This window comes from Rattus norvegicus, chromosome 5 (assembly GCF_036323735.1).
Source record: "Rattus norvegicus strain BN/NHsdMcwi chromosome 5, GRCr8, whole genome shotgun sequence".
Classification (NCBI taxonomy): domain Eukaryota; kingdom Metazoa; phylum Chordata; class Mammalia; order Rodentia; family Muridae; genus Rattus; species Rattus norvegicus.
Genome location: NC_086023.1, coordinates 23,558,938 through 23,847,295, shown reverse-complemented (window position 1 = coordinate 23,847,295; position 288,358 = coordinate 23,558,938). Strand labels below are relative to the sequence as shown.

The window sequence follows — 288,358 nt, the reverse complement described above, 5'->3', positions numbered from 1 at the left end:
GAAGGATAAAGATCAGCCTGCTGGTCCAGGTCACACAATATCACTAGCCATCATTGGAAAAGAAGTCATAACTAAAATGAGATACCATTGTGATCATGTAGGGTGGATATTTTCCTTACACACATACACGTGCACACACATGTGCACACACACGTGCACACACATGTGTGCATACATATGTACACAAACACATACATGCACACACACATGAGTAGTATTTGTCCACGTACATGAATAATGCAGAAACATGAGTGAAACTCGTGGACCTCATATTAAGAGAATTAGCCAGACACTGGAAGGCAAATGTTATGTTTTCTGTTATAGGAGGAAACTGAGAAAAAAGAAAAAAAAAACAATCCTTACTGTGAAGGAATCTTCATTGTTTTACACACCACATATATTTTCAAAACTTTCCCTTTAAATGTCATTGAATATAATTTAGTTTCCATTAACTGTCTTTAGACAGTTGGAATGTAACGGAAGTAGTCGACTTTATATTTTAAAATGTTTGTCCTAGTCTGGTTAGCTTGTGATGATGAACTGTGCGTACTTCAGTGAGGTAAAGTGACTTTTAAGATGGGGTGGGAGGACAGAGGTGAGGAAAAAACTGACTATCATTATGTGGGGATTGATCATCAGGAAAAATTCAAAGATGGCTGCCTTCCCATTTGAAGAAGAATATAGAGAGTGAGTACAGTACCTGTGACTATGAGCAAGTGACTTGTGATCTATTTGGGGCAGCTGTCCCCAGGTGATTAGGCTCGCAGTCATTGCCATGCACATGGTTCAGGGTTCCATGTGCAGACTTGGAATGGGTTCTGCCCTGCTTGCAGTTGGAAGTGACATCCCTCTGTCCACTGGCTCACCAGCCGTCATTCTGGTTCTCACAGGTAAATTTGTCTTGGCTGCAACTTCCTAATCACTGGCTTGCAGGCAGCACTGCTTTACAATAAAGTTTCCAGAAGTCCTTGAAAAATAAATGAGGTTTTTAATAAGCCAATTTCATTCCATTTCAAAGACTGACTTCTAACTTGTGATTAGGACTTTCCTTAAATTTTGAGTGTAGGAAATATTTTTTCTTGTTTTGCAAAATAATTTGCTTTATGGCTTTCTGTATTTTCATTGTTCGAAAATTTATTGATTCTAAAATTCTGAATAGAATCTTAACTTATCTTTAATCCTCAAGCTGAAAGACAGTACTAGCTGGCTTCCATTCAAAGTGACTGTAAAAACGTAGGGTAAGCTCCACATATGGTACCCACAGACTATTTTTTCTATTGGTATTTCTGAAGTTTTAGTCTCTATTCACTGAACTATTCTGATACTTATGGTTACTGCACTTTGAGAACTTACTCCCTGGTGGGCATTGACATGAATTGATCTGAACTACTAATATGATAATTCTCTGTGTGAATTATCTCATGTAATCTTATCCACACTGTCTGAAGGGAATAACACATTTGTCTTCCTTGAAGAGATAAGGGTGTCAATTGGAGATTAACAGAGACATGTGGAGGTAAAGAGAATTACATAGAGATTAACTAATCCACATAGAGGTTAGCTGGGCCATTCAGAGTTAATGGTGCTACATGGCTGGTAACAGAGCATCTCAGAGATCAACAGAGACACATGGAGGTTTGCCTGCTCAGGAATTAACGTAACCCCATGTAGGTTAACCTTTGCAAGATAGCACAGCTTTCATCTTATCTGCTGTATTCTGTGTCATTTGGCCTTTTAATTTGGAAAATATTCAGGACATATAAGCATGAAATGGCATTTTAAATTGAAAACTAAGACCGAGTGGGTACATAACCTGTTGGATGTGTTTTCTTGTTCTGATGAATCTAGGTCATAAGCACAGTAATCTCTTACCATCTCCTGGGCACTGTGCTCATCCCCACAAATGAATTATGTTTACTTCTCTGTCGGTTCTATGGAACAGAAGCCTTCATTGTCCCCAGGTGTAGACAGGAAAACGAGACTTGGCATAGGTGGGGAGGTGGGGGCTTCGGGGTGGGGTGTGCAGATAGAGGAGAATGGGGGTATTGGACGACGATAAGGACAAGAAAAGGCAACAAATAGGGATATTTTTAAATTACCATTTGAATGTTCGAACTAATTTTTCCTCATTTTCTGTTTCATCCCCTGTTTTATTCTCCAACTGTGTAAAAACAGATTCCTACTTTAACCCTAAGGTCTGTATGGAAGTATGTGTTGGTATTCTGTCTAAGCTCCACCCCCACAGCTACCTGGGAATAACCAGGAATGCTCTGCCCTACAGTTGCCTAGCAACAGCCAGTTGTGCCTGACACTATATAAAAGGCTGCTGCTGGTCCTCATTCTCTCTCTTTGTTCTTCCCTGTTCTTCCCCTCTTCCCTGTCTCTTCTCTCCCCATCCCCCACCCCCACTTGCTCATGGCCAGCCTTTCCTCTCCTCTCCTTTTCTTCTCTCATTAAACCTCTCCATGTGGAACCATGTTAGCTTGGTGTGTTCTGTCCGGGCATGGACCAAGATTTAAACCCTAACAGTATCTTCTTCTTGGGTCTACCTTCTTTTTACTTAGCAGCAATGCATGACTCTTTTAACAGTTCCAGTCTTGCTTACTAATGTGGCAGGAGAATTCAGCAGGCACCGGTGCCCATCTGTACTAGCTGGTTTTATATCAACTTGACACAAGCTAGAGTCATGAGGGCAGAGAGACCACCAGGTGAGAAGATACCCTCATAAGATGAGACTGTACAGCATTTTCATAATTAGTAATAGATGGGAGGGCCCAGCCCATTGTGGGTGGTACCATCTCTGGGCTGTTGGCCCTGGGTTTTATAAGAAAGCAGGCTGAGCAGGCTGTGGAGAAGCTAGCCAGTAAGTATCACTCCTCCTACTCTGTGTGAGTTCCTGCCCTAGCTGCTTTTGATGATGAACTCTTACATAGAACTGGGCATGAAATAGATCCTTTCCTCCTCAACTTGCCTTTTGGCCATGGTGTTTCATCACCACAATAGAAACCCTAACTGAGACACCATCTCTCGGGATTCCTGTGCTGAGCCTGACCTGCAGCAATACTTTACACCTTAGCAACAGCACATGACAGGAGCACAGGGAATGTTCTCCAGAGAGCAAGGTGGTAGTTCTGACATGCAAGATCCGTGGGGTTGCAGACTTGCTAGAATCACTGTCTTTCACTGAGTAGATGACGCAAACTGCCCTGAAGCAGGAGTCCACGTTGGTGAAACTGAACTGCCAATGAACGGTGTTACTTCCTTTTTCTTTGCAGTGATCTTAATGCCTGGCAGAAACAGTGAGGGACAGAGATTTTTTTTTTTTTTTTTTTTGGTTCCTGCTAATCACATCACAAAGGGTCCCAGAAAGCACCTAGGAAGGCCAGGGTCAGGAGACAGATTATCACCTTAAAAAAACCCATGCTAGTGAACCACATTCAACAGTTACACATACACACACACACACACCACACACACCCTGCCTCCACTGCTTCCAAAATTAGCATCACTGGGGAATAAACATTCGAGACACTGAAAGGACATTTCCGATCCAAATCCTTAAAAGCCTGAAAATAGCTTCCAGCAAGAAACTTGAATCCTAGCCCTTCAGTTTCCAGAAAATGAATTCCGCCCATAACCTAAGGCAACTTGGAAACAGGTACTTTTGTGAACCTCTGAGGAGCACATAACCAGTCCACATTGCAGCCTGGGAGCAGTGCAACCTGGGAGACCTTCAAGTACAGAACCTGAAAGGGAGATGCCTAGACTCTTCTTGCCTGGTAGCCACAGTGAAATAACAAGTGAGTGTAGGTTTAGATAGCTCTATTTGTTAAGCAACAATAGGTCACTATAAATACACCATACATGCTCCTACTACTGCCATTTTGTTCACTAGACTCAATCCCTTTTGGTTTTCTCAGTCCTTTCTTGCCTTATCATTTTTTGCACATCTCTTGGTCACTGGCCTTCTGCTTAAAGCAGTAGGCCAGTGATACTCACAAAGAGATGCTCCTCCCTAATGCTGGGAGCCTGTTACCTTGTTGGGAGCGATGCCCTTGAAGCCCTCCATTGTTGATGTTAGTATTATGGTTAGAATTAAGTATGACTAGGTTCATGGAAAATCCCCAGCCAGCTGCAGAAGACTAATACAAATCTGGTGGTCAAGAAAAATAATAATATGATAAAGACATCCTGCTGACTAATAGATATGACAAACCTGTGACCTTTCTAACAACCTGTCAACATCAGGCTACTCCCTGACCACACAAATATTGTGTCCTTGGCCTGCGTAAATGTTTCATACTTCCCCCCTCCCTCTGTTACCCATGTTATGGTATAAATTCAGCCTTGGGGAAAAATAGTCGCCTTGATCAGACTCTTGTCTTGGCGTCCTTCTTCGCGTCCCTTGTCCCCCATTCTTTTCCAGGTACCCTCAGACCCGTCACATACAAATGGTGCCCAATATGGGGCATTTTGACTATAGGGGCAGGAACTGACTGCTGTGGGGATAGGATCAGAGGCACTCTCTATGTCAATGATGACTAATGGGGAAGGTTAGTTAATGTTGGAGACTGACTCCTCTCCTGGAATAGGGCCAGCAGAGAAGGCAGGCTCCCTTGAAGAACTTCTCTTAATGAACGCTCTCCTGTGAGCAAGTGTTGAAGATCTGGCCACTAAAGGCAGCGATTGGAATTTTTTTTTCAGGGCAAGGGGATCAAAAGGTGGGGCATCTCTCCTTGGGGAGGAGGCTCAAGAGAGAAAGACAAAGCTCCGGGGGGAGAAAACAATTTCTCTTAAGCAAATTATTTCTAAGTTAAGCACCAAGAGGACCAAGTAAAATTCATTGACAAACAAAGCAAACAGTTCTATGATTTCAAACACAGTCGTCAGTCCAAGCCCAAAAACGAAACAAAAACCAAAAAGATACTCGACAATACCACAGAAAACAAACTAGACAAACAAGACCAAGACAAAGCATCCTATAAGCGATTTCCACAGATGCCTGATACCTTCAGTACCTGGCCCAAACTGCAGCTTAACCTTAGCTGCTTCCGGGATGAGGAGGACTATCTGATTCCACATCTCAAGAGGGTATCAGAGTGTCCTCTAGATTCCTTTCTCCTCCTAGAGCAACCTTTAGGGCCTGTGGCCTGTGACAACTAGCATGTCTGCCTGTCACAGCCATAAGTCCCTCACAGGACCCACAGCAACCACCAAGGGGACTATAACCCCTCTCCAGGGGGAACTCAAACCCTTCACACAGCAGACAGACAACACAAGACAACATGAAACAAAGACAAGACATGACACAGAGACAAAACAGAAAGTAACACAGAACACAGATTTGCTCGAGCTTACCTCCAATCTCTTCGCCAATTGTGGTCTTGAGGGAGCACAGTTCCTGGCAGGTGCACCAAAATGTTGTAAGACCTCATAGTGGCCTTACCTCAGGAGTGCCACCCACAGAGCACAGATTGACAAAGTGACCGCTGCAATAGCATGAGGGTATAAGGTTTTTAATTCATGTACGTGGGGTTACTCATCCATGCAGGGAGAGGCAACCTCAAACCCAAAAAGCACACAACTTTTATTCATTACAGAGGGCAGACTTCAGCAACAGGGTTAGCTGATCCATTAAACAATCATCAACTCTGCACTATCTTTTGTATTACTTGTTCCCTCCTGAGGGAACTATGGACAAGTATTTCCTATAAAATCTAAGAACCTCTTTAAATCTTTTTTCTTTTCTTTTCTTTTTTTTTCTTTTTTCTTTTTTTTTTTAACCCTATTCTTCGCCTCCTGAGTGACTTCCTGAGTCCTGTCACAAAAGGTACTTGTAGAATGCTTGTCCCATCACTCACCTCTGAAATCTGTGTTGTCCGGGGAGAAACACACACCAAGCTTCTGAACCAAGGTCGGGCAGTTCATGGTTGCTAGAAGCGGGGTAGCAAAGTCTCCGAGGGGGAGCAAAAGCTCGGACAAACAAGGAAGACAGGCCTATCTATTCCGGGGGACGATGTTATCCTCCAGAAGACCTCCAAACAGCTGTGCGCTAGGCGCCATTTGTAAATGTGTTACTGAGGAAAAGAGGCCTTATATGAGAGATTACACTAGGACTTATGGGATGGAGAAGTGGCCTTGGACTCCTGCACTGAGCTCTAAATACAAATACATGTGTCGTTGTAAGAGAGTTGTGGAGGAGGGCTGGAGCCACACAGGAGAGGTAGAGGTGCAGGGCTGGAGAACTTGAGGTCAGTGATGCAGGTACAAGTTAAGGAATCCCGCCGGCCATCATGTCCCCTGAAGCCTCCAAATCTGGGAACACAGTGCTATATGCTGCTGAGTGTGGACCTGTGGATTCTACCACCTTGGAGGAAATAGATTTCTCTTGTTTTTCAGCCAGGCAAGCTTTGGTAATTTTCTGCAACAGTCATAGGGCAGGGAACACATTTAGAGTTATTATTTCTCTTGCTCTAAGAGAAAACTGTTAGCTTTTCTTTCTTCTGGCAATCACTCTTTAGAACAACGGCTCCAAGTAGGTCCTGCCTCCAGTGTGTACCTCTCATTCTCTTGAATCTGTTGGGCTTTCAAGATACTGCACAATTTTCCCATCATGTTGCCAAGACTCTGCTTTGCCATATGCAGCATCTGTCTATCCCTGGGTGGCGGCTGATACAGCCACTCAGCCCTTTGTTGAAACCTGTTCCTCATTTGGTGGAGACACAGATTTGGCTTCTCTGAAGTCCTTTGCTTCAGTCCCCTCACCCTCCCGAGCTCCCCCACCCCCACCCGTACCCCCTTCAACAACCTAAAGATGGATGCTCCAGGGGGCTTTTCTCACTCTTCCTGTGAAACGTCACCAGGCTTCAAGCTTTGATGAGTCTGCTTCCAAATTCTCCAAGTCGATGTATATGACCTAGACCTTTCCCTTGCCTTCTAATCTTGTCTATGTATCTGCTTACTCAACCTGTGCATTCGGGCGGTGTCTCAAATGTCTAGCAAATCCGGAACCGACTTCTCCACTTTTCCTCGGACTCTACTCCCCACTTCAGGGTGGGGGCTTCATGGCCTCGTGGTATTGGCCATCAGCCAATCCGGGTGCTTCTCTCTTCACAGCATCCAGGGAATCTGGTTATCTCCTACCACATTTACTCCCTACGCCTTAGGTCATGCCCCCTTCATTTTGTTCCTGGATTCCCATCGTGACTTCTTGAATGGTTTCTCTGCTCCTGTCTGGCATCTTTGTCACATCATCTACAGCACCGCCGCCGGACGTCCTGTTCTATCCTAGTAGATCGTGCCCTGATTCAGTGGTGGATTTCCATGGCGTATGAGCTTTTCATGACCAGTGTGAACTCTTTGGTATCCTATGCTGTTCCTCTGTCCTATTCTCTCTACTGTCTCTGCCCCTAGAGTCCTGTCCTCCCTGACATTAGTGTGTGGTACTCCCTAGTCATCCTTCCATTGCTCAGGAGTGCTTTCCCTGCAGCTTGTAGCTCATTCCTTTGCTCCTTCAAATCTTAAATGTCACATTCCTTAGCGTGTGGTCAAAAATAGCTGCTCCTTCCCAATATTCTCAAGGTACGGTCCTTGCTTGGCCTTTTCTCTCGTCACTTAAAATAATTGGGGTTGGGGATTTAACTCAGTGGTAGTGCGCTTGCCTAGGAAGCGCAAGGCCCTGGGATCGGTCCCCAGCTCCAGAAAAAAAAAAAGAACCAAAATAATTGGATCTGCTTCCTTTCATTTACCCAATAGTACCATGGTTGGAACATAAGCTTCTAACGGACAAGTAATTGAGTTTCACCAGACAAGCCTTCATTCAGCCTATGATAGAATTCACCCAATGCCTGTAAAATAAAAGAATATATGAACATATTGCATTAGTGTATTGTACCTGGCAGAAAGTACAAGTCAATGAAAGGCTTTGCCAATAAATGAATAGTCACTGGAAGGGCTGATAGAGTGGAGCCCTTGCTGCCATGCATCTGTGCGATGCTTGCAGAGAAGGTAACTGTGCTCTTCTTTAAAGAACTATTTTCATACCACATTGTGCAAATCTTTGTGGTTATTATCTCATGTACCTTTGTATCATATCTCTGGAGAAATGGGACAGGGATTTTTTTATAACCTCCTTTATTTAATTGTTGAAACTGCTCAGAACACTATTTGTATCTCATTCCCCTATGGTACCAGTTCGTCCCTTAAGTTCTGGAGTCAAGACGGGCTGATGCTTGGTAAGTAAGGAAATGCCCTAATGTAAAACCGATATCACCCTTAGCCCACTGAGCAGAAACAGACTCCAGTGTCCATGCTCAGATGTTTTCCAGGGCACAGGTTCAGTTCTAAGATTAAATCCATGGTGATCTGTTTTCTTTGGGGCATGCCATAACGATCTCAGAACATTTCATCATCTGTACCCAAACCAGGTATGCTGATCCCAGTGCCCAGCAATCAAAGGTGATTAATGAATATAACAATATTAATTAACATTTTTGGCTGAAGACCCAAAACTGTGAAAGTCTGTGAAAAGATGCTAGGTTTGGCTGTCTGCAACACAGAATTCTCTGCTAGGTCAGCTGCCCTTCTATGCTGACTATATTCGTGGCATTTCTTATAGACAGAAACTACATTCTTTTGCCATTGAGCAAAGGTCAGCGTCAGGATGTAGTTTTAAAACTAGAAGGATGTGAATATGGATGAATATTATTGGCGAGATACAATATTACCTGACTTATGGATATGGGAAGGATTAGAGCAAAGCAAAAGCACCAGTGTACACTTCCATTAGCTTCCTGTGTGAAACAGTGGCTGTCAGAGGACAGGAAGGGCAGCCATCATAAGGCATCATTAAATTCCAGTCTACAGGAGAGCAGTTTCATACTTAATTATGAAAGACAGCTCTGCTTTCCCACACATCTTTTTTGTGCGCTGTGTGAAAAGCGACAGGAACACAGGCACAAAAGTGGAGTGCAGATCTTTCTGAGGCAATTGTGTTTCATAAGAAGGCATCACACCTTCCTAGAGTTACATTTTTAATGATGTGACTATAAACTGCCTAATCGCACCTTCTTTTTTTATTAGTTATCTATTTTTGAGTCTGATTAATTAATGTATATCATATGATGACTGTAATAATGTTGATAGAGTTACCCATTTCTGCTACAAGCATTTGCTCACATTTTTAGACATAGACAATTCTCCTATATATTGTTATATTAATCACCTTTGCTTGTTATATGTTAGAATAAATAAACTTGGATTGGATGTTGGTGATGGAATGTTCTGGGGCATATTACAGCCAAGACTGATGAGCAAGAGTTGAATTCTAAGCTCCGTAAGGGCAAAAAATGCCTTCAAGCTTCTGTTTAATTCTTCAAAGGCTACTGAATGCAAAGTAAGCCCTAACATTTTACTTTCAGTACAAACTGAATTTTGGTTCCCCATGGAGAACATCCAGTTGGAGGCCAAAGCCTTGGAGGGAGGCAGTGTGTGGAGGAAGCACACCTGAGAAGAGATGCTCATGTTCAGGCCCGCCCATCAGTACTCTGAACTTCGGAAACACTCTGGAGCTTTGACATAATGAAACCCCATTACGGTTTGAGGGCAAGGAGGACACCAGGTCCTGAGATGTAAAGCTGCAAATTGTAATCACAAGGCGAAGTGGTTTAGAATTCTTGTGGAAGTTTTAATGGGTATTGACAAACTTGTTTTCGTTTGATCTTGATCGACATTTTATTCAGTGACCTTTTCTCTTCATTATGGAGCCAACTGATATTACATTTAGGCAAGTAGGTATTTCTTGTCCTAGTATTATAATTACAAAAGGTGCTTTTCCTTTCAAAATAAATAACAGTTTTACTTCCCAGATGTGTCTAGTGATTACATCAAGGCCATTCCCAACCGATTACCTTAAAACTGTACCCACAACTTACCAACAAGTGTTGTCCCAGCTTCAGTGAGATTTCCTTTACCGTGACCCTCCTAGGTGAGAAACTCCTAGTATCTTGATGTTACACCTGAACTGGTAAACCCGTTCATTTTCGCATTTGCATAATACATTTCTCTATTTCAGGGAGCTTTAACTGTAAAAAAAAACTTTATCTCTGAGAAAAAGAAAAGTAAAAATACTTGAATGTAAGTATTAATAAGATTAGACTAATTATACAAACACCTCCAAATTTCCATGTTTCAACAAATGTATTTTATTTTTTAGTCAAATTTTAATTCTACTGTGATTAGGAGCCTATATGGTGTTTTGGAGCCAAATCTGGAACAGGAGAGGCATCATATTTCATTGGGCAGATGCTTTGGCCAAGGGCTCACCTCTCTGCAGGATGAGCCAGATCTGTGCCCTAGCTAAGTGCCCAGAAAAGGGTACAACATCGTCTGAGAAGAAAGCGTATACTTTCAAGCAGAATGTCTTAAAGTCTTTTTTTTTTCATGGGTGCAGCGAACTTTATTGATGGTATTCAAGAGAGAAGGGAGGGCTCCCTAGGCCCCTCCTGTTATTATGGGGTCTGGGATGGAATTGTGAGGGAGATTCTCAGTGTTGGGGGCTGAGTTGGGATGGAGACTCCTCAGCAACTGAGGGCCTGTCTCTTGTTCTCGGTATCCTTGCTGGGTTGAGGTGAGTGGTCCAAGGTTTCTTACACCTTGGAGTCCATGTAGGCCATGAGGTCCACCACCCTGTTGCTCTAGCCATATTCATTGCCATACCAGGAGATGAGATTTACAAAGTTGTCATTGAGAGCAATGCCAGCCCCAGCATAAAAGGTGGAAGAGTGAGAGTTGCTGTTGAAGTCGCAGGAGACAACCTGGTCCTTAGTGTAGTCCAGGATGTCCTTTAGTGGGCCCTCAAATGCCTGCTTCACCACCTTCTTGATGTCATCATACTTGGCAGGTTTCTCCAGGCGGCATGTCAGATCCACAATGGATACATTGAGGGTAGGAACATGGAAGGCCATGCCAGTGAACTTTCCATTTAGCTCTGGGATGACCTTGCCCACAGCCTTAGCAGTACCAGTGGATGTGGCCATCACGCCACAGCTTTTCAGAGGGGCCATCTACAGTCTTCTGAGTGGCAGTGATGGCATGGACTGTGGTCATGAGCCCTTCCACGATGCCAAAGTTGTCATGGATGACCTTGGCCAGGGGGGCTAAGCAGTTGGTGGTGCAGGATGCATTGCTGACAATCTTGAGGGAGTTGTCATATTTCTCGTGGTTCACATCCATCACAAACATGGGGGCATCAGCCGAAAGGGTGGAGATGATGACCCTATTGGCCCCACCCTTCAAGTGAGACCCAGCTTTCTCCATGGTGGTGAAGACACCAGTAGACTCCATGACATACTCAGCACCAGCGTCACCCCATTTGATGTTAGCGGGATCTTGCTCCTGGAAGATGGTGATGGACTTCCCTGTTGATGACAAGCTTCCCATTCTCAGCCTTGACTGTGCTGTTGAACTTGCCATGGGTAAAGTCATACTGGAACATGTTCACCATGTAGTTGAGGTCAATGAAGGGGTCGTTGATGGCAACAATGTCCACTTTGCCAGATGCAGAGCAGAAGGCAGCCCTGGTAACCAGGCACCCAATACGGCCAAATCTGTTCACACTGACCTTCACTATCTTGTCTATGAGACAAGGCTGGCACTGCATAAGAAGATGTGGCTGCCTCTGGTGACTGCATTCCATGCTGTTGTTGATGTTTGCTGTTGCTGCTACTGCTACTGTTGCCACCATCCTTCACTGACAGCAGAATCCATCTTCAGCCTTCAATGTCAACTGCAGACCAGAAGCTCCATAGGGATCCCTTGCACTGTCAGCAGCAGATTGAGCATGATGGGACATTTCATTTTGTGCGTTGGGATATTATTATGTTCTTAGCCTCTCCAGCATGCAAATGACCAGTGTACTACCAGCTCCCATCAGGTTCAGAGGTTCAGTTCATTATCACCAAGGCGGGAGCATGGCAGCGTCCAGGCAGGCATGGTGCAGGAGGAGCTGAGTTCTACATCTTCACCTGTGATCCTGATCTTGAGGCAGGGAGATACAAGTTTCTGACCTGGATCTTGACATGGAGATCTTGAGGCACAGTGGCTATGAATCCTCCTTAAAGTCTTTGTAACAAAAGTTCACCGTGTTTTCAAAGGACTCTGTGATGAACCCCTGGAATGGAATGTAAGTCATTTAGATCTGAAGACAAAGAAGACTTTATTGCCTTAGCTGATAGATATTAAAGGACAGGGAGAATAGATGCCTTTTGAGTGAGGAGCTCAGAATCCATCCAAGTCCCTCCTCCTGCCTTGCTTTTTCTAACAATATGAGGTTGTCTTCCTTCCCCCCTCTACACAGGTTACTGAGTTTGGCCTCCCTCTCCTGTGACATTTCCAGGTGAATGATGATCCTAAAGAAAATGAAAGATTTGGTTCTTATATTTATGATGCTTTTGAATTCTTCATTGTATTGTTTAACTTTGTTCCGATGGGAAAAAAAACAAAAAGAAATTGTACATTTCTCAAGAAATATGAAGATTGATGCTAGATGCTTTTCTAAAGGAGCCCGATAGGATTCCCATAACCACCCAATAGTTTCTTATTTGCATGCTTATATCATAGACATGATACATTGTTATTCTGAATGCTGCTGAAACAGAACAGTCTGCATATTAATTCAGCCAAAAGAATATATTTGCTTATATTTTAACACAGTTAAGAGATAAATTTATAGCTAGTTTTCTGTGTAAAGAATTGCCTTGGCTTGGTTAATTATTAATGTGCAGCTGAAGTATTCATTTTGGTCCTGTTAGCAACATTTTCTGTAAATATTCTCCAATTATTGAGTTACCCCAGTCCCTTAGCTTTCTGAGAGTTTACTTAAATATAAATATTATTTCTAGGAAGGCATACAATTGGTCTGTGTGTGAAGTTCATGTGCCAAACTTCCACAGGCTTAATCAACGTTCTGCTATTTTCTGTAATCAGCAGCCACAGAAAATAGATTGTGTGTTTTGTGGGAACTAAGCTGACTAAGGACTGTGCAAACTGCAAGCACAACGTCTTTTGTGGAAATCACAGTGTCAGCATCGAATTAGTGTCCTTGGAATCAGGGGCTAGATCCATGCCACAGCCATGGTGCTGCCTTTGACACAGACTTGTTTCCCAGGTAATGAATCCCAGGGTTCAGTCTCTTCCTTGCCATAGTAGGGAAATTGAGGCGATGCCCGCACTATTCACAATTATTACCATTGCAACTAATGGCTAAGAGAAGGATCATTTCAAATAGAATAGTGTCTCAATACTGAGTTACTACATTGCTCTGTTTCCTCATCAATCGTCAGGAAACATTCAAATTTAAGATCAGTGAGAATTGTGTTACTGTTGAAAAGTAAGACTATTAGCAACTTCTATCAGAAGAGGGCTGTTTACCCTTATGGGACACAGAGCAGCGTCCATACAATTGAAAGTTACAAATCCCAGTCCTCCCTTCCCCAGTGTGGGTCTCACCACATCCTCTGTTGGCATCCGTTTGCAGCTCTTTGCTGACAGCTTGGCTTGCTGTCAGCTTTTAAACATAGACACACAACCACGGCAATGCTCTGGTCCAGGAGGAGCGCTCTAACACCTGCCACTGTGTTTTTCAAGGCTTGTAGGATAATGAAAATGCCCTGCTCCAAATAATCAGAGATGCCTGTGTTTCTCATTAGGAAACAAGCAGTTTCAACAATGCTTACTTCATAAAATTCTTCTCTAAATGAAGCATCCCTGCCCCCTGTCCCTCAGAGCAGCTCGGAGTGTTAGGTTTTATATTTTGTCTTTCAAGAAGATAGATGAGAAAGCCGAGAGAATTGGGAATGGCATTGGGGAGAGAGGGCTGCTCTAGCAAGCAAGATGCTTGCAATACAGACACGGAGAGGCAATACCTGTGCCACTCAGAGAAGCTCCTTCTGTCGAGCTCTGCAGTACTTGCCTAGGACGCAAAAGGGCCTTTTCTAAAGCGTGCCTGTCGAGGACCGATGGAGACCGATGGAGGGTTATAATAGTCTAGCTTCTTTATCCCGAAGGCGGTGGACTCTGCACGGTGCTTTGGCTTCTCTTTCTCCCCGGTTCCACTCTATGTCCTGTCTACAGACAATGGTTCTTAATAAATGTCCCATATACCAGCATTTATCCTGCTGTCTTCTGCATAACCTTGCCCACCGCAGCCATGGCCCGAGTTTGTCAGTGATGGCGCGCACAGGGCGAGCAGTTCTGCCTTGTCGATTCTGACTCCATCTCACTGGACTCTTATATAAATACTTTAAATGCTTGCTGAAATGTCTGTGCACGCAGGAAAGGATGGGGGATGCACAGGGTGATCAAACTCATGCTGCATTAGAAGGTTTCATCGACCATAAAGCTGTAACTGCGTTTATATCTTGAGTTGGTAGAACTAGACACTTTCTGTGGCTTCTTGGTGAAATATGGCAAAATGCCAGGAGGTAGAAGCAACAGAGTCATTGGATCCTAGAAAAAGCTGATTATTAAGTGGGCAGTGTTGGCTCAAATGTTTTGGAGATTTAATGAACATTCCAAAAATCATTCACAGATACTCCTTGTTCCCATGAAACCCAAGGAGCCACAGATCTCTGTTTAAATACTGCATGCAATAGGGATTTGATCATTTTTATGTGACCTTTCCCGAAATCAGGTATTTTTAGAACCTAATACATACAAGTAAATATCTCTAGAAGATGCCCTTCTTTGAGTATTTTCCATCTGTGTTCACTAGATTGACAGAGCTCTGACTCCGGCCTTTGTGGACTGGATTGCTTTAGGCAGGACATCTAGCATCCCCGTGTCTCAATTTTCTCAGCTGTAAAGTAGATATGATAATAGAACAAGTGATACACAGTATCTACATGCTGAAGACAAGACGTGCTCCTAAGGTGTTTCAGGTCATCATCATTGTGGCCTGTCATGCCCCTCTGTTTAATACAACATCCAATGAAAACAAGCCTGAACTTAAAAATCTGAGAAAAAAAAAACAGATTACATTATTAACATAATACATTTAAAATTCACGATATAAATATAATCTCATTAGTGATGTTCTTTGACTTTAATCACTTACAGTTCTTCTTCCTCTGGGAGTTTGGTTTGTATAATCTATAGGGAAATTTGTAAATAAAATGAAGATACCTATAGAGGGTGGGATTATCTAGAAGCATAGGAAAAGAAATGAGTACCAAAGGGAGTAGTCAAGACCGCTGCACACAGCTGGATTTGTCCAGAGAGCAGCATGCATCCTTGCATGGGTCATTAATCATATCCTAGGACCTGCATCACACCTGAAAACCATGAGGTCATTCTTTGGCTGCTCTCCAGATAAACTCTAAATAGCACAGAATGTATGCTTTAGAATTCCTCTGAGCTTATTATTGATCTGCCTCTAACACAGCCAAAACTAAACCCAAGTTACACAAACGGCGAGCCTCACTTCCCTAGGACATGTCTCACTGGCCTCAGTGACACATCCACTTTCCTCGGATTTTTCTAACCAGATGCCCTGGGATGTGAAGCATCGGGGGTGGTTGAGATTCTGTAGGATGTTCTAGCATGAAGAGCCTGAATGTTCAGAGTCACCAGGGAACCAGAGCCTGGTGAACCCTGTTCCTACCTTACCTCTCAAGGCTCTGGGAGCAGCTTGATGTTCCCTAAAGAATTCTGCCACTTGGTGAGATTCTTTTGTTTATTTTGCAGTGCGGTCTCATTGTATCGCCCAATCTGGCCAAGAACTCAACAATCCTCCTGCCTTAGCTTTCTGACTAAAAGCATGCATCACTACGCCCATTTATATTTTGTGTATTTTAAAAAGACATAAACTTGGAACTTATTATTTTACGTTCTTAAACGTGTATGTGTGTGTGTGTATGTGTGTGTGGCTGTGCATGTGCAAACGTGAACACGTGCAGGTCAGATGACAACACTCAGGAGTTGGTTTTATCCTTCTACCATCTGGGTGCTGGAAGTCGAACTTAGGCCCTCAGAGTAGGCAGCAAGCACTTTTAGCTGCTTAGCTCCCTCACTAGCTCAAGTCCCCAAAATTTTGAATACTTAAGTTTGCTCTCTAACCTATGTCCAAGATGGTACCTAAATATTTAATGAGACAAACTTCATGGGACACTAAATTGTGTATTTCAGAGAGTTCTCTATTTTTAGAACATTGGTTTTATTATTCTGCCACTTCTAGAACTTTCTACAGCCAATTTCACAATGGTAAAACTTACAATCGTCTTAACTAGTGACAGGCATGTGTACTTGGGTGCATGAAGTTTGTACATTTGCATTGTCTTTTGAGATTTGCTCCACAGGCTGGGTTGATTCAAGTCCTCTCATTTCCCCACAGCCTGTCACAATGTTACTCCGAGAGCATCTCTTCATTCCCAAAACCACCCTTGCGTATCTTGAAAGTAAACAGGAGAAAATACCTCCAACACTGAACATGTATGCTTTATTTAAGCTTAGATGCTGTTTTTATGAAGAACTGGGAATGTAACAGTAGTGGAGGACTCTGGGCTTCTGCAGTACTCTGCTGTGTGGGTAATGGAAAGTCTGTGTTCTCTTGATAACAAGGTTTGAGGTGCCTCGACACACTGATTTAGATGCAGGCAGTGAGACCTTCAAGATCAGAAAACACAGAGATCTGCAGTTTGAAAACTAATGAAATGCTCTTGCTCCAGACAAGGCTGCGGATTTATGGAATGTCCTGTCTGTGCTCAGGATTTTTCCTCATTCCTGGTTTGGTGACGGACTTCTTTATGTCAGGGCAGACTTAAGCCCCAGACGATTCACCACTCATATTTCCGCAGAAGTTCTCAGTAAATGTTCATCTTTCATCACCCTGTCAAGTGGGATACTATAGTGCCTTAGTTAGGGTTTCCATTGCTGCGCACAGACACCATGATCAAGGCAACTTTTATAAAGGACTGCACTTAATTGGGACAGGCTACCAGGTTCAGAGGATCAGTCCATTATCATTAAGGCTAGAACATGGCAGTGTCCAGGCAGGCATAGTGCAGGAGGAGCTGAGAGTTCTACATCTTCATCTGAAGGCCACTAGGAGAAGACTGGTTTCCTTGTGGTTAGGAGGAGGGTCTCACTGCTTATCCCCACATGACACACCTTTTTCAATCAGGCTACACCTACTACAACAAGTCCATACCTCCTAATTGTGCCACTCCCTGGGCCAAGTATATTCAAATCATCACATTCACTCCCTGGCCCTCATAGGCTTATTCAAACACAAATCTATGGAAGCCATACAAGGACATAACATATTGCAAAATACATTTAATCCACCTTCAAAAGTTCCAGTGGGCAATAGCAGTCTCAACAATCTTAAAAGTCCAAGGTTCAAAGTCTCTTCTGAGATTCATTCAAATACTTAATTGTAATCCCCAATAACATCAAAATCAAAAAGCAGATCACATACCTCCAACATCACAGAATGTATATTACCATTCCAAACTTTCATGGTGAGAAAATACTGAACAAAACCAAGACCAAACACCAGCCAGGCAAACTTCAAACTCTGCATCTCCATGTCCGATATAAAATTATTCTTTGTGTCTCCACCTTTTTTCATCTTTGCTGACTGCAAAAAATTTCTTTCTCTTAGGCTGTTTCTACTCCTTGATAGCAGCTTTCCTCAGCAAGTATCCTACTGCTATGACATATCTAGCATCTTGGGGGTATCCAAGGCAACTTCAACTTTACATGCTCTTGTTCCAAAGTCTGGGATTCCCACATGATTTTCTGGGCTCCTCCAAAGGGCCAGCTCTGCTCTCTGTAGCACTCCAGGGTCTGGTTACCCAACTCCATTGTTGCTGCTGTTCTTAGTGGTCATCCCAGGGTACTGGCATCTCCCACATTCTGGAGTTTTTCACTGTAACTAGGCTTCACTAATAGCCTCTCATAGGCATCCTTCATGGTGCCAAGCCTCAACTTCTTGGCATGACCCCTTGAATACTGGGTCACCAAATGCAGCTAAGGCTGCACCTTCCCCACTTAAACCTGGTAGTATCTCTTAGGAACCAAGAGCAAGCCAGGACGATTAATTCTTCCATAACATTAAATGCTAGTACCGTAGCCCTAGACAATGTAATTGAAGAAACAATATCAAAGGCCTTAGGGAATTCATTCACTTTGTTTGAGCCTACACTCTCAGTGACTCATAGTCTCTGTAAAGTGAAAGGGGTTCACTTGCTCTCACATTGAGTGCGTAGGTGACAAACTACTTAAAGTTTCCAAGTTGTGGGTCCTCAAGTTTGAGTTTAGAAAAGTATAGTCTCAATGATACAAATCACATGTTGATTAACAACAGGGGCTCATTTTTAAAAGTGTGAATTGAGTGTTTCCCTTGTGTGTGCGCTGCAGAGTACATTTATAAAAATGTAGAAAGCATAAGTCAGTCTATCACTCAACACGTCCTCCTGATATAGTCACACATCAGTCACACAAGAAGAGAAGGTGCGGCCCTGGCTTCACATGACATAGACATTTACAGAAGGTTTTTGTTTTAAGTACAAGGAATATATTCTAAGATTAGTGTAATAGAAAAATGAACCAGTAACATAGTTCTTTGTTATCAAGTACCATACATATGGTGTGTTCTCTACTTATACACAAACGACAGGGTGCATATCTACTAACTACCCCAGCCCCCCTCACACACTCCACCCTGGTCAAATATGTATGGAATATATTGTGTTACAGCTTGGGGATTAGACTGTGTACAGAGTAAGCTGTGGCAATTCTTCTACTGGATTACAGTCTCATAGGCTGATTGTAATATGTGCAGATCACCCCTGACTGAAATGGTATATCATGAATGAGGACTGCAAACAATAAACACTTTCAAAGGAAGGCACACACTTCAGGGTCCATGTGTTGCCCTGGGTGGTGAGAACAGAGACTGGTTAAAGTCTTGTGTATGTCTTAATTTTATCATAAATATAGCAACTACTCTGAGATTTATTTTTTTACTAAAAATAACAGAGGATTACATGGAATATTTACTTTAATTCTCACAGAAGTTAGGAGTTTGATGTTCTCTTTATTTTGATTACAAATCATTTGATTACAAATACAATCTCATATTCTGTCAGGAATGAACTAAGACTTGCTCTACCTGAGAGACAGAACCCAAAGCTCTGACCCTGGGCTGTTGATGTTGAGAGTTTCAGAACCAAATGGCACTTGGGGAACTAGGATCTGGTAATGTAGCTAGGTCAGGCAGAAATGTGCTGTTAAGTGCGAAACACACCAGATTTCAAAGACTTGGCATGACAAGAAAGAATATGACCATTATGTCATTTGTTATTTAGGTGAAATAATACTTTTGAAATATTAGTACAAATAAAATGTGGTATTAAAACTTAATTTTGCTTTTTGAATTTTTTCAATTGAAGTTGCAGGAAAAGAAAAATATGTGCATGCCTCTTAGCGTACTTTCATAGAGCTGTGCTGATGACAATCACATTTAAAATATCGTCAACTTTTGCAAATAAACACTAACACTCAGACCTGAGAAATTCATTTTTCCAACAATCTTTAAAGGTCTGTAGCAGAAAACTTAAAAAGAAAGCGACAGGCAACGTTTTTGAAATCACTGTTTAGAAATCAAAGATGGACCATGGGGTTGTCTGATTGTCATGTTACTTTGTCCTCGTTTCAGTAGGTAGTGTGAAGGAAAGAGTTCTTCAAAGAGCTTTTGTAACTCATTCATGACTTTAAATGACACAAACAGAACAGAGGAGATAACTTAATGACAGGTAGGTTTCCCAACTGTGGGAAGTCATTGTTTAACATCCAGAACATCTAACAACACACACACACACACACACACACACACACACACACACACACACACCACCACCACCACCACCACCACCACACATATCAACAACTCAAACAAGCAAAATGCATCCACAGTGTCACTTGAAGCTCTTTGTAAGTGGTTGCTAAGGAGACAGATGAAGCAGATGACAGCTACCTCACTCTATCAACCACTTACGATTGCAATGCTCACCTTTGGGAAATATGATGTTCAGAATTTTATAATGTTCCTAACACATTCCACACTTGCATCGCTCCTAAAAACACCCCAGGTGTGATAATTGGATATGAAATTCCTAAATTAGATCACATGCTGATCACTGCTCACATTAGTCTCTCCGCTGAACACCACAGGGGTAATGATTGGCAATGGAGTTCCCACATTATATCACATGCTGATACCCAAAGGTTCTCAAGTCTGTTGTCCTCTGTGACCCTCCCTTTACAACAGATGGCCAAGGTACTGCATCTTCAGATGGATTCTTCACCAGTTTCAAAGCAGGGACATTAGCACATTCAAAACCACAGCAGTTGTTTGAGATGAAATGTCCCACTTAGTTCAGTAAAATTTCACCCTAAACTCTTGTAGATGTCCTTTGGCAGATAGAAATAGGGACCAGTGGACACATTCTACTGAGTGCTGAGTTGGACATTTTGCTTTTAGAAGGAAGTGACACCTTGAGGTTGAAGGACATGGGCAAAGCTTGCCCACCAATGCCAGCCAGCATCCTTTGCTGTAATCTCGGCTTCATCTCATTGTCTGAAAAAATGTTGAGTGTATTAAGAAGAGGTTTAAATGCAGATTTCTGTGAGGTACCAAGAGAGGCTTGTACAGAGTATGGCAGGCTTTATAGCATGTCTGCTCAACATGAGAGCACATGGAGTTTCTTTATCCTTATGATGCAGTCTGTCCTCTACCAGTTATTGCTGAGTAAATCATTTAATCTTGCTCCAAATACAACTATGGAGTCTGGGTCTGAGCCTTCGATGACACTGGATCCTCCAAGTTCCACAATATATTATGTGCTCTTTTCTCACATGTAATGTGGGTGAGGCATCAGGCTTGTTCCTAGAAACCAAAGCAAAACAGATTCGTTGCCATGAAATTGTGCAAAAGACAGAATTGCTAGGTGACTTTCAATATCTCTTGTAATAATCATTTGCTGGTAAATAGACACAAACAATACATGGCAATCCATTTGATAGCTCTTTATCATATCTTTTTCAATGCTAGAGTTCCACTGCTTTGAAAAGTATTTGTAAACAAGTTGCAGTTTGCATGAACCATTTGTCTCTTTCTTGATTATTCTCAAAGGGGAAGATGGAGACATGGTGTTTTTCTGTATGTGACACATATAGTCACCCATTTGCTCTCCATTTATGTATGCCAAGGAATGCTGCCTTCTGTTCTTTGTCAAATAATCCAAAGGTGAATAAGTAGTTGGCAGGCTTTTTTTTTTTGAGGTTGACAAGATGACTTTAAGTATCATGTAAGAAAATATGCTTTTTATGCATGGATGTTTTCTAATATTTAATACTTCAAACTGCTGATATTCCTGATTTGATAACATATGCAGCTTTAAAAATGATTTTAGTTAAGCATCAAAGCAAATTACTTCACTGAATTTCACTCATGCACATATTTCATGAGAGGATTGGGATAATATTATTAGGAGAATGATGTTGTCTAAGAAACATGACTGTAGAGGGTTGTAATAAATGATCTTTATGGTATCGGTATAAAGGAGCATCTACTTTAAAGGAGAAGTTGAAAGAAACCCAAGTTATGAAAATTGGGAGCACCCTGGACTTGAAATTGCTCTTGTGAATGACTGTTGATCTCCTCACCTTGTGTTTATAGTGCCAAGATGTGGAAGCCCACACACCATCTTCCTGGGATGAGAGCCCTCTAGGGAGGGAATCACCATAAGAATAGCCCCAGTGACACACTCAACAGAGGGATCAGGACTTTCTCTGAGCCACAGTAAGCACTTGCAACATCTATTTGTTCTTTCTAGTCTCTTCTCATCCAGCACTGAGACAATTTGAGATTTAGATAGAGTTACAAAAAGTTAATTATGTGCTATTTATGTTGGGATTACGAATTGCCTTCAGCAGCGACATCCTTTGGTCACTGTTGCCATGGCAATGGCCATACATTCCTAGAAGACCTTTTGGCTCAATTTGCACCTCCACCTGGGAATAGTTATGCCACATTCTAAATAAAAGGCAGACTTCCTCTGCCCTCGTTCTCTTTTCTTTTCTTTTTCTCGCCCCTTCCCCTTGTCTCATTCTCCCATTAAATCTCACCATATGGAACATGTTGGTTTTGTGTGCTCTATCCAGAAGGGCTCAGCCGATATTTAATAACAATGAGATTTTAATAACAACATTGGTGGGGAACGTGAAGAATCATTGTAAGTTTTCAATAGTAAAATACATAAAAATACAAATGTTTATTGCAGTAAATATATATGAACCACAAAATTACATACCCTTAGTTCACAGCATGTATATACATATGGATGAGGGTGAGTGCATATTAAAGTGATTCCTCATGAATGTATTTGTTATAGCCCTTGATTCATTCCTTCTCAAAACTAAAAGCAATAAATATAAAATTTTTAACTTTAAAACAAAATTAAAAATTATTTTAAAAGCGAAATACAAATATAAGCTAATATGCATATATCTTAACAACTTTATTTGAAGACTGAACTGTCACTTCTCATAGAAATAATAACTATTTTTCTATGAAAGATGTTTTCATGGTAGGTGAATTCACAGGGGAGGGACTTTTCAAGGGTATATGGTTTATAGACCAGATCCATATTACTGTGGCTAGGACTCCTCTCTGCTTGCTTGCCTGTGTGTAACCTCCCTGTGCTATAGCCTTCTCATTTTAAAATGACAATAATAATAGTGCTTACATCACAGTATTGTTTTGAATATCATTCACACTGACATATGCAATTTCTGCTTATATGTGGTAGATATTTCCGTACATTTAGAATATTTACTTATTCATGTTTATTTAGCAAAACTGACAGTAAAGCGCAAACACTTAGAAATGTTCTAAGATTTGGTGACAGTTTGTCTGTGAAGGTCAGATAGCAATTCTGTCAGAAGCATCATAGTCTTCTTCTATTCTCTCAGGAAGTACTAGCTAAACATGGTACCACAGTGCATGATTAGTACCCACAAGCCTCTAGAAATGAATATTTTGAGTTTAAAAGAGGAGGGTTGCTGGAGAGATGGCTCAGTGGTTAAGAGCACTGACTGTTCTTCCAGAGGTCCTGGGTTCAATTCCCAGCAACCACATGGTGGCTCACAACCATCTGTAATGGGATCTGATGCCATCTTCTGTTGTGTGTGAAGACAGCTACAGTGTACTCATATAAATAAAATAAATAAATCTTTAAAAAAAGAAGAGGATTTATAGAGATTATTCTAGCAAAAGGGATACCTTATGGGCATCGGTAATATGTGATAGTTTGAAAATTATCATATTTTTCCCTGGAAAGCCTCTTCTCATTTATCTTTAGTATGATACAAAGAAAGTAATTTTGGTCAGGAATGACAATAAAAAATGGAAGACAACACCAGCGGATCCCGGCCCGCAGCAGCTCTCTGCTCCCAGACCCGGTGAGAGAGAGACCCAACCGCCTGGTCAGGTGGGCACTCCTGAGGCGGCAGAGCGGAAGAGACCACCAACTCTGCTCACCCCTGCCCACATCCCTGGCCCAAGAGGAAACTGTATAAGGCCTCTGGGCTCCCGTGGGGGAGGGCCCAGGAGCGGCAGGACCCCTGCCTGAGACACCGCCGGAACCTGAAAGAAACAGACCAGATAAACAGTTCTCTGCACCCAAATCCCGTGGGAGGGAGAGCTAAACCTTCAGAGAGGCAGACAAGCCTGGGAAACCAGAAGAGACTGCTCCCTGCACACACATCTCGGACGCCAGAGGAAAAAGCCAAAGACCATCTGGAACCCTGGTGCACTGAAGTTCCCGGAAGGGGCGGCACAGGTCTTCCTGGTTGCTGCCGCTGCAGAGAGCCCCTGGACAGCACCCCACGAGCAAATCTGAGCCTCGGGACCACAGGTAAGACCAAATTTTCTGCTGCAAGAAAGCTGCCTGGTGAACTCAAGACACAGGCCCACAGGAACAGCTGAAGACCTGTAGAGAGGAAAAACTACACGCCCGAAAGCAGAACACTCTGTCCCCATAACTGACTGAAAGAGAGGAAAACAGGTCTACAGCACTCCTGACACACAGGCTTCTAGGACAGTCTAGCCACTGTCAGAAATAGCAGAACAAAGTAACACTAGAGATAATCTGATGGCGAGAGGCAAGCGCAGGAACCCAAGCAACAGAAACCAAGACTACATGGCACCATCGGAGCCCAATTCTCCCATCAAAACAAACATGGAATATCCAAACACACCAGAAAAGCAACATCTATTTTCAAAATCATATTTGACCATGATGCTGGAGGACTTCAAGAAAGACGTGAAGAACTCCCTTAGAGAACAAGTAGAAGCCTACAGAGAGGAATCGCAAAAATGCCTGAAAGAATCGCAAAAATCCCTGAAAGAATTCCAGGAAAACATAATTAACAAGTAGAAGCCCATAGAGAGGAGACACAAAAATCCCTGAAAGAATTCCAGGAAAACACAATCAAACAGTTGAAGGAATTAAAAATGGAAATAGAAGCAATCAAGAAAGAACACATGGAAACAACCCTGGATATAGAAAACCAAAAGAAGAGACAAGGAGCTGTAGATACAAGCTTCACCAACAGAATACAAGAGATGGAAGAGAGAATCTCAGGAGCAGAAGATTCCATAGAAATCATTGACTCAACTGTCAAAGATAATGTAAAGCGGAAAAAGCTACTGGTCCAAAACATACAGGAAATCCAGGACTCAATGAGAAGATCAAACCTAAGGATAATAGGTATAGAAGAGAGTGAAGACTCCCAGCTCAAAGGACCAGTAAATATCTTCAACAAAATCATAGAAGAAAACTTCCCTAACCTAAGAAAAGAGATACCCATAGACATACAAGAAGCCTACAGAACTCCAAATAGATTGGACCAGAAAAGAAACACCTCCCGTCACATAATTGTCAAAACACCGAACGCACAAAATAAAGAAAAAATATTAAAAGCAGTAAGGGAAAAAGGTCAAGTAACATATAAAGGGAGACCTATCAGAATCACACCAGACTTCTCGCCAGAAACTATGAAGGCCAGAAGATCCTGGACTGATGTCATACACACCCTAAGAGAACACAAATGCCAGCCCAGGTTACTGTATCCTGCAAAACTCTCAATTAACATTGATGGAGAAACCAAGATATTCCATGACAAAACCAAATTTACACAATATCTTTCTACAAATCCAGCACTACAAAGGATAATAAATGGTAAAGCCCAACATAAGGAGGCAAGCTATACCCTAGAAGAAGCAAGAAACTAATCGTCTTGGCAACAAAACAAAGAGAATGAAAGCACACAAACATAAGCTCACATCCAAATATGAATATAAAGGGAAACAATAATCACTATTCCTTAATATCTCTCAATATCAATGGCCTCAACTCCCCAATAAAAAGACATAGATTAACAAACTGGATACGTAACGAGGACCCTGCATTCTGCTGCCTACAGGAAACACACCTCAGAGACAAAGACAGACACTACCTCAGAGTGAAAGGCTGGAAAACAACTTTCCAAGCAAATGGTCAGAAGAAGCAAGCTGGAGTAGCCATTCTAATATCAAATAAAATCAATTTCCAACTAAAAGTCATCAAAAAAGATAAGGAAGGACACTTCATATTCATCAAAGGAAAAATCCACCAAGATGAACTCTCAATCCTAAATATCTATGCCCCAAATACAAGGGCACCTACATATGTAAAAGAAACCTTACTGAAGCTCAAAACACACATTGCACCTCACACAATAATAGTGGGAGTTTCAACACACCACTCTCATCAATGGACAGATCATGGAAACAGAAATTAAACAGTGATGTCGACAGACTAAGAGAAGTCATGAGCCAAATGGACTTAATGGATATTTATAGAACACTCTATCCTAAAGCAAAAGGATATACCTTCTTCTCAGCTCCTCATGGTAATTTCTCCAAAACTGACCATATAATTGGGCAAAAAACGGGCCTCAACAGGTACAGAAAGATAGAAATAATCCCATGCGTGCTATTGGACCACCACGGCCTAAAACTGGTCTTCAATAACAATAAGGGAAGAATGCCCACATATATGTGGAAATTGAACAATGCTCTACTCAATGATAACCTGGTCAAGGAAGAAATAAAGAAAGAAATTAAAAACTTTTTAGAATTTAATGAAAATGAAGGTACAACATACCCAAACTTATGGGACACAATGAAAGCTGTGCTAAGAGGAAAACTCATAGCGCTGAGTGCCTGCAGAAAGAAACAGGAAAGAGCATATGTCAGCAGCTTGACAGCACACCTAAAAGCTCTAGAACAAAAAGAAGCAAATACACCCAGGAGGAGTAGAAGGCAGGAAATAATCAAACTCAGAGCTGAAATCAACCAAGTAGAAACAAAAAGGACCATAGAAAGAATCAACAGAACCAAAAGTTGGTTCTTTGAGAAAATCAACAAGATAGATAAACCCTTAGCCAGACTAACGAGAGGACACAGAGAGTGCGTCCAAATTAACAAAATCAGAAATGAAAAGGGAGACATAACTACAGATTCAGAGGAAATTCAAAAAATCATCAGATCTTACTATAAAAACCTATATTCAACAAAACTTGAAAATCTTCAGGAAATGGACAATTTCCTAGACAGATACCAGGTATCGAAGTTAAATCAGGAACAGATAAACCAGTTAAACAACCCCATAACTCCTAAGGAAATAGAAGCAGTCATTAAAGGTCTCCCAACCAAAAAGAGCCCAGGTCCAGACGGGTTTAGTGCAGAATTCTATCAAACCTTCATAGAAGACCTCATACCAATATTATCCAAACTATTCCACAAAATTGAAACAGATGGAGCACTACGGAATTCCTTCTACGAAGCCACAATTACTCTTATACCTAAACCACACAAAGACACAACAAAGAAAGAGAACTTCAGACCAAATTCCCTTATGAATATCGACGCAAAAATACTCAATAAAATTCTGGCAAACCGAATTCAAGAGCACATCAAAACAATCATCCACCATGATCAAGTAGGCTTCATCCCAGGCATGCAGGGATGGTTTAATATACGGAAAACCATCAACGTGATCCATTATATAAACAAACTGTAAGAACAAAACCACATGATCATTTCATTAGATGCTGAGAAAGCATTTGACAAAATTCAACACCCCTTCATGATAAAAGTCCTGGAAAGAATAGGAATTCAAGGCCCATACCTAAACATAGTAAAAGCCATATACAGCAAACCAGTTGCTAACATTAAACTAAATGGAGAGAAACTTGAAGCAATCCCACTAAAATCAGGGACCAGACAAGGCTGCCCACTCTCTCCCTACTTATTCAATATAGTTCTTGAAGTTCTAGCCAGAGCAATCAGACAACAAAAGGAGATCAAGGGGATACAGATCAGAAAAGAAGAGGTCAAAATATCACTATTTGCAGATGACATGATAGTATATTTAAGTGATCCCAAAAGTTCCACCAGAGAACTACTAAAGCTGATAAACAACTTCAGCAAAGTGGCTGGGTATAAAATTAACTCAAATAAATCAGTTGCCTTCCTCTATACAAAAGAGAAACAAGCCGAGAAGGAAATTAGGGAAACGACACCCTTCATAATAGACCCAAATAATATAAAGTACCTCGGTGTGACTTTAACCAAGCAAGTAAAAGATCTGTACAATAAGAACTTCAAGACACTGAGGAAAGAAATTGAAGAAGACCTCAGAAGATGGAAAGATCTCCCTTGCTCATGGATTGGCAGGATTAATATAGTAAAAATGGCCATTTTACCAAAAGCAATCTACAGATTCAATGCAATCCCCATTAAAATACCAATCCAATTCTTCAAAGAGTTAGACAGAACAATTTGCAAATTCATCTGGAATAACAAAAAACCCAGGATAGCTAAAGCTATCCTCAACAGTAAAAGGACTTCAGGGGGAATCACTATCCCTGAACTCAAGCAGTATTACAGAGCAATAGTGATAAAAACTGCATGGTATTGGTACAGAGACAGACAGATAGACCAATGGAATAGAATTGAAGACCCAGAAATGAACCCACACACCTATGGTCACTTGATTTTTGACAAAGGAGCCAAAACCATCCAATGGAAAAAAGATAGCATTTTCAGCAAATGGTGCTGGTTCAACTGGAGGGCAACATGTAGAAGAATGCAGATCGATCCATGCTTATCACCCTGTACAAAGCTTAAGTCCAAGTGGATCAAGGACCTCCACATCAAACCAGACACACTCAAACTAATAGAAGAAAAACTAGGGAAGCATCTGGAACACATAGGCACTGGAAAAAATTTCCTGAACAAAACACCAATGGCTTATGCTCTAAGATCAAGAATCGACAAATGGGATCTCATAAAACTGCAAAGCTTCTGTAAGGCAAAGGACACTGTGGTTAGGACAAAACGGCAACCAACAGATTGGGAAAAGATCTTTACCAATCCTACAACAGATAGAGGCCTTATATCCAAAATATACAAAGAACTCAAGAAGTTAGACCGCAGGGAAACAAATAACCCTATTAAAAAATGGGGTTCAGAGCTAAACAAAGAATTCACAGCTGAGGAATGCCGAATGGCTGAGAAACACCTAAAGAAATGTTCAACATCTTTAGTCATAAGGGAAATGCAAATCAAAACAACCCTGAGATTTCACCTCACACCAGTGAGAATGGCTAAGATCAAAAACTCAGGTGACAGCAGATGCTGGCGAGGATGTGGAGAAAGAGGAACACTCCTCCATTGTTGGTGGGATTGCAGACTGGTAAAACCATTCTGGAAATCAGTCTGGAGGTTCCTTAGAAAATTGGACATTGAACTGCCTGAGGATCCAGCTATACCTCTCTTGGGCATATACCCAAAAGATGCCTCAACATATAAAAGAGACACGTGCTCCACTATGTTCATCGCAGCCTTATTTATAATAGCCAGAAGCTGGAAAGAACGCAGATGCCCTTCAACAGAGGAATGGATACAGAAAATGTGGTACATCTACACAATGGAATATTACTCAGCTATCAAAAACAACGAGTTTATGAAATTCGTAGGCAAATGGTTGGAACTGGAAAATATCATCCTGAGTGAGCTAACCCAATCACAGAAAGACATACATGGTATGCACTCATTGATAAGTGGCTATTAGCCCAAATGCTTGAATTACCCTAGATCCCTAGAATAAACGAAACTCAAGACGGATGATCAAAATGTGAATGCTTCACTCCTTCTTTAAATGAGGAAAAAGAATACCCTTGGCAGGGAAGGGAGAGGCAAAGATTAAAACAGAGACTGAAGGAACTCCCATTCAGAGCCTGCCCCACATGTGGCCCATACATATACAGCTACCCAATTAGACAAGATGGATGAAGCAAAGAAGTGCAGACCGACAGGAGCCGGATGTAGATCGCTCCTGAGAGACACAGCCAGAATACAGCAAATACAGAGGCGAATGCCAGCAGCAAACCACTGAACTGAGAATAGGTCCCCTGTTGAAGGAATCAGAGAAAGAACTGGAAGAGCTTGAAGGGGCTCGAGACCCCAAAAGTACAACAATGCCAAGCAACCAGAGCTTCCAGGGACTAAGCCACTACCTAAAGACTATACATGGACTGACCCTGGACTCTGACCCCATAGGTAGCAATGAATATCCTAGTAAGAGCACCAGTGGAAGGGGAAGCCCTGGGTCCTGCTAAGACTGAACCCCCAGTGAACTAGTCTATGGTGGAGGGCGGCAATGGGGGGAGTGTTGGGAGGGGAACACCCATAAGGAAGGGGTGGGGGGAGGGGGATGTTTGCCCGGAAACCGGGAAAGGGAATAACACTCGAAATGTATATAAGAAATACTCAAGTTAATAAAAAAAATAAAAAAATAAAAATAAAAAAATGGAAGACAAGCATATTAATTTAGACAACAAATATCTGAAGGTAATTACAATCATGAACTTTTCCTACTAAATGAATATAAGAAAGAGTCCCTAAATCCCACTTTAATCTACCCTGTTGTATAGACACTGGGACAAAAGAGGAAATCTTCTAGTCCCCCCTTGAGTGTGTAAATTGTATGTTCTCACCTGTGCTTCAGATGTTATCAGTGAAATCATCATCTAGTTAAAATAGTATTTCCTGAGCAAATGCAACTGTGACATAGATAAAACAGAACTTAATATTTAAGATAAAGAACACAAAACAGATAGATCATGTTTTCTTAACAAAGGTGACTGCCTTCTTCTGAAAGAAATTGCTATATAAAAGACTGTTGTCTGAGTGAGATAGACATTAAAGAAAATCTTAATCATAAACAGACATCTTATGGTCAATTATTATTTACATGAACCAATACAGATTCCCTAAAATTCTGAATTATAGGGAAATGTTTAGAATTGTCCTATATGTCCATAGTAAAGGCGGATGGATCCAGAGATTAACTTCTAATGTTGTTTAAATAATAGTTATTGTGATTCTATGACATATCACATCTCTGCCCCTATGTTCATGGACGTGGTTGGGTGAGGGAAGGAAAGTCTTTTCTTAGCTAAGCTCCTGCAGTCCTTGACACACCAACCAGAGAGCCCACTGTCCATACACATTTGTTCTCTGTAGACTTGTCGAGTACAAGCTCCTTCCTTTTGAATCTGAACTTTGCAATTAAATGCTTCCTAGATGACATTTCAAACAGAAGTAGCTCAGCCAGCACTTCTTTTACATCTTCCCACCCCAGCTCTTGATTTCATCTGTATCTTAGTCACAACCCTGAGTGTGACAAGTTCACTGTTTGGAATATGCTCTCTCATAGGCTCCTCTTGGTTTAAATCCCTTTCACTGTTTCCTGCTTTCTACTATTCTCTGTCCTCCAAGCAGTTGACTGAGATCCAACCAATGGACAGAAGCTGGGGGACCCTGGGGTTGAAAGCCCTAGAAAGCCTGGAGGGAAGTTGTAGAGGAGGATGACCCCATAGGAAGACCAGTAGTCTCAAGTAATCTAGACCTCCAAGATCTCTCAGACACTGAGCCACCAGCCAGGCAGCATACAGGAATTGGTCTGTTGGGTGGGGAAATAGGGGTGTGGGGACATCCTCTTGGAGACAGGGTTGGGGAGGAATGGGATGAGGAACAGTGTGAGGGTGGATTGGGAGGGGGATAACAACTGGACTGTAAAAAATATTATTAAAGATAATTTTTAGGGGTTGGGGATTTAGCTCAGTGGTAGAGCGCTTGCCTAGCAAGCACAAGGTCCTGGGTTCAGTCCCCTGCTCTGAAAAAAAAAGAAAAAAGAAAAAAGAAAAAAAAAGATAATTTTTAAAAAATTAAGCAAAAACATCCAAAAAAAGAGAATGTTTGTACTAGCCATAGGAGTGCGTATTATTTTATATTTACCTAAAAGCATATAAAATACATATAACATGCAAATATCTTTAATTTCAATAAAATTATACCACTTGGAATGCTAAGCCTCCCACAAATAAAAAGGAAAAAAATGCTCTTATTAAATCCCTTTTATTTTATCATAAGTTTCCCAACGGCAAACCAAATCTTACTATCCTAAGTGTTCTGTTGATTTTAGTTTCTTGTCTTCTTGAAAACCTTCCTAAAAGCTGAAGAAGAGTCTCATCCTTAAGGAGGAGTTCTCTTATCAGCACCGTCCTCTAGTCTAGACTAGTCTGGCCCCTGCTGTGGGCATTCTTAGAGAGCCTTGTATTTGTCTATTCTGGAGCAAGAAAACCACAGAGAAGAGGAAATGAGTCTTTTAAAGCTTTATATATCACATGCAGGTACAAAAGGCTCTGGAATCATTGAGTCAAACCCATTGCCAGGGCCTGCCTTGGCTTCTTTATTGAGGTTGTGTTTCAGAGGGTGGGCACAGCTTGAACCTGGGGTGAACAGAGTGGCTATGATTTAGGGGGAATGTGACTTTAAGAAACAGTGAGAGGAGGTAAGAGGAAAGAGGTGGGGGACTGGTCCTCAAAGGCCTCAGGAGCACACCTCATTGTGGAAATCTGTGTGACTTTCCAAGACCTTGTGAAGTAATGATTGTCAAAATAGGGGGCTAGAACAAATATTATTTCTCATATTTCTTAGCTGGATGTAGATATTTTAAACATTTAAGGATGTGACATCTGGTCCTGCTGCATTGTGCCCTCTGGGGTTAACTGTTTTCACTTTTACTTAATCTCCTTGTCCCTTTGTTTCTTCCTGCTGTCCCTATGAGTGCTCCATCAGGATAACCTTGCATTTCTTCCCTCCCATCTTCCTGGAAACAGTCTGGGATGCCTCGTGCGCTGCCAAGCCAGCTAGTTCCTATACCCTGACAACTCAGGTTCCAACAGAAGTATTGCCCATTTCTCAGTCCTTCCAGGCTTCTGGTGGTTTGTGCCTCCTCCCCGTGTTCCTTGGTCCGTTATCCAAATCACGGACAGTCAAAGTTTGAAGCTAAATATTTGTATTATATTATTTCCTTGTTAGGGAAAGCCAACATTGTAATACATACAATTAGCTGGATATTTTAAGATTCATTCTATTATTTTTATTTATGAATGTGTGTAGGGGTCTGGGTATAGGTTTCTGGACATGAGTGCTAGAGCCTACAGAAGCCAGATCCAACCAATGGACAGAAGCTGGGGGCCCTATCAGATTCCCTGGGGGCTGGAGGTACAGACAGTTGTCACCCATTTCAAGATCAATATGCAGTGGGAAACTCCAACCATCTTTCCAGCTCCACGAACAACTGCCAACACTCTAACTAAAGACACAGGAAGCTAAACTGTTCTGCAGATGTATAAACAACCCCCTTTAGTTTAATATGTCTTTGCATAGTTGCAAATCCTAGTTCAATCACCTGCCACCTCCCCCCCTTAGCACGGGGAACTTGATATTTTAATATCACCCTTTACAACTATTTCTCTGATATCAAGAAGATTGTCTTCTCACTTTTCTTGGTAGCGTTATCATGGGGTCGACACTGCATATAAGCAGATTTTGTGTCTCCCTTTTATATCTAAATGTGATAGGTAATTAGTTAAGGGAGATCATAGTCCCACAAATTCATTGTCGGGTGTATGTGTCTCCTTCTAATATCTGAACTTCACTGTCAGTGGTCCCAAGGGTACTGAGATGGCATAGTCTATGGCTAGGAAAATCTTACTGAGTTTTGTTGACATGGTATCCCCAGTATCATGATAAGCAGATAATAATACTGCTTGAGCCAGTGGAAAGATCGTCACACAGATATATAGTAATGTAATCCTTTTCCTCTGTAAACAGCTCATAGTCCCTTTATAGGATGCCAGCCCTGAAAATTAGGGAGGAGCCCCTGTCATTTCTATCCCACTTCTGAGTAGCACTTCGCCTCCTATTCTCTTCCTACCTTCTCCTAACTATTGATTACTCATGATATTCAGCTCAAAATATCAGCACTAATAGAGTCCCATGAGTCCTTCTTTATGTCTCACATTATCTTGCCAGTGAAATGAATATCACTCCTCTACAGACATGTGATAAAGCACAACAGATTCTAAAATAGAAGGGATATAGATCATCATCAACCTTCCTACATTATAAGGAAAGAGATGTTTAATCATTTCAGACAAAGTGTTAGGATCTTCTAATGAAACAGAACTACTAGGGTGTGTAGAAGTTTAAATGGGGATTTACTAGGGGAATTGTCCCCAGCCATTATGGTGGCTGAGAAGTGTCACCGCTGACCTTCTGCAAGGTAGAGAATCATGGAAAACTGATGCCTCAGTTCTGACTGAATCACAGATCTGTGCATTGGGAGAGCCAAAGGCTTAATTCTCAATATAAAGTCAAAGCCTCAGGATATTTGGAGTCACTGATTCTGGAATCTAAACTCCCGACACCCTGTGTGCTAGGAGACAAGATCAGAGGAAAATAGATATTTCCTCTGTAGTTAACAGGACACACCTCCCATTTTCTTTTCTCTGAGCCCATAAACATCACTGAAGGAATGACATCCTTACTCAGTCCACTCACTCAAATATTAATTTCCTCCACAAACATCACATAGAGGCACCTACAAATCCTGTTTGCCAACTCTTTTTTCCCCTCCATCTTTATTGACAACTCTTTTGATATCCTTTAGCCCTGTTAAGATAGACTGTAAGATTAGCCATTGAATTGACTGAGTGAAGCATTTATTTGGCTCAGGACATTTAAGAGAGTCCAAAAAGTTTTTTTTAAGTGTAAGTAAAATTCATCTGCTCTAGAATCAACCATTAAGTGCCCAGAAATGACCTGCATCTTCAAACTGAACTTTCTACAAGTTGACTGACTTATTTGAGCTTTAGTGATATAGAGGGGTTGGAATATTGCAGCTCCAGAGCTTGTATACAACATATCCTGGGCTATCTCTATCCCCTTATATACAACATATTCTGGGCTATCTCTATCCCCTTATATACAACATATCCTAGGCTATCTCTATCCCCCTAAATAGCCATATCTTGCCCACCCCTGTGTCAGACCTAACATCTGTGACTAACAGATAAAAACTTTTTGGAATATGTTTACAAAGCTCTATTTTCTACCACCAAATGGCTAAGAAAGCTACCGGATATCATCTGAGGTGTAGCTGAGATGTTCTAGTTGGGAGTAATCCACTTCTTTGATATTTTCACCAATGTACTTGAAAAGTGTCTTGATTTATGATTTTTCTTTGTTCTGTTACTAAAAGACCTTCATGAAATGACTTTCAGGTTGGAATGTGGAATTTGGAATGACCTAAATCTGTGTTCCTGGGCCCTGGTCATTAAAATTTGTCTCCAGAATAAATCTCTTTCCCCATTTGAGCTGTTTTTGCATTGACAGTTATAGCACCCAACAAGGGGCTCCAAACATCTCCATTCTTCATAGGAGGAGTCACTTGGGCAGAAACAAGCCACCAGTGTCAACCCATTGAATCCAAACCGTCTGGCATTATCTCCTTAGGTGGATTGTCGTGAATTCTTTCCCAGAATCTCTTGGGCCATTTATGTATTCTGATCGGGTTATTTAAGCATCTCATTTGGTCGATATCTTTTTGTTTTTGTTTTCTTTCAAAGGGTTTGGTTGAAGACTCTATTTTGTTCGTGTGCTTTGGAGATTGTCTTAGTTATGTTTCTTCTGCTGTGATTAAAAAGTACAATGACCACAACAAAAACCCCAAAGCAAAATAAACCAAACCAACAAAAATAAAAATGGCCAAGCAACTTACAGAATGAATTTATGTTTGTCTTATGGTTTCAGAGGTTTAGAGTGCATGGTGGAGAAGAGGTAGCAGGCAGCATCCTCAACAGACAGTGGCAGGCATCTAGCAGACATCATGCAGCAGGCAGTGGGCAGTGGGCAGCGGGCAGCAGGCAGGTAGCGGGCAGCGGGCAGAGGGCAGAGGGCAGCGGGCAGCAGGCAGAGGGCAGAGGGCAGAGGGCAGAGGGCAGAGGGCAGAGGGCAGCAGGCAGACATGATAACTGGAACAGTGACTGAGAGCTCACATCATAACCATAAGTAGAAGGCAGAGAGAACAAAGTTAAAAATCTTTTCACACTTGATCTTAGCCAAAAGGCTGAGAAGCGATTAAAAATCTTTTCAAACCCCAAAGTCTGCTGCTCCTAGTGACATATTTTGTCTAGGACTCCATCCCTCCTAATCCCCACTCCCTACACACAACCACCAACTGAGGACCAAGTATTCAAATTCCTGAGAGTTATGTGGGACATCTCATTCAAACTACCGCAGAAGAATTTCGGTCTAGACATTTGTTATGCTTATTTATCTTCTTGCTTTCAGATCCCCAAACATGTTTCAGATTCTGACTCTTGGACTTGTTTTCAGATTCTCTCTACTTTTAGAAGTTTGGACGCATTCTGATTTCTATTGGGGATTTTCTTTGCTTTTGGAATACTTTGCTTTATTACGACCTGATCTTTGTCTATTGGCTCTTCCTCAAATACCTAATTCTGCATTTTTCTGTAGCTTCTCCTACTTGTAGCAACTTTGCTGGACCTTTAGCTTAGGAATCACATGACTACTTGATTATAAAGACTCCAGAGATAAGAAGCACTTGTTCCCTCCAGCTTAACAGGGTAAAGGTATCAAGGGGACCCCCACACCTGCAAGGTCTTGTAGGTGAACAAAACAAACTGGCTCTGTTGCTGGATCAGAAAGAACCTTATTGGCTCACCCACAACGACACAAACAGGTTTGATCAGCCAGTCTTATGCGCACCCCACATTTTTATAAATGTACAGGATAACCCCAAGATCCTAAGACACATGAGAAAGCAAATACCCCAAACAACATATAAACCTGATCCAAAGTCCATATCGCCATCTATTGTGAAGAAGCTTGCAATCTCCCAGGAGGAGGGAAAAATACAAGGCTTCTAAAAAGGACCAAGTATGTGAACATAAATTACTATCAGATGTTCCAGCTGGCCTTATGTATGATAATTAGGGACTTCCAGTTAGCAAGAATATAGAGAAACGAGGCAATCTAGCCACCAACAACTTGGCTTCATGGTCCTTTGAAAAGAGAACATTTGCTTTCAAAAGTTGGTATTTTTGTATACAAAACTAGAACTCCTGGGCAATGAAACAAAAGCTAATGACTGGGCAGCCTGTTTCAATTCGAATGCAAAAATCATCTAGCAAAAAGAAAGAAAGAAAAAAAGAAATTACAAAATCAGAAAAATTAAAATTAGTAAAGTTAATATGAGCTTTAAAAACTACATGTTAGTCAAAGGCAGATACTAAAAATAAATAAAACGAAAGCGTGTTAAAGGCTCTGGAGATAAATCGTGAGCATAAACCCAAGCTCTCCTCTCTGTGATCTTGCTTCTTCATTCCTCATCTTCTAACAGGAAAATTTTGTATTAAAGAAAAATATTATGGCCCAAGAGTCAAAGTCCCTCAAGGTGAGGGGACTCTTGAGGCTGCTAAGGATGACTCTGTGGACTGTGTCTCTGTCCCCACACTGCCAGAACCTCTGACTGTTGAAGCATGGTTGGTGATTTCTCCTGCTGGTCTCCACTGTTAATCATAACTTACATGGTACCTTGTGTCCCTTTACTTTTGTGTTTCTGTCTAGGACTCGTTTAGTGTTTGCTAAATGCCACAGGCACCAAAACAGAAATCCTCTCAGCTCATCCATACCCTCCCTGCTCCTGGGTCTAAGGGGCCAGTACATGGCTTTCCTGGAGGATTTCACAGGAGCTGATTCCTCACCTGTCCTAAGGATGCCTCCTACCTCCAAGAGGACAACTCGAGACACAGTGGAGATCACTACCAAGCAGCACCTGCTTCCAGTCTTAATTTGGTGTTAAAGGTACCTTCTGCTTCCTAGATTCCCTGTCTGTCTCCTCTGCTTTCTGTAAATCAAGTTGTTTAAGGAGGAAAGGGAGAGAGTTGCAAGATTTCCTTCCCTCTATATTTTTAAAGAAGAGTTTGACTTCTGTAACTTTTAAAGTCAAAATAAATAAATTTAAATTCCATATATTTTCATTTTATGAGAGGATAAAAAACAAAGCAGCTATCTATGAGTTAGCAGTGAACAAAAGCTGGGTAAAGGTCTATTTGCAGCAAGCCTTTGTTGAATAATCTAAAATGAGAGACAGGCCAGCACTGCCGGAATTAAGAAGGAAACTGTATTCCAAATCAACACTGGGCTAGGTAGACGCCTGATCCAAAAACATAATCTTTTATTCCTTTCCTTTCCTTTCCTTTCCTTTCCTTTCCTTTCCTTTCCTTTCCTTTCCTTTCCTTTCCTTTCCTTTCCTTTCCTTCCCTTCCCTTCCCTTCCCTTCCCTTCCCTTCCCTTCCCTTCCCTTCCCTTTCTTTTCCTTTCTTTTCCTTTCCTTTCCTTCCCTTTCGTATCCTCTCCTTTCCATTTCTGTTTCCTTTTAGATATAAAAGCAAGCATAGAAAATTTAATTTCACCTCACTATAAATTAAAAGAGAGAAAAAGGCAGAAGAAAACAAACATTTGCTTAAAGTAACATTGAAAAAGAGAACACATTTTCACCAATAAAGGTATTTACCCCTCCACAACTCAGCTGTTAAAAAGAGCAAAGGCTGTTGCTCTAAGCGTTCGTGACAAACACCTTTTCCTTTTTTATTCTGCTAAGCAAGCCTTGTCATAACTTAAAGAGACAGGCTATACAACTTCCATTCTTTTTAAAACCATTGGGTGTGCCTTCATTTCATATAATTGTATTCATGTGTTTGTGTCAAATTTTAACACACTGCGGCCATGTCCCTTTTCATTACTGTTGATTTATTGTGCGTTGGAGTTATTTTATTTTTGGGGCAAGTCCAATTAAATTGTGCATTTTCCAATTTATGAATATAAGTATTTGGACAATGCATTCGAAGTCCTGATGGGTACACATTGCCTTATAAATGGATATTCTCAATGCCTTAGAAACATTAAGATGATATATTTTCACCTATCAAGTGTTTCATAAAGCCATAAAATGCTAATTCTTTTTTTTTATTATTAACTTGAGTATTTCTTATATACATTTCGAGTGTTATTCCCTTTCCCAGTTTCCGGGCAAACATCCCCCTCCCCCCTCCCCTTTCTTATCGGTGTTCCCCTCCCCACCCTCCCCCCATTGTCCCCCTCCCCCCAACAGTCTAGTTCACTGGGGGTTCAGTCTTAGCAGGACCCAGGGCTTCCCCTTAAACTGGTGCTCTTACTAGGATATTCATTGCTACCTATGAGGTCAGAGTCCAGGGTCAGTCCATGTATAGTCTTTAGGTAGTGGCTTAGTCCCTGGAAGCTCTGGTTGCTTGGCATTGTTGTACATATGGGGTCTCGAGCCCCTTCAAGCTCTTCCAGTTCTTTCTCTGATTCCTTCAACGGGGGTCCTATTCTCAGTTCAGTAGTTTGCTGCTGGTATTCGCCTCTGTATTTGCTGTATTCTGGCTGTGTCTCTCAGGAGCGATCTACATCCGGCTCCTGTCGGTCTGCACTTCTTTGCTTCATCCATCTTGTCTAATTGGATGGCTGTATATGCATGGGCCACATGTGGGGCAGACTCTGAATGGGTGTTCCTTCAGTCTCTGTTTTAATCTTTGCCTCTCTCTTCCCTGCCAAGGGTATTCTTGTTCCCCTTTTAAAGAAGGAGTGAACCATTCACATTTTGATCATCTGTCTTGAGTTTCATTTGTTCTAGGCATTTAGGGTAATTCAAGCATTTGGGCTAATAGCCACTTATCAGTGAGTGCATACCATGTATGTCTTTCTGTGTTTGGGTTAGCTCACTCATGATGATATTTTCCACTTCCAGCCATTTGCCTACGAATTTCATAAAGTCGTTGTTTTTGATAGCTGAGTAATATTCCATTGTGTAGATGTACCACATTTTCTGTATCCATTCCTCTGTTGAACGGCATCTGGGTTCTTTCCAGCTTCTGGCTATTATAAATAAGGCTGCAATGAACATAGTGGAGCACGTGTCTTTTTTATATGTTGGGGCATCTTTTGGGTATATGCCCAAGAGAGGTATAGCTGGATCCTCAGGCAGTTCAATGTCCAATTTTCTGAGGATCCTCCAGACTGATTTCCAGAATGGTTGTACCAGTTTGCAATCCCACCAACAATGGAGGAGTGTTCCTCTTTCTCCACATCCTCGCCAGCATCTGTTGTCCCCTGAGTTTTTGATCTTAGCCATTCTCACTGGTGTGAGGTGAAATCTCAGGGTTGTTTTGATTTGCATTTCCCTTATGACTAAAGATGTTGAACATTTCTTTAGGTGTTTCTCAGCCATTCGGCATTCCTCAGCTGTGAATTCTTTGTTTAGCTCTGAACCCCATTTTTTAATAGGGTTATTTGTTTCCCTGCGGTCTAACTTCTTGAGTTCTTTGTATATTTTGGATATAAGGCCTCTATCTGTTGTAGGATTGGTAAAGATCTTTTCCCAATCTGTTGGTTGCCGTTTTGTCCTAACCACAGTGTCCTTTGCCTTACAGAAGCTTTGCAGTTTTATGAGATCCCATTTGTCAATTCTTGATCTTAGAGCGTAAGCCATTGGTGTTTTGTTCAGGAAATTTTTTCCAGTGCCCATGTGTTCCAGATGCTTCCCTAGTTTTTCTTCTATTAGTTTGAGTGTGTCTGGTTTGATGTGGAGGTCCTTGATCCACTTGGACTTAAGCTTTGTACAGGGTGATAAGCATGGATCGATCTGCATTCTTCTACATGTTGCCCTCCAGTTGAACCAGCACCATTTGCTGAAAATGCTATCTTTTTTCCATTGGATGGTTTTGGCTCCTTTGTCAAAAATCAAGTGACCATATATGTGTGGGTTCATTTCTGGGTCTTCAATTCTATTCCATTGGTCTATCTGTCTGTCTCTGTACCAATACCATGCAGTTTTTATCACTATTGCTCTGTAATATTGCTTGAGTTCAGGGATAGTGATTCCCCCTGAAGTCCTTTCATTGTTGAGGATAGCTTTAGCTATCCTGGGTTTTTTGTTATTCCAGATGAATTTGCAAATTGTTCTGTCTAACTCTTTGAAGAATTGGATTGGTATTTTGATGGGGATTGCATTGAATCTGTAGATTGCTTTTGGTAACATGGCCATTTTTACTATATTAATCCTGCCAATCCATGAGCATGGGAGATCTTTCCATCTTCTGAGGTCTTCTTCAATTTCCTTCTTCAGTGTCTTGAAGTTCTTATTGTACAGATCTTTTACTTACTTTGTTAAAGTCACTCCGAGGTACTTTATATTATTTGGGTCTATTATGAAGGGTGTCGTTTCCCTAATTTCTTTCTCGGCTTGTTTCTCTTTTGTATAGAGGAAGGCAACTGATTTATTTGAGTTAATTTTATACCCAGCCACTTTGCTGAAGTTGTTTATCAGCTTTAGTAGTTCTCTGGTGGAACTTTTGGGATCACTTAAATATACTATCATATCATCTGCAAATAGTGATATTTTGACTTCTTCTTTTCCGATCTGTATCCCCTTGACATCCTTTTGTTGTCTGATTGCTCTGGCTAGAACTTCAAGAACAATATTGAATAAGTAGGGAGAGAGTGGGCAGCCTTGTCTAGTCCCTGATTTTAGTGGGATTGCTTCATGTTTCTCTCCATTTAGTTTAATGTTAGCAACTGGTTTGCTGTATATGGCTTTTACCATGTTCAGGTATGGGTCCTATTCTTTCCAGGACTTTTATCATGAAGGGGTGTTGAATTTTGTCAAATGCTTTCTCAGCATCTAATGAAATGATCATGTGGTTTTGTTCTTTCAGTTTGTTTATATAATGGATCACGTTGATGGTTTTCCATATATTAAACCATCCCTGCATGCCTGGGATGAACCCTACTTGATCATGGTGGATGATTGTTTTGATGTGCTCTTGGATTCGGTTTGCCAGAATTTTGTTGAGTATTTTTGCGTCGATATTCATAAGGGAAATTGGTCTGAAGTTCTCTTTCTTTGTTGTGTCTTTGTGTGGTTTAGGTATAAGAGTAATTGTGGCTTCGTAGAAGGTATTCGGTAGTGATCCATCTGTTTCAATTGTGTGGAATAGTTTGGATAATATTGGTATGAGGTCTTCTATGAAGGTTTGATAGAATTCTGCACTAAACCCGTCTGGACCTGGGCTCTTTTTGGTTGGGAGACCTTTAATGACTGCTTCTATTTCCTTAGGAGTTATGGGGTTGTTTAACTGGTTTATCTGTTCCTGATTTAACTTCGATACCTGGTATCTGTCTAGGAAATTGTCCATTTCCTGAAGATTTTCAAGTTTTGTTGAATATAGGTTTTTGTAGTGAGATCTGATGATTTTTTGAATTTCCTCTGAATCTGTTGTTATGTCTCCCTTTTCATTTCTGATTTTGTTAATTTGGACGCACTCTCTGTGTCCTCTCGTTAGTCTGGCTAAGGGTTTATCTATCTTGTTGATTTTCTCAAAGAACCAACTTTTGGTTCTGTTAATTCTTTCTATGGTCCTTTTTGTTTCTACTTGGTTGATTTCAGCTCTGAGTTTGATTATTTCCTGCCTTCTACTCCTCCTGGGTGTATTTGCTTCTTTTTGTTCTAGATCTTTTAGGTGTGCTGTCAAGCTGCTGACATATGCTCTTTCCTGTTTCTTTCTGCAGGCACTCAGCGCTATAAGTTTTCCTCTTAGCACAGCTTTCATTGTGTCCCATAAGTTTGGGTATGTTGTACCTTCATTTTCATTAAATTCTAAAAAGTTTTTAATTTCTTTCTTTATTTCTTCCTTGACCAGGTTATCATTGAGTAGAGCATTGTTCAATTTCCAAGTATATGTGGACATTCTTCCTTGATTGTTATTGAAGACCAGTTTTAGGCCGTGGTGGTCCGATAGCACGCATGGGATTATTTCTATCTTTCTGTACCTGTTGAGGCCCGTTTTTTGACCAATTATATGGTCAATTTTGGAGAAAGTACCATGAGGAGCTGAGAAGAAGGTATATCCTTTTGCTTTAGGATAGAATGTTCTATAAATATCCATTAGGTCCATTTGGCTCATGACTTCTCTTAGTCTGTCTACATCTCTGTTTAATTTCTGTTTCCATGATCTGTCCATTGATGAGAGTGGGGTGTTGAAATCTCCCACTATTATTGTGTGAGGTCCAATGTGTGTTTTGAGCTTTAGTAAGGTTTCTTTTACATATGTAGGTGCCCTTGTATTTGGGGCATAGATATTTAGGATTGAGAGTTCATCTTGGTGGATTTTTCCTTTGATGAATATGAAGTGTCCTTCCTTATCTTTTTTGATGACTTTTAGTTGAAAATTGATTTTATTTGATAATAGAATGGCTACTCCAGCTTGCTTCTTCTGACCATTTGCTTGGAAAGTTGTTTTCCAGCCTTTCACTCTGAGGTAGTGTCTCTCTTTGTGTCTGAGGTGTGTTTCCTGTAGGCAGCAGAATGCAGGGTCCTCGTTGCGTATCCAGTTTGTTAATCTATTTCTTTTTATTGGGGAGTTGAGACCATTGATGTTGAGAGATATTAAGGAATAGTGGTTATTGCTTCCTGTTATATTCATATTTGGATGTGAGGTTATGTTTGTGTGCTTTCATTCTCTTTGTTTTGTTGCCAAGACGATTAGTTTTTTGCTTCTTCTAGGGTATAGCTTGCCTCCTTATGTTGGGCTTTAACCTTTATTATCCTTTGTAGTGCTGGATTTGTAGAAAGATATTGTGTAAATTTGGTTTTGTCATGGAATATCTTGGTTTCTCCATCTATGTTAATTGAGAGTTTTGCAGGATACAGTAACCTGGGCTGGCATTTGTGTTCTCTTAGGGTCTGTATAACATCAGTCCAGGATCTTCTGGCCTTCATAGTTTCTGGCGAAAAGTCTGGTGTGATTCTGATAGGTCTGCCTTTATATGTTACTTGACCTTTTTCCCTTACTGCTTTTAATATTCTTTCTTTATTTTGTGCATTTGGTGTTTTGACTATTATGTGACGGGAGGTGTTTCTTTTCTGGTCCAATCTATTTGGAGTTCTGTAGGCATCTTGTATGCCTATGGGTATCTCTTTTTTTAGGTTAGGGAAGTTTTCTTCTATGATTTTGTTGAAGATATTTACTGGTCCTTTGAGCTGGGAGTCTTCACTCTCTTCTATACCTATTATCTTTAGGTTTGATCTTCTCATTGAGTCCTGGATTTCCTGTATGTTTTGGACCAGTAGCTTTTTCCGCTTTACATTATCTTTGACAGTTGAGTCAATGATTTCTATGGAATCTTCTGCTCCTGAGATTCTCTCTTCCATCTCTTGAATTCTGTTGGTGAGGCTTGTATCTACAGCTCCTTGTCTCTTCTTTTGGTTTTCTATATCCAGGGTTGTTTCCATGTGTTCTTTCTTGATTGCTTCTATTTCCATTTTTAATTCCTTCAACTGTTTGATTGTGTTTTCCTGGAATTCTTTCAGGGATTTTTGCGATTCCTCTCTGTAGGCTTCTACTTGTTTATTAATGTTTTCCTGTGTTTCCCTAAGTGTGTTCATGTCCTTCTTGAAGTCCTCCAGCATCATGATCAAATATGATTTTGAAACTAGATCTTGCTTTTCTGGTGTGTTTGGATATTCCATGTTTGTTTTGGTGGGAGAATTGGGCTCCGATGATGGCATGTAGTCTTGGTTTCTGTTGCTTGGGTTCCTGCGCTTGCCTCTCGCCATCAGATTATCTCTAGTGTTACTTTGTTCTGCTATTTCTGACAGTGGCTAGACTGTCCTAGAAGCCTGTGTGTCAGGAGTGCTGTAGACCTGTTTTCCTCTCTTTCAGTCAGTTATGGGGACAGAGTGTTCTGCTTTCGGGCGTGTAGTTTTTCCTCTCTACAGGTCTTCAGCTGTTCCTGTGGGCCTGTGTCTTGAGTTCACCAGGCAGCTTTCTTGCAGTAGACAAGTTGGTCTTACCTGTGGTCCCGAGGCTCAGGTTCGCTCGTGGGGTGCTGCCCAGGGGCTCTCTGCAGCGGCAGCAACCAGGAAGACCTGTGCCGCCCCTTCCGGGAGCTTCAGTGCACCAGGGTTCCAGATGGCCTTTGGTGTTTTCCTCTTGCGTCTGAGATGTATGTACAGAGAGCAGTCTCTTCTGGTTTCCCAGGCTTGTCTGCCTCTCTGAAGGTTCAGCTCTCCCTCCCACGGGATTTGGGTGCAGAGAACTGTTTATCCGGTCTGTTTCCCTCAGGTTCCGGCGGTGTCTCAGGCAGGGGTCCTGCCGCTCCTGGGCCCTCCCCCACGGGAGCCCAGAGGCCTTATATAGTTTCCTCTTGGGCCAGGGATGTGGGCAGGGGTGGGCAGTGTTGGTGGTCTCTTCCGCTCTGCAGCCTCAGGAGTGCCCACCTGATCAGGCGGTGAGGTCTCTTTCCCACAGGGTCTGGGAGCAGAGAGCTGCTGCGGGCCCGGGATCCGCGTGTGTGGGACCTCCGGCAAACACAGGACGTGCCCGGTCCTAGATGAACTCTTCCTCTGTGTGTCCCGATCTCACCAGGCAGCTCTCTTGCAGCAGACAAGTTGGTCTTACCTGTGGTCCCGAGGCTCAAGTTTGCTCGCAGGGTGCTGCCCAAGGGCTCTCTGTGGCGGCAGCAACCAGGAAGACTAAAATGCTAATTCTTTATGTGAGACAACATTTGTTAGGGCCACAGTCTACAAGTGCTTATGGTTCTTACTGCCTGGTAGATTAAGTGTTTGTGTAAACTCGAGTTGTTAAACTATCCCAGCTTGACTTTGGCTTAGAGTAAGATGAAAATTTTAAGAGGAAAAAGTCCCGGCTTCAATTTTCTCGACAAGCTAAGGTTAGCCACATATCCTGAATGCTAATTAAAGGGACAAAGATTGTATATTTAATCAATGTGACAACTTAGGTTAAACAAGAAGAGATGGCTAATGGTATTAGATTTGTCTTCGGGACAAGTAATATGAGTTTTAAAAATTGATATTCTTAACACTCATTTTTTGTTTGTTTTTTGTTGTTGTTTTAGATTTTAATTTTTTCCTTTTCTTTCTTTTTATTCTTTAATCTTTTTTTATAGTCCAGTCTTTATCCCCTTCCCAGTCCACCCTCTGACTCATCCCATACCACACCCCATTCTCCAAGAGTATGTCTCCCTCTACCTGAGTCCTACCAAACCTCCCCACTCCCTAAGGCCTCAAGTCTCTCCAGGGTTAGGTGCATCTTTCACTGAGGCCAAACCAGGAAGTCCTCTGTTGTACATGGGTCAGGGGCTTCACCATCTCATGTATGCTGCCTAGTTGATGGCTCAGTGTCTGAGAGATCTCAGCAGTCCAGTTAGTTGAGGCTGCTGGTCTTCCTCCAGGGTCGTCCTTATCTTCAGCTTCTTCTAGCCTTTCCCTAATTCAACCACAGGGGTCCCAGTCTTCAGTCCTTTGGTTGGGTGTAAGTATCTGCTTCTATCTCAAGTCAGAGGGCAGCCATGCTAGTCTCCTGTCTGTAAGCACACCATAGCATCAGTGATAGCATCAGGCCTTGGGGTGTCCCCTTGCGCTAGATCCCACTTTTGGCCTGTTGGTGGACTTCCTTTCCCTCGGGCTCCTCTCTATTTTTGTTCCTGCATTTCTTTCAGAAAGAAACAATTCTGGGTCAAACTTTTTGACTAAGGGATGACAACCCCATCCCTCCACTTAATGCCCTGTCTTTCTGGAGGTGGGCTTTACAAGTTTCTTCTCCCCAGTGTAGGGCATTTCCTCTAGGGTCCCTCCCATTGATGCTGGAGAGTCTCTTACCTCCCACATCTCTGGTACATTCTAGGATTCCCCCCACCTCCTATATAGTTCTTGTCAAAGTGTTTTCTCCTAGATTCTTGTCTCAGTTCGAGCTCTACAGCCTGTACAGCCTGGTCTCTACACCTTGCTGGTGTTAATAAATTTTAAATGATGATCATGCTTGCTTCAGGATATTTTTTTTTCTTTTCACTTATTCTCCTCTCAGACATCCTGACTGCAGCTTCCTCTCTAATTTTTTTAAGATAAATGTCCTTTTCTGAGGCACTAAAGAGGGTGACTTCTCTGTGCATTTAGCTGTGTGTATATACATACATGTGTGTCAGTATAAACATGTAAGGATTTTAATGATATTTTTATCAGCACTGCCTCTTTAAGATAAACAAATGCAGGCTTATGCTTAGTCTTTTTGTATCTTGTTGTTCCCTGTTTGGGTAATATCCCCGGGAGGCCTGCCTTTTTCTGAAGGGAAACAGAGCAGCAGTAGATCTGGGAGAGAGGGGAGGTGGGTTGGGGACTGAAAGGAGTGGAGGAAGGGGAAGCTGTGGTCAGGACGTGATAATATATAAGAGAAGAATTAATAAACAGAAGAAAATGAGGAAAATAAATAAATAAAAGAAACAAACAGGTTTTTCATGGTCCATATCTTTAAAGGCCTATGAAAGATACAATTGTGAACATTGCCTTACATGTCAGTTTAAAAGGGACCAGTGGCTCCAGCTGCAAATGTAGCAGAGAATTGCCTTATATGGCATCAGTAGGAGGGGAGCCCCTTGTTCCTGTGGAGACTTGATGCCTCAGCTTAGGGGAATGCTAGGGCAGTGAGGCCAGAGTTGCAGGTGGGTGGGTGGGTGGGTGGCAGAACCCCCTCCCTCATAAAAGTAGGGGGGAGGGGTTATGGGGTAAGGGATTTGCAGAGGGGAAATATGGAGGGGAGATAACTTTGGAATATAAATAAAATACCCCCCCAAGACCTGCTTCAGCCTTAAAAGCACATTTTAAAGTCTGCAGATAATCCTAGTGTTACATCAATATAATACATTTAGAACTATTATTTATCTTTGTGTTTTGAATTTTGAAGAAAAAAATTAGTTTAGCTAAAACAGTTGTTAAAAGTTTAACCTACTACAAAGGTAAACTAGCTGTCTAAAAAAGAGTAAAGTAAAAAAAAAAAAGAAAAGAAAAGAAAAAAATGCTGGACTTCATCCTGTTCCGGATGCTCATAAACCCTGTTGAGAAGTGAGTGCTTTAAAAAAAAAACAAAAACAAAGAGTCTGCTATAATGACTTAAATATTCAACAAATAATTAATTTAAATTGATCTAAAAAGACTACTAATGTGATCTACCTTTATTTATAAATATTAGATATTTAATAACATATGTTTTATATAGGTCTCTGAATCTTCACTGAAATTATCAAAAGATTTTCTAAACTATATAATAACAATAATAACAATAAAATATAAAAAAGTCCATCAAGTTTAACAAAATGAGATAGAAAGGCTGTGAGCATGAGACATTTTTGGTAAAAGAAGATTAAAGAAACGAAAAATGCTTTTAGATGAACACGGACTTTGATTAGTAAGATAAAGATTGTTCCAAATGGAAATGAATAAAAATGTCATGTTAGATTATATTGTAGGAAGATTGCAAAACTTGAAATTTAATAAACATGCAGATATAAGGATGATTAGAATACAAAGGTTATTAGCTTTTCAAAACTATTTTCATTATTTGCGTGTCTTACGTCATGCGAGATCTCTAGTTTTTTTTTTTTAATACAAAAACAACCAACGTGCGTTTATTTAATATACATTGTAAGGGTTCAAGCAGACTTAATTTAAAAAAAAAAACAAATAAAACAAAAACAACAGCACAGCTCAGAAACCACGGAGAAAGGACAGACGATCTAAGAAAAGAGACGATCTAAGAAAAGAGACGACACAAGAGACAGCTGGAGAGCTGGCGCCAGGGCTCTTGGTTGGAGACCTGCTTTGAATAGGTTTCTTGCAGGTACTTCTTAAATGCCGTGGGGTTTTTCCAGAGCTCTGCACCATGTGTGTTCAAAGGGCTCTCGATGTTGGGTTCTCCTAGCAGGCTCTGGATGGAGAGCAAGATGGTCCTGACATCATACAGTGCAGACCACTTATCCTTGAGGATGTCCATGCAGATGTTGCCCTGGGTGTCCACTTTGGGGTGGTAGCACGGTGTGAGGAACTTCACTGTGGGTGCGTTGTAAGGGTAGCCACTGGGGAACTCTAGGGAGAGTTTATACCTCAGGTCTTCATATACAGTGCCAGCCGCTCCGTGGGTGGTTCCTACCCATTTGAACAGGTTGCCTGATTCAGGGAATCCTTTGTCACCAGACATCGGAGGGTCATCAGCTCCTGCTGTAGCCTCTTGCCCACAGGGCCCTGGGCGGCGCCCCCGCAGTGTTCTGCTCCCAGAACTATTATGCTCACCAGTCTTCTCTTGTCTGAGCCTCCTCCGCAGTGATGCCCCCCCTTAAAAAAAAAGATGAAGAAAGGGGAAAAAGGGAAAAAATGAAAAACAAAGAAACAAACAAAGCCCCACAAAGAATCAACCCCACAACCCCATTTTGTGTCGTCCAAATACTGGAACTTGGTTCAATCCGCAGTGGCTAAGTCCTCAAGGCAGGATGATGAGTCTTTCTCTACCTGTGTCCACTTCAGAAGCCATCAATGGAAGAGAGCTTTGACTGGAGAGGGGCAGCGCCAGCTCTTTGGTGCCCAGGGACATTAACATTGCCTTAGGCAGCAACCCTGAGCAGCATGCACATCTACCTGGGCTTTGGCAGAAGAGGGCTGCAGACATCAACACGGCCCTCAGCATCCTCACAGGTCTCACCATGGTGGCTACCTATGCCACTCCCATCCCTCCATCTCCAGGTCTACCTCTCCCCATAGCACATTCACCACTCCAATTTTTCTATCTTTCCAGCCTTTCAATCACATATTCGATTGTAGTAGTGGTGCGTGGGTGCCTTCCACAGCCCCAGTGATATATTCCCCTATATTTAAACATCAACTGCTCCTAGGTAGCTGCGTCATTTTATATTGCCACATTCTCATTAGCATTTGTTATTGCCCCTGTCCCCCCTGACATTTCAGTGGATGCAAAGCAGTATCTTATTTTGTCTTACATGAGTATCTTTTTAGTGTACTTTTTAGCCATTTGTAAATTGTTACAAAAAGTGTTAACATTCTTACTGCATTCAAAAGTTCTATTTTTACTATTGAGTTAGTGGTTAAATGCACTAGATATAATTCTCTGGTTGGACAGGCAACTTGCAAGCATTTAACTCCCATTCTATGAGTTTTCCTAGTACATTCAACTGAAGCATCAATTTTGAAGTTTTTAACAAAGTGAAAATCATCTGAATTTCTTCCTGGTACTTTTGGGTCATACCTGTGAAACCATTGCAATACTGAAGTCTCAAAGATTCATACCTATTCTCTTCTAATGGTTTGAATTTTTACATTATACATTTAGGTATTCGATATATTTTAAATTAATTTTCTATTGGTGCAAGGCAGAGATTCAGTTACAGCCACATGGATATGAGTAACCAGCAAAATTTCTCACATTAAGTTTTGGAAGCTCTCCTCTTGGGGATAAATACTGAGTGAACATGTGGATTTAATTCTGGAATGCAAGTTTTAGCCCATTGATCTGTCTGTGCTGATGTCAGCACGTGTAACTCCTCTATGACTATAACTTTGTAATTTTCAATGTGAAAAGTCGTACGTTTTCCAATTTCTTTCCTGTCTGGATTACTTTTGCTTTTCTTAGACTACTTTCACTTTCATGTGGCTTTTGAGAGAAACTTGGCAATTTCTGTCCTAAAGACAAAACGCCTCTCTGAGATTTACATAGGGATGTACTAGTTTTCTCAGAATGCCCTATAAACAATATTTTTTTTCTGATCCTTTGAGAAAAATACATTTCTATTTAAGATTGACTAGGACAATCAGTGGCAAGAAGTATTAGGGTGAGTGTGACTAAAACACACTAAATGGCATGACTAAAAATGTGATAGTAAGAGCCAGGCTGTGGTGTACGCCTCTGATCCCAGCACTAAGGAGGCAGAGGCAGGAAGATCTCTGTGAGTTCGAAACCAACATAGTCCACAAAATGAGTGCCAATGCAGCTAAGGCTACACAGAGAAACCTTGTCTTAAAAAAATCAAAATAAAAAAAAGGGATAATAAAACTCATTTTGTGAGATTAATACATGATAATTAAAAGATTTTTAAATTGTGTTAAATTTCTTTGAATATTTTCTGTTTTGATGTAAAATTTTACTTTTTGTTAAATTAATTCCTATTTTATTCTTTTGACAATATTATAAATACACAGATGAAAGTGCTCTTTATTTCCATATTTGTTATATTATGGTTATGGAGATATGTATGTATTTTACGAAGGCATATTGAAATCTTATTCATGCTAAGAGATTTGGGACTCCTGAAGATTTTCTAAATACAAAGTCAAGCCCTCTTTTGCTTCTTCCTTTATACCCTGTTACCCCCTCTCCATTTTTTTCTTGCCTCAATTCCCCAGCTAGGAAGTATAGTACACCCAGAAAGAATAGGGGAATAGTCAGACCCTCCTGGGCCCCATCAGTGTTTGACCCCTGCTGAGCCTTGCTGATGCATGTGGAAGGAAGCCTTTTGTTCCTAACAAAGGAATGCCTTCACCTTTCTGTTTGCCCTGAGCGATACCGCTGGGTGGTACACCTGGACGAAAACACTGTTAAATCGGTTCCTGTTTTTTGTTCTTCTTTCTTTGTTCCTGAAGGCGTAAGCCTGTTTTTCCACTGTGCTTCCTGAATTTCTCCACTCAGTGAATTTGGGGTATATATTCAGTGAACCACAGTAAAAGCTTTAGCATTCTCTTAACATGAATTACCTGAGTATGTGTCTAGATCTGGTTCTCGGTACTGTGTCAGCGTAGGGACCTACAAATGGAGGTCCCACGGAGATCGGGAAAGTGAAGAATTTTTCTGACAAGGTCGTCCCAGGAGCCAGCCGGCAGAGAGAAGGAACAAATTGAGTAAAATGACACCACGAATTTGTAGCCTCAGTAAGTGGGAGACAGTGAAGGACACCATGGGAATTGAAAGCATGTGCAAATTAAAATAAAGATCTGGGATAGTGGGGAGTAAACCTTGTGAAAAAGGGACAAGGTAATGGTAAAGTGTTTTTGTGTACGTGTTCTTTTAGAGTTATATTAAAATCTAGAGAAGCAAAGTCAATTCTCATAGATGCTTTTAGTCTTTGGACCCAAACTAGAGATAGTTTATACCCTAGACATGAGAGAGAGTGGGTTTGAGAAAAACAGTCCTCCCGGACTCTCCGTGGATGCTTTGGAGAAAGAGAAGGAAAATGAGCTTAAGCTTTTTCAGAGTTCTCCTAGGGACAGAAGGAAGGCAGAAGACATCCTGCCTCCTTGCTGTCTCCTATTGGAGAAATGCTTATTTCTGGTTCTGGGTTCCTTAGGTAGGATATCTGGGTCCCTTCGGTGGGACACCATCTAGTTCTTTCCCGTCTATGTCTATTGTCTGTCCTTGGTGCACCAAGCTGCCATTGTATGTTTTTTGTTTCATCGCCTGAATGTTGTTCTGTGTTTCATGTTTAAAAGAAAAAATGGTTAAAACTTTATCTGCCCATCATTCACCCCTTGATTTGGTTTTAACTTGTTTCTAAAAAGGAACAAATAAAAAGCAGTTTCAATTGGCCTTCGGGGCCCTGCACCTGTAGCTAGGAGTCTCTTAGAAAAATCCCTGGCTATGATTATTGGATGTTGCAGGTGACAAGGTGCTTCTCTTAAAATTACAGCTAGAAAAGGTAAAAATGGTGTTTGGTCTAAATATTAAAGATATGTGTAGCCACTTCATTTTTTGTTTCTCATTGGTTTTAAATGTATAAGTATGCTCTATAGATTATTCGGTATGGTTAAAAGGTTGTAACATTGGTAACAGAAAGTTGGCTTAAAACTGGTAATTTGGATACAGTCATTCTAGACAACACGTGGCATGAGCCAACCCAGGGAAACAGGTCTAAATCGGGATAATATTTTTAAGAAATTTTTATCCTAGAATCCAGACTTATAAAAGAATTTAGGGCAATGTCTCTTTGTTGAGGTATCAAAGCCTGCACTATCACACGTTCCTGTGCAGGAATTGGCAGCCAAACTTTGTAGTATGGAAATGATACACTTGGTGTTGGTTTGGAGAGACTGGACTTTGGAGACTAAATTGTTTGTTGGAGGTTGAGTTTTGCTTTCCAAAGTTGTGACTGTGCTCTGGTGTTACAAGAAAAACTTAAAGATAGTGGTTAAATTTACCAGTATTACATTGGCTACAGTTTGCAGTTTGATCACAGGTTCAGGATTCTAATTCACACATATTTATAATTAAGAAAAAATCGAACAGGTAGAGATTGTTATAGAATTTACGAATGGTTGATGAGCCTAAGGAACTTGTGAGAGCATTACAGCCTGTTTACTTACTCCAACTGCCATTTCAAGAAATATGTATAAAATTATTATACATTTAGAGGATTTTTTATGCTGTTTCTTTGTATCCTGGTGATTGTGGAAGATTTTCATTTAGTGAGCTTGCTTATAATTTTGGAGAGCCCATGAAGTGATATCATTGGAAAGTTTTGCCTCAAGGAATCACTTATGACCCTACATCACATAAAAATTTTGTCACTGCTTCAATACAAGAAGCTAGGACTTTGAATCTTTCAGTGTGTATTATTCATTATATAGACATTTTAATATTACTACAAGTCTTTGCTCTTACAATGTGCTTTAAATTTTGAGGAGTAGCTCTTGCTCCAGAAAAGATTCAATATTCCTTTTCAATATTTGAGACATCGGTTATATCCCAAACAAATTGTGGCACAGAAAATTCAAGATCATTCACTTTAAATTATTTTTAAAAGCTTCTAAAGGTATGGTAATTGGCTAAGACCTCACCTTAATCTTACCGCTGGAGGACTTAAGCCTTTGTTTGATGTCCTCAAGGGAGATAAAGCTGTTATTCTGTTAATACAGAATTGTAAGATAGAGTCATGGAAGTATTTTGAAAATGAACCTGATGAAACATTCCTTATTCCAAAGAACAATTAAAGTGATTATTACAGAATACTGATATTTGGCCTATTACATATACAAACTTTCAGGCAAAATTGTTTTCCTCTATGCATGCTTTTGTATTTCCTGTAAATTTGTGCATGCAGCCCATAGAAAATGTGCTTACTATATTTAGAGATGGTTCATCGAATGAGAAGGTAACACTTATAATTGGATCACATGTTTGTTCTCTTGAGTTCCCCCTGCTTCTGCTTCAGCACAGATTATTGAATTACATGCTGTAGCCACTGTTTTTAAAATGCTAAAATCAAACTTTCAATTTGTATACTGATAGCCAATGTGCAGCTTGTGGTTTGCAATTGACTAAAATTTTTACTCTTTTAGATACTGCTAACCCTCAAAATTTACAATTATTTATGCTAATACGACCGATTTAAGAGAATGTACTGTTTCTTTATAGACCATTCAAGAACTCAGACTGGATTGCCTGGACCCCTTACCGAGGGCAATGCCACAATAGATTTATATACCAGGAAGATTATAGGCCTTACATAGGGACAATTAGCCAAACAATCTCATTCTTTACATCATCAAAACAGTAATAGCTAGAGACAATAATTTGGTATACAAGTCAAATTGTAAATACAAGTCCTCAGTGTCCTCAATTTCTTCGTCTATCACGTAATTGTGTTAATCCTCCAGGACTCATACCTTATAAGTTATAACAAATAGATGTTACCTATATTATTGAGATTCCTTATAATTCTCAAAAACTAGATATTATAAAACACATATCAAAACTTTAGAACAATATCTTAATAAATAAAAAAGGGGGGATTATATCCCTGTATGCCATACGATTATTTAAATAATACTCTTTTTATTTTAAATTTTAAAGTTTGGATGCCAAGGAACTCTTGAGTGTTTATGGTACCCTACAACTAGGCATACTTCTGCCTAGGTGAAATGGAAGGATCCACATATTGGCATATGGCCTGAACCTGTTTGGGTATTTTTTATGGGGAAGAGGGCATGTTTGTGTTTTTCTGTAGGATGTAGCAGAAGAATGCTAGCTGCCAAAGTGCCTGGTAAGACATGTTGATGCTGGGACAAAGAATGATGTTGACCTGTGAGCTTGCTGAGTGCCCTGACAATGGTGACTGGAAAGCTGTTTTGGATGTATGTTCCTGACCCATCTTTGCTTGCCTACATCCAAGATTGAACAAGTTGCCTTGCTTTAAGTTTTTAGATCTTGTGGGACAGAGAACATGGAGACTGTAGAAAATGCCTTCAGAAAATCAAAGAGAAGTCATGACTCTTCTCTTTCTTTTAATGTGACAAGTTATTCTGACTCAATCATAGACTGGTCAATCCAATATTGGAAATAACAGTTTTCATTTGGAAGATTGGTTTTAGACATTTTCAGAGACATTTAAAAATTCACAATTGTTTATATGAAGTTATGTTTACAGTGGATAAAATTGATGCAGGATCTAGATTTTGAACAAATGTTAGTACATGTGTTAAAATTCCTGATATTTTATTATTTGGTCTTTTGTTTCTTCTACAATATTTAATGTAAGGTATATTGATTGTACACTTTCTAATTTTGTTACTGTATTGAAATCTGGCATATACCAGCTTTTGTTTCATTGTAAGTATTATAGGACCTTGATATTCTGAAAAAGGCTTACAAATATTAGAAGAAGTGAGTCAGTCTTTAAACAGAAGCAATAGGATAGTGTGTTTGATTATTTCTGGCATAGTGGTATAGCTATTTAATTAATAGCACTATTGCTTTGACCCAAGAAGTTAAGACAGTTACTTTTGCTGATCATTTAGCTAAAATGTTAAATGTTTTGAGTATTCAAGAAGATTTACACATTTGGAACAATGGATTGATGATCTTTGTTTTACCTGAATGGTGCTAATGGTGGAGATAGTGTTGACTATTCTTCGCAGGAATGCCATCTGTGTGAAGCTGCTGGGGACCAGGGAACTCTGCCCTGGTTGTGCAGACCTCAGGCATGGTTCCATTGATTGCCCATCATTTCAGAGAGGGTCAGCTGATCCCGAACTGTCATGAGAGAGACTTTAGCATCATAGCTGCTATTTATTGTAGCAGCCATTGTTGCTGCAGCCACTGTGGCTACAATGTCTGGGATTGCCTTCCCCCAATCTGATATTAAGGCAAGCACAGTGGATAAACTTTCAGGAGAAGTTGCTGACAATTGGGAATTCTAAATTTAAATCAGCAGTCAGTGCTTTTACAGGAAGAGCTTATGGTCCTTAGTGTTATGGCCCTTGGATGCTACAATAGTTGGCCTTCTGCTTCTTATCACATGTACAAACAGTACTCCCAGTCCCAGGCAGCGACTAAGTAGGTGTTCCTCTCCTTGGCAGAAGACAATCCCTCTGCCCAAATCTGGCTCATCCTTCAGAAGTAGTTAGCCAAAGACGGACAATCTTTGGGACCAATGCCCACCTAACAGGGGCTCTGAGACTGGCAGAAATTCCCAGAGATGGGTAAGTTGTGGGCACCCTAAAGTGTCCTAAGGCAGACACTACTTAATAAAAATTAAAAAAGGAGGACTTGCCAGACCCTCTTGGGCCCCATCAGTGTTTGACCCCTGCTGAGCCTTGCTGATGCATGTGGAAGGAAGCCTTTTGTTCCTAACAGAGGAATGCCCTAACCTTTCTGTTTGCCCTGAGTGGTACACCTGGGTGGTACACCTGTGCAATAACACTGTTAAATCAGTTCCTGCTTTTTTGTTCCTCTTTCTTTGTTCCTGAGGGCGTAAGCCTGTTTTTCCACTGTGCTTCCTGGATTTCTCCACTCAGTGAACTTGGAGTATATATTTGGTGAACCACAGTAAAAGCTTTGGCATTCTCGTAACACGAATGACCCGAGTATGTGTCTTTTCTTAAACCTTGTAGGCCTATGCCTGGTTCTCGGTGCCGTGTTGGCATGGGCACTGACAGGGAATCTTGTCTTGTTTCTGATCTTTGAAAGTTTGCCTGGGTGAGCCTGGTGTTGACTGTGTTGTTCACAGGGGTCCTTACCATGTTGACTGTGTGTGCGCGTGCGTGTGCGTGTGTGCATGTGTGTGTGTGTGTGTGTGTGTGTGTGTGTGTGTGTGTGTGTGTGTGTGACCTTTAAGGCTAAACATTCTGGAGTCTCTAATTCCCTCCACCTTGCCCAGTTGTGAGTCACTGTGTCTCCTGTAATTAGAAGCTTCTCAGATGAGGGATGAGAGCTGCATTGATCTATGGGTATAAGGATAAAATCATTAGTAATTAGTTTATGCTGTGTAATTTTAGCAGCACAATAGGATTGGGTTCTCCCCTATCTATAAGCCATAGATTCTTAGTTTGATATGCCAGATATGGGTTTCATCCTATGAAGTGGGACTTAGAGCCAATCAGAAAGCAGATACTTATTTTCGTGATGTTTATGCCATCGTTACATGAATGATTATGTCTCAGCATAGCTTCAAGGAGCCATAGATGTCTGTATATGACCATTGATCCTCTCAGTTCTTCTAGGACATTTTGTTCATGGAAGGTTGAGTTTTGTATTACATATTTTTCTCTATCAACTGGTATAATAATGGGATTTTTAAAATTTATTTCTGTCTTTTATTTTGATGTGATGACATAGTATAACAAATGAGTCAACCTTACATTCCAGGGGTTTATTTTAATTAGTCATGATGTGCTATCATTTAAAGATATATTATTAGTTTATTCTATTTTGTTCAAGATTCCTATAGTCATTGGAATGAACTGTCCTCTCCTTTTATGTAGTCTCTCATTTATGTAGTCTGTGCAGTCATCAGAATTATGCTGGCTCCATGGAATGAAATGGAGGGTCTTCCCTATTTCCTATTTTTGGAAAGAGTTTATAAAGATCCCATGTTAACTTTTCTTTAAGCATCTAGTAGAATTCAAGTATAAAGTTATCTGATTCATGAATTTCATGTGTGTGAGAGATTTTAAAAACATATTAATCTAATTTCTTATCATAAATCTGTGGACATGCATTGATTGTTTGACTAGCAAACTGAGTCAAAATTTATACTTTATATTTGTAGACATATGTTAATTTATATGCCCATTCAGTCTGTCAGTAGGCAACTGTTTTCAGTATTTCTATAAGAATCTTTTTGATGTCTTTAAGGGTAGTACTAATGCCCACTCTCATTCCTTGCCTTTGTAATTTGAGGTTTCTCATTTTTGCTTGGTCAGATGATCTGAAGTTCTGTCAGTCATGTAATGATCTTTTCAGAGCTTTTGATAGAGATTCCCAAGGCTTTCAGAGTCAGTGATTTTTCAGGCTCACTGATGAATGCCTTGTACTAGTGTTGGCATTATCCTTCAACCTTCACCCAGCCAGCTTCTACTTCACTATGCCTTGTACTTCTTGCTTGTGCAGAGTCTTAAGGCGATCTCAAGCTGAGCTCTCAGGAGCTGTTCTCTTCTGGTCACCTACAGGTCTTCAAGAAGTCCAGTGTCACAGATTTCCAAATTCTTGTGTGGAAACTTTTCTCATGCCAAAACTTTTCTTAATATCTGATTGCCTCTGATGGTTGTTTTCAGCAAGGGTCTATCAGGATGAGGTGGTTTGTGCTGGGGAAGCCCTGTGTCATGTTAAGTTCCTGCACTTTCTGAGGAAAATTCCAAGGAATTATGGTGAAAATGTGACAGTTCACTGGATTAAGGCTCAGAAATCTTAGTGACTCCTGCTCTGCCTCCAGGAATGGCAAGCCTGTTGGCTTTCTCTAGGATTGCTGACTGCTGTTACAGTTGTAAGACTGTTTCAGGGTTTAAGAAGAAGTGTTGACAAGGAAGTTTTGGAACCACAGAGAAACTATACTTGCTAAGATGTAGTCAAATGCATATTCTCCAGGTTGCTATGAAGTGTGGTTAATTTCTTGAATTAAGAAAATGTCATTTCTGGCTAAGTTTTCCAGTTTTCATTACTTTCACAGATGACGGAATTGGGAGTGAGCATCATCTTTACGTGGCCATTTCTACTCCTTTCCTCAACTTTTTCAGTTCGGATAGAAATAACAGTGAATGTGACTTTTCCCAGTTAGTGTACCAAGAAAAACTCCCTCCTCGACCTTCTGTGCTTTCCTTTACCTCATTACAGGGGTCTTTTCAATCTCACAACTCTGTTCAGAAGGTGACACCCCCACCCCCACCCCTCATTCCTTACTTTCTTTGTTAAGGAAAGCACAGGAGCACAGGGACATTGCCCAGAACAGCTGTGCTTCTCCTAACACCCTTTCAGCTCCAGCCCAGCCTCTCTTCAGCCTCTGGCCTTCAGGGCTCTGGCCTGGATTCCTTGCTGGAATTCTCCAAGCCTAGATATGATGTCCTTACAGTCCCTGTGTCTCTACAGTCCCACTGGTCCTCAGCTGGTCCTTGCAGGGTTTAAGCTTTATTTCATACCTCCTGTTCCTTGTTTGTCTTGGTTGCTATTCAATAAAGGCAAAGGCTTTCAAACTGGAGCCCAGAGAGCTTTGGATAGAGTGTTCATAGACATAGGATCCTGGGAAAGGCTGCAGGGGTGAAGCTTCACAGCACAGCCACTGATTGGACCTGCTGGGTTATTATCTACTTTATTAAATCTCCCAGTAAAACTTTGAAATAAAGTGCTTTTTAATAAAAGACGCTTGAAAATTACCTTTACAAAAATAATAATTAAAAAACCCTCCATTGTTGCCAAAGACAGGGCAGATAGAATAAAAGGAGAGAAAACAAACAAACAAACAAACAAACAAACAAAAAAAACAGAGGACTGTTCCATGTAGTCAGTTTAGAGTTTCGGAAGTCTTTAGTACTCTTAAAAGACAAACTTTCATACAGTTAAGGAAACTAAAACACAGAGAAGTACTTGCCTGAGGTCAGATAACGGTATGACTGGGGTCTAACGTAGTGTTAGTAAGCAGTGGAGGCTTTTCCTATCCAGAATAGCATAGTTCTCTGCCATGGTAGTGCTTAACAGAATATGTTAGTTCATTTTCTGTTGAACATAACCACATAATGCAATAGGTTTTAAGGTAAGTATGTTTTATTTAGGTTCCATGATTCTGCCTAAGATTACGGAGCCTGTGCTGGATAGTTTAGTGTCTACTTGACACAAACCAACATTATCTGAGAAGGATCAGGTTATAGGACATTTTCTTTCTTTTTTTTTATAGAAGCCAGTTTCAGAAAGCCAGTTTATTTCTAAGACTCTGCTATAAACTTTTAGTGGGTACCAATAGTCACCTGTCATACTCACACCAAGTTGTCTGTATAGCCACCAAACAGAGTCTGGCCATCAGCAGACCAAGCCAAAGAGGTACACTGGGCTGGCTCTGCCTTGTTGCTGGTGCTAATAACCTCTTGTTTCAGTTCATCTACAATGATCTTGCCCTCCAAGTCCCAGATCTTGATACTGGGGCCAGTGGCAGCACAGAGCCAGTAGCAGTTGGGGCTAAAGCACAAGGCATTGATGATGTCCCCATCTAATGTGTAAAGGTGCTTGCTTTCATTGAGATTCAACAGCATAGCCTAGCCATCCTTGCCTCCAGAAGCACAGAGGGATCCATCTGGAGAGACAGTCACTGTGTTCAGATAGCCAGTGTGGCCAATGTGGTTGGTGTTTAGCTTGCAGTTAGCCAGATTCCACGGCTTGACCAGCTTATCCCATCCTCAGGAGATGATGATAGAGTTGCTGCTGTTCGGGGAGAAGCGGACACAAGACACCCATTCTGAATGCTCTCATCTTCTCAGAGACACAATCTTTAGGCCAACAGACCAGGTGGCAAAGCCACCTGTCAAGCCTGCTGACATTTGAGTCCTAAGGTGACCCCCGAGCTCACCCACTCATTACTCATGCAGCACAGTAATTAGTGATTGATAGGGGAACCCAGCCCATTATAGGTGATGTCATTCCTGGGCTGGGAACTCTGGATTCTGTTAGAAAGCAGGCTGAGCAAAACTGAAGTACAAGCCAGTAAATAGCACCTCTCCAAGATATCTGCATCAGCTCCTGTCACTACATTCCTGCTCTGACTTCCTTCAGTGATGAATGGTAATATGGGAGTGTAAAACAAATGAATCCTTTCCCCATCAAGTTACTTTGGTAATGGCATTTCATCACAGTGATAGAAACCTCAAGACAGGGCAACAGCTGCTGATGGCCTAGAAGATGTAATACATGGCATCCAAGAAACAGGGACTCTGCATATATGTGTGTGTGGCCCCTCTCTGTTCTTATGAAGCTACCGACATTCATTCAGAAACCTTTATGTCTTTGGATACATTTTACTCTTTACTCTGAATGCCATGGTGATACTAAGATTCTGTCTTTTGATATTCACAATGGAAATACAACATGAACATAGATGAACTGTATTTAAACCATAGCACACAAAAGAATTAGTATCTTCCCTGCCTAAAGTCTTTTGAAAGACATCTCAGCACAGGCACACCCCAATCTCCTTTACTATTTCTACTGAATGTTTTCTTGTATTGGGCTGAGAGTTTAGAAGATGACACCAAATCTTCCCATGAGTACTTGTTGTAGTCAGTTTTTGCTTAAATCTTAGCTATTATCTTTAAGGCTAAGTGCTATTTGGCTTGGCTTAGACTACAGAAGAACTCCTCTCCAACCTTCCTAGTCAGCAATTTATCTCTGGTCCAGTAACCTGCTGCCAAGACTGTGTGGTTTCCATATTATCATGGCTGTCTAGCTCTGCCCTTTTACTAGTATGTGAAAAAGTATGAGTGGTAATTAAGCCAAATTTTGTGAGGAAAACACATCTACCCAGTCATTCTTTGGAGCCATCTTTGAGACCAGTTCATAGTTGAATCTATAGGATCCTGTCTCTTCTCCCTCGTCATCTTCCTCGTTCCTTCTTTCTCTTTCTGTCTCTCTCTATGTCTCTGCCTCTGCGCCTCTCTCTCTCTCTCTCTCTCTCTCTCTCTCTCTCTCTCTCTGTCTTTGCCTCTCCCTCTCCCCCTCCCATTCCCTCTTCCTCCCCCCTCTTTGAAAGAGACCCTGACAGGCCTGGCATTCACTTACCTACATCACTGTTTTTGGATAATAAGAAGACAAGTGTGGCTATTTCATTGTTACTGTAGATCAGGTTGTGTCTATATGCATCTGTGTTCTTTTCATAGCAAATGTCATTATTATAATTTTTACTATGGGTATTTTTCTCATAAGTCTTATTTCCTGGTTATGTTATTATTTCTTTTGATTTTATTATAATTTCTTCCTCAGTCATTATTCTAAAGATGCGCTGGCTTTCATGCAAATATCATAAGTACCATGGGTGCAATAAATTGCTACACTAAAAATATATGAGCTGTTTAACTTGTTTCTCACATCTTAAAGAATTTATTTCTATAGGTGACTTTTATGAAATATATTGTTTCAATGTAGGTATGAAAGAGGAATGCTAGTAGAATTAAACTCAAGGCCATAAACATTCTGCCCCAAAGAAAATATCATTTGTCATTATGAATATTCTTGTTTGAGATGTCTTTAGAAAAAGGAGAATTGAGCCTTATCTCTTAAGGCAATCTCAGCTTTATTAGTTGCACTGAAGTTTCTTGGTTCCCAGACCATAAGAAAAGCAAAGTAGACCCCAGGGTAAACCTTGGTTTTCTGTTTTTCTATCTTATCTTACCAGGGACCAAAACCAGGGTCTTCTGAATGAAAACAATAAGGCCCTGTCCCTGAGCCGCCCCCTTTTGGCCTGCGTTTGGTTGATGTCACTGCGTCTTTCCATCAGTCTCACTTGTTTCCTGGTTGGCCTCTTCACCATTTTTACTGCTTCTCCTGGATTCATCTACTCCTTACTCTTAGCTGAATAGGGCTTCCCCATAGGATAGTCCTCATGTGGCTTGTCACCTTACCTTTGTAGCAGTCATTTACTTAGTCTTCTAAGTGTAATAGGCACTTAAAAGCCACTTCTTCCAAGAAAGCATTAAGTCTTCACTTGGGACCAGAAGCTGGCTAAAGGCAGGCTATCTGTTTGCCTTGTTCATTTCTTCTCTCTTCATGGCTGAAGCAAGAAAGGTAAGTCATTCTCTTTAACTGGCACTCACTTCAGACGCCAAAATAGGCAATGCATTAATCTTGAATTCAGTCACTTTGCCGAAGGCGTTTATCAGCTGTACCAGTTCCCGGGTAGAACTTTTGGGGTCACGTATGTACACTATCATCTCATCTGCAAATAGTGATACTTTCACTTCTTCCTTTCTAATTTGTAGCCCCTTGATCTCCTTTAGCTGACTTATTTCTCTGGCTAGAACATCAAGTCCTATATTGAATAAATATGGAGAGAGTGGGCAGCTTTGTCTTGTCCCTGGTTTTAGTGGAATTCCTTTAAGTTTCTCCCCATTTAATCTGATGTTGTCTATCAACTTGCTGCATGTTGTCTTTTTGGTATTTAGACATGTTCCTTGTATCTCTGATTTTTCTAATATTTTTATTTTGAAGGGGTGTTGGATTTTATCAAAGTCTTCTTCAGTTTGTTTATACTATGAATTATGTTGATGTATTTTCCTATGTTGAACCATCCCTGCCTATCTGGGATGAATCCTACTTGATCATGATTGATGATGGTTTTTTTATTGTGGTGTTCTTGAATTCAATTTGTGAGTATTTTATTGAAAACATTTGCATCAAAGTTGATAAGGAAGATGGGTCTGACATATTTTTTTCTTGGTTGAGTCTGTGTGGTTTAGGTATCAGGGTGGATGGATAGATGGATGGATGGATGGATGGATGGATGGATGGATGGATGGAACTAGAAAAAAAATCATCCTTAGTGAGGTAACCCATATCCAGAAAGACAAACATGCTATTTACTCACTTGTAAGTGGATATTAGTCATAAAGTACAGTATAACCATGCCACAAATTACAGACTCAAAGAAGCTAAGTAACAAGGAGGGCCCAAGAAAAGATGCTTGAGTCTCACTGAGAGAAATAGATAAGACATGGGAAGAGTGACAGAGGAGAGTGACTGGATGAGAGGGGCGTGTAAGGGAACTGGAGGGATGAGGTAGGGAGAGGATGGAGAGAGTACTAGGACACACAACTGGATTGGAGTATCCACCTCTGGGAGAAGCTCAAAACTGAGGACAATAGAAACTCCTAAGAGTCTATAAGCATGACCTGAGATAAGACTCCTAGCAATGGGGGATATGAAGCCTGAACTTTCCATCTCCTGTAACCAGGTAAGACTTACAAAGGAACGATGAGAGCATCGACCCAGCCACAAAACCTTATACCTTAGAATTTTATCCTGCCTAGGAGATGTGCAGGGATAAGATGGAACAGAAATTGAGGGAAAGGCCAATCAATGACTGTCCCAGCCTGAGGTCCACTCATGACACTATTAATGGTATTCTGCTACACTTGCAGACATGAACCTATTATAGCTGTCATCAGAGAAGCTTCACCGAGCAACTGATAGAAACTGACACAGGGATCCCAGCCAAACATTAAGTGGAGCTTGGGAAATCCTATGTAAGATGGGGAGAGGAAGAATCGAAGTAGCCAGAGGGGTCAAAGACACCACAAGAAACCCTACAGAATGAACTAACCTGGGTCATGGGGCTCATAGATACTGACCAAATTGACAGCCAGAGAGCATGCATGGGATGGACCTAGGGCCTCTGCACATATGTAACAATGGTGGAGCTGGGTCTTCACGTGAAACTCCTGAGGCAGGAGCAGGGTCTGTCTCTGACTGTATTGCCTGCCTTTGGGTATCTTTTCCCTAACTGCATTGCCTTGTCTAGCCTCAATAAAGGAAGATGGAGCTAGTCTTACTGCAACCTGATATCTGTGGGAGGTCTTCCCTTTTCGGAGGAAAAAAGGAGAAGGGGTGTATTGGTGAGAAGAGAGGTGAGAGGGAGGGACAGGTAGGAGGGGATGGAGGGGAAGCTATGATTGGGATGTAAAGTAACAGACTAACAACTGATTGATGCAGGACTGGGGCTAAGACAGTGATGCCAGAAATCTCATCATAGCAGAACTTCTGAATTTTGCATGTCTCACTGCCTCTTTTAAACCAAAAGCCCATATTGCCATGAAGATGGGTTGGAAGTCTCTGGATCTCTTTATTTGATCTTCCCAATGTTTGCTTGTTCTTTAATCATCATACCGGGACAGCTGACTCAGTCTGCTGAGACCCAGACTTCCTTCCTAAAACTCTGGTAATATGATCATCAGCAAGTATTCTCAAATCGTGTGTCACCTTCCTAGTGACAGCTCCCTTGACTACCCACCCCTCTTCTCCCAAGTCCACCTTTACACTTTGAGTCCACTCTAGTTTTCTTTGGTGTATTTACTTCAGTGACATTACACATCTACTCCATATTAGCTAACTCAACCCCCTGAGAGCAGTGATTACTAAGAGAAGTCTTATAATAACTATGAATAAATACATAGTCATTTATATCATATTTTATGTTTTTAATCATTAGAAATAAGAATGAACTTCTGTAAACTGAAGCATGAACAGGAGAGGAAGTAATTCCACCCCAGGAAAAACTAAAACACAGATTTTTCTCAATGCAAAAATGAATTATGTTTCTCCTGGAAGCTATGTCTTTCAACAAAAATTTCAATGCCAGTTGTGAGATATCTACATATGAGGTGTTAACCAATGAGTTCCAAGAGGCTCCCAAAACAGGGAGGTTATTGCTATTGCTTTTGGTTGGCTACTAGAACAGAGTGGCATGGCCCTAACACTGAAGACATGATATATTTTTGCTAAAGCACACAGATAAAAAGCTGGAAACATCCACCCCACTGGCTAGCAGTCTTAGTACTTGAATGAGTAATGCAGGCTACTGGAATAGAAAAAGCATCAGTGGTCTTCCAAGCTGCGGATTCTAAGCACATAACGCTGACCTTTTTGCAAGATGGTCTTACTTGTTGGAGGCAACAAAAATCTTTTGATTGGATTTGAGGCCCACTCATGGAAATAAATGTATATCTAGTATGTAAACCTGGGAATAAACTCTAACCCTAGTTATGTCACAGGCCCTAAGGCAAAACTTATTAATAATATTAGTAAGTATAAAGCCTTCTGCCTTCTAAACATTTATATTTATATCTTAGACTCTCGCTGCTGTCCATCTTGGCCAGATAAACTCCTTTTTGTAGGCCAGCAGTTAATGCAAAGATGCATAACTGGTCAACATACTGATAATTACTGACTGTTGAGTGTTTAGCTCTACATGGTTATATTAGTCAGCATTCTCTAGAGTAACAGTACTTAAGAATTAATTTCTCTTTCTCTTTCTCTTTCTCTCTCTCTCTCTCTCTCTCTCTCTCTCTTCTCTCTTTCCCTCTCTCTCTCTATATGTGTGTATACATATACATTGCATATACATTGCACACACATACACGTACACATACATATACATGTACCCAACAATGGCTGACTATGAATGGAATGGGAGGCCATGGAATACAGGACTTGCTCATGAGGCTAGCTGTCTCAGCTGGTCTTTGGTATACACTGAAGAAATAGCCTCTAATGCCAGTGAAGTGGATAGCCTCACTTGCCCATGAGGGTGAGAATGGGCAGTCAAAGAGAGCAACTTCCTTCCTTCACTTCCTATATACAATATAGGCTCCCATCAGAAAATGTGGTCCAGATTAGAGGTAGAACTTTCTACCTCAAAGATGCAGATTAGAAGTGATCCTTCCTACTTCTAATGATCCAATTAAAAAAATTCCCATACAGGTATGCATAGGCATTTTGGAGTTTTAGTAGTAGTTAAATGTAGTCAAGTTGACAGTCAAGAAAAGCCACAATGAGTGTTGTTATATTTCAGACTAGTAAGTCACCTTTTTTTTTTTCATCTTCATTAACTTGAGTATTTCTTATTTACATTTCAATTGTTATTCCCCTTCCTGGTTTCCAGGCCAACATCCCCCTAACTCCTCCCCCTCCCCTTCTCTATCGGTGTTCCCCTCCCCATCCTTCCCCCATTACTGCCCTCCCTCCAACAATCACGTTCACTGGGGATTCAGTCTTGGCAGGACCAAGGGCTTCCCCTTTCACTGGTGATCTTACTAGGCTATTCATCGCTACCTATGCGGCTGAAGCCCAGGGTCAGTCCATGTATAGTCTTTGGGTAGCGGCTTAGTCCCTGGAAACTCTGGTTGGTTGGCATTGTTTTTCATATGGGGTCTCGAGACCCTTCAAGCTCTTTCAGTCCTTTCTAAGATTCCTTCAACTAGGGTCCTGTTTTAAGTTCAGTGGTTTGCTGCTGGCATTCACCTCTGTATTTGCTGTATTCTGGCTGTGTCTCTCAGGAGAGATCTACATCCGGTTCCTGTCAGCCTGCACTTCTTTGCTTCATCCATCTTATCTAGTTTGGTGGCTGTATATGTATGGGCCACATGTGGGGCAGGCTCTGAATGGGTGTTCCTTCTGCCTCTGTTCTAAACTTTGCCTCCCTATTTCCTGCCAAGGGTATTCTTGTTCCCCTTTTAAAGAAGTAGTGAAGCATTCGCATTTTGGTCATCCTTCTAGTCACCTTTTAATTGGTACTTGCTCTCATAGTTCTAATACACAAACAATATTTTTGCTGCTATACTTAGTGTGTCAGAGATAGCTAGCATAAACCTAACAGGAAGTGAACTACAGTCCTGTTGTTATCCAACAAGAGAAATTTGATTTCTGATGAGGAAATTATAAACATATCTATCTATCTATCTATCTATCTATCTATCTATCTATCTATCTATCTATGTCATCTGTTTGTTTCATTTATTATCTACTACTATCATCTTCCTAACTAGGAACCACCTATTTATAAAATTTTAGATGTTCATAAATTTTATTCATGGTCAAGATGACTTTGGAGAACATACTATCTAGAAAATATTTTCTCCACTCACAGTTTGTACTTTTTCATTATATAGCTACTATTGATCAGATGACGATATTGTGGTTAAAGTACAGTAAAACACTGTTTAGCTTTCACTCGAGCCATAGTTTGGAAAAGAAAGTAAAGATTTTTGTCCAACTTGTTCTGCCTCCACAGCGTCCTTTGAGTCCTCCAACTTAACCTCGTGTGAGTGAGCCTGAGAGGGTTAAGAGAAGTCCACAGGTTCCCCAGTTCACGGCACCATTGTGTCACCGGGGAGGTGTAGCAAGGACTTGCATTTAACAATGCATCAAACTTTCCAGAGTTTACAACATTTGGCTCTCTTCACATCACATGAGGGGTGAAGTAAAGTTCAGGGTTAGAATGCTTGCCCAGACAGTGTGCTCAAGATTCCCAGCTTGGTCTTAAATACTGTAGAAAAATAATCAGAAAATGTATGTATGTGGTAAACCAGATGGATAAGGAGAGTCAACATAATCATATCTTTATTAGGTTCAGATAATTAGGGGATAAGGGCGAATGGTTCAAATAATGGTTATAGCCACTTGTTTATTGATTTTTCTTTGTGCTAAGAATTGAACCCAGAACTGCCATCATGCTAGATTAAGTACTCTGTCCCTCAGCTACACTCCCAGTCCCTTGTGGCTACATTTAATGTCATCTTAAATCCTATCATTTCCAAAACACTAGATGATAAACGCTATACAATTAGAAAAATCATTCCTTTTCCTTTTGCCCTTCTGAATACTGGTGCATAAACCAGTTTTGAAATCATTGTTAAAAATGTGCTAGTTATTACATGGATAAGTCTTATGAACATTTTATGACTTGTAAAAGTAGGACAATATTGATACAGTCTGTTTCAGCTCTTTCTAGATTTTCAGAGCTGATAAAGGCACTCAATGAAATCTTCATGAACAAGGAAAACCTACTAACAAAGGAGCTCTGTAAAGTTAGAGCCCAGAACAGCATATTAGCAATTCCTTGAGATTAAAAGAATGCTATCAGTGCTGGCTTTACTCTCCCAGGGACAATGTTACTAGGGCCACTGCTATTCAAATCTGGTCCACATTCATTCATTTAAAAAAAGAAGAATGAGAAGCACATTTAATTCTAGCACATGTACATGTCATGGCAAATACTCTGTTGGAAACAGGCAAATTTGGATTTTAGAAACAAGCTTGATTTGCAAACATTTTGGGAGGAAGGAGGTTGTTTTATTTTGTTTTTATCAGTAAAGGACCGAGAAAAGTAACAAAGAAGTCAGCAAAAGTAGAAAAATGTAACATGAATTATTAGAAGGCCCAGTAAATCTGTGGTATATAATTAATTTTGGAAAGCACCGGTTCTTAGAAAATTGAAATGATATTGCCTAGAATCCAGTAATAAAGAATAAATTCCACACCCATTAACATGTTAGCATAGTAGTATCCATACTATGATTTTTTTCAAGCCTGAAATGCCAAAGGAAATTTTTCTCAGAGAAATACTCACTTTAAGATGTTCTCAACATGCTCCACTATGTTCATAGCAACCTTATTTACAATAGCCAGAAGCTAGAAAGAACCCAGATGTCCTTCAACAGAGGAATGGATACAGAAAATGTGGTACATCTACACAATGGAATATTACTCAGCTATCAAAAACAATGACTTTATGAAATTCATAGGCAAATGGATGGAACTAGAAAATATCATTCTGAGTGACATAACCCAATCACACGCACACACACACACACACACACACACACACACACACACACACACACAATCACATATGCACTCATTAATATGTGGATATTAGCCCAAAAGCTCAGATTATCCAAGATACAATCCTCAGACTACATGAAGCTCATGAAGAAGGATGACCAAAGTGCAAATGCTTCAGTCCTTCTTTGAAGGGGGAACAAACATATTCATAGGAGGAGATATGGAGACAAAGTTTGGAGCAGAGACTGAAGGAACAGACATCCAGACCCTGCCCCACCTGGGGATTCAGCCCATATACATACCACCATCAAACCCAGACAATATTGCTGATGCCAAGAAGTGCATGCTGACAGGACCCTGATGTAGCTGTCTCCTGAGAGACTCTGCCAGAGCATGACAAATACAGAGGTGAATCCTAGCAGCTAACCATTGAACTGAGAATGTGCTTCCCATTGGAGGAGTTAGAAAAAGAATTGAAGGAGCTGAAGAGATTTGCACCCATAAGAACAACAATGCCAACCAACCAGAACTCCAAAGGACTAAACCACCATCCAGAGTACACATGGACAGACCCATGGCTCCAGCTGCATATGTAGCAGAGGATGGACTTGCTGGACACCAAAGGGAGGAGAAGCCCTTGATCCTGCCAAGACTGGACCCCCAAGCATAGGGGAATGTCAGGGCAGGGAGTGGTTGGGTGGGGGAAAAGGGATAAAATTTGAAATGTAAATAAAAAATATCCATTAAAAAAAGAAAAGATGTTCTCAGCACTAGGAATATGGATGATAGGTAAAGCACAAAGCCCTGGGCTCAATCCATAGTCCTGAGAGGGAAAGTGGGGGACTAAAGAAGGTTTTCCACTTTCTAAGTGAGATTCAAACATTTTTCTTTGAGCCTTCCTTATAAAATAGTCATAGGAGGTAGATGGAGGGAGTGAACTGGGTGGGAAGCTGGTTGAGGAGGTGAATGGGGATTTCAGGATCAGGTGTGGGGAGAGACAGGAGAGATGGCCAGATAGCCATGAGAGAATGGAAATCTTCAGCTGACAGGGCCATGGGTTGGAGAGTATCTTCAGCACCTGCCAGAGACCTGGAAAAGGACCTGGGCTCCCAAGAGTCAAGGGGCGAGATCTTAGCCAAGACTCTAAGCATGGGGATGTGGAGCTTTAAGAGGCCACCTCTTACAGACAGAAACCCCAGTGGAGCAATAGGGACACCAATCTACCATCAAAATTTTCGACACAAAATGTATCCTTCTTACAAGAAATGCAGGCACAGAGATGGAGCAGAGACTGAGGGAATGGCTAAGCACTAACTGGCCCAACTAATGACCCATCCCACGAGCAAGCAGCAATCCCTGACACTATTAATGATACTTTGTTATGCTTGCAGACAAGAGCCTAGCATGGTTGTCCTCGGAAAGGCACCACCCAGAAGCTGACTGAGACAGATGAGAGATCCACAGCCAAACATTGAATGGAGCTTGGCGACTCTTAGGAAGAGCTGAGGGAAGAATTGTGGTACGAAGGGGATAGGAACAGGAAGACTAACAGAGTCAACTAACCTGGATCCTTGGGGGCTCTCAGAGACTGAACCATGAATCAAAGAACATACACCCCCCCCCATCCCGCACATATGTAGCAGATGTGCAGCTCTGTTTTCTCTGGGTCCCTGAACTACTGGAGCAGTTTTCTGTCTGTGGAATCCTTTCCACTAACTGGGCTACTTTGTCTGGCCTCAGTGGGAGAAGCCACTGTTAGCCCTGCAGAGACTTGATGTGCCAGGATTAACACCTAGGGGAGTGCTCCACCCTTTCAGAGGAGAAGGGGAGGTAGAATGGGGGGAGGACTATGGGACTGGAACAGAAACGGGGGTGGGGGGAGAGTCATAGTGATCTGGATGTAAAGTCAACAACAACAACAACAACAACAACAACAACAACAGAAACCAAAACAAAAAGTAAATGCTTTTAGTTAAAGTGGATGGTCAGGCAAGTCCTTGATTTTTACACTGAATACTGCATGGGCCTGTCACTCTCTCAAGAACTCATTTTTAACAGGGAGCACTGTTTAAAAAAATCATGAGTCTGTCTACTGCCATTAGATAAAATATGAAAATATGAGTGCTATAGTTCCAATGTGGAAAATTCCTGTCTCAGGAGTTTAAATGATTAGTTCCCAGTTTCCAATGATTTGGAAACCTTTAGAATCCTTGCTGCTGTGGGATAGCTAGCAGAGGTGAGTTGCTGAGAGCTGGCCTTACTAAGGATCATGGACCTCTGAAACTGGCTGAGGTCTCTGCTTCCTTCTGTGCTACAACCATCTGCAAGCTATGATGACTATAAAATATCCTCACCATGAACATCACAATACTTTCCTGCCAGCGGCTACCTGTGAGTCAGAGCAAGTCCTTCCTCCCTCAGATTTCTTCCTTCAGGTAGCTGAGACAAAGAGTAACCAACAGGAAGAGCTAGAATTAACTAAATAAGGAACGCTACCTTTTCAGGGTTGGAGGGGTAATGCTGTCATCAGCTCTAGTGCTACTACAACCTTGGTGTAAATAGTTATCGTGGCCCATGTCAAACTCAACCTGCTGTGACAGACTGCAGAGAGCAGCAACATGGACCCAAGGGGAAGCAAAGAAGCTGTCTAGTATAGGTCATATATGCTACATAAAGTACAATAGCACTATTGGGAAGCATTGAGTTTAAGTATTTATACCTGTTATATACTATCAAATGCTATTGTTATGTTGTATAATTGTGTGCTTTTTATAATTTTGAATGTCCATTTTTAACACCTTAAAATTTCTGAAAATGGATTAACAACAGTCAATGTTGGTGGTTTTGCATGGTCTGATTGCAGCATGTTATAATAAAGAGCTTCCAAACTAATTCATATATTTCCAGAGGAAATGTTTCATTTCTAAAGCATGGAAACTTGAAAGACCTTTTCTTAGCATGTACTGTTGTGTCTGCCTCCTGCTTTCTAACATACATTTTTGACAAATGAGAGACATTGAGCAAACAAATGGATCCTGGGAACACACATGTTCATTTTCTTTTACATTACTTTCATTGATATACAGGATAATTGGCTTCATTTACATGCTTTCGTATACACCATTCTTTTTTTTTTTTTTTTTTTTTTTTTTTTTTTAATTAACTTGAGTATTTCTTATATACATTTCGAATGTTATTCCCTTTCCCGGTTTCCGGGCAAACATCCCCCTCCCCCCTCCCCTTCCTTATGGGTGTTCCCCTCCCAACCCTCCCCCTATTGCCGCCCTCCCCCCATAGACTAGTTCACTGGGGGTTCAGTCTTAGCAGGACCCAGGGCTTCCCCTTCCACTGGTGCTCTTACTAGGATATTCATTGCTACCTATGGGGTCAGAGTCCAGGGTCAGTCCATGTATAGTCTTTAGGTAGTGGCTTAGTCCCTGGAAGCTCTGGTTGCTTGGCATTGTTGTACTTTTGGGGTCTCGAGCCCCTTCAAGCTCTTCCAGTTCTTTCTCTGATTCCTTCAATAGGGGACCTATTCTCAGTTCAGTGGTTTGCTGCTGGCATTCGCCTCTATATTTGCTGTATTCTGGCTGTGTCTCTCAGGAGCGATCTACATCCGGCTCCTGTCGGTCTGCACTTCTTTGCTTCATCCATCTTGTCTAATTGGGTGGCTGTATATGTATGGGCCACATGTGGGGCAGGCTCTGAATGGGTGTTCCTTCAGTCTCTGTTTTAATCTTTGCCTCTCCCTTCCCTGCCAAGGGTATTCTTTTTCCTCATTTAAAGAAGGAGTGAAGCATTCACATTTTGATCATCCGTCTTGAGTTTCGTTTGTTCTAGGGATCTAGGGTAATTCAAGCATTTGGGCTAATAGCCACTTATCAATGAGTGCATACCATGTATGTCTTTCTGTGATTGGGTTAGCTCACTCAGGATGATATTTTCCAGTTCCAACCATTTGCCTACGAATTTCATAAACTCGTTGTTTTTGATAGCTGAGTAATATTCCATTGTGTAGATGTACCACATTTTCTGTATCCATTCCTCTGTTGAAGGGCATCTGGGTTCTTTCCATTTTCTGGCTATTATAAATAAGGCTGCGATGAACATAGTGGAGCACGTGTCTCTTTTATATGTTGAGGCATCTTTTGGGTATATGCCCAAGAGAGGTATAGCTGGATCCTCAGGCAGTTCAATGTCCAATTTTCTGAGGAACCTCCAGACTGATTTCCAGAATGGTTTTACCAGTCTGCAATCCCACCAACAATGGAGGAGTGATCCTCTTTCTCCACATCCTCGCCAGCATCTGCTGTCACCTGAGTTTTTGATCTTAGCCAATCGCACTGGTGTGAGGGTATACACCATTCTTTATCATAGTGATCCCCCAATGCCCTTTCCTGTCACCTATCCCCTCCTGTTGATCCCCTTTCTTACCCAATATGTCTCTTCTGTTTTCATGCCTCATGTATGTGTGTTTAATATTTGTGTAATTTGTGTATATTCGATACTTAGATTTTGTATATCAGAGAAAATGTGTTGTCATTGAGAGTTTGCCTCGTTTCAGATAACGTGATGATCTCTAGTTCTACTGAGTTCTTGTAAGTACATAATTCTGGTTTTTTTTATTGCTATATAAAACTTCATTTCAAATACTCAATTATTGATTCTTAATAGTTGATTAACACAGTTCCTCCATTGGGAGTTATGTTTGCTCTTTTCCATTTTACACACACACACACACACACACACACACACACACACACACACACACACAGCCCAGAAAAAGAAATAGAGTAGAATCACACCTTTATGAAATTTTCTTTTATATCAGCTATGAGGTTGTAGGTAGGTGCAGCCTTAGTCAAAAGACTTTGAGGCATCAGTGTTTGTGTTGTGTGTGTGTGTGTGTGTGTGTGTGTGTGTGAGAGAGAGAGAGAGAGAGAGAGAGAGAGAGAGAGTAAATACCAAATAAACATAAAAGAGGAACATTTACCTCTGGATTCCAGAGCCTCTCATCTATCTTCCAAGCTCCTACTACAGCACAGCATCTCTTTGACAATCACTGGACACCACCACCATTCCTTCTCTACTTCTTGCCTTACTTTTTCTTCTTTACCAATCTTCCCAGTATCACTGGACTGAGAGAAAGAACCATCACAAGGTGCATGAGGTGAACAGTAGCAGTTCAGTGAATATTTTTCAAGTATCCATTAAGATGATCTTTCTAAGACATTTGCTGTTCATACTAACGGCCTATTTGAAAATATTTTTAATGGTCTGTCTCTGTTGCCCACAGAGCAAAGGTCATTTTTGTTAAACTAAAATTAGTTTGACCTAAGACACACCTGGACTTGAGTGATAAAATTTGGCTCTAAGTAGCCTCTGGGCAAATCTACTATAATATAACCCAAGTCTGTACCTCTGTAACTAAGCAACTGAGCCAAGCACATGCCAAAGGTTACCAAATTATGCTCAATCAAACACATACCAAACTGTATCAAGTAGGTAAACTTTTTATGTCATTCCCTGTCTTTCCAGTAATTGAAAGACATAGATCACTTCATTTTAAGTGGAAGTATTTGTTAAACAATCCTTGGTCTATGTTCTGTCCTGCAGGACAGTCAAGGAGGGTGCAGAGGGTACCTGGAAGAGAATGGAGGACGAGAGATGCGAAGAAGTACACCAAGACAAGAGTCTGATCAAGGTAACGATTTTATTTTTTCCCAAGGCTGAATTTATACCATAACAGGGGTAACAGAAGGAGGGAGGGGAGTGTGAAACATCTACGCAAGCCAAGGACACCGCTCTTGTGGTCAGGCAATTGGTTGACATCAACAGGATGTCAGAAAGGTCACAAGTTTGTCATATCATTAGGCAACCTGACTACCAGATTAGCCTTCTGCAGCTGGCTGGGGATTTTCCATGAACCCAGTCATAATTAACTCTAACTATAATATTAACATCAATAATGGAAGGTTTTAAGGGCATCGCTCCCAACAGGTCTAGAACACTTGTGAGTCCTAAAATTTTCTACCGTGGTAAGGTTAGTTAAATTTGAGTAGGTTCAGTGTTTCCTTTAACATTTGGAATTCACAAGCTTCTGCCTTGGCATAACATCTACCGTCTCTGTTCCTGGACCATCAGACAATCAGATCTCTTGGAAGTGCTCAGTGCATAGTTGTAAAAGTAAAGTGGCTTTTCTATGCCCACCCTAGCTCAGAAATAGTGACATGACATGGAGACCTGGCATGTTTGTTAATAAGCTTCTTTCACTATAGCTGGGCAGATACTAAGCTACTCTAACTCAACTTCCCAGCCATGGGGGGAAGCTATTACCTAACCTCTTAGTCTTGCTCTGGCTGCTCCTGCTTCATCCACACAATCCTGACCACTCTCTCATCATAACCCTATGGTGAATCCTCAGGGCCAATTGAAGTGGAAGTTTCTGGTCCTGTCATATGATGCAGACTCACATCTGGCTTTGCTGAGGCAAGATCCACAGGAGGACACATGACGTTTGGAGAGAGTATAAATAGGATTCACCAGACAATGACAGTGTGCTTGCATAGCTAGCCATGCAATACTTTGTCTTCACTTCATTGAGAGAACTTTTCCTGGCATCCTGACTGATCCTGGTTTCTCCATGCTGATTTGTTGAAGGCCTGGCTATTTCTGCTGGATCATGCCACAGCTGCTGACTCACGCTTTTTATTTTGACACTACTGAATTGGACTGCTGGTATCCTGACAATGGAGATTGAAAAAGCCCCAAAGAACTACTTCTAAACAGGTCTATATCCCCTTGTCCTATTTACAATCTTTTCTCCTGAACCTTTGGATGGTGGGCTGGAAGTGGGGTGGCAATCTAAGAATTTGTGAACCCTTAACAAAAGTAAATTTAAAAAAAAAATCTAAACCTATGACCCCCCCTCTTCCCCCAACATACACACCAGAGACCCTTTCACTAGAATTGGTAGTCTTGCCTTTTTCTCTCCTAGTCAGATTTTGGCTGATCAATTCTTTATTATCAATTAGAGGTGATAGAAAACAATTTTTTACACAATATTGAGACAAGAGATCCTTGACAATGCTATTGTCCAGACTGCAACCAGATCAACCAGCTCTCTGGGCACAGTAATCAGTACATGAATAATACACAGTGCTCAAACCATCCTCCAGTACATAACCTCCTTGTAGTGTTCCCTGTGCTCTGCTCTCTTGCCTTCATAACCTGTCCTGACAGTACCTGTACACAGATCTCTTTCTTTAACATCTTACTCACCTTCCAAGAGCCCCTCAATAAACAAATGAAAAGAATCCCTATGGTATGAGGCTAAAAACACCTTTTCAATACTAAATACTGATGGAAATCACTGTTCACTCCTAAGGGTTGTTTAAAAGCATGTTTTCTATTGTTTTCAATAACCTCAATTGTCTTGGGGTAGAGCACTTATGCAAATAATAAACCTCATGTTTCTAAAATAAAGCTAGATTCAACTTATGATACCCAAAGGTGGCTTATATTACCTCAGGATAACACACTTTGCAGTAATGTTTAGTCTTAAGAATGATATGAACCATTTGGTATTGTGGATCTTATATATCTTTTTATGACTCCATTACTCCCTCTCCCCCACCTCACAGCTTCACAATGGATATTGTTTTAGAAAAACATTTCCCAAATGTAAATATTCAGGAATAAGTGTCTTAGTATTAGAAGGCAGTACAGTATCCAGTAAGTCCTTTGTGACAAAATTTGAACGAGGAGCCTATAACAAAAGTGAGAAGCAAATTTAAAAAATATTTTTGAAATAATGGAGAACAGTAAATGTGGAGTTTCTTTTCTTGTTTGTTTAATTTGTATCATTTTAAAGTTACTATAGAAAAACTAAGCTGTCTCATATAATTCTGTAATAGACTTCAGGGAAGCAGATATGACACTTGTTACTGTCTTCTTGTTCTAGATAGGAACTGTCTCATGAGTCAAGCAAATACTCCACCCCTAGCCAGAATTACACCATGTTGCCTAAGTTGTTCCTTGACTTAACTCTGTATCTCTGGCAAGCCCTGGATTTTCTGTCCTCCTGCCTCTGACTCCTGAGGGGCTGAAATTATAGGCTATGCCAACTGACTTTTAGGAGACAGTTCTTATTTCTAATAATTTTATTCTGTAATTTTCTTTCTGAAAAATAGGGATATTAATAATTTTTGTAGTAAGTACAAACCTGAACTTTGAAGTGGTCAACTGTAGTTCAGGGTTTGGAAGATCAAATATTAAAATGAGCCTTGAGCTTGGACTAATTCTCCCATTCTTTTTAGACTAATCCCTCGCAGCACATAGAACCAGCTGTGCAAATGAAAATTTCAAATTATATGTTCATTATGGCCACTGGCCCAGTGAATCCAGTCACAAATCCACCCCTTTCCTTCTGTTACTGAATGCAAACCTCTGAATCTCACAAGTGCCTTAAGCCAGAACATTCCCAATTAAGACCAAAAATCTACACGTCAGAAAAATTCTCTGCAAGATCTAAAATATACCAGAAAAAATAAGATTGCATACATACACGCATATGTGTATGTATGTAGATGAAAAATGAAGGATGAACCTATCACCGCATAAAATGTATCTTGATGAATCTGTAACCTGTTTAGAATAAACACAGAAGTTCTGTTTATATCAATACACATGTATGTAGCTTATGTTACTAGTTAATTTGTGCTTTTATGGAGTGTGTGTGTGTGTGTGTGTGTGTGTGTGTGTGTGTGTGTGTTACAGGATAATGGGATGTCAGAGGAGAACTTCACGTACCGGTATTGCTTTTCACTTTGCTTTCTGAGATAGGATCTCTGGTTGAATGTGAAGCTGACTCTTTCATTTATGCTGTCTTGTGAGCTCGGAGACCCACCCGCCTCTGTCTCTAAATGCTGGAACTGCAGTCACACATGGTCATGTCCAGCTTTTACACAAGTGCTAGGGATTTGAATCTGTGTCTTCTCACTATCACAGCCAGAGACTTTGCACACTGAACCATTTTTCCCGCCTCTGGGAGGATGAATTTTGAAACAGTGTACGGTCAGGCAGAAATCAGTTTATTATACCTTCTACAGTTATTCTTTTATCCTTTCTCAATAAATAAGGTGGAGAGTGGTTGAGGAAGATACCCAATATCAACCTTAGTCCTCTACGTGCACAGGCACACATGTGCAAATATATTTGCAAATACACATATACATGCATATATATGTAATACACATATATACACCACACTCATACATGAAGTAAAAAATGCATACAAAAATTTAAATAAATACATAATAGTCCATCATATTGTTTTATAGTATTTCTTAAACTATTATCTAATTACTCAACACTTAGGTTGTTTTTGTTTGTTTGCTGTTATAAAGATGTGGTAATGGATGAATACCTAAAGAAATGTGGTATGTGCACAATGTGGACTTTTATTCTGCCATAAAGAATAAAATTATATAATTTAAAGAGGAGTGGATGGAACTACAGTTCATCACAATAAGCAAAATAAGTCAGTTTTATAAAAAAGTATTACATTTCCTTTGACATGTGGGATTTATGAGGTATATAAAGGACCTAGAAAATGAAGAAAAGGGAAGAGAAGCAGAGAACATTGTGGATAAAGAAAGAGATGTGGGAATCATGACAAGGAAATGTAGTAAAGACCCCAAATATGAACAACTTATGCTGCCATTCATGTATGGAGAAATGTTATAATGAGGCCTCTTACTAAAAAAAAAAAAAGTTAACAGATGCCAATAATAAGTGATAGTAAGCTTTTTATCCACGGCCCAGCTACCACCTCAGTTTCCTTTACACTATACATTTCTACACACAAAAATTTTAACTCATATACACACGTGTTTAAAGTTTGGATTTTGTCCTTGTTAAGGGTTTCTAGTGCTGTGATAAAACACCATGCCCAAAAGCATCTCTGGGAAGGAAAGCGTTCATTTCAGTTTACAACTCTCAGGTCTTATGGCTTCAATGAGGACAGTCAAGGCCAGAACACAAGGTAGAAACCTGGAGGTAGGGACTAAATCAGAGCCATGAAGGCACGCTCCTTATTGGGTTGCTCCCTGTGGCTTGTTCAGACTGCTTTCTTATACCTTCCAGGACCACTTGCCCAGGGAAGGTACCCCTCACATCAACCTCCAATCAAGAAAATGCCCTGCAGGCTTGTCCATTGGCCAATCTGATGGGGCCAATTTTTCAATTGAGGGTCCTTCTTCCAAAATGACCCTCACTTGTATCAAATTGACATAAGAATAGTCAGTATTCTGCTACACTAATAGATCAGCATCCTGACCCATCCTCATCAGAGAAGCTTCCTCTAGCAGCAGATGAAATAGAATACACAGACCCACATTATGCAAAGATGGAGAGAGTCTAAATTGGAGCACTCCATCAGGTCCCTCCCCTTGGAGTTTGGGGGACCCTGTGGAAAAGTGGGAGCAAAGACTGTAGGAGTCAGAGAAATGGAGAACACAAGGAGAACATGGCCCACTAAATGAACGAAGCAGGGCATGTGGGTTCACAGAGATTGAAGCAGCAAGCACAGCGTCTGCAATGGTCCGCACCAACGCCTCTAGACGGTATTCTTCACCAGTGTTCCTTGATTTAGAATAACCTAAGCGACAGATTCTAGGTGTGTCTGTGAGGGCACCTTCAGAAAAAGCAACATTTCCAGAGAGATGTAGACTGAAATGAACACATATACTATGGTTGAGAGCTTGATATGTCTCGGGCTTTTTTGCTTCCTCTTTAAACTCTTTTCCTCCAATCAGGTTGCTTTGTCCAGCCTTGGTAGAAGGTCTCCCCACCATGCCCTCTGGTATTACTGAATCTTGTTTTGTCCTATTGGGCTGTTCTCTTTTGGAGGCCTGCTCTTTTCTCAAGAAGTGGAGGGGAGTGGATCTGGGGGAGAGAAAATGTGGGAGGGGCTGGGAGGAGTAGAGAAAAGGGAAACTGGTCAAAATGTACTGTATGAGAGAAGAATATATTTTCAATAAAAAGAAAAGAGTATACAGCACAAATCTTTATGACAAATATCTAGTTCCTTTCTAACCAACCATTCTAGGCAGCTCGAATATCAGAATCCTTTCAACTTTTCCAAGTTTGAATGTTGTAAATTATCTTTATTTTAATACCAATTTATCTTTTTCTTTTGTGAAGTTGAACATACGCATGTGCTATGGCAAATACCTATAATATAAAGCCATCATGTGTATGGGGAGGTACTGATTTCCCTAGTTGGTTCTTGACTGTGTCAATAAAGAAGGTCTAGAGCAGGACAGAAGGGACAGATGGGACTTCCCAGTCCCAGGGAAAGAGAGTAGGCCTTTTGGCTCGGCTTTGGAAGGAGAAGCATGAAACAATCATGGAAAATCTTGGGGAAGCTAGAACCAGTGGCCTCTTCCACCAGCATATAGCCAAAGAGGTTGGCAGAGGCTAGCTGATGTAGACTAGCTGATACGTTTAGGGAAGCAGATTCTGTGCCCAGCAATTGTGCTAGTAAGCAAATTCTAAAGTAATAAAGCTGTCTGAGTGTTTTTCATTCTGTGGAGCATAAGTGGGGAGAGAGAGAGAGAGAGAGAGAGAGAGAGAGAGAGAGAGAGAGAGAGAGAGAGTGAGAGGTGTGCAGGGCAGTAGCTGGCAGATTGGTAAAACTAGCCAAGAGAAACAAAAGAGAAGCCAGACAGCAGCTCCTGGCTTTTCAGGGTTGGGGAGTGTCTGCGATCGATCTTGGGCTAAGCTGAGTGGAGCAAAGAAAACCAGGAGAGGTCAGAGTGTAGGCTAAGCTCTCTGGAAAGGCAGTACTGTGTTTATATAATTACATGCAACAACCATGAGATGGAACTGGTATATTTTCTTCCACAGTATTCTACTTGTTATAATTGTAACATCATCTCTCACCGGACATCATTCTTCATAAAATCCAAGGCCATAACCTGTCACCATTGTTTTTGGCAAAAAATGAGAGTGTCTAGTTTTGATTCAGCAAACTCTTCAAGATACTCATCCAGCAACTACTCAGAAAAACATTTCATTGACTCAACGCAGCATGACAAGTCCCATCTTAACAGGCTCCCTTCTTTCCTATTGTATGTACTAGCAAGCCTTGGCTGCAATTTGGATATAAAATGTCTACCAACAGATAATGGTAGTGTTTAAGGTGAGCCTTGCCTGCAGAAAGCTGTCTACTGGGGGCAGGCATTGAGCTTTTTTCAATTATATCTCTTTCTTATCTTCTTTGGCTTCTTGAGTATGGACATATTAGACTAATCACTTTACACCCCTGTTGCCAGGTCTCCTGACCTTGATAGGTTATATTCTCTCAAGTCACAAAGTAAGCATTCCCTCCCTTGAGCTGCTTCTTTTTTTTCTTTGACCCAATTGATAAGATATAATTGCCCACTTAAACATACAAAGCCCCGTACCATCCAACCCTTAGGAGCATTAATAACAACCTGTAAATACACAGAGCAGAATGTTAACATCACCTGCCATGGCTTCTCACTCTCTCCTCTGCCTGTCTCCTCCTTTCTCCTCCCTTGAGCTGCTTCTTATTGGGTATTTAAACCCAGCAATGAGAAAAGTTATTAATGTACCTGCATGGTTCTGAGGACCAGAGATTCTGTACTCTGAACACACCAGGAACTTGAGAGGTATGAACTGAGATAATGTTCTTCATTTTAGGATCTAGAATGCCTGTCTGACCACATTTTAATTACTTCTTAAAGCTCTGACCAAGGAACGCTATTTGTCTTAGTTTTAGAAATGAATCTACTATGTGTAACACATGGATAAGTCTCACATGGTGTTGAATAAAAAGAAAGTAATCTTCCATTTGTAAATACTGTGTATATACAAGGTTCCCCTGACAGAAAGTTGAAATATGTAAAGCAGACATATTTTCATATAAAGAGAGAGAAGTGAAAATAGCTTGAATCTGTAGCTGGTGGTGAGGAGTATTGGTTAGGGACAACATGCGGGTTAATAGCAGTAATGTCTACCACGACAAGCCAAAGAAACATGGTGTTTTGTGACAATGTTGTTCATCAATTTTCCTGGATTTAAAATAACCTAAGAGACAGATTCTAGGTGTATCTGTGAGAGCATCCCTGGAGAGATCAACGGGGAAGCCATTCTGAATGTGAGTGGTACCGATCTAAGAATTGGTGTTCTAGGGTATATAAAGGGATAAGAGGAAAGTTCATGAGTATCCATCTTTTTTTGTTTCCTTTGGATAAATTGCAACCAGCCACCTAATATTTGCATGGCCACATGTTCTGAACCATGATGGACACTGAAGGTGCCAATATGGAAATGCTTGAAGATTATCTTCACTGCTTTGAATGTCTAAGTGCATACCTTTCTTTCATATCCATTGTTAAAACTCAACCTTCTGAACTTCTGAATAGAACAGAATTTTAATCAAAAGTCACTTAGGTGACTATATATGAGCGGGATCCCCAGGTGGGGCAGTCTCTGGATAGTCTTTCCTTCAGTCTGTGCTCCAAACTTTGTCTCTATATCCCCTCCTATGAATATGTTTGTTCCCCCTTATAAGAAGGACTGAAGCATCTGCACTTTGGTCATCCTTCTTGAACTTCATGTGGTCTGTGGATTGTATCTTGGGTAATGTGAGATTTTGGGCTAATATTCACTTATCAGTGAGTACCTATCCTGTGTGATTTTTTTTGTGACTGGGTTACCTCACTCAGGATGGTATTTTCTAGTTCCATCTATTTGCCTATGAATTTCACAAAGTCCTTGTTTTTTGAGTAGTACCCCATGGTGTAGATGTAGCACATTTTCTGTATCTATTCTTCAGTTGAAGGACATCTGGGTTCTTTCCAGATTCTGGCTATTATAAATAAGGCTGCTATGAACATAATGAAACATGCGTCCTTGTTATATGTTGGAGCATCTTTCGGGTATATGCCTAGGAGTGGTATAGCTCATGTAGTAATATGTCCAGTTTTCTGAGGAACCACCAGACTGATTTCCAGAGTGGTTGTACCAACTTGCAATTCTACCAACAATGAAGGATTATTCCTCTTTCTCCACATTCTTGCCAACATCTTCTGTCACCTGAGTTTTTGATCTTAGCCATTCTGACTGGTGTGAGGTGGAATCTCAGGGTTGTTTTGACTTGCATTTCCCTGATGACTAAGGATGTTGAACATTTCTTTAGGTGCAGCCACCAAACCCAGATAATATTGCTGATGCCAAGAAGTGCATGCTGACAGGAGCTTAATATACTGTCTCCTGAGAGGCTTTGCCAGAGCATGACAAATACAGAGGTGGATGCTTGCAGCTAACCATTTAACTGAGAATGGGGTTCCCATTGGAAGAGTTAGAGAAAGGATTGAAGGAGCTGAAGAGGTTTGCAACCCTATAAGAACAACAATACCAACCAACCAGAGTTCTCAGGGACTAAACCACCATCCAAAGAGTACACATGGACAGACTCATGTCTCCAGCTGCATATGTAGCAGAGTATAGCCTTGTTGAACATCAGTGGGAGGAGAAGCCTTTGGTCCTGCCAAGGGTCGATGCCCCAGTGTAGGGGAATGTCAGGGCAGGGAGGTGAGGAGGGGTGTGTAGCTGGGTGGCTGGGGGAACACCCTCATAGAAGCAGGGGAGAAGGGATGAAACAGGGGTTTATGGACTAGAAACTGGGAAAGGCAATAACATTTGAAATGTAAAAAAAATACCCAATAAAAAATAGAAAACAAAAAGAAATGGATATCTTTCTGAGACAAAAAAAAATCACTTAGAGAAACTTTGGAAAATGGCAAAAAATTCTCAAGTTTATCCACAGTGATATATGTGCAATAGATGGATGATATTTATGTAAAGAAAGAAAAGGTAGGACTCTACTTGATCCAATAACAAAACAAGAAATTATAGTTACACATCACTCTTCATTGAATACTTACTATGGTCAACTGAATGTTCCCATAGCAATGTTGGCTACTCTAAGTTCCACAGAGCACCATATCCTGGTTTGTCCATCTATTTACTTGAGAGCTAATCATTGAATCCTTTGGGGGGGGGAAGCAATTGTCTCTAGTCTCTAGCTTTGTATATGCCATTGCTTATTATGTCCTGCTCTTCTAGCACCATTACAATGAATGTGTTTCTTATTATGACATTACTTTTGACCAAGAAGATCTCATTCCCCATCAGCAGGTATAGGATAATGGTTGATTGCTTTCTGAGCTACTGATCCTACTATATGCTTTATAGCTCATTACTGATAAGGCTACTATGGGTCCCGGTTTATGTGTTCTAATTCAGTAATTGACATATTCCTGTGTGCTCTGATATATCCAGAAGTGGGAGATAGATGATATTGTAATGCTACCTATTAGCATTTCACCTAAGGCTTAAACCAAAAAAACTACTTTATTAGATAATTTTTCATTGCACAATTGTATACTCAAGAAGTAGCAAGTGAAAGAAAGACCCTATTTTGCTTACAGTTGAAAGAGACACAGTCCATCATGGTATTGAAAGCAAGCAGCAGGAGCACTAAGTAACTTGTCATACTGAGTTGCAAGAGAAAGGGAGAGGATAGTGAGTGGTGCCAGCTAAGAACCTCAATTCTCATCTCAATGACTCACTTCTTGCAGGCTGCTAGACCTCAAGTCCTGAGCTCATCTGGGGAACAAGTGTTCAAATATATGAGTCCAGATATTTCATGTGCTGTCCACAGAAAAAACATGTTCTTATTGCACTAGATATGATCCCCCCTGCCAAATAGTACCATTTTCCCTTTAAGTGGAATCACAATGGCCAGGAACCAATAGATATGAGACCATATAATTTTAACTTGCTGATCTTGTTGAAAGGTTCTGTAGTTAGAGATATCATATCTTAAGGTATATAATTAAGTTACGTATTGCTAACAGAAAGCATGTACTCCAATGCATACAGGTTCAACATCATAATTATGATTCATTCTGTATCATTTCTTTAGGTTAAAAAATAAGTAGATGCAAATGGTTTTGGTCAGTTTTTTTAGGATACTGTAGCTCCATGGCTGCTGGGAATGGGTCAATCCAAGCCCTCCTCAAATACAAGGCTGGTGTTCAGGCTGCAGAGACCAGAGCATTTCGAGGCTGTAATCTTTTCGTATGGTCTTCCCAGCATGGCAAACTCATATAAATACTCTTCTGACATCTGTTCTACTGACCTGAGAACTCTTGGAATTGTGTGTGAAGATACGCTTGGACTCCAAATGGAGGGAGAGGGACAAAGATATGGTGAGAAAAAAAATCCAGTGAAAGAGGAGAGCCAGAGCAGGAACAAGAGAGGGGAGGACAGGGGAGAAGGGATTATGCCTGCCAAGACAATTAGAGATTTTTCTGGGCTCAAGGGGTAAAAGGATAGCCCTTGCTTCTAGAGGGAAGAGTGTTTAATGGCATATTAAAGGTAAGCATGTGGAAGGGAATATAGATTAACTTGGCAGTAAACTCCACAGGATACAGAATAGTTCCTTCAGTTCCACTGAATTCAACACTGAGACACATGGCCCACTCATGACAAGTGGCCTTCTGCGATTGTGCGAGGCTCTGTGCTTAGAAGGCTTATACACTACTTGAATGCTCTGCTGTCGCCATCTTGAAATTATTTCTACATCTTTTCAGCAGATATTACATTTCACTATGAAATCGAGCTCTCATATTATGGAATTTTATTGCTGAGACTGTGTGGTTTTTTCAAATTTTTCCTTTTTACCAAAAACAATTTTTCAAAAAATTATTTTAGAGAAGGTTAGATGGCTTATGGGGCTGATCAATTCAGTAATCAGGTTCCGAATAAAGAAGAGAGATAGAACACTGACATCCACTGATATATAAGAACTATTTACTCTCTGCAAGGGGCCAGGGAGATGGGTAAAATCACTTGTCAGCCAGCCTGATGGTCTAACTTGCATCCATATAATCTGCATACAAAGCCTGACATGGTAGCATGTATATGTTAACTTAGTACCTACAAGGCCGGTGGTAGAGGCAGGAGAGCTCAGAGACCAGCTAGCTTGGAGTACATCAAGCAACAACAGTACAAAGGAGATTCTGTCTCAGCTAGATGTAAGGTGAGTCCTGACTCACAATTTGTTTCTGACTTCTATACACACACTCACACATGCAATAAACAAACTAATCTAGTCTGTAAAAAAGCACTGTCAAGGGAACATAGTATTTAGAAACTAAGGTTTCCCTGTCCTATGAAAAGCTAGCTGAAGGCAAAGGGCTAGGAGGAAGACATTTTTTCTTTTTCCATATATGTGTGTTGTGTGTATGTTTATGGGTGTCTTTGTCTCTGTCTCTGTCTCTCTGTCTCTCTCTGTCTCTCTGTCTCTCTCTGTCTCTCTGTCTCTCTCTCTCACACACACAGAGAGAGAGAGAGAGAGAGAGAGAGAGAGAAACAGACAGACAGACAGACAGACAGACAGATGGACAGAGGGACAGACAGAGAGAAGGACAAAGACAGAGAGACACAGAGCAGCAGAAAGACAGAGAAGCGGTTGTGGCAAGCTGTCTTAGAAATTAGTAGTTTAGATCCCTTAGCATCTATGAGGTGTTATAATTGAGGTATTTCTCATTTGGGGCATGCCAACTTAGCTTCAATTATAGAAGCTGGGAATGTTGGAGAGTTGCTTGCTGTAAAGGAATGTGCACAAGTCACAGGCCTTGTCAGTCATGTATGGAATTGAAAGTTAGTGATGTGAACCAAACCCAATTTACCGACAAGTCATGTGGCTGTTAAAAATGTCTCTGGAGGCTTCAACTCTGTGGTATGATTTGGGGTGGTATATTTGGCCCAGGTGTCCTAATCCCAAACCTCCCACTCCTTGGGTAAGTTTGTGTGGTACTCAGTGTTCTATGAGCAAATTTTATTCCTGATAATTGGACCAGAGTTAAAGTCTTGCACAATAAAACCAGAATTAATATACATACAAAGGCAACTAAAATAGTTATTTACATTAGGAAATAATTCTAAAACTCCTATGCAATCTCATTTTTAAGAGACGGGAAAGGACATTTATATTTTTAAAAATACACAAAAAGTTTGCAGCTTGTGGAAGTAGTTTTCTTCCTCTTCTTCTCTTCTATACTTTCATTTTACCTTCAATCTCCTCTTCATGTTTTTCCTTCTTTTAAAAAATGTCCTCTTTGCTGTCCCTTTTGTATACATAGAATAAAACACCTCAAATGCCAGGCAAGCATGAAGCAGCAGGAGAGCTGCAGATTGTAACACACTGGGGACTAGAGGTAGAAGACAATCCATGATTCAACAGGTAGATGTGTATCTGGTACTTCTTGCAAGAGAGTAATGATGAAATCTTGAGCAGTTAGCAAAACCTCACAGAAGTAGGCATGCATTTGCCATAGTCGTGGTATAGGAGGCATATAAGCTTGGTACCCTGCACCCTAGGGTATATAGGTAATGCACTGTAACATACTGTCAGAGATGGAGAAGGGACCAGAACATATACAGTATTAGGTACCATGGTTTAAGCAAATAAAATATAGCAGCTTCTTGAAGATTTTAATTGTGGGACAGTCTGATATATGATAAAAATGAAGGAGAAGGATATCAGTCTTCTGGACTGCAGAGAAACCTCAGTGCTTGTTAAAACATAGATGGCTGATGCAGAGACTTGAAGTGCCAGGGTAGGGGAATACCCAGAGGGCCCCATACACTCAGAGAAGTGGAGGGGGAAGAGGGAACAATTGGGGTCAGTGAGTAGGATGTAAAGTGGATAAGTAAAAAAAATTAATTAAATAATTAATTAAAACATAGATGGCTTGCCCCTGGATGCAGGGTTTCTGACACAGCATGTCAGTATTTTTATTTCTACTAATTTTCTAGGTGACATGAATCCTGATGGTCCAGATACTCTGCTTCAGAGGCCATTGCTCTTGCGCAAAGTGAAAGTAACTGTAGGGAATGGAGGTAAATGTGGTGTCTGTTTGTTTGTGTTTTTGTTTTTAATTTGATACGGTGATATGAAATGAAGATGGCGAAAGGAACAGCATTGCTAGTTCTTAAAGGAAGACTTGTGCTGAGACCACGTGACTGTGAGCGCCTGCCTTAACTGGGATGTCTTTATTAACCACCACTGTCCATCAAGGTGCAGGTAATGACATGGACAAGGAAGCAAAAAGAATTGCAAAGCCCGAGGATGGAAAAGCAAGCTGTCTTTCGCACACGACACAGGTACCATTCTCATGAACCCACTGTAGATGTTGCTATCCACAAATGACTTACACAACATGAAGCCACCCAAAATTTGGTCAAAGATGGGGGAGGGACTTTCCAGACCCCATCCCTCACTGAGGAGATATTGGCAGTTGACAGCTGTTGGGTGAGGGAGAATCATTCTTTATGAGGGTGTGACCATTGGTGGGTGTTCCATGTTCTAACATGTATAGCTGACCCCCATACCCATATGGGCAGCACTATTTGATTTACTGAGTAATCACACACGAAAAAGAAAGACATTAAATTGGGAGAAGGGAGTTGGAGGGGAAATAGAGGTGGATATAATCTTACTTCATTGTAAATATGAATGTAAGTAGATGTAAATATGACCTTCTTGAGAATAAATAAACTGGTCTTAAATTTTGACTTTGATTACAAAGTCAATGAGGATGGTGATTCCAGTTACTGAAGCAGGGAAGCTTGAGTGGGAATAGAAGAAGTGAGGTATATGTTAGGAAGTTAATTCAAGAGATAAAAGCACAGAATTGGAAAATCTGCAGGTCATCTGTGTATGGGTGGAATGAAATGAAAACATAGTGCGGAAAGCTCTAGAAAGTCTGTAGAACACTCCGCCATCACCAGAGTTCTGATAAGAACCACTGTGTCTGGAAGTTCAAGACACAAGAGAGGGCAGGGGCAGAGAACTCAACCATTCAGCAGTCTGGCTGTGAGTAAAAGAACGATAGAAAAACTGGATGTAGGGCAAGGACTCTTCAAAGAGGCTTTCTCTATAGTGGTGTTTTTAACATTAAGGGTTTTCATCCCACGTGGGCAGGTAGAAGACAATACTGGGAACTGATGCCAGAAGGAACCAAGCTCTAGAGTATGAACTTGTTAGGCACACCAGGTAGTACAATTCCTTCTTTATCAGGAGCAAGGAGAGGTAGCCTGAACCTACATGATGTTCAACAAAAGACATGCTTATTCCACCCACTAAGAAGCAATGGCGAGAGACCTGCCCTCCCCACATAAGGCTGTTGGGCAGAAGACACTCAGAGGTCCACCTGCCACTTGATCTACCCACTATGGGAGCCACTAGGTTGGGCAAGTATGTGTTGGAGAGATGGAAGAGAAATAGAAGCACAATAGCTTGAGCACTATAAAGAGAGGTGGAACTGGAGAGCCTAGGGTAGTTAGGAATAGCCTGTTGTGAGTAGCCCACCCTGCTATCTGAGGTGGTGGTAAAATCCCCACCCATGCTACTACTAAATGTCATGACTGAGCCTGTGACCATAAAGTAGCAGGAGTCTGTCGATGTCCATGGCTCATGTTACCACCAAAGGACATGTCAATGTTTCTGGTCTGGGCTGATAGCTGGGATCTTGTTGATTTCCAAGGGCTATGCAGAGTTTGGCTTTGCCCCTTACTGTCTGTGACACTGGGAAGAGCTGGCCCTGCAACATGCCTGGGTAGTGCAGTACAGCTGGCCCTGGTGGTAGTGGTAGTGGTAGTGGTAGTGGTAGTGGTAGTGGTAGTGGTAGTGGTAGTGGTAGTGGTAGTGGTAGTGGTAGTGGTAGTGGTAGTGGTAGTGGTAGTGATGGTGGTAGTGGTGGTGGTAGTGGTAGTGGAGGGATTAGAGTAGTAGAATAAACTCCGTTTTGCTTTTAAGACTCCACTATAAGTTAACTTACCCTTAGAGAGGCATGGCTCCCCACCCTTGAGGTCTGAGAATGTCCCAGGCAGAACAAAATAGACAAAGCAAAATCAACTGCAGTTGATTGATAACAACAGAGTAAACTAAGAAAACAAAGTCTTTCCCAGGTCAAGATGCTCCTTTTTTATGTAGATTCTCTCCTTATGGTTTAACCAGGTGCTGTAAACCAATTACCTTAAAGGCCAACGTTCCTTTATCTTTCCATGTAATGCCAAGGCTTAGAAACGCCAACTTGCAGTCTTTTCCATTATAAACCCCATTCTCATAGACCTGGGGCTGCTCTCCTATCCTGTTGCATCAGGAAGATTTGTGGCCCAAGCTCAAGCTTGAATAAAGACTCTCATGTGTTTGCATCAGTGTTGGGGTTCCTGGTGGGTTCTTTGGGGTTTTCGGCACAATGGTGATGGTGGTGGTGGTGGTGGTGGTGGTGGTGGTGGTGGTGGTGGTGGTGGTGGTGGTGGTGAACTGGACCTGCCCTTTATCTGCTGTGAGGGGCATGGGTGCCACAGAGATTCCCTCCCCACCCTTGCCTCTGACCACCTTCAGCAGGCAGGTGAGCTGGCCCCAGAAGTCATGAGAGTGGGAGAGCTGGCCCTGTTTCTAGCCAATAGAGGCATTAGGTAAGCTAGCTGGGGCAGTTGCTGGAGAGTTCACCATGGTGGTGTGGGTGCTGGAGAACTGGCAGGGTGATTAACTCAGTTCCACCCAGACTCAGATCCAGGGCTTTGAGTTGACCCATCCCAACATCTATCCCATCTATGAGCTGCTGGAGAACCTGAAGGGGCAGATTCAGCAGATCCAAAGCTGTAGGATCTCCATGATATAGGACAACACCAGGAGTCCCAGTGAAGATCCTGTATTGATAGAGTAGCAGAAGCAAGAGGCCTTGAATCAGACCAAGGACGCATTGCAATGTGAAGATGTGTGGACAAAAATGGCGTACTGTGGGATGCTCTGTAACTTCCATGGTTAGATTTTTAAAATTATTTTTATGTATTATTTTTTGTGGGGGGGGCAGGTTGCAAGGGCAGAGGGTAGATATAAAAGGATGGGAAGATGAGTGGGATTGGGATGTATGATGTGAAATTCACAAAGAATCAATAGAGGTTAATGAAAAAAAAAAGCCAGAGCATATAACACAATAGCCACCAATATCTGTGTCAACGTAGGGAGCTGTGGGGAGAAATTAATAATTCAAAGGACAGGAGAGAAGAAGACAAAGAATAGCATTCATTACATGAGGTAGAGTAAATTAAATTTTATACATATCCAGAGATTTTTGGAAACACTAGGCAAACTTGCATTAATGTACAATAAGATAGGGACATTTTTAGTGGCACAGAGGAAAATAAAAAAATCTTTTATTGTGTTAAGTATATAATCATATTAGAATTTTTTCAAATTCTTTTATCATGAAGAAAACTTTTATTTGTTTAAAAAAGAGCTACCATGTTTTATTTTCAAACTTTTTTTGATTTGTGATTTCATTAGTTAATCAGGGAACAGAATTTAAGCATCTCATCAAGGTAGCAAAAATGACGCACTTTAATTTAATACATTACTCAGTTTGGTATCCAGGATAAACCAAATGGCCTGGGATTCAGACATTTTAATAAGTTTTATATTTTCATACCATTAGCCATCTGTTTATGTGGCAGACAGATTGAAAATCCAGGAATATGTGCACATCTAATATTCATGGAAGCCAAATAGAAGTTATTCTTTAGAAAGAAATATCAGTACGTCCAGAGAAGTAGCAAAACATTTTGCTCTTAGGTTATTGTCTGTCGGGGGGAGGTCCATCCTATGTTCTTTACGCTGTTCTATATTCAGCTGGTGCATACTGACTGATTTTGATTGATGGGCTCAAAATATCACCTGCCCTCTTTCTATAGGAAGATGCTAAGAGCAAGGGGGGCACATTTACAGGTAAACATAATTTTTATTCATGAGCTGGCTGTGACTTTGCTATTCTCTTGCTTTAGATCTTTCTGTGTGTGGCAGGTTCAGAGGTTCAATCATAATAGGCAGCAGAAAAGAACTGTGCTGTTTATCTTGGATCTGTAATAATCTGTGCGGAATCTTTGTGAGAAGGGTTGTCTTGGAACTTTGCTGGTACCTCTGATTCATTTTATATTAGAGATTCTGGGCGAATTCTGTCTCCTACCATTTTGCCCTTTTTGCTTAGGACTCTGACAGCGATGGGGAAATGATGGTGCTAAACAAACCTGTGAATTTCTTAAGAGATAGGAACTATGTTTGCATGCTGATTCATAATGGCTATCTGAGGAGAAAGAAGAGCTACTGTTCTTTTAGATATGAGACGCTGAATTATTCAAGTTTTGTTAATTTTAGTATTAATAACCGTAATTGGTAAAATTACAAAGTATTTTCTATTTCAGATACATTCATTTATATTTATCTGGTTTGTTCGTTTGTTAGGCATTCATCTGAGTGGTGTCAGTTGCTTGATTGGTCTTGGGAATGGGATTAAGCATTGGGTGGGCATCTATTTCTGGGAAACTGGCATGCTGAGCAAACTCAAGAAGAGATCTTTGCAGATCCCTCCTGCCATTCTCTAAGTGAGGTACCATCTCTACATCTCCATAGAATTACAGTGATTGTTCAACACATGTTTACACATCTTTCAAGTCCGGGACTGCCAGAAATGACACCTCTAACCCTTGGAATGGTACACACATTAACTTCCTAGTCACATGCTAGTGTTTGGTCCAGTGTTGGTTCAGGTTTGTTCGATTTGGATCTCAACGTCCTTGGGTTCCCAGTGTTCTTGTTACACCGCTAACGGATGCACACACAGCAAGCTGAGCCACACGACATACGAACGGTCTGAGCTGGAAAAGCAGCTTTGCTGCTCTCATCCGCTCGGAGAAACAGATCTCATGAGCCATGTTGGCCATCAGTAGTATGGCCACTCACTCTTCCCTTGGAGTCCTATAGAGGTGAGAGCCATCTGCAAATCTGACGTCTGTTCTTTCACAGACACCTACTACGCACTATATTTTGTAGTCTGCTGAAGAGTCAGTGTTTGCCAATGAATGCAGTGTCCACAGTTTTATCTCCTACTAAGCAATGAAGTTCACTGTCTCCTTAAATGCAATTCAGGCGATAGTTAAAGCCAAGGTCCAACCTGCTTTTGAAAGTGAGGAGAAGTAATTAAGAGTATGCTCTGTCCTAGAATCTATTGCGGTGGTCTCCATGGGCTGCTTGGCCTTAATCTGAACTGTGGGTTCCCTCAGCTGCAGGCACATAGCCTGCACTCAAAATATTTTCAGGATAAATTCTGAAACCCAGGTCCCTCTCCCACGCTCCACAGTGCTGTTATTAAACTAGAGGTAGGGGACGGAGCCCTTTCCTTGGGCTTCTTTTTTATGTTTTGTTTTCATTCTCGCTTAGAGATCTCATTTACAATCTGTTTCTGACTAGTGTTTTTACATCTCTGCTCTCTCTGATTAAGCAAACGAGCTGATAACAAGCTTGGGTATCAGTGTTCTTTTTAAAAGAAAATCCCAAACATTCCTTCAGTTTCACCAAATGAAGACTCAGGAGCCAGATTCTGTTGGTAAAAGCCTGTAAGCTCAGAGAGACAGAGAAAGCATCCACCTGACCTTCTTACTCCACTGACATCTCAGAAGGCAAAAACAAACAAGCAAACAAATAAACAAACAAACAAAAAACAAAAACAAAAAACCCCCACCCCAACAGTGCTCTGCAGTGTCTTAAAAACCATTCCAACTGAATCTCTCTCCTTTCTACTTCCCATGTTCTCTCTATCCATCCTCTTGACTTCCTCTCACTCTATGGTTCTTTTCCCATGGTCACTTCCTGTCCACTGGTTACTTGTTCTGTCTCTTGACCTATGGTTGACTTTATTCAATCGCATTTACAATAAACTTAAGGATTAAAAGTGTGTGGTAGACCTGAGCCTCACCACAACTAGGAACAGAATTTTCCAGTATGCAGTCTCACTATGTGATCAAATATCCTCCAACACTCTAGGGCTAAGCCTCACCACAACTAGAGACAGTTGTTTTTTTCTTTCCCAGCATACAATCTTGGGGTTCAAAGTATGATCAAACATCCTGAAATATATCAATTCTACATAAAAATGTCTGGATATTTATTCACTGATGCTTATGGTTTCAGTTTTTTTTTTTTTTTGGGAGAGGAGGGGTTGACAGTGTCTAATAATACTTTAGTTATAAAAACAAGCACAGTCCAGGCATAGAACCCTAGGCAACCACTGTTGTCTGCTCTTGATAGCATGGGATTATGTTTTTATGGATTAGTAGCAATAAGTCTGTAGTCAGGCTGCCATTCACATATCCCAAGGACCAAGCAAACACTATATCTGAGAGGCCCCAGATGTTTCTAGCACAGGGGAATGTATCAATTATTTTGCTAGTGGTATTCTCTTAAACCATCTGTTTTCAGTTTTCTTTCCATAACCTGGAGACTCCTGTCAGAACACAGAGATGCTCAGGGGTAGGGACATCAGTCTTGAGTTGTATCAACTAACCCCCCCCCCCAATACAAAAACACCTCAGATGTGCAGTTGATGGATTGACATCTTTCCCAGAGGGATCATGACCACCAATAATAGAACAAATCTATGATAAGGATGTTTTGGACACCATCCAGAGTTTCTAGGTAGAACCTTTGTAAAGTCAGAGTGTCCAGACAAAAACTATGGCTAGAGCATCAAATATTTCTAGCTTCCATGTATCTCATGCAGTGTTGGCTCTTTTCGGCAGTAATGTCAGCACCAGCTCTTCCGAACTAGCTTTAGGGCCTGTGTTGGGTACAGGGTCCCAGGACATTGTGCTTACACCTGCCAAGATCACTGGGTCCTAAATTCTTATTCAAATATGAAATTGATAACCTCTGCTGCTTCACCCCCAAACTCCTCCAGCTAACACCCTTCAAATAAAGAGCATTTGAAGGAAAATAAAAACCCTTTAAGCAATAGAGAATTTCTTCTAAAAAATTAAAATTTACTATAATTTTATGTGTATCAGTGTTTGTCTACATATATGTTTGTGTGCTGTGTGCATGCTTGGCACTCATAGAGGACAGAATAGGGTGTAAAATCAGCTAAAACTGTATCAGATGGTTGTAAGTTACCACATGGGTGGTAGGATCCAAACTCAGGAACGTTGCAAGAACAGCAAGTGCTCAGAACGGCTTCTCCATAACCCGCACAGCCCAAGAGATGGAGATTCTGGATGAAAAAAAAATGATCTTGTTCAAGAAATTCTAAGTGATTCTAGATAGAGTTCAAAGTTGCTTAACTCATTGACCTTTTGCGTACTGTTGCTCTCTGTGGCTAACTGTATGCAAAGGTTTGAGTGATTAGGGATTCTTTGTAAGAAGTTTTATATTTCCACATTTGGGCTTGCTCTCAGGGACTCTAATTCATCCCTACACACAGAATCTATCTGTCCTTTATCCTGGCTGATCCAGGTCCCACATGAAGCCTCATTGATATCTCAGAACATAATGCCTTCCAAATAACTGGTGTCTTAGATGTCATCAGAAAGAAGATATCTAGAAAATCTTTCCTTTGTGGAATCTTGACAGTAGCATTTTGCTGTTTAGGTCATGCCATAACAACGTAGTTTCTAACCTTTAGAGGCTTTTTATGTAATAAAAGCTTTAAAAAGAAACTTCTGGTTCAAAGAAATGGTTGAAAGATTAAATGATAGGCTTTGAGAGCTCTCTCTCTCTTTCTCTCTCTGTGTGTGTGAGTGTGTGTGAGTGTGTGTGTGTGTGAGTGTGTGTATGAGTGTGTGTGTGTGTGTGTGTGTGTGTGTGCACACACTGCAAGTTTTAACTTATTTTCTGTTATAACAGAAGAGGTTGTTGGATAGGCTATGATTCCACATCAATTTGTTCTTGGCTCATACCTGAGATATTATAGTCGTTTCACGAAAACCTCAGATTCTGATGAAAATTGCTCCTTGTAATGTGTGCATACCAAATTGTATCTCACACTGTAGATGAATAGCTGCCAGGTGTATGGGATGAATCTCCAGGTAGAAAATCTGCCTTCTAGAATCACAATCTAGAGGGAACTTAGGAGAGATGAATCTAATGTTGATCACCCAACACCCAGGTGCCGTGGCGGTTATCATCCTTGCTGGCAGCAGGAGGAGGAACAAACTTGAGTCTCCTAGGTATCCTGCACAAGACCTCCAAGCCTTTGGTGGATCTATTCTGTTCTCCATGTGTATGTAAGGTCTTGTGAGGGAAACTCATCCTGGAGCCACACATTCTGGTTATAGGTCAGGCTCTGTCCTTTCTGGTATTCTGCTTTGGCTATGCCATCTTTAACTTTACCAGGCCCTCACTTACTTAGAAAAGAGTCCCTCTTGAATCACAAATTTCCTTCGTCACAGGGCTTGTGAGGAGAGCCAAGCAAAGGTCTCTTTGTCTCTTGCATCTCACATACTTGATTCACATAATCCCTATGTAGGCAAGTTCTTTCCTTCTTGGGGCTTCTCAGAATATTTTTAATATTAGTTTGTTTCAACACTGCTGGTGTCAACTGGGTTTCCTAAGTTACCATAGTGTCTCTCAGGTCTCTTTAGTATGAGGTTAATTTTTTTCTTAGATAATCAGCTAGTTTTCTATGTGTGTGTGAACGAGAGGGGACTGTCTGAGGTTCAGTAACTCTCCCCTTCCTCATCAATGAACTTTAGCACCCTGTCTAAATCTATTTTTGTTACGTTGATGGCAATATGCTGATTTTACTACTCCATGATTTCTTTATATTCAGTTGTCTAAGTTGGACACTAATGGTATAACAGTGAGTAAGACAGAGGCTTTATGTCTGGACTTTTCATTTGATTCCATTGATCAACACGATTGTTTTTATGCCAATACCATGCTATTTTTATTACTATAGCTCTGTAGTACATCTTAAAATCTGGAATGGTGATATCTCTAATGGTTCTTTTATTATTCTGGATTGTTTTAGCTATCATGAACTTTTTGTGTTTCCATATGAAATGAAGATTATTTTTACAATTTATTTGAAGAAATGGGTGTTAAAAATTTGGTAAGGATTGCATTCAGTCATTAAGCTGTTTTTTGTAGGATGGCCATTTCCAAAATACTAATTCTATTGATCCACGAGCATGGAAGCTCTTTCCCTTTTCTGGCATATTCTTCAACTCCTTTGTTGAATGTCTTAAAGTTTTTATTATACACATCTTGGTTGATTAGAGATACCTTGAGGATGTTTCATTTTGTTTGTTTGTTTTGATGATATTGTGAAATATATTGTTCCATTGAGGGTTTGTTCTTTTTTTTAACCATTGCATATAATAAGACAACTGATTTTTAATTTTGTACTTTGCTGACAGTGTTTATCAGCTGTAGAAGTTTTCTAGTAGAGTTTTTGGGGCCGTATATGTATATTCATATCATATTCAAATAAAGATACTTGACTTCTTCCATTCCTGAATGTATCATTTTAGTTGTCTAATTATGACTTCAGGTACTATCTTGAGTAGGGAAGGAGAAATCCTTTTCTTGCTCCTGATTCTAGTGGAGATGCTTTGAGTTTCTCTCCATTTAAGTTGACGTTAGCTATGAGCTTGCTATAAACTGCATTTTTTATGCTGAGGTATGTTCCTTGTTCCTGTAGCCTCTACAGCCTCTATCATGAAGAAATGTTGAACTTATCAAAGGGAATTTTTGCATCTAAAAAGATGACCATGTGTTTTTTTTGTCTTTCAGTCTGCATATGTGTCAATAATATTACATGTATCACTTTACAAATGGTGAACTATCCCTGCATCTTTGGAATGAAGCAACTTAATTATGGTAAATGATCTTTTAGATGTGTTCCTGGATTCAGTTTGTTGCAATTATTTTATTGAGAATTTTTGCATCTACGTCCATGAGAGATATTGGTCTATAATTTTCTTTTTTATTTTTGGGTCTTTGTAGTTTTGGTTATTAGGGTAGTAGTGACATCATAAAAAGAATTAAAGAAATGTTTCCCAGTCTCTATATTGTGGAGTAATTTGAGGAGTATTGGCATTAATTCTTCTTTGAAGGTTTGGTAAACTTTTGTGCTGAATCCATCTGGCCTTGGGGTTATTTTCAATTGGGAGACTTTAAATCACTGTGCCTACTTTACCAGGAGTTACCAGTATGTTTATATTGCCTGTATAATCTTGATTTAACTTTGGCAGGTCACATATATCAAACAATTCATTTTTGCTTTTTTAGGTTTTCCAGTTTGGTAGAGTGAAGGTCTTTAAAAAAATCTTCATAATTCTCTGGATTTCCCTGGTATCTATTATGATGTCCCCTTTTCATTTCTTTTCTTTCTTTCTTTTTTTAAAGAAGAAGCTTGGGTTTTGTTTGTTTGTTTGTTTTGTTTTTTCTTTTCTTTTTTTCGGAGCTGGGGACTGAACCCAGGGCCTTGTGCTTCCTAGGCAAGCGCTCTACCACTGAGCTAAATCCCCAACCTCCCTTTTCATTTCTAATTTTATTCATTTGAACCTTCTCTTTTTCTCTTTTAGGTAAATTTTCCTCTGGGTTCATCAATGTTATTGATTTTCTCAAAGAACCAACTCTTTATTTCATTGATTCTTTGTATTGCTTTGTTTCTGTTTCTATATCATTTATCTCACCCTGCATTTAATTATTTCTTGCAATTTTTGGAATATTATTGTTTGTGTTCAGCTGTGCCTCTTAGGTACTAATTTGAGATCTTCCTTCCTTCCTTCCTTTCTTTCTTTCTTCCTTCCTTTCTTTCTTTCTTTCTTTCTTTCTTTCTTTCTTTCTTTCCAGGTAGGTACTTGGTGCTATGAACTTGCCAGGTAGAACTGTATTTGTTGAATCCCATGGTGTGCTGAATAGATTTATGTTAACTACACACGTTAGTTTTTGAACCTCAATAGAGAAAAATCCTTCTATAAGATCTAACTGTAGATCATTTTCTTAATTAGTGATTGATAGGTGAGAGCCCAGTCCATTGTGGGTGGTGCCATCTTTGAGCTGGTGGTCCTGGGTTGTATAAGAAAGCAGGCTGAGCAAGCCATGATTTAACAAACCAGTGAGCAGCGCCCCTCTATGGTCTTTGCATAAACTCCTGCCCCCAGGTCCTGTTTTACTTCCTTTTCTGACTTTCCCAAGTCATGGATTATTACCTGGAAGTTTAATTTGATATAATTCCTTTCCTCCTCATGTTGTTTTATCATAGAAACAGGAACACTAACTAGGGCATGTTGTTCATTTTTATTCAATTTTAAAAGGGTTTTGCCTTCTGGTTTCAGCTTGCTCCCGGAGCTGACCTGGTCCCACAGTTCTCTGTATCCAGATCCCATGCGGGAGAAAACTGGACTCTCAGAAGTACAGACAATCCTGAGAGCACAGGGGAGACCACCACTTCTGTTCATATTCCTGGCCTAAGAAGAACCCGCATGGAGCCCTCTGGACACAGGACCTAGAAGCACTTAGAGACAGAATCCTTCCAGTCTCCTCCTGTGCCCAGAGCTGAAAGCCAGTCTCCAGGAGCACTGATACACATGAGAGCAGAGGTAAGACCACTATTTCTTCTCTGAGGGATCTACCTAGGGTCCTCAGGACACAGGAATCCAGGAACAGTCTGGGACAGGACTTTTCCAGTTTCTGCCTGCACCCAGAGCTGATACTGTGACACAGCTCTCTGCACCCATATCCTACTAGGAGAAATCTGGTCTTCAGGAGTGCTGACAGACAGGTTTATAGGAAGGTCAAGCTGTTGTCAGAGATAGCAAGACCAGCTAACACCAGAGATAACCAGATGGTGAAAGGCAAACACAGGAACCTAAGCAACAGAAACCAAAACTACTTGGCATCATCAGAGCCTAGTTCTCCCACAAAAGTAAATTCTGAATATCCCAACACACCAGAAAAGCAAGATTTGGATTGAAATCACATCTCATGATGATGATGGAGAACTCTAAGAAGGACATAAATAACTCCTTTAAAGAAATAAAGGACAACATAAGTAAAGAAGTAGAAGCCCTTAAAGAGGAAACACAACAATACCTTAAAGAATTACAGAAAAACACAACCAAACAGGTGAAGAAATTAAACAAAACCATCCAGGATCTAAAAATGGAAATAGAAACAATAAAGAAATCACAAAGGGAGAAAACCCTAGAGATAGAAAACCTAGGAAAGAGATCAGGAGTCTTAGACGCAAACATCACCAACAGAATACAAGAGAATATCAGGTGCATACGATACTGTAGAAAATATTGACAAAACCATCAAAGAAAATGTAAAACCCAAAAAGCTCCTCACCCAAAACATCCGGGAAATCCAGGACACAGTGAGAAAATAAAACCTAAGGATAATAGGTATAGAAGAGAGTGAAGATTCCCAACTTAAAGGGCCGGTAAATATCTTCAACAAAATTATAGAAGAAAACTTTCCTAACCTAAAGAAAGAGATGCCCATAAACATACAAGAAGCCTACAGAACTCCAAATAGATTGGACCAGAAAAAGTTCCTCCTGCCACATAATAATCAAAACACCAAATGCACAAAACAAAGAAAGAATATTAAAAGCAGTAAAGGAAAATGTCAAGTAACAAAAAAAGGCAGACCTATCAGAATTACACCAGACTTCTCACCAGAGACTATGAAAGCCAGAAGACCCTGGACAAATGTCATATAGACCCTAAGATAACACAAATGCCAGCCCAGGCTACTATATCCAGCAAAACTCTTGATTAACATAGATGGAGAAATCAAGATATTTAATGACAAAACCAAATTTACACAATATCTTTCCACAAATCCAGGCCTATAAAGGATAATAGATGGAAAACTCCAACACAAGGAGGGAAACTACATGCTAGAAAAAGCAAGAAAGTAATCTTCTTGCAACAAACTCAAAAGAAGAGAGCGACACAAACATAATTCCACCTCTAACAACAAAAATAACAGAAACGACAACCACTATTTCTTAATATCTCTTAACATCAATGTATTCAATTTTCCAATAAAAAGACATAGACTAACACACTGGGGACCCACCATTTTTCTGCATACAGGAAACACACCTCAGTGACAAAGACAGACACTATCTCAGAGTAAAAGTCTGGAAAACAATTTTCCAAGCAAATGGTCCAAAGAAACAAGGAGGAGTGGCCATTCTAATATCAAATAAAATTGACTTTCAATCAAAAGTTATCAAAAATGATAAGGAAGAACACTTCATATTCATCAAAGGAAAAATCCACCAAGATGAAATCTTAATCATGAGTATCTATGCAAGGGCACCTATATTCATAAAAAGAAACCTTACTAAAGCTCAAAGCATACAATGTACCTCACACAATAATAGTTGGAGACTTAACCACCCCATTCTTAGCAATGGACAGATCATGGGAACAGAAACTAAATGACCACATAACAACCAAAATGACAGAAAACCTGCATATATATGGAAGCTGAACAGTGCTCTACTCAATAATAACTTGGTCAAGGAAGAAATAAAGACTTTTTTGAATTTAATGAAAATGAAGGCACTATATACCAAAACCTATGGGACAGAAGGAAAGCAGTGCTAAGAGGAAAACTCATAGCTCTGAGTGCCTCCAAAAAGGAATCTGGAGAAAACATACACTAGTAACTTGACAGCACACCTAAAAGCTCTAGAACAAAAAGAAGCAAAAACATGCAACAGGAGTAGACTTCAGGAAATAATCAAACACAGGACTGAAATCAACCAAGTAGATACAAAGAGAACTACACAAATGATCAAGAAAAGCAGGGGCTGGTTCTCTGCGAAAATCAACAAGATAGATAAACTCTTAGTCAGACTAACCAGGGGTCACAGAGAGAGTATCCAAATTAACAAAATTTGAAATAAAAAGAGAGACAAAACAACAGAATCTGAGGAAACTCAAAAATTCGTTAGATTCTACTACAAATGCCTATATTCAACAAAATTGGCAAATCTGGAGGAAATGGACAATTTTCTAGACAGATGCTAGGTACCAAAGTTAAATCAGGATCAGATAAACCATCTAAACAGTCCCATATCTCCTAAAGAAATAGAAGCAGTTACTAAAAGTCTCCCAGCCAAACAAAGCCCAGGACCAGATGGGTGGAGTGCAGAATTCCATCAGACCGTCATAGAAGACGTAATACCAATACTATCAAAACTATTCAACAAAATAGAAACAGAAGGAACACTACCAAATTCCTTCTATGATGCTACAATTATGTGTATACCTAAACCACACAGATACCTAACAAAGAAAGAGTACTTCAGACCAATTTCCCTTTTGAATATCTTCAACAGTGGAATGGATACAGAAAATATGTTACATTTAGACAATGGAGTACTACTCAGCTATTAAAAACAATAACTTTATGAAATTCATTGGCAAATGGAAACTAGAAAATATCCTGAGTGAGGTAACCCAATCACAAGAAAACACAAATGGTATTCACTCAGTGATTACCCAATGATACCCAGTTACCCATGATGCTCAAGAAATAGGAAAACCAAAGTATGGATGCTTCAGTCCTTCTTAGAAGGGGGAACAAAAGTATTAATAAGAGAAAATATGGAGACAAAGTTTGGAGCAGAGACTGAAGGAATGGCCATACAGAGCCTGTCCCACCTGGAGATCCAGCCCATATACATACAGTCACCAAACCCAGACAATATTGCTGATGCCAAGAAGTGCATGCTGACCAGAGCCTGATATAACTGTTTCCTGACAAATACAGAGGTGAATCCTAGCAGCCAACCACTGAATTGAGAACAGGGTCCCATTGGAGGAGTTACAGAAAGGATTGAAGGAGCTGAAGGGATTTGCAACCCCATAAGAACAAGAATACCAACCAACCAGAGCTCCCAGGGACTAATCCACCATCCAAAGGGTACACATGGACAGACTCATGTCTCCAGCTGCATATGTAGCTGAGGATGGCCTTGTTGGGCACCAATGGGAGAAGCACTTGGCTCTGCCAGTGTAGGAGAATATCAGGGCAGCCAGGAGGGAAGGGTTGAGTGGTTGGGTGGGGGAACATCCTCATAGAAGAAGGGGGAAAGGTTATGGGATAGGAGGTTTATGGTTGAAAAACTGGGAAAGGGGTTAATACTTGCAAATAAAAATATCCAATAAAAATATTATCATAAAAAAGGGTTTTAATTTTCGTCTTAATTTCTGCCTTGACCTGTTTTTCATTCAATAGTGAGTTGCTCAGTTTCCATGAATTTGTATACTTTCTGTTGTTTCAAAGCAGCTTTAATTTAATTCATGATGGTTATTTCAATTTTCTTATCAGATAGTGATCTTGAAAAGTCTGATAAAGCTTGGTGCTGATAGCAAACACCTTTATCCCTATAATCCCAGCTCTTGGGAGACAGATAGTTTGAGGCCCGCCCAGCCTAAAGCAGGGAGAATTCCAGGGTAGCCATGGCTACTCAGAGATACTCTGTCTTGGAACACTGAAAGAAACTTTCGAAACGCATAAACGACAGGAAAACATAAAGATGAAGTACTAGTTACTACGAGGACTTATTCTTTTCCTGGGTGTTTTATAAAATGAGACCTTTCACATTTGTAGTTTGCAGTTCCGTGTCACTCCATATTGTTCAGATAGAGGGTTAGGTATCTCCCAGATATTTTAGTGACATTCTAGCAAAGCTGTTACAGACAGTAAACCCACAAGGCAGTACCAGAGAAATGCCTGATACTCATGGTCCTTTACAGATTCCTAAACTGAGATGATTATGTCTTTTAAAATTACTAAAATTGCATGGTTTTACCAAAAGAACATATGTTTTTCAGCAAACTCGAGGAAACTCAGGCATTCAGTGAAGCATACCACAGGGTGGCTTTGTGGGAGATAGCACAGCCGTTCGCTCCTAAGGTGTTGTTTCTTAAAATAGTTGGGAGCTCTGTTTTCAGAAGGGCGCTGGGATAACTGCCTGAGAACAATCAGTCTATCACCTGCTCTATAATTGTGTCTCACTCTAAAATAAAACTGCATTCCAATCATTCACATTATTCTCCCTCAGTCAGATCTAATTTGTAGTCTGGGTTTCAAAACAGATACAGTTTCTAAGTAAGAAGATGTTCCTCGGAGGCTAAGATGTATCTCCTCGAAGTGCAGACCATAAGGTTCAAGTTAGCCAAGTTCAGTTCTCATATAAAGAACACTCTGATCCAGAGACTGGGACTCAGGCAGTCATCATAGTGCTGGCATTTGACTGGGGGAAAGAAGGAGTGTTGAGCATCCCAGAGAAGCAGAGCCCCATACACTAGCATTTGCATATAGTATTCAATGAAGCTCAAAACTAGTGAGGTTGTGAACCAAGAGATAATGCAAGTGTGAGCAGAGCCTGCTGCTGCTCAGATGCTTACCAAGCTTGTGAGAAGCAGCATGAGGTGAGCTGAAGTTAGGGCAGCCACACTTTCTTGTATCCCGAGTACTAGGCATCATCTCTAGCTGCGAGTGGCCTCTTTTGTATCTCAGTGCTTTGTCAATTCGGTTCTGCATGGGGAATTGGGTATACTGCGCAATTTGATATATTTATTATGCTGATGGGTTACTGTGTCTGAGGCATGCATACAGGATCTTGCAACCACAGAAGAGAAGACAGAGTCCTGCCTGTGAGTTTAAATGGAACTAGAGAAAGCAACTCCTCCGCCCTCATGCTCATGAGAATTATAGAGACATCCTATTTTCAATCTCCTCTTCTTTTTTTTCAGCCTTCTATAAACACTGAACGTTACCTTCATACTAACGATGCCAAATATGACCTTAAGTGCCCATAACTTATACTGCTCAGTTTGCCACTTGTGGAGGGAAGCTCTTGAGTGGGCCGAATAGTGAACTTTGACGAATCAGTTCTTAACAGTTCTGTTAATGTTTTTCTTGGGCCCTGCTGAGGACACCAGTGATATTTCCATTTGAACACAATTACCAAAGGGGACATGAGTCTGAGCACTGTTCCCCGATCTACAGAGTCTAAACTTTGTAGTCTACACACTGTCTAAGCAAACCCTCTCTAAACGGCACTGCATGTGGGACGTTAGGTAGGACTCTTCACTAAAGGCAGCAGGAGGCCACTTGAAATGGACCAGTGAAAACAGGGAGGGGCATGTTTTTATCTCTTGCAGAACTAAAATCTAGACAGATGTCAATGTCTGCGTCTCCGGATCAGCTTCACCCTCTGCTCGGAGGTGTCAGCAGGCTCCCAGTCACCTCCTCGGCCAGAGTGCAGTCTCCCTGCTACTCAAGGGGAGGACTGGAAACTTCTGTGTGGTCCAGAACATGGGATCTTCTCTAACTGGCTTTCTCTGAGTCACAGGGACTCCATCACCCAGTGGTTTGCTGGCTGGGAGTTGGGTGGAGCGAGAGGAAGTGGTAAAGAACTTGGAAAATTAATAGTAGTATCTCCTTCAAGAAGAGGAGAGGTGGAAACCTTCCAGGGAAACCATGGGTGTCCATAGACCAGGCTTCTCAGGACACAGAGGCATACCTAAAATTATTGTGGTTGAAAACAGGCAGCATGTGATTTCTTCGTGGGAAACAGAATGGAAACATGGGATAAGAAAAAGACAGTGGCACAGGGGCCTTCTTCTGGATCTCCCTTATGTGACAGCCCATGGGTGCAGAGCCTGAGTCTTCTGCAACTGTCTATATATGATATGTTGGCTATGTTGGATCCCCTTTAATGTTAGTCCATTCAGAGTAACCAGATCATCCCTGCTTGACAAAATATTTAGGCTTTCATTTTGAGCACAAGAAATCGTCCGCAGAGACTAATAAGACTCTGAGTACTTGTGAGTCAAAACAGAAAAACTAAAGCCAAATCTAAAGCATTACTCCAGGAATGCTTCCTGGAGGACTGCCTCTCTCGGGAATACTTTCTATCCTTTGGTGTTGCTAGCGTTCTTCTTGGCTTGTCTGGTCCCCTCAACTATCTTTAGCTTTTACACTCTTTAGTTAGTTGACTTTATAACAAAGTATTTCCCCTTAGTTCACACAGCGGTAATGAGGTGTGTGTGTGTGTGTGTGTGTGTGTGTGTGTGTGTGTCCCCTATCCACCATTACTCTGTGTTACTGAGAACATACTTTTGTCGAACAGACACACTTTGACTATTTTAAAAGACACACGATGCATTTCAGTGCTACTGTTTCTTCCAAGTGATATGACCAAAGCTGACAAAATACCTTGGCCCACATTTCTCTCAGGAAACTAAGCAAAGGGAACAGTGAGAGTTGAGGATAGGAATGTGAGGGGGTGGGTACCATTCCCTTGTGGAAGAAGGAAGATCATCAAAACTGGCAGCCACCATTTCCTCCTGCCCTCGGGATGCTTGTGATTCTTTTGGGTTCTAGAGTATATTAGAGGTAGAAGGTTGACCTCACTGAGGGGTGAGACTTTTAGTGATACAGATGGTGTGTGTCTGTGTGTGTGTGTGTGTGTGTGTGTGTGTGTAGGTGCATGTGTTCATGTGTGTGCACATGTATGAGGAAGCCAGGGGTAGGCATTAGGTGTTTGCTGTTGTGCTTTCTCTTATTTTGAAACAGGGTCTTTCCATGAACCTGGAGCTCACCAATTGTCCGTCCGGAAAGGACCCCTTCACCTGATTCTGCTCCACCCACCCTTCTGTCTCCCAAGTGTTGTGATTACAGGCATATGTCACTATGTCCTTCATGGGTAAGTGCTAGAGATCCAAATTCATGCTCTCACGCTTGCATAGTAAGCACTTTACTGACTAAACCCTGTTCCCAGTCCCTGGTACAGATTGTGAGTCCTTATCTATGCCTTTGGTTGATGCAGCTGCTTTTGAGTCACCAATGGTAGATCGAATGGAAGTGTCTCTTTGGTCTGTTCTGTCTGGGGTGAATGGGAGCTAATGTTTCATGTGGTGGCTATTTTAGATAGAGATAGAAAACTTTGAATAACTTACATAGGTCATGGCTTTGAGGCAGACAAGAGTAGGAACAGTGAGCTAGGGTGTGTCCCATTTAAAAGAGTATGAAGGGCACAAACTTTTCCTCCTGTGGGTAATTTGTATCCAAACTCATTCTAGTAGGAAAGATTAAAATAAAAGAATAATAACATTCCAACCAACTCAACTTGCTATCTTATATGTATGATTGTCTTAGGTAAGGTTTTATTGCTGCGAAGAGACACCATGGTCACAGCAACTCTCATAAAGAAAAACATTTGATTGGGGTTAGCTTACACTTTCAGAGGTTCAGCCCATTATCATCATGGCAGGAAACATGATGGTATGCAGGCAGACATGGGGCAAGAGAAGGAGCTGAGAGCTCTACACTTGCCACAGGCAGCACAAGGATACTGTGTTCCACACTGGGTGTAGCTTGAATATATGAGACCTCAAAGCCCACTCCCACAATGACAGACTTCCTCCACCTAGGCCACACCTCCTAACAGTGCCACTCTCTATGGCACATTAGTCTATGGAGGCCAAACATATTCAAACCACCACAATATTGGAATGTATGTAGATATGCTTAAAATTGTGGGATGTACAGTCATGTTCAAATTGTTCAAAACTACATAGCAGTCAGTCTGTCAATCAGGGGTAAAGATGCAGCCCAACCTCTGCCCTGGGGATTGACTCCCCTGTCTGTATAAAGTCATAGCTACCAGGGATCTTTGTCCACACATTTTCTCAAACCACTTCCAATTCTGTCTTCTATGCCTTTGATCTCATATGCAATGAGTCTATATTTTGACCATAACTTTCTGTCCTGTATTAAACTCTCTGTCCAAGACACAAGGAACTCAGACACTGCATCACATAAGACCATTGAGCCCCCTGGTAACTGTGCTTTATGGGGAAACCAGACCATTGTTTTTTCTGAACGATGATTGGTTGATGTATAGGGAATAGACCCTTGAGACCCTCTGCAGGAGCCATCTGCTGTTTTGTTTGGACTCCATCTTGTGTATTATCCACAGGATTATTCATTTTGTCTGTAAGGTCTCTGATGAAAATTGCACCAGAGTTCTTAAAATGCCAGGCAAGAAAGATGAAAAATTTAAACAAACAAAACAAAATAAAACAAAACAAAACAAACAAACAAAAAAACCCAAACATAGCAGATTACTATCTCCTCTATTCACACTTACAAGTACCCTAAGTACTACAACAAAATTTCTCTTATAATTACAAAAGTATGAACACACACACACACACATGCACACACACATGCACACACACACACACACACACACACACACACACACACACCACATGCACACACATTTGTGTAGAAATATTTTATACCCCTAACTCCTCTACCCTTTGGGTCCCAATACTTTGATATTTACCAGAATGTTCACTTTCCAATGGGCTCCAGAACACCATATGCTCTATTTGTGTGATGTTAAATCTCTGAGTTTTCTGGGCTGACTCCATGGAGGTATTCATATAAATGGTGGCAGGCCTGCTCACAGATTTCACAGGTTTTGCTCAGTGTCCATTCCTGGCCTGCTGTTTAACAAAAAATTGCTTACCATGGGCTCAGTACCTATGTTCCCTCAGCATTCATATGCTGAAGCCTAATCCAAGCATGGTGGGATTGGAGGGTTGGGGTGGGGTCTTTGGGAAGCATTAAGGAAGGGTTTGATGAGGTCACCAAAGTGTGGCTCATGTGATGGGATTTTGGAGGAAGAAAAGAGAAGTGGAAAATTATGTAATTATAACCTCAAAGAATAACAAAGAATCTTTTCTAGAAAGCAAGAAGCAACACAAGAGACATCGGGATGAAACAGAAAACCTTCAAGAAAGGAGGTGACCCTTACAGATCCCCCCCTATGAGCACCGTGATCTTTCTGCCTTAGAACTTTAGGAAAGAATGTAGTTTAAACCATCATGTCTGGTATGTCATAAATCAGACCACACTAACCAAAACACTAACTTTCCTCTTTTCTAGTAGAGTACCATTAAAACAACTCTGTACTGCTGTGTTCTAAATGACTATCAACAGACATGAAATCATTAATATCGGTTATCTACTGGGCATAAACCAAAACAAAATCCATGAGAGTAGTAACAAATAGTACTACACCAAGTTTGATTTCAGTAATATAAGGTCAAAATAATGTATGTTGTCTCCAATACACATGGAGAGTTGGTTGTGGGATGCAGATGCTAAAATTCATACACATATGCATACTTATATATCCTCCCATAGATTTTTAACTTACTTCCACAATACAGAATACATGCTATGGAAAGGTTATTTCATTACTGTTTAGAGAACAATGGCAAGATCAAGAGTCTGGCTATGTTCAATATAAACACATTAACATATTTTCAATCCAAGCTTCATTGGGTCTGCAGATGAGGACTCTGCGAAGACTCAGGGCTGTTTTCCTCTTCTCTCTGCCCCCACTGCTTATATTTTCTAACGTTCTCATTCCTGTAAGAAAGTAGTGTAAGGAGCACAATGGAAATCGTAATTGCTTTGACTATTAATTGACTACAGGCTTCTGAAAGCTGTGGAAACCTACAGGTCCCAGGGAGGTCGTCTAAGACTTTAATTAACTACACATGTGCACGTGCTTCTACACTCCACTGCAATCAAACAATTTCATGCCTACAGTTAATTTTTGTAAAGTAGTAATAAAACCAGTAAAAGTTCTCGAGCACAGCAGAGGAGGACACGTTCCCCAGAGACACCATGGTCCCAATGTTGGCGTGAATGGGTTTGCAATTGACTTCCTAGTGGAATATTTAAATAAATCTATATTTAAGGAACACTTTTTACAACCAAACAATGGAGAATATGTCACCAGGCTGTACATAATTTATTTTCGAATATTCTCTACCAGGAATGATTGCCACCTGCAAACCAGGAGGAATTAAGTGCCTGTGGACTGTAGGAATGGTATAGCTGGGAAAGAAGGTAGTTAGATTTGTCGCAGCAGATTTTAAAAAACCGGAAAAGAGGAAGGAGTGCAGGTGTTAGATGCCCCTGAGTTTCTGTTCTCTTGGTGTTGTCCGGCCTTCTGCTGCTTCACAAAGCCCAGGACACGATGGCAGGAAGCAGTCAGTAATTCTTTACTGCACTGCATAAGGGTTCCTGAGGCCTATCTTTTCCCACAGCTGGTGCCTCCACCAGAGTGATCACATATCCTGCTAAGCAATTGCAAGCCACTCAGGAAAGAGTCTTGCAAGGAGATGGGTGGGGGAGGGAAGCCCCTTAGAGATGTTCAACCCTCTTGAAAAGACTAAAGACTTAATCCTCACAGAAAAGTCAGCCAGGGAACAAACAGCATTTCCGTCTCATAAACAACCACACAGAGTCCCAAGGAATTGGAGAAATGGTTGAGGGCTCGAACGTTCAAAAGGCAACTGAGACTCATGTCTCCAAGTGAGCTCTTATATTCACAACTCGGAGAGGTGGGAAGGGGTTTCACACTTTTCAGGAGCAGAGAGGCGTGGGCAGTGACCACTCTGAGCTGCAGTCCCTGGGTGGGAGCAGAGAGGTGTCAGTAATACTAATAACTACTATGTGTGAGCAGTGACTGCTGTCTGGGAGCAGTGACCACTGTCTCTGACCACTGTCTGTCTGTGGACAGTGACCACATTCTGTGAGCAGTGACAACTGTCTGAGAGCAGTGACAACTGTCTGGGGGCAGTGACCACTGTCTGGGAGCAGTGACCACCGTCCTGGAAAGAGCAGTGACCACCATCTGGGAGAAACAGTGACCACTGTCTGTGAGGAGGGAATACTGTCAGGGAGTGAGCAGTGGCCACTGTCTTGAATAGTGACCACTGTCTGTAAGTAGTGACCACTGTCTGGGAGCAGTGACCACTGTCTGGGAGCTGCTGTCCCTGGCTTCTTTGGTGATACTGGATAATTTCTTAGAAATTTTTTAGCTGCTGGTTGGCTCCGGTCAAAGTTTTGAATTTCTGTCACTCTGAGAAACTCCATCCTGGGCTTTCTACTGACATTCTGTTCTTGGTGTGTACTGTAGGAGGGGCAATCTGCTGGTCTCTCCATCTTAGCTCTGAGCTTGGACAGGCTTTTCAGAGACCGCCCGGGACACGCCTGTAAATACAAGTGTCAGCAGCTGTGTATGTGTATATAGCATGGGCGGGCTGCTTGTTATTCGTATGTACACTCTATTACTTTTATATTTATTTATTTATTTATTTATTTATTTATTTATTTATTTATTTATTTATTTTTGGAGCTGGGGACCGAACCCAGGGCCTTGTGCTTGCTAGGCAAGCGCTCTACCACTGAGCTAAATCCCCAACCCCTTATTACTTTTAAAGATACAAACATTGTGTCCATTTTGAGCTATCCCTTATTTTCATCAACTTTATTATTTCCCATTAACTATGTGTTATTGTGGGACCTTGAAAGGCACACTGGTTTCTGGTTGAGCTAAGTCTTGAAAGCCTGGTTAACCCGGAAAGACGGTAGTCATTTCGCTAGATTCCTGGGCACCAGGCCCCTGTCACTAGCTGCAGCCCTCTATAGGTTTGTGACCATCAGTCATGTAAGGGCAACACTCCAAGCCCCTCCACAGGTAGAGAATGTGACCACAGGTTACTTAGGCTCAAGACAGATCTCCATTTTAATGAGGTACCTAAAGGCCCAGAGGGCTTAGCCAATGAACTTTCCTTCCCAGACACTCAGGCCCACCTTGAGAAGCGAGGCATGGTTCTAGACATCCACTTTCCGAGATGACAATAAATGTATTAAAACTATGGACTGCCTCTTCTCATTGGGATCCACTGTAGGGAACCTTGGAGAAGGCATTTGCCTATACAGCCATTGTCTAATCTTCCTTAGAAGGCCTCTCTGTGGTCCTAGTCATGGCCACCACCAAGCAAAACCAAGCCTGTCGCTGTCAAACCAAGGACACTCTCCCCGAGAAACCAGCCAGAGCTCCTCTCTTCCCTCTTCGCTCATACTCGATCCAGCCCATGACCTCTGGCAGCTCCCAGTGGTGACTGGATGCCTGAGAGCCTGAGAACCAGACGTCCTGGACTTCTTGCAGGCCTGGGGACCCCTGAGCCAGCTCTGGCTATGTCCTGTGCCTGAGATTGCACTTCCCCAACCCTGGAGTGGTATCCTGTGGTTTTCCTATGGCCCAATACTTGCCTGGCAACAGTGTAGGGTTGTCCTTCTGGTGTCCTGTCTCCCCAAGTGGCCAAGCCCTGTTGTGGAGCAGATGTGGGACCCATAACCCAACATGCTATTACTTGAACAAATATAAAAGATAGTAAACAGTGACAATTGCAGTCACTAATAGCAGGAAAAGCAAAATGGTTAGGACAGGTGATGGTCCCCTTTAACACTCTCCTCTCTTTCAATGCTCCAATGAGGTAGGCTTGACTAGGATGGTCCTGGGATTTTGCTAGTGATGGAGTCACTGTGTTGGCCCCATTTCTTCTTGCTCCCCAGTCCCTCAACTTCTGTGGTTGGAAGAAAGCTGAATTACTGAGGTTCCCCAGAGGAGATTCATACAGAAGGAGGCAGACTCTTATAAACTAAGTTCCCCCAATGAAAGCCCAGAGAAGAGGCCCCTGTGCATTTCACTCAGGTTTTGGCCTAAAGGACGTTCGATTGACAGACACTGATTTGCCTTTCACATAGACATTTATTCTTAAGCAGCCTGTGAGTTCGGTCAGCTCAGCCCTCCTCATCCTGCTGCCCTCACTGTGGTTTGTTGAAAGTGACCAGAACAAAATGGCTTCCAGACACTTGTCTTCATTTTGCTTTGCTTAGGGATGCCCTGACAAGTCTGATTGCCATCTTTTCTGTTTTATCCTGTTTTCCCAAGCAGCTTTTGTCATCAGATAACCAGTGCATCTAATGTTCATAGTTTACTTCATCTCCTCTATGTCTTTACTGAAAACCAAACTTCTCACAAGAAAGCCACATCGATGTTAACTATTCTGTGAGATTGATTGACCCTTTCTGGTTTTTTTGTTTGTTTGTTTGTTTGTTTGTTTGTTTTTTGAAACAAGTATAGTGTAAGGAGACCTGAAGCCTGTTTGTCTGGAGCAAATTACTGAAGAATCCAACATGTGTACGCATATGAACACACGGTCATTTAAGTGCAGAAAATACAAAAAAGAAATGTTAGCTATTAAACTGGCTTTACAGGCATCAGATGGTATGTTAAATGTGGAGACCAATTGAGAATGTGAAACACTATCCAGAGCTCAATTCACAGATTCTTCACACCCAAGAATTCTCAACAGCTGGAAGCGGTAATAAAACCAGAGAAGGGGTCTTCAGGGGAGCCAGCCAGTGCTGCAGCAGATGCCTGAGTACTGAGCGGCCCTGAGAAATCCGAAACACTGGGCAAGACACATTGGGCCTTTGTCTAGAGCTAGCAGAACAGGGCCCTCCCAGCCCTGCCCCCACTACCTCCACCCTTCCCTTGCCACAGACAGGAGCCATACACTTCCCAGCCATGTGCAGCTGTCAGTTCACTAGGAGAAAATAAAAGCTTTCCTTGAAATAGCTACAGGCCTAGGACATTACCAAGGCGTGTATTTTAGCATTTCTCTACAAATTAAAGTGCCCAGTAGCTTCCATGATGGTCTAGAACTTGCCTAGAGAGTGCAAGGACCAGGACATCTTCCAGCCAGGGCTTAGATGTACTCAATCGAGAGGCTCACATGGCTGCTGTAATCCTTCTATTATGTCAAATAAGAAAGCACTAGATACATTTATGTGAGCCTACCAATCCTTCTCATTTAGCTTTGAGAAGGCGAAGAATGCACTTAAGGAGGGTGTAGGGAGGTTTCCTCCTGTTTCTTGCAGCAGAACTTCCAAATGTTAGCAATTGCAAGCCACCAGTGCAGTTCTAACCAACCCACCGAGGGAACAATTGCATTCAAACGTGGTTTGCTCCTCCCTCCTTAGCTCTGATAGCAGAATTCCAGAGAATAGAGGGCAAACCTGTGGCTAGGCCAGTGTGCAAACAGTGGAAGCATGCATGGGTGGCTTCTGAGTCAGAGCTGCTGCCGCTAATCTGTGGGAGATCATCAATGGTTAACCTCCAGTAACTCACTGTGGAAGCCATTCCACAAACCTATCCTGTTCCAAGAATTGTATGGAGATCGCAGATTCTCTTTATCACATATCTATTTACCTCACATCTCCTTCCAGGTGGTCTGTTAGGCATGGATCATAGCATAGTGAAAACTACTGCCTATCTTCAGGGTAAGGGGGCTTTGGGAAACTGAGGCAGAGACACACTGTGGCAGCATCTATGGGTGGAGACTAAAGACAATGAGGTATAGAGTAGGTAGGGGAAGCTGGGAGTCTTGCAGACAGAGAAATCAGACTTGGAAAATGACTCCTGAGGAACACTACTTATCTATGGATAAAGTATTTACAGAAAAAACATAGGTAGTAACTTCAAAATTTCCCAAATTTCTGAGAATGATTTATCTGTATGAAGTTTTATGACGCCGAGGGTTAAATAATAAGCAGTTAACTTATCCTGATAGAAAAATTCTGAATCAAAGTAGCCAACGTATGGTTTTTGAGACAAGAAATATTGGGTAGGAATACAGATACTCCAGCCTCCCTAGGAATTACATCCTAAGCCCACTGAAAGTTGAAGACATGCTAGAAGGATGTATCATAAGCCATCCTACCGACAGTCCCATCTAAGCGATGCAGCGAACTCACAGATCGTTGCCTGGATTCTTGAGAGGGCAGGGAAGCAGCCTGTCACATGCCTTGGGAAAGAGCAAAATTCAAAGGTATTCTACCAGATATTTAGGATATTGCTGTCTCATTTTAGCATCGTGGGCCATCTGGAACAGACTTGCTTACAAATTGCTGCTGCCTCCACACGGAACAGTGAGCTTTGAAGGTGCCCACTCTGCCTCCTCAGTGAGGTCAGAACACCAGCTTCCTCCATTTTGGCTCCACTGAGCAGCCTGCCCGCTCTACATGGCCGCTGTGACTTACCATATTTTTCTGATTTCTTTTCTGTACGATAAGTTGGAGGACCACTGATCCCTCCTGTCATTCTCAGAAGCTTCAGTCTGGATGTGATTAAATGCAATGAGTTCTTGTAAACTATTCATCATAAGGAAGAATGACTAGTCAGTACACACAATGGTGTCTGAGAGAATTCTGCAGAGCAACTTACTGTTGAAGACCAAACCCAGCCTCTACCAGACCAGATCCCAAGATTCATTTTCATACCTACAAAGGAGTCTTGGGGTGTTTTATTAACCTTAGTTTGTTTCCATCTTCCTAATTATTGAATGGGTGCCTTTGAGGGGAAAAAAAAAAAACAGCTCAATTCTCAGATACTCTGTTGGCAAGGTGGATTCTTATTTAATCCTAAGGTTCTTGAGAGTGAAATAACGGGCCTGAGGGCTTCTCCTAGAGCAGCATTCGAGACATTAGCAGTTGTTTCAGGACTGAGATGAATGGAGTGCTCAGCTAGTGAAAGAGTCGTTTTCATCCCTAGAGCACTGCGGCTTGGTGTGTGCCTGGCTGCATCCCACCTGTCACAGTCTGTCAATCAGAAAGGCTAATGAGCATTTTGGGGTCCCGTCTATTCAAGAAGAGCCCTTTGATAGGCCTCATTTCCTTTTCCATCCAACACTCGATGGCAGCCAGAGCATAAAGTGCCACTCAGTGCAGTCGCTGACTTCAACCGGGCCTCATGTGTCCCCTGTTCACCATAAAGTATAAGGACATGATTTTCATACTCTTCATATGTATCTCAATGCTTCGGAACGCAAGCCTTCAAGAAATACAGGCATCAGATGACCCTGCCCCTTCCACAGGCGAGTAAATGGAGGCCACCCGTTAAACAGAGAGGTGTCAGATTGTGGAGGGAGGGGACGCAGGAGCTGAGCCATCTCCCCCTGGCATTCCCTTCTGCCAGGTTTCAGATAAAGCAAGAGAGTGAATCCTCTTGAAGTCACCTCGGAGAGAGGCATGTATGAAGCCTCAAGGTGGGCATCCTTACAGTGTAGTGTGTGTCCAGGCAGCCCTGCAGCAACAACAGACCTCACACCCACTTCCTGAGCTAGTAAGCGAATGACTTAGGTTTGACATTTCCAAAATGGTAGTGAGATCGGTCCTCTTTTCTGAGTCAAGACCCATTCAGCTCTAACTTAGGACAGCCTTGATCTCGTTTCCTAATGTATCTTCTGGCCAGAACAGCAGGCACCCCCTCAAGGTTATGAGAGCAGAGAGATGCTGAATCCTCAAACTGTCCTAATGTGTTTCCTGATTGAAGATTGGTGGCCCTTTGTCTCTGCTGTTTAGCCTTCCAAACATCCTTGATCCAAAAGAGGCAGGATGTCACCTAAACATCCACAAGGAAAAATGCTCTTCCAACGGCCTTGTCTCTCTGAACCCAGTGGCTGCATGCGACTCATGTTGAAACAGATGAAGTCCTTTTCTAAATTTATGGGGTCTCATTTAGATGAGGGGGGAGTTGCTGGAATTTGAGACGCCTTTGGCACATTTACACACCCCGACAACAGATTTAACGGTCAACTGAGTTGAAGGTCCCTCCTGTTCTGCGCACGAGCTCTTGCTCTGGTTTTGAATAAGGCTCATAGACAAGTGGAGCAGGGATTGCGGTGTGAGTTTAAGTTCATCCAATGCCTGCTTCCCGTGGGGTCTTGTTAAGGACCTTCATCTCCACGGGGCTAATGTTCATCACCTCCAAAGGAAGGGCAGAAACTGCCACTTGGGTCTCCCTGGGACACGGTTTATATTGTAAGCTGAGCGTTAGACATTATGCAAGGTGAATATGATTCAAAATCAGAAGTGCTCTGAAGTTTGGAGACAACTTGATGCTCTGAGTTCCTGTTTAGGGGCATTTAATATTTCACGATTTTGCATTATGGTCATTGATTAGTAATATGCAAATATCCTCAAATCTAAACAGCTGAAAAATTCTACTCTGATCCCAAGCAGTTTCTGATAAGGGATCCTCAAACTAAAGATAAATACCATGATCCTTTGCCCACTTTTGTTGTCAGTAAAACTCTTACTAAGTATCTACCATAAACTCTGAATTGCTGGGTTATACAATGAGAAACCTAGGACTGTCATTCAAGATCTCTGTGTTAATTAGGAGATTTTTGTCTCTCTCACAAGGAATAGAATTATCAAGAAGCTATACTTTAATAAGGGAGTCAAGTCATTGCACAGGCTGGATTTGTGGCCATGACAAAAATCACTGGTAAGATAAGACTGCCTAGGGACTAAAAAAAGTTACCGACTGTAGTGTTACCTTGAAAGAGTATCTTTGAGACTAAGGGTAGAGGAAACAATCCTCAGAAAACGACGAATGCCTCAGCAGCACACGGTTTAAAATTATGTCTGATTGTTCTTTGGCTTTTGTCTACTAGCATGGGGCCTTGCAGGAGATACAGTCTCGTGGTACAACCAAATAAATAAATAAAAACCTCCAACCCAAACCCACATTCATAAAACGACTTACTCTCCCGCCCACGTGGGCTGTATTTGGGGATTCACTTCCTCCAATGCCCTGGTTCTGGCAGAGGTGTAGGACTTAGGACAGACCTATGCTCCTCACTCACTCCTTAGTCATTTTATAGCATAAGAGAGATGCCCTAGGGAGCTTTGATAGCTATTCCCAGTTGACAACTTGACTGCATTTGGAATTAACTAAAACCTAAATGGTTGGCTACACCCATAAGGGATTTTTTTTCCCCGTAAATCATTTGTAGTGGGAAGAGCCACTTTTAATCTTGATCTTTGAGTTGGGAAGAGTCACCTTTAATCTGGGACACACCTCGTGCTGGTAGCCTAAGTAAAGGTCACAGAAGGAGGAAGCTTGCTCTCTATCTGTTCTTGATAGCAAGTCCATTCTTTTACTGGAATTGGAGTCTTCTTTGGGATCTTGATGTATAATGAGGGCTAGATGAGACATCTGGCGTCATGGACTGAACAACTACTGGATTCTTGGGCTTTTTCTTGGTAGACAACCATTGGTGGACTAGCTGAAACATAGCCTTTAAGTCATTCTAATTACTCACATACAAATCCAATATATGTATTGGATTTATATGTGTAGTATGTATGTGTATTTGTGTACATATTTGCATATAATTCATTCAATGAGTTCTGTTCCTCTGGAGAACCCTGGCTAATACAGGAGAGAATTTTGTTGTGAGGAATTGAGGCTATTTGCTATAGAAACCATATTAGAGAGTGACTTTCTAACCTGTGAATCCTGATGCACTATCATCCACCATCTTGTGAAGGACTCCATGAACCAACCTGTCAGGAGCTATTTGGCTAAGCCAGTCCAGGGTTTTTAGCCAATAAGATAATCAGCACTAACTGTTTTATGTGGCTGAGTTCTGGGGGCAATTTATTATATTATGTATCATAAAATTGGCAGGAAATTTTGGTAACTAAGTTGTCTTTTGTAGGATCCTGGGGGCCTGGGTATGTCTGGAATCTGAGAGATTTTGTCTGTGGTAAGAAGTTAGGATTTATACTCCCCACGATCCACTCCATTTAACCATCTAATCATCAAGAGGGTGTCTGTTATACAGAAGTGTGGCAGTGGGCTGAGTGGAGAGGCTGAAGGGAGACTCCCATTTAGAAGTTTTAGAAACAGTACTTGAGGTGAGCTGGTCAAAGCCTGAGCTAGACCACAGCACAGTAACAGATACAGAAGAACTGCTCTAAGATTTGGTAGCTTTCAGAAAAAAATGACTTTGTTCCCAGGACCCTCGAATGCAATCTCCTTATATTCCCGAGTGTATGCCTACATGACACTTCCAGGAGCCGGAAGAAGGCATACTTTGTAGAGTGCTTCACCTGCAGAAAATGGGCCCCTTGGAATTTCCTATTAAGCAACCGAGACAGCCTTTTATAGAAATGTTTACAGAAACAAGCTCTCACCTTTTGTAAGAACAGAAAGCATCACAATGTCCATTATATAAACGAGGCCAGGAGATTGGACTGATTCTTAGGGATGCTAGCTATATAGTAGAGGTTGAAGCACAATCGACAACCAAACTAGCAGAAGCAATGGTATGCACTTGGCCAGGAAATGACCATCTCTCCAAAGATGGTTTTCTTAGAAAAATAACATTTTTTTTCAGTATTTTAATTGCTCCAAAAATTGATAAATTTGCCAAGGCATCTATGTCTAGTCACATTTTTATATATGTGATGAGTAAACAAACCTTTTTTTTTTGCTTAGAAAATGTCTTATTCTATTAATTTCAATATGTATCACCACCATCCACAGGAGAATTTAAAAAAAAAAAAAGTGACACCGCTGAGAGACGCAGGATGAACTGAAAACCAGTAGGAAGAGTCAAAGAACCAAATTTGCCTTTCAGGAAGGAGATAAAATATTTATCAGTAAAATAGATCAACAATCATTACTGCTTTTGAAAAATAACACTTTTATAATGCTTTCTTATATTTGTATCTTAAGCATATCAAGCATAACCTTAGAAGAAATGGTCTTCAAATTTCTTGATTCAATAAATCCTCAATGTTCAAGTAAGGAGGCAGGACCCAGCCCCAAGGGAAAGGTGCTTCTCTTACAAACCTATGAAAGTCTAAGTCCTTTTGAGGCAGAGGCTGTTGACCACGGTGGTCCAGGGTCTGCCACCTTGAAAGATGAATAAGTGGGTAAAGACATGACCACACAGAGTGGTCCTTACTGATGTTGAGCCTGAACAAATGAAAACAGGGCTAGCAATTTCAAATTTATGCCCCCAACAGTAAGAATTCCAATATTTCAACTAGAGAATCTTCTGAAAAATGTGAAAATTTCTGATGTTTAAGGAAAGGCAGGAAATAAAATAAGTGTCAACTAACAGAAGAGACAGCATATTTTAGGGACCTTCAGTAACTATTTTAGCATATGTACACCGAAGCAACTGCAATTAAGAATAGAGCTGCTCATAATCACTGAGATGGGGTAAGATCAATGTAATGGAACAATGTTTCTTGAAGCCAATTAAAAAAAATGTCAACTTCTTATGAAGAAAATAAAGGACAAAGAAATCAGCACAGGTAAAGCCTACACCAGAGCTATTTATTAGCATAACTTTCTTCTTAGATTCCAGAACAACTCAAGTATGTACAGAATCTTACAGCATTCACACCGTTTCAAGGCTCCTAGTAGCTGATGAGGACCGAGGTGCTTCTGCTGCGAACCTGTGGGTTGTGAGGCAGTGGAGCAGCCCACCCGTGTCCTCCTCGTCCATTGCCAACGCTGGCAGCTGGCTCACAGCTCCTGAAATGACCCCGAGGGAGGGCAGGCTATTGTGGGAAGAGGCAACAAGAGACAACAGAGTGGAAAGCTATATTGTTTCTACAGTTTTCTAGAGCTCTAACAAATACCCACGGCTTTAGAGAGGAGTATAAGCGAGGTAACAGAGTCACACTGCTGAGGTGTGAAGCGGCCAGCACGTGGATACTGTGGAATGGAGACTATACTGACACGGATGGTATTCTCACCTCCCTTCAGAGTGCAAACCTGCAGAAGACCAACCCATCCGCCCTGAACAGAACAACTACCAAGGGAGCAAGGGAGAGAAACAACATGAGTTAATTCTTGGCCAAAAGCACAAAACAAATAAAATCCAACGAAATAATGTTTTAAAGATAGCATTCTGTATCAGCTTTAATCAGCTGTCGAATGGCACTTCTGTAAGGTTAATACTAGATATTTATGAATTATCCCACTTTGAACAGCATCAACTGTCTCCCTTCCCTCCCCTCCCAATCAATATAGAACCTCCTATCCTGGGTTTTGTCTGATTGTCTTTCCTGGGGTCAGTTCTACAAAAATACCAACATATACACTTAATTGGACCGAGGACTGTACTGTTGCCCCACAGTGCTTCACAAAGTGGCAAGAAAATGCCAACATGTGAAGCACAAGGTCAAGGCCCACCACTTGATTTCACATAAATGAACTCCAGCCTGGCTGTCATTCTGTATTTGGTGGCAAGTCCCATATATTTCCCCAGTGTTATGGTCTCCCATGTAGGCAAAGTGGCTTTTTTGTTTCAAAAAGATTCTGCTCTCAACTTAAAAGCCAGTTGATAAAACTTTTAATTAAGACACAATAGCGCAGGGTATAAAAACACAAAAAACACATAAATATTGAAGAAATCGAAACCGTTTTTTTTTTTTTTTCTTTTCTTTTCTTTCTGTAAACAGTTTTGCTTAAGAGCAAAGCCCTAATCAGATTCTGGCCGGGAACTTTTGGCAGATGAGTGTTCAGCAAGGCCCTGCGAGGTGTGAGAAGGAAGCCAGGCCAGTTGCCATGTTGACAGGCATGCAACTTGAGAACATTGCACAACAAGCAACACAAAGTGGAGAAGCTCACGACACTTCAAGGAGACCTCACAACCTTCACAACGGTGTATGCACAGACAGACCCACCCCCCCTCCTTTTCACCACTGCGCCTCTTACACGTGGGACACCTTCTGTGACTCTCTAGCTTGTTTGATGCTATACAGCCACTTGATGATTCTAGCATTTCTCTCGATGGCAGAAATGCCGTATGGCACCCGGTCATTGGCACTGTCGTCATTTCTAAGGTCACTGTTACTGTCCTGAGACTGTTCACAGTCTGAGCTGATCATGCTTGCACTGCGGAAGTTGAGAGATATGATGTCAGAATTAGCCCTGGCAAAGTTCTCCATGCCAAGGTTTTCCAGCTCTTCTGGGTCAAGTCCACAGTAGTTGAAGAACCTCTCCACGTCTGCATCTACTCGGAAATACCTGTCACTCAAGTCTGACTTGGACCGCTGAAGGGAAGGTCTCCGGCTGACCCCACAGGCTGGTTCCACCTGGTCAGCATCAGGGGACTTCATAGCAGCCACCTTGGGCTTGGGAGGCAGGGGAGGGGCAGAACTGCTGCAGGGGATGGCTTTAAGGGGCTTCACACTGGTCACTTTGCGGATGTCTGAGGAGCTGTGTGAGACATGCAGGAAGGACTCCGCAGACTGCTCCAGCAGCCTCCTGCTCACGTGGGAGCTGCTCTCCTGCGGGCTGCCACGGCCAGGTGTAGGGTACACCTTCAGCGACTCTGCGAAGGAATGCCGGTGCAGCTCAGTGGTGTCCCTGTGAGGCGGCCAGTTTCGGGAGCTATGCTTGTGGCCAGAGCCAGAGCTGGAGCCCTCTGAGCTGTTGATGATGTTCTTGAGGATCTCAAGCTTGAGGGTCTCGCGTTGCACGCCGCTCTCGGTCTTGGCATGGTTGCCGAACACCTTGAGAGTGGGGCTGCCCAGTACTCGTTTGGCTCCTGGGCACACAGGGGGCTTGGCCAACACGGCCGGCTTCACTGGCTCCTGTTTAGCATTGATCACTTCCTGGCTCTTGACATATTTGGCCTTGTCAGCCTCTAGTCTCTCTACCGCACTGAGTCTCTTGGGGTTGGGCTCAGCCTGCCTGCGGAAGTAGTCGGGTCCTTTGTTCAGGATGCGCAGGGGCACCGCCGACGTGAAGGTGCCCGCGGGGCTGACAGGCTTCACCATGCTACCTGTCTGTAGCGTCTCCGTGGGCATGGTGGGCGGTCTTTCCCCGGCAGCCGTGGTGGATGCTCTTCTGGGCGCCTCTGGCCGGCCTGAACAGACACATGTACACGAAGCACAAAGGGCAGATGAAGGATCCTGGAAGCAGTGTCAGTCGCGGCTGCGCCTCATCTCACAGCTCATTAACCGCCACTGTGGCTTCGGTGCACTTTTCTCCCCTTCCAGACTGCTCCTACACAAAAAGGCCACAAGCCACAAGTTCCTTTTAATAGCCTTGGCTGCCTCCTTTCTTCTCCCTGAAGGCTGTGGGAGTCTCCTTCAGGTCTTTGTGCTCAACTGCAGGCAGAGCTGAAACACAAAACAACCAACCGCGGGTTAGGAGGGGCGGGTGACATCACGGCTCTAGCAACAGAAGAACCCCGCAGTGCTCCCACCTCCGTGGCACCCCAGCCCGCCAAGAGACCCCCAAGGTCAGTGAGGCTTGCAACTGGCAATTCCCGGTTAACCGAGCACCGAGGGCAACTGGGACCTCTCCAGGAGCCTGCGCCGCCTCCGGCAGCAGCCAGATGTGGGCGTTTGCCAGAAAGAAAGCAGCAGAGGCTTCCCACGGAACTCTTCCAGCTGCCTCCCCATTGGTGAGAACCGCCTCCTAAACACGCCTGGCTGGCATCACTTAACAGCGAGACCCAGGAAATACTCGTGAATAGAGAACTGAGGGTTCAGCCAAGCCCTGTTCCGTTCTGTAGCTCATTAAAAGCTAGGGGCTTCCTAAGACCTCCATCTGCTTTAGCAGCAACGTGGGCGATTTGCGCTGTTGTGTCCCTTTTGCAGTGAAGTAAAACTTGTGACTGCTTATGACCAATCTGTCAGTAAGACCTGAAACAATCATTTCTTTAATAATTCAAAAACTGGAAAGGTGGTGAGAAAAGGGGATGGCAAGAAACAAAACCAAACAAAAAGCCTGTAAGGAATAGTTTCGGTTTTCTGACTTTCAGCAAGTATTGTTTCAAAGCACTATTCTGGAATCCAGTGAAGTTTACCTCGTTAAAATTTACATTTAGTTAAAAATAACTATTATAGAAATACTTGGAGGGGAACCATATGAGTGCGTAAGTTAATTATAAAATGCTATATAATTTCTCATACTTGACAAGTGTGAAACATTGTTTCCTTTTGCTAGTAGTAGGAGAGCCTACTTACCAACCATTAGCATTCCAAATCAGCCAGAAAATGACCTCATCAGCATTCTCTTATAATAAGGAATATTAAGCGGGTGATACATCTAACTAACATGTTGAGTTACAAATGTGCACAACATATAAGGTGATATTACTGTAAGTTTTCTCTCATGTGAGATACTTAAGACTGGCATCTCTCTTGATAATCTCAAATGCTTCATCTCTAAATACAATCTGTCCTATTCTATTGGAGCCAATTTTGGGAATCTGTAAAGGGATTTGTTTTAATAAAAATGTGTTCCTATGCAATATTTGAGAAACCCCAAGGCGATGAAAACATAACGATTTATGCGATTAATTGTGCGATTCTATTTTGATGCCTCAATTTGGTTAAAAAAATAAAACAAAATACAGCACCCTGCCTCCTCCCATGAAAATTAAATGAAGTTCTTTCCTTCAGTGCAAAACTGCTGGAAGAAGCCCTAATTCCTCCAGTCTCTATGTTGGGTGATATGCTATTTAGGGTCCATCTCACTGGGTAGCAGACAGGGCTGTCTTGGTGAAAGGCAGCATTCTGCTGCCCTACTGAGCAGACAGCATAGCAACCAGCAATCCTGGGCTGGTGCAGCCCCGGTGATCACACATGGAAGGGAGAGACGCACCTAGTCAGCCTGCATGAGGAAGGTGTCACTGTGAGCCCCAGAAATACTTTTCTCTCTGACCTCCTTTCTAACTTTTACCCCTTAGCCATAGAAGCCCAAGGCCCCCACCCAGCTCCCTTTAGAAGCCACGTATAGAACCCACAACCCACTTTCCCTGAAGTAGTCTAAAATCTCAAAAGCTTCAAAAGATCTCTAGAGATCTTTGTGAGCAGGAAAGAGTTGGTCACAATAAAATTCTCTGATCTCCCTGTTGGACTATAGGACCTCAGTTCAGAGAGGTGTGTTCACAGCTGGGTGGAAGGACACAACTGAGAGAGGCCTTGCTAGACTTCCATCAGCCTGTGGCCATTAGGACACACCTCTTTAGCTCCACCTTACCGGCTTTCTGTACATCAAAAACCCAGATGGCTCACCTTGGGTCTCTGATCTAATGTAAACCTATAATCAACTATTTTTCTGGGTATTTTTGTTTGTTTGTTTTTATTTTTGTTGTGTGAGGATCAAGAAAGGGTCTTCTATATAGTACTTTACCACTGGTTAGCTTTAAACTGCAGAATGCCTCTGTGTCTGGGAAATACCAGAAGGTGAAGAGTGGGCCTTGGGTCTCTGCCTGGGGAGAGTAGCCCTGAGGAGAGGAGGCGTCCAACGATGGACCAGAAAGCGGAGCTGAGTGCCCTTTCATGGGCATGAGTTAGCTAGATGAAATTCCTGTGATCCATTCCTGCTCAGAAACCTTGTGGCTCAAGGACCCAAGACAGGGACACATTTTAAATTTCAAGATTGAACAGTAGAGTACTGGTGACTGACTTAATTTCCTAAGTCTTCTACGAGGACTGTTCTCAGGGAAACTGCTCTGAGGAAGGGATCAGGCGACATCACTGGTATGGCATCCTTGCTGGCCTATGCGTCTCTCTGTTCTCCTCGCTTCCACTTTCACTCTATTATGATCAGAGGCACAGCCTGTTATCACCACTGCCCAGCTTGCCTGCATGCTCAACTACCTGGGAAGGCAGGCTCTGGTCATCTCCGAAACTCTTAAAAAAATAAATAAAAATCATTATTCTGAATTCACAAGACTGGGAAATACCAATGCACCTAAGAGCCTTTTGTACAAAAATCCCTATTCTTCTTTTCCTATGACTTTCTTCACTCCTGAGACTGGCACCCCTGAGAAGGCTCCTTAGGCTTCCTAGAAACTACTAGACATTTGCAAAGCCATCATGGAAGGATTATGTTAAAAACAGTGATACTCTGTAGCCACCTCCTATTTCTTCGTCCCTTTCTTCTGGGCCATTCTCAGCTTCTGTAATGATTTTTAAATAGTAATAAGAGAATGCCCAAACAATCAAAAGGCATTCTGTGAAGATTCTAAGAAAAGGGAAAAGCTACAGATACATTTGGTACTCAAGGATAATAACAGTCATATTTGATGTCTGCTACCTGTGCTAGCCAATAGCTGGATGTGATGTGGTGGTATAGGTTGCTCTCCCTTAATCCACGGCCTGTGCTCCACTATTTCACATGGGAACGACTGTCAGGGGCACAGCTGTACAGGCCCGGAGAGATACTCTGAACTGTACAGTGTAGACGAGTTAATTGTAGATGACCCAGCAGGTGCCCGGGAGCTGTATCTCAGTGTCATGGACAAAGGAACCAGGGGTCCTCCAGGGAATGCTGTGGAGCAAAACCCTGACATCTGGCACAGGGTCTCTAGTGTGGCTGGGATTAATCAGAGCAGTGAGGCCAACTGCTGGGCTGCGACTGGGCAACTATGCTTTTTTTAGGGAAAGGAAAATTTGATCTCAGTCTCATAATGTTCCATAAATAAAATTAACTATAAAGTCTTGCTCTGTGTTTTTTTCCTCCTTTGGTGGTGGGGGCAGAATCGGAGGCTTGTTCATGCAGAAGCACATTCTTTATCACTGGCTACATCCCAACCGGGGTGTGCTCTCAGAGTCCTGGCACAGGACTGAGGAGGCAGAACCTGACAACAACCCGACTAAAGGAGAGACTTCCCCTTAGATCAAGTGGTTCCCATTCTATCTCAGGCAATAGGTTTGAGCTACCTGAAGGGTAAAAAGACCAGGGTCAGGAAACATGGTTGACTTATATAGCAAAATGGCTGGCTATATCAGGGCAGATGTGATCTCCAAAGCTATTATGGGTGGAGGGGTCATGATATTTGAGGGAGTCCGGGTCTGGGCAGAGGCTTCCTGGTGACTGGCCCTGTCCTAGTCTCAAGAATAATACATAAGAACGACAAGGTGGATTCAGGAGATTTCCATGAAGGTGCGAATTCCCCCTTTCTTTCTAGATCATAGGAGATGCTTCTGTATTAGAGTATCGAGGAGGGAAGAGACGAGGCCCATGTCTGGTTTCATTGGTAAACTACAGAACTTGGATTCCTACATCACAGGAATGGCTAAAGCTAACTCAGATTTTTAAAAGCAAGTATTTTGCGTCCTTCTAACTTGTATTTTGCCAGCTGCTCATGGCGTTATTTAGGTAAAACTCTGCCTGGAGCCTCAATACAAGATGAAATATTAGGGAACATTTAGAACCTTGAGGGGGTAGGGCCAGAAAATATCCTCTCCACACCGAAACACAACTGACAACACACTAAAGTCAGTACTCCTGTAAGCCAGGGAAAGCTGCTGAGGTGAGAGTGCCAGGCTTGAACAAGAAGCCCCAGTTCAGGCTGCCCAGAAACATGTCTCTCTGTTGCTTAGGAGCAAATCCAGAATTCTGGGTAACAGTCTGTCCCATGAAACACTGTAAGCCAAGTCTGCTTACAGTCTGCCTACAGAAACGACTGAGTTGTTTCTTCTCCTTTACTCTGTACTTCTGGGAAATAAACAAGAAACACCCTCTAAACTGTAAACAGGAGAGAAAGCCCCCGGAGTTAGAGCGCAGCCTGTGGGAACTGCACACACCCACAGAGGTTTCCAAGTGTGAAAGTGGGTCACTCTCTCGGGCACTATGGCATAAGCTGGGGAGCAATGCTTCAAAGAGCAGGTCTGGCTAATTCCACTCAGTCTGCCTAATAGCTCAGTCTTGATTTGCTTATGTATAGAAGCAAACGTGTTGTTCTGGTGAGCTGGAAATGTCCTGTTCATTCAAGGGAGTACGCGGCAAAAGCAGCTGCTGGCCTCTGAACTGAGGATTGCAGATCTGATTCTTTGAGGCTCTCCACTTCTGTTCACACATGATCCAATGCATGTGTGACTACTGCACTCTACCACATGGCCTCTGGTCTACTACCTCTGCTTCTATTTTGCATTCCTCCAACTTGTTTTTCCTTTTACCTTATGACTTTAAGTATAAAACTGCAGTTTGACTAGGAACACTCCCAGTACCTACATTCTGGAATTTTCTCATTTAAAAACAAAGTCATTATCAATTGTGTGCACCCTTCTGAATCCTTTTCCAATGTGATGAATGTGCTCAGAGTGGGAACACTCACTAAATTATGCACTGTGTTCAACCAAACGATTCTTATCTATTGACTGAGCAGGTATGTGTAAGTTGTCAAGCAGAAAAGCCACAATGGAGGAAGACTCAGGCCCATCTGATGAAGAGTAGTTAAATACTGCGGTGGGAATGTCGTCAGCCTAGCAACAAACTGAACACACCGCACATTTAAGAGTAAGATTAGCCGTGCTTTCATATCTGCCCTTTTCTTTCCTTTCCTAGTACAGATGTGCTCTTATACCATAGCAATAACTTTTAAGGAATGCAAATATAAGATGGGTGTGGTGATGCACACTTGTAATTCCAGAACTTGGGAGGTGGAGGAAAGGGGATCAAGCTTACCCTAGGGCCATAGCTAGGACAAGGCTGGCCTTGGATACATGAATACCTGGGACCCCTTTGGGTGGGGGCAAGAAAAGTAAAAGAAAAGAAAGATACAAATGCCAAGGTGAAGAACAGAAGGGAAAGCAAAAACGGGAATGAAAGGTATGTGTGCATCAGGAGAGACTGAATGTGCTTACTGTAAACTGGACAGAAGGGAAACGTTTCCAACCAGGTGGAAAAATCAAGTCAAAACTTGAACCTCTTCAGGACCAGTACCCTTTCCATTAGTGAATGCTGTTTCTTCCCTTCTCTCTACTATACAAATCCTTGCCATCTGTAGTTTGGCAGCCAAATTTTAATCTCAATCTCTCTCTCTCTCTCTCTCTCTCTCTCTCTCTCTCTCTCTCTTTTTCTCTCCCTCCCTCCCTCCTTCCCTCCCTCCCTCTCTACCCCTGCTCTGTGTTGCCATTAGCAATCAGCATCAGGCTATAAATAAAACAAAATCACCTTTCAACACCGTTGTCCCTTCATAAATTCTCTGAAATCCCAACCTCTTCCTATACATTGAAACCTTGGACAGCAGCCACTTTTTATGACAATGAGTATCTTAGGGTCTTACTGCTGTGAACAGACACCATGACCAAGGCAACTCTTATAAGGACAACATTGAATTGGGGCTGGCTTACAGGTTCAGAGATTCAGCCCATTATCATCCAGGCAGGCACATGGTGGCATCCAGGCAGGCACGGTGCACGAGTAGCTGAGAGTTCTGAATCTTCATCCGAAGGCTGCTAGAGGAATATCAACTTCCAGGCAGCTAGGGTCCTAAAGCCCATGCCCTCAGTGACACACCCACTCCAACACGGCCACACTGTCTAATAGTGCCACTCCCTGGGCTAAGCACATACAAACCACCACAATGATGATATTATTTTTAGTTGATTATACTCAATCTTTCAACCAAAGTAATTCTCTGGGGAGACAGCTCAGTCACTAAGCATAAGGACATGAGGCTGTTCAACCTATAGAACATTGATTAAAAACAACCAACCAGCCAGGATTCTGGAGCTCTTTATAACCTCAGCATTAGAGCGCAGGAGGAAGAGTCTCTAGCTTCTCGGTCATCTAGCCCCGTGAGGTCAACGTTGGCCTCTATAAACATGCATGTAAAAAGTTGCACACACACGTTCGTGGTTGTCTAGTAACGCACTATACCTTACCCCCAAAATTCTCTTAGATTTCTATTTTTTTGTTTTAGTTACTTTAATTTTTTTTTAATTTAGTTATTTTAATTTTTCAAAACAGGCAAACCATTTTTTCACGTTTTAGTTTTATGTAACTCCTCACATCCGGCTTTCTTTGACACATGCGTTTTATACAACCAGACTATCAAATGTTGGGGCTAGTATGCAGATGCCAGGGAGGGCAATCCTCACCTGTCAAAATTTTTATAAATATGCATCAAGGAATGGAATATCTACTCTGATGGTTCATACTTGGTAGGCTGACGGCCACAAAGATGTACCATAAAACCTACCCAGTGGTTCTGGTCAGTGTGGGAAAATTATTTGGAGGTGGAGTTCATATAAAGGGAGAGCACCCCTAGTCTGAAAACCTGAGATGCCCCAATACGTCACATTTCTTAAGTGGTGACATGATCCTACATGTGGGAAAGCTCACACCTGAAATGTGATTAGTTATGGTTAACAACCAGGGGCACTCAAAAGATTGCACGAAATTCCCTTCAGGCTGTGGGTATAAAGTATACACAAAACATAAGTGAATCTGTTTTGAGTAGATCTTATCCCCAAGATATCTCATTACATACAGGCAAATAGTCCCTCAACCAGTCTCCGCCGAACAGCAGGACTCTTACTGGCTTCTGGTACCAGGTGGCTGAAATAATGGATTGTCAACTGTACTAACTTATTCCTGCTGCCTCTGTGTGCTGCTCCGAAGTGAGCTATTTTGGAGGGAGTTTGCTACCCACGACATTCTCCCATGACATCAGGCAAGCAAAGAAAGCAAGATTCCTGGATTGGAGGCAGGGCTGGGTGAATGCCTCAGGAGAGCAGGGAGAGGAGAGCTCTGCTCAGAGCTGGGGTGTGCAACAGGAGGGCCACACAGGGAGCCTGACACAAGTCCTTTGGGGCTCAGAAGCCTGGGAATTAACTTGCAACTAGAATGTGGGTGGTCAGAGAGCTAGACTCTAAAACCAACACACAGCAAGAGGAAGCAGCTGCCTTCCCATAAGAACCAGGGGAAAGGCTGCGTGTACTAGGGGGGAGATGCAACTGGTCCATCAGAAGCCTGCAGGGAGACTGCCTGAAGCCCCAAACGAGGAAGGAAGCAGTGAGCACCATTAGTCAGTGCAAAGACCTAACTGCTTTCATCCAGCAAGCCAGAGCCCTCTGAAAGGTGGCATGACCAGGTGCAGCAGATCCCAGCAGCAAGAGCCCTGAGAACCCATGTCTCCTTCCCTTATACACACACTCTCTTTGGTGCACATCATACATCTCCATAGGGCTTGTTCTGGATGTTAGAGGTGACACCTAATGGGAGAGAGATTCAAGAAGGGAAGAAAGAGAACAATTTTGCCCAAGACCCCTTTCTCCAGAGTCTCTCAGAACAATTCTGGATCGAGCTGGAGAAGCAGAAACTAACTGTACCTGGGCATGAGAGTGGAGCTCTCTCTGTGATAGGTATGTAAGACCCTTCTGCCTGAAACTGAGCTGAGGACTCTAAATTATTTAAGGACTGCAAAGGCCATGTGTCCTATCTGAGACTAGTCAGGGGGACAAATGAGAATTCAGGGAACATGGGAAAAAGAGTACATCTTTCATTTTACCTCTGAAGAGAACGAGGCCAGGAAACACCAAGCGGCTTCCCCCAACCTGTTTGTTTTGACGTTGGCACCCGGCTTCTGAGCATGCCTACGGTCGGAGTGCTTGGATCTCATCCTCACAGAGAGCATGAGGTCCACTCTGCCTGGCTACTTGCTGCTGAGGGAATGTGGATGAGTTCCTGTGGGATCGTGAGCGCTGGTCAGTCCCTGAGTTTCTTAAGGCAACACTGCAAAGCATGACTTGGCCAGCACATGGGCTGCTGCTCCAGCTCTGTTAAGTGAGAGCTCGAGAGCTCAGTGTGACCACACCCCACGCCCACTCAGCCAATTCAGGCGCTGCACTAACCGCTGAGCCTCCTGGTCACAACTTGGCACTAACAATCATCATCGTCCCATTTCAAGCTAATAACAATAACAACAACAGCAATAATAATATTTTAAAGATGATTCCATTAACTCTCACACAGTAGAGTCAGAACTATTAGTAGTAGTTCTGTCGAACTGGATTGCCTGCAGTTTCTGCCTCACAGGTCACCCGGATGCCCTCATTTTTTTTTTTTTATTTGAGGTTCAAAGAAAATATGTTTTCAAATTTCAAAGCAAACGGTTATGGGAGCAAACTGGGCCAAAGCAACAAATAGAGCCATTATTAACAATGAAATCCAGCCCAATGCGGGCAGGAGGAAAAGAGCAGGGTGAAGCTCAGTGCTTGCTGGGTTCTAGTGCTTCTGTCCTTCCTCAAGGTCCTTTAGAGAACCTGCTCATGTGTTTCATTTTCACACAAAGTGAATCATCATTACCACGACATGTTTATCTTTAGAGGACAAACGAATGAAACAGAATCGGAATCAAACAAAAGTCATATTTCTGGCTCAATGTTCTTCCTTCATCTGAGCAAGGAGTAAGTGGCTGTGAGTCCACCAGCCTTTATTCAGGAGTTCTGTCCTTTATCTGGGAGAACAGAAATAGATGATAAGAGTAGCTGGTGCCCAAGGTCCTGTGGAAATGCAATCACAAAAATACTTAACTAAAATGTAAACTTATCAGGCTTCCTAACGAACACCAAATAGCACAGCCATCCTAAATCAAACCAAGAATGGGGCCACTGTCAGTCAGTTTAGTTCTCTTTCCGTAGCTCTGCCTTTACCTCTAACAGTGTGTGAGTCTGTGGGGACAAAAGTCCAGGGCCTGTGCCCTCAGTGACAGACCCGTCCCTTAGTTATTGTGGGCATGAAAGTGAGCTGCCTGCCCCATCACCTAGGCCAGGAATGCTGGCAGCAATTTGGTGAATGCTTGTTGTAGGAACTGGAGAAAAATGACAGTGCTCTTACGGCCGTCTGAAGGGGTGGGGGTCCCCTCACAGGAAAAGCACTGCTTCAAAGCACACAGAGAGCCTAGACCAAGGTCCTGGCCTGCTTGAATCAGGCAAGTTTTGTTCAGTTCTCCCTCCAACATTGATCGTATTTATCTATATTCTGCCTATCATTGCCTTTTCCTTTCACAGTATTTGTGTACCCCACAGTAGCTTTGTACCCCAAGGCTCATAACATAAAAAATGATTACTGCTGTAGTACAGATAAGCAGAATACTTCTGCAAGAAATTTCTAATTTCTAGTGTATAGCCTTTGGGCAAAAAGTAAAAGTTACTTTGAAATAAATACTAAAATCTGTGTTATAAGAATCTGTGAAACATTTAAATTTGAAGGAGGCAAAATAAGGCATCATTTTCTTTAGGGAGAAGGGACCCAGTCCTTCATGAATGCATCAGACACTTGCTGTATAATGTTCATTAAAAATTAGCAATTGAAGATGACTGCTTCTTCCTAAATACTCACGACACCCCAGGCATGCACTGATGCCCTTCACAATTTACCATCCAATCCCTTACTAGTGATGCTCCTCATGGCACAATGGGATTACATCCTGATAAACCCATTGGAAACTGCAAACACCATATGGGGAAAGGCATTAATCCACAGTCTGCCCACTGAGCCTTCCTGCTTAGCTATTCTCTATTCTCCGAAGCTGCGGGCCAACTGCTTCCCACTGTGACCCAGAGTCAGACTGAGCTGTGGCTTGCTTCTGGTTACCCAGAACCATAGGAAAGGCCTGGATGTCACTCTGCTAGTGCTTGGGAAATCAACACTCCATGTTCAAAGACCACTGTGTCTTTTGTACCATCATAGAGTCAAAAAAGTAAGCCAAGCCACTGGATGGGGGCTGTGCTTCTAAAGTAGGTGCTACCAACTTTAAATGTCTGAAGTCACAATGGACATGGTCTGTGTCCCAGTGGCTGGGGCTCGACCTAGACGTAGGAACGGGGCCACTCTACTTTATCTGACAATGCTGCACTGTACTATGTGCTAAAAATGGACATCTCCTAAAGCTCTCACCTTACTCTGTGGTAGGTGCTCATTAACATGCTCAGTGAGATGAACTAACATGGTAAATATTGGGTGGAATAGATATCAGGTGGAGCCGTTTATATGGAAGGGTCCAACGACGATATCAGATAGGAAACTTGGAACACAGGGATGATGCCTGAGATACATCCTTTGGGTTGAATATCACAGTACATTAGCACACGGGTACAGAGAACCAGGCACGATTTAGCAAACATTAGCATGGCAGACAAGGTCAAGGCTGGATGGCCAAACCATATAAAACAATACTGACTACTTTGCTCTCACTTGCCAATGAGCACTAAAAGAATTCTCCATATTCTTTCAACAGCTGGAATACCTAGTCCCCTTGACATGAGTTCTCTGGAAACAGTTAAAAACTTTTTTTGTGGCTGGGGATTTAGCTCAGTGGTAGAGTGCTTGCCTAGGAAGCACAAGGCCCTGGGTTCGATCCCCAGCTCCGAAAAAAAAAAAAAACAAATTTTTTTTGTTTTTAACTCAGCTGGGCAGTGGCGCTGCCTGCCTTTAATCCCAGGCGGCAAATGCAGGTAAATCTCTGGAGTCCAGCCTGGCCTACAGAGCAACTTCTAGGACATCCAGGACACAGAACCCTGTCTAGAAAAAGTTTTCCTTTCTAAGGAATTTTGCCTCAACTGTGGGATAAAAAATATTCAAAATAAGACACGTAAAATGACAGATACCTAGTTTTCAGAGCATATTATTTTCATATTTTAGTGCCTAGCATATCTTACATAAAATAGTCTTTGGTTTAGAATTGTGCCGGGGAGGAGAGGAGAGGAGAGGGAGAGGGGAGGAGGGGGAGAGAGAGAGAGAGAGAGAGAGAGAGAGAGAGAGAGAGAGAGAGAGAGAGAGAGAGAGGAGGGAGAGAGAGGGAGAGAGAGGGAGAGAGAGAGAGAGAGAGGGAGAGAGAGGGAGAGAGAGAGAGGAGGGAGAGAGAGGGAGAGAGAGAGAGAGAGGAGGGAGAGAGGGAGAGAGAGAGGAGGGAGAGAGAGGGAGAGAGAGGGAGAGAGAGGGAGAGAGAGGGAGAGAGAGGGGGGGCACTACAACTTCCATTCACAATACTATTTTAGGGTACAAGTAGCAAGGGAGGCAAAGAATGATTAGCAAATCTATTTCAGCTGGAGCAGGGCCCTCCAGCTTTGCCTGTGAGAGCCTAGAATGTAAACAACTAGGTAGGTGGCCGCTCTATCCGGCAGCTCTTTGATTGGGAGAGGATTCCGTGGAGTATTGGAATGAGGTCTATGGCTGCAGATTCTCTTCCCTCTGTCTCATCTGCACCTCTTTCCCATCCCCCCTTCTGCATTCTCTCCCCTCCTCCTTCTGCCCCTCTCTAGCACCCTACCCTCTTTGAATTTGTTAAGCTAACAAGTAACCAGACCTTTGGGAATCCTTTCTAATCTGTTCTGGTTCCTGTCCTTTGGCCAGGCAGGCTTAGGTCCCTAATATGAGCAGTGATCCTAACTCTTCTCCCAAGCAGCCGTCTGCCTCAGAGCACCAAAGCACAGTGCTCAGTGCTGGTGGGAGCAGAGCCTGGAACCTTGGGGAGAAATTATTTTCTGCTGTGTTCAATTCAGAATGTGTCTCCCCATCAAGACAAAGAAGAATAAAAATCTACAAGGTAGCTACTGTGTCTGTCCAGAAAGCTTTGACCCTTTCCTCCTCACACTCTGCTGCAGAGAGAAGAGGGAAAACACAGCCTGAGAGGGGCAGGGAGTCATTTAAGAGGCTCCCCAAGGACCTGACCACCGAAGTCTCTCAGCACTCAAATTAAAAGTAATCTAATAAAAAATTAAAATAAAAACTACAAACATCTCTGGAAGACCTTATACTGGGCCTGAAAATGTCACCTTCAGAAAAGTAGGAAACAGAGGCCAGTTCCCACTATGCGGACACAGTGTCTCCTTATAAGACACTATCAAACTCTGTCTCACAACTTTTGAAGCTTCTGACTCCTAGTTACCAAGGGAACCGCCTCCTCCTGCAGTTTAGAGACTGGCTTTGTATATTACCAGGTGGTTTTCTGGAAAAAAAAAAAAGTAACTTGGCACATGGCACGGGGTCAGAGCTGATGTTCACAAGCCTCTTGCTCTCTAGTGTTCTGAGTCCGTCCAGCATGGCCTACTGTCTGAGAAGTCCATTCTCAGCCAAGCCGCAGCTGTCTGTCACCGGCCAGCCAGCATGCTAGGTAGGGCACAGGTTCTTTACTGTCCAGCCTCGCTCAGCATGCATCCTTGGTGCCACTCGAATGAGGAAATAGGGGCCTAGAAGTTTGGGCAGCAGGCTCCAACTGTTCCTTGCTATGCTTTCTGCACACCCAAGGTCTGGCTAGATTCAAGCCTGCCTCCTGCGCTGCTCTGGGCAACCATTGGTAGCTGACAAGCAAGGAAGGGAGGGCAGAATGTAGGCAGCAGCCTTTTTTTAAAAAATCAGTTCCAGCCTAGTCTGGTCAGACAGCACCGGGAAGCCCTAGCTAACACTTGTGCCACAGGATAAAGTAGGGAGAGAAACAGGAAGATGGGGAGGTGCCCTGAAAACCTGGTGGCCAGAGCCATTCATAAAATGTAAAAATAAGCCCAAAGAATCCAGTATGAGGTAGAGACAACACAAGCTCTTTGTTTGATGAGATTCTCCAAGGGTCTCTCAAAATGTCACAGCACCCTCCTTCATGAAAAATAAACATTCCAGTGTTTTGCTAAGGAAATTAAAATATCTTCTGAGCACAGGAAACAATAATAGAGTCCTGACCCCGCCACACAGAAATCAGATTATTGAAAGCCCCATCTTCCCAGGCTGCTCTGTGAGAAGTCATGGATTGTACCGACCATGGCACCAACTCACCAGAGGAAGGCAGCCTCTCACAAGCTCTCCCCTCAGTGGGGCATGCTTAATCACGGTGTAAAACAGAGGAACTAGAAGGCAAGAAGACACCAGTAGTGGGTCTGTTGATCCAGAAAACGTTTCCTGATCCCCTGCCACGTGGCAGGCAGGGAAAAATATGAATGACCTATGGTGTGTATGTGTGTGGCACACATAATATAGTGTGAGGCGTGACATGAACGCACGGTGAATAGAGAAAGAGAACAGAGATTTAGCACGGTAGAAACTGCTGTCAACGCCCACTGGGAACTTAGGGACCTTCAGAAGAGGGGAATGGAATAGGCTTGATTCTTGGGTTTGGAGATGTACAGACAGCTAGGGGTGGACACACAGCGCTGGGAGAAGTATTTACTTCGGGATGGCAGGAGTCTGGTATTTATGTGTTGATGGGAAATATACAGTACAAAAAAAGGCACCCAGGCTGCAGGAGAGACTTCCGCCTCCACATTGAAAGTGGGGGAATAAAGAATTAACGGCAAATTGCGAGACAGTGAGCCACAGGTGTTAGAGATGGCCGCTTCCTAACTGTTGTGTGACATCAGGGAGATGGCTCTAAAGGAACTCGCAGAAGAGCAGTGCAGGTTTGTGCCATCTCTCAGAGCACCAAGGAGGCACAGGGAAGGAGTGTGCAAAGGCTACAGGCTGAACGAAAAGCTGTCGGAAGGTTCCTAGGTGCAGGCACGTCAGCAGTTACTTTAGGGCAGACTGTGAACTACTACAGAGGCAAGGCCTAGTAGGCATCGAATCGTTAGCTCTCCATCTGCTTGAAGTCTCTTGCCAAGAGCAAATGGTCTGAATAAAAATTTTACCTACAGGACAGGGAAGGGAAGTGTTGCTTCTGCAGACTTGGAGTTTACCAATGGGGAGTCTGAAACCCTAAGCAAAAAGAGCTGGAAGCTCATAGATATCCAGTTGTCTGGGCCCTGATCAAATGTCAGGCACTGTGCCGGTTGCTCAAGGCACTCATGTGAAAGGGACAGATGCAAACACTTGTGCCCATGGCAGCCTCGCACACTTTAGGAGTTGACAAGGTCAGAGTTCCTGGCTGGATTCTCACATAAGTGCTCTGTACACAAGGAGAAGTGGCTGGGATGGCCTTGTGCGTGAGGGTAAGTGGTGACTTAGGATTCACCACTGATTACTATGTGACCCGGAGTCATCATCAGTTTATACCCTAGACCCCTTACTTTCAATGGGGGATGGGGATGCTGTTGGGGGCTACACGCACTGGCTTCGGTTGTTGTGGGGGGGGGTACAGAGAGCCTTGTACTCACAGATAAGCACTAGGAGAACCAGAAAGGTTAAACACACAGGGTTGTACCCTCAAAGGGAGGAACAGACACACTGTTTTCTGCCTAGGGAAGGCTAGGTGAACACATGGTTAACATCCTGGTGACATTTGTGCTATCTGCATGGCTGAGACCACACCAGGTCCTTCCCCAGATCCTTATCATGAACCAGTCAATGTATAGAATCCATCTTTATGCGAGCTATCACGTGTACTGTACAAAGGCTTTTGATGTAGTCATATCTTAATCTTTAGTGTTAGCATCTACACGAGACTGAGTTAATTATCACCAGGAAAAATTTCATCAAATTGGGCTGTGCTTAAATATGCCAAAAATAAGCTATATGGGGTCAGATTCCCAAAGTTGAACCAACCTCAGCTACTGAGTAACGAGCCAAATTACCATCTTCTCTCCACAGATCATTATTCTGCTGGCCGTGGAGGTTACGAAGATCCCCAAATGTTATTAATGAAGTATGGAAAATGCTATCAGGTAAAGGCTGCTTCCAGACGAAAAGAATAATTAAAAAAATTTTTTTGAACAATTCAAACAATCCATATCTAGAATGAATTCCCCTGCAATGGGAAGAGCAAGGTGAAGGGTTATGTAGAAGAGGCTGGCTTAGTGCCCATCCCTTAACGGGTAGGAGAAGAGCATTAAGTTCCTTTCGGGTATCTCCGAGGGCTATGGAAGTTCTCACCGCTTAGGCTGAATTTACTATTTTCAGAGTGAGAAAAAAGAAACTTAAGACAGAAGTTTGGAGATAAGAGTAAGTGCTAAACATGCAAAGCATAATTTAGTGTAATAAATGAAGACTATGGCAAGAAAATGTATGAGAGTGGTTATGTCTGTGAACAAACAGGCGCTAAAGCAAAGGGTGTAAGGGAAGTGGGCTGGATGAAAGTAATGAGGATAAACAAGGAGGTTGGCCTGCCTTGCGCAAATGTTTTAGAAGTTGCACATCTGTATGGGGCTGACATCTTCTATCCTGTATGAACCCAGAGTCCAGGCATAGAAGCAGAGTGTTGTTAGGTATGTACACTTGTGATGTTCCTGGTGGGAGTTATGGCTGACCAAGGAGAGAGACCCTCAGGGACTAATCCCTTAGGGAGGCTCTGCTGGGCTTAGGAAGCAGATGGCTGTAGCCCGGGAGTGCACCCCAGCTGCTAATAGCATTAAAAGTGGATGCTCCGATCCTTAACTGTTAAAATGATGTGTTATATTTCCCTGTAACACGCCAGCTTACAACGGAGCTCATAGCTACCCACAATGCATCAGAAAACATTTAGCCAACAACTTCAGGCCAGAAACGAAGCTACTAAAACCTCCAGGCAGGACCTAGCACTTAGCAGGAAGTCCTAGACTCAGAGCTGAGGTGTGCCACAATCTCAACCCCAGGGAATGCTTTGGGTAGCATAATTTTCCTCTCTTAGTTTAGAAGATCCAACTCTTCTGTGTAAGTCTTTTCCTTTATTGACTATGAGAAGGGAAGTATTAGTTTTTTTTTCCCTTTTGTGTCAAATCTTTGAAGATAGACGGTGGCTTTTAGACATTTATCTGTTTGACTTAGCAAGATATTCTGCTATTCTGAAAGTTATTCTTGGTCTAAAAACCAAGGAGCTGAGCCTTCCTGTATTTACAAGTATGTCTGGGAAAGCATTTTAGGAAATGAACCCTTTGCACCTACAGAGTCAATTACTCCTTTTATGAAACCACAATCAGACACCAAACGAAATTTATTTCAGAGAGACAATGAAAAGAACGACAAACAAGAAAGTTACTGCCTGTTTCAGGAAGTTCCTCAGTCAGTCCATTTCCAGGCCATGGACAAAGAATACCTAGCTTCTCATTTTTCCATTCCAGTTTTATCAAATGATATGAAAAACAGCACAAAGTGACCTACCTCACAGCTATGAAAATGATGTGTCATTCCAAAGTCTGTCTTTCTATGCACAGGGGAAAAACAGACACTTCTTTAACCGTTACTCTCTGACTAATGGGAAGGGTTCCTTTAAGCAAAATTCTAAAATAAAATAAAATAAAATAAAATAAAAAAGAAAAAAATAAATGGAGGTCTGTGTGTATGATTTTTTCCCCCTGAAAAGCATTTCTCAACTATTCCCTTATGGTTAGACCACTTGATATCCTTGGGTGAGCTCTCTTGCCAGACTATGAATGTATCAAACAGTGCCATGTGGAGCAGTGGGGAATGAAGGGATATGACGATTGCAATGATTCTTCATAGACTAGTTTCCTCTGAGAGAGTAACTCATGAAATAAAGAATGGCCGACCATCTCCAGTCTTGTGAGGACGGTCACAGTACAATGAACTGCAGCAGATGTTGGTTCCCTGGCCAATACTGGGCCCCAGTATCCTCTAGTGATTGCAGAAGGTCATAGTACAATCAGCCACAGCAGAGCTCGCCTCCACTGACATGGCTGGGCCCTAGTATCCTCTAGTCTTGTGTGCAAAGTCATGGTACAATGAATCTCAGCAGATGTTGGCCTTCATTGACCACATCTGGACTGATATCCTTTAGTGACCACCGAAGGTCATAGAACAATGAACCACAGCAGATGTTGGCATTTACTGACCACATCTGGACCGATATCCTTTAGTAATCATGGAAGATCATGGAACAATGAACCACAGACCACAGTGGCCTTCACTGACCACATCTGGATCCCATTTCTTATCTGCTCTCTGTGACCTTGAACTAAGAAATCCTCTGTTTTATATTTGCCAGGTGTCACATGAGAACAGGAGCACTGTCCTCTAAGGTGGCTGGGGAGGAGAGTAGCTGGAAGCACTCAGCGTATAACCCGACACACAGATTTTGTGCAAGGAAGTTTACAGCAGTGAAGTTATTTTTAATGGAAAGAAATTCTAAGTACCTTGTGGGAAAAATACTTTCCTGGTCAACATATTGGTTGCAAAACCATGTAAACTTAAGGTTTTCTTATGAGATAAAACATACTGAAATGAAATCCATTATTTACAAATAAATTATATCTGGAGTCTTGGGAGGCACTGCATTAGATTTGTTACCTGTTTGAGGAGCATGCTCATGTATGCCACAGTGTCTTTCAGTCCCTGATGTAATTTTCCTCTCCTCAGTGCTTTCTTCTTGTCAGCATGGCTTACACTTTTCACTACATTGGCATTTAAGGAGTTTATTTTTTAAAGTATTATAAGTGCAGTTGTATTTGTAATGTCCACCTTGTAATACCTGCTGAAACCACTTGTAAGCCACAGACTCATAAGTTTTGTAGATTCATCCAAGTGTTCTATCTATACGATCTTGCCAGACAAGTTAGACAACGGGGAATAAGCTATTATAAGACAAGAAGGCTAGCAACATGGAACCAGTCTGGATTCCCATCATCGGATGAATAGCTAAGGAAAACGTGGGGTACATACTAGAGTGAGCCATTCAGAAAAACTTACTTGTCATAGTTGCATGGCCAGCACTCTACTGAATGAGACATGTACCCAACAATATATCTTTACAGCTATGTCTGTCTGTCTGTCTGCTAGCATACCTACCTATTCACCTATACTTACAGTAGGAAGGGCACTATTTATAGGCAGGAAGGGAAGCAGCAGAGGAGACTGACAAAGGCAGGTAATGGGAGGTAAACAGGTAAATGCTAAGTGCAGCGATGTATGAACATATAAAGAAGCTAATTTGTGTGCTATTTAAAAATAATTAAAGCATTATAAAAGTAAGCTAAATGAATGAGAAGACAGATGAGTAGTAAGCAAACCTTCCCATCATTTATTTGCACCATACAAAATATCACCTAAAACTTCTATGGAAAAAAAAAGAAGCCAAATGATTCTGGAAAGGAGAGAAGGTTGATGTCCCTCTACTTCCTGCACAGTCAGAGACACTGGAAGGGCAGATATGCAGATGGCAGGAACAGAGGAAAGACCACCGAAACAGTCCCACACCAGTACAGCCACCTCACCTGTGTCAAAAGAGCAAAGAGAATTCATGGGAGAGACAGACCACTCAACAAACAGTGCTGGAGCACTTGTATTCCATAGGTCAAACCATGAAAGGCCTACAGCACCTCACTCCTCACATCCAAAGTAACTCAGAGACGGCAATTTCACACACAGTCGATCGGAAAACAGAAACATTTTGTGAGACAAAAAAGGAACGTATTTCTAGGATCAGGGTTGAAGGAGACATTCTTAGAGAGGACACAGAAAGCGTGAACCACAAAACAAAGGAAAAGAAATGGATAGATCTGCCGGAATCAGGGAGATGGGGCTGTGTTCACTGAAAGACTCCAAAGCCCTAAAGTGAAACGTTGCTGTTGTTGGGGGGTCCTTGCTGTTACTGGGTCAGGATTTGGGTGGCATGTAATGCACTCTGTAACCAGCACTGAAGGTGAGTTACTACCAAGGAACTGTCATATGCCTCGGACGCCAAGGGGACGGATATGGCAAGATGGAACAAGGGGTCTGTCTTCACTGTTGAGAAATACGTGTACACGGTAGCATGGAATTGGCCGCGTTCTTTCAGCATTTCTAACCATTTCTTATCGTTAGAAATCCTATTTTCATGCACAGGGTCCTATGCTACCACAGTAGTTCCGAGTCACGGCTATCTCATTCAGACTGCAGTGCTTTAAGAATATGTTGGTAAGAGGTTAAACAAATCAAAGAAATGAGACTTTTCCTAAAATGGATGTTAGTCTACCAAACCTAGAGAAAAAGCCGCTCTTCCGAGTAAGCTTCCCCGTGTGTTTCTGATCCATGTAGACTAAGAGTCACTGACAGCATACATAAAATCTCGTAGCTTTGTTTATCTGCTCTTTGTTTCGCTTTTTGAGACAAGGCCTCACTGTCTAGCCTGGGCTTGCCTTAGAACTATCTCTGCAGTCCACACTGACTCAAATGTATAATTCTCATGCCTTTGTAACTGGTCAATACTCACTAGGTTCTGTGGTCTCTTTAAATTATTATTTTAGTAGAAACAGATGTAAAAAATAATGAGTACGCTGCAAGTTCATGCTTCCTGTAAATGTGAAGGTCTGTCCTAATAACTATGGCAGGCATTTTTCCTTTTAGAACTAAGGCGATAATTCTTTCTCACGCCTCCCACCTGCAGTACTCCATGTGGATTTACAGTACATCTTATTATATTCCGCCTCTCTTCACTGACATCCCTAGAATGCGGGATTTACGGACCATAAACAGAGATAATGGAAATGCCCATGGAGAGTATGTGAACAGGTAGTGGAGAATCATAGTCTGTATCTTCCTGGCCTATTGTGTCTGCTTGCCTTTGAGACTAAGGTATGTCTGACAAGGAGTGGAGACTGAGACTAGAACCCAGAACTCATCATAACCTCAGCCTATGAGAGTCTCTCAAGCACAGAGTAGCCAGGGCCATAGGATGTCCATGCAGGCCAGCAAGGCTTACTGTAGGGTGGCCAAGTTCCCCCAAGGAATGGGGGTGGAGGAGTTCTGCTAACACAGACAGTGTCTAATAGGAAGAACTGGCTCGATCCCAGTAACTGACAAACCTGGTCTTCCCCTTGTCTCTGCCACTACATTGACAAAAATAACCAGACTTTCGCCAAAATAAAAATGGAAATGGATGAAAGGGAAGAGGTGTAAAGCAGACAGGCCGGTACAGGGGTAGACAGAGCAGCTTCCTTCACACATCCCAGCCTCCACTTTTCTAGAACAAGAAACACTTTTTCCTCATAAATAGAACAAAACTGAACCCTATGTCACAAATATTCTTAATTAACTTTCCTCCTTCATTCTGCCTTCTGAAGTGACTCTGCAGGGTGAGAACTGTATTTCAGAACCTACAATCACAACAGCTTTGAGCTTAAGTCTAGCACCACTGACAGATCTGTTCTCAATTCCTATTTATAAAGCAGAAGCTGTGATAAGTCAAATGACTTCTGATTAATTGCAGCATATAAAGCTGTTAGGAGACCATGTCTGCTTGTAACAGAATTCAGCATTTTCTGCACAATGGGCTCTGAAGGGTTACACAGAATACAGTCAAGGAACTTGGCTTCCATTACCTGCGTAACACACAACAGAGTCTTTTCCTAAAGATGCAAATGCTACTTTTAGTTATTTGTTTATTTGCTATGACAAAACACCCGAGGAAAGTAATGGCGGAAGAAGAGAGGTTTCCCTTCACTCCCACTTTGAGACAGGTCTGACAGCAGGTGTGTGGAGCAGCTGGACAGACCACATCTGAACCAGGAAACAGAGATGAAGGTTTGGTGTTCTCCTCTCTCCTTTTCTCAATCCCCCAGACTGCAAGGAAACCAAGCCACAGAATGGTGCTGCCAACATTAGTGTGGGTGAGTTAATCCAACGTAGAAACTTAGACACCTTAGAGGAGGCAGAGGTTTGTCTACTAAAAGATTCTAGATGTTAATGTGACAATCAATATTATCATAACTGGAGGACTGTGCCATAACCAACCTAACAGAAATGCAAGCTAGGTGTCTGGATGAGGTCCTGGTGAAAAGTGAGAGCATTTGTTTGGCACTGTGTCCCCAAAAGGCAGGTCCTGGATGCAGGAAAGGAACAGAGAGGGTTGGACACAAAGCAGAGAGCATGGAGTCTGTGAAGCTCTGAACACAGCTATGGTGGGGCCCAGACCTGATCCTACCACAGCTGTAATGGAATTCTCCCTGACAGTTACCAGAGATTCTGAGTGAAGAACTAGGCTGAAGGGAGTTGGTCAAGGGCATCCAGTCAGCTGTGGGACCTTATTTCTTCCTTGCTGAGTATGCCTAAGGCCAAGAGGTGGGACAAGACATACCACAGGAAGGGATTTTTGCTCCCTAGAGAAAACCGTCCCGTCCTGGGAAGATACTGTTTGAGATGGACACCTGCTGAAGCTAGGGATCTCAGTTTAGAGTAAGTCGGCTCAGTGCGTGATTTCCTTGGGTCCATGCATATGGCCATCGGTAGCTCCCACCTTTATACACCGAGATTCCTGATTGATTTGATGCCTAGGAAGTTCCTTAAAGTGTTAAAGGACTGCAGATCTGAGCCTCTGACACGAAAGCCAGAACTCAATAATCACACAGAAGAGAAGAGGCCTATGGAAGATCAGATATTCAAAAGACATTTGAAGACAACTTCAAAAGACCTAGAAAATTGTCTAGAGAATTCTGTGGAGCTACTGAAGCCCTAAAATAAAACCAAACGGTCTTAAAAACATAAGACAGCAAAATATTGACTTTAAAAATTAAATCTACCCTTCAAATAAAGATTGAAAATAAATCTCAAAGAAAAACAAGAGTGTTTCCTGGAGTAACATGGCTGAAGTCAGCCAACAGGGAGGAGATGGTGACAAGGAAAAGGCCTCTAGCTGGTCCAATACACAAGGAAGAAAATAGCTAGGGAAGAAACAATATTGATCGGAAGCAATCATTTTAGAACTATTACCAGGAACTTAGGAAGGTTCAGGCATAGAAAGCCAGAGTATCAAACACCCCACAGTGAGGCAGCCACTATACATCTTGAGAATGTCAGGGGCAAAACCTCAGTTTCACAAGAAAAATGTCGGCATCCAGGACACACTGGAATTGAGACAGTAACCATTACATAAAATCAGCACCTAATGTGTCTTCAAAATTGTGGAACATGATTGTTTTAAAGTAAAATAGTTTTATGCTCAGACCATAAGTGTGAGGACGAAATAAAGAATCTTGGGGACAGGAAGAGAGTCAAGCAGAGACCTCACAGATGCTTTTACCTAGAAAGCTTATGAGGGTGCACCTCAGTACAGGACAGGAAGAGAGAGACTTGGCACCCACGCAAGCGGGAATCTTACCCAGAGAGTGGCTGTAGGCAGATCCAGCCATAGCTCGAGAAGCTGTAAGCAGAGCAGCTGCTGAGAGATGAGCCACACAGCAGAGATGCAGACAGGACGAGGGTTAGACACGCACACAGCGTTCCTCAGAGGCATATGCAGCTAGCTCAGGACAGGTGACTGAGAGCGGTGTATGCGACTCCAGTGTAAGTCAGAAAACAGGGCAAAGGACAGCGGAGGAAGCATATGAACAGGAAAGCCCTGGCCAGACGAGGAACAGAGTACACTCCCAGGATGCACAGCTCTGCCCTACTGATAACAAACTTAAAAGAAAACTCCTTACAGTCTATGATTTGTAAACACTGCTTTCTAGTGTACTGACCCAGCAACCCAAGTATAAAACCAAGCCTACATGAGTCAAAGCATGAATATAGGTTTTGTATATAATGCAGAGTAATTTATAAATGATTTATAATACAGGCTAATATTTACAAACGTTTGTAAGCAAAGTCTTTTCAGATGGCTACTTCAGAGTCTGAGAAGTGAATGTTCACTAACTCTCAAGTACATTTCCCCACTTTGATGATCTCTCCCAGGCATCTGGGCCCACATCAAAGGCCTTCTTATGCTAATAAATCAGTGAGGCAATTTCAGATGCAGTCCTGGGTTTACTTATGGCCAAGGGAGATCCTTGAACCTCCCTGGCTTCCTTCATCCTGGTCTCATTCAGTCTCCAGTCACTTTCTGATTGCGGGACTGGCTTTTCTGTATTAGTGCGTCACCAATTGGATCGTTTAAATGTACTGTCTGCGACCTGTCCTAGAAGCCAAGAAAGCTACACTGGCATATCAAGGTACCCCAAGGCTCAGCTCAAACATCCAAATCACCAAATACACAGATTTTCTTGAGAGAAGCAGCACTGTTTCTGCTCTGTCCCCAACCTTCTGCATCTTGATGCCACAGCACTGACCAGGAATGTCTCTCCCTAGGTGGTGTCACGGGGGTTGGGGGTAGGGGTGCAGGGGGAGATGGGGTGGGGGGTGGGGTGGGATGGAGGGATGGGGGGAGCGGATTCTGACTATGGCTACTCCCTTGGGCTTCTCAATCACTGTACTCTAGGTTTTAGATGAAACACAACTACAGTCATTCCTTTCTTCTCACCTTGGGAATTTCAACGTTTTAGACAAAATCCAGTCCCAGGCACTTTTTCTTCTCAACGAGGGAATTTCAAGGATCCCAGAGGCTTGTTCTTAAAATGAGCATAGCTTTAAGGTACAACATCTGGGCAATACATCACTATCTCGACGATGTGTGCTGGAAGTCCCACCCTGGAACTCTCCACAAGCTACCCGTGCCTACAGCAGATGGTCAGTGACTTCTGATATGGAATACAGCAAGTTGTATGTGTGTGTTCCAGTTGTCCTGCTCGGCTTTTCTCCTGACAGAAAGTCTTTTCAGCCAGTGGGCATATTCTCTTAATCACCACTATGCAGTCTACTGGACAGTTCATCAAGAAAGGAGGGGTTGTGAAGGTGAGGAAGGATGACTCATCAAGAGACCTCCCAAAGCAGAGAAGGCATTACATAGGACAACGTACTTATGTGCAAATGGAGTCTGGCTGGTTTCTTTAAGTGGGCTCTGGCTGTGTGCCCTTCTTCACCCACCCCATTTCCCTAGCGTCCTTGCCTTTTTATGGAAGCTGGTTTGTTTCCATGGCGTCAAGGACTTGCATCTTATTCATTTAGTCACTTTTTTTATAGTCAAGTTCAAAGGTTGACTGTAAGTATGACCTTGATGTTGATAAGACCCACCTTACCCTTGCCTCTGCTTTAGAGCGGCTGCATGACCCCGAAAAAGGAACCCACATAAACAGAGATTCTTATTTTCTTGATGGTAAACTGGGGACAGAAACTGAGATGATTATAAAAATCCGGGGGCAGAGTACCAGGCACAGGACAGGAGCAACCACAGCTGTGTAGCCCAGACTCTTTCCACAGGCTAGCCTCGAATGTCTGATGGAGCAGTGGGAAGAGCTGTTACCACCAATGCGTCACATACTACAGAGATTCCAACAAGACTATAAAAACTCAAAGAGAAGAGAGACTATTTTTAATGTGATTTCTAAAAAAAACCCTGGTAATGAGAAACAAGTTCCTTTTGAGCTAGATCTTGTCACAACAGTGAATTTACTCCCTGCCATGCCAGAGTCCTAGCTGCTGTCTGGTAGTCTCAATGTTTGTATCCCCGCAAGCCATCTGCTGAATCTCCAGCAAAGCAAGCAGTATGAGGTCTGAAGAGGTGCGTGCTTTAGGTGAGTGAGCACGCTGAAGAGAATGTGCTTGCCCCTTGCTGTGGGAGGACAAAGCTAGAGCAGAAGCATCTAGGAATGCCACACCTGTTTTTCCCTCCATCTTGGGCTTTTCTGCCTCTAGAGCTTCAATAAATACATTTTAAATACATTTATCAGCTTACAAATTCATTACTTATAAACGCAGGTCTGCTGCTACATGCCTATGATCCCAGCACCTGGGAGGGAGAGCCAGAAGGATGAGCAGCTCAAGGACAGCCTTGGCTACATAGTGAGACAAGAGGCCAGCCTGGGCTACAGGAGACACTGTCTGAAACAAAACAAAGCAAAGTGAAACAAAATTAATTATCCAATGTAAATTGTTTTATAGCAACAGGAACTGACTGATTTTCCAACTCAAAGAAAGAGCGATCCAGTTGAGAATGAGAGACAGGGATGCTCATCTGCTCCATGCCTCATGTTGCCTGAGCCAGCCGGCAGCTAGAACACAAGTTATAGTGCATTTGTTTCTTGGTTTCCAAAGGCACAGAAATATCATGAATAATGGTCATTTCTAATATTTAAAGGAATATATAAGAAGAATGTCTGGAAGCAATGCTGAAATGAGAATCTAAAAGCAAAACTGCCTAGAAACACTCTTATGTTTGAGTAGTCTTATACATTTATCATCGTGATTATTATTTGTTTTAGGAGAGCAAAGGGGAATCATTTTCCACAGGCAGTACTAAACTAACATCTGAAGTTCTATTCACGAAGGAAAGGTGGTTCAAATACGTATTTTCTATGGCTCAAAAGAGGATTTTTAGAGTTTGTAACCCACAAATGACTTGGGACATGCCAACTGGTGTTACTACAAATCCTGGCTGCTTTTGAATGGAAAATTACAGGAAAACATTCTCCACAGTGAAGTCTCTGCAGAAGCCTCTTTGCTGCAAACCACGTGGCTGTGTGCTGGAAGCCTGGGTGAGGTAAGAAGGGAATGGAAACAAGGACAGACACACAGACACAGGTATAGAGAAGCTGGGGTTGGGTGGGTCACACACTGATAAGAGATGCAGAATCAGCAGGCTGGCAGCTCAATCCATTTATTTTACACATCTGAATCAAGGAGGTGGGCTTATCAAAACAGCTGAACAAAGAGGAAGATTTATTGTACACAGCTGAATGAGGAGGCAGGGTTAGCTAATCGCTGTAGGGGCTCTCTACAATTGGGCAATCTGAGGTTGTAAATATCTAGGAGGCAGAAACTGGGAAATAGTTTGTGTGCACATTGTCAACATCTGCACATGGGCCAGGGAGAGGCTTGGCTATTTCCCTGAGCCCGACCTGGCTTTCTATCCCCATGAGGCCCTGGGATTCTTGACTTTGCCATGCTCATAGTAACACCACATTCACTCTGGACTTCATCCCACACCCCTTGCCCCTGAAGCACAAAGCCCAGGATTCAGCTTCCATGAGGAGCAGCAGTACACAAGTCAGCATGGAACACAGATGAAGCTTCTTACCACGAATCCAATAAGTACCAGACCAGTAACTGATCTCTTCTTTCGCAGAGCAAATAGATGAACAGGTTTCTGACGGAAAGGTCTTGTGTGCTCTGGAATTTGGCTGGCTTCCTTCTTGGGGGTCAGGGTATCTGGAAACTAGAGCTTTTCTGTCTGCCCCTCCCACCCCGAAAAAACAGGTTTTATTCAGGACCTACTGCAATGAGGCAAAAGAGACTCAGAACAGAACTGGATTCCATTCCAAATAAGTCATGGTTCAGTAGGGGAGACTGACAGCAAGGGAGCAGAGCTGGGGCCAGTGAGTCAAAGTTACTGAGCAGAAATATCTGGAATCCAGGGACTCTGGTTCGATGGACCTTCTATGGTTTTTGTTGAATGCAGGCTACTGGGGGTAATGAAAGACACCAAATAATGAGAAAATTGATAACATTGATGACGGTCATATACAGTGGGAAGATAATCTCTAAACTGAAGTAGCAAAGAATTTTGCTACCACAGTGTGAACCAGGTTTAAGACAAGCAAGACAGGCCATGGCTTTCTGGCTTTTGAGGCCTGCGGAAGCTGAGTATCCTGATCACTATGGCGTTGGGTACTTTCAGGACAGAATGCACGTGTGGACCACACGTACAAAGCTACCTCACACAGCCATGCTTACAGTAGAAAGGGGGAGAGCAACACAACGAACTAAATCCTTTGGGACTATGCACTTCGGGTTATTATCAGTAAAACAGTAATGGCGAATGGGAAATACTTTCGAAACTAAAAGCTAATGGCATGTGCACCCCAGAATCTATCCACAAGCAAAGCTTATGTATAGCATTACACAATTATTCATGAGGGCAAATACCTCTTGGTATCAATGTTTAAGGAGATTTTACATTTTCTAAGCTTTAAATATATAAAGTACATTTAATCTTTCAGGTTTCAAAATGAGGTTATCAGAGAACCTAAGTCTATTAAGCTTAATGCAGACTAATTAAGAAAAAACCTGCAAAAACTGCCTTCTAGTTATAAATACATGTTATAGTTAATAATATGCATATCCGTGAGTTACTTGTTATGCAACCATTACAAGAACAACCCTTGGTACAGGGTGCTTCTTGTGAATCAGAACTATCACAAGGACATTGACATAGCAAGTCCTACTATGAAGTGTATGAGGCAGGAACACTGCATTTTATACATAGAGAAACTGAGATCCTAAGATGGTGGGATGCTCAATAATTCATCCAAGACTTGCTCTGCCTTTGCTGTACTTCAGACATGGGAGGCTGTCTCCATGACTGACGCTCCTGGTCAGAAAGAAGAAACTGAGCATTGAGAGGTGACATCTTACCTCCTCTCAGGGGCCACCCTTTTATTCCCTGGCTCTGAGCTTACACACGCAACAGATCTGGGCACTTCTCCACTTTCCCCTTTCCACTATTCTCTGATCTGTCCTTACAGATTGACTTTCACATCATCTTGCTGGGGGCTGCATTTGAATTAAGCCCTCTTTGCTCTGTTTTCCACTCTCCAGAAAGTATCATACCAAACGTTACCAGCTCTCTTACGCAGGGTGCCTTCTGCTTTATCAGACTTAAGGCAAACCATTTCACTTAAAATTTCTAATTGGCTTACCTGTTACTGATTCCTCACCCCCTCCAACAAACCGCTTAACGAATTCTGAACACAACTGCACTAAAGTGCTATAAAATAAAACGGGCAAGGAGGCTCTTAACTTTTAGCCATCCCGGGAGGGTTTGAGAGATTACTTTCTGATTTTCTCAGCTGTGTTTCCTTAGGACTGATGGGCACACAGGCCTGCCTCCTGGCAGCAGATCCTTAGTGCCATGGGTCTCCCAGTATGGAGATGTTTGAGAGTGTTTCAGGGTAAGAGTGGTTCCTAATACTTTATAGTTTGTTCTGTCTTTCTGCCTCTGGTCTTGAGAATGATAAACCTGAAGAGATACTCTGGATAAAAATAAATAAAGCGATTTAGTTGCATTGGAAATCTCTGGTTTACTATCATGACAACTAAATTTCAGTGTCTGAGAGGAAGAAAGATGAAGCAGAGGAATGCTGCTTACTGGCTCGCTGCCTAGGGCTTGCTCAGCCCGTTCTTTACCTCAGACAGGACCGCACGCCCAGGGCTGGTTCTGTTCACATCAATCATTCTGATGGAACCACTCCCTCAGTTGAAATCCTCTCTTCCCAGGTGGCCCCTTGTTTGTGATGAGTTGACAAACAATGAAAGGTACAACAACACAGATGGGGAGAAGTGGCCATATGGAGATATGCCACTCATGCTTAGTGTCCCTGTCCCTTTCTTTGTATAGCTTGGTTGGTCTCTTTTCTCTGAATTTCCGGAGTATAACACAGTATATAGTGCAGAGTTTATGTTTCTGTTAAATAAAAATGAACTGACCAAATTCAAAACACTGCCAAGTGGCTGAGCTAGGATTCTAACCTGGGCCTTTCTGACTGTTGTTTTGTTTTGTTTTCCCTCACTTTATCCTACTTTTGTTGGGAATCAAGTTTTCTCTGTTGAAAGGCATACTGGTAAAAAGCATCTCTCAAGGTACGTTGCAACACTAGTGATATTTATGAGCATGGAAAATGAGGGTGAGAGGTGAGCAGCCTGCAAGAGGATCCCAGGACTCTGCCTGTAGTTCTAGTCTCTGTGGCCACAGCTGTGTCCTCGTGCACAGAATTTACTGTTTACAAAAGCAGTGTATGAGTAGTCATGTTTACTAGGCAAAAGTGCACACAAAGGAAATTCTTTTTTTTTTTTTTTCTTTTCTTTTTTTCGGAGCTTGGGACCGAACACAGGGCCACTGAGCTAAATCCCCAACCCCAAGGAAATTCTTTTCTTTAGAATTTCTAAAGAAAAGGGAAAATGGGCCAGGAAAGTCATCTGTGAGGAACGAGACAGGGTTGGGTACCCCAATGGGCTATGAAATATTTAGAACACAGTATTAATCAAGTTAAGTCATATATTTTTGAACCACGTAGATTACTCAACAATATATATGGATTCTTTTACAAATTAAAACAAAGCTGTCCTAGTCAGGATTTCTATATGCTATGAGACAGCATTGCCAAAGGCAACCTGTGGAGGGAATGGCTTATTTCACCTTCCAGGTCACATTCTATTACTTCAGCAGTGACTCAACTGCTCACGTCTAACAAGACGGAAACGGTACTCATCTCCTATGACTGTGAACTGAAGGAACACACACGAAACGTCTAGACTGTCCTTCAGTTATACGGCTAGTTCAACATACCAGACATAGTACACGAAACCACTGCTTTGTTTTTCTCTTCCAACCCTTGTCAGCAAATACAGGAGCACCCCCATTAGAATGAAGGATAGAAATAGTAAGTAGAAAATATTACAGGAATAAACAACTCACTATCTTTAGATAATTTGGCATGCTATATTGTCCTAATTACCCCACTTGGCACCGTTGTTGAACTCTTACCGTGCCTGACTTACAAACTAGATTTATCACAGCCATTTATTTATAGGTGAAACCTAGACTGTAGGTTTGGATATCTGTGGCTTAGGACATCTGTTGAGTCGCATTGGTGGGATGGGGAGGAGGCTGTTCTATATCTAAACTACGCAACCTGTTTTGGTAAGTAAGAAGAAAAATGCCTGTTTTGGTTTTGGGACAGTGGGAAAAGTCCTGAATCATTGGGATGACCTTGAAAAGGCCAGAGTTTCTGAAGCCGGTGTGAGGCTGCCTGTGGTGCTGGAGGCCATGACAGTGGTGAACACTGTTTAGAATGTTAGCTGCATTTTATATAAACAACAGTATATAAAGGAAATCTTGATTGTCATGAAAATATATAAATTGGTTTTTGCATCTTTATCATTATAAATAGTTGTTCAGTATAAATCCATTTGATGCTTAAGTAACAGCTAGTATAGATTCTAGGGACAAGTCTCTTGGATTAATAAAATCCCTCCCTACAGACAGACAATCAGGATGTCTATGTCTGCTCCACACCATAGTCATATGCTAGAAAGGCACAGGCTCTTGGTACAAATACTAGCCTTTGAGTTATTAGTATGCTTTTCTCTTCTGAAGTGACAGGCTATGCTCATTAAAGACCCAGAGGTCAGACCAGCGCAGACTTACTATTAAGTATGAGATGACACTAATGGCTGGGCACCTAGAGATACTCTCAAGCACAGAATCTCCAATAAAGTGACATGGACTGTAGAAGGGCACAGGCTTCTTAAATAGGAGGTGAAACGGAAAGTGACTTGTGCTCCCTGTCTGCTTTCTAACATTTCAGCTAAGATGAGAGCCTAAAGCTATTACAGCTACGAAATCCTGCGAAATGACATTCGAGATGAATAGCTGGGGTGCGTTCTTTATTAACCAATCTTCCCAAGGAACAGATTCGCTTCTTTATTGCTGTGGTCTGAATGTGACCCCCTAACACTTCCAGGTTGAAACCTACTCATCAGTGCGACCACATTAGTTGGCGTGGACTGCAGAAGGCTAGCAGCCAGAGATGGAAGAGACCTGTGGATCTCCTTGGAAGGAGATGAGGAGAACTGAGTTCTTTTGTTTACTGTGAGGACCTAGCAAACTGCCCATCTAGGAACCAGGAAGTGGGCCCTCAAAGGAGACAATCTACTGCCATCGTGAGTTTAGTTCCACAGACTTCTGAGGAATAAATTTCTGCTGTTGGAGCCGTGTACATTATGGTCTTAATCATAGCAGCCTAGACAGACTGACATTGAATTTAAAAGAAACATTTGAGCACACCTTGAGATCACAAAGATGACTGCTTCACCTGAGGCTGCATCCAGGAGCACACTGATAGAAACTGCTCCCAGGTTTACAGGGATAACTGTTCACAGGGACTAGGCCAGGATGAAGCCAGGTTGCATGCCAACAGGACACAACTTAGTAGGAGAGTCTGGGGCCATCCAGATGACCTTCAGTAATATCCTGCTCCATCAGAAAGCTACCACCTCCCAGGAGATGATTTCAGGTTACTGCTGGTGCTCTTAACATATCTTCAAGGGTCATCCTCAGATAACTTGGACTTTGGAGGTCTCTCTTTTTACAAGGTGATATTTTTTTCAAACAAAAATGAAGTATAAGTTTATCACAGAAATTATGAAGCTGTTGATATGAAGATACTAATTTTAAAGTTTTACATTGTAATCTATACTGTGCTAAGAACTATGCAAACAAGATTAAATTTTGTCATCAACGACTTGTGCTTGAAGTGAAACCAAGCCAAACTGTAAATACTCAAGGGCAAACTTAGTTACCTTGTATCAGTCAAGTAAGGAGTGGCACGTGTCTAGCACAATGTCACCCACAAAGCAAGTGCTAAATGAATGGATGAGAGAATATGGCACACCTCCTTCCACCCTTACTTGTTGAAGAGAAACTTGCCAGTCACTGAGGGAGATCAAAACAAGCCTTAGCTAACTGATCACTTTTATTTAAAGGATGAAACAATTTTTTAAATCAGTATTTGGTAGAGTAACTGAAACTCAACTATGTACATGTAAATATAGATCCAATTAACCATATATAAAATGTCTGGAAAGAAAAGCTTCATACCGGTGAGTATGTATAGACCCTTTCTTACCATTTTTCCATAAATAAAATAACGGCGTTTAACACCTTACAATTTAAATTGTATTTGGCATTCCAATTCTAGGTGCAAACTCTGTTTCAATTTGCACTCCTCAGGAGGACGAGCAGAGGTTATAGGCAAACAGTAGAGAACGTCAGACAAAGGACTTCCACACCTGTAGATTTTGCATTTGAGGAGTCCTGGAATTGATTCTCAGTGGACTTGGTTGCTTGTCTCTGCTCACTGATCATTTGTACCTGCTGCATAAGCATTTTCATGCCCATTGTTTAGATTCCTAATGTTCTACATGATTAAAATCTGGTCGCTAGTGATGGTCATTTCTCTCACGTCCAAAAGTTCTCAACATCTGTCCAATCACGTCTGCTTATCTATCCACTGCAAAGTTACTGCTTTTGCTCCACTGAGTTAAAGAGCCAGGTAACTAAAAGTATAAAACTCACATTAAAGATAAACAAGTAATAATTTGAATGAAGCCTGGAATTTTAGGAATGAATGAAGAGTACCGCTCCATGCTGCCCTAGGCAGGAAGCTGGCTCTGACTTTAGAATTAGCACATGCGAACTCGGGCTGGCCCAGCATTGGTAAATGCACTTAGAAGACTGGTTTCTGTTTGCAAGAAGGGATACTCAGCAGGGCAAATAAATACAAAACATAAAATTAAGTTTATAAAGATTAACGCGTTCACGTTACTCAAAAGCAGTATTTTCCTAACAAGAATTTAAGAATTATTATAATCAGGTATACTGTGTCCGATCAATCAATGTATGGAACTATAAATAATACCGCACTGAGAACAAAAATTCTAAACAGAGCATGAGGTAGCTCCATGCGCGGCTACTGTGCCTGGAACTCTGTTCTCCCTGAACGCCCCTCACAGTCAGTCTCATCTCCTTTTCTGTAGCTCGCCTTAAAAATACTGGGCACAACCTAACATGGATGCTTTAATAAGTTAAATGTTTTGTATACAGTCACCTGAATTATTTACTTTTCTGTTGTTGTGATAAAACCTCTGGCCAAACATCAGAAAGAAACAGTTTACTATTTTGGCTTGTGGTTGCCATGGTAGAGAGGCTTAGCAGCAAGCACCAGGCTCGAAAAACAGTAAGTCGGGCATGGGGTGAGACTATATATACTCCAAAAGCCTGCTCTAGTGACATGCTTTCTCTAGCAGGGCCATACTCCTAAATCTCCCCAAAAGTTGCTACTAGCTAGTGTTTGTACATCTGTGTCTATTTTTGTTTTTTTGAAGTAAGGTCTCTCTGTGTATCCTTGGCTGTCATGGAACTTGCTCTGTAGACCAGGCTGGCCTCACACCCACAAAAATCCACCTACCTTTGCCTCCAGAGTGCTGGGATTAAAGTGTGTATCACTATTGCCTGGCTTACTGGGTCATTCTTCAAACTATAGCATCATTCTATGAAAATTTTCCCCCCAAAAATGAAAAAAAATGTATTTCTTTCAATCTAATTTTCTATCTGCATTTGAAGGGAAACAAACAAAAAACCAACAGAAGAATAAAACAACAACAACAAAGGGAAGCATATTTGGCCGACAATGAAGCTGAAATAACATTTCCCAGAACAAGAAGCAATCCTTTACCAGGTTATCAAATCTGAAGGAGGAATTTGTTTTTAGTATTGTATTCCACTGTGCAAATATAGATAACAAAGTGTTCTATATTTCAAAATTATTAATAAGTTTCAAATGTTCTAGCCACATACGCAGAAAGTTAGATATTTAAGGCAACGGGTATATTAACTGACTTGATTCGATGATGCACTGTTTGTACACAATGCCACTCTGCACTTCCTTCAGACATTTAGAAGACTGTAACTTGTCAAAGTATAATAACAAGGAAATTGTAAGAAAAAGAATGCTACCAGATAAGAGATCACTGGAATACAGGTGCTTATGCTTAAATCTCAATTTAATGTTCATTATGCATCAATCTGTGAAATACTTATTTTATATTTTTAACCATGGTGAATACCTACATCTTCTGTGTGGCTTATATTAGCCATTGATGCTCTTAAGATAAAAAATTTTATGAATCTTAACGAGTATCTTTTTCTCTACCATTAAAAATGGGTTAGAATGTTATAAATCTCTCTATAAAGGTTTTTCCTATTTTCCTACTTACAGAACTTAATAGTCTTTGTTTTACAACATGCTAAACTAGCAAATACACATCACTACTTTCTTTTATTGGATAGTTTAATGTACATTTCAAATGTTATTCCCTTTGCTGGTTTCCAGGCCATAAGCCCTCATCCCATCCCCCTCCCATTCTTCTATAAGGGTGTTCCCCTCCACGTCCACCACCCCTTACCTCCTCCCCTCTAAAATTCCCCTACACTGGGGGGTTGAGCCTTGGCAGGAACAAGGGCTTCTCCTCCCACTGGTGCCCATAAAGCCATCCTCTGCTACATATGCACTGGAGCATTGGGTCTCTCCCTGTGTACTCTTTGGGTACTACTAAACCTGATAAACAACTTCAGCAATGGGGCTGGATATAAAATTAGCTCAAACAAATCAGTAGCCTTCCTCTACTCAAAGGATAAAGAGGCTGAGAAGGAAATTAGGGATGGACATCCTTCATAATAGTCACAAGTAACATAAAATAACTCGGTGTAAATCTAACCAGCAAGTGAAAGATTTGAATGACAAAAACTTCAAGTCTCTGATAAAAGAAATTGAAGAAGATCTCAGAAGATGGAAAGACCTCCCATGCTCATGGATTGGCAGGATTAATATATAAAAATTACCATCTTGCCTAAAGCGATCTAAAGATTCAATGAAATCCCCATAAAAATTCCAACTCAATTCTTCATAGAGTTAGAAAGAGCAATTTACAAATTCATCTGGAATAACAAAAAAATCCAGGACAGTGAGAACTATCTTCAAAAATAAAAGAACTTCTGGGAGAATCACCATTCCTGACCTCAAGGAATATTACAGAGTAATAGTGATAAAAACTGCATGGTATTGGTACAGAGACAGGCAGGTAGATCAGTGGAATAGAATTGAAGACCCAGAAATGAGCCCAAACACCCATGGTCACTTGATCTTTGACAAAGGAGCTAAAACCATCTAGTGGAAAAAAGATCATTTTCAACAAATGGTGCTGGTTCAACTGGAGGTCAGCATGTAGAAGAATGCAAATTGACCCATTCTTATCACCCTGTACAAAGCTTAAGTCCAAGTGGATCAAGGACCTCCACCAGATAACACTTAAACTAATAGAAGAAACAGTGGGGAAGAATCTCGAACACAATGGCACAGGGAAAAATTGCCTGAACAAAGCACCAATGGCTTATGCCATTATGGGACCTCATAAAACTGTAAAGCATCTGTAAGGCAAAAGATGCTGTCATTAGGATTAAAGGGTAACCAATAAATTAGGAAAAGATCTTTACCAATTCTACATCCGATAGAGGGCTAATATCCAAAATATACAAAGAACCCAAGAAGTTAAACTCCAGAGAGTCAAATAACCCTATTAAAAATGGGGTTCAGAGCTAAACAAATAATTCTTAGCTGAGGAATATCGAATGGCTGAGAAGTTCCTGAAGAAATGCTGGACATCTGTAGTCATCAGGGAAATGCAAATCAAAACAACACTGAGATTCTACCTCACACCAGTCAGAATGGCTAAGATCAAAAACTCAGGCAACAGCAGGTGCTGGTGAAGATGTGGAGAAAGAGGAACACTCTTCCACTGTTGGTGGGATTGCAAGCTGGTACAACTGTTGGTATCAGGAATTGCCTTTACCTCCAACAGTGACACCATTTGGTCACTGTTGCCATGGCAATAGCCATACATTCCCAGTAAACCTTCCAACAACCACCACTCTGGAAATTAGTCTGGAGGTTCCTCAGAAAACTGGACATTGCACTACCCGAGGATCCAGCTGTACCACTCCTGGGTGTATACCCAAATGATGCTCCAACCTATAACAAGGACACATGTTCCACTATGTTCATAGCAGACTTATTTATAACAGCCAGAAGCCAGAAAGAACCCAGATGCCCTTCAACAGAGGAATGGAAACAGAAAATGTGGTACATCTACTCAATGGAGTATTACTCAGCTATCAAAAACAATGATTTCATGAAATTCATAGGCAAATGGATGGAACTACACATGTGTGTATACACATATATACACACACACAGCCGCCAAAACTAGATAATATTGCTGATGCCAATACGTGCATGCTGTCAGGAGCCTGATATAGCTGTCTCCTGAGAGGCTCTGCCAGGGCATGACAAATACAGAGGCGAATGCTCATAGCCAACTATTGAACTGAAAATGGGGTCCCCATTGGAGGAGTTAGAGAAAGGATTGAAGGAGCTAAAGGGGCTTGCAACCCCATAAGAACAATATCAGCCAACCAACCAGAGCTCCCAGAGATTAAACATCACTACTCCTTACTCCCACCAAAATAGTAGGGATGATGGAGAACCATGTACTTTGGTGGGTTTCCTAAATAAATAATTCTCATTAATCCACATTTTTAAAGATACCCTAAAGCGGAACAAATCTCCACTTGTTTCAAATCATAAATTATTTCTTTGGATAGAAGCTTCAGGTCTTCATGGGGCCTCATGTATCCATACTTGAGGGAATTGTCTTCCTGGCTTTCACTGGCAGCACAGGAGGAGAAGCATGGCCACAGAAAGGGGACGTGGTGTCTACAGCTTCCTTGGGTCCCATCCCTGGGCTTCTGAATGAATACCCTGAATAACCACAGTAAGCACTTGCTGCAGGCTCTGCTCACTCTAATGAGTTGGCTGCATAAAGGGCAGGTTAATGGCATGAAGACTGCAGGATGTTATTTAGTCTGAGGGTGAGAAACCAGGGCAGGCTGCCGGCGTTGGCAATACTACAGCTTTCCTGTGTCTCTGGTGGCACTGGAAATGCCTGCTGGCCTGTTAAGTGTCCTGGGCATCTTGCCACTGTCCAGGATTCCTAACCTTCTTTCGGGACAGCCCTTCTACAACTGTGGAAGTGGAGCTTGGGTAGGGGAGAGTGTGAGCCAACCAGCCTACAAATGCCCTCCTATGGAACCCTCTTCATTCTGCCCAGCCAGAGACAGCACAGCCTCTGGGCAGGATTAACACTGTAGAAAAGGAAACCCATTTTCAGGGCTGTTGTTAGGAACAGCTAGTGTGTCTTTCTTTAAGACTAATAAGTGAATTAAGCCCTGGGGCCTCCAATAGTTCTATTTCCATAGACTCTTGCCATAGCCAAATTTGTTCAGCAGAAAATTATTCTTGTAAATATTACATTAAATTTGTCAAATTGGATTTTAATGCCTTTCTTGGTACCTGTACTGCTAAGAACTTGGTATCTGACCTAAACTTCTACTAATTTATTTGGTTCACTGACAAAAAAAGTATTTATGGAGCAGGGACTTGTGGGCCAAGCTTCAGACTTTATGTTTGGGGTAATGTGACAGAGAGATGTGATACAGAGGTTAAGGTCTAGTATAAAAAAGTGAAGTGGGCTGCCTAGAGATATTTGTACACATACATAAGAAGAGTGATCCACTGAAGCTGCTAGTCACTGTTAGCTAGAATCGCAGCAGCAGAACTGACCCCCATGAGTCCCTGCTGGGGTCTGAAAAGGTTAAATGAGTTGACATCTGCTGTTGTGTGCCCATGCAGGGTGGACGCCCCCAACACAGAACCCACTTACAGAAAAGGTAATGGGGTTCCTGAAATGAGTGGAAAAGAATTTCTTACATTCGCTACAGCTCAGTGAATGCTGAAGTGGGAGCTGAGACAGGTACTGTGGGTACGTGGAAACGTAGAGCAACTTAAGGAGTCATGAAAAGCCAGATAAATGAGACCAGGAAAGTCACTGATCATGAACGAGGGAAAACAGTGGGACCAAAACACCCCACACCCTGTGGTGGATATTTTGGGACAAGGGCAGCAGCAATTTCAGGATAGCCAATGTCCCCAATATTGCAGAAAGTACCACATGGGATTCAAGGTTAAGCTAGGCTTCATGTTTGTATGAGTCAAGCCTGAGATTAAACCTGTCTGAAAGCAACATTAGCTTTCTGTGCACCTATCAACATCCCAAAAGTCTCACATATCAGCACCTACAGCTTGCAGTTCTCTACTTTTCCTAGTCTCCAAATTGCTCTGGGTTATGGAGTCTGCACAATGGAATCTGAGAAGCACAAGAAGGTCATCTGGTCATCACATCTGCATCTTTTAGGGTATACAGAGGATCTGCCACCATGTCTGCGACTCTTTGTATGTACAGGGGATCATCTTGTCTCCATGTCTACCTTCCCTGTTGGAGAACATCTTGTGCCTGCCCCCCCGCCCCAACACACACACACATACACACACACACACACACACACACACAGAGAGAGAGAGAGAGAGAGAGAGAGAGAGAGAGAGAGAGAGAGAGAGAGAGAGAGAGAGAGACTGTGCTGCAGAGGGTCATCTAGTCTCTATTTCTGCCTTCCCTCAGTGTTGGAGAACATCTTCTAGTCCTCATATCTTCAGTCTTTCCTCCTTACTGAGATGCCTTATAGTTTAACCATTCCTTATAGGAATCTTCACAATAGATTTAAAGTTTTAGAATACCTTTTTAAGTCTTATGGGGGGGGATAAAGTTGGCGAATATAAAATATATTACATGAGGCTAAGGATAAGTTTATATTTACAAGAGTCCAAAACCCAGTGTTTCTTGTCTGTTGAGGAAGTCACTTTAGTAAACACTGAGAAGGCAGTATGTGAAGATCCCACTTTCAGACGGATGCCAAAAGGCATCCCCTTAATGTGATTTAACCAACCCGTGACAGCACAGACATTCCTCAAATGACATAGGGCATTACTGCAAGCAACCAAGCATTCTGTTAGTGTAGGGCCTTCTGGAGCACAGTAGAATGAGGTGCTATCATTATGGGTGTGCAGGGGGTGCTGGGAACTATCTCACACGCTGTAATCAAGCTATCTTTCCCATAGCATAGAAATGAATAAACTAGAAACATCTGATGCTCTTTATATTATTCATTATGGTAACATCTTCCAAAATCAATCAATTTTGAGGTTTTAGACTATAGTTATATATTATAAGGCTGAATGATATAAGATTTAGTTATTTTAGACTAACTAAAAATTACATGCATATTAAAAAGACATCATGAACCTTGAATCTTGATGATTTATACTAGCAAATGAGACTGGGTTCATAGCCCCTATGAGACTGGAACTGTCATGGGAACTTGATCTGTATAGGGCCTCATTTGGCCATTTGCCTGTGGACTGTGTTAGTAAGGCCTTCCTCTGACATAAAGCAGCTAAATGAACTTCAGGCTATACAGCATTCCACAGAAACACAAGTCTCGGAATACCCAAGTTTTAGATTTCTGACCTTTTAACATGACAAATGCAAGAAGGTCCAATGCTCTGTAAACAGGAGGCAGCAGTGACTACACTCCCCTGCCTGTGTCTGTGAGGCCAGAATCCATGGCTCCAAACTGAGGAGTATGCATTACAGACAGAGGTAAAACTGTCAGTACTAAACCTGTCTAGGTGTTTTTTAGGTTACTATTCCCTGGACAGAAGCGTTTAGCAAGTATTCACATTGCATTAAGTATCAAAAGTCATGTAAAGATGATTTAAAACAAATGGGAAGGCATCTATTAGGCTACGTGCAAACACTGCTATTTTACGTGACTCCCGGAGGGTTTGGTATCTAAGAGGATCCCTGAAATAATCACCTACATTATCAACAGGCAGTGGATTACCTTTAAAAAGACACCAGTGTATTTGAAAATGCTTACAAATACCAAGGGTTATGTGTGAATTAGTGTTTTAGCAATCTGAAACAAAATGGCAAGGGTAGCACCTATCTTTCACTACAGTCTCTGCAAAGTTCTAAGCATAAAAATAACCGTATAAATGAAAGCCGTGCAATTTGTGCTTAATGGCAAAATTATGACCCTTTTGTGACTCTTAAATATGTTCTGTCATTATAACAAACACATAATGAAGATAACTTAAAACATTATAATTGACAAAGCACATTGCAAATTTGTGTGTGTGTGTGTGTGTGTGTGTGTGTGTGTGTGTGTGTGTGTGTGTGTGTGTCTCTGTGTGTGTGTGTGTGTGTTTCTTATCAGGGCTGGTTAGAATAGAGCCTACTTTCTTTCTTTTTCTTTCTTTTTTTTTTTTTTTTGTTATGGTGCCAGTAGATTCCTTCTTTTTTTTTTCCCCTCCATCTTTATTAAATAGGGTATTTCTTATTTACATTTCAATTGTTATTCCCTTTCCTGGTTTCCAGGCCAATATCCCCCAACCCCTCCCCCTCCCCTTCTATATGGCTGTTCCCCTCCCCATCCTCCCCCCATTACTGCCCTCCCCCCAACAATCCTGTTCGCTGGGGGTTCAGTTTTGGCAGGACCAAGGGCTTCCCCTTCCACTGGTGCTGTTACTATAGGGTCTACTTTCTTTATCCTATCACAGTGCACACGATGTGGTGAGCATCCATTCTATACTTGGTCTTCTGTCCTTTCAAAGACATAGTCAGCTTCCACTTAACCCTTTATAGTGCAATAACCTCCAAGTCTATGTCTAATGATGCCTTTGGTGGGAAGCTCAGTCACGGCACTGGTTTCTGTCTATTTGTTCTTAATTAGTGACCACGGGCAGGGCCCAGTCCATTGTGGATGGTGCTATTTCTGGGCTAGGGGTTTTGCATTCTATAAAAAAAAAAAAGCAGGCTGAGAAAGCTACAAGGAGCAAGTTAGTTAGCAGCACCCCTCCATGTTCTCTGAATCAGCTCCTGCCTCTGTCAGGTTCCTGTTGTATTTGAGTTCCTTTCCTGACTTCCTTCAATGAACAACAGTGACATAGAGTGTAAGCCAAAAAAACCCCTTTCCTCCCCAACTTGCTTTTTGGCCAATGGTCTTTCATTGCAGCAACAGAAACCCTTACTAAGACATGTCACAACATTCCCCACTCATAAGATACTAACAGAGACCCTTACTAAGACATGTCACAACATTCCCCACTCATAAGATACTAACAGAGACCCTTACTAAGACATGTCACAACATTCCCCACTCATAAGATAATAACTTGGCCTTCCCTAAGCTACTCTTGTTGGGCAATAGTCTCTAGGAACAAGATGTAGTACATTGACAAGCACCTATAAATGTGGTTGAAGTTTCATCCCCAGAAGCACCATTTTTTTTATTCCCCTGCCCTGCCTCACCATACTGACCTACTCTTGGCAGTCTTCTCTTGTTAAGTGTCTGTTTCTGTCCAAGTTCACAGAGTCAACACTGAGAAACAAGGAGGCAACACAGCCACAGCACTCCTGACTGTGCTGAAGATGACCACAGTCCCACCATTGATGGGGTTACAAGGTCTGGAAAGAAATGCCATCGCCACCCACAGCTGAGGACAGGCATCTACTGTTTACACAGTGATCTGTGAAAGAGCTGACTCTGAGGTTTATATTTTGTATACACACAGTTATCATTAGCTAAATTTGAGCTATGGTGTTGGGAAACTGGTTTTTATTGAAACTAGAGCACAATTAACTGGAAATCACCCAGACTAGCATCATGCAAGAAAAAGATAATGATTAGGAGCAATTTAAATCCTCTAGATGCATTGTTCTGACCCAACAAGCTGCAACAGAGTACTGTTTATCTATGCAGAGAAAGAAACCACCAACTCCCCAAGCTTTGCAAACATTTGAAATTGAAAAGAATATCTGAATATAAGAAAAATGAAAATAAGAATCTGAAAACGAATCCATTCTCTCACATCCAAGAAAATCAGGTAGAAAATGATAGCAGACACTGGGTTCTTCATATACACCATCTCTCTTGAACCACACAACCCGGGGGAAATTGAGGAAGGATGACTACAGTGAAGCAGCTTGCCTGATCGGCCAGTCATGAGGCAGCCGAGCTGTGACACCCAATCTTTGTCTTTCAATGGACGGTTTCCTCTCAGGTGCTCTAAACCAACCCCTAACATCATTATCATATATAAAGGCATCCTTGGGCCCTCATCAGAGACAATTCTGCTTGTGGTTGACCATGACAGACACATAGCTTCTCAACTTGTCAAGGAGCAGAGGGAGAGTAAGCAACTACGGAATGGTGAGTCCTAAGTTAGACATATGCACTGTAGCCCCACTCCAAAGGGTTAGGAATCAGTATAGAGGAGAGGCGGAAATGTAAGAACCAGAGGCAGTGGGCAACCACAAGAAAACAGTGTCTTTTGGCCACACCAGGGTGGGTACACATATGAACTTACAGAGGTTGTGACACTATGTATAAGATCTGTTTAAGCTCAAGCCCATCCAAATCCCAGCATGGCAACTGTGAGCTATTGAAGAGTCAGTTTTCTATAGGAATAGAGCCCCTGATTAATCAACTGTGTTCTAGTGGAAGGCTGCACATCCAAAAATATCTGGGCAGAACAAATTGGCTTAGGTCGGGGAAGAAGATGTAAAGTTGGATAGGAAAGGAAATGGGTAGAGTTGGAGAGGATGAATATGGTCAAAACACATGCATGAAAATCTCAAAGGAGAGGTGCTACCACCACCATCTCCCCAACCATGAACATCAGGTTATTACCATCACCACCACCCCAACCCTGAACACCAGGTTACCTCCACCTCCACCTCCACCACCACCACTACCACCACCACCCCAACCCTGAACACCAGGTTACCTCCACCACCACCATCACCACCACCACTACCACCTCCACCACCTCCACCACCACCACCACCACCACCACCACCACCACCACCACCCCCCCAACCCTGAATACCAGGTTGAAAATGTTTTGTTACTGTTTTTGGAGATAGCAGGTACATCTAGTGTCCCTTTCTATGGTAATTCTAAATTACATGACAAAAAAATATGACCCAATAATATTTTTTTTTGCCAGACACACCTTGAAAGATGATGCCTTAGAAAAGTCAAAGACTGCAATCTGAGTACTCTGAGAAAAGATGTCTCCTAATAGCCTTTCAATTATTTACTTAGCAAATGCATACTGAGGAAGCCCAGGTCACAGCAGAAAAAGCAAGTCAAAGGACAGTTTGGCTTCTATTAAAACTGAGTTCTCACTGAGACAATTAGAGAATGAGAGAAAAAGGGGGAGAGACAGAAAGGAGAAGGGGGAAGAAAGGGAGGGAGGGGAGAGAGTGAATGAGAGAGAATGACAGAAAGAGAAAGAAAGACAGTAAGAGAGAATGAGAGACATAGAAACAGAGAGAGATGGAGAGTTGGGGGTCGGGGGAGAACAGCTTAGGAAAAAGGGGAAAAGGTGAGGGAGAGAGAAAGCAGGAGAGAGAGGGTGTAAACTTCAAAGATAGGCCCAGAAGGAATGACACAGGGCAGAGGAGGTGGGAGAGGGGCCATCTAAGGCAGTGATGCCAGAGATGGTTTTGCAAGAATGCAAGCTTCACCTGAATCCCTGTCCACCTTTGCGGATGTGTGTGGAGGGCCAGGCTTACAAACTGGAGTGATGGAAACCTGAACCATTGTGACTGGTTTTTCAATCTCTATAGCTCCAAGAAGTTAAGGTTTATTATCTAGGGATTTGTTGTCAAAGTTGATTGGTTTGGGAAAGGCCAAGGGTGCTGGAGAAATAAATGACACCCATCAAACATACACTGAACAAACTACAAACTTCTCTGTTCCAGGGTTCATAAATCATGAGAACTGGATAGGTCCATAACAGGAACAAGAGTTTATCTTTGCTATGCAAACTGTTTTAATTCAGTGGGTTTTTTTGTAAGTATTAAGTATTACACTCTATCTTACTGCACTGATGATTACACAACAGGCTTTTCAAAAGCACTGATCTGGTCACACCACAGGTTCTCAGCCTCTCTAAGGTTTAAGGTCCTGGCCTCAGTGACTGTTGAGCGTCCATCTGGGTTTCTGCCACACACACCACACCAGGGGCTTTATGTGAAATATGCAGGTGGATGCAGCCTCTGAGAGGGAGAGGCACCCAAGCTGAGAGCATGAAGACACACTAGTACCATAAGCAAAAAGGGATAATTGCCCAACACATCCTTCCCAGCAGTTAGGAACCTTATCATCCAGTTGTTCGGCACATTTAAAGCATATTCTTAATCAGCTAATTGGGATTTATTTTGAAGGACTAGTAAGACATAGGGAACATTAATATTTTTGACAATCAAATTATATAAAAATGGTTAAGTTCTCTAGCATTGCAACCGAAGTCCACACCAATCTACTTTGCAGATTATTATTTATTTGAAATTTGTAGACAATCTTGTTATTTCCCAATGCTTTTCTTTTCAAGTAGTATCTTTGGTTAAAAATTTTCGAGTTTTGACAATTGTAGGTGCTATTCCTTCAACAGGGTGAGGCAGGGTGGCCGGTGAATTACACCAGCACAGTGGTGGGTTTATTTGTAATCTGGCTTACTTCGCAACTTCATTTAAATGCAAAGACACACTTAAAAAATATTGGTGAAGAACGATTACTGAATTAAACAAGAAGTGATGCAGTGATCTACAGAACGAGTAAAATTAACATTACCTTCGAGATTTTTAAGTTTTAAATGTTGCCTGTTGACCTTGAAAACAGCAAAAGTATTAGTCGTCTCTTGCTGCAGCTCCCTGTATGGCTCTGTTGTCTCCCCAGGGACTCAAAGGATCCTGTGTTCCATGATTCTCAATGAGGCAGTGGCTACTGCCTCTTGGCTCCCAGTGTAGACTTGCAGCTTACAGGAATCAGGAACCAATATGTACAAATAGTGCTTAGGTTCCACATGTCTGTTCAACTTAGAATTATGGCTGCCTTATTGGCTGGAAACATCGTCCACTATAATCAAGTTACAGTGTAGTAGTAAAGTACTAGTGAGAAGTAAATTTTAACAATGTGTATGTATTAAATAACAATAACTGTCTACCTATTAGTGTGGTATAGGTCACTAAACATGCCCAGCAGGGAGAGATCAGAGGAGACACGTATTAAGGAAGCGTGGAGCAGACCTGGAAAGGAAGCCTGCTTTCCCAAGTTTAATGCTATGCTTAATGCTCTATTTATTCGGAACTTAAATTTCTAGTATTTAAAAATCTTGACCACCAGACCTACTTGGTCTGTACAACAAGTTCCAAGACAAACTATGCAAAAAAAAAAAATCTTGACCAGCGTCAGTATCATCTTAAAAATTACATGTAAATGTTAAAGTGCGTCACAATTCATTATCATCTACCACTGAAGACTTCTGTTCAACTCCTGAGATAGTTCTCCTGCCTTCCCATTAAGGAATGAACAATAAAGAAACACTACTGTCAATGAGGAACGTGAAGCTATGTATGCACTCCCAGCACGGACACAGGTGTGATAAATATCACATCTCTCCATAAGCACGTTAGGTTTTAAAGATTAAAAAAAAGCACACACAGTAGAGTTCAACTAACTAACATTACGTTCTTCCAGATGTTCTCCCCAAGACCTAAAGAAGGATGTGGAACTGCTAGTCTCACTGAGACACAGTAATGGGGGAGTCCTCCTGGCATTAGCAAGCCTGCCTTAGTATTGTTAGTAACATCACATTTAATAGCATCCTGATATTTGCAATTTTATATAAATACTTTAAAAAATGAAACCAGAGTCTGATTCTAGATGAATTTTTTTTTTTTCCAAAACTAGTATAAAGTTCAAATCCAGGAACTAGCCAGAAGGGTTTATAAACTAGTAAGTTGTTTCCATGGCAACTGTCTACTTTGCAGTTGAGAGATCGGTTCACATTTATCTTGTATCCCAGAGACCACACAGGGGGAAAAATGATGCCTACATTTTTGGTTTTCAGGGTAAGTACCAGTAATAATTTTGGATAGGATTTTTATTTTTATAAGACTGTCAGATGGGGAAGTTAGCATTAATATTTAAGTTACCTAATCTTAAATATTTCCCTATTCTTTGAACTGCCAAGGCCCATTAGGGAATCAGAAATGTCTTCTTTGGGGTAAGCTGGTGCTACAGTGATGCCTGATAGACAGCTTGATTGGAAATTTCTGTTGTGAAATCTTGGAAGAGAGAGCTGCTGAACCAGAGATGGGACACATGTAATCACATGTACACACATGTAACCTCATGTGTGCTGCAATGAGTGGCCAGTATCCTCTAGGAGCTTCCTGTACTCTAGAGCAATGAGGGACTCATGACAAATGTCTCATAGTGACTGGCACATCCCTCCCCTGACAGAAGGCAGAGTCTACCCTCAGCTGGAAGAAAAGGAGGCAATCGTGCACCCTGGCATGGGAGGGCAGCCTTCATGGCAGACTTCTTCATGGCCAAAGGAAGACGCTGACTCTCCTGTGCTTCAAAAATAACGGCTACTGAGAAACAGATGGGACGACAACCTTGGCTCACACATCACCTTTTGGAGTAACAACACTGCCATTTGGCCCAGGTGCCATGAAATGAAGGGCATGGTGGGTAGATGGCCTCCCTCAGAGGGAAGGGGCAGCTGTGCCCTCAAAGCGCACCTATCTCGAGGAGAAGACAGTATCCCAGGGGAGAACCCGGGTTCTAGTTTTCTCATCTGTTGAGAGGGGACATGGTGAAGATTAAGAACATCTTAGCAACGTTTTAAGAAAGGCAATATTAGATGTCTTAATTATAATACTAATATTAATTACTAATAATAATTAGGCAGTATCCCTTCCCAGGCTTTCTGTAGTGTGGGTTGTGCCCACGAGCACACATGCATGCACACATATGGCAGGGCAGGGCAGGGCAGGGAGGGGCCAGGGGTTGACTCATATCCATCTTTATAGGTAATGATATAAAATCACTGAGGGAGCTTAAAGGAATGTTCCAAAGAGCATAAACAACTTAAGCATTTGTTGAGAAGAAAACTAGCAACTTGGGGGTATGCTACCCAACTTCATTGATGTCTGAGGACAGAAAAACATTACACATTTATATAAGGCAACCTTGTCTAAGCAGCTTCATAGTGGGAAAAACTGGGTGTCTGTCTGCCTCTGTTTCTGTGGGGGATCAATCCAAGTACCTTATGCATGCTAGCCCAACTCTAGCATTGAGCTGTATCCTAGTCCTAGAAATGCTTTCTTCTAAAAGTCATCTTATGTTCTAGAGTAAATATAGAATTATTTAAACTACTGTCATGAATAACTCAGACCCCATACTATTTTCAAAGCCTATGTATAAGGTATGCACAATGTTTAGTTTTCTCTCAGTGAGTGCCTTTTCATACTGTCATAAAGTTGAGCTTTATTTTTGTTTAAGGTTTATTTACCACAGCAAATTTAATCCTAAAGCAAAATCACAGCCTGTACTGGGGAAGAATCAAAGAGAAAGAAAAGCCTTTTTGATATTTAGTAGAAGGCAATGGCTGTGAGTTCGGATGCCATTGTTCATTTCTGTGAGGAGTGAGTCCAACCAGGCCCTCGTAAATACATTTAGCCGTAAGGCAAAGTCAGCGTGACATGAAGACACTGGATATACAAAGCACAATGAAGAATGGCAGCCACTGGATAAAAGCATCAGCCATCTCCCTTTAGGTCCTCAATGCAAATAGCAAAGTTCAGAAAGAACCTCAACTTCCTCAGTACCGTAGAAATAACAGCCTCAACACAGACGACCTTCAAGTGACTAAATGCTTTATGGTCCTCTTATCCTAACATCCCCTGGTTCCAGTAGACAATGCAAGGAGCTGCCTGTGACGGGCAGTATTAGGACCCCATAGTAGATGTGAGATAAAACCGCTCAGCTATGGAGGTTTTTATTTCAGCTCCTCTGTCCTTTGTTGGGTCGTTTGATTGTCCTCCTAAAACTTCAAAGCCGTACTGTGAATTGTTACCGCTACTCACGGAATATTCATGGCATTGGTTTCTTGTGCTGTCAGAGGAAGTATTTATGCACAGTAGAGTATAAAATTGCTGCAACAGCAAAAATGCCATAGATTTACAAGGGATCTTGGTTAAGAGGCAGCCAATGAGCACGTGTTCACCTCTAATCCAAAGGCCAAGGTCAGAAGAAGAAAAACTGTCAAGGGCAGTTGACCTTGGCCAATAGCTCTTTTTTTTTTTTTTTTTTTTTTTTTGGAAAGCTGCAAATTCATATTCCACTAATAACAACTGGCTCATGCCTGTATTGCTTTCCCTAGTTTTACCTTTGTGCTGGCTCGTCAAGAATGAAATCATCTTTCCGAGATAATGTTCAGTTTCCTTCCTAGGTCCACATGCATTCCAGTGCAGGTCATCAATCAGCAATCAGAAAGCTTTCTAAAGATCGGGAAATGAGGTAACTATCACTTGGTTTATTACATTAAGCATCCGTATTCAGAATCTCCTGTAACAAGAACCAAAAACAATCCCTGTACCCAAACCTCTTCCAGGAATGAAGGGAACACAGAGAACGTTTTATAGTAAGGAAGTGGAATTCACACTTCAGCATTTCACCATGAAAGACAGTTATGTCTAGAAACATCGTTTTATTGTAGGAGTTATAAAGTAGATGTATGACTTTCAACACCATTTGGAACTGGGAATTTATCAGATCAGTCAAACAATGTTCATGGCTGAGGAATACTGGGGAAAAAGACTGCTTTAGCTAGACTCACTGGATGTACTCATACACACCTTAAAGGGAGATTTTAAAAAGGAGCTAAATTATGGTCATTCCTTACGCTTAATTATGAAATAGATATAATCTGAACATATTAGAACAGGAATAAATTTTGGCATAATCTACGCATTGATTAAAATACTTAAAATTTTCTTTAGCTCTATTTATTTGGCATCCCTTTAAGGCAAAGACTGTAGGTTCTACAGACTAAGTACTAGGTGTTAGGGAATAGTATGTCTGGAAAAGACTCTCGACCTTGGCCAATAGCCATTTTTTGAAAAGTTCCAAATTAATTTTAGGAGCCAAATCATACTCCACTGATAACAACTGTCTCATGCCTGTATTGGATTTCACTGATTTTACCTTTGAGCTGGCTCCTAACAAGCTGCGGATGTAATAACTTGGTGCTGAGTGAACTTTAAAGTGGTTTTGTTTTAGCTGTAGGTTTCTCTAGCGCAGCAGTTCTCAACCTGTGGGTCACAACCCATTGGGAGTTGCATATCAGATATCCTGAATATCAGTTATTTATATTATGATACTTAACGCTAGCACAATTGCAATTATGAGGTAGCAAAGAAGCATTTTTATGATGGTGGTCACCACAGCATGAGGAACTGTATGAGTCACAAGTATTAGGAAGGTTGAGAACCACTGCACTAGAACCTAGATGACATGAAAAATTAGTGTGTAACATAGACTGATGCAGAATAATTTGGGCTGGAGGAGCCCTAAATATTACTTTGAATTCCCTAACTCTTTACTCTGGTATTCTGGGTCTACCAATCACCAGCATGTAATTCATCAGTTCTCTTGGTGAGCAGGCACAGCTCTGGACCCAGGTGTCTAGTTGTGGAGCTGGGGTGAACATGGAAATAGATGGGCTTATAGCTTAGCTTTTCTACTTATGACCCATGCAACCACCTCATCTACAAAGCAGAGATGCCCTACATCTCACCACTCAAGGCTACTGAATAGAAGTGCTTTGTGAAATGTACAAGCCTATGACAAAAAGTGTCTCCTTTGTTGGCAGCCTCAAACCAGAAAGCCTAGATGAAGTCAGGTAATCTGAACTCCAGAGAGCTATGTAGCACTGCCATGGACACAGAGGACATAAACATGGTCTCTCTGAGAAGAATATGTAGCAAGCAAGCCTAATAAATGGGGAGCCATGTCTTGGTCCCCAGTATTAAGAGGTTCAGGTCACCGACAACTCCCACTTAAGGAGAGGAAGGCACTGGGGTCCTTGGCAAGGTCACATTCCTAATGGTCTCTTTCCCTCACACTAGGGTCCCCTTCCTCAAGGACCTATCAGCTCCTCATAGCCCACCACAGTCTGGGGAGCAAACCTCAATACATAGACTCTTAATATTCAAACTATGGCATTTGCTGTCCAAACTATGACAGTCAATATCTGTAGCAAGTTTCTTAGTTCAGAAAAACCTTCCTCAAATCTGATCTTATGAAACAACATGGGTTCCAAGTCAGTGGGAAAGGCCATACTTTATGATGTGTGATGAGACAGGACCTCTCCCAATCTACAGTTAGACAGCAACTGTGGAACTTGGACTGGCCACAAATAATCCAATCTGATTATTTTTGCGTCCTATTAAGCTGAAACTTTTGCATCCATAGTAAATAGCCAACTGGACCTTAAAAATTACATCTGTAGATTAGCTGAATTCTGAAACAAAAACCATTTATGAATTCAGTCGAGCCTACATTCAGAGTCTCCCCACCGCTCCCACTTTCCAGTGCTGACACTCAATCCAAGAGTCCTGCAAACACTAGACAAGGGACACCAGGAACAAGCATTGTTGTTGACACTTGGGCTGAAATTGCTCCATTTGACTTGTTTAAAGGTTAATCCCAAGTCATACATATCGATTTTATTTTAAAGTAAATTTCGTTGTATATGTTGGAGGTATACAACATGATGCTATCAGATGCACAGCACTATCAATATGGTGATTGTCCTGAGGCAAATAAACAGATCCGTTGATCCATCATCATATAGTCCTCCTATAGTCACTCTTTGTGTGTGCGTGTGTTCACGCGCATGCGCTCACATACACACACACACACACACACACACACACACACACACACACACACACGCAAATGCGCTTTAATTCCTGTGGGGAAAACAGCCAAAACACATTTAATTGACTATCATATTGGTATATTGTTATAAACTTGGATGGTATATTGTTATAAACTCCAGCCTTCAAAACTATACATTATATCTGATGGACAAACACCTATAATCATACAGGGTTTCTGGTTTTGTTTATTTTATTTTTGTTTCAGATATCATTTTCCCCTCTCTTCCCACCAGTGAATTGGGTGCCCCTCCTCCCCTGACATCACTGGGCTGGCAATGTGAGCTCCGGGCTGTGGATTTTACTCAAGATGCTACTGTCAGAGACTGAGGGAGACAACAGAGAAACAGCACCCTCTCTTCCTGAATCAGTCCTATTAACATTTTAAGTCCTGTTTACTAAGACAATTTGTTAAATTTACTTTAAGCCAGACCCAACTAAATGCTTTCCTTTATAAGAGTTGCCATGGTCCTGGTTTCTCTCCACAGGAATAGAAACCATAACTTAGTTCTTAAATGTCCGTTATAGATTGGTGTCTTAATGAACATAATTAAAACCAACTTGTTACTCTTAATCTGTCTATCATCTACGAGAATGCTTCAGAAGAAATGCACTATTATGCTGGACGGATCATGATCAGTACCCTGTGTGTACTCACACACTAACAAATGCTCAGGACGAGGCCTGCACATTCTCTCAGGGGCCTCTGAGCACACAGAATGATACCTTGAGCAGGTACAAATGTAGGTCTTGGAAGACTTCCCAGGGGAGGGAAGTATGAGGTAGAACGTTCCTCCCAAAGTGGGCCTGACCCTGGCTCAGGTCCTACTTGCAGCTCTCTTGGCTGTCAGGAGTCTCTGTGATTTCCAGAGGTCATGATATTATTATCCCCCAGTTATGTTCCCTATATTACGTTCGTTAAGATACAAACCTATTATGGACATTTCAGAACTAAGTTAGGGTTTCCATTGCTGTGGAGAGATTCTATGACCATGGCAACTCTTACAAAGGAAAACATCTAATTAGGGCTGCCTTACAATTCAGAGGCTTAGTCCATTGTCATCAATCATGGCAGGAAGCATGGAGGCATAAAAACAAACATGGTACTGGAGAGGTAGTTGTGAGTTCTACATCCAGATCAGTAGGCAGAGAGTGAAACTGGGGCTGGCTTGAACTTCTGAAACATCAAAGCTCCCCTCAACCCCCCAGTGACACAGTTCCTCCAACAAGACCACACCTACTTCAACAAGGCCACAGCTCCTAATAGTGCCACTCCCTATGAACCTATGAGGGCAATTTTCATTCAGACTGCCACAAAAACTGACAGCAGCTCTAATTCTGTACTGCTGAATAAAATTTCAAGTAGGGCTTCAGAGCTGAAAATGCAAACTTATTCAGTCCTCTTCAGCAGGCTGATAACACTCACAGGACACTGTGGTGCTGGAGGATTCAAAAGTTGTTAGGATTTTTAGCCAAACCCACAGAATGAGAAGAATGCCATGCTTGCTTACATTTGTACATATTTTTGACCTGACATTTGTGGTTTTAAAGGAAAACTTGAAATGATTATATCATATAGGTTGAGAAAAAGCATAAAAAAGCTTAAAGAAAGTACTAATTTCAGAAACAGACATAGACAGTGCTACCACACACAGTACTAACTGTACATCCCAGAGGCCCATTTACGAATGTTGGTCCTAGATTGGCACTCTTGGAAGTGCTTGGGACCTTTGGTAGGCTGGCTTTAGGTCACAGGGATCAAACCTTGGAGATTATATATTAAATGGCTCTTTTCATTCTGATTTGCGATGTGATGGGTCCTGTAATTCATACGGCCATGATATGCCATCATCTACTGCCCTTACATGAGCTGGAAAGACACAGGTGCTATGCCTTTGGTCTTCCAAAACCATGAGCTAAACAGACTTCTCCCTATGCTATAAGTAGCTCATCTCAAGTATTTTGCTATAGATAGAAAGCTGACCAATCAGCATGTTTTATGTTAAGTTGAAAAGACACTGTGTTGTATGGATTACAGATTTGCTAGGTGGTTAAATATTCTTGGATTTTGGTAACACAGAGGCACATGTGCACGTGCACACATATAAACACACACACACACACACACACACACACACAGAGGATGGGGGGTGTTAATGGGGGAGGGAGAAAGCAGGAAGCAAGAAGCCATCCCTAACTGTAGTGAGGCAGGTAATGCAGAAAAGTGTAACAGATACCGACTTTAGACAAGACTGCAGATATTAGACAAGCGATGGCTCTGTAATATAAATTTGTTAAGACATAGGGTAGCTATTAAATAACATGAGCAGGGGAGTGAGACAATAAAAGTTTCCAATTGATAACTGGTCAAGTTTGAGAGTAAAGGCTAAAAGCAGAAAACTGGGATGGGCTAAGTCAGTAATGGAGTTTTCTGGGAAGGAAAGAGGGTCTGCAGAACCTTCTGTCTGAAGGAGCAACACATGAAGATCAGTCACTTAATGAGGCTTGCTCTTTGAAGGTTTTCTCACTACCTGTCCTACAGAACTTTCCTTGTCTGAGAACTTAGCTTTGAGGGTGTCATACAGAGTCAGACCCATTGTTTTTGTTTCTTCTATTGCTGTTTTGACAAAATACCCTGACAAAAGCAACTTAAAGGAAAAGGATTTCTTCTGCCCATCATGGTGGCAGGGGCTGGAATCTTTTCATATAAGGTCTACAATGAAGAACGGACTTCTGTGAATGCATGACTGTGTTCAGATCACCTTCTCCGTTTAATATCCTCCACTGCTCCTTACCCAGGGAAGGATCTCCCAGTGAAGATGGGTCTTCCTCCATCAATTATCTTAATGATAATTACATGGCATGGCCAGATGCCCACCTGCCAGGTGACTCTAGATTCTGCCAAGCTGACAATTGACACATGGCATTTCAAGGCAGGAAGACTTGGAGAATATGTTAGATAAAGACCAGGCATAGAAACAGTGGCGTCCCCTTCACTGACAAAGAAGACCTTCCCAAAGGCAATGGAATACAACCTGTAGAACTGTCAGGCTTTCTGTCCCACGTTCAAGAAGAGTAATGCAACAGAACTGAGTCTTTAATATTTCCTTCTCATGCTATGGGAGAGAGAGAGAGAGAGCAGAGTGGGGAGTATATACACTCTAGTACTTGCCAACTATGTAGTCATTTGTACATGTCTCTCCCTGCACATGTCAGTACATAAAACATTCTTTCCCTCCATACATAGAAATGGCAGTAGACACCTCGGAGGTTTAGAAAAGATAAGCAGCTTTGTATTGCTTGGGACCACTTCATCCGCCATGCCTGCCTTCTTCTCTAATGCACATGCTCTTATAGTTTCGTGCACCAGTTCTTAACTTTAGTCTCCTTATTTCCCTTCTTAAATACATGGAATCATTCTAATACCAAACTACACATCCTTATTTCTCTTTTTATCATTCTATCTCCATTTCCCATTCTATTCCCAATGCCCAAATTCCCACAACCAACTTTTCTATTGTATTTATTACTCCTTTACTGAAGGGAAATCAACTGGTGTCAAGGGTAAACAGCCTTGACATTAGAGCCCTGGGTTCAATTACAAGATTGCCCTTTAGTCTGAGGTTTAACCTCTTTGATCTCTGCTACAGTGTGAATTGGATGTTTGATGTTCCCCACAGGCCTTTGTGTCAAAGGCTTGATTCCCAGGGTATGACACTGGGTAGTGACCAGCTCTATAGTAGGGAGTTAGGCCATCAGAGGAGTATATTTTCAGGGAGCTATAGGAAGCTACTCTTCCTTTCTTCATCTTTTGCTTCTTAGTGATAAAGTGACCATTGGCACTCTTAATTAAAAATAATGGATCTCTCGATCACAGACTGGAACTCCAATCCACTCCAAAAAGTATGCTTTTTCTTTTACATATCAATTACTCCAGGTATCTGGCTATATTGTTGAAGAGCTCATGAATATAGCCCCATTTCCCTTCATCTACACATGAAAAAGACTCTGAGGCTTTTGTTTCAGGGTAGGAGTGAAGGAGAGATGTGGTAGAGTCACCTACGGCAGCACGGTGTCCATTTCCACATTATGGGGTCAAGTGCTGCCTGGCTTTCCTTTCTGGGGATTCTTGCAAAGAATCCAGGGACTCCACTGACCATGATATTATCATGGTCCATTTCTATGAGAGATAATCCTGAATAATTAACAACTGTGGATACAAGACAATACAATTAGTCTACTTGATTAAAATGGCATTTTAAATGTCAGATACATTAATTGGTAATAGTATTGTAATCAATAATTCTTAAACCTCACAAAAATGTGTACTAAATCCTCAAAAATTCAACTTAACATTTTCTGTTCTAAGCAGGAGAAATTTCTTTTAGAGAATGAACTATCTGCCATCTACCGCTTTTTACAGAAACCTTTTCAGAATAATCATCTAAAACCTTAACTGCTTTTCCAAAAGAACGCCCTATCAGTTCCCTCTTGTTATCCGGCTGGCACATGAGCCCCATTACAGTAGCTGACTCGCCCTGCTTCCTGAGGAGACCTTGCTCAAGGTCAGCTGAGAGGGCCCAGGGGGCACTCCACCTGACTGTGCTGGGGAACCTGAGCTCTGAGTCATTCTCTTGGCAAAGAGCTGTTCTGGGAAGAGAAAAGCCAGAGGTGCTGGTGTGAAATGGAGCTGAGTCACCATAGGTAACATGGGCTCTTTAATGGAGGAATCCAAAAAAAAGAGGAAGTTGGAGAAGAACTAACACAGTGTTTGAGTCAGGATGAGTTAACACCAGAAAGTACGCAAGGGCTGTGTTTATTTTTGGTGATTTCTCAAGCATCTAATAGGCATAATGAAAGAATTATAATCTACCCACCAGAAATTTAGAAGACATTAACTTTTCAAGGAGAAACTGACTTTATCAGTTTCTTAAGTTTGATTAAGAAACTAAAAACAAAGTTTGTTTCCTGAAACTGCAGCCTCCTGAGGGCCTCTCATCTTAGTAAGTGGGGCCCTTGTCTCTTTTAAAATGATGTAGGTCACATGCTCAGGGCTTCTCTTGTTCTGGAATAATTAAACTAAAAAGACATTTGAGGAAAAGAGCAGAGTGAGTTCACTTTATTTCCTATCATTTCATGTCTTCATTTCCCTTTTTAGTTTCTACGGACAGGGAGCCATTTCAAACACCCAGTGTCTATTCTAAACCAACGTCATTCTAAGTGCACTGGTGATATGAATACATATATAACCATAGGGATGCAAACCTATATAATGCGCTAGATTAGACAGGAACAGAGGTTAAGGACCATCGAGAAGCAAAATAAAATTGGTAGATAACATACAGACTCCTTATGTTTCTTACAGCACTTAAAGAACGTTTGTATGTCACTTATGAAAAAACTGCAAAGAATTACGAAAACAACTCTAAGTGATTTTTACACACTGACCTGAGCCTACCAGAATTAACCAGAGGTAAGGCCAAGAATTGGTGTACATAGTTCAGCTGATACTTGGATAAATGACATTGCTCAATCTTTCTAACCATCCAAACACAGAATCTAGATCAGTAGCTCTGAAAAAGTGCCACATAATTACTTAGGCCCAGGAAGGTAATAAACTGCCATGGCTGGATACAAAGAAAAGAACCTCCTCTCTTGTGCTAACGCTATACCAAATACTTTCCTCCCCTACCTGTATCTGGATACCTCATCAATATCTCTATTGACTTCCTGTTACTCTCACTTGGCATTTGGGATAAGATGGTAGACAGTCAAAGTGATCGGACTAATCCATCTGCCTGGTCAGAGAATGGGAGAGCTGAGGTCTCTTCTGATTCCACAGAGCTCCCTGGTTATTTTCTTGCCTCTAGGGACATAAGCACAGATGTTCCAAGCAGGTACCTGTTGAACATACACATTATGTAGGCATATATGAGAACAGGAGTAGAAGGATCACGACAGGGGCTGAAGCTGAAACATCATGGCTTGTGCCAAAGCTCTCAGGCTTAGCATTCTAACTCAGAAGACCCCACAGTAATGGATTTACTAGGATGCTTATGCCTCCTAGAACAGTGATTCTCAACTTTCCCAATGCTAGGGTGACCTCCCCAAATAATAAAATTATCTCACAGAATACAACTAGAGAGGTAGGTCCTCTTTCTCTAACCCTTCCTAACATTTTTGTTTGATAACATTGAGCTCTCTGTCCTTCTAGAAAGGGAACCATTTGCTTCCTATCTAGCCACTGTTTATCTCCTTCCTCAGCCTATCCTTGGGTAAATGGGTCTGACAAGGAGAGGAGAACCAGAAAGATTTCTGTGTTGTCTCTGTTTGTGGAAGAGAAAAGAAAGACCTGGGGAGGTCTGGCTGTGTATTGAGAATTGAACTTAGCCTCTGTCCTCATCACTCTGATTCTCATGATGGCCATCACCAAAGCCTTCTACATGATCTCCCAGGATCCACATCCTCATCTCCCCCCAATCTCAGATAGCTTTCTTCTCATTCAGAGGCAAAGATCCTCATTTCTTAAGTTGTCTTCAAATCCAGGAACGTAAGTGGAATCTTTTGAATACCTGGGAGGTTAGTGATGAATATTACTGTCCATAACAAATGGCAATTATCAGCACAGATAAAGACAAGAAAGGAGAAAGCTTGGTGACAGCATCTGGGTCATAGCACGGCTTATTTATTTATTTATTTATTTATTTATTTATTTATTTAGTGGCTGAGGGCAAAATACTTAAAGTCCCAGGCTCTTTGTCTTAATATAACAATGCATAGGTTTCAGAGGCAATCAATAACTTCTGCTTAGAGTGCATGAAAGCAAAGGCATACACTTACCTAAAAGGCAAGGAGTATTTTATGGAATGCAGACAGAAGCCAAGGAAAGCCTTCCTTGCTTAAAGCGCTCTCTGCAGCAGGAGGTATCTGAAAAAACAGGAAGAGAAGGCTGCCAGTGTGTTCTTATTTGGCAAAAATAGAGAGAGCATTAAAATGTATTCAGCAAGAGAAAATGGTAATCCCACTAAAATTAGCTAATATATTTAAATACTAGATAGCAGACATGCAAGTAACACAACTGCATTCATTTTTTTTGTGTGTATTTTATTTATAAGGTGCTTCCACATTTCAACCCCTGCTTTAATTTTAGAAAACAATTTAACCCCAAGAACAATTCTACAGAAAGACCAAATGTGAGAGAAATCACATAAGCACAACAATGTCAGCACTGGCTTGTGTAACCGCCCATCGAGCAGGAGACCCAGGCCCACACAAGGGAGGGTAAGCACCAATCAGCAGGCTAGACCAGAGATCCTGGTTGCCACAGGATGTCTGTGCTACAAGTAATATCTTCATTCATTCATTCATTCATTCATTCATTCATTTTGGTCGTTCATTCATTCATTCATTCATTCAGCAAGTACGGACTGAGCACTTTCTATGAGTCAAATACTGTTCAAGGCTCGAGGAGTTTAAGACAAAAAACTGTGAGTTGTTGGAATTTAATTGAGTGAGTAATTGAGGAAGAAAAACCAAAATAAAAAACAGATACCATCAACATCCTGCTCGTATGCGGCACTTAGAAACACCTAATGAGAATATGACAGAGGACCCTAGGGAAGCATGTTCCAGGCAGACGGAAAAGCTAGGGTCCCGAGGCCAACTGGCCTGGCTGTGCAAGGAACTCGAAGGCCATAAGGAGGGGAGTGTGACTCAGCTGGGTGGGAGGGGTGACCAGTGTAAGTGTGCGGCACATATAGGAAGCTGGTAAAAGGCAGAACCTTGGAGAATGTTTACTTAGAAGGCAGGATGGCAAGGAGCAGACACACCAGGCCTAAGACAGCATGGCTTCCCCGTGGCTTCTCCAGGTCATGAGTGCTTGCTGCTGGCGGCCCAGGCTAGTGTAAAGAAGGAGCCGCCTTGCCGACTCAGCCAGTGTGGCGGCGCCAGGACAGTAATAAGTAGAGGCTACTGACTTAAAGGTTTAAAAAAGAAAGCATAAAGGGAAAGCACGCAAAGAGGCGTTCTCAGGTTCCTTGACTGAAGGCCATGGGGAAGAATAAACACAATACTCACTTTTCATCTAGAAATTTTTACACATAGTAAGATATAGCAAAATACTTGGCCTTTGAAGTTACACTCCCTTACCAATTCATCAAGACTTGCAAGACATCTAAATTTAAAGTACGAAAAGCTTTCAGAAACTGCTGTCTGCGAGTGCTGGAACAGCAGATGCCTTAGTCATGGCAAACTGCAGCAGAGAGCTACAGTCTAAGGCCTGGTTTTACACGGTATCTTTACTGAGTGTCTAGAAAATAAAGGAAAATTAGTTAAGAATCAACTGATGCCCAAGATCAAAAAGAGTATTTTGTAGCAATGTAAACAAATCCAAAATAATTCATAATTAATCATTGAATTACTCAGACTATACGTCATCAAAGTGTTTTGTGATTCTTTCTAGGTGAGTTTCAAATTAGTGAATACATTAAGCCCACTGTGATGCAGATTAACAATATGAATGTTTCTAGGCAGCCACCTTATATGCATTGTGAAACAAATAACAGCGGAAGAGAGTAAATGATAGTTTATATTTCTCAGGTGTCTAAAATAAAACAGGGTACTTCCAGATATCCAGCAGATCTGTGGCCACACACATGCCTTCATGGCATGAGTAGAAGATGTGTTGTATTAAGAGAAAAACCAGTAAGCTGTGGTCCAGGCTGCATCTTCAAGCCCCTCTTCCACCTCATAATTTGGCATCACCAAATCATACACCACTACTAGTTATTTAGTGTCTGTCTTTCCAGGGAAGCACTTCTTCCAGGAAGGCACAAGCATTTCATATTTCCCCCCAGAGACCAAACCAAAGCAACAGCAAGAACAAGAACAAGAACAAGAACAAGAACAACAACAAGAACAACAACAAGAACAACAACAAGAACAACAAACCAGTTAACAGAGACTAGCTCCTGGTAAACATCTCTTACTTCAGAGTAAAATAATGAGAGACTAAACCTATTTAAAGTTTTCTTTAGATCCAGGAAACTTCCAAAGGACCAATCCTGAAATATTCATCAACTGCTAATGACATCTCCCTGTTCTTTGGGAATTACTGGTACCCAGGTGACCGGTCACCAACAGCGCTGCCCTAGAATTCCTGTATCCACTTCCCGTTGCTCTTCTTTCTCACAGTTATTTTTCTCAGACCCTGTGCAGCCCTGCTATGTTGTGGCATATCATACTCTATATGAAATGGGTTGCTACATTTAAACTGGTTCCTACATCTGTAATTGTAAGCTTCTAGAAGAAAGAGACAGAACGTATTAAATACGGGAAATGTTTTATTTATTTTTGGTTATGCTATACTGGGAATTGGACCCAGGGCCTCTTGCATAATAGCCAAGAGCTCTAGCAACTGAACTCTGCTGTTAGCCCCCTGAAAATGCTATAGTTCTTAAAGTATCACATTCTATGTTCTTACTGAGAAACTTATTTTCAATTGGTCAGAGCTATTACTTCTCTCCCAATGAGCTACAGAATTAGAAGGAGAATGAACAAAATTTTCAATTGTCAAAAAAAAAAAATCCCTTTTTATTTTCTCACCTCAGGGATAGATTCTCCCTAATGTATGGAGAACAAAATAGCTAAGTGGTGAGGCTGAAGGTAAAAGTGTACATCTTGGTGTCGCTTTGCAAAAACACCAACTTCTTTGGGTTCTGCCTTGAAAATAGCCTTGTAGTAGATGTTACCTGGCCTCATGGCCGTCAGCAGGCAATGCGCAATGCTCACATTTATACTTAAGGTTTTAAGAAATTCCTTAAGGCATGGTGATTCTTGGAGAGCCAGCCTCAGCCCCAGGGCCCAGACATCACTGCTTTCTAGCTTTTCCATTAACACACAGCACTTGGGTGAAGCTCACAGGAGGTACCTGTGCAGGGTGAGTGCTTCGACAGCAAATAAAGAAAAGACAACAGCTATCTATTTTTAAGGCAATCCCCTTAGAGGGGTAGGGGGTATCCTAGCAGACTAAGAAGGAATAAAGGCTGAGGATACAGCTCCGTGGCAGACAACTGTCCAGCCTATGTTGGGCACTGCGTTAGATCCCAATCCTACAAACAAATAATTCTTGCATAGAATTATGATATGATTGAGGATATTATATATAAAGGAGGACATTATATAACTACACCAATGTATCCCTTCCTAGATGAGTGTCTGAGCCTAAGTTTTAAAAGGCAGAATGGTTCCATCTATGTCTGCAATAGGGAGAACGTCAGGCCAAGAATGATGAACATACAGGAGAGGTGCCTGGACTTATGTAAAAACAAACAAACAAGCAAACCATCCTGATTGTAAATTTTAAAGTCTCCAAAATATCCACTTTTATTTTCTTTATTCAAGCGTAGATTCTCCCTACTGTATTACAAACAAAAAGTTAAGTGATGAGATTGAAGATAAAAGTTTTTGACTTTGCAAAAAGTTGAACTCCCTTTGGTTCCTCTATGAAAATAACCTTTTAGTAGGTGTTAGCTGGTGTTGTGGGCCATCAGCAGGCCCATGGCTGGGAGTACACCAGGGTGGGCACTGTCCACAGTGTGGGCACATGAGGTTTGTACACAGCAGGCATTATATGAAGAATGGCTGTGTGTTCATTTCATCACCCAGGGTGTCTCACTGCTGAAAACATCTCCCCACTGTCTCAAGGCACAGAGATAATCTATCCTGCTAAAGGCTATCAAAGCCAGCATTCCAGACTCCATCACTGGCCATGGAACTTCCACAATGCTCCTGCTTTCCTTTTGAAACTGTTACCTGAGTAAATGCTGACTCGATAATTTATTCCTTCCCGGGCTGATTTGGGAGTGAGGGCATGTGGTAAGGCGTAGTTAGTAACCTGAAGGGTTCCCTGCCAAAACTGCGTACTGCACTGCTTTAAGCAGGATATGGACTAGACCAGAGCAGCTATTTTCACAGAATATATAAACTGCGACCTTGGCTTTTCAGGCGCAGGAAACAATTCCTGACAGTTCTCAGGATCTGCCTGGCTCTCTCTGCCGATAGAAGACGCATGGTGGCAGCCGGCCAGCCCTGGGACTGACTGGTGACTCAGGACACAAGTTTCTGTGGAGTCTGTGGTCCGACACAGAAAGACGTGAGTTTGCAAGTTTAACGACTAAAAGAGAGGCAGGGGCTCTGAATCCACAACAAGGTTGTGTGGTCTGGGGGATATCTTTGAACCTTGGTCTTGCTAATAACTATTTTTTTTAATTTCATACTAGACTACCTTTATGGCAGAACTTAAGATTCTTTATCTCCCTGTCTGGAAAATGAACCAGGCAATTCTTAACAGAATAAAAAATGGTGAGTATGGTAAGAACACATCTCCCTACTGTGATGTTCCAACTACAAAAGCAGCATCTTCTGAACAAAGCCTGGAGTCGAATACTTCTTCAGGCGTGGCTGATAAATACCTATGTGTGTTTATTTCCCAGAATGAGGTCTGTTAACAGTCTGTACTAAAAAAAGCTTCATTAAAACTATAAGAGGTGAGACAAAGAAACCCATCCAAAATGAAGGCTATACACATCTGTGAAGAAACAATAGCACGTTACTTCTCTGGATAACAGCCAGAGAACGAATCAGGAGCCTCTGCCTTCTTCTAATTAAAGTATGATCTGCCCTCCCAATTCTCCTTAATTTTGAATTATCTGGGAGTCAGGACTCAAAGAGAAGTCAACGGTTCTGACACACACCAACAAAGATACCTAGATAGAAGCAACATCGGCTTTCCCACACAGAAAAGAACCAATGAGAATCACTCCCAGGCACATGCACCCTTGCACGCAGGTGAAAACAAGGCTCCTCCATGACCAGGAGAGCCATTTACCACAAGCAGCCTGTCTGCCAGAATATGTGTTAGGATGGAGCACAGCGGCACAGACAGCGTCAGCACAGCAGATCAATTAGACACTATCAGCTCCATTTCATGCACGGCTGTGTTTCTCATAAGAGAGAAGGACTCGAGTAATTACCGTGAACCGAGAGACTCCTTCACTGACCTCCCCCGCAGCTAGCTGCAGGTCCTTAGTCCACGAGTCTTTGCAACAAAGACCACCTGCTCGGCCGGGTCGTATTCCTTCTTTAATGTGACCAACCAAGCACCTTGCCTATCTTCTGCAAGAACGCAGCACAGTGCCCTGTATCTATGTCTCTAATGCAGCATAAAGATTACTGTGGAAACCTATCAAACGGCTGAGCAGCAATGCCAGCCAATGAGGATGAGGCACAGGCGGAGTCCAGCACATGCTCTCTGAGGCACAGGCTGTCACCAGCACTGAGCAGGCTGCTAATCTAATTATAGCTAGTTTGCTAGCACAAGAGCTACTGGAGCAAGGCACGGGAGCAAATTAAATTTTAATAAATTAAACCCCACAGACACAATCATCCTGATTTTCTGTCATTTTAAGGATTAATGTATCACCTCCTGAACCGTAAGTGATATTTAAAATGCATTCTTATTTTCCCCCCAATCTAGAGAAACAAAGAGTATTTAGATCAATGAGTGTGCTACCTGCTGACTTACTTAGATCCCAGCACTGAAGAAATGTAATCACTTTGGAGGCACAGACACATTAGTGTGGGAGTTAGAAAATCCACGCATGGCTTTATTTACCATGATTAGTAATTTGCCACTAATTGTCAAAAGTGCTGATCAATTTCTCCACAATATAGTTTAAAAAGCCGTGCAAATTTCCACCCACAGTGGAAAATGCTAATCAAGGTGTCTGAGATCATCATCTTGAGTATAATGATTAAATATTCGCAGCTCAAAGCGAACAAGTGATCTCAAGTTATTGTAAAAGGCAAATTTGCCTATCATACATTTAGTGGGAAATGTAGCCCTTAGAGCCAAGCTCTGTGAGAGGTGGCTTGGTTTTGAATGAAAAGTTTGTGTTGTAATTATCCGAGGGCTTCCTGGGCTTACTTTCTAGATCTTTCATTTCCAAGCTGTGCTACCTTTGGCAAGTGTCTAGACGTCTCTGATTCTTGGACATAACAGAAGGCGTCAACTCAAAAGATTATTTATTACCAGTGAGCTCTAAGCACTCAGCATATGAGGTCAAAATTAAGCCATCACTTCATGGAATAATTTGATATTCCTTTTCCTTCCTTCCTTCCCTCTATCAAAGGAAGCAATAAATAATTAAACAATAAATGGTGATGGTGCTGACAGCAAGGCTGCCGGCCGCACACATCTTTCACAAGCACTCACTGCAGTTTGAAGTCATCACCCTACTTCTGTATATGGAACATCCTTGGTTGTCTGGGGATGCAGCAGTCGTTAGGAAATTATAGACATAACTGAATCTCAACGACTTACAAAATAGATTGGGAAACATCCATTTCAGAAGTATTTGGGTTTGTAATGAGAAACTAAACTTCAGACCGAAAATTCAGAAGGAAGAGGAAGAGAGAACTTGCCTAGTAAAGACAGGGTTAGCCTTGAATCAAGCCACCTGTGCTTTCCCTCAGCGTTAGTTTTCTTCTTCTTCCAGATAGGTTCTACGGGGTTAGCAGCGAACAAATCTTCTCTTCTGTGAATTCCTGTACAAGAGTCTGCTCTACAAAGCCAAGTTCCACGTCGAGGATGTAGTGTAAGTCTCTTACTGCCACACATTCCATTCTTTTGATATTGAGCTAAAACTTGCTACAAAGAGCTTGCCCTGTTCCACAGGCACTGCAATTTGCTCAGATGTTCCTAAGAAATCGTCAAGAGAAATAGGAAACAAATACTGACCAAAAACACATGACTGTTTCTTTTGGAAACAAAGCAGTGTGAGGAATGGCTTGACTCATGTATCCCCAGGGAATGCATGAGGGTTGGTACAGGCCCTCATGAGTGAGGTTTGGGCAGGAATGCTGACATCCACAGCAACCTGGAACTATATAAGATTGAGAGAGGTGTGCCAGGGGAAGGGGTTGCTGGGTACTATAGTGACCGATAGAGCCCATCACAGTCCTCACTAGGCAGAACTCGGAAAGAGCTCGGTTGGTGCCTTAGGCTGAAGCACAGCCCCTGCCGACAGTGGGATCCAGACTAGTAACACTTTTGAGCATTTGTCTAGGAAACGTCAACAGTTTTTACCTTCCTCTTCATTGAACAGACCGATAGCTCAAAATAGGCACTAAAAGCTGTTTGATTAATTTGTTTTTGCTTATTTTGTTGAAGACATTAAACAGATACTTTCCAAGAGAAGGAAGCAATTGTTCTTTCTTGGATCTTAACCTCCAGCACATCCCAATATTTGTTTGAACTAGAATAACAAGTCATCAGTAGTCTTTCAAAAGGCCACTCCATGAGGGAGCCGAGGTAATAGATTATCTGTGCATGGAACACATGTACACATGTACACATGTACACACACACACACACACACACACAGGTAATAAACACTTCTCTTTGAATCTCAGTCAACTCATCCTTGATTTTGGAACAAAAGAAGCATTCTTTCACCAGGTATAAAGACAGGCTGAGCTGAGGAAAACTACAGGATTCTGATGCTAACAGAGTTTCCACCATGACAGGGAAAACAATGGTCACTGTTGTTACTAATGAGCAAATGAGTGAGCACTAAGGTCCCAGTGAACTGCAGTGCAGCATGGGACTCTGAAGGAACCTATGCTGGGTATAGAGGGTAAGAGGCTGGCCAGTACTGGGCCACTTCTCTGCTATCTCTTTGGTGACCACGTCAGAAGCTGCAAAGGTCATGGGAGGCTAAAGAGGCTGGGAAGTGCAGCAGGAAGAGAACCAAACACAAAGTTCAAAATGGGAAAAGAGTGGCGGAAGACCTCAGGTAATCTGGATGATGGCTGGACTTATTCCTGTAGGTCTTTCCTGTATCAGCCTCCCAGGATTGCTGTCCTGTTTTTGTTGCTCTTGTTTTGTTGTTTTTATTTTGGTCTCAACAACTTGACACAAGAGTATGCATCCTTGAGACTGGCCTGTAGGGGCACCGTCTGTGGGGCATTTTCTTAATCAGTGACTGATGTGGGAGGGCCCAGCCTACCATGGAGGTGCCACTCCGGGGCAGGTGGTCCTGGGGTGTGTGATAGAGCAGGCTGGGGAAGCCATGAAGAGAAAACCACTGCCCAGTGATCTTCCACAGCTCCTGATTCACTTTCTACCTTGGCTTTTCTAAATGAGCTGTAGCACAAGATAAGTAAGGTAAATTAACCCTTTCCTCCTCAAGTTGCTTTTGCACATAGTGTTTTAGCATAGCAATAGAAAGCCTGACTAAAGCAATCCTCCACACACAGACCATCCCGAACCCCACCCGGCATGGGGTAAGAGATGCCGTAGTCTCTAAGATTGCCTTCGTGAGCGTGCATGGATTTCCAGGTACATCCAGTTTCTCCAGTTTCCTCAAATTCTGTTCTGGCTCCATATGCTTGGAGAATGAGGACTAGAGATCAATTGGCTCGTGCTTTGAGAATTTCCAGACAATCCTGTAAATTTCCCACCCTTGGAAAAATTCTAGGGCTTTCACTCTAAAAAAACTGTGGTTAAAAGCCAGGACTCTGTTGCAGGATAGTTGATCACATTGTAAACCCCGAGATTGTGCTGTTTACTGGAAAACCATTTCTAGTTGTGGTGCGGCTCAGTCTTAGCACACACCTTTAATCCTCTGGCTGGGATACAAACACATTCACAGTACACACCTTCAATCCCAAATGACGAAGATAAAGTTAGTTTAAGGAAGGATGCACCATGTCACCATGTTTGAAAGTGATGTCTAATTGAGTGGCAGAGAAAGTGATGAATCAGCGAAAAATTTGACAGACTAGGATACACCCAATTCTCACAAGAAGAGAGAGGAAAGGGGAAGCAGTGCAGGGGGCGCTAGAGAGAGAGAGGAGAAAGGGAGGGAGGCGGGAGGGAGAGAGAGTGAGAAAGGAGGCAGGCAGTTTTACCAAGACAGTTATAGAAAGACAGTTAGGAGACCCGGTGATAGAGAGACCCAACCGCCTGGTCAGGTGGGCACTCCTGAGGCTGCAGAGCGGAAGAGACCGCCAACACTGCTCACCCCTGCCCACATCCCTGGCCCAAGAGGAAACTGTATAAGGCCTCTGGGCTCCCGTGGGGGAGGGCCCAGGAGCGGCAGGACCCCTGTGCCTGAGACACCCACCGCCGGAACCTGAAAGAAACAGACCGGATAAACAGTTCTCTGCACCCAAATCCCGTGGGAGGGAGAGCTAAACCTTCAGAGAGGCAGACAAGCCTGGGAAACCAGAAGAGACTGCTCCCTGCACACACATCTCGGACGCCAGAGGAAAAAGCCAAAGACCATCTGGAACCCTGGTGCACTGAAGCTCCCAGAAGGGGCAGCACAGGTCTTCCTGGTTGCTGCCGCTGCAGAGAGCCCCTGGGCAGCACCCCACGAGCGAACCTGAGCCTCGGGACCACAGGTAAGACCAAAATTTCTGCTGCAAGAAAGCTGCCTGGTGAGCTTGGGACACACGGAAGCAGAATTTCTCTAGGACCTGGCATGTTCTGTGTTTACCGGAAGTCCCACACCCTCGGATCCCAGCCCGCAGCAGCTCTCTGCTCCCAGACCCAGTGAGAGAGAGACCCAACCGCCTGGTCAGGTGGGCACTCCTGAGGCTGCAGAGCGGAAGAGACCACCAACACTGCTCACCCCTGCCCACATCCCTGGCCCAAGAGGAAACTGTATAAGGCCTCTGGGCTCCCGTGGGGGAGGGCCCAGGAGCGGCAGGACCCCTGCGCCTGAGACACCGCCGGAACCTGAAAGAAACAGACCGGATAAACAGTTCTCTGCACCCAAATCCCGTGGGAGGGAGAGCTAAACCTTCAGAGAGGCAGACAAGCCTGGGAAACCAGAAGAGACTGCTCCCTGCACACACATCTCGGACGCCAGAGGAAAAAGCCAAAGACCATCTGGAACCCTGGTGCACTGAAGCTCCCGGAAGGGGCTGCACAGGTCTTCCTGGTTGCTGCCGCTGCAGAGAGCCCGTGGGCAGCACCCCATGAGCGAACTTGAGCCTCAGGACCACAGGTAAGACCAAATTTTCTGCTGCAAGAAAGCTGCCTGGTGAACTCAAGACACAGGCCCACAGGAACAGCTGAAGACCTGTAGAGAGGAAAAACTACACGCCCGAAAGCAGAACACTCTGTCCCCATAACTGACTGAAAGAGAGGAAAACAGGTCTACAACACTCCTGACACACAGGCTTATAGGACAGTCTAGCCACTGTCAGAAATAGCAGAACAAAGTAACACTAGAGATAATCTGATGGCGAGAGGCAAGCGCAGGAACACAAGCAACAGACACCAAGACTACATGGCATCATCGGAGCCCAATTCTCCCACCAAAGCAAACACGGAATATCCAAACACACCAGAAAAGCAAGATCTAGTTTCAAAATCATATTTGATCATGATGCTGGAGGACTTCAAGAAAGACATGAAGAACTCCCTTAGAGAACAAGTAGAAGCCTACAGAGAGGAATCGCAAAAATCCCTGAAAGAATTCCAGGAAAACATAAATAAACAAGTAGAAGCCCATAGAGAGGAGACACAAAAATCCCTGAAAGAATTCCAGGAAAACACAATCAAACAGTTGAAGGAATTAAAAATGGAAATAGAAGCAATCAAGAAAGAACACATGGAAACAACCCTGGATATAGAAAACCAAAAGAAGAGACAAGGAGCTGTAGATACAAGCTTCAGCAACAGAATACAAGAGATGGAAGAGAGAATCTCAGGAGCAGAAGATTCCATAGAAATCATTGACTCAACTGTCAAAGATAATGTAAAGCGGAAAAAGCTACTGGTCCAAAACATACAGGAAATCCAGGACGCAATGAAAAGATCAAACCTAAGGATAATAGGTATAGAAGAGAGTGAAGACTCCCAGCTCAAAGGACCAGTAAATATCTTCAACAAAATCATAGAAGAAAACTTCCCTAACCTAAAAAAAGAGATACCCATAGACATACAAGAAGCCTACAGAACTCCAAATAGATTGGACCAGAAAAGAAACACCTCCCGTCACATAATTGTCAAAACACCAAACGCACAAAATAAAGAAAGAATATTAAAAGCAGTAAGGGAAAAAGGTCAAGTAACATATAAAGGCAGACCTATCAGAATCACACCAGACTTCTCGCCAGAAACTATGAAGGCCAGAAGATCCTGGACTGATGTCATACAGACCCTAAGAGAACACAAATGCCAGCCCAGGTTACTGTATCCAGCAAAACTCTCAATTAACATTGATGGAGAAACCAAGATATTCCATGACAAAACCAAATTTACACAATATCTTTCCACAAATCCAGCACTACAAAGGATAATAAATGGTAAAGCCCAACATAAGGAGGCAAGCTATACCCTAGAAGAAGCAAAAAACTAATTGTCTTGGCAACAAAACAAAGAGAATGAAAGCACACAAACATAAGCTCACATCCAAATATGAATATAAAGGGAAACAATAATCACTATTCCTTAATATCTCTCAATATCAATGGCCTCAACTCCCCAATAAAAAGACATAGATTAACAAACTGGATACGCAACGAGGACCCTGCATTCTGCTGCCTACAGGAAACACACCTCAGAGACAAAGACAGACACTACCTCAGAGTGAAAGGCTGGAAAACAACTTTCCAAGCAAATGGTCAGAAGAAGCAAGCTGGAGTAGCCATTCTAATATCAAATAAAATCAATTTCCAACTAAAAGTCATCAAAAAAGATAAGGAAGGACACTTCATATTCATCAAAGGAAAAATCCACCAAGATGAACTCTCAATCCTAAATGTCTATGCCCCAAATACAAGGGCACCTACATACGTAAAAGAAACCTTACTAAAGCTGAGAACACACATTGCACCTCACACAATAATAGTGGGAGATTTCAACACCCCACTCTCATCAATGGACAGATCATGGAAACAGAAATTAAACAGTGATGTCGACAGACTAAGAGAAGTCATGAGCCAAATGGACTTAACGGATATTTATAGAACATTCTATCCTAAAGCAAAAGGATATACCTTCTTCTCAGCTCCTCATGGTACTTTCTCCAAAATTGACCATATAATTGGTCAAAAAACGGGCCTCAACAGGTACAGAAAGATAGAAATAATCCCATGCGTGCTATCGGACCACCACGGCCTAAAACTGGTCTTCAATAACAATAAGGGAAGAATGCCCACATATACGTGGAAATTGAACAATGCTCTACTCAATGATAACCTGGTCAAGGAAGAAATAAAGAAAGAAATTAAAAACTTTTTAGAATTTAATGAAAATGAAGATACAACATACTCAAACTTATGGGACACAATGAAAGCTGTGCTAAGAGGAAAACTCATAGCGCTGAGTGCCTGCAGAAAGAAACAGGAAAGAGCATATGTCAGCAGCTTGACAGCACACCTAAAAGCTCTAGAACAAAAAGAAGCAAATACACCCAGGAGGAGTAGAAGGCAGGAAATAATCAAACTCAGAGCTGAAATCAACCAAGTAGAAACAAAAAGGACCATAGAAAGAATAAACAGAACCAAAAGTTGGTTCTTTGAGAAAATCAACAAGATAGATAAACCCTTAGCCAGACTAACGAGAGGACACAGAGAGTGCGTCCAAATTAACAAAATCAGAAATGAAAAGGGAGACATAACTACAGATTCAGAGGAAATTCAAAAAATCATCAGATCTTACTATAAAAACCTATATTCAACAAAATTTGAAAATCTTCAGGAAATGGACAATTTCCTAGACAGATACCAGGTATCGAAGTTAAATCAGGAACAGATAAACCAGTTAAACAACCCCATAACTCCTAAGGAAATAGAAGCAGTCATTAAAGGTCTCCCAACCAAAAAGAGCCCAGGTCCAGACAGGTTTAGTGCAGAATTCTATCAAACCTTCATAGAAGACCTCATACCAATATTATCCAAACTATTCCACAAAATTGAAACAGATGGAGCCCTACCGAATTCCTTCTACGAAGCCACAATTACTCTTATACCTAAACCACACAAAGACACAACAAAGAAAGAGAACTTCAGACCAATTTCCCTTATGAATATCGACGCAAAAATACTCAATAAAATTCTGGCAAACCGAATTCAAGAGCACATCAAAACAATCATCCACCATGATCAAGTAGGCTTCATCCCAGGCATGCAGGGATGGTTTAATATACGGAAAACCATAAACGTGATCCATTATATAAACAAACTGAAAGAACAGAACCACATGATCATTTCATTAGATGCTGAGAAAGCATTTGACAAAATTCAACACCCCTTCATGATAAAAGTCCTGGAAAGAATAGGAATTCAAGGCCCATACCTAAACATAGTAAAAGCCATATACAGCAAACCAGTTGCTAACATTAAACTAAATGGAGAGAAACTTGAAGCAATCCCACTAAAATCAGGGACTAGACAAGGCTGCCCACTCTCTCCCTACTTATTCAATATAGTTCTTGAAGTTCTAGCCAGAGCAATCAGACAACAAAAGGAGATCAAGGTGATACAGATCGGAAAAGAAGAGGTCAAAATATCACTATTTGCAGATGACATGATAGTATATTTAAGTGATCCCAAAAGTTCCACCAGAGAACTACTAAAGCTGATAAACAACTTCAGCAAAGTGGCTGGGTATAAAATTAACTCAAATAAATCAGTTGCCTTCCTCTACACAAAAGAGAAACAAGCCGAGAAAGAAATTAGGGAAACGACACCCTTCATAATAGACCCAAATAATATAAAGTACCTCGGTGTGACCTTAACCAAACAAGTAAAAGATCTGTACAATAAGAACTTCAAGACACTGAGGAAAGAAACTGAAGAAGACCTCAGAAGATGGAAAGATCTCCCATGCTCATGGATTGGTAGGATTAATATAGTAAAAATGGCCATTTTACCAAAAGCAATCTACAGATTCAATGCAATCCCCATCAAAATACCAATCCAATTCTTCAAAGAGTTAGACAGAACAATTTGCAAATTCATCTGGAATAACAAAAAACCCAGGATAGCTAAAGCTATCCTCAACAATAAAAGGACTTCAGGGGGAATCACTATCCCTGAACTCAAGCAGTATTACAGAGCAATAGTGATAAAAACTGCATGGTATTGGTACAGAGACAGACAGATAGACCAATGGAATAGAATTGAAGACCCAGAAATGAACCCACACACCTATGGTCACTTGATTTTTGACAAAGGAGCCAAAACCATCCAATGGAAAAAAGATAGCATTTTCAGCAAATGGTGCTGGTTCAACTGGAGGGCAACATGTAGAAGAATGCAGATCGATCCATGCTTATCACCCTGTACAAAGCTTAAGTCCAAGTGGATCAAGGACCTCCACATCAAACCAGACACACTCAAACTAATAGAAGAAAAACTAGGGAAGCATCTGGAACACATGGGCACTGGAAAAAATTTCCTGAACAAAACACCAATGGCTTATGCTCTAAGATCAAGAATCGACAAATGGGATCTCATAAAACTGCAAAGCTTCTGTAAGGCAAAGGACACTGTGGTTAGGACAAAACGGCAACCAACAGATTGGGAAAAGATCTTTACCAATCCTACAACAGATAGAGGCCTTATATCCAAAATATACAAAGAACTCAAGAAGTTAGACCGCTTTGAAACAAATAACCCTATTAAAAAATGGGGTTCAGAGCTAAACAAAGAATTCACAGCTGAGGAATGCCGAATGGCTGAGAAACACCTAAAGAAATGTTCAACATCTTTAGTCATAAGGGAAATGCAAATCAAAACAACCCTGAGATTTCACCTCACACCAGTGAGAATGGCTAAGATCAAAAACTCAGGTGACAGCAGATGCTGGCGAGGATGTGGAGAAAGAGGAACACTCCTCCATTGTTGGTGGGATTGCAGACTGGTAAAACCATTCTGGAAATCAGTCTGGAGGTTCCTCAGAAAATTGGACATTGAACTGCCTGAGGATCCAGCTATACCTCTCTTGGGCATATACCCAAAAGATGCCTCAACATATAAAAGAGACACGTGCTCCACTATGTTCATCGCAGCCTTATTTATAATAGCCAGAAAATGGAAAGAACCCAGATGCCCTTCAACAGAGGAATGGATACAGAAAATGTGGTACATCTACACAATGGAATATTACTCAGCTATCAAAAACAACGAGTTTATGAAATTCGTAGGCAAATGGTTGGAACTGGAAAATATCATCCTGAGTGAGCTAACCCAATCACAGAAAGACATACATGGTATGCACTCATTGATAAGTGGCTATTAGCCCAAATGCTTGAATTACCCTAGATCCCTAGAACAAACGAAACTCAAGACGGATGATCAAAATGTGAATGCTTCACTCCTTCTTTAAATAAGGAAAAAGAATACCCTTGGCAGGGAAGGGAGAGGCAAAGATTAAAACAGAGACTGAAGGAACACCCATTCAGAGCCTGCCCCACATGTGGCCCATACATATACAGCCACCCAATTAGACAAGATGGATGAAGCAAAGAAGTGCAGACCAACAGGAGCCGGATGTAGATCTCTCCTGAGAGACACAGCCAGAATACAGCAAATACAGAGGCGAATGCCAGCAGCAAACCACTGAACTGAGAATAGGTCCCCTATTGAAGGAATCAGAGAAAGAACTGGAAGAGCTTGAAGGGGCTCGAGACCCCAAAAGTACAACAATGCCAAGCAATCAGAGCTTCCAGGGACTAAGCCACTACCTAAAGACTACACATGGACTGACCCTGGACTCTGACCCCATAGGTAGCAATGAATATCCTAGTAAGAGCACCAGTGGAAGGGGAAGCCCTGGGTCCTGCTAAGACTGAACCCCCAGTGAACTAGTCTATGGGGGGAGGGCGGCAATGGGGGGAGGGTTGGGAGGGGAACACCCATAAGGAAGGGGAGGGGGGAGGGGATGTTTGCCCGGAAACCGGGAAAGGGAATAACACTCGAAATGTATATAAGAAATACTCAAGTTAATAAAAATAATAATAATAATAATAATAAAAAAAGAAAGACAGTTAGGAGAGAGAGAGAGAGAGAGAGAGAGAGAGAGAGAGAGAGAGAGAGAGAGAGGAGAGAACCAGCTAGACATAGGTAAAGATAGAATGAACCAGATAATTCGAAAGAACCAGAGGATTAGAACAGTTTGCTAGAGTTAGTTTGAGGCCAAGAAGACAACTCAAGAAAAGTCAAGAGAAGCCAGATTAAATCAGTTAGGTGAGTTGAATCAGAACAGCCGAGCTGAGCCAGTCATTGAGAGTTCAGGAAGGGCCAGTAAAGGTGACCTTATTCAGCAGTAAGCCTCAGAGGCTGAAAACTTTCTAAGCTTAGATAAGAGTATATAAAGGCTACAAACTTCCAGGCCTAGCCCTAGGTTAGCAGACTGAGACAGTGAGCCTTAGAGATGCCAAATCAGGAGAATAAAAGATACATTTATAGGGTCCCACTTTAATGTTGCTTTGAAAGCTCAGCTAGGAGACTCCTCCAAATGCTGCCAGATGAATATTTTTATTTTCACTTTCATGCAGAAGGGAGATAACAGGCTCAGTGTGGTTATGGATGGAGATCAGACTTCAGGTTCTATTTGCTCCCATATGGCTCCTCTCTAATATATTTATTCTTTAGAAGGGTCACATCAAGAATTTGGAAATTAAGCCACTACCCAAAGACTATACATGGACTGACCCTGGGCTCCAACTGCATAGGTACCAATGAATATCCTAGTAAGAGCACCAGTGGAAGGGGGAGCCCTTGGTCCTGCCAAGACTGAACCCCCAGTGAACGTGATTGTTGGGGGGAGGGCGGCAATGGGGGGAGGATGGGGAGGGGAACACCCACGTAGAAGGGGAGGGGTAGGGGTTAGGGGGATGTTGGCCCGGAAACCAGGAAAGGTAATAACAATCAAAATGTAAATAAGAAATACTTAAGTTAATAAAGAAAAAAAAGCATTTGGAAATTAAATGCTAAGTGCTTTAGCTATATTATATTGCTAGAGTAGTATAGTTTCCTACCATTTTTTCTAGTTAATAATTTTGGTAGATTAACTTCTAACTGATAACAAAACTAATATATCCACGACAAATAACACAATATTGTTAGAAAAAATGATCTGAATAGAAGTATATAACACAAGAATTTGATGTGTCTTGAAGTTCTGAAGTACAAACAAAACAAAACAAAACAAAAAAAACAGCACCCACACCCTGCAGGTCCTGAAAGATTTACAAATGTGTACTTCTTACCCCCAGCAATTCCATGTTGGAAAAGTTTGTCTGAAGAAATACCTGATGTGTGTTTACCTCAGAAAAGGGGTCATTATCATGGTATCTTTTGAAAGGCCATAGCCATAAAACTCCTGAAAAACTCAATAGTCAATAACAGCCAATTGATTGAATAAATGATGGTATGTTAACAAATCTAAAGAAAAAGAAAAAAGAAAAAAGAAAAACAGAAGAAAACAAAGCATGTTCTTTAGAAGTGCTACCAGTCTTGGGAATGAGAAGCCAAGAAGTCAGTGGGGAGTGCCAGGACTGGGTCTGAATCCGGATGCTTTGACAATTTCATACACATTGAATTGCGTTCTGAGCACACCCACCCTGCCTTCCCCTCCATATCCCCATTTCACTCCACCTTGTCCCAAACAAGCCCACCTCCCTTCATGCTATTTTGTTTCTGTCTCATTTTCGTCTTGCTTACTTTGTGACCCGCTGAGTTAAACCGCAGCCCCATCGTGGGTATGCATATGCCCATCCATTGGAGCCTGGGCAACCATCCGGGGCTTCACCACTGAAGGTGGTGACTCCCTCTCCCCCGGCAGTTCTCATGTTGCTAACAATTCCCGGAGCAGGGAGCAGGGACCCAGGAGCACCTCATCCACCCACTACTGAACAACAGAGGACCCAGTCTTGTGTAGGCTCTGTGCTGGTGACTATGTTTGCTGTGAGTGCCTGTGCAGTGGCCAGGCATCCATGCTGGCCTCCCCAGCAGCCAACTTACATCCTTTCTACCCTCTCTTCCCCTACACATTGCTATATGTACATGTATCTCTATGACTGTATACATAAAGGTCTTGCAAAAAGGCAGGGTGTGAGTAATTCTCATGTCTACAGAGTAGAAATGACGGATGTGTGTGAATTGTTTCATTTTATACTACATCGTTATACCACATTAAGGAAAAATGTTTTATAAAATGGAGTCCTCCCGTTTAGGACAGAGAAAGCAGTAAAACTGTAGAAGGCATCGTCAGGAATGTCGAGCCCAGGCCTGACTGACTGCATGCTAAGCATGAGCTCCAGTCCTGCACTATCTCACCAGTGCCTAGGTGACCAGTTTTGATTAGGATTCCTGTACAGCCTCAGGCTGCTGATTCTTGATGCCTCCTGCCTTGTTGGTCTGATGTGGCTCACCACCAGTCTACTCTGTGCAGTCTGACTCCACTAAACAATTTGTAAGGATGGCCTTAGGAACAGGATTTTGATGGGATAACCATTCCCAACTATCACTCAAACAAGGAAGCTGGGAACCAAATGCTCAGCTTGGAGGTATCAGCCATTCTGTTGGTTATTAGAGGCACTAGGAAATGGGCCTGCTGGCACTGATGTGATCCTCAGTGCTATGTAAGCCTCAGCCATTTCATCCCTTAGAACTCTAGACTGTTCTCCTTTTACCTATCCTTATATACTTGGATCATATAGCCTGAGTTGAGCGTCTGGGAAGAATCTGCAAGACTGAGAGATCAGAAAAATGGAAAGCAATTGATTGGTGTGCACAGTTAGAAACATCAGCATGATTCAAGATGGGCTGGGACCTGGATGTCTTTCTGAGGTGTGATGGTTTGTTATTACTCTCTTAGGAATTGAAGTAAAACTATGGAAAGAGAGCTAACGGCATTCTTCATTACTGTGTCAGCTGATTCTGACTACAATTTTACTTCCACAGTTTTGAAAATTGTGTTGAATCATAGCTCAGTAATATTAGTAGATAATAGTTCTCTGTGTCTCAAATATCATAAAGATATTTCCATTTATGTGTTTTTTATGGTTAGTTTCACTGTTCCTATGGACATTTTTTTTTTAAGTTCTACAAAAGAAATGAAGAGAAGAAGGGATTTCCTTAACAGAAATTGTCTTCGAGCAAACTGAGCTGTAATCCATCTGTACAGCTATCTTCATCCAGGTTACCATTGCTGCGATGAAACACCATGACCAAAAACAACTAGGGAAGGAAAGGGTTTATTTTGCTCAATAGTTCCATATACAGTTCACTATCAAAAGCAGTTACGGCAGGAACCCACTCAAGTCAGGAACTTGGAGACAGCATGGATGGGTCCTGCTTACAGGCTTTCTCAGCCTGCTTTCTTATAGCACCCAAAACCATGAGTCTAGGGATGGCACCATCCACAATGAGCTGGGCCCATCCCCCCCACCAATCACTAATTAGGAAAATGTCCTTCAGGCTTGCCTACAGCCCATTTTATGGAGGCAGTTTCTCAATTGAGGGTCCCTCCTCTCTGATGACTCTAGCTTGTGTCAAGTAGATGTAAAACTAGCCAATACAAAGGGTAACTATGTAATTACCTATAAAGCCCCAAACTGTCTTTACCACATTAAAATAACCACCCGCAGATACAGTTCAGAATGCTGTGTTTTCTATGAACTGTATGTGGGTCCCCGTGTCCCCTGTTTATGCATAACAATACAGGTATATGCCCGTTCTAAGCTCCTTTACAGCAAGGAAACAGCTTTCCTGGTTACACAATCCTGTTAAGAGCACTGGCAACAATTACAGTAACCTTTTCCTCGTAGGACTGTTGGTCTGCCACAGCATTCATCACTCAGTAATTTGAACAAGGAAAGTATTGTGTCCTTCAAGAGTGATGAAGTTACATAAAAAGAAAAAAAATACTCTCTTGAAAGTAAGAAGCAGAGAACAGTTTCTAAATAAAGGTGAAAATCTGTGTCACGTACTTAGAGATCTTTCTTAGGTTAACAATATACACATTATGGACATAATGAAAGCAGTTCCGTCAGACACTGTTGGACAATCTGTGTGTCTCTGGTGAAAATCGTCATTTGAGCTGTGGATTGTGGCTGAATACATAGGAGGGCACCATTCTGAGTACCCAGCAGAATGAGCACATGGGATACACTAGTTTTGTTCCTGTATTGCTTTTATCACGTGTGTGTTACTAGCCCTGGAAGTGACTGGAAGGATACAATATCCTTTCTTGGGCTTCTCTTTTACTTTATATTCAAAGTCAGATTGCCAGTGAATTCAAATTTCAAAGTATTTGATTACATCCCTCTCGAATGACTCCTCAAGGTCTCTGCCAGCCAGTGTCCTGTTCAGAGAGCTGCCTTAATTCCACTGAAGGCAGATTCCCTCAGAAGGGAGAGTTTCCATTTCTCTTACACAAATAGACAAGAATATGATGGATAGATGTTTATCAAAAAAATATTATTCAAGCACACAAAGTGACTCTATACTAATCACAGAGAAGCTTCAAATTAATGTCCCAGAAACATTCTTTACCAGGCAAGTGTTCCAAGAACCTAACAAATTAGCAGAGAAGTGACCCAGGGTCCAGAGGCGGTGGCAAGAACTGTCTGTGTTGTACCTTGATGATATTCCACCTGTCATAGGCCATTGGGCATCTTCCCCAAGATGGATAAGGAGGAACTTCAAGTTTATTTCTGTTTTACAAGCAGGAATCATGTGAAGCAAGTCCTATACAGAGAAGGTACCTGGTGTTCCCTATCCTGAGGGCATTAGGCTAGCGATTAGCTTTTGTTAGCTTTTAGTTTCTGTAACAAATGTTTGAGATAAATCAACTTAGTAGATGAGGATTAATTTAGCACAAAAGTTTGGGGTTTCAGTGCATGAGTAGTTCTGTAGATTGGTCTTGCGGTGCACATGACACATAACAGGATACAGAGCGCTGGAGGTCTATTCATGTTGTAGGAGAGGAAGAGCTGGGATCCCGGTCTACTTTTGCAGCATACAACCAGAGGACTATGACCCCCCACTATACCTCTTTCGGTCTTTCAGGAACACTGCAGATCTATACAGGAATATGAGCTCATTTCTTTGTATCTGCAGTGGTTTGATCATTAGAGTGGATTCTGACTGCTCAGGGGAAGGTAAGACATCTTCATTGCCTTGCTCCTCCAGCGGAGTGACATGGTCTGGCTCCTGAGAATGAATCTCCCCGCTCTTCTGCTTGGACGCCGGACATCTCAGAGCCAGGGCTCACCCATGGACCTCCTTTCTTGGACAGGAGGGACAGAGAAACAGGGAGAGAAGGTCTTTTGATTTGCTTGTCATTTTCTTAAAATGTCCTCATTTTCAGCAGCTGTTACTCACAATATCTCCTTGTTCTTTTTGCAAAATCATCTATGCTTTCCCAAAATATGGTCTTCCCCCTTTTGGGGAAATGTATTTTATGGGAAACAAAATCTCCATTGGTAACCTAGAAAAAGCAACTGTTGATAATTCTGGTTGGTGTCAGCATTGCTAAATTAGCTAGAATTTTGGTAAATATATCTACTCTATCTTCCTCTTTGATTTCCTAGTGTGGGCAGCTCCTTACTCTGTGTTCACTCATGTCTTCACACATGGATCAGTGTGACTCTCTGACCCACATCCCAGTGAGATGGACTGCACTGCACCAAATGTTTCATATCTGGACAAACGAAGTCATCCAACTGGAGAACGTACACTGCGCCTGCAAAACCCAATGTCAGAAGCATGCGTTAATAATGGGGGTGCTTTGTGGCAACGTGAGCCACTAGGAGCAGCACAATGGGTGGTATAGGTACTTACAGAGAAGGATCTTCCTACCTGAGGAGAACAAATAAACTGCCCCCATGCAGTCATCCCAACACTGTGGTGTTAAGAAGAAAAGACAAGAGTCTGGAAGTGTAACAGTACATGTACAATTGATTCTGACAGATATGTTCAAAAAATTCAAAGGCATTTTGATAAACAATAAGAGAACGGCTGGGTATCCATTTGGAGAAACAGTAAACTTGGACCCCTGTTGCACAACAGAAATAGACACTTGAGATAGACTCAACTTGGAAATTACTCAACACACACACAAAGAGTCATTCAGCAACATTTACAGTATCTTTCTTCAAAATGCTTAAGAGAAAACCATCAGAATAGCATTAATCCGAGCAGAGATACACAAATGGTGGTATGTGCACACAGTGGAAAACTACTGTCAACGGAGAACGACTAGGCATCAGATCTGAAAGATATTATACTGAACGAAAGGAACTGTCCCGGAGATTACTTGCTGTATGGTTTCATTTATTTGCATTTAAAAGTAGATCCAACTGACTTATACTGTCAGAAAAGAGAAATCACTGTTTCTTGCCCAAATGTAAAAGGGTAAAAAAGAAAAATCTGCTGAGATGTTGCAAACGTCTATCCTGTAGCAGGTTTTTCCAAGATTAAATCATTCATCTAGGGAGAGGGGGCTCTGTAAGACACGGCATATTTACACCAAGGTGAAACAAAGAGCAGGTGAAATAATCCTATCTTTGAAGGAACTCATGAAACTCAGAAGTAAATACCAGAAAACAGCTTCAGGGAGTCCTGGAAACAGAACAGATTAACTAGCTTCTCCCTATCCAAGCTTATATAACAATAAGGACAACTGAAGGACACTCTCAGACCTGCTGAGCTACCTAAAGGTAGAGAGACCAGTCAAGGGGCCTGGAACAGGCTGAGACCAACTGTGCTACCTGGAAAGGACAAGCTCCAACTTGTTAAACTGACTGCAGGTTGTACAACGTACTCCAGATTTCCATTTTCTGTGAGCTGTCACCCATACTGGGGTGGCTTTAGTAGTTTATCTGTCTTTGAATCATTCCTGATCCTTTTAAGTAAGCTCCCAACCATATTCCTGAAACTAACCCTAATAAAACTCTCTGGCTCACCCAGTTAGACTTTGGTGGTATCCATAATTGGGTTTGCCCTCAGTTCCCTATGTGGGGTAAGCAGATATTTTCCTGTAGGAATAGTGTGAAACAACAATATCCTGTGTCTCTGTGAGGTTGAATGTATTTGTCAGAATTTACAAATTGTGCACCTACAGTAAATGAGCTGAGGGCAGACTTGTACATGCTAAGTTCCAAGACAAAACACCGACCTGATTTCTTCTTAACTAAAAATCAGAGTCAGACTAATTATTTCGAAGTTTCAAGAGAGAAAAACTTGGAGTTGGGCTCCTGTAGGTGAAGAAATTCTTGTTTGTACTTTCAGAGAAAAAATATCCTAGCAGAAAGTTCTAATGCACGCCAGTGAGAGAACACCAGTGCCTGCGTACATGACTCCTGTGACACTACGCAGGACAAGCAAGGGCACAACAAGGTGCCCATTGCTGAGTGAAGGAGAAGAAAAGCAGTTCCAGCTCCCGGTGAGTCTTTGCTCCACGCTGGCCGAGGGACACTTACTCATGCTTAGCCCATGCTGGACAACATCACTCATTTGTTCCAGCAGCCACCCCATGAAAGAGATAACTGCTATAGCCATGAGATGATGGGGACAATGGAGGAGAGATCATCAACCTCATCCAGGCCACACAGTAATAAATGAGGGAAGAAAATTAAAATCGAAAAGTAGAGAAAGATGCTATTCTAGTCTGCTTTCCTGTTGCTGTGCTTAGCTTATGATAAAAGGGAAGGAAAGGGCTTATCTGGCTTGTGTTTTGAGTAAACAGTTCATCATTTGAGGACATGAGGGCAGGTGCTCAAGCAGGAAGTAAGGCAGAAACCAGGGAGGAATGCTGCTCACTGGCTAGCTCACTGGTGCATGTTTAGCCCAAGTACTCATACGGCTGGGGCCAACTGGCCTAAAGGATGATCCTGTCCACAGTGGGCTAAAATCAAAACAGTCTTCCACAGATCTGAGATTCTTTCCAGGTGACTCTACGTTGTAACAAGTTAACATTAAGATCTAACCAGGACAAAATGTTTAACGACCCAAGGAAATAAACTGCAGTCTAAATATCTCAACGTACAATAAAAAGTAGCCTTACAAATAACTGTGCTCAGCAGTTAAATGTGTGCATATACAGACACCTGTGTGTGTGTGTATGTGTGTGTGTGTGTGTATGTGTGTTTGTATATGTGTGTGCATGCTTCTGCACACACAACTGTATGTGCATTAGTGCCATCATGCATGTTGTGCATGTTGTGAAAATATCCACCAACTCTCCAGGGCCTCTTACCAACGATCCCCTTCCATTTCTTTACTTATGTCAATAGCTTGTATTTCAGGCTGTAACAGAAAAGGGAGATGCCTGAAGGAGTATATGAGTTTACTCAAGGCCTAAAAATTTGGAGAACCCTGTAGGCTACCCACTGACTACATAGCAGGAGCTCCAGCTAAGTGTTGTCATGGTAGTGAATTTGCTTTTCACACTGGTGTACATAAATCAAGCAGTAATTAGATTTTGAAACACTGAACAAGATCGGTCTGTCAACCTCTTCCACCAGCCACAGGCAAGGAAGACAAGCAGCCCATTTCCATTGAGAGCACAAGTGTCTTTGTATTGAGTGTTGTATTCAACCTTAGCCTACAGTGCAGGACAAGAGAGAGGCACAGTAAGTCACAGAGTTAAGAATTCATACTATGTGGCAATGAGAGTGGGGATGGGATGGACAGAAGGCTGGGGGAGGGGATCTGACATGGGCACAAGGGAACATGACAACAAAGGGTCACAACAATTCAAAGAGTACAGTGGTCTGAAAACGAAGCAGTTTATAAGAATAGAAATGTTGCAATCTTCACAAATGCAGACATAAGACGTACACGTGACACACATACAGAAGAAGCAGAGTAAAATAAGCAACCATATGATAAACAACCACAGAAAATCTAACTTTAGGACATAACATGTCATCTTGGACGATTCATACAGGAGGCTGAAGCACATAAACACATACATGAAATACACCCTCAGGAGGATTTTGGTTTAAATATTATCAAGTTCTTGAAGTGAAATCTAACTTTTTAAACTTTTTGAGGTAACAGTTATTAAACCTAGGGTCATGTACATAAGTAGGCAAACACTCTAACTCTAAACTATATCCCTAACCCTCTTCTTACTTTTTTTTGAAGTGTATCATTATCTTTATATACAAAAACAAAGGCCCAAAATATGGTTTGTTGAAATAGCTATTAACAGGATGCCAGCTGATCTCACATTTGCTTTGGTTAACACAGCCCAGGATCACCAGTCGGCCCCCCCCTACTAACAGCATAGTCGAACTGACGGGATTGCCTTCGAAACAGAACAAACCGCTCAGGGAAAAATTAATTCAAGCCAATACATTTTAAAAATAAATTAAAAAAAAATCTTAACGGTAGCCTCTCCATCCGACAATCTCGGGCATAAACATGTACACCGGTTTTGAAAGTAAAAAATTTTCTCACAACAGTAATAACAGATGTTAGTACGGCAAACCATGTAATGAAATTACTTTGATGCATTTATAAACAAAAAAGAAAAAAGAAAAAAGAAAAACCTTAAGAACCAAAACATGAACTCTTAAAGCTGGCACCTTCTACAACTGTACACATCCTAAAACAATGGTCTACACTTTCTTACAGAACATAATCCGAACTCCGTTGGCATTTCAATATATTCCTAAGGAAACAGTCAAAAGAGCATTTAGTACGCCCGATCTGTAACAAAGTTCATAATTCTGATTTATGGCTATGACAAGGCAATCAGCTTCCATCGAAAACTGCAACCACCAGTGATAAAACACATATGGAGAACATGGACGGTTCGTCTGACGGTCTCTAACGTTGGTTGAAGGGGTCTGAGACTTGTTGCCAGTGAAAGGTACTTTAATCCACTGCGTAAAAAAAAGAAGAAGAAGAAAAAAAAAGGAAAGGAAAAAACATTGCAGCTGTCCTTTTTCTCGAAATGCATGAGACCAACACTACTATTTACACACTTAAAGGATTTCACATTCACGTAAGCGAGCGTCTTCTTCACGGGAACCTGAGTGCTGCAGAGATGCCCCCCACCCCAAGCTTGACGACCTGCAAGCTACACAAACATCTGAAGAAACATCTCTGTTCCTTGTCCTAATTTTGATCTTAAATACAAAACCAGTCACAATTTCAAGACCCAGGAAACCTTAGGGCTTTTTTTTTGTTTTGTTTTGTTTTGTTTTGTTTTGTTTTGTTTTGTTTTGTTTTAATCTGTAAAAACCTTGTCTTAGACTCTTCTCCTCCAGTCGATACTGGTCCACCGCACAGACACACACAGACAGAATGGCCACACTGGACAAAAGAGGAACTCGGTTTCAACACCACCAGCCTCCTGGTGATCTCGCTCACCCTGAGGTACCACATGACCCGCAGCATGGGTGGGTACAGGGGCCATTACAATGGATGAAGAAACACTTCAGCAAAGCAACTACTGTTTGTCTACAGGAACAGTGAAAAATGTGTGTGTGTGTGTGTGTGTGTGTGTGTGTGTGTGTGTGTGTGTGTGTGAGAGAGAGAGAGAGAGAGAGAGAGAGAAATCACAAACCAAATATAAAACTCAACACCATTCCATTTTTCCACATTTGGTTTTGTACTTCTGCAGTGTTCTGGGTCAGCGCGTGCCAACACTGTCTGCACCCTATATATAAAGTTCTTGTATCCAGTTATTAAAACTGCTGTTTTGACCATGAGTAGTCACATACACTGGGATGATTGGGGAAATCTCTTCTTACTTTTTATTTGAGATTAGTTCTCATTAAGTTGTCTTTGAACTTGCTCTGTTGCCCAAGCTGGTCTTAATTTGCAATTCTCTTGTGTCCACCTTCCTAGGAGGAAAGATTACAGACCTTCATTATTAGACCTAGCAAAATATCCATGTATCCTTAATCTGATCTTATGATTTTTGTTTTATTTTTTGGTTCCTCCAAGTTATTAAAATTTTAAAAACTGAAGAAATAATAAAGGCAATATACAGCAAGCCAATAGCCGTCATCAAACTAACAGGAGAGAAATGTCAAACAATACCACTAAAATCAGTTCTCCCCCTATCTATTCAATATAGGACTTGAAGTTCTAGCCAGAGCAATTAGGCAACAAAAGGAGATTAAAGGGATACAAATTACAAAGGGGAGAAAGTCAAGATACTATTTGCAGATGATATGATAGTATATGTATTCTATGGTGACCCCCCCCAAAAAAAGTCCATGAGAGAACTCCTACAGCTGATAAACAACTTTAGCAAAGTGACTGGATAAGAATTAAACAAATCAGTAGCTTTCCTCTACTCAAAGGATAAACTAGCTAAGAAAGAAATTAGAGAAAGGACATCCTTCCCAATAGTCACAAATAATATGAAACATCTTGGTGTGATGCTAAGCACTGGAATGAAAGATCTGTATGACAAGAACGTTAGATGTTTGAACAATGAAACCAAAGAAGACCTCAGAGGATGGAAAGATCTCCCATGCTCATGGATGGTAGGATTAACAGAGTATAAAATGGCCATCTTGCCCAAAACCATCTACAGATTCAATGCAATCCCCATCAAAATTCCAACTCAATTCTTCAGAGTTAGAAAAATTCTCAAATTTATCTAGAATAACAAAAAACCCAGGATATCAAAAACCATTCTCAACAATAAGAGAACTTCTGGGGGAATCACCACCCCTGACCTCAAGCTATACTATAGAATAATAGTGATAAAAACCATATGGTATCGGTACAGAGGTAGACAGGTAGATCAATGGAATAGGACTGAAGATCCAGAAATGAACCCACACACCTATGGTCACGTGATCTTTGACAAAGGAGCTAAAACCCTCTAGTGGAAAAAAGATAGCATTTTCAACAAATGGTGCTGGTTCAACTGGAGGCCGGCATGTAGAAGAGTGCAAATTGACACCCTCCCCCTTTTTAAAGATTTACTTATTTATTTATGTTATGTATAAGTACACTGTAGTTGTCTTCAGATATACCAGAAGAGGGCATCAGATCTCATTACAGATGATTGTGAGCCACCATGTGGCTGCTGGGATTTGAACTCAGGACCTCTGGAAGAGCAGTCAGTGTTCTTAACTACTGAGCCACCTCTCCAGCCAATTCTTATCTCCCTGAACAAAGCTCAAGTGCAAGTGGGTCAAGGACCTTCACATAAAACCAGGTATGATGAATCTAATAGAAGAGAAAGTGGGCAAGAACTTCAAACACATTAGCACAGGGAAAATTTTCCTCAATAGAACACCAATGGCTTATGCTCTAAGATCAAGAACTGACAAATGGAACCTCATAAAACTGAAAAGCTTCTGTCAGGCAAAGGACACTGTCAATAGTTCAAAGTGGTAACCAACAGATTGGGAAAAGATCTTGACGAATCCTACACCCGATAGAGGGCTAAAATCCAAAATATACAAAGAATTCAAGAAGTTAGACTCCAAAGAATCAAATAACCCTATTAAAAATGGGATACAGAGCTAAACAGAGAATTCTCAACTGAGGAATCTCAAATGGCTGGGAATCATTTAAAGAAATGTTCAACATCCTTAGTCATTAGGGAAATGCAAATCAAAACAATCCTGAGATTCTACCTCACACCAGTCAGAATGGCTAAGATCAAGAACTCAGGTGACAGCAGATACTGGCAAGGATGTGGAGAAAGAGGAACACTCTTCCATTGTTGGTGGGATTGCAAGCTGGTACAACCACTCTGGAAACCAGTTCTTCAGGAAATTGGATATAATTCTACCTGAGGCCCCAGCTATGCCACTCCTGGGCATATACCCAAAAGATGCTCCAACATATAACAAGGAAACATGCTTCACTGTGTTCATAGCAGCCTTATTTATAATAGCCAGAAGCTGGAAAGAACCTAGATGTCCCACAACAGAGGAATGGATACAAAATTGTGGTACATTTACATAATGGAGTACTACACAGCTATCGAAAACAAGGACTTCATGAAATTCACAGGCAAGTGGATGGTACTAGAAAATAATCATCCTGAGTAAGGTAAGCCAGTCAGTCACAAAAGAGCACACATGATATGTACTCACTGACAAGTGGATATTAGCCAAAATAAAGTTCAGAATTCTCATAGTAGAATTCACAGATCATATGAAACTCAAGAAGAAAGATCTCACCAAAGTATGGATGCTACAATAGTCCACAGTAGGGGGAAGATGATAATCTCTGGGAAGTAGAAGGAGAGAGGGGTCTGAAAAGGAGAGAGGAAATTAAGGGGGGAAAAAGGAGCAGTTCAGATATGGGAGGAGATGGGGGCGAAGTACAAAGGGTCAGGAATTTGGCAGCAAGTATGTAGCAGGAGGAGAGGAGGAACTGGGGATAGCCATAGAAAGTCTCATAGGCCAGGGACCCAAGAGATTCCCAGGACCCAACAGGGAGGACTTTAGCCAAATACCAAACCAAGGAGAGATAGAACCTGTAGAGACCATATATAGTGGATAGGCAGGGCCTCCAGTTGAAGGATGGGACTACCCACCCACCTCAAAAATATTAATCCAAAATTCCTCCTGTCAAAAGAAAATGCAGGGACAAAGAGTGGAGCAGAAACTGAAGGAAAGGCCATCCAGAGACTGCCTTACCTAGGGATCAATCCCATCTGCTGACACTAAAATCAGACACTATTGCTGATACCAAGAAGTGCTTACTGACAGGAGCCCTGTATAGCTGTCCCCTGAGAGGCTCTGCCAGAGTTGGACCAATACAGATGCAGATGTACACAGTCAAACATTGGACTGAGCACGGAGACCTCAATGGGGAAGTTTGGGCAAGGCTTATAGGAGCTGAAGGAATTTGCGACTCCATAGGAAGAACAACAATATTGACCAACCAGACCCACAAAGTACTGAGGGACTAAACCACCAACCAAAGAGTACACAATGGGTACCCATGGCTCCAGCTGCAGATGTAGCAGAGGACTGCCTTATCTGGCATCACAGGGAGGGGAGCCCCTTGATCCTGTGGAGGCTCGATAACCCAGGATAGGGGAACGCTAGGCCACTGAGGCAGGAGTGGGAGGCATGTGGGGGAGCACCCTCATAGAGGTAGAGGGAGGGAGGAGGGGATAGGGGGCTTATCTTATGGAGGGGAAACTGGGAAGGTGGATAACATTTGAAATGTAAATAAATAAAATAACCAATAAAAAAGACAATATATTTACTGATATAAATGAGTAAATTCATTATTGATTTTACAAAAAATAAAGAAATCAATATCAATGAAGTATTATTTCAAACCACTGACCATCTTCTACTTAGAACTCACCCTTGGGAATTTTAAAAGCTTAGACACAAATTTTTCCAAAATTATTTTATGAAAGCTTCAGATTTGAAAAAGTTGTATGTTATGGCCCAAGGATAAGAACACTTTTCATCAACACAGTAAATGTTTCAGGTCATTAAAATATAAAACCAGCCCCATTTAAGGCCTAAATAAATGATCATATCTGCATGTTAATTTTACCTATACAGCAGATGTGGATTTGTCCTAAAGACCATAGCTTGCCAACCAGTAATGTAGATGAGAGTAAAACATTATCATATAGACTTCAGCCTCTGGTACACATTGAAAACTGAAACTTCAGAGAAAGGAAACAAAACAGAAATAAGCATCTGTCTGCATGTAAATGTACATTAGACCAGGAAGTTTCAGATCGTTGCTAATTTTCACCATGCAACAGGAGATTTATAGTGTCTATCTTTCCCCACACAAAGCCTGTGAACGGGTGCTAATGTGGCTCACAGCCTGAGACACTGCACACCCTGCCTGTGGTTCAAAGTTTCATAAAGAGTGTCACTTGCAAGAGAATGGCTTATCTGCCTGGAGTCAACTTTCAACAGGCCCAGTGCTCACTGAAAAGAAGAAAATTCAGATCTCTTCCTTATGAGACCAATTCTCTTTATCCTCAGGAGAGCTCTGAAAATACCATGCTTTGTAAAACACATAAAATAACATGGGGACCAAAGGAGAAACAGGGCACATCCCAGTGGCACAACAGGGGTCGGGGGATGCTCACAAGCAGAAGAAAAAAGCAGTTAAAACACGGTGCTTACACTCGAAACAGCACATGCCACACACATAACTAGCACACACAACAGGCGCACCTACCCGAAGCAAGGGCCCTTAGAGCTCTGCCTTCCACTCTCTTCAGAGTACCACACCTTGTGCAATATGCATTTATCCCAATCTTGTTTCACTAGCCTTATCAGAAATTAAAATAAAACAGCTTTGTTTTTCTCCCGTAGTCTTGGGTTCATCTCACTGTCAAAGGACTCACGAGGATGAACTCTGTCGCTTTCTTCCCGTTGCAGACCTGGCTTTCAGGGCAATGCTTGACAGAGCAAGCTCTCAATGAATGCTGCTGGGATCAGTGTGTGTCAGACATCAGGCATCTTTTCCACACAGCTTTGGGACCTAACATGGCTCTCTTCTGGATCAGGAGACTGCTGTGCCCACTTCCCTGCCTCGGAACTTTTGCTTAGTATAAAAGATGACAGTAAATGTTGGCCTTCCCATGGCAACGCAGCAAAAGAGATCTATTTTCACTTCACGTTCCCCTGTGAACATGGAACATTTTAGCCAACTATGTGGTGAGCATTCTACGTTGAGTATTTGTTAGCCAGCGTTTTACTCTTACATAAAAACAGATGTCTCTACTCTCAGGTTCCCAGGCTCCAGATAATTTTTTGCTGTATGTTTTAAATTAAAAATTTATTTAAACAGGAGAAAGAGCAGGAAGCAAAAATCCAAACTTCCTTTGAATACAAATTTCAGGAGAATCACAGGACTGTGATCAGGTACATGTTTCCAACAGAGAGGCATGGGTGTCAAAAACAATGCCCAGCCTGTCACCACAGTAAACGACACCAGGGGACCATCGGTTACATCATTTAAAGCAGTGCCACTTTTCTGCAACAGGTAGGGAACACGGTAAGGACAGACACCATTAGCATGAAATACAACTCCTTGTAAAATACGCATTAGGCATCTATGGAGTCGTACATCTCTGGCTGACAACTTCTATGAGGTGATTTCAAAATGTAAATATGAGTAAAGCAATACCCAGGAAACTATGTGGAAGTTCAGGAAGAAATTTACCCCAGGTTGCCTAAAATCACACCCAGAAATCCTGTCCTGTGTTCTCTGATGAGTAGGTCAAATACTCCCCCACAGCAGGGTCTCTGGAAAGGGCAGACTCCTTACTATGTCACCTTCGTTCTTATTAGCACTGCTAATAACAAAGTTACTCGAGTGCATTTGAAATTGTCTTTGTCAGTGACGTAAGCACATTTCCTTCTAAATTCATGGCTATGTGCTGCTTTTGGCCTCTTCCCATTTACCCACACCAGTGCCTACACCAAATCAGTGTTTGCCAAGTCTTTCTTTGATCACCAACTCAGGCTGGCTCCCCATAGCCCATCTTGACACGTTCGCCGTTCTCCCTGGGATGGGTTCTCCCTGTTCACAATAAACCGAGGCTAAGCCTTTCATCTGCTCCAGTTTGAGTTTGATGTTAAATGTATGGCTTATGTTTGACTCTAGGCCTCATCTCCTTACGCAGGAATGACTGAACAAAATATACAGATGAATGAATGAGAATTGTAAGTTCAAGTCCCCTGATCCTGATAAGTAACAATAATGACATACAGGAAGTACAACTTTTCTCTCCCAAAGAAAAACAGTGAGCTTAGGAAGAAAGAATAACCATTCACAGTAGCAGGCAGCATGGTTAAAGTGGATCGTTATGATGGTTTAGTAGCTGACGATCATGTCAGCAGGGGACCCAGTACCCCTGCAGTCATAGTGGTGTGGTAGCATGGTATAGTGGTGTGTTTGTGGTACAGTGCTCGTTGTATGAAAACAATACAAACACTGCTGGGCTGGGTGCTATTCTTAATTAGAAATGACTGTTGCTGGCATATGCACTTTCCTGGTCAATACTGGGATTAAACCTAGGGGCTTCCACATGCTAGGCAATTTTTCTAATATTGAACCACATTTCAGACTTTTAAAATAGTCTTTTAACTTTTTAATTAGAGAGAAGGTCTCAGTAGCTTACCCAGGCCGATGCCTAAGGTGCAATCATCCTTCAGGAATAGCTAGGCTCAAAGATATATTATGCTATTGGTCATTATGGTTGACTTCTACAGATTTCTTTATTATATCCTTAGTATATAGCCTCAAAAAACAAACTACAAAACCATCTGATGTGTTATTCTACAAGTAGCCTCACCCACTGCTGACTGTGTCATCTGACTGCATTGCAAGGCCCTCACTGTGACTGCCACCATCACCATTTCCCTCTCGGAAGTGTACTGTACGATGCAGACAGAATTACCCAGGACAAACTTCTTAGGACAAGTGAAGCATGACTCCTTGAGCACTGGAGTCAATCTGGCCGTTCTCAAGCACTTAGCTGAGCTTTCTGGAAAGGCAGAATTCTTAAGTGACCCCATGTGTTCCCACTCTCCTGTGTTCACCTGAAAAATTCCCTGAAGTGGTAACTACCAGGATTTACATTGCACGCTGGTCTGCAGAGTAGGAGACAAGATAGCCCAGGTCAATATGACAAGCTTTAAAACAGTTCTATCTGGTTGGTGACATAGAAGGAAGCACGGAAATCTGAGTTCCGCAGAGGAACGGACAAGGGATCTGTTGCTGGCTCTAGTGCTCCTGAGAAGGTCTCCCTGACTCACTGGCAAGTAGCTTCAGGTAGAAACTGAAAACAGTATCCACTCGGCAGGCAGGAATGGGAACCACCGCCCTGTCTCCAAGCTGAGCTTGGTCAGACTCATCCCCAGGGCCTCACCGAAAAACATGGCTGTGCAGTGCTAACACTGTCAAATCTTGGCAAAGGACCTAGCTGGCCTGTGGCGTGCTCTGGTCCTCAGAATAGGTGCTGTTTGTGGAGTTTAGGGCTGAAGAGGAGTAGAGCATTAACATGCTTTCCTGTGTTCACAGAGAAATAACACCATCCCCTATGCATTGGAAACACTGCTAACTGTCCCCAGCCACAGAGCTGAGCACTCAGCCAATGACATAAGAGTGGCTCCCCTCCCTGCAAAACATCGTGATCTCAGGAGCAGAGAGACAGCTCTGAAATGCAGTGATGGCTTTTGTCTCCTGACCTATGTTTTCACAGGGATGGTAGGAGAGACAGTAATGGACAGGCCGTTTCTCTCGAGTGCTCAAACAGGAATCAGGCCTTTTGCGATATTGTAGTAATGTTATTATCAATGACAGAAACAAAAGCAAAGAGCTTATTATAAGAAAGCCAGGAGCAGAGAGTGTTTTGTCCATTACTTTTCATCAGATAAATATTAACTACTAAAATACAAATAGCGTGTGAGTGAAATTACTGTTACTTCGATTTGGACATACTTGTTCTGTCTACTCTGTGGCAGATATTACACAGCACAGGTAAATCAACCCTTGCTCTCTAACAGCCACAGCCTGTGAAGGAGGGGTGGGAGAAAGCTGAAGTAACATAAAGCACTACAGCACTACCAGGAACCGCGTTTTTAGAAATGAGTAAAACGATGAATTTTATATTATTTTTAAGGAGGGCTGGAGTTTGAGGCTAATGTAAAGTCTGTGATTAAAAACATACAGTTTTGGGGTGAAGCAGATCAGATCACTGGGATCCCCACTTGCAAGCACCACCATGATGGGAACAATGATAATTCTTTTTTACTAACATAATGAGCACCATGCGTGCGCCCCACAGAGCCTGCCCTAAAGGAACACCTGAGCCTTCTATTTTTATCCTCACAATATGAGCAGATGATTTTCCTAAAAAATGTTTTTGCAGATGCTTTTAGATGAGCTTAATTAGACAAAACCACTGCAAAGCACCGTGGGCTGGACTGGCAGTCAAGTTTTTATAATGCTGAACGGTGTGTAAGCAGCCTAGTGTCCGAAGAAGTTTAAGGAGATCTGGCCCTGATTTTCTCCAGTACACAGAGTCCAGGGAATGAGAAAGTATATGCTATCAAGCTAGTGTGGATCAGTTAATATTCTGAGAAGAGATACAGTAGCAAGGAGAACTGTGATGATGCTGTGAGGGGTAGGACTCCCACCACAGCATCCCGATTTCACTAGCAGATCATACTCTTGAATGTGGACTCAGCTATCACTTTGCAGGCTGCAGAGCACGCTTCCTAGGTGCAGCCCTCACTATTCCTACGGCACAGACCATGGTGTCAACTAGTGTCACGCCACCGACTCCTAACAGTAATTCATTAACAGACTACTAAGCTTCCACTTTTAACTAATAAAAGCACCTTAAAGAGTTTTAATTTTAGTCGCTATTGTCGGACACAAGGCAGAATGAATCCTACATTGCCTCTTTATACAGAACGTGTTTGTTTACTTGAGGAGTAGTTTGAAGGCTCCATTTCCATCCATGCATAAAGTCTTCTGCCAGTTCCAGAATATTAGCCACATCCAGCACTTTGTTAGAGTGTCCCTGAGTCCCTAATGCAGAAGTCACATAGCTGGAAAGGCAATATATTAAAGTGTGAGAGGGCGGGGTTAATACCTCTAGGTAAAGATAAGCAAATGATATGAAAGGGAACATGGGAAAATCAGAGAGGGTATCTAAATAGTCATAAAGAATCATATTTTTATTTACCCTAAATTGCATATATTATAGCTAAGTATGTGTGTACATATACATGCACAGTTTAAATGAAGTTATCCCACTTGGGCTGATAATGGTCTCTCCAAGAACCATTGACTCTCTAACAAAGTCGATTCTAGGCATAAGAAAGCCCCGTTTAAGATGTTAGTCAGGGGAATCCAAGGGGCCCTCAAAACGATCCAGGCTGCTGCTGCTGCCCTACATTGCCTCTGTGACATGGAGGGTGTCTACTGCAGAAGACACACACACACACACTCTGGACACAGGACTCAGACAGCTCAAGCTCCATCTTGATTTAGAGCCTTCTTCCTGAGGGTGAGCTTCCAGAGTTCTAGTAGGTATGAACCCTGCCAAGGAAGGGAAGCGATTGCTGGACCCAGCGGTAGCACCCATGGCCCACTAGGATAACCTCCATGGCATGAGAATCCTAAGAGGGCAGTGGTGACTCAGATCTCTAATTGAACTCAAGACTCACTCAACAGGAAGGGATCCATGTTTAGTACAGAAAAATCCTGCCAAATACCCAAGGCTAATAAGGTCATAGATCTTAGAGGAGAAGCCGCAACCACCACTTTACTAAGCCAAGAATATTTCTAACTTCATTTTAAGTATTTATTCTTGTATCCACCAATGAGTGTAGCTTAAACATTCATCAAGAAACTTCTCTTTGCAACAGAGACCAGAAGAGAAAACAAAAACTGATCAAAATACAGAGATGACGAGCTCCTCAGGAGCCAAGTCTCAATGGACATACCTACCATACAATTCCTGCCCCTGACACGCAGAGATCATTACAGGATGGGGGAGGGGTGGAGCAGAAAGACAGGAAGAGCCAGGGAAAATCTGCTGTTAGGTTGTGTCCCCTAGAAATGATAGGGAAGTGTCAGCCATGATACCTGAACAATAATATAGGTGCTTGAACCAAAAGGACCAATCGAAATGCTACTGTTGAAGAGCGAAATCTCGCTGGGCCTCACCCCTAGACAAAGAACTACAGGCAATTAAGGAATGCTGAGAGCATCATTATTCCCCAGGGATGAGCCCTCAACTGGCTATCCAGTACCAAGTCCTCAGTCTCGAGATCATATACATACACATATACATATACATATGCATATACACAAGCAATACTAAATGTTTCAGCAGGTATTACTTAATACCTGTGTGTGTGTGTGTGTGTGTGTGTGTGTGTGTGTGTGTGTGTGTGTGTGTTCACTTGAGATGCAATTAGAAAAAAGAATCCATGAATTTAAGAGAAAGCAAGCAGGAGACATTGGGCTCATTGGAGTGAGGAAGGTAATGGGAAGAAACCATGCAATTATATTTTAATTTAAATTATGTAAAGGCTAATGGTCTCCAGAAAAAAAATGAATCAGTGATTTATTTCCAAACAGTAGTGAAGGTTCCTAATAGAGAAGGCAACCCTTACTAGGCAAGGCTTCATCAGGAAGGCAAAGTCCAGATGCCTGAGGGCTCCAACTCCTGCTGGAGCACCAGGACAGCTGAGTGCACAGATGTGGCTAGCACTTGGGCTAGCTCTTCCTGTTGCTTCCCCTTATAAGGAGAGGCACACTGGTGGACAGATATCCCCAGGTTATGTAATCAGTCACGGACAAAACTCCAGTCCTAGCAGGGTGCAACTGTCCCAAGGCTCTTAGACCCTGCCCGCAGAGCGCCTGTTTCCGTTCACGTTATTTGAATGGCAGCCAGTCACCAGGATACAGCATTTCTACCCTGAGAACTACATCCTTCTCTGAAGTATAATCGGTATTTAGATCCTAAGATCGCTATGGGAAGGAATGTTAGAACAAGATGCAAAACCACCCCAGCTGTAAAGATCCAGGCCGGTCGGAAGTATGAGATGAACAGCTAAGAATCAGAAATTGACCTGGCATATTAATTAGCTTTCCTTTGTCTATTTTCAACTTATTTTGATGTAGATTTGGGTTTTAGATAGAAAGATCACACATTAAAAACTTGCAAAAATGGATTATATATAGATGTATAGTACTTCCAGCATGAGGCACACTGTGTATACCGTGCTAGGCAATTGCAATCCTGGCATGAAAAGCTGGCATGTGGGTGTGCGTGTGGCACCAGAATGGATGATCAACCACTTAGTTCTCTACTCTTAGAAATACTCTTTATTACACTCGCTTGTTTGTTTGGGACGCCGTGCGCACGCATGCGCACGCATGCGCAGATCCATATGTGGATGTCAAAGGAGATTCTGGGAATTCTGGGGGTTGAACTCAGGTTGGCCCGCAAGGAAGTAAGTACCTTTTTGTATTGAGCTGACTGCCAGTCCCAGTTCCCCACGTTTAAGCAGCCGGATAAGAGGATCCCACTGGGCAAAATAAAAACAGACTTAGTAAAGGCGTCCAGGGAAACTAAGGGTCGGACTCTGTGAAACTATGCGCACAAGAATCAACCAGGGAACAAACGGCCCCTGCGGGTGCTGCTGCTGTGTGTGGGGCCCTCCCTCTCTACTACTGCAGCTTCCCAAAAATGCACGTGCTCTGCTGCAAATTAATTTACAGTTGCAATTTTAGAACTCGCTCATCAGAAATGCAATCAGTGCAATTCACTGAACAAGACACGTGGAAGCAAGGAGGAGTACACAGGAGAACTTGATGCCATGGTCCTCCCCTAGCTGTTCCTTCCTTAGTGAGTAGATATGAAGTAGGGCCAGAGGAGTCGGGAAGGCAGTCCGCTGCACATTTCATAAGACAGACCAGCTGACTTTCGACTCCGAGAACTGCTTCCTGGCAGACAGCAGAACCAAATCCCATAGCTGAAAGAGAGAGAGGGAAGGACGCAGGCAACGTGCTTTGTTTGGGTGGAGTCCTTACATAGTACATGTTTAATACCACAAAATGAGGCTGACCCAAGCTTTTCTCTGGCAACCGATGTAGCACCAAACAATGTCACAAGTTGGTCACATGTGGTGGTCACTATTATGAGTGGACTTCCTCCAGAGGAATGCCCTTACTGTCTTAACTAACAGGAAACAAGACTCTTCATCTACTCTGATTGTCTCTGACTGGGGCTGATCCCAAATAGGCAGAATACAGAAAACAAGGACGATCACCAATCACCACCCATTAGTCATACCAAATCACTGATCATCCCTAACCATAAAAATGGAGGTAGTTACTGCTTCTTAGGGGCACAGCAGGTGTGGCTACTGTGTCACATGTGAACTAGGTGGCAGATAGAGGCTATGTCTAGATTCAGTGTTTGGACCAGCGAACAACTGAATGATTAGTAGCCTAAATTTCCTGAAAAAAGTGAACTTGAAACACTCACTATTTTGGCGGAAGAATGCCCATCCCGGGAGCTTCCCTGAGATGACTAACAGTCTGGTATCGTGCAGACCCAAATGGGTTCCCAGGGTGAGAAGTAGGCTGGATACTAAAACCCTGTCTGTAACTGCAATTCCTGAACAGATATGAGCTGAGACAGAGGACCCTCATTTAGGGTCACTTTGACAGGCCCAGGTGAGGAATGACAACCACCACATCAGTACCATGGAGTTAGCCAGACAGGGAGTTGGCCAGAGATGACCATCGGTCTGTCATTGAAAGACCTAAGGAACAGATCATGCTTAAGATGGCCGTGGCCTGGTGCCACAATGCCTACTCCCATAATGACTGGGACATAGCACTCCTCAGACCACTCCAGAGCTGACCCTAAATGCTCAGAGGCCCCCGGCACCAGAGGAGCAAGAGCAAGTGAGAGGTACAGAGATGGAACAGAAAGAGAAACAGAGGGATGTGTGCACAAGGAAGAGTGCACCACTGGAGACTCGAGGGTAGTGAGGAAGCGCATGGCATGATGTGAGTAGCCAGCAACGGCACTTGGGACCATGGTGGGGTCCTGGTCTGTGTTGCCACTGAGAGCCACATATGTGTCTGTGGCCCCGTAGCAGCAGGAGTTTGGTATCACAAAAGACCATGCAAATGTTCTGCTGTGGACTGCTGCACAGGGCCAAGGTGCTGTTCAGAGCTGACTCCACCCCTTATCAGGGTTTCCAGGATGAGCCAGCCCTGGGGGTGTGACAGCAGGAGAATTGATCACACCCCCAGCCAGCTGTAGTACTCCCGAGAGCAGACCTTGACCATTTCAGGAGTTGCTGGTGATCTGGACCTGAGGACATGAGGATGGGTGAGCTAGCCCTGCCATTTTTCTGTGCAGTGGTGTGACAAGGGAGAGATACCCTCCTCCCCTCTCTCTTCTCTTTCCTCTTCCCCACCTATAGCAGTGGGAGAGGTGGACCTGAGAAAGCTGCCTCTGACCCTCAGCAACTGCAATACTCAGGAGAACAGACCCTGGACCTTGCCTGGGCGGTAGGGTAGAGCTGGCCCTGGTGGCCAGGGGAAGGGGAATAAGGAACTGGTCCCAAGGGCATGAGAGTGGGAGAGCTGGCAGGCTGACCAGCTCAAATATTGATTAACCCTAGGTCCAGGTTTTTAAATTGGCCCACCGAACATCTACCCTACTGATGAACGCTGGAATACATCAAAGAGGCCAGTTCTAGAGATCAAAAACCACAGGACCTCCTGACACAGGGCAACAGGATATCTGAGAGGAGTCCCAGTGAGGTTCCAATATTGATAGAGTAGCAGAAGCCAGAGGCCTCATTCCAGACAAAGAAGTCGTTATAATGAACATTTGCATCCAAAAAAATGTGGACAAAAGGCACACACTTTGACACAATACAGCTTCCATAATGAGACTTTCTATTGGAGGAGAGGTTGCGAGGGTGGTGGGTGGAGTGTAGTGGGGACATTGAGTAGGATTGGAGTACATGATGCAAAATTCACACACAAAAAACAATAAAAAGTTGTTTAAAAATTTAAAAAATAGAGATGCAGGTGGAAGTAAAAATACTGCATTTGTAAATGCATCGATCCATTTCTTGTATTTACGCTCACCGTTCACTCACGTGGTTAAGTTACTGTGGTACGCCTAAGGCAGTGAGACAGCTTGGAGCCACTGGCCTGGGTATAGTGGGTCAGGTTAAGGCACTGAGATGGCGTAGAGGGACTGGCACGGGCTATAACAGGCCAGCCTTGGGTCAATAAAATGATCCAGGGGTATTTGCAGGATAGGTCAGACCGAGCTATTAGGTGAGCTCTTTCCTCAAATGAAATAAATTTCCCATTCCTAACTGTGTACTTCACAGGGTAAACAGCATTTATCGCTATAGTTTATTTCAATAATTTAGAATCATTTGTCAAGGTTTCTGAAGCAACAATAGCAAAGAAAGGGGAAATATCCTAAAGTTGATACTTTCTGCCTCATTAGAAATGGACTACACACACACACACACACACACACACACACACACACACACAACCAAGCAACCTTGGGGAGAGCTGCTCTGCACACAGGCCACTGACGCAGGTTTCTCTGTGCTGACCACACTTCGCATATCCTTAAATGAGCTGCTGAGAGAAGAGCTAAGTGCTTTTGCCATCTGCTTGCTACATGAGCAGTAGTTCAGGCTGCAGGTGAATTTGCTCTTGGCACAGAATTATTCCTGCCCACAATAATTTTTAAGAAAAGAAGAAAGAGGAGGCGGCTTACTAAGCAGATCTGCCTGGGCGTAGCATGCTGTGGAAGGTAAGATCTTTGAAGACGTGACCTTCAGAAAAGGCCAACTCACTGTAGGGTCTTACAGTCATAAAACGTCATACCAGAAACAGCAATAGAATGCCTGTGGTCCTTCCCACCATATGGAGGGGCCTGGTACCCAATACAATCTCATTCACAGAAGTAGTTTCTTAAATGGTTTATTTGGTAGACCTCTTAAGATGAAATTTTAAGACCATGTTAACCTAGTAGAATTCACAACAGTAAGAGGTGTGTGTGTGTGTGTGTGTGTGTGTGTGTGTGTGTGTGTGTGTGTGTTAAATATTCAAAAGTAAGGAGTAGAAAACAAAGCTGGAGACAAAGGCTTTGATGACTCCGAGCATAGACCTGAAAAAGATTCAGGCCTGCATCAGCACTGCCTCTGTCAGCCAACAGCCACACTAAGACAAGTCGTGTCAGTCACATAGAGTCACATAGAGACCTACTCCATGGACACCACATTCTGGCTGTCAGACAGCTTTGTACTGTCAGCAGGACCCCAAACACAGACAGCTCTGGAAGAGAGATAGATAGGATAAGAGAGGGCCAGAGAGGTGCATGTGCATGCCTGTGTACCAATCATGAGCCCAGGTCAGGTCAACCCCAGCCTGAATGTAAGCACACAGAGAAGTACTCAGAAGGAGCAACAAGGGGGCCACCTTTCTCTAGCTCACCCAGGTAACTTCTCTCGGAAATAACATGCAAAACGTGGGCCCATTCAATGCGAAGTTACAGCACAGGATAAGGATTCTGGCTGATTGGCTATGGGATTCTTAAAGCTGAGGGCCAAGTTGCTGTGGGTGCTGGGCACATCTCTGTTAAGTAGAGCCTCCTGAGCTAAGCATGAAGCTCCTCTCTCTCTGATCAGCATGGGACAGGAGGTGGTGCTTTTAATGTGTGACTTGGTGCACCTGTTACTTTCACAACTGTTTAAGTTAGGTGAAGAGTACCCATACAAAGAATAAACAAAGAAAAAGGCATCCCCACCACATTCTTTTGACTGTGCTGGAAGGAGGCTACAGTCCCAAAGGTGTGAGTGCTACCGCCAACACCACCGCCACCACAAACCACCACCAGGCTAGACTCACAGGTTTTCAAGCCCTTGTTGCTCACTGTGTCGACAGCCTGTGCTGAGTGCTAACTTAGGATATGAACAACATGAACACAGCGTAAGATAATATAGAATCTTCTGGAGTCATAAAACAAACCCAGTTTTCTCAGTCAGTGTTAAATATGGTCCTCTATGCCTTAAACATTTCAAGACTTCAGGGACATAAAACAACATAGTTCTGAGCAGAAAGCAGTCAGCGACAATGATCCCAGGACTAAAGGCCAAGAATGATGGTAAGTGTCATCAGATCAACAGTTAGTATCAGCCAAGACTCAATCGTTTATCAAAACAAGTCTGTGGTATATTACACATCATCAATCCCTCAGTGAGGGAAGGCCAAGGTGTCTCTCAATGGGTGCAATTATCTTCCTAGAGTACACATAAATTGGACGAGCTACTGAGGAGAAAAAATCTAGACCTCATTTTGACCTTATGTATCATGAATTTAACCCAATCAACCCCTACCAGAGCAGTACTCTAGTGATGTTCATCTGTCTAGTGATGAACTCTAAAGGAACTAGAGCAGTCTGAGGTCAGAGGTACTCTGCGGTGGGCAGAGGACAGAGGGACAATGAAGACACCAGGCTTGGTGGCCTTGGCAACAGTGAGAAGAAATGGCAGTTTTCCAATTGTAATGAACTGAGCAAACAAGTCAGGTCACTGCTAAGAACAGTGCTCACTGAAAAGAGACTCCGCTAAGCACGTAAACAGGTTGCAAATAGCATTCTACCAGAAGATGTAAGTTCATCGCTTATGACTGGCATGTGCCCTATAAATCAAAGACTTATGTCAATAATATAAGCAAGAAGGAAGACAGAAGTATACATTAGAGTACATATACCTGGAGAAAAGCAAAAGCTCTGTTTTTATTTTTTAAAGGGAACCCTATATAACCAGAAGAACCTAAGCACCCTCTGTAGATGGCTAGTCAAGCCTACATTACAGACTATGTTGAAAAAAATGTAACACACCATGGCTTTATTACACTGACATTTAAAAGGCCTACCATTCTATAAACATCTCAAAAAAGGTCAGGAAAATAAACCATACCTTCAGGTGACTGTCTTCTACCACACAGCCTTGGTCTTCATTTTCCATTATTTCAGTGCCAAGTAATCAACCATTACAAAAACTAACTAAATCAATGGACTCCTTTAACCAGGGTGATCTCAGACATTGCGGCTGCCTGGCAGTTCAGTGCTTATCTTCAAGTAAACCGTTATCTACTTAATAATGGTCTCGAAATAAAAAACATGCACAGCAACACTGTTGTAGCTTTTCTTACTTTATTATTACTTACTGTCATTACTCTCCTGTTGTAACTATTTGATAAGTTAAACCTTTACCACAGGAATATATGCACAAGACAAAACAGTAAATTCAGGGTTCCCTTCCATCTACCATTTCAGGCATCTACTTGGGTTATTAAAATATAACTCCCTATAACCAAAGGGTACCATGATAATAAGATGCCAATTTCAAAATTAAGTTTGGAATGATATAAGATTGGATTCTAGAAATTAAACATAATTAGTACACTCAGAGAAAACGATTCAAATCCTTATCGTTGGCGACGTTTAAAGAACTTCATGTTACTCCATATCACACTGTATCCATACTTAGCTTGCATTGGTGGTACATGTCAGACTGATGAAAGCCACTAAGATCGCTCAAGAGGGAGAGGTGACATTAGAGGCCCCTGTGGCCTTTCCTCACTGTGATAAAACACCCATAACAACAACTCAGATGATAAGGTTTGGTTTAGCTCGGTGTTAAAGGTTTCCATCCTTGCTCAGCAGGCCAACTGACCTCAGGCCTGTGGCAAGGCAAAATACCACAGTGGAACAACAGGAAAGAGAAAAATCAGACCACCTTGTAACAACCAGCAAAGAGGTAACAAAAGACTATGGAAAAGGCAGGTGCATCAAAGGCACTGACCCCAGTGACACGCTTCCTCCATCTAGACTCTGCTAGTTTTTTCTTTTTTTCTTCCTCTTTTAGGAATTTTCTTTCAAAATTCATGACAATGTGTGTTTGGTTTTTAGTGGGAGCTACATATATGTAGGGTCCTGCAAAGGCCAGAAAAGGATGTCAGATCCTAGAACTGGAATTATAGGTAGTTGTGGGACACCTGACATGGGTGCTAGGAATCAAACTTGGGTCCCCTGGGAAAGCTGTGTGTACTTTTAACCAACAGCCTATTGTCTACCCCACTAGGTTCCACTTTCTGATAACGGAGTGTGGACAGAGGATGGAGCCACTGGTGATGAATCCTCTGGTGAAGCTTGCAGCTCACGATCTAGTCTTCCCTAAACAGCACCATCAGCCAGAGATTGGGCCTTTGACACAAGAGCCTTTGGGGTATTTAACAGGGAAACCATATTGTCCAGACAGTGTACAGTAGATACAGTGGGGTCTGTCTTCACTATCCACAGAACTCACCCAACATTTCGGTTTTCAGAAACTTTTACTTTGCTTTTCTCCAACTGTTGAGAAGAACTTGTGTTTTTCTAACTTGCGGACTCATAGGAGAAACCATAACCTATCTCATAGAACCATGTATTGTGTCAGCACTGTATGGGCAATGGATCTGGGAGAATGGAGGCACTAAACGAGGCGGACTAAAGCCTCATGTAGTAGCCAACGTTATTCAAAGCCTCAGACAATTTATACTCTGTGGGTTAAGAAAGGTCATGAGTTTACGCAATCACAAACACAAGCCACACAAGCCACACAAGCCCAAACCATTTTTCCTTAGAAGCATATAAAGACTCATTTAAACATTGAGTTTGACAACAGCAGCAAGCAATAAGAAGAAATATGAAGTAAACTCACTCCTATCAACCACACCCGGGCAGAGCGCAAAACAACATTCCAAGAACAATTCCGGGTTTTGAAGAAACTGAGGTTGTCACAAGACTCTTGCCTTATTTTCTTGGAGTGCTCTCAAAAGCACTCAGAATTCTCTTCACATGACTCCCTCCATTCCTGGACTACATTTGAACAACAATGAGGTAAAAAGTGTAAATAAACTTTAAAAATCATGAAAGGAGACCAGTGACCACTGCTTAGAAGACACTTTGCAAGTCCAGGGATAGATTTCGAACACAGGATGTAATGGTATATCCCTTAAGGTTGGTAAGTCTTCATTTCGAACAGAACATAGAGCGCATACCAAAGCACAGTCCTTTCTTGTAAAATGCAAGGGGGGGGGTGTAAAAATTCAACCAGAATATTGCTATCTGCCAGAAAATCCTGACGTGAGTAGAGGCAGAATGCTCTCTTCCAGAATTAGCTGAGAAAAGATGAAGCAAAGGGCACCAATGAAACTACCTCAGAGAGCATGGGCTGAGAGGCACCACCAGGGATCCCCGCAAGGCCTGGGAACCCTTCTCCAGGCACAGGCTAGGCAGGTCCGCCAGAGCAGAGGCCAGAGCAGCAGAGATGGCAGAAAAGGGCCATCAACACTGCCACTCTTTCGTAGGACTCTCAGTCAGCTCCTTCTCAAGAGGTCCAGACCACAGGAGCCCTGGGGCAATCAGAATTCTTGCAACAAGGTTCAGAAGGATAGAGCAGACAGACAGGAAAGAGGGGTGGGAGGGAAACAGCAGGAGACTTGCAAGAGGAAAGCAAGATTCCAGCCATCAGCATCTCAAGCATCAGACAGAACTGCATTAGAATGCACACATCTTCCCATTCCTTTACAGTTCTGTTTTACAGGGATAGTAACCAAATCTGAAAGTCATCACGCCCTCGGGATGTTAGCAAATGGCTTCTCATTCGCTCAGCCCCCATGAAGCAGTTTCAGTTCAGTTCTCATCCGTACTGTGCAGCAAGGTTCAGACACGGTCCCTTGCTAATTTATGAGACTCATAGTGGATTATATAATTATACTTTATTTTCTTTAAAAGTCTTGCCCCCACTCTGTGTGTGTGTGTGTGTGTGTGTGTGTGTGTGTGTGTGTGTGTGCGCGTGGTGTGTTGCATGCTTGTGCATGCTGATCACAAATTTCTACTCCTGAGCTGCACCCCAGCTCTATACAGTATTTGTCTGCGAGGCAATGTGTTCATTTCAACTGCACACAAAGCAAATCCTATGAAATGACTGCTCAGGAAATTCTCTAACATGATGGATTTAACTGCGTTTTCACTTCAAAGGACAGAGACGAGAAAGGCAAAATTTAAGTAAGCTGCATTTAATCTATGTGCAGTGAATGTGTGCTGTTCAATTTCAGGTTGGTTTGTTCCTTAAAGTTTGAGAAAAGTAAATATAATGAAGGTGATGAGCTTTTTAAACATTTCATATTTAAGAATAAGAAAAAATATTATCTAATAAGAGAGAACAAATACTTTTGCATATTTAATTACTTTCAAGCTTATAAAAACTCAAGACTATGTACTTCTTTTTAGATAGTAACGGTGAGAACAGAAGGATTTAGGAATGTATAACTATTCACTCCAACTGCCAATCAGAGCCATTGCTTTTAGGAATGAAATTCTGAGATCAAAGAGGAGGCAATTATTTAATGAACGAACAATGAGATTACTGAACTTACAGCCTTTGGAATTCCCTCCTACTGTCAGTCTCGTCAGCATTCAGAGTGAAAGTATTTGTCCTATTACAAGCACACCATCATAACACTATTGCTTATACCATGATCGCTGAGGGCTTCCTCTCATAGGCGTGCACTTTGTGCCTGGCACAGCACGTTTTGTATATGCCAACTCAGTCAGTCCTTGCAGAACTGTGGGCAAAGTGCTACCAACTGCATCCTGCAGCACAGTAGAGCGCCAACTGCACACATCCAGGCTGTGTCTAAATGTGAAATGCATTCACATTACACACAGGCCTTGTATATATGGACAAAAGGTGAATTTATCTAGTACTTTGGTGCATCCGTATGTTTACTGTGACACAGGACAGGAATCGAAAAAATGTTCCTCTTGGAACTGCCATGTCAGGTCTCAGGTCTAGGGGAAATGTTTGTACTGACTGAGGAGTGGTACTGTTGCTGCTGTGCTGACCCCATGAGTAATTCTGTTCTAAGAGTCCTAAGTGTGAAGAATAAATACAAGCATAAAGTATTCATAAAAGGTTCAGATAACTGTAAGCAAACAGCCAGCCGAGTCGGTACACAGAGAGGACAAGGGCATTCATTTTAGGGCCAACCGTGAAGATGGAGGAAGAAGGTACTTGAGTCTACTGTTGGCATTGGTCAGACCAGCACCAGCAGCCTCTGGACAGAAATGGTGGTGACATTTTCAGGTGTTTTCCTCCAGTTCCTCCCATGCCAACCAGACTGCAGGAGGGAGGGTTAAGGTATGTGTGTCCCAAACATTGGGCCCTGAAAGGACTCCACACACATAGTACTGAATAAATACATAGAATGAAGGAAACAAACAGAAGGTCAGGAAGGAAGGAGGAGAAAAAAAGAAAGGGAAAATAAATGAAACTAAAAAAAATAAAGATACAAAGATTCGGCACATAGAAGAATGTATTTACTTATGGGTGAATTTATAGGTGAGTTTAACAAAACATTGTAAAATACAGTTACCTTTTATTTCACTTTTAGGCTGTAGAGTCCTTGAAGCTTTCAATTCAAGACTCAGAAAAGATAGGAGTGATGTCTGCGTTGGGATTTCTGGGAAAAAAAAATGGACATAGACTAAACATCCTGTTGACCAATAAGCAGGATTTCAAAGAGCACTGAGATGAAACCAGTGTTCATTGAGTAACACAGGGCACTGCATTTCATAAAACTCTAGGGGGCAATACGGGCTGGAGGTCCTGCTGGAACTGAGCACTGTAGCAGGCTTTACACTGGTTTGAGGAAATAACAAAATCAACAAGTGGTTGGCTTTGCTCTGTGCGCTCAGGGAACCTGAAAATCAATCACCCTGGGATTCACATGGCTTCAGTGCAGCATCCCTTGTAGCACCCACCAAGCTTATCTCCTGGGACTGAGTGAGGCAGGAAGGAGCTGCTAAAACACCACAGCAGGACTCCTCAAAGGAAAGGGAGCTTCTTTGAGAACTCAGTTTTTACAAAGGAAGAAAACGCTGTGTTTGCTGCAGCTCTCTCTGTGCCCCAAATGCAACACTGACGTGGCCTCAGTCGAGAGTGTTCCTGTCCATGTTATAGCTGCAAGACAGACCAGACATTGGGAGAGATCATTTTTAGGAAAGAAAAAAAGAAAAGAAAAACAAAGCTTTGACTGGGCATGTGGCTGGTCCTAACCAACATGCTGCATTTCTAAAACTGGTGAGAAACTGAGGCTCCCTGAGGGAAGTGGCTTCCCACATGTACTCCATGTGAGACTTCTTTCACTGTGTTTGGAGATAGCTGGATGAATCATGAAAGCAATGTTTATCCAGACATCTGGCAGCTCACAAGAAGACTCAGTGCTGGAAACGTTAACTCTCTCTTCCTCCCACATCTGCCTTTGTCAGATGCCACAGTAGCAAAGGGCTGCATTTTTGTTTGAAAGTGAGAAGCAGCAAGAAGCAGAGGAGACCTGGCCGCACAGACATCTTCTTTACTAACTGGCACTTTCCATTCATGGGTAGAAAAATAATAAGTATGGAAGGAATTGCCTGCGATTGTAACAGATGACGGTTAAGGAGCACACCCCTGGGGTCTCTGCCAGACGCCCGCTTCCACGTGTCCCTTTCTGGACTCTGGACGGAGGCGTGCTGAATGCTGTATACAGAGTTTATTAGCGAGCCTGTGCATTGTGACCTAGATTTAAATGGCTTCAAAAACTGCAGGGAAAGCCTGAAAATATCTACTTTAATAACAACTAGGAGTAACCCCCCACCCCCACAACTGTCACCTGCAAACTTTTTCAAACTGTCCACTTCCGTTTGATTGCTCAATGAAGCATCGAGATAGCAGAGAGATCTTAGTGCTAGGTTGAACGGAAATGAAGACTCGACTTCTGGGCTTCCCTTCGGTGCCTTTGGTACATGAATTTTAATGACACTATTTTTTACATGGGGTTCCAGGGGTTTAAATCAATAAAATCATATATGTTTAGAGTTATATAGAGCGCTTTAAATATACAGGATATTTGAGGTCAATTTAGTTGCTTGTGGCCTAAAATAAAATAAATGGTTTTGCACTATGCTAATTTGTAACAGTGGGGTTTTTTTGTTTGTTTGTTTGTTTTTGTTTGGGGGTTGTTTTGGGCTCAAAATTTCTTTTTCATCTTTATCATTATTCTTACCTACTTTCTTACTTTTGGAGATAAAAAAATGAGCAGCTAAATCACATCATAATTTAGTGATATTAGAGTCACAGTTTTGGCTGAGATGAGCAACATAAGGAAAGAAATCCAGTGTCTGTTTATCTTCAGAGTAGCCATGTGAAATCAAAACCATCCCAGTAAAATAACCGATCTCGTACACCCCAGAGCTTTCGAGACCATATGGTTATGTGCACAACTGGGACACTTTCCCTGAGGAGCTAAAGGCCCAGAGGTTATGTGCCCATTTCACAGCCACTTTCACTGAGGAGCTAAAGGCCCAGAGGTCATGTGCCCATTTCACAGCCACTTTCACTGAGGAGCTAAAGGCCCAGAGGTCATGTGCCCATTTCACAGCCACTTTCACTGAGGAGCTAAAGGCCCAGAGGTCATGTGCCCATTTCACAGTCAGGCAGCGTACCTTGGGTACCAGACTTCCCACATGCCATTTTCGTACTCTCTTACATTACAGTTGGTCCCTAGTTTCCACAGAGCTCTAAAAAGCTTATAATTGTGTCTACTTCCGTGTAAAAATAAAAATATTCTATGAATATTTAAGGCATTAGTATCATAAGGCAACCTAGCCACGAAAGTACAGTCTACATTTTTGTTCTACTATTTTTATTAGCGGAAGTGCTGAAGGTCCATGGGAAAGTAAAGTAAGATGTGGGCTACTCTAGACTCTGGTAATCCAAAACTACAATTTCTCTCTTGTTCATAGGCAGAGCATAATGACAGGGTTTGCTAAAGTACAGTTCTAAGTTATTTCATAGCCATCCATCAAGCAAACTCAAAGTGTACACAAGCAACGTGTAAAGCAAGAGTCTGAGAACTACTCAGTGTCAGACCCGCCATTAAGAATTTGTATTCTCTAAAACTCCAGAACTGCTCAGTTCACTCAGACCAGCGGTGTGACTGGCAGTTGTCTTTTGCCTCCCACTATCTATGTCAATTGGTGCTGGATGCATGAGATCCAAAAAGGCTGAGGCAATGACCTGAAGTCTGGGGGGATGGGGATCTTGGGGGTGGAGGTGGGGGAGAAGGGAGCAGCCTAGCGAATTCACTGTTGGCTTTTTAAAGAGGGTGAACTGACACACACAGGTAAGTAAGGGGTGCATGCAAAGATGAAATCAAAGATCAATGAACCAGGGAAGCAGGGGACAGAGATCTCCACACATGCTACAGAATGCAAATAGCCCAGGAAAGAAAGCCTCCCTTAAGAGGGATGCATTTCTTGAATCTGTGAGACATTAAGTACAGCCAGCCCTCTGTAGTCATCGATTTCTGTCTTTGGATTTAACTAACAACGGTTCTTGGAAAATAAATGGGGGTGGGGGGTCATTTTCATCTTAACTGAACTTACAGAGAACTTTCTGTTATCAATCTTGAAGAAGGTAATGTACTAACTATTCACACAGCATCTAACTGTCCCAATATTCTGAATTGGCGAGGGGTGATTAAAAAGTATATGGACGATGTCTACAGCTTCTATGAAAATACAATGTCTGTTTTTAAGAGGGTCTTGCACAGCCACAGACTTCAGCAAATAAGAAGTCTCCAGGAACCAATCAGAGCAGACCAACAGACAAGGATGGCTTTCTTGTATTTCTTCATCTAAGCTCATGATTGCTCTAAAATCTCATTGTCCAATAGCCACAGTAAGGAAGAAGCAATAGGATCAACATTTCACACTTTGTTAACAAGGAAACATATCATGTGAGCATATGTAGGCATATAAGAAATTGTCAGCATATTTTTTTTTAAAAAATACAAGAAATCCTTAATGGCATCTATGACACTGCTACTAGAATTGTTAAAAAAACTCTGAAAATACAATTGTAGAAAATTCAGGATGTAACAAGCTCTCTGAAAAAATAATTTAGCGGCTCTTTCTAAAGCAGAGAACACATTTATTTGTTTTAGTAAATCTCTTTCTAGGTTTGCGGAACTAAAACACAGTTTCCACAAGAGATGGACACAGAAATGCTCACAGCAGCCTTACTCATCAGAGCTCCAAACCCAAAATAACCCAGCTGTCCATCAGCTGGTAAACAGACACACAGACTGTTATGTGGGAAACCCCACTCAGGGAAGAAAAAGACCGATGCAAATAACAAAGGAATGGACAATCGGGATCGCTCCGTCCTCAGAAAGATGGCAGATACGAAGTACTAAATGTCTGGTCCCACTAACAGAAAACTTGGGAGAAGCCAACACTCCATCAGTAGACGTCAGGTCAGGAACCGCCGTGACAGACAGAGAGGAGCTAACTACAAAGCAGAATGAGAGACACGTCCGATGATGGAAACTCAGCCCACGGATGGACTAGTGGCTACCTGCACATATCTGTGCTACTCCTGAACTGTATACTAGAGGTCAGTAAGCTTGACTTAATCCATACATTAATAACATATTACATTGTACCTCACAGATACATACGGCTTTTAAAAGCATCCTGAGACTCTCCTCTTTCCTCTCTGCACAAGCGTGTCCTTTCTTTCTCCTTCCCCAATCGTCTCCTCATGGGGACTTCCCTGGACCTGGTCCTTGGGGCCACTGAACTCACCTACTCAAGAGCAGCTTCCCAGTAAACATGCTCTACACACACACACACACACACACACACACACACACACACACACCACACACCACACACACACCACACACACACACCACACACACACACCATACACACACACCACACACACCACACACACACCACACACACACACCACACACACCACACACACACACACACACACACCATACACACACACCACACACACCACACACACACACCACACCACACACACACACACACACCATACACACACCACACACACACACCACACACACCACACACACACACACACACCACACACACACCACACACACCACACACACACACACACCACACACACCACACACACACCACACACACACACCACACACACCACACACACACACACACACACACACACACACACACACACACACACACGTATCACCGTCATTTATACTAATAGCCCTAGCTTCACCTAAGCATGGGATGGTTCTCTAAATGCTCAAATACCTAAGAAGGGTCAGAGCAGCTAGCAGTGGCTACATGCCTGGAGACCACTAAAGATAAAGCAGGCTCCTGGCCATGATGTTCATGGACTCACCTTCTGAAACTGTAAGTCCCCCCGCCCCAGCCCCGCTGCTGATATTAAATTAGAACAGCCAGCATTCTGAGTCACAGAAGTCACAGAGAAGTAATGTGGCTCATGGCAAGCACATTCTAGTAACTGAACATTGTAATATTTGAATAGGCCATGGTGACCAGAGGCAGCAATGAAGTAATAACAATCTATCTATCCTAATATTTAATAGGCATACTTACCGGAGTGTATCACTGCCTCACAATGTTTCCCAAAACTCGAGCGTCACCCTGATCAATAGAGCTGATTATTCCTAAGTAACTCTGTGCTCACCCCTCCCTTCGTCCTGGGCTTCCCTTCTGCAGGCCCCTTTCCTCACACTCTTCCACAGCTACCCAGACTGAGCCTGATAGAGGATGAGGGCCTGTATGGATCAGCCCCATCAGCAGCTGTCCCTCATGTGGCTGTGTCCCAGGCACTCAGAACTGTGAGCAGAAGCTCCCAGCTAGCCACGCTTTGTACTTTATCTTGGGTACATCCTGTCTGCTGTCTGAATGCCTCTATGTCCTGGCATGTCTGGAAACTTCAGCCCATTTAACCTTAGCTCAGACCACCCTGCTTTTGAGTGCACTCCCTTGGGCTATCTGAGTGTGATCTCTTAAGCTCCCTGCCCTGCCCTGGGGGCCTTGCTAGGTCCCACGTAGATACTCAGGTAAGATCATCTACTGTTGCAACTTCCACTAGGCTATAAAACCTTCCTTATTAGCTCAGTCCCTAGGACTGATCCTAGGAAGTGAGACTTCACATGTTTGTGAGTGAATCGGGGCTCCAAAGACAGAGCAGTCAGTCACGTCCCTGACCTGAGCTGTCTCATCTTATCCATTCAGTGCTGAACCAGGCTGGGTTATGTGGCAGCTTGAATAAGCCCAAACAAATAGTATTTTACAGCTATTAAAGGTGGAAGGTTAGCAACTATCAAACAAACAAACAAACAAACAAACAAGCAAAATCAAAACAAAGCATGAGGCCTCCTTTAACTGGGGAATAGGGGAAAAGCCAAAATGATGACCGAAAGACAATTCTAGACATTCTGGTCATCAGTATTTAAATCCTGCCTCTGGGGCATGGTATGACTTAAGTAACTCATTTATTTCCCTTCTAAAAGCCCATCTCCCTGTCTGTAACAGGAGATAAATGAAATGTTCACCTAAAAGGGTCCAAGAGTTAGCAAGTGAGCCACTCTGTGCTGGTTAGCTGTGCAGCAGTGACCAGGATAAGCAGAATCAGGTCACATTCTGGCCACTACTGTAATAGAAGAACTGGGTTTCTTTGAGTCATTGGCTTCTTCATCAATAATGACTGTTCTAATGTTGGATGAAGACCCTGTGACAAACTAAGACTGAAGGGCACATGGGAGGCATCTCACAAGAGGGGGGTTTGTTTATTTATCCTAACTCTCCCCTCTCCTTTGCTTATGGATCATTGGTTTCTGAACAATGTGCACATTTTCCATCTTGTCCCAAACAGGACTATACAAGTAATGATGACGGTTTGAAACACGAGCTAAAATGGCCATCATCTCACACCAATGACCCTCTAGGGGACAGGTGCAGCTGTTTCTGGGGAATTAATTTATTTGGACTAAGCTAAAGGAGAGTCCTATAAATATACAAGCAATACACTGAAACTTTCATTAAATACACTCAAATCAAATTCACCAGGTCATCATTTTTATTCATGGATTCTCTATGAACAGCACTTAGCAAAGCAAGGAAGAAAGGTTATGTCCACGTTAAAATGTCTAGAGAACTTGGTGTAGCAATCTGTGAAATTTGTTGCATGCCAGCGTCACACACTTTTGGAGGACGAGTTTGTACCCGATACCCAGCTGTCACTTAAGAAAAGAAGCGTTCACTTGTAAAGATTGTTCTCTTACAGGAAGAGCACTGTATCTCAAATGGACCTTCCCATATTCCTATAAATGGTATGTAGTCACACAGCTTATCCCACGTAAGCATAAGATCTTAAGCCTAGCACATTGTACGTTGTATATAACTCAATTAATTGTCATGTTCTTTTCCCATGGTTATAAGTCAGAATCAAGAAAATTCTCAACCAAATGGCCAGAAGTGGGTCTCTTACTTATTCTAGATACAAGACAAGACCATCCGAAACAGCCTTAGAACAGTAGCAATCGGCTGGAAGAGGGCAGTGAAGCCTCCTTACTTTCAATGTTTCCAGCTGTGAAACTGATATTCCCGAAATCCAAAATACATTAAGAGGTATTTTTGTTATGGTCAGGCCAGCCCTGAACATACTTAGTGACTACACTTTGATGTCCAGTAGGAAATGTGCTATTATTAACTTATAGAAAATATTTCTATTAAAAAAAAGGAAACCAGGAGTAATGAACCCCCAAACACCTAAGGCAAAAAGAATTGATCTTACCTTGGGGTGACCTTTAAATAATATTTTAAAGTATTGTTTTTAAATACTAGCTACTAAATTACTCTGTTGCCTGAAAAATAAAAGTTAGAGAATATTGCTTAAGTCACTCTCGGATATAATGCCCAAAAGTGGTGTCAACAAGTTTCTGAGTCCTGTTATTAGACACTGGCAATTTCCCCTCCTTTCCAGCATCTCCAAACACCAATGAGGGAACGTCACATAAATTAAGTCTAACTTTTCCCCTTAAGCAGTACAGGCTAAGTCTGTCTAGTCAAACCAGTGAGCTTCATGTGAGAGTACCATCTCAAAAATAATACACACAGCAAGCATATACACCAACATGCATATGAACATGCGAGTACACACACAGGCGTGCACATGGGCGCACGCACACACACACACACACACACACACACAGATTTGGAGGTGTATGCAGCAGGGTACTTGCCCTGTGTATTATCCCAGTATCACAAAAAAAAAAAGTCTCTACAATATATCCAATGTGGGGTTCAGGACACAATGTCTTAGCTCACTGAAAGATTCCAATGCCCATCGCTTACTTACAAGGACACAGCTTTCCCACATACTCGTGTTCCCTGACAGATAATCACTTACAAACCTCCAACTTGGCTCCCTCATCTCTGTGAGATATATAATTGGAGTCCTCCTCAAGTGCTTTTCTGAACAGGTGGCACTTATTTCAAGCCAAAAAAAAAGATCTCTCTGCTTGGCTTTCCCTAAGAAGATCCATTCATGTCCTCTGGAAACAAGTATAAAAAGATGTCAATATCAACACTGGCATTTTCTGCTAGCCTACAAAACGGCGTCGAGCACTAGTCAAATGTAATGCAATATATCGGACACACCTTTTCTTTTAAGGCTTCAGCAGGTTTTACTAAGACATGTTTTTATAATATATGTTTTAAAAATGTATAAAATATGCATAACATGAAATTTATCATCTTAACCATTTTAATCATTCCCCTGGGGAATTATGCATCATCACCAGCATCCATCTCTAGAACTATTTTCCTCTTGAAAAACCTAAATGTTCTGCTCATCAAGCAATTCTGCATTCTCTCCTTCCCAGCCTGGGCCATCTCTATTTTTCCTTCTTGGCTGACTATACTTATAGTTGGTACAAAGAGGATCATATAATACTGAGACTCATAGCTGGCTTCTTTTAAGTTGCACAATTCCGCCGTGGTTCAGCCATGCTGTGCTGTGTTTCACAGGACATTTCATCTTGTACCAGAACATTCAGCTTTCATGACCAAAACGGAGGGCCAGGTGCTTCTCGGCAGTAAAACCTTTGAATAGACAGGCAAAGTGCGGACTATCGTGTGAACCCCAGAGCCTTTTTGTACTGTCCGGATATAGAGACAGCCCCTGCCACCCCCAGCCTCAAAATGCTATTCCCTGGCACATGGGAGCACCTTCCAACAAGAATCTGCAGAGGGATTGTGTTAGCTCAGTCACGGGGCACGTCTATAAAATAAGATAGGAGGTTTCACTCTGGTTCAACTTATTGTTTGCTTCATTCTATGCTCAGGGCTCTGAGAAAATCAATGTCCAGAAAAATGACTAGGCAGCAGAATAGAGACTAGTCAAGTTAACGCCTTCAGAACATTACAGTTCAAACCCATGCCCCATCATATTACTGGCAACTTTGCTATCTTCATAGTGAAAGGCAGTAAGAATCTCATATCCAAATGGCTGAGGTCAGAGGTGCTTCACATTTCAGATTTTCATACAGATAAGGCGTTTTCCTAGGGAAGGAGTCCAAGTTCAAACACAAAATTCACTCCTTTACTTTCCCTACAAGATGTTTCATAGGTTAACTTTGAATTCGCTATCTTCATTTCTATCTTGCTGCACTCTGAAATTCACATAGGTCTTAGGAAACTACTACTGGGTAGCCAGTAAATAACTGGTTGAAAAAGGTTTGTATTTACAGCTTAGTGATTAAAAATACTCACTTGCCAGCAAACAACCCCAAAATGGGATTTCACGTCTTTTCAGTATCAAATAACTCTCATATATACGTATGTATGTGTGTACGTATGTATGTATGTATATATGTATGTATGTATGTATGTATGTAATGTGTGTATATGTATGTATATATCACTGACAATATTGAAAACAGTAACAATTACATTTCGTTCCTAGTGGCAGTAATACCATACATCAGTTCTACATGAGGATTTTCAGCTTTTAATGCTTTCTCACACCCCTGTCTACCACAGTAAAACCTTTCTTTGTTCCCTTGCTTTCTCCCTCACTGACACTGCAGAATTCAACGGATGATGATTCCAGGTTTAAGACCTTGGTCCCTGGATGTTATTTGTCCTGTCTGCTCGCCTAGTTGACAATCAACTGGCTTAAACAAGTAGCTGATTTGTGCTCTCATTTGACCTCTAGGACAGCCCTAAACACATCCCTTCCCAGTGCAAACTGATGGAGCTGGGACTATCTCTCACCACCATCTTCCTTGCCCTGAATGATTCCCCTCTAGATACCAGAGGCTCTCTGGAGCACTTCCTGGCACAAAGCCACCCCCTAGGAGAGGGTTGCTGAATAGCCAGAGTCACACAGTTTAACTAATCTGGGACATAATGAAAGACACACATACAGGCTCATCCTGGGCCAAAAAATTTGACCTGCAATCCCAACAGATCAAGCAGTGTCAAGAAAGGGGAAGGGGCTGAGCTTATCCCTCTCCACCACTGCCATCAGCTCTCTAGCTACCTTTCTGGGCCACTTCACATGCACAGCATGCCAGCTGCTTCAGGAACACCTTGACTGAAGCCTGGTAGAAAACCCAGAGCTGAAACCCAGAGCAGAGTTCTGGAGCCCCGGCTAACATGCAAAGAGGAATTGAGGTCATTGCTACCCTAAGCTTTGAGAACCTTCTTTATGCAACAAGGGACAATAAAGTTTTTACTTCAACCGCTAGCTTTCTTGCCTCCCAGTGAAATCTTGTATCTGAAAGTATCTATTTCACAGACTACAAAAACAACCAAACCTCATCAGAACCGCACTGGGAAAGTTTTACTTCCTTTCAGCCACACCCACCCAAGAGAAATCCGCCTTCTCAAATGCTAGCACTGATTAACAGGGACTCTACTTGGTTTTGTTGTGTGAAACAGTCAGATTAAATGGGTCAACTACATAATTAAACCATGAAAATAGAATGGATTTACTAATGCAGTAATAAATAGTTCAATACTGTGGGAGTTAAATTTGTTTCCAAATAAAACTAATCTTAATTGTAGAATACACATCCATTAGATTTCTATTTGAAATCCTCATAATTTTGCAAAAGATTTGATTTGGTTCACTGAGGACTTTTTGACATAAGGAACTGAGACAAAGTTCAGAGACCGTAATATATTTCCACATATTTAATTAATTTAAAAACATCTAAATCAATTTTTGCTGGAATAAGAAAAAGTATTTTAAGTATGTAAATTTAACCTATCTAAAAGTACAACCACTGAAGCTTTCTGAAAATAAAAATAGCAACATGCCAACTATTAATATCCTAAGAAAAAGACTAGATTTTCATAGGGTAATATTTTGATTTTCTTATGCTACATTTAAAAATACACAAAACATTTTCTTTTAAAATGAAGATAAGTGGTTTACTTCTGGGTAGCTACCATGCTCATCAAATGACATCCTACAAAGCAAACCCTAACTGACACAGGATTTTAACTGAGAATCCACCTAGAACAAAGGTATGTCCAAAGTGTGTAAGAATGATTCTACTAAAGACAAAGGAACATCTGTGCCCATAGTGGTGGAACAGGCTGTCATTCTAGCACTGGGGAAGCAGAGGCAAGAGCATCTCAACTTAAAGGTCAGCTTGTGCTAAACAGAAAATTTCAGTCAAGCCTAGACTACCAAGCAAGGCTATGTATCAAAAAAAAAAAAATCACATGCATGCATGCATGCATGCACACTAAAGAATATGGACGCTGCATTGGAGGTTCCTGATGAGAAGCTCCAGCCCTGGCAGGGGCTCTTCCTATCTCACACATCCTCTGCAAGGTTTTCATTCAGGCTAACTACCTTCAGACCCCTCCCTTCCTGCCTGACCATCCCAATTGAATGCACCTGTTGTCCCAGTTTCAACAGTGGCACCTCACAGGTAAGATTTCATCGGGCAGTTTAGAATTACCAGCAAAGATGGACAGATTGGCAAGTCTGTGTCTGAGCTACCCTCCAGGTGACACTGAACTGCTGTGCAAAGCACTTGCCTGCTCAAAGCTTCCTAGTAGGTGTGTGTGTGTGTGTGTGTGTGTGTGTGTGTGTGTGTGTGTGTATGTGTGTGTGTGTATGTATATACAGGTTTGTGTATAGTTGTACTAGAGAGGATCCTCTGAAATCTCACCAACTCTAGTCAAGAAGGGAGGTCACTACACAAAAGTCTGTGTTTTTACGGGTTGACAGTTCAGACCACAGGGCAAGTCACCTCAAGCAGCCTTTGCATAGAGAACTGGTAATCTGACCTGCCACTTTAGCTCTGATAGTGTTTTGTTTGAGCCTCCTCCAAGCTGGGGAAGAGAAGGCAAAACCGTAACACTTCAGGAGTGCAACAGGATCTTAATGCAGTCAGTCAATCCCAATTCACAGGAGGCCTGTGGTCCAGTCACAATCACAGAACAGGAAGAGGTGTCCCAGAAATGAAGGTAGCAGCTTCACCCCTCCTGCACTCTGCTTCTACGTGTTTATCAGTCTGCAGTGGTGTTAAAGGGAGAAGTGACCTTATTTCACAACAATGAGCCCCTGAGAGTGCAGTGAATAGACTCCTCCATTAAGTCTGCCATAGAACAGGCACAGAGCCTCCAAGGCCTGATGAAGTCATCTCACATTGAGAAGTCGAAAAGATGTGTTAGAAATGAAGCAGGCTCTACAGGGAATGGGCAAAGCCAAGAGGTACCAAGATGTTGCAGGGTCTGCGTAGGAGTGCAGGACAGAAAGATGTCTGTCTACTACACTGGGGCTTGACAGTCCCCGTTGCACTCTAGTTTATCTTGGACTGAGACTCCTCCAACCTCATGTTAGGCTGAAACCTGCCTTTCTACCATTCTCCATCCCAGATTCTGACTCAGTAATTTAAGGACATGTATTTCACTAATTCTATCACCTAAAAAGGCCTTTCTGATACAGCAAATTACTATTGACACAGCCTAGGAAGTGCTAGGCTTGAGCAGTTTCCAAGGAGAGATAGTATCCAATCTGTACTATGAGCCCCCATGTGGGCCTAAGGACAATGCTCTCCCTCCTTCCCTGTCTCTGTGTCTCTGTCTCTGTCTGTCTGTCTGTCTGTCTGTCTGTCTGTCTGTCTGTCTCTGCCTGTCTCTCCCTCTTTCTCTCCCCTATTCCTCTTATTCTCCCCCTCCCCCTCACACGAATACACACACACACACACACTCACACACACGAATACACACGCACACGCACACACACCATTCTGCTATTGCAAGACCTTTGGCACTTCCCGCAATGATATTCTCTCACCTACACAAGGTGGAGACACTCTAACAGCAGGAATCTGAGGGAAAGATAGCCCAGTTAGCCTCATACCTAGAGACAGCACACTAATTTCAAACATAGCCTTTAGGAAGACAGGCCTTGTAACAACTCCAGTGTGGGAGCCTTCAAAATAGAGACTGGATTAAGTTGAGTTGAAGGAGGGCACAAGTCCAGGTAGACTAAAAGTCAGGGACTATGAGAGCCACTATCACAGCAAGCTCCAGTGTGTGAGCCCTCAGACACAGGAAAAGGGAAGGCACTACCCACCATGTCTCCACACATCTCCACATACCACTGTCATGTCCCAAACAACTTGAGGCCTCTTATCTCTGTACCAATGCCTGTTATCCAAGCAGCACCACAGCTGAAGACCCACGTCTGGGATTCATGGGCCCTAACTTTCCCAGTACGGAGAAATATTTCAGATGTTTCTAGGTTTTTTTTTTGTTTTTGTTTTTGTTTTTTAGATTTCGGAATAATTGCACAACTTTAACTAACTGAGAGCACCTCAGGGACCATGGTGCTTCAAAATCTCGAACTGTTTGAAAGAACAGATATCTAAAATGTTCAGACTTTAAGAAATTTGGATTTGCAGGGAGTGGGGGGCATTGAATGTATGAGAACAACCGTGAGAAAGTCCATGAATTATAGAAACCCAAAGGCAAATCTATGGGCCCTTCTTATCTAACGCAGTAACCTGACGGAAGGAGAAGAGGCATGAAGCCAGCGTGGTCTGTGCTCAGGGAGACCATTCTTGCCGGCAGTTACTACTGCTTTCCCTTCTGCTCGCACAGGGCCATCTGCTTAGCGGAATGCTGCCAAGAACATGGAGTCAAGGAATTGCAGAGTCTTTCATGGCAGCACTCAGGAGAAACAGCAGGCCACAGCCATGAAACACATACTGTCTTGGGTTTTCCTACATAAGAAAGAGTAAAAGAGAAACAAGTGACAGGCACCCTTATGACTTTAACCTTAAAAATATATAGAAAAGTTATAATTTCAGCAATTAATTCATATAAAAAGTTATAGCTACTGTTTTGCATTTTTTTTTCAAATTTTGTCAAATCTTCAAACCTGGGTCTCACACGTACAGACATCTCAGTTCAGGAAAGCAACATTTTCAGTGCATGGTGAGCAGGCGGCTAGGGCCGTCCCATGGCAGCCAGCACACGTGTGAGCTTCCAGAAAAGGTGAAGGCATTCACCTCCACTGCAACTCATCTTCCGTCCTGAGCGATCTCTCAGGATGGAGTTCCTCAACCCCAACTGCAAGCGCCTTCAGTACATTACTCATTCAACACATCGTCCATGCTCCACAATTCTCCAGGACACAGTTCCTCATTCCCAACTGCAGACTCCTTCAGCTCGTGGGCAATTACTCACCCTGACCTGTAGATAAGCCCCACTCACAAACAGCGCAGAGCACGTCTGAAGCAGATGGCCAGTAGCCTCAGCTGGATCCATTAGGACTGACATCCTCTGTTTATTGCCTGGCTAACGTACTTCATGCCTCTGCATTCGGGCTATTCAAGCATCATGAAGACATGATTGCTTCCTTTGTTCTTTTTATCAGAACACAGAAGGTCGAAGAAAATTAAAGTGAAGACATTACAACGGGACAGTTATAGAATGACCAAGGAGCCTAAACCAGAACGGAAGCCGAACAAGCTTCAGGCCAAGCAAAGAGCAGGTGTGGAGACTGAGATGGTCAGGAAGGGGGCTGCAGATGCAGGGCCCAAGCCAGGGAAGACCCAGAAAGATACGTAGTACTCTGTTCTAAGTAACCAGGGCTCTGAGCAGCCTGGAAATGGGAGCGGACAGTATGTCAGCTGACTCAGATGTGAGTACAGCAGAAGCGGGAAGACGAGAAAGGGAAAGATGTCCAAGGTAGAAAGAAAGATGGGTTCCTCCAAGAACGCAGAAAGGACCTGGGAAGGGCAGAAATGGAGGATAGGGTGGGGAAGCTGAGGGATCCAAGAGTTCTCAGTTTCCAGTAAGCTCCTAAGTATGAGGAAAAAAAAACATCTGAGGAGTCTGACCTGTCTTCCAGTCTGCAGTCTGGAGGCCTTAGCTCATGGGTACAGTCCTGGTGGGAAAGAACTCATCCCGTTCTAGAAAGAGTGTCCTAGTTTTTCATTGCTGTGATAAACACTATCATCAAAAGCAACTTGGGGAATAAAGGGGTTTGTTTGGTTACAACTGGTTATAGGGGGTTACAATTCATCCTCAAGGGAACCAAAACAGGAACTGAATGAAACAGGGTGTGAGGAATGGGTCCCTTTCCATGGCTTACTTAGCCAGGTTTCAAATACAGCCCAGGACCACCCACCCAAGAGTGGCATCACCCACAGTGGGATGTGCCCTCTGACATTACGTAGTAGTCAAGACAATGTCCCACAAACACCCTCCCAGGCCAATGTAGCGGAGGCAATTCCTCGACTAAGATCTCCACTTCCCCAAGGTTGTTCTAAGGTTATTTCAAGTCCACAAACCCAGCCAGCACTGTGGGTTTCCCAGGTCTCCACAGAGATGCAGTTAATCTACTGAAAACTCTCTGAGCGCCAAGTGCTGCTGCCATATGTGCTGCTTCAGCTTCCAGGAACACCGCTCCTGCTTGCAGAAGAAAGTCTCTTAGGAGAATTCTGTTGCATTCCACATCAAAACGCAAGGGGAACCATGCACTCTGACACAATGTTCTGTGTGAATGACGTTTTCTTCAAAGAGGGGATCATTAACCCACCTAGGCTGCTACTCTAATAGGCAGTATTTTATAAAATAGTCTACACTGGAGTGGCTTATGAACGGAATTTTTTTCTCACAGTCTAAGAATGAGAAGTCCAAGGTCAGGGTGTCTGGATCTGTTATCTGGTAAAGGTCCGTTTCCTGGGTCATCCATGACATACCACTATATCCTCGAGAGCAGGAAGATGCAGGATCTCTCTCCAGATCTTTTACAAGGATACTAACACCATCCATGGACCCCTCCTCTCTCCTGACTTAATTACATCCCAGTGCTTCTCAATAGTAGCACTTTGTGGACTGCAGAACAACAGTGTCAGGAACATACATGAAATTGGAAAGGTGCTTCCTTTGTAGAATTTCCCCACATTAGATTTAAACATGATAGTAGCCATCAGATCCAACCTATTTGATGTTGAAATCAGATACAATATATTTATGTTTCAAAACATTTCTCTCTGTTTTTAAATCTCAAAATCAAATTAGAATGAAAACTAAAAATCAAGTCTAATTGTGCAAAACTGCTTTTCTGTCTTAAATTTGAATGGCAACAATGCTAGGCATTAGCCGTGAAGTGGACAGATGCTGCTGGTCTGCACGGAACTGACGCCAACTTGTGAGCATGGTGATCACCATGTATGCCTTGTACAGTAAGGAGAAGGGTCCTGATGTTCCTTTGCTAAACACTCTCTACTTTAAAAAGACAACAAACAAAACACAAAACAAACAACCAGAACAGACACACAGAACCAGAACAGCTGGGTAAGATGCAGACATCTACTGAGTTCATGGCAGATGTGCTGGTAGGAAGGGAAGTGCTGTAAGATACTCCAGAATGTTCTAAAGAAGACCAACTCTTAGGGGGACCTAATTAGCCCATTTCAACACACTGGGAAAACCATTATTTTCCCAGAATGATTTGAAAACACTCACCTAATTAGGCACACTGATCATGCCACAGGCACATGATAGCTAAGGGTACAAGTCAATCTGAATGACCTCCAGGGTACCCAGATATTTTGGCTTGACATTCTTACCAGCTGTGTTTTAAGAGGCGGTTACGATGCAATTGGTGGGCTAGGTAAAGTGGGTGAGCATTCTATAACCACACAGAACAAAATTGTACAGGAAGACTGAATTCATTCATACTCTTTCCAGTGCCCTGTCTGCTTGGCTGCTAGATCTGGGCCATCTGTTACCTGACCTTGGTCTGGAATCCATCTTGGCTACCCTTGCTCCCCCAGCTTGCAGATAGCAAACCATGGGATAACTCAGCCTCCCTAATCACATGAGCTGCTTCCTTATAATGTGTTTGCTGCTGGCTCTGCCTTACTACTCTAAGGAAAAAGCCCCTCCCTAGATATGGTTTCCGTATCGCTGACTCTCGGTACCTAAGAATCAGAATGCTTCATGTGGAGAAATGGCTCCAGGAAACCCTAGGGGAAAACAGCAGTCGGGGATTGACAAGCAAAACAGCCTGGACCTGTGCTAGTGGATGCTGAAAGGAGAAAAACCTGCAAGAGAAATCAGATAAGCCAGGAAGAAAAGTCACGAGTTGGAGCACACATCAGGCTGATGAGAGAGGGCAGAGCCGCTTGTATCTGGAAGAAAATGCAGCATGCAGAGTGTGACACCCTCTCTTCTCCCCCGACCCCGTGAGTGAGTGTGTGTGTGTGTGTGTGTGTGTGTGTGTGTGTGGTGTGTGTATGTGTGTATGTGTGTGTGGTGTGTGTGTGTGTGTGGTGTGTGTGTGGTGTGTGTGTGTGTGTGGTGTGTGTGTGGTGTGTGTGTGTGTGTGGTGTGTGTGTGTGGTGTATGTGTGTGTGATGTGTGTGTGTGGTGTGTATGTGTGTGTGTGGTGTGTATGTATGTGTGTGTGTGGTGTGTGTGTGCGTGTGTGGTGTGTGTGTGTGTGTGTGTGTGTGTGTGCGTGTGTGTGTGTGTGTTCCCCTTCCTCCCTCCCTCCCCTGCCCAACTCTCATCAATTAGTCAGACTCTCATCACTTCTAAGGAAAAGTTCATTTTCTTCTTTAAAATCAAGCAATTCTGATAGACCACAAGTCTTTTCTGAACCTACTTAAGAATATTTTATTGCTTGTTCCCAGAGTCCTCTGAGGTACGCCATGCTACCCTAAGCAACCTGCAATCTCCTCTGGAATTCCATCCCCCATCCCCCACTTCTATGCACACCTTCTTCTGAAGAGCATGAACTACAGAGGTTAGATTCTCTTCCTCCACCCATTTTCCCTCCTTGCTGAGTCCTTTGAGGTGTCCCAAGCTGCCCTGAGCAGCGCCTTATCCCCAGAGGACCTCCATTCTCCTGTCATCTCTCTGCCTATCATCACTGCACCTGAGGGTCCTGAGCCATACAGCCCAAGAATACCCATCAGAGGCTGCCAGGGGCCATCAAGGCTAACCCTCTCCCCCAATACCTACTACAACCAGAACATCCAGGCACCAAAGTCACCCAGATGCCTAAAGACCCTCAAAAGGAAACAACCAACAAAAGCCTGTGCAATATGACACTTTCAGAGCACAGCTACTCTACAGAGGCAAGCCATGAGGATCCTAATAACAGAAGGACAAGAACATGACATTAAATCCAATCTTATAAAGATGACAAAGGGCTTTAAAGAGGAAATGAACAAATCCCTTAAAAAATACAGGAAAATACATTCAAACAGGTAGAGGCCTTTAAAGAGGAAACAAATAAATTCTGTAAGGATACACAGGAAAATACAATTAAACAGGTGAAAGAAAGAAATAAAACTGTGCAAGACCTGCAAATAGAAATAGACACAATAATGAAAACACAAAAAAACAAGGGAACCCTGAAGATGAAAAACCTAGGGAAGAGAACAGGAACAACAGATGCAAGCATCACCCACAGAATAGAGGAAATAGAAGAGAGGATCTCAGATGTAAAAGATACAATAGAAGAAATAGTTCAGCAGCCAAAGAAAAGCCATAGACAGGTCATCTAGACAACAACTAAACAGAGAAATAAGGAACCAACATTATGAATCAAATTGACCTAACAGACATCTACAGAAGATTTCACCCAAACACAAAACAATATACTTTCTTCTTAGCACCTAATGGATCCTTCTCCAAAATTGCCCATACTCAGTCACAAAGCAAGCCTCAAAAGATACAAGAGACTTAAAATGATGCCTTATCAGACCACCATGGATTAAAGTTGTACTGCTACAACAGAAACACATGATGTTTCTACACACTAATGCAATGATCTACTCAATGATCTCTGGGTCACAAAAGAAATAAAGAAAAATGGTAAAGACTTTCTAGAAGACAATGAAAATGAAGGCACAACAGACCCAAATTTTATGGGACACAGTGAAAGCGGTACTAAGAGGAAAGTTCATAGCACTAAGTGCCTCCATAAAGAAATTAGAAAGTTCTCAAACCAGCAAATCAAAACTATACCTGAAAGCTCTGGAAAAAAAAAGACAGAAGAAGAAGCAAGCATACCAAAGAGGAGTAAAAGACAGGAAATAATAAAAATGAGGCTGAAATCAATCAGTTATACACAAAGAAAACAATACAAAGAATCAACTAATCCAAGAACTGGTTCTCGCAGAAAATCAAGAAGATAGACAAAGCCCTAGCCAAACTACCCAAAAGTCAGACAGTATCCAAATAAACCAAATCAGAAATGAAAAGTGAGACATAACAACAGACTTTGAGCAAATTCAAAGAATTATTAGGTCTTACGTCAAAAGCCTGTACTCCATAAAATTGGAAAACCTTAATGAAATGGACGATTTTCTACACAGATACCACTTGCCAACGTTAAATCAAGACCAGGTCAATTATTTAAAAAGCCCTATAACTCCAAAAGAAATAGAAGCAGTAATCAAAAGTCTTCCAATCAAAAAAGCTCAGAGTTAGATTGTTTTAGTGAAGAATTCTACCAGACCTTCAAAGAAGACCTAAGACCAATACTCCTCAAACTATTCCACAAAATAGAAACAGAAGGAGCTCTGCCAAACTCATTCTATGATACTATAGTCACAATGATACCTAAACCACACAAAGACTCAACAAAGAAAGAGGACTTTAGACAGATTTCTGTTATGATCATTGATGTGAAAACACTCAAGAAATACTTGCAAATAGAATCCAGAAACACACCCAAAACATCACCCAGCATGATCAGGTAGGCTTCATCCCAGGGATGCAGGAATGGTTTAATAAATAAAAGCTATCTATCAACAATCCGCAATATAAACAAACTGGAAGAAAATAATCACATGATCGTCTCATTAGATGCTGAAAAAGCCTTTGACAAAATCCAACACCCCTTTTTAAGTATTAGGAAGATCAGGGATATAAGGCACATACCTAAACAGAATCAAAGCAATATACAGCAAACCAATAGCCAGCATTAAACTAGATGGAAAGAAACTTAAGTGATTCCACTAAAATCAGGGACAAGTCAAGGTTGTCCATTTTCTCTCTATCAATTCAAAAATTCAATACAGTACCTAAAGTTTCAGCCAGAGCAATAAGTCAACTAAAAGAGATTAAGGGAATACAAATTGGAAAGAAAGAAGCCAAAGTATCACTATTTTGGGATGACATGATAGTATACATAAGTGACCCCAAAAATTCTACCAGAAAACTTCTATAGCTGATAAACACATTCAGCAAAGTTGCTGGATACAAAATTAACTCAAAGAAATCAGTAGCCCTCTTTTATACAAATGATAAAAGGGCTGAGAAAGAAATTAGAGAAAATACCCTTTACAATAGCAATGAATAATAATATAAAAGATTTTGTAACACTAACCAAGTTAGAGAAGAACTTCAAGTCCCTGATGAAATAAAATTGAAGATATCAGAAGATGGAAAGGTCTTCCATGCTCATGGATAGGCAGGATTAACATAGTGAAAATGGTCATCTTACCAAAAGCAATCTACAGATTCAATGCAATCCCCATCAAAATTCCAACACAATTCTTTATAGACCTTGAAAGAGCAATTATCAACTTCATATGGGGGAAAAAAAACCAAAAAACAAGAAACCATGAAAGCTAAAACAATTCTGAACAATAAAAGAATGTCAGAAGGACTCACCATTGCTGATCTCAAGCTGTCCTACAGAGCAACAGTGATTAAAAACTGTATGGTACTGGTACAGAAACAGTCACATTGATCAACGGAATCGAATCAAAGACCCGAAACTAAACACACAGCTGTGGACACTTGATTTTTGATAAAGAAGCCAAAACCATACAAAGGAAAAATGAAAGCATCTTCAACAAATGGTGCTCATCTAACTGCGTGTCTTCACATAGAAGAATGAAGTAGACCTATATTTATCACCGTGCACAAAATTCAAGTCCATGTGGATCAAGGATCTCAACATAAAACCAGATACACTAAATCTCATGGAAGAGAAAATGAAAAATTCCCTTGAGTGCACTGATACAGGAGACAATTTCCTGAACAGAACACCAATGGCTCAGGGTCAAAGACCACAATAGATAAATGGGACCTCATGAAACTGCAAAGCTTCAGTAATGCAAAGGACACTGTCAATAAGACAAATTGGCAGACTACAATTGGGAAAGGATCATCATCAACCCTATATCTGACAGAAGGCTAATACTCAAAATTCACAAAGAACTCAAGAATTTAGACACCAACAAACGAAGCAACCCAATTAAAAATGGGGTACATAATTAAACAGAATTCTCAACAGGGGAATCTCGAATGGCCAAGAAGCACTTAAAGAAATGTTCACAGTCCTCGATCAGCAGGGAAATGCAAATCAAACCATCTCTGGGGCTCCATCTTACATTCATCAGAATGGCTACGATCAAAAGCTAAAGAGATAGCACATGCTGGCAAGGGTGTGGAGCAAGGGAAACACTTCCTCATTGCTGGTGGGAGTGCAAACTTATACAACCACTTTGGAAATCAATTTGCTGGTTTCTTAGAAGATTGGGAATAGTTCTACTTCAAGACTCAGCTATCCCACTCCTGGGCATATACCCAAAACTTGCACCAACATCCCACAAAGACACTTGCTAAACTATGTTCATAGCAGCTGTATTTGTAGTAGCCTGAAAATGAAAGCAATCTAGATGTCTCTCAACAAAAGAATAGATAAAGAAAATATGGTATATCTACACAATAGAATACTATTCAGCTATGAAAATCAAAGACATCATGAATTTTGCAAGCAAATGGATAGATATTTCGAATATCTCCCTGAGTGAGGTAATCCAGTCCACAAAGGACATATATAATGTTGTACTCATAACTTATAAGTCAGTATTAGCCATAATATACAGGATACACTATGCCACACTCCACGGACCTAAAGAAACTAAACAAGAAAGAAAGCACAAGCAAGGATGCTTGAAACTCATTTAGAAGAAGGAATAATATAGTCATAGGAGGCATATGGAGGGAGGGAACTGGGTAGGAGAACAGATGAGGAGGGGAATGAGGCGGGGTTCAGGAGAGACAGGGGAGATGGCCAGATGGCCACGAGAATGAATGGAAATCTGCAACTGATGAAAGTGGGGAGTTGAGGGGCATCTCCAGGATGTGACAGAGATGGAGGATAAGTAAGGCACCCAAGAATCAATGGGGGTGACCTTAACTGTGACTCACAGCATTGGGGATATGGATCCTGAAGAGAATACCTCCTGTAGCCAGGCAGGAACCTCAGTGAAGCAACAGAGACACCAACCCACCCACAAAACCTTCAACCTGAAATTTATCCTGTCCACAAGAAATGCAGGCACGGGGGATGGAGCAGATACTGAAGGAATGGCCCACAAATAATTGGTCCAACTTGAGGCCCATCCCATGGGCAAGTACCAATCCCTGACACTATTAATGATACTTTGCTATGCTTGCAGACAGGGGTCTAACATGGCTGTTCTGTGAGAGAATCCACCCAGAAGCTGACTTAGACAGATGCAGCAACCCACAGCGACACAGTGGATGTAGTTTGGGGACTCTTATGAAAGAAAAGAGGGAAGGATTTGGGACCTGAAGGGGATAGGAACTCCATAGGAAGATCAGAAGAGTCAACTAATCTGGACCCTTGGGGCTCTCAGAGCCTGAACCACCAACCAAAGAACCATGGGCTGGACCTAGGCCTCCCACACACATATAGCAAATGTGCAACTTGGTCTTCATGTGGGTCCCAAACTACTGGATCAGGGATTATCCGAAAAGCTGTTGCCTGTACGTGGGGTATGTTCTTCAAGCTGGGGCTGCCTTGTCTGGCCTCAGATGGCAAAGATGGGCCTAGCCCTTCAGAGACTTCATGTGCCAGGTTGGGGAGATACCCAAGGAAGGCCCCACTCTCTCAGAGGAGAAGGCAAGTGGGGATGGGAAGAAGTTACTGTGGGAGGGTGTGACCAGGAGGGGGACAGTGAGTGGGATGTAAAGTGAATAAGTAAAATAAACAAACAAACAAATAAATAAAAACATTTCAAGTACCTGCAAAATACATATTTATGTACTGATGATAATATTCTCCTCCACTACGAGCTACAAACATCAATTTATAACCAAGAACTACTTAAAAATCTTCAATAAATCAAAGAACAAAGAACTAAGTCTCTACTCAGTCAGTCCTATCCCTTCAAACTCAATAGCCACCCTAGGCAAACAGAGTGAGTTAGGCAGCATCCCCTAGACCTAGGAGCCAGGCATGCAACATGCTGGGGTCAACTAAAGTTGGAAAGCATCTACACACGTTGTCCAGGAGCCAGTGGTCATTTTTCTCATTTGCTCATAATCACCCAACCCAGTAAGAACAAAGTTTGGTTAGGAAGGAAAACACGGCATTCCAAGTAATGATCATGTGATAGAAGCCTCCCAGTTCAACACTGTTCCTTTTACACAGGGAAAATACACACACAAGTATCGCTCCTTGCCACCAGTCCACACGTACTGAGCCCAATTTCCAAATGTCCTTTATTCATGGCTTTCACGGTGTTATCGATGGATAGCTCCCAGGGTCTCTGCACACTAAGCGAGTGTCTGGGGCTCACACTGTTTTCGACAAGAGTGGGAATAGCGGCCCACGGTAAACCAAGGAAAGATGACTAATGTAGCTGACAGGTATGGCAACTAAAAGTATACACATATCCATGGTTACAGGGTGTCTGCACAGAAGAACTGTGAAACAAGCAGTAAGAAAGCACTGAGAAAGACTAAAGCCCAGAGACTGCGCACGTGTAGTTATTTCTGAAAGAACAGTTTCCTTTTTGAAAACTGCAGATAGCATTTAAAACAAATCACCAGCAGGTCACAGCAATGAGGTACAGTACCCAAAGTGACTCAAACAACTGAGCAGGACCTGGGAGAAGAACCACAGTGCAGAGTGGCAGTTGACAGGGTCTATCACCACAATGTCAAGGTGGCTCCCCTTGACTGTCGCAGGAATAAGACTGTCACTGGAATAAGCTGGTAAGCACTAGCCACTTTCACAGAGGTGACAGTCACCTGCTACCCTCTGATCCCATTGCTTTTGAATTTTTTTATCGTTTTTATTTATGAGTATATGTATATTTTCGTGCCATATGTGTACATGCCTGAAAATGTGAGAAAAGGGTGTCAGATCCCCTGGACTTGGAATTACAGGCCACCTGACATGGGTGCTAGGAACCCAGGTCTGGTCCTCTGAAGAGCAGTGAGTCATCTTAATCACTTACCACTTCCTCGTCCCAACTCCCGTGAGTTTATTATATAATAATCACTATCTGTATGAAATATCTCAGGCCTTAGGTGACCTGTGGTGAGTGACATTCAGCTCAAAGGCCAAACATGCTTTATCTCCCACAAGCCACTGCAAATCTCCCGCCCCACAAAGAATCCCACGTTCCTAAGCACAACCTCTTCCCCTCTCCAACCTCTCTGCCCCTGTGTAATCTTGCAAAGACTGTGGAGGACGGGTACGCGTTGCTCAGCTAAGAAGCCAGTCAGTTCAGAGTGGACACCGTGACAAAGGAAAAGACGACTTGAGATCAGATCTACTGGCTAGGTCACCGAGATCCCAGAGGACAAGGGCCTTTTTGCCTGTAGCAGGACAGTGCAGCTGGCACCATGTGGGCCACCACAGTACGAGGAACAAATGTGAGCAAGAATTCCAACTCGCGGAGAGGTCTGCTCAGTGCACAAACTCCAGGTTTAGTTTCAGCTAGGGATGAGGGCTATGAATGAAAACATCACCGTGGCTGGGAAAAGGACCACCACTCTAACCTCAGCAATCATGGGACACCAGATACCATAACATTTATCCCGAGACCCAAAAGAAGAAATCATAATACAGGCAAGGATTAAGACACGAGATCCATAAGAGGGAAAGACAAGAGTTCTGCACTTTGTAAGCTTCTCACCTAACTTCCACAATGGTCTTGAAGTAAGCAGCACAGCCTTTCCCATTTTAAAGACGAGGACCTGAGGTCCTGCAGCCTCGAGCACTAAATGAACTTCACAGAACCAGTCGGCACCCCCACACAGACTAACTAGATTGGGAGACCCATCCCTCTTCTCAAGGAACCTACTTAGCTATTCGCTGGCTACAAGTACACTTTTGACGTGGGATGCCCAGAGCCTCAGCCTGCTCAATGAAACGACAGAGGAACAGTGTGGATCTCCCAGGTCTGTCCCCATTCCAAACCATATGGACACAGAGGGTGTGAAACTCCCTGAAACATGGCAAATCTGGGCTTCCCCGATGCTGGTCTCTGGGATACCAACAATCTAGACTATGTGTGCACATGAATGCAATGCACATCTCCCTCTCACGTTTGTGAAGCACACTACAGAGAGTCTTCACCAGGGCCCAGTTTCTGAGTAGGAGGCCGGTGAAATCTAGCAGTTGTAAAGACCTTTCTCCCCAAGCTCCCAAACACAGGGCTCAACTCACTTCCTCAAGGACAAGCAGTAAGATACAAGTTAACAAGTCCTCCAACATTGACCTGCAGAACAGGCTGCACTGATCAAAAAGCACATCTATTTTCCTGTCTCATGACCTGAAATCAGGATGCACATCATAACTGGGTTGTGTCACAGTCCAAGTGACACTGTAGATCTATCCCAGTAGCATGGAGAATGATGACACATCTCAAAGTCAGAGGTGTGTTACATGAGGAGGAAAATTCAGAATCCCACAGACACCAGGCTTTCCACCTTCTCTGCTTCCTCCTAGTCTACCAAACACTGCTCCTTTGCACCCCAAACCTTGATCACGGCTTCAGGTTTCCACTTTTCTACAAAGATCCACTATCTGTCCCCTTCCCACCACTGAGTCTCTAAATCTGCAAATTAAAGCCAAGTCCTCTTCAGACTAAACCACCAGGTCCTACCATAATAGAATAAATGGAGAACAAACACCACACACACACACACACACACACACACACACACACACACACACACACACACACACACACACTGTGGTCTGCAAGGCCAACAGCTGACCTGGTTTTGTCTCTTCTGTTTCTCTTTGCCAAAGGACATTTGCCTAAACCATCTGTATTGTCAAATACCCTTCAAAGGTTGCCTTCTTTATTTTTTGGTTTTGTTTTGATTTGCTTGTTTTGTTTTGTTTTAACGCTTAGTACTCACTAAAGTTCTCTCACTGAGACTCTTCAGGTGGAAAATCCTCCCCACTCTCAGTTGCACTTGGAATTTCTTTAAGTTAGGTTTTCCTATATTCAGTTAATTAAGCAGTTCTCAACCTGTGGGTCACAAAGCCTTTGCGGGGGGTGTTACATAGCAGATATTTTGTTATGATTCATAAGTGCATCAAAATTACAGTTATGAAGTAGCAACGAAAATAATTTTGGGGGGTCAGCAGCACGTGAGGAACTGTATGAAAGGGTTGCAGCATAAGGAAGCTTGAGAACCACTGATTTGATTTATTCTCTATTTCCCCATGTTGCACTCTAAAGAGGTTAGTTTTGATTACCAACCTAATCAGGTCTGGAATCACCTAGGCAACAAGCCTTCAATCACATCACCAAGGGCTTATTTAGGTGAGGTAAGCCTCTGAACGTGACTGTCAAGGATGCCTAGTAGGTTAGATGAGGTGGGAAGACTTACCCCAGATGTCTATTCTATTCCCTAGGCTTCCATCCTGAACTGCACAAACACAGAAGGCTAGCTGGGTAGAAGCAACCATTTCCTGCTGCCTCCTGACTCCAGTTGCAATGGCTCACCCTCCTGCCTCAGTGACTCACCTGGAACTATACGCCAAAATAAACCTTTCTCCTTGAAGTTGTTTTTGTCAGATACTGAATAGAACAGGACTGATACTATAGGACTTCTGGTTAAAGGAAGAGCAATTAAAACCTGTCATGAACAGGTGGGGATCACATCTTTCCCTGGCTAGTGTTTGTTTGTTTGTTTGTTTGTTTGTTTGTTAAAAAGACCTGGCAACCTGGGACACAATGACTCCTCTGCAAATAATTTTTAATATACTAACCATAATAGGACAAATTATTAACTATACCCTTTTGCATAATCACTTCTTTTTTTTTAAAACAAAGTTCCAGTTTGGGGGACCAAAACACCTCTGGTTAATAATAGTCATTTTGAAGTAGTATCCATGATTCTTCTTTAAGACTATATCTAAGAAGGTGAAAAAAACTTCTAGTGTCAGTAGGAAGGGGAAAAAATCCCTGCTTTTTATTACAACACAAAGACCCCAAATCCCATGTGCTTAAGACTGTGTTTTTAAAGGTCTTATCTGGAACTGGACAATTTAAACCACGTTGATCTTGGCCTGGAGCACAAACCACACCACAGGATCTTTACAGCTCTTCCAGAAACCTGTCTGCTAAACGACATAGTTTCCTCTAGAGCTGAGGTACTCTCCTTTGGACTTGCATCCAAAGCATTTACAGTTTTAAAGTCCAGTGCCAGTTGACAATTGTGTTACTGTGTTACTGTGTGTGTGTGTGTCAGAGAGAGAGAGAGAGAGAGAGAGAGAGAGAGAGAGAGAGAGAGAGAGATATGGGGGGGTGGATCTCAAGAGCACACTATGGGCAGAGGGAAAGGAAGGGAGGTTAAGACCTTATGTAGTCTCTCCTATTGTGATAAACTGCATCATATGAAAAAGACTGAAATTCTACCCAGTCCCTGGTCCCTCATATATAGGGAGAAACCAAAGGTATCAAAACAGGCAATGGGTTGTGCATGTTTATTTTACCAAATAATCATTAAGAAACCTGCCCAAGTTGTCTACAAATAAGATGAAAAAGGACTGTGGTGGAGTAGAAAAGGTTGGCTCGTTTCTTCATCACTGCCATTACTGCTGGGGACAGTGAGGAAAGACATTCCACAGCCACCCTTCAATTCTGTCATGGTCATCAACTGGTTTGAGAACTTTTATTGCCCGGATGACAGTTCCATCAGGCTTTGGGGACAGCACTGTGCCTGAGTCAGCAGCTCTTCTCAGGGTTTCTCAAGGACTACTTGTTCACCTCAATTGTTGTTTGTAGGGCAGTCAACTCACAAACACCATCTACCATTGTTTGTAAAGTTTTAAGTTTAGGCTCTGCCTCAACTGTGGAACAAAACCCTACCAGATGAAAGTGAACGCGGTAAATGGTAAACAAACTTGCTGAAGGAGACAATGTAGCAAGGCTAAGGGGCAGAGCTGGGCTGTCAAGAGCAAAAGCCCCAAACAGACCCAACACCATTTGCAAGGTCTTTATTAGCCTTTTATCTAATTCAAAGACATTCAACTGCCATCCTTCTCAACTCTCGAAACAAGTGATTTTTGCCACGAATTATGCATTATGAGACTCTTCAGGAGAGAGAGAGAGAGAGAGAGAGAGAGAGAGACATTGAGAGAGAGGCTCTCAATTTCCCCTACTTTTACACTGTTTGATGATCAAGCACTACCCAGAAAAATCCAAATACGATCACTGAGTGATGAGATCTGCTGATATCAAACCCCTGAAGAAGAGAGCAGTCAGCACCAGCAGCTAAGAGACGACAAAGCTTTTCCTCTCTGGGCAGTAGAAAAGCCAGGCTCTGGTACTTACACACCTCTTACTATTTATTAGCTATGCCTCAGACAAGTCACCAAATTCACCCACAGAAAGCAGATAACAGCAAAACTATTGTTTGTTAGAGGAGTAAGGGGAAGCCTAGAGATATGCTGTTCATAGGATTGGCCTTCAGAGGTAACTGATTGCCAGCCAGAAAACCTTTTACTGAGTAGACTAATTTACTTCCTAAGCGGGGGGAAGGGGGGGACACAGGCAGCATAGAATAAATTCAGAGTCTTCACCTTGAATAACAATTCTCCATTGCAACCTGCCAGGAGCCAGGAAAATGATAAGAAGTAAAAAAAAAGAACAGAGGGGATCACAGTCTAACAGGTTTCCCCAAATAAATTCAAGAGGAGAGTACTCCCTTACTATTTGTTTCTCTGAACTGAAAGTCCATATTGGAAAGAGAAAAAGTTCAGATTAGTTGGAGAGGCTCTCAGCTTCGGTTAGCCCACCTAACTCTAACAAAGAAAAATAAAAGTGAGGAGGACAGCTTATATCTTTTATAAGCAATATGCACTTAGAACATTATAATCTAGAACATTAGAGGACTCTCAAACAGAAAACATTCTCCAGGTAAATGCTCCCCAAAAGTTAAGAAGGCAAAGAGGAAACTTAAGAAGCTATGCCATTCCTAACACTCATGCAGGTTGATGTCTGTACTGGGGGCGGGGTGGTGGTGGTGGTGGTGGGTGGTGGGGGCGGTGGGGAGGTGTGTGTGGGGAGGTTCATGGCTGGGAAACTGTGGTGCAGATTAATCCTGAATTTTCCTTAAGCATACCTGTACTGTGGCTGAGCTCCCAGAGTTCCCCACAGCACCACCTACTGTCAATGGGCTATACCTACAGCAGCTTGACTAAGGCAAAGCCTGTCTGTAGCTAAACACTGAAGAAGGAAAAAGACTTTTCACTTGAAGGTCAATAGTAGGGACAGAGGGTGATAGCTAAGTGACGAGCATATAAAATATCTAAGCTGCAAGCATCATCTTTTGGTTACTGATTAGGGCAAGTAGGTAATTTTATTTTTCTCCCAACCATTTAGCCTATAGGTATCCATCCTGAGGCTTTAAAGCTAGAGTTAGGATGTACTATGAGGGAGTGATCACACAGCAAATACATTCATCTTTCATGAATGGCAAGCATGAAGAGTGTTAGCTAACTTCTATGCCAACACGAGTTATCCAACGAGAAATTCAAAGTAGTATTTTAAACCTAGAGAAGGGGGCAATTTGAAGACAAGATTCAGAGCAGAGAACCTTAAGCTCTACATGGACAACCGGGTCTTATTATGAAACTCACCAGGCCATGACTGGATTCAGACTCATAGACCAGACAATTACCAAATACCCCCTTCTCAGCCATTGAGGATACACAAAGCCAACAGCTTGCCAGTCTCCTGCAAACACCCCAACCTCAATTCTGATCTAAAATTAAATCGCTGACTCAAAATAGATCATGCTTTAAAAGATCTGGGATAAAAACAAACAAAAGAACCACTTTTTTTTTTCCTGAACAGCAAAAACATGGGTTGAAAATAAAAACAAAAATAAAAATATCTAACATTTCTCTAGAACTATCTTCCATGCCCTACACTAAGGCCTTTGCAGATTTTCAGGTTCAGGAAGTAATGTCATACCTGTGCTCAATTCACATCTTTTGGGTGAATAAATTAAGAGATGTCACAGATTAAATGTAATGGGGTAAATCAATTGCATGTTACCATCAACTTGTCTGCCTTTATCTTAAAATAACTATGCTCAATAAATGTCTCATTTGAATGGCCAGGTCTCAATATCACAAAATGAATACAAATACAACAGTAATGATAATAATAATGATGATGATAATAAACAATGCTAATAATAACATCAGCAACACAGGTGCCACAACTTGACTAAATGGTGGATGCTAAATAATTCTTTCACACCAAGAGAGGAAATGAAAATGGAAGTCATATTATTCATACAGAAAAAAACTGCTGATTCTGCTATCATATTCCTCTCTGCAAAAATAGACTCGGCAGTCCTCACAAGCACTGTTGTCACAGATGTGCGCCAGATTTGCACAGGACATAACTTGGCTGTGGGGGGAAACCCAGCGTCAGTCTGAATCTTAGGCAGGAAAGAATGCCTGTTCTTTCTTGGAGAATGGGGTGACTGTCAATAAATCTGAATAGCAACTTGAAAGGGTCAAAAAGCTGGGCGTCGGGTGGTTTTATTCCCACTTTGGGAAGTAATAAAAGCAAAGTTATCTCCTCTTCCTTCTTCACTAGCCACCAGGGAAAAGACTTGTCACTGTCCTTAACACCATCAAGCTCCTTGCTCTAACAAAAGGAGGGCAGCGCAGGCACCAGCTTCCCACAGCCTGGCATTGTCACCAAGTTCTGAGCGCCGCTAGGTGACAGGGGCACGAGTGAGCCAGGACCAATTTTATTCTATTTCCAACCCGCCTGCTTTCAAAGAAAACAGAGACAACCGAGCTGAGGGAGGACTGGAGGGGGTGGGGGGTTGGGGACAAACAAACTTTCAGAGCCCTGGAGATCTGCATTCCTAGGAACTGACAGCACACTGACGCGCCCACGAGGTGACCTGGGTGGGGATGCAGCACGGAGTGGGGCCGGGGTCCGTCGCGTCCTCGCCCACCCTCTCCCCAGCAGCCAGCGTTCCTTCTGAGCCTGGGCCTCGTCTCCGGCCCGCGGCGTGCTGCCGGGCTCAGGGCGGACAGCGGGCCAGGCTCCCGGGCGCCCAGGCCCGGCCAGAGCGGGACCCTGAGAGGTACTCCAGACCCGCCAGCCCCCCAGCTTACCTTGGTCGCGCTCCGGTCCCTGCAAAGCGTCCAGGCCAGGCACAAGGCTTCGGAGACCGCGAGGAGGAGCTTGGGGACCGCGAGGCACTACAGGCCAGGATGAAGTGGCCGCCGAGTCCTCGCCGCCGGCTCGGAGTGGACCGGGTTAGCCGAACGGGCCGCGATCAGGCAGCAACGGAGGGCTGGGCTGACGGCGGCCGCGTTTGCTCCTCCGCACCGAAGGGGCGGGCTCAGGCAGGCTCCGCGGGAGAGCGAGGGAGGGAACTTGGAGCCAGTTGCTGCGGCCCAGAGCGCGTGTCTCCACGCAGCCGGCACGCCCCCAGAGAGCCCCGCCCCCCAGCCTACCTTCCCGCCCCACCCCCTCCGCACCCGCACCGGTCCTCGCTCTCCTCCGCCCCGCCCACCTGCGCCGTGACCCCACCCCCATCGGCTCCACGCCCACCCTGTATCCCACTCCCCCACTGCTCCCACCCCCTGTCGCCCTGGGATGCGACATTGCAGATCAGGTTGTGTTGGGTTCCTAGAACATGTGGGCAGATGTGATGAGCCTTTCTGATGGCCCCTTCTTGAAGATCTTGCCAAATCTCCTAACTCACATGTAGTTAGTGATAGGGTTTTCTCTGTGGACAGGAAGCATTTAGGAAGACTAAGTATGTTGTAATTGAGTTTTACTAGTGGGAAGTCTAAAAGTTAAAATGCATGCATATCAAAATGACCGAATTTAAAGGAGATTAGGGGGTCAAAAAAAAAAACAATTAAGCAAAAATTCTCTATTTTTAACCCTTAGTGCATAAAATGTAATGGCTTTTGTATGATGTCCTCAGAAAGGCCATCTATACATATTTAAACTATGCAACTCTTGATTCCTTCCAGTTCTGAAATTATCAAATAGAAGTCAGATATCTACAATAGATTTCTGGGTGTTTGCAAGAGTATTTTGTTAGTATGTGGTGCAACGCTGGATTTGGAGAAGGTTGACATGCAAATGAGGTCCTCCTCAACCTCTATTCCTTCTCCAAACCCAGTGGCAGTGGACTGAAGCTAGTTTTCATCCTTATCAGAGTAAATACAGCCGCTTTCCAACTACAGCAGACCCCACCCCTGCGCTTGTTTGCTCCAATTCCTTCTTTTAGGCCTGGCCACTTCCCATTGTGTGTGACTGAGATGTAAACTTCCATCCCAGTGCCCCAGGACAGCCAAGAAAAGGATATCTTTACTCTGGAAATAGAGATGGGAGAAAGGAGGTCATGACCTACTCAGGAAAAATCAAGGTTCTTTCTCCTAAATATGTCCTGAAGGCCTTCAGGGCTGAGTGTGCCCCCGCCAAAGAACAAAAACAAGCCAGAAGGAAACCACCATAAGCGGGAGAGTCAGGAAAACAAACATCTCAACTAACGCATCTGTGCAAAGTGGACTCCAGAGCATCAGGATGGGGCTTCTGAGGAAAGGCACCAGTGAACTGCCTTCTTGATCATTCAGCTTTGCAGTGGGTTCCCTTTCAAAATGCTGACTTATAAAATCATAAAAGATTACCCTGGATGTTGAAAAATCAGAAACATAACCAATAAGTTCTAGCTTTTGTGTTGCCCAAACCAAATAATTTCTTGATAATGAAGTACAGGTTAAGAAGTCACTTAAAGTCTTTATTCTGAGGCAAAGGCAGGAGGATCTCTGTGATTTTGAAGCCAGCCTGGTCTGTGGAGGGAGTTCTAGAACAGCCAGGTCTACACAGAGAAAGCCTGTCTCCAAACACTTAAAGCCAAAACAAACAACAAAAAAACTGGGTTTTAACAGAATTGGGGGTCTCATTGAGGGTATTATTTTTCAATATAGAATCATACTATAATCCAAACCTAATAAGAGATAGATCAGAGAACAGAAGGTAAGCAGTACAGTCTAAACCAGGACCTCCTAATACATTTTCTGTCTTATCAGTTAGTACAGTGAAGTATACTTTTACAACTTTCCATTGTCTGCTAGTCTAGGATTGTTCTTTTCAAGACAAAGTCTGAAGGGCTACCATAGTCTTCTGGAAATTCACCATGCTATTTTTTCTTTAAACTAGAATTTCCTTGTGCTTAGAGTATTGTTCCAGGGAAGTGGGCTGTTGCCCTGTGCATGGAATTCATTTGCCTCACAGAGATTTTTGTCTCAGAAAGTATGTAACAATGTTTGATTGGTTTTGAAACAAGCGTCTGTAGATATAGTTTCTGAGTATTGGCCACAGTCTCTGATTGCTGGATTTATTTCATGTGGGAGAATAATATGATATCTAAACGAGGAGGGGATCCGAGACCTCAGCAGTGTTTCTTTACACGAGTAAAAACCTGGTCTTTCAATCACTGGTGAAATTTCAAAAATATAAAAACCTGTGAACTGAATAGTAACCCACTATAAAGAGATATGCCTCCCACTGGAGAGACAAGGAAGGAATTATGGCTCAGAAACTTAGAAGCGATGGGAAGGAAAAGACCCTTGGTATCCAAGTGCAGACCCCAGCAGGCATCTGGAGAAATGTTGATGATAACCCTGGGAGCGTCTCACCAAAGGAAAAGAGTTCTCCAGCACCCACAGCCAGGGCTCCAATACCATCTATTTCTTTGTTCTCTTTTAGTTAGGTCAGGGTCACACAGGTCCATTTGTCTAGAACTCCCCCTAAAATCACAGCATAACAGAGTGCTTTCTGGGAGGTTGCAGAATTATCCAGAGAGCTCCTGATAGTTTCCAGATTGGGGAGAAGGAGGCAAGCATGAGGTGTTTTTTTTGTTGTTGTTGTTGTTTTTAACTTCTCCCAAGAGTTTCTGATCCTTGTTCAAGGTTAATTTGTGCTCTTCATTCTACGGGGAAAGTCTTGAGAGATCCTCACCCCTTCAGACTAGACTCTTAAGGGTTTGAATTGTATGTAAAAATTTAAGTTATTGTTTGAACAAACTCCATTTGTCTTTTCCCTTCAACCATTATTCTAAGGGTATAGAAAAAGCAGAAAGGAGGGAGCAGAATGTACTGCCAGAGTTGGCAGAACGTACTTCCGGAGTGGGAGAATGGGTTAGAAGCAAAAGGCAGCAAGAGAAAGGGCAGCCTCTGGCAAGGCAGAGATAGAAAAGCCTTGTCAGTTGCTTCACTGTGGTCAGTTTACCATCAGTAACAGCCTGGGTTTATCCAGTGCTTCTGGTGTCATAGTTTACCTTGCACTCCTGCACAAACTCAGGATGCTGATGGGTGCTCACAGACAACAACCAGGACCCACATCACTAAACTCCAATAGCTGCCACTTCTTAAATACTTACTCTGTTGGGGCATTTGCATGGTTCACTTTTAATTGATACAGGCCACTAAACATAAATATTATGATAAACATTTCATGAAGACATCCAGGACAAAGAAAAGTAAGTGACATGCCCAAGGTTAGAGTGCGCAATTAGAAGATTTATGAGCTGACCCTTGTGACCTGTAGTCCATATATCTTTTACTCTAAATCAAACATCCTCACGGATCCCACACATCTATCCAGTGAGCCAGTCTAAGCACAAGAGACCACTGAGAGTTGAACTTTCAACATGTCTAGATCCCTTGAGTTTAATTCGGATTCACTGAATTAAACTTTTTAATTTTAAATGTCAATGGCTTAAGTTTTTCTTCGCCACAGTGGATGCTTTTTTCGAGTGTTCACTAGCAACATGTGGCTGATGGCTGTCCTGCTGGTTGGCCCAGATTAAGACAAAAACATTTCCATTGTCAAAAAAAAAAAAAAAGTTCTGCTGGATAGGATGGCCCTTCACACATTTGTCTCTGTCATCCGTCGGGTAAGGCAGAGTTCTCTTTGGTTCAATTTTCTGAGTCTGTTTTTCCAGCCCATGTATGCTAACTGTTGTGATGGAATTGTGTCCTAAAGTAATAATCTGTTTCTGCATCCACCGTCATCAGCAAGGCATGCTGGACTAAGGGTCAAAGGACGACCGACAAGGGAGAAGTCACTCTCCAGGGACACATACAGCATACCACGAAGCCTAAGGTTTCAGACCGCCACCCTCTTCTCTATACTGCATCTCCTTGCAAATACCTTCCTGGCACTGAAAACTTACGCTTCTTATTAATCTTTTGCCCACACGCTCGCATCCATGCATTCACATGCTTCCCCTATGAATTGTTCTTTTCTATTTCCATGCCTAAAAACATAACTGTCTCTTGGTACAATTGGGGATTTGATCCGTGATCTTTACTGTTACAGAATCCATTGTTAGGTGATCAAATTTACTATACATTAAATAGTATAGCATTTGCATATAACTTGTGCATAGTGTCCTGTAATTGTGAGCTCTTCTCCATTCTCTTTGTAATACCTAGTGCTCTGAGACTAATTGCTGTACTCTATGGCTTAAGCACACTTCTCCGAGTCATTTGTAACCCTCTGTAAATGGCTGTTATGCTACACTGATGAAAGAATGGTAGAAAGGAGAAAGTCCGTACATGTGCCACACAGACACAATGTTTTCTGAATATTTGTGATTTGTGGCTGGTTTAATCCCAGGACACAAACCTCTGGGTATGGAGGCCAAGTGTACCAATGACTTAGGGGCTTGGAATTTTAATATCCAGTTTTCACCTTTTGTACTTCCCTTCAGTGCAATGTATGTCTGCAGCTTTCTCCTAGAGGAGTCTACTCAAAGAGCAGCAGCGAGCTGTTTGTAACTAACCTAACATATGCCTAGAAATGGAAGCGTGGATTTTGACACTTTTATAGAAACTTGATATCACCTGACATTACTTTAGACAATGGTTTTAAAATTGAAAACATCTGTGCCTGGTGGTTCAGACACACAGATCCAGCTTCCAGAGAAGCTAAAGCACTTAATTGAAATATGTGTATGGCCAAGTGCAAGTTCAAGTCCAGCCTGGTTAATGTAGTGAAACTACCTCAAAATAAAAACTAAAAGTAAGGGTTGAGATGTAGCTCCTTAGAGTGTGAGTGTTCTAGGACCTTTGCTGGTTTGAACGAGAATGGCTCCTGTAGGCTTATATCTGAATGCTTCATCTCTGCTTGGTGGAATATTTAAGAAAGATTAGGAGGTGTGGCTTTGTTGAAAAAGGCCTATCACTGGGGTGAACTTTGAGGTTTCGACAGCCCACCTCAGGCCTAGTCTCTCTCTTTCTCGCTCTCTCGCTCTCGCTCTCGCTCTCGCTCTCGCTCCCCCACCCCATCCTCTGCCTCTTATTTGTAGATCATTCAGATATAAGTTCTCAGTTACTGCTTCAGTGCCATGCCTGGTCTATCTGCCTATGTCATGCTCCATGCCATAAGCTGGAAGCAAGCCCCTAATTAAATATTTTTTAATAAGTTCCCTTAGTCATGGTGTCTTTTCACAGCAATAGAAAAATAACTAAGACATCTCTATTATTATAAAAAAAAGAAAAAGAAGGAATAAATAAATAACTTAAAAGCATGCACAGATAAATGATTGATGATAGGTAGATAGATAGGTAAGTAGATAGATAGATAGATAGATAGATAGATAGATAGACAGACAGACAGACAGATAGACAGATAGATAATATACTCTGTCAGATCATCTCTTTCTAGACCCCAGTACTCACCTCTACCTCCTGTCAGTGACTGATGGACCCACAGTATGTCAGGTAAACTCTCATAAAACAAAAGAAACTTAATGCAGAAAACTAAGTTTTCAAAGGAAAGAAAGGCAGAAGGAGCAGTAAAGGCCAGTCAGCCAGAGCCTGGTATGCGGCAAGAGCAGGATGCTGTTTCTCCCGGAGCACGTCCAATGCAGGTAACACCATCGCTGCCCTAGACCTGGAGCAGGTGAATAGCAAAGAGTCAGCATGCACGCCCCTGGGGAAAAGCATGCTTCCTGAAGGCCAAGGACATGAGGTTACACAGTGGAGATAAGATGAGTTCTCATTATCAGTGGGCCTTAGACACCCACCAACGTCCTCATTCTAAAATAGTTTGAAAGGATTATGCTTTCAAATTTGCTGATATCCAAAACAAAATACTGGTTTAACATAGTCCTTTCTGTATTATCGGAAATAATAGGAAACATGATACCATGTACGTGGAATGTTTATAAACTTCTCACAGTAGAGCACGCTCAGAACATTAAGTTACATCCTTAACAGCGATAGAATCCCTCTCCACTGCATTTTCCCTAGAGTAAGAGATTGGTGTGGGATGAATAACTGAGGCTCCAATGATATTCAAACTTCTTCCTAATCAAATTTTAAGTGAGGACTTCTTTAGTGGACAGAAGAGAACGAACTGATTTAAAGTGGTCTTTCCCTTGCTACCCTTGTATAAAAAAGACCCTCACGAAACAGATCATAGGAAGAGAAGAGAGGCAAGAGAATCACGAGAACTGTGAGGAACAGATGGTACCAGAATTTCCTAACCAATTTCTTCTCTTTAAAATACCTTTAACTGGATGCAAACTCTTAGAAGACTAGAGGTTTGCTGTGCTGTTTGTTCTAAACAGTTTTTATTATACATGTGATGATTTCTAAATGTTTTATGAGGATATATTCAAAGTCTCCTGTACACATTTAATTTTTCAGCCATCTAGTACTAACCTAAAAGATCAGCAGCGATGTGCTTGATATTTGTTGAAATCACTTGCAAATTACTGGGAAATCTTAACAAAATATTAGAGTGCTCTGGGCACAGACCTGAACTTACTGTATTCATCTATCAATCCTCATTCTGCCACCAAATCTCTCATCTTTACTCCTTCTGCATTTTATTATTCGCACCTTACCTGCCTTAAGCGAAATAATGCAATCATAAAGCAGGCTAGTACTCTCTGCCTTATCTCTCATTTGATGATTCTTCTAGTATCAAAACTGGTATGAATTATTTTTTTGAGTATTATTTCAGCGACACTGACTTAATTTTCCACTAATCGAGGAACCAAAGCTTTGAAGCAGATAAGACGATAGATCTTCAACACTTGAAATTTCCCATGCAAATAGTCCTAGAAAATCAACTGGACAGAAAACAAGCACAGTGAGAAGTCAGAAAAAAAAACAGAGGATGGGGAGGGAGAGTCTGCACGAGTCAGCTTACCCTCCACCCATCCCCAAATTCTCCATTTGAACTGTGCTAACAGATATTCAGGAAAGGCTGGAGATGTGACTCAATGGAGAGCACTTACCTAGCATGTATGAAACTGTGAGGTCAATTGCTTGTAAGGGATAGGAAAATAGAAGAATAATCATAGTATTTTTGAGATATTTTGGGAGAAATAGCATGTGTTGGCAATTTAATGTTTTGGATAAAAGTATAGATACACAAAACCATTGCACCCTGAAGAAATAATAATGACATCACTGATAAGCACATCCTCCTCAAATAACCTCCACTTCTACGTAGTTGAGAGTCAGTAGTTTTAGGCTAAGAAGTAAGAAAGTAGTTTAAATATTAGTACAGTTTTTTCATACGTATAAATCATAATCTCACAAACTATGAACTGGCGGGATTCTCAGACTCCAAGTATGTGTTATAATTATGTTATCCTTAAAACATCATCGTAGGTCATGCTGGATTTCATAGCTCGTTTACTATGGCTTGAACTGCATTGTGCACTAGAAAATGACTCAATGCAACCAAGTGCTTTAAGAATAAATATAGTCATGGCGGCTCCTTACTAACCCTACCAGACTGTAAGCTGTACAAAGGCTGGAGATGTCAGTGAGCCCTCTTTTGAAATTTCTATAGTATCAAGCAAAGTCGGAGTATCTGTCAAAGGTTCCTGAGACATTCCATGAGATAATCCATAACTGACAATGTCATAATTACCGTGTCACACTGTGTGCACAGGAACTGCTATGGAGTCTTAGTTTTGCGGCATCTACTGTACAGCCAAGTCATGAGCAAGGGTATGCTAACATCCTGAAAGATCCGTAATCCAAATGCATCATGTCATATGTCCCTGCAAGAACATACATCAGAATCACAAGAGAATGGGGACTTGCATTATAGGAAGAGATGATCATTACTTGGTTGGGGAAAGATTTGGGAAGCTACATCTTTAAGGATCTGAATGTTTTTGTGGATCTGCACTAAACCAAGTATTGCATTTCCCTACACTCAGATACTATATTTAAGAAGCTAAAACTATAATGAAGGTTCTTAAACCAATGCAATGTGAACCACTGGGCAGGTCATAGTAAGGAACCACAGGAAATAAACTTTTGGGGCGAAAAGATCCATTGGATGTATTTGGCAATAACTCCTCTTTTTACTCCCTCCCACTTTCTTCTAGAGAATGGGGCATTTCTAGTATTTCCTTAGACTGCCGTGGTAGTAATACAAAAGGAGACGAGGTCTGCAGGCATCAGAGTAGAGCTAGGTATAAGCAGGATCCTGAAAGACATTTTTCTGAGTTTCCTAAACTGCTCTGCAGAGTTGTGCCTAAGCATACACTTTATCTTGTTGACTACATAGAGCAGGCTACATTCAGCAATGCCCCTTTCCATCAATCTATTAACACGCATTTCCATTGCTCTTACAGTACTGCACGTTCCATGTATAGACCTGCACATTTTCACGCGTCTGTCTTCACTGTCACTTATTCTGGACACTTTGGACAGCCACAGGCTTCAGCACTAAGCACTGCCTAAGAAACTTCTGTGACAAAGCCTGGGTACAACACCAATGGCTATTAAGAGTTAGTATGACAACTTGACCATTTTGTAAAGCAATAGGAGAAAGTCTGGGTATGTTTAGGGTATCGGTAGTGATGGCTTAGACATACGCATATCTAAGCATGAACAGACAACTGTTCTATGCTGCATTCTAAAACACTCAAGTTAAGTGTTTTGTGGGACTACTAACAGTCAAGGGTATGTATTTGATACTTTGCCTGATCTTGGTACTCTTTTTCTCCTATTGGCTTGCCTTGTTTGGTTTTTGCTCTGTCTTATTCTATCTTGTCATCTCTTAGAGGTCTACTGTTTTCTAAAGGGGAGATGGAGGGCAACTGGATTTGAATAAAAAGAAGGCGGGTGTGAGAGCTGAGAGGAGTGGAGGGAGGCGAACTGTGTTTGGGATGTATTGTATGAGAGAAGAATCTATTTTCAATAAAAAAAGATGATGATATGAAAATAACTTTGCTATTTAGTATATTTTATATGATTGACTTCCAAAAGATATCGTTGCGTATGTGAGGAATAACACAAAATACCTTAAAATATGAAAGTTTGTCATCTGTCATTAATTTGGTGTAAAATAATTAACTTTGAAACATGGTGGTCTTAGTTTGAAACTGAAATGATCTTACTAATTTCTCTAAATGTAGTCTCATATAAAATAATGTAAAATCTTAACAATCATGATTCATTTTTATGTAATTTAGCCTAAAAAGACACTTAATATTTAGGCGCTGGTCATAAATTTGTATTCTGAGATCCCACCCAATTTTATTCTTGTATTTAAATTTTATGTTATATTTAAAGTTTAAATGTCATGTTTTGTTTTTTGCTTTCTGTAAATTAAGTGGTCAATGAGAAATGTTGAAATTTTGTCATTGTGGAACGTATCTGATTGGCACAATATCCATAAGAATTTAAAATCTCACTGACAGAGTCTTTTAAAGGATTAGTACCCTTCTCTATAATTTTCCTGTTGCTGCAATCCTGACCTATACACCATACTTACCTGCGTTGTCCAAGTTCATGGACCACACTGTAGTGGGTTTGGTCTAATGCTGCTTGTATTATGTTAATTTGCAGGAGAACCCTCACATCTCCAGGCAAGACACTGACAGACCCTGCTCCCAGTTGGTTTTGATTGGTTAATAGAGGTGCTGACAGCCAATGGCTGAGCAGAGCAGACAGAGGCGGGATTCCTGAGCAAGGAACCAAGGTAGGAGAGAGGAAGGAGATCCAGCATGCCTGAGAACGTGAGGAGACACTACACCTGAGAAGGTGCAGACTGAAAATTTAGCCGCCATGAAGGAGCCAGGGAATAGTGGCCCTAAGAGGGCTGTCCAACTGGATCGAGGAAAGCAAAGATGGAAGGTAGAATTTAGTAAATTATAGCTCTGGGATATCAGAGGGAGGTGGATTAGCCATGTGGAGGTTAGGAAATGGCAGCCATTAAGCTGTTTCGGTCTTATCAAAATATAAAGGGTGTGTGTGTGTGTGTGTGTGTGTGTGTGTGTGTGTGTGTGTGTGTTTGCATGTGCGTGGGTGTAGGTGTGTCTTTTATTTAGGAACCTAGAACATTGGGGCTGCTATCGAGGAACTTGCCACTTCTGCCGGGATCAATTTGAGCATTTATTTGGACACTGCTATACCACACTGCAAACAGCATCCCCTGGGACAGTATACAGAGTGTCTGTGGTGCCAGACAATATATTTTATAAATTTCTGGAAACTGTCAGAAACTAAATTAAATAACTTTATGATTTTTGGTAACCATTATAAAAATATTTCACACTGTAGAATGTAATATATTTGCGATAAAATTTAAATGTTCTGGACAATGTAATTCTAATAGCAATTGAGAATTATGTTCTTTCAAAGAGAAATGTTATAAATTCATTGCTGGCAAGCAATTGTGGTATAGTAACAATTCACAATTCCTTTTTGTCTTTTCTGATGAACAGATCTGACTCAATTCATTATCTTCCATAAATAAATCACTTTACTCTTGAACAGATGGTGTTCCCAGAAGCCATGGACTAGATGAAAGGAAAATCCTGGTCCCAAGTATATGACACGTCCCTGTGAAGTGTGGCCAGGGAGGTCCTAGTAGACACCAAACAATGTAAGCTATTACTATTGCTCTTGGTAGCCCATGAGAACTTAACAGTGAAGAAGTTATTGATGGAAACACCAAATCCTTTGGTCATAGAACATAGATAAATCAAGCAAGAGCTGAGTTGGAAACCTCTTCCTTAATAGCTAGCATTTATACCAATAGAAGGTACTACACAAACTGCCAGGGCAGAAGAGTCAAGCAAGATACACCTTCTAATGAGATAGTGGCCTGTCTCTGTAGGGAAACTAACTGTTTTATGTTTGAATTTGAGCCCACTGACAAGGAGGAACGCAAGCCTGGATCTATAAACCTGATTATGATGAAGCCATAGGACCTGGGAATTACATTACAAAATGGTCACATTTTCAAACTGTCTTTCAAATATCCATATACCCATAAATTGGTGCTGTGCCCAGGCTTCATCCCAGGAGTCTCTCTGGCAGTGGTGAGTGCAGAGGTCAAAATGTCAATAAGTGATGTCGGTGGAGGACTTAACCTGCACAAGACATTTGTGTCTCCCCTCCAAGGCTCAGGGAATCTGGAAGAGGGAGACACTCTGTACAGACTACAGGATGGGAGAGTAACAGCAAAAGCATGTCTCATGGACATAACATAGCCAATGAACTCATGAGCTCACAGTAGCTGTGGTTACCTACTCGAGAGTGTGGTACCCCTCAACATTGTCATTGATGAGGGGGAGGGCCCAGGAAGTCCTTAAGGGACTATTGGCAGTTAACTGATATTAGAGGAGCAGTGTCATTTTCCCCCCAGTGGTGTAACCCTTACACATGCCTAGGCAAGGACCTCAAAATAAACTGAGTGGGCCACACACAAAGGAAATCATGAAGCCAGAGGGGACTTGCTGGAAAGCTTTTCAGCAGGAGGGGAAGAGGGAAATATGAATAAAGTTCATTATATAAATTATAAATCTATCATATGAAATTTAAAAATAAAGAAAAATTTAACAAAAGTAAAAGCACTTTCTCTTTATGGCATTTGCAGGGTCAGAACTATTCTGGTTGTGGTCACAAGAAGGCGAATATGCTTTTTTTTAATGGTAAGCATCTTAATTATTCAGAGAAGACTTCAATATATCATGTGTTCATTGTAAAAGGTTGTTGAAAAGAATAGCCATTGCGTTATCTGATCCTATGACTACACAATAACAATGACGGGCTTACTGTGTTTTTCCACATGTTGAGGTCAACCACATAACAGACAAAGAGTGGAGTAACTTCAGCCACAAAAACACTTACATGTTTCCAGTTTGTATTCCTGCAGACTTATGTGGATTTCTCTCCTCTTCGGGGATAAGGAAAGCTTTAAGAGTCTTAACAGAGAACTTAAATGTATTTTGGATTAGAGAAATTCTAGTAAATGCATGAGACCATTTGCATGGCTGCAATAACAGGAAATACTTTTGATGTTTCATTGAATAATGACCAAATGTTGCCAGTTATGTACATGCATGTGACTGACAAAAGACTCAGGAGTGTAAAGCACTTATTTTCTGGAGAGAAAGCTTATACCATGGTGTAGAAATTGAACTCACACACACAGAAAAAGATGGGAAGTTACAGTCACACATTCAAAAATCATTAAAAATTAATTACAGGTAATAGTTGTGAAATAGCAAGTCAGAATTAGGAGGCAGACAGAAGAAAATACAGAATTAATAGAGTTATCACAAGAGAGTTAAAGCACCGTTCATTAATTCACTTTTTCACACTCCTGCAAACAGTAGCAAGGTTCTTATGCTCAGAAAACTTCCTGTTCTCATGGTGGGAAAAGATAACCTGAGCACTCAGGAGGGAGAGGCAGGGAAATCTATTTGAGTTCAAGGCCAGCCTAGTCTACACAGTGAGTTCCAGAATACCTAAGAGTTACAAACAAAAACAAAACAACAAAGAAACCCTTCTCAAAACCATTGGACTGAGCGTGGGGACCCTAAATGAGTTGGAGGAAGGACTGACGGAGTTGAAGGGGTTTGCAATCCCACAGGAAGAACAACAATATCAACCAACCAGACACCTCAGAGTTCCCGGAGACTTAACCACCAACCAAAGAGTACACATGGAGGGACCCATGGTTCCAGCAGTGTATGTAGTAGAGGACGGCATTCTTTGCAATGAATAGGAGGAGAGGCCCTGGTCTGTGAAGCCTCGATTCCCCAGTATAGGGGAATGACAGGGCAGTGAGGTTGAAGTGAGTGGGTGTGGGTGGGAGTGTCCACATAAAACAGTGTGGTGGGATGGGGTAGGGGGCTCCCAGAGGGGAAACTGGGAAAGGGGATAACATTTGAAATGCAAATATATAAAATATCCAATAAAATTATATATAAATGTAATTTTAAATGATTGCAAGTTTTAAATAAGATGGTGCTCTAGAAAACATGTGAGTAGTCAGGAAGTGTTCACTAGTGAGATACACTTTGAGCTGAGGCACCAGGAAGTAAAAGAAACCATCCGTGTAAAGCTGAGAGCCAAGCACATTCCCGGTAGAGAGAAGAGCTATCATTGGGGCCTTTGACAGGGCTGGCTGGATGTGGTGAGAAAAAGGTCAATATATTTGGGACTTAGAGTCAAGTGGAGCAGAGAAAAGAAAGGACACAGGAGATAATTTACATTTTACTCTATATGGGATGAGGAACCTCTCACATTGTGTACCCTGCTTTATGTTCATGTACAGCAGCCTTCCTGGTGCCACAGACAGTTGGGTTAGGACTGGATGAGAATGGAGGCTGGGAAGCCAGTTTAGAAGATCCATACACAGTGGTATAGGGAAACAGATGAAGGCGGCTTGCATCGAATTGTCAATAACAAAAATGAACATTTAATGAATTTTGGTTGTAGTTTTAGTTTTTAATCTACCTCCTCTCACTCCTGCCCGTACCAGGGAATGCATGCGTGCGTGTGTGTGTGTGTGTGTGTGTGTGTGTGTGTGTGTGCATGTGTGTGTACGTTAATGAAAGATGTGTCTACTGATGCATATACACATGAAAGCCAGCAGTTGACATCAGTGTCTTTGTCTGTGCCTTTCAACCTGGTCTTTGGAGGTGGGAGTCTTTCACTGATGCTGGAGTTACCAGTTGCCTAGACTGACTTATTAACATGCCCCTGGGGGATCTGTTAGTTTCAAAGTCCTAGAGCTGGGATCACAGGGGTATGCCTCCATGCTTAGTTTTTTATGTGCATGCTGAGAATCTGAATTAGATCTTCATGTTTGCACAGCAAGCACTCTACCCACCTCTGCAGACCCAGTCTGTACATTTAGAGTGGAGCTGATCAAACTTGAAATCAAATTGTATATTAGATACAATAGTCCTCAATATAAATTTCAAAATAAATGCAGGATGAGAAAGAACTGGCAAGAAACTCCTCTCTGTAACATCGGCTTTGTGGTCAAGGACGTCCGGTGGAATCTTATACCTAAAGTGTTTGCACAGTTAGAGTAAATGATACAACAGCTTCTGCACAAACTTTTATGATGAGAACACCTTTGCAAAGTATTTCCTCAAGGATGTTCAGCCTCATATAGATGACCAAAAGCTGAATCAACATGATATTGAAATGCACATGCAGAGTAAATATTTATTTCTATGTCTGACAAAGGACCTTTCTGTTTCTCATTTTGTTGGTGCTTATGAGTAGGGAAAGGTAGCAGATTTGAAGTATATGGAAATAGGCTTTAGGAGTGCCGAGAAAATGCTTCCAGTTCATGAAGGTTTGGAGTTGAAGCAAACAGAGAACTGATAGGTTTTTCTAATTCCATAAAGGTTTAGGCATAAAGTGACATCAATTAGAAATCAAAAACATTCATTTTTGTCCAAGAGGAAAAACATGGTAGATTTGAGAAGTAAAACACTTCAGTATTCCTTTGGGCCTCACAGCCCTCCAAGACTGTCAGAAAAACAATTAGTTCTGGGTAATTAAGGCCATTTATCAAATGCAAAGGACCATAGGATTCCCCAGTGCTAAAGCAGGCTCGTCTGTCCACCGAGTGAATGTAAAGCTCTCTCAGTTGCCAGATGTGATTGAGTATAGGCCAAAGTACACCAGGAATGCTGTTCACTCCATTTAGGGTCTAACAAGGATTTTAATCTAGTTAACAGAAAGAGAAAAATGGCGTTTCACAGATGTGACAAAGAGGCTGGGGGTGTAGCTGAGTTGTTGGTCACGTACAAGCCGATTTACACCCTGGCACTGCATAAACTTGGGGTGGGGGGGTGTATGCCTGATATATATGACATATATGACAAGAAAAGTTTAGTTATGCCTTAAATAGTCAGGATGTGAATTACTTTTAGAGAATACAGTGGACTTAAGATGTGCTAGCAATTTGACATATTTTTTTATGAGTAGTGACTCACTCACCACTTTTTGACCTTTCAGCTTATGTTAAAGACTTGCACATTAAGTGGGACCCAGACTAAATACATAATACAATATTCTAAGTCTGTAAGTTACATGTAAATTAAACAGATAGATGCCAGTTATCATGTACATATGTTATCTTCAGTTATGATCGTACATATCATGTACAAAGAGGAGAGTTAAATAACTTCAAATTTTCAAATTGTTAACGTGGTGCTCTCTTACATATCAAGAAATACAAAATTATATATAATTAGCCCCAAAACAGAAACCAATAAATACTAAAGAAATTTCAACAAATTTTGAAAATAACCCAAATCTGCAGGGTGATATTTAACAGGTAAGAGCACAAAGTTATTTTGGAGAAAGGAATAAACTAGCCATAAGTAGATGAAGTTCTTCCTTGTGAAATAAAAAATGTGTCAAGGAGGCCTAAGTGGGTAATATAGGCACTCTCAGTGACTTCATTAACCTTTCTCTGAAACAGCCACAAATAGGCTGAAAGTAGAATAAAAAATGAAGACTGTCAGTCAACTTACTTCAAAAGTAAGACAACCCTCAGAGATAACTTTTCAGGAAGTATTTGAAAATCAGTTGACTTGAAAAAGAATGGTAGTTGGGAGCCCGGGCGATTTGATCGGATGAGCTGTACAGAACTAATAGCAAAAAACAGAAGTTAGAACACAACAATTTCCTCTTTCCACTCTGCCAACCAAAACAGAAAGGAACAGCCTACACATAAAGAGAACATACAATGGCCTGACAAATTGTTGTCTTTCTTGTTTGGAGAAAAAGCTTAGAGACTGCCATTCCCTGACAAGAAGGAAGGGTTCTATGTGGAGCACACAGTGGACACTGTCCAGATGTGAACAGGCTGGTGTTGGTGAATATCATCAAGGGTCATTACCAGAGAATGCACAGAGGCATAAATTCATGAAATGAAAATCTGGACTTTGATAAATCCAAGGAGAGCAATGAGCTAACGGTATGAAACTATGTAGATAGATAAGATGATAGGGCTGTGTAAGAGGAATTGTTTAAGAAAGCTATGTAGACAGCTGTCTTTGTGAATTCTAAGGACCCAGTGACTCAATGGAGCCACACTAGTGACTAGGCTCTCCTGAAAGGAGAAAAATTAGAGTAACTGCTATAAGCTTATTTCTTCCTATACCCAGTCTTATAGTTCTAATTGTGATTGAACAATTAACAATTTGGTTCTGTTTCTTTCAAATTCTAAATTTGCAATTAAATGTATTTCTCTTACCCTGGATGCATACCTATAGAAATCAGTGATCAGAACCATTCTACTAATTTTAGGGAGACATGAACACAAAGTTGTGTCTTGGATTCCCTCAGAGCAGGGACATATTTGTCCATAAGCCTCAATTTCCAAAGGAGTAACAGTTTTCTACTGGTTTTACAACAATGAATTCCTGAGCTGGACATACAAACTATCACATGGCCACTCTGGGATCTTAGCCAGTGAATTGGTGGGCAAAGGAAGATATTTACTGCATTGACTGGATGATGGATCTGATCCCTTAGGGTACAATGAAGTGGCTACTGCACCCTGGGGATAAGAAGCAATATTTCTGGAATGAAGGAGATCCCCTCAGGGAACTTTGAAAGTTCTGAAATAAAACTCAGTGGAAACTATAAACCCCAATTCAGGTGGGAATTATAACATTCACACTCTTCAAAATTGAAGGTTTGTATCACCCAAGAAGTAAGAAAATCTCACCAGCTATAGTGTCCTCTGATGGCAAAGGGACTATAAAATGGATGGTGAGATAAGCTGATTATAATTAAAGCCATGATCTCAACGGTCATGTGATCAGTTGATCACATGTAAAGTTCAGCTTGTTTGTGTGCATGGTTGACAGGCTAGGGCACACACTGTCTGCAGCTCCCTCCTACTGCTTATTAACTGTCTTCTCTCATTGGTTTGTGAGCACCTAACTCTGTAACTGTTCCTCTTCTCTAAAATCCTCTTCCAGCACTCACTGGGAGCTAGGTGGACCCTGGGTGTGCATTTCCTAAGTGAAGACTCTGAGAAATGTCAGACATCTATCTGGCAGGTGCTCAGGGGTTCAGAAACTTCTCATAAAGAGATTCCAGTTTGTATCCATGGAGACTCTCTCTGTTATTGTTCAAATCTAGGACAAAAGGCTGAGGTGCCAACTTAACATATCAAAGAGGAGGCTGGCCTCCAGGTTCTCCCTGCATCTCCCAGTCTCTACTTCTCCAGGCCAGCAGCTGGGCTGCCATTCTCCCAGCTAGCATTTTCTGTATAATACAACCACTTTGGTTACCTGGTCTTTTCAATCTGTTCTTCACCCTCCTGGCCTCTTGGTTTGGCTCTTCCATGTCCTGCCCCCCTTCTCTTCACAGGGTCAACGTATACTTTGTACTCTCCCAGATGTCCTTATCGCTGGCTATGCTTTCCCCTTTATCTGTAGTAAAATTTCTATTCCATCATACCTAGAAGCACTCATGTCCTTCCCTTTTAAAATTTTATCATTGATTTGTTGCCAAAACCCAGGACAAGCCACGTCCTTTCCTTTTTCTTTCTTTTATTCATTCTCTACTTCGGCACTGTAATTTTTAGTCTCCAGCATTAAACACCAACATGGTAGCCTTGGTTACTTATTGGCTTCATTAGATCAAATCTTACTAAATTCTATGTACACAGATATGTATGTATATATATGTACACATATATATGCATATACACGTGTGTATGTATCTATCTATCCATCTATCATCTACATGTATAATCTTAAATGACTTTCTTGATCATTCAAGTGTCTGTTGCTCAATATTAACTGTCTCTGTGTGTGTGTGTGTGTGTGTGTGTGTGTGTGTGTGTGTGTGTGTGTGTCTACAGATCATTTTCAGGGCTTTGCCCCTACTAGGTAAGTGCTATGTTAGTTATCTACATACACTCTGGTTCTAAGATGGAACTCTGACTGATACATAGTAACAAACCTACCAAAAGGAGCTCAAAATATTCATGTTATAAGGCACGGAACAGTGCAGAAAGAAGTAATTAGGAAATTCAAAAATATGGAAGTAAAAGGATATATCAAGTATTTGTGAATTGAAAGATGAAATTTATAAAGCTGGAAGTTAACCTTAGATAATGTGTATATTTGATATAATCTAAATTAAAATTTTATTTTATGGACTAGAGAGAGAGCACAGTGGTGCCACACTTACCTCACTTGAATTGATTCCAGATCTAAAAATAATCCTATATAGATTAAATGATAAACTTTGAATTATCAAGTGGGCTACTGAAGAAATCAGGCAGGACCTTAAAATTTCCTAGAATCAAACAAAATGAAAGTATAACTTAGCAGATCTTTTGGAACAAAGTGAAAACAATTCCAAAAGGAAAGTTTAAGCAAGGAATTGGTACATTAAAAACTCGAGCTTTCAGATTTAAAAGCATAATGATCTTAGAAAACAATACAAAGCCAATTTCCAAATTATTAGCCCAAGGAAAAGGAAGAGTAGGATAAAAATTAATGAATGATTACTGAAAAAAGTACAGTGGGTCAGTGATGACAAAGTAAACACACCCTGCTCCCCCCAAAAGACTCAAATTTGTAAAATTAGAGATTAATCCTACTGAAAGCCAGATTATCTTTCAAGAATTTGAAATTTATATTGCAATAAAGCAGAAATTCCAACAGTATTGGACCAGTTTCTAATACCATATGCTCGAGCAAAATTGGACAAACAAGATACAAACTCCTAAACAGGTAAAATGAGCAAAATGATCAAAGAAATTATAAAGAATTTCATAGCAATAAAAACACGAAGACTAACCAAACTCTACCAAGCCTTTCAAGAAAAACTAAAACTCTGTTTTCGGGTAAAAAGATACTACACTTAAAAAACCTAAGGTATTCATTGGTTGGTGGTGTAGTCCCTGGGAGCTCTGGTGGGGTCTGGTTGGTTGATTGTTGTTCTTCCTATGGTGTTTCAAACCACCTCAACTCCTTCAGTTTTTTTCTCTAACTCCTCCATTGGGGTCCCCTTGCTCAGTCCAATGGTTAGCTGCAACCATCCCCATCTGTATCAGGAGGGCTTTGGCAGAGCCTCTCAGGAAACACCCATATCTGCCTCCTGTCAGCAAGCGCTTCTTGGCATCACTAATAGTGACTGGGTTTGGTGGCTGCATGTGGGATGGATCCCCAGGTGGGGCAGTCTCTGGATGACCTTTTCTTCAGTCCTTGCTCTACTCCTTGTTCCTGTATTTACCTCCATGAGTATTTTGTTTTCCCTTCTAAGAAGGAATGAAGCATCCACATTTTGGTCTTCCTTCTTCTTGGGCTTCATATGATCTGTGAATTTTTCCTTAGGTATTCCAAGCTTTTGGGCTAATATTCATTTATCAGTGAGTCCATACCATGTGTGTTCTTTTGTGACTGGGTTACCTCACTCAGGATGATATTTTCTAGTTCCATCCATTTGCCTAAAAGTCTCATGTAGTCATTGTTTATAATAGCTGAATATTACTCCATTGTCTAAATGTACCACATTTTCTGTATCCATTCTTCTGTTGAGGACATCTGGGTTCTTTCCAGCTTCTGGCTATTATAAATAAGGCTGCTATGAACATAGTGGAGCATGTGTCTTTGTTATATGTTGATCTTTTGGATGTATGCCCAGGGGTTCTATAGCTGGGTCCTCAGGTAACACAATGTTCAATTTTCTGAGGAACCTCTAGACTGATCTCCAGAGTGGTTGTACCAGCTTGCAATCCCACCAACAATGGAGGAGTGTTCCTCTTTCTCTACATCCTCACCAACATCTGTTGTCACCTGAGTTTTTGATCTTAGCCATTCTGACTGGTGTGAGGTTGTATCTCAGGGTTGTTTTGATTTGCATTTCTCTGATGACTAAGGATGTTGAACATTCCTTTAGGTGTTTCTATCCAAGAAAAATAAAATTAAAAGAAAAAAGACTTAAGGATAAAAAAAAGGCAAGGAGAAAACAATAGAGAGCATGTCTACTGAAACTTGCTCAGTGCATTCATTACAAGTTAAAAGTAGTTTGAGCAACAATGTAACACCTCTACCTACCAATGCAATGACTGAATCTTAATGGTTGTTCATGCTAGATATCAGCTAAGACAGGAAACAACCCTCGTGTACACCACACTTTGCTTGTGGGATACAGAATGAACCTGGCAGGAGTGCAAGTACATTTGGATACTGTTCAGAAATGTCTTAAATAGCCAAACACACAGTTTCTAAGCAGCTACTCTGCTTTCAGGTATGTATGTAGGCAAAACAAAATCATATGTTGGCACACACCCTTGTGTGTAAACCCTCATAGTGGCTTCAATTCTAAGAGTGCTGAATGGGAAACAAGTCTAATCTATCTGTAGCTGAGAAGGAAAAGTATACAACTCAGGAATGAGAAGAAGAAAGCTATTGATGTAGACTATAGTTGATTCCCAAAGTCGTTAGGAGGAAATGAGCGATATAAAAAATGATTCTATTTACACAGTGTTCTAGACCATGCAGCAAGTTTTGCATTGATGGGAAACAGTTCCATGTAAGAGTACAAGGGGCATAAACATAAGGATGCATCAGGGAATCTTCATTGATCATGCTGCTATTTATTGTTCTGAGTCAGGTAATCATGTCAAGGCTGCGTGCATATACCAAAACCTCATTTCTCTCTATATTTTGAGCACAAAATGTATTGCAATTTGATTACACTATTAGTACAGAAAATATAACAAAGCTGTAAAAACAACAACAAAAATATGTACGCCATTGCTTCGACCTGGAATGTTCCTGAAGGACCCATGTGCTCCAAGTGTGCACTTCAACTTCATACTGCTCGGGGTCTACTGGAAAGGACTTTGGATACCTGACATGGACCCTCAAGGGCATAGAGAACTTGCAATTTCCTTTCCTTTGCCTCCTTTCCCCTCTTTTTCTCTCTCTCACTGTTCCCCTTTGCTCCCTAACCCTGAAGTGTGTTGTGCTCTCTTACATACTTCTGTCAAAGTACTTCTTCCTACGGGCCCAAAAGAATACAGTCATGTAATCCTCACTGGAGTCTCTAAGCTGAGTCAAAATCTTTTCTTGCTGTAAGTTGACTGTCTCTGGATTTGTTATCATGTTGGGAAGCTGATCTAAGCTTTAAAAATTAGCACAATTTCTGGTCTAGCATTTCTGTTGCCTTGCACTGAACACATATTTTACATACTTTTTCCCTTTTGGGATATATTTGTGTGTGTGTGTGTGCGTGTGTGTGTGTGTGTGTGTGTGTGTGTGTGTGTGTGTGTGTGTCCCAATTCTTAATTTAGATTTTGAAACCTGCCTCCAGGTTACATGCATACATGCTTAGAGAAGGATGTGCTTGGTGTGTTCTCCTTTATTCTATTCTGCCTTATTCTCTTGAGACATAGTCTCTCACTAAACATGAAGTAACCCTTTGGGCTCAAAGGACTGTGATCCCCAGCAATTCTCCTGTCTCCAGCCCAATAGTGTTAGGGCTATATTCTCAGGGTGGGCTTTTTTTAAACATAGCTTCAGGAGATCAGACTCAGGTTCTTGTGAAGGAGCAGCAAGCACTTTTATTTACCTGCTGCATCTCTCCAGTCTGTCACTCTTTTCTTTTCTTTTTTTTTCTAACGAGGTGTCTTCCTTTCTGTGGTTGCTAGTTCCCCTTCCCTACATCTGCAGTCAGTACTACACTATAAAATTATGATTCTCTCCAGGCCATAGATAGGACTGTAAGGCAAACTAAGATTCTTGATCTGCTTGTAACTCAAATGGAGCAGAGAGAGACTGCCTCTTTCTGTAACTTTCACCCTCCTGTGTGATCCCAGAACTACCTGAAACTTCCTTTGAACACTGTGTAGGATCTGTCCCTACAGAGGACAGAGCTGGCATGCAGAAAGGAGAGGTTGAAGAAAATAACACAAGGAAGAAGTAGAGAAAGGGACAAAAGCAGAAAGAACTCAGAATAAATGAAGGAGGTTGGGAGATAGAGATAAGGGTGGCAGGCAAGGTCCTTGGGCATCTTTGCCACCAAGATTAGCCTTTGGACTGGCCTTTTGTATAGATGAGATGACCCAATATATTGTGTGACATCATAGGATGATTTAAGTTTCTGTCTTTTTTTAGAAGGAAGTCTGGTTGATGTTTTATTTATTCAGTGTCCTTCTTTGAGATGGGGCATGAGAGGTGCTGCATTTTCTCTCTTATGCTCAGAAAGTAGCGCTTTTTCATCTGGATTCAGTACACTAAAGATAAGATTCCTTAACATGTGTTTCCTTCTGAAAATTTCTTTTTTCCTGGTTCCTACAGGGCAAATTTCTTTTTTCCATTGAAGTTTATTTCCCTTATTCTATAAGGCTTATAGGACATGGGCTGTATTTTTTCTAGGCAGTCAGTCTCTGGCGGGTGGTAGAAATGAAAGTTTTAAAAGGAACAATATAGCTATAGAAAGGCTCTAATTCCTGCCCCTTGCCATTCTGTGTGATTCTGTTCATCAGCTGAGCTCTCTTAATGGAGGAAGCAAAGCCAATTGTCCTAGACCCAGGTATATTATCTGTGGAACTCTGAGTCAATGAGCATACAAAACAAACTCTATTTCAATGTGGATACAAACATTGGTATTTGATTTATACATTGCCTGGGGATATTAGTAAGAAATTGAAAGAAGTAAATCAAAATAGTGCTCAAATCTTTCCTTGTTATGAGGGAACCTAGCAATTCAGTCTTTAATGTAAGAATTGGTCCCTGTTTCCATGGGATCTGTAATTTTAAAACATTTGTAGAAAGAGTCTTTAGTGTTTTGAAAATTTTCACACACACACGAGAGAGAGAGAGAGAGAGAGAGAGAGAGAGAGAGAGAGAGAGAGAGAGAGAGAGAGACCTAGTTTATCTATAAAGTTGATCCTGCTTCCAAGACACTGAGGGTGGTTTGAATATGCTTAGCCGAGGGGATGGTGATATTAGGAAGTGTGGCCTTATTGGAGTAGGTTTGACCTTGTTGGAGGAAGTGTGTCCCTGTAGGAGTTGGCTTTGAGACCCTCCTCCTAGCTGTCTGGAAGCCAGTCTTCTCCTCTTTGTCTTTAGAACAAGATGTAGAACTCTCAGCTCCTCCAGCACTGTACCTGCCTAAACACTGCCATGCTTCCTGCCGTGATGATAATTGACTGAACCTCTGAACCTCTAAGCCAGCCCCAATTAAATGTCATCCTTTAGAAGAGTTGCCTTCCTTCACAGCAATGGAAATCCTAAGACAGTCTTGAACTAGATGAGAATATAGCATAAATTTAATAACCTACATAAATCACTTTTATTTTAAACACATGGGCATAATATATTAAGTAATAATTAGATGCAGGCCAACAAGATGGAGAGTTTCCTCACAGAGCCTAAAATAAATATAGGTAAATTTATTAGGGAATTTTGAATATACATCTTAATTGGTTATAATGTTTCTTCTTGTCACCATTTACTATGTGGCTTAAAATTCTACTGTACCTTGCTGATGTTTACAAAACTATTGTTAATATGATTTATTTATAAATAAAAATGATAAACGCCACCTTGCTAATCCTTGTGACTCAGTCATAAATCTTAAGTGTTTTGTAATAACATTTCCAATAATGCTGACTACATTTTCCACTGTATTTAATTCTTTGAAGTTTTAGACACTTCAGGTCCTTGAGATTATATACATGCTTCCAAACTAACCAGGTACTCATTAGACTATGAAAGTAAGGTCTCATTTAAAAACAGTGTGTGTGTGTGTGTGTGTGTGTGTGTGTGTGTGTGTGTGCGCGCGCGCGCGCGCGCATGTATTGTGCTGTTTCTTGTAATTTTTCAAAGATTACAAACACTGAGAGTTTTCCAGTATGTATTTACTAATTTATTTAATCTAAGCAGAGCTCTATGGGGAGACAGTACTGGATAAAGGAGCATGAGAAAATTCAACTGGTTGTGTCGGGGAGTGATGTCAGCTGTGTCATCTGAAGGGCACTCCTTTTAAGTCTTGTCTTTGCAGTTTTTGCATATTTTCAAACATTTGACCTCTTGAATGTATTTGCCAAAACATAAAAATGTTAACAGTGAGCAGTTGAGCCATACAAAAATATTAATGCATGGGAAATGAACTAAAGAATCGGTTCAAAGAAGTTATGTATGCATGTACAAAACTGTACAGGTTCAATGGCATGGTTCTATCTAAGGTAAATTTTTAAAAGAGTTATTTAATTACTGAGGTTTTACCTGTACATGTAATAGCCTGCATGTCTGTATGCAGACCATGTGTGGATATCTTGTCCAGAAAGGTCCTGCAGAACCAAGTCACAGTACATTACAGGTGCCAGGAATTGAACCCTGGTCTTCTACAAGGGAGCAGCAAGTGCTCTTAACCACAGAGCCATCTTTCCAGCTAATTTTAGATTTCTGAATAACATCTCTGCATTTATTTTCATGTAGAACAGTTTTTAGCATTCCAGAGCTAGTTGCTTTGTTAATAGAGATGAACCGTATGTTAGAATAAAAACATCTTTGTGCATATTTATTTCCACCATACAATGCATATCTGTTAGGTACTAGAGAGTATAAGGCAGGCAGGTAAGGAGAGGGTGACCCACGCAATCATGGTCCAGGAAGGATGTAGGAAGCCCCTGGCTCTTGTTCTAAGTTAGGTAAGACAGCTGGGGAATGGAAAACCAAGAGTTTGATTGTTACCACAACCTTCGCATGTAAGTCAGCAGAGTCTCTCTCAATAAGCTATTACCTCCCTGCTCTATCTCACTTAGACAGGGCTACCAAAAGAAAAACATCATAGCTTGTATATTACCAATACCAGATAGTTATTACCAGATAGATAAGGCTTTGGGACTTAGACGATAGGGTGTGTGAGTCAGGTTGACAGTTGCCTGTTTGAGGTGTCTTTGTATGGAGGAGGAAGGGAAGGAGAAAGAGGAAGGAAAAGATCTCTGCTACAATATGTGTGTCCCTGTGTTTATGTATGCATGCATACAAGTATGCATGCATGTGCCTTTTTCAAGAGCAGAAACATGCTGTTCACAGTTCTTCTTCCTGTGGTCTTTAGAGGCTAACACTATTTCAAAATAATCCTCTGATATTGGTATGAAACACTCAACATTATGAATTTATTTAATGTGAAGAGTTTTATCAGTACTTATCCTAATATGTCCTTATGGTTCTGGTATATCAAATTAAAAGACTCACTCTTGAAATTTCCTGATAGGGCTGTTGACTTTAAAAGTCAGGCAAAGCAAACATTAAACTTTGGTGCAGTGCCTTCAACTTCCCTGGCAGCCTGTGCATGCTCACTGAGATAAAAATTGCAGTTTCTGGCTGCTCACAAGCTCCCTTTATGAGAAACTGGAACACATGTGAATTCTCACTGAATCTGTCACCCTAAGTCGGGCTCCAATAGAAGTGAGTTATGGGCCTCTCTGCCGGGAATTAGAAAACAGGAAAGTAGATATTAGAAACAGAATAAGGGTTAGGGAGGAACAAAGAATGTAAAATGGGAAGGATGGAAAGTGAGGGAAACTCACACTGGGCAGAGGTCAGGGAGGTCACCTCTCCCTGAAGGCTCTCTCCGATCTCTTCTGTTTGTGTTTCCTTGACTCTCCATTCTGGCTTATGATTTTTAGTACTCGAGTTGTCACAGGATTTTACGTGCTCTTGGTGATAGTGTAGTACATGTTTATAATATTCATGGTTCAGTAGGTATTTTAATATGCTTGTCACTTCAAATACTGATCGTGATCATTGTGTTGAGGGCATTAAAAAAAATCTCTCTTCCAGCTGTTTTGAAATACATGATTATTGCTGTAATCACCCTCCTGGTCTACAGAACATTAGAATTTAATCCTCTGAATTAGCTATATTTTTGTTGATGTGTTACTCAATCCTATATATTTCCACTTTTCCTTCCATCCTATTACCCTCTAGCTCAGTAAAATCAATTTACTTTAGTTTCAACATTTGCGACAACACTCTGGTGTTGGTTTGTGTGTCTGGTTTATTTCAGTCAACACAACTCTATCCCATTCAATCTATTTTACCTCACATGACAGGGTTTCATTCTTTTTATGGCTGACTGATATTTTGTTGTGTACAGATGCTATATTTTATTCTACTAATGTTTGAATGTGAACTGTCCTCTGGAATATCCTGTGTTGAGTGTTTGATCTCTAGGAGATGCTGTCAGTGGTTGTGAGGGCAGAGACAGATCTCTTGCCACCCATTGCAACACCCTGACCTTTGGGGACTTCTATTTCAGTAAAGCTGGATCCTTGACTTCACCAAAGGAAAGAATTTCAGGAAGCAGGTATGAAGTTGGAATTTATCAAAAGACATTATATACAGACCTAAGCATGGCGTTAGAACTGAGATGAGTAAAACTCAACTGAGAGCCTGTGTGGACTTCTCAGAGGACAGACATACTTCATTTTCTTTAGGCTCATCATACATAGGATTTGGGTGGTTTTATTATTATTTATCTATTTTATTTATTTATTATCTAGAAAGGGTTGCTAAGGAATTGAGTGAGATGACAGTGTGGCTTCTGAGGTATAACTGGGTTACGATTGACACAGGAGTACTAGGTTATAGGATGTAGGACTTCAGTGTGCTTTCACTGGACATGCTTATAAGATGTCTTGTTTGTATGATTCCCTGCACATATGTGCTGCAGGATTAAAGTCCTAGACAAATGCAGGACTTCAGCCAAAGTGGCTGACATTTTAACATTCTTATTTGAAAATATTTCTATATAAAATATTCAGGCTGGTAAGATGACTTAGAGGGTAAAGGCACTTATTACCAAGCCTGATGGTCCAAGTTCAGTCACCGGAACTCCCATGGCAGAAACAAGAACCAACTCCTGAGAATTATCCCTTGACTTCCATATATATATCAACACACACACACACACACACACACACACACACACACACACACACACACACACACACTAGTGTCACTAGGTTTGGGAACTCGCCCAACAAGTGTTAACTGTGCTGGAATTTTTGATTTTCAGCTGCCAGAGGCTTCAACAAAGACCCGTTCTCTCTTTATATCCTTAGCGTTCCCTGCTTTGGTGTTGTTTTGAGGAAGTTGGGCAAACTTTAGGAAGTGGGTCTTCACTAAAGGAAATTAGGTCACCGGAAGCATGGTCCTGACAATTGTATCCTGTCCCTTGACCTTCCAATTAGTTTTCTTTCTTCTACCATACACTCATGTTGCCATGATGTTCTGCCTCATTTGAGGCCTGTAGTCAACAGAGTCAAAAATTAAATCTTTTCTCTCGTATTTGGTATTTGGTCATAGTGAAAAGGAGATTCGTTACTAGGGTGACAGTATGTTTTCTGCCCTGTTGTAGAGGGTCATGTTACAATCCAACAAAATGAATGGCGGAGAGATGGAGGAGAGGTACACACAGGTCTTTAGCCAGTATCTTAACATACTCTTTTGAAAATATGTCTATGTAAAATATTGAGGCTGACAAGGTAGTACAGAGCAAAGGCAAAGAGATGTTCCTAGCTGCAATAGGAAGAGTTGGGAGTGTTGCCGGGTCCCCACCAGAGAGTCTCACCTTTGCACTCTCCTGCTCACCTTCATCTTAGCTGAGTCAGGATTCATAGTGAGGTGGGATGTTGTGTAGTGCAGCTGTTTTAGGGTATCACCAATGCACTATCTGTGGTGAATAAACATTTGCTTACATCTCCTCAAGAGAGTGAACCCCAAAATACCGATCACTAAATTGAGCGCTGGCTGTGATCATTGATAACACATCTGTAATAAAAATACAATAAAAATAACGGTGCAGGTATCTTTCTGACTTACTGATTTCTTTTCTTTTGGATGCACGCTCAGTCTTAGAACTCAGTAGCAATGCTCTGCTTCTATTTTTGGCTTATTAAGCACATTATTCCATGCTGTTTTACTGAATTGCTGTACTAATTTACGTTTTTGCACCAATACACAAGTGCTCTCCCTCCTCTGTCTCTTTGTCAGCCTTTGTTGCTTTTCTGTCTTTTGGATGATTACCATTCTAACTGGGCTAGAGACGTCTAAGGGTAGCTTACTGTGAACTTGATTTGCC

General features: G+C 42.0%; 2 protein-coding genes and 3 pseudogenes across 11 annotated transcripts; 1 reads left to right on the top strand and 4 right to left on the bottom strand.

Moving 5' to 3' along the window:
* Nucleotides 1-10,664: 10,664 nt before the first annotated feature.
* On the bottom strand, nt 10,665-11,758 carry LOC134478925 (glyceraldehyde-3-phosphate dehydrogenase-like; annotated as a pseudogene).
* Nucleotides 11,759-47,699: 35,941 nt separating this feature from the next.
* Ube2cl1 (ubiquitin-conjugating enzyme E2C like 1) lies at nt 47,700-58,716 on the bottom strand. Its single transcript, XM_039110925.2, has 2 exons — nt 51,237-58,716; nt 47,700-48,809 (listed from the first exon to the last, which is right to left on the bottom strand). The coding sequence occupies exon 2, from the start codon at nt 48,673-48,675 to the stop codon at nt 48,232-48,234; it is 444 nt and encodes a 147-aa protein (XP_038966853.1). The 5' UTR covers nt 48,676-48,809; nt 51,237-58,716; the 3' UTR covers nt 47,700-48,231.
* A 971-nt stretch (nt 58,717-59,687) lies between these two features.
* Rack1-ps1 (receptor for activated C kinase 1, pseudogene 1) lies at nt 59,688-62,657 on the bottom strand (annotated as a pseudogene).
* Nucleotides 62,658-120,107: 57,450 nt separating this feature from the next.
* Nucleotides 120,108-260,203, bottom strand: Fam110b (family with sequence similarity 110, member B). Of its 10 annotated transcripts, none has more exons than XM_039110532.2 (4): nt 228,654-228,702; nt 180,471-180,557; nt 171,077-171,188; nt 120,108-122,929 (listed from the first exon to the last, which is right to left on the bottom strand). In XM_039110532.2, the coding sequence occupies exon 4, from the start codon at nt 122,612-122,614 to the stop codon at nt 121,514-121,516; it is 1,101 nt and encodes a 366-aa protein (XP_038966460.1). In that variant the 5' UTR covers nt 122,615-122,929; nt 171,077-171,188; nt 180,471-180,557; nt 228,654-228,702; the 3' UTR covers nt 120,108-121,513. The 10 variants fall into 10 exon arrangements, with proteins under 10 accessions (XP_038966460.1, XP_038966462.1, XP_063144256.1 ...); XM_039110534.2 differs by lacking the exon at nt 228,654-228,702 and adding an exon at nt 185,663-185,709; XM_063288186.1 differs by lacking the exon at nt 228,654-228,702 and adding an exon at nt 185,663-185,696 and having other exon boundaries at nt 171,077-171,255.
* On the top strand, nt 219,507-219,631 carry LOC120103320 (small nucleolar RNA SNORA17; annotated as a pseudogene).
* Nucleotides 260,204-288,358: the final 28,155 nt, after the last annotated feature.

Coding starts and splice junctions, on each gene's coding strand:
- Ube2cl1 (XM_039110925.2), bottom strand. CDS start 48,675: ATGTCTGGTGACAAAGGATTCCCTGAATCAGGCAACCTGTTCAAATGG.
- Fam110b (XM_063288187.1), bottom strand. CDS start 122,614: ATGCCCACGGAGACGCTACAGACAGGTAGCATGGTGAAGCCTGTCAGC.